At 43.1% G+C, this 261,486-nt stretch overlaps 1 protein-coding gene across 7 annotated transcripts; it reads left to right on the plus strand.

Annotated features, from left to right (window-relative positions):
- The first annotated feature begins 11,745 nt into the window (after positions 1–11,745).
- On the plus strand, positions 11,746–205,222 carry EPHA5 (EPH receptor A5). 7 transcript variants are annotated; one of them, XM_030239514.2, is made up of 17 exons: positions 11,746–11,807; positions 26,634–26,698; positions 55,236–55,899; positions 117,689–117,844; positions 123,503–123,838; positions 153,622–153,746; positions 156,611–156,770; positions 160,820–160,925; positions 177,014–177,081; positions 178,454–178,579; positions 179,585–179,770; positions 183,309–183,370; positions 184,138–184,347; positions 186,130–186,279; positions 190,778–190,971; positions 194,007–194,162; positions 202,368–205,222. In XM_030239514.2, the coding sequence occupies exons 2-17, from the start codon at positions 26,660–26,662 to the stop codon at positions 202,471–202,473; spliced, it is 2,844 nt and encodes a 947-aa protein (XP_030095374.1). In that variant the 5' UTR covers positions 11,746–11,807; positions 26,634–26,659; the 3' UTR covers positions 202,474–205,222. The 7 variants fall into 7 exon arrangements, 6 of the variants coding, with proteins under 6 accessions (XP_030095374.1, XP_050829898.1, XP_050829895.1 ...); XM_050973941.1 differs by having other exon boundaries at positions 160,823–160,925; XR_007777503.1 differs by lacking the exon at positions 11,746–11,807 and having other exon boundaries at positions 26,620–26,698; positions 202,368–202,804; positions 204,708–205,222.
- Positions 205,223–261,486: the final 56,264 nt, after the last annotated feature.

Genomic DNA, 261,486 nt, shown 5'->3' on the forward strand with positions numbered 1-261,486 from the left:
CAAATCTACATGGATGAGATGCAGACAGCAATTTTGTACAAAAATCAGGACTTTTAAAAATTATATTTGTGATTGCAAGGAGTATTAGAGGAGGTTTAAGTTCAAGTAACAGCTTCTTGGTCTATAACACATTTGCAGCACACGTGTCACTAAATTTCAGGTTTGACCAGAGTCATTGATGACTGGATGATTTTTTGCCTGTTCTTTCATACCTCCTATGTATCCTCAGCATTCCTACTTGTAATTCCTTAAGTCTGACAACTTAGCATTGTCCTAGCATTGTGTTAGGCCAGGGGACCAAGCACCCTAAAGGCCTTCTAGGTCTAGGCTCCAGCTGGAGGCTGGAAAGCCCTATGCTACCTTGAGAAACCAAGGTCCTTCCTAGAACCTATCCTGTAAACCAGAGATTTGGCCCATCCAGGGGGAGTTCCTAGAGATATGACTCTATTCATTCAAGCCTCTCGTTGGGGCATCCTTGTTAGATATGCTAATTTGTAAGGGCTATAAATTGTACACGTGATTTATTGTGCGTGTGCATTGCGGTGCATCCCGCCTTGCTGAAATGCTGCACAAGGATCATTATTAAAATACTGTGGCAGAAACCCCTTATCCCTTAACCATATCTGGCTCTCAATTTTTAAGACCAGGAAAAGGCACACAAAAACTTTCAACAGCTAGTGATACACGTGCTTTTGTATTTACAGTGGTTCTGGTTCTTTGACATTTTAACACTAAATAAGACTGATTTTGAATGCAAAAGGAAGAAGGACTGAAACTGTTTGGCAGCTCATGGTTGACTCCCTTATACTTGAATGAGAATCACACTTCTGCTAGCCTAAAAATGGTGATGCTTTTCCACATTCTGTAACTTTAACCTGGTATGCCTGTGCAATGTGCCTTCCAGTTTGCTGGAAGCCCATCTTGCTCAGAGTGGTTGTAAACAGTGATGCTGGTATTTTTATTGGCTAATTTTACAAGCTGGCATCTGCTGTCAGCAGCTTCATGTAAACACACTCCTGCCACAGCATCTGTTCTGCTGCATGTTGGCCTTACCTTAGTGCTTGCATGGAGCTGGGGAGGGAGTGATAAAGCTCTCTTCTGAAAGGAGGTATGTGGTGGGAAACAGGGGCTGAATAAGACTTTCTCCTGGGACAGAGTTTCTAGAAACAGACTACTTGAGTCAAATCAAGGACACTGTTTTCTAAATGTCTTTGAAACCTTCACTCTGAGTCCAGCCCTGCTCAGCATGTGAGAAAGCACACACTTTCCTAATATAAGGCCAGGAAACATGATAGTTATCAGAACAGTGGATTTCTGTTCTGAATGAAAGATGAAGTTTTTTGTGAATAAAACTTGACTGAGATGACATGACTGAATTGCTAGCTGAATGCAATTGAACTAGGATTGATATTGTGGAACCCAGCTATAACCTAGTCGAGTGTGAGTGTCAGGAGAGAACAGATCACAGTGAAAGCAGGGACACTTGTGCAAGGAGCTGGATATATACATAAAGACAAACCTTTGTTCTCAGTGGAGACAGTAAAAGATAAACAAGACCTGCAGTTTGCCAAGAGATTCTCAAGCTATCTTGTTATAGCAATGTATATTCTAAGACCAAGACAAATCAGTAGCAATGCCACAGGAAGTCCAGCTTGCTTTGGTCTCAGGACAAAGAAGAGACCTTCTAGGTAAAAGCTGAAAAGTTGTATGCAATACAGTAAGTTATGACATAGTACCATGTTAAGTGACCTGGGCATCTTTTACTGTTTTTCTAGTGTAAACACAGTTCCTTTGAGTGTGTTGGACTTCTTTTTTTTTTTTTTTTTTTTTTTTGTGCTTGTCACCATTAGCTTTTTTTCCAGCAGAGCACTAAGGGATGATTCAGATAGAGGTGCTAGAGAAAGAAATAAGGGAATCAGCATTGAATTTTTTTTTTTTTTTTTTTTTTTTTTGAGGTGTTGAGGGCTTTTGGGTTTAGAAGTTCATGTAAGGTTTTGAGTCTGTCCTAGGGAAAAGGTCAGCTGCAGAATGGAGAGAGCTGTTTTGATGTATAAATGCAGCCTAGGAAGTATGAGTCTTTTCTCCTGTGTTCAACAGCACCCAAGTGAGATCTCATGGCTGGTACAGCTCTCCTGTTCCACTCAGTGTGTTCTCCTGCCTCCAGGGTTTCTGGAGTGGTAAAACCCAAATACTGAAAAAGCAGCTACTAACCCAAAAATAAACTAAGCCTGTTCCATTCTCCTGGAGGTGAGGGCATCCCTGCAGCAGCCTCTTCCCCATCTATGTGACACGATGTGAACGTGCTCCCACCTCCTGGACTGGGGGCTAGCTCAGACATAGAATGGGTATCCAAAGCAGAGGTGCCCAGCTCCTGGGGTGGGGGTTGTGCAAAGAGTTAATGGGATGGAGTTCGCTGTAAACAAAATGGGGGAGCCTGGTATGGAGGAAATTAATATGCAACACCCACCAGCAACACAGCAGAAGAGAACAGAGGTTTAGCTGCTGTTCTGTGCACAGAATTTTAGTATATACCCAGCCTTTGTGCAGATGCTTGTGCAGGCCAGGGGATAATGAATGGTGCAAATCCCTGTACTTCTGAGATGCTCCTATTTTCTGAATAATTGTAATTTGGTTAGGGGGACTTGACCAGAAAGGAAGGGCTGTGAATTTGATGCTTCCCTCAAAACACAGAAAAAGCTTATTTAGTACTGAAATGTTTGTTTGGGATAATTCTATTTGAATTGGTTCAGAAATATGAAACGTAAATGTTCAACTAGTTAGCTTAACAAGACAGAGAGGTACATTTGCATCTCCTCCTGACTGGACTCTTCTCTTTCCTGTAAATGCTTATTTAGCTTTCTATTCTGTGGACAGAGTAACATTTGTCACTTGAAATACAACAAGCTAAGTTGGCATACTTAAACACAACTTGTTTGTTAGTGTCAAAGAGTTTCTGAGCAGAAACAGCAAAAAGCCCCCAAAGATATAATGGGGTTTTTTTAATTTTTTTTTTTAATTTTCTAGTATGAATACAAAATGGAAGTAAATATACTGGTTCTTGATTTACCTTCTTTAAATACACTGATCCTGCAAAGGACAATGTGTGTCTGAGATGGGATTTGTTTTGAGATGGCTTTTGCTCAGTGAGTAGTTCTTGGATATGGATAAGGCATTGACCTCATCAAGGGTGAGCTCTCAGTAAATCTTTATGTAAGTGGCCTGATACTGTCTTCTGCTCTTTTCCCTAGATCTAGAGTCTTCACTGTCTAAGGGAGCTATGCAATCAGTGCATCTGTAATTGTTTTATTCAAGTTTAAATGTTTATACCAGGCTTAGTATTTTCTGAAGTAAATGTCTTTGGGTGACTATGGCACTCTGGGTAAAATGTCTATTATGTGCCCTAGACCAGAGACCCATTATAAATTCACATTATGAAGAATTGTGCTTTAGGCTACAGCTGTAATCTGATTGCCACTCCTTTCTCGGCTTGCTGTGCATGTGTCCCATCTCCTTCACCTCCTGATTGAATGAAATTGTAATCACCTACTCTTCTGTTTAGCTGGGGGCAGAATTAGAGGCAGAAAATGGAGGCAGCCAGAATTGTCTGGGACAGCACATGCAGGTGAACTGAGTGGAGATTGAACAAAGGTGCCACAGCCCAGATGTCACAGGAGACAGAAAGGGGAGTAATGTTTAGAGAGCAAGGAGAAGTGGCTATAAAAGAGAAATAACAGGAAATAAGCTGCCAGTTCTCATTTATAGGCATGCCATGATGCATGGTGTATTTACATCTCAGTACTGTCCAGTAATACCTCAGTGAAATCTGTGAGGAATACAAACATTGTCTGAGCACGCAGAGATGAGGTGAGAAAAGCCAATGTCCTACTGGATATGGATCCTTTTGGATCTAGCAAGGGATATCAGAGGTCATGAGAAGGGCTGGCTTCTCTGAGGACCTGGGTGACAAGTAGGAATGGACAATGGTTATCTTGAAGGGCAGTTGTGCTTGAAAGAGGAGGCACAGGGTGTGTGACAAGGGAATGGTGTACTCAGAAGAATAGGGAGTTGAATCGGGGCACACCAGTGATTGCAAGAATTGGATTTGGCTTATGTCCAGATACTGCTTAGAATCATAGAATATCCTGAGTTGGAAGGGGCCAGAAGGATCATTCAAGTCCAACTCCTGGCCCTTATTGAAGAATACTTTTGGTCCAGAAAGCTTGATTTGTAAGCTACAGTGCCAGCTGCAGACTGAGCTCAGGTTGGGCAGGAGCCCCAGGCAAGAGGTCCTGAGCTGGTGCCAGCTCTTTGCATAACAAAGGGCACAGGGACCTGGGGCTCAGCCAGGTGACCAGACACTCAGAGACACAGCAGCAGCTGGTGTCTGGGGAGGAAGAGCAGAGACTGTGAGGGTATAAAATCCCTGGGTTCCATTGCTGGGGATCCTCCTCGAAGGCACCAACTCCAGATGTTTCTGTGTTACTGTGCCATGAGTAAGTGGCTTTATGGAGTGGGACATCTGAGACTGCTGTGGGAAACCTGGGGTCAAACTGGTAAGGAAACCTGGTCTGACCGTGTGTGAGTGGGGTGTGCAGGGAGTCATGGGGGCACCTGTTGGGTCACTGGAGCCACCCACCATGAAAGGGCTTCGGTCCCAGCATTTAAAATGTCTGGTAGTAGGAGTGTGACTGCCAGAGTCCCCTGAATAGTCAGGCAGGAAAATTTCCTTAACACCCTGCAGTGGGCAATCCCAAGATTCTCACCACATGCCTGACAGAGCTGTCTAGGCTTGGCGCATCTCTGGGAAGATGTTCCAGTGTCCAACCACCCTCTGGACATCTAACCTAAGTCTCCCCTGACACAACTTCAGGCCATTCCCTTGTGTCACTGGTCACCAGAGAGGAGAGATCAGTGTTAAACCACATTGACGACAAACATTAATAAAAAAATGCTACTGGAATTGTCATGGCCCAAGAGCCAGGCTGGCTGATGATGCCCTTCAGCCTCACCTCGGGTCTAATGACCCTTTAAAGCACAAGTCTTTTAACAGGGTATTATTTGCATCTTGACATCATGTCACTGAGCATTGAGGAAAGGGTTATTCTCAGCTGGGAAACAGCTTCCTTGGGATTATGCAGGGTGTCTGTGTTGGAAGAAAAGCTTATATCAAAGCACCTGAGCCTTATAGCTTGACTGCAATACCACCTAATTGCTTCAGCTCTTCTGGTGTGGACACTTTATCTCAAAATGAGCAGAAGTCTGTCTGGAAGAGCTGGTCCTCTATGGTAGGTAAACCCTCGATTTGGGAACTTCATGTCTGGAGTTGATGGCTGGATTTTTTTCTTTTTATTTCCATTTTAAAAAATCTAGCTTTTTTCAGCAGTATTTTGTTTGTGATTCTTGGCTGAGATAAGGAAAGAAACACTGAAAGCTAAGAGTGACAGTAGGAAACACATGGTATGTCGCTGTGCAATATTTGTGTCAGAATTTGTCACATGAAGCAGTCTGTCCCAGAAAGGTGGCATTGATCCTACTTTATCATTCTGTTGTTTAAAAATTACTTATCAGACCACATGCCAGAAAATTATTTATACTTACTGAAGTAGCTCTCTGAGTAGACACTGGAGTTTTGCAAGTGAAGTATTTCTGAGTTTGGAATGGAAGACTTACCTATAGGCACAACCTGAGCACTGCAGAGGAAGGAGAAAAATAAATATGCTCCTGCATTTCACAAACAGTTGCAATTAACTGATGGAAAGGACTCAAAGATGATATCTGTGATTCAGATGGCATCTCCAAAGAACATAAATTAGTGTGCTGGCAGCTGAAATTGCTAAGCATTTGCAAGTATTTGAGATATGATGTGATTGACAATGATGTGATTTATTTTGGAAATTATTAGGGTTAGATTGAAATATAGAAGTCAGTATCAAACAGTTCTGCTTGGAAGAGTGAGGTGAGATGGAAAGGATTTGCTTTCCTCAAACAAGAGGAAAATAGCTATAGTTGGCCTCAATGTGGAATGCATGGCAGTGGCTCAAACTAATGAAACTAGTTTGCCTATAATAAAAAAATTCAGGGTAGACATCCAGCCTGCTCTTAGAAATTAAGGAAGGCATTACTGACCTTATGAAACATAGTTCTGAAAGGAACTGAGTTCTGGACAGTACTGTATGCAGGAGATTAATGTGGTTCACTATTAAATGATATACTGAATTTCATCATTAGATCCATTATGGTATTTGTACCTTGAAAGAATGTGCATTTAATGAGTGAAGTGCTGAATGTGAACCCTATAGTAATGTCTACATTTGATAGCACAGATCCTGTTCAAAAATGACATACTGGAAAAGGAAAAGTGAGAATGAAAAGCAAATGGATGTTCTAATAACTTTTCAACTTGATTCAGGTCTGCCACACACCTTCTGTGTGACCTTGAGCAAGTTATTCAAGGGCTAGACTTTCACAGAGCACTCTGGTACTTGTAAGTGCACCCAAGTCACTGGCACAAGCTTGAGCAGTGTCTGCTATAGCTCATGACTGAGTGTCCTGAGGAGACAACCCTGTTCCCTTTAATATCTGCTGATTCTTATTCTGATAGAAGAATAAGATAACTTCATCAGTATTTAGAGAACTAAATACTAGTGCAAGCTAGTATTTAGATTGTCCCAGCTCTAGAGAAGCCATAATCAATTCAGTAATGTTTATCTGAACCTTTAACCTCTCCCTTGTTTCGGTCTATCTGTGCAGGAGTAGTAATGTTCCTCTTCCTCACAGGGGTGGGTTGGGAAGACTGGCTCAGGAGTGTGAGGTGCAGAGCTACTGCAGTTAGTGGATGCATGTAAATAGGTTATGATGAGAAATGTGGAAGCAAGTCCATTATTAAATTTATACAGGGCTAACAGTGTAATCAAATTAGCCTTTGCACTTTCTCCTGTGCTCCACTTTCTGCATTAGAAAATCTCCATAAATCTCTGCAAAGCCATTTCATTTGTTCCCTTTAATGCTCTCCTTTGGTGTGATGCAAAGAAACACCTCAATACTTGCTAAGTAGTGAGTGGGCTGAAAGTGGTGCCAGCTGTGGTGCTCACAACTGTGTACTTCCATATCTGACCTGGATCATTTTGCTGATCAGCCTAATCCACACTGGCATGAGAAGTGATATACACTGTCCCCTCAGGGACAGGGAACGTTCCTCTGCCTGCAGTGGTCAGCTAACACCTGGGATCTGGCTCCGTGGGGGTCACAGTAAGGCAGTGAGAGGGAGCAGTGACACAGCATTTGCAAAGGGGAGAGTGTGCTGCCAGGTCATGGGCTTTTGGAAGGACTCTTATCAGGACCGAGGGCTGGTGATGAAGCACTCCAAAAGAAAATGCCAGGCTGAAATGTCATGCTTTCTCCAAGCCTTTTCTGACTGAAACAAATATTCACATGTTTTTCCCATGTATTTTCACGGGTTTGGATCTAATTTCAGGCTGTAAATGAAGTGAGCAGATTTTCCTTAGTGCACAGTTGCCAATAGCTCCTGTGTCTTGTGGGGGTGGCAAAGATAAATTGGTGCTGAGACCATACAAGTGACTGGGTTGTGAACTTGCACAGGCAGTGCTTTATTTACCATTGCTCATTTTTCCTCATGCAGATTACGAGCTCTTTGGTGAAGATCTTTCTCTGCACTGCAGAGTGAAGGCTCCAGCAGCCCGAGGGGCACCGGGACGGACATACCTCCTCTGGCCAAGCGGTGGCCCACCTGCACTGGCTCTGCAACACTCCTGTCCCCGCTGGCTGCTGGCACTGATTTGCCTGCTGTCCACTGGGGCTCTGGAGATTGCTTTCTGCAGCCTGAGAAGGCTGGTGTGGTGTGAGTTGAACAACAGCCATTTTGTGTTCAAATTCTAGTTGCAGTCGTGGTACTAATCCAAATATATCTGCTATGCAAAGCTGCTTAGCTGCTCCTGGATTGCTTTTTTCTTTTAATATGCATCTAGCTTTTGAACAGAAAGTAATTCTTCTGTTTCAAAGGGCTTGAGGGGAAAAACAAAAAAACCAAATTACTAAATTTCATTAGGGTATTCCTTAAAGGTGGCATCTTCTCTGACTCTTGAAAGAATAGGACTTTTCAAAGGAAAAAGGAAATGCTTATACACCTAACTAATTAAACAGTTTGCTACATTACAGTGAGTCTTCCATTCTATTATTGCAATGAAGACATGGCTTTAGTGGGACTGTTTACACTTAAATTTAAAGTATGAAATTGAATCTTTTCTCGGATGAAGGCCATGTTGAATATGGAGATGTAATAATATTTCGCCCTTACACTTCAGTAAAGGATAATGATATAGGGAATAGATTTGGCTGGCAGTTTTTGGTTGCTGAAATAATCTGAAGGATAGACTCATTTATTTTTCAAGTGTATCCTGTTGATGATAGGATAAACAGCACGCTAATGAAATGAATTGGCAATGCAGAATTAGAAGCCAGTCAGAACACAGAAATTATGCGAAGGGAACTACCTACACAGGAGAAAAAATAAACTTGGAAGAAATGAGCTTTTGCATATCTAAGTGGAAATAATCAGAAACACACTAACTCCAAAGATGTCTGGTTTAATAAATAGTTTAAAACACATGTAATAGCTGACAGCAGATTGCATGTGAGTGGCAAGTTACACAGGGCAAAGCTGTCATTTCAGTTTCAGACACTATATTCAAAAGCATTTTAGAGACAGTTGTTTATTATGGCATAGTATGATTACACTTCTGAGCAAAATGTTGTGAGGGAGATGTTGGGAAAACTGGAGGGACTTTGTAGTATAACAGCATTACTATCACTCCACAGGAATGACTCATGAGAAAAAGATATAAAGGATGAAATGTAGATCTTAACTGAGTGATGATTAAGAGGAAATGCTGTTTGCATAGGTGAAAAGACACAAATGTAAGGGGCAGGAAAAAGTTAATGAGATGCAGAAAGAAAAAATTGAAACTAAAGCAAACTATAGGTTAGGTATGGGGAGAAAAGGCACGATTCTGAGATGGTTTGGGCTCCTGAATAGTTTGCAAGGTGACCAACCCCTACTGAATTCCACAGTAAATTTGCTCAAAGCAATAGGGGATACACTCTTTGATGGGAAATAAGAAGGGATCCCATGTGATTGTCCAGCTTCTCTCTGATTACCCATCAAGGCTACCTGGGAGGCTGTAGCACTTTGCTAAAATTTCTTTCCTCTCTTTAAGAGTCTGCTGGGTGCATTGATGAAGCAAAATCTGGGGGTGGGGGTGGTGGGGGGCAGAGGGGGCGAGTTGCCTGCTGCAGATTACTAATAAGATTGGTGGCAAAACCAGGAGGAGAGTTTTAGAAGACAGCCCCCAGCAGACAGGATTCACTATCAGGTGCATAAAATTTCAATACCCTGCATTTGGTAACGAGGCAATACCCCCTTTGTAAGGCAGCATTTCCTTTTTTATCAGCATTCAATGATGTCCAGTGAGATGAGGTGGGATACTCTTGCTGTGTGACAAGCAGGGTGGGGTACAAAACAAGTGTCGTGGACCAGGAGCTTGTTTCCTGTAGGAAGAAAAGAGGCAGCTAGAATGAAACCTAAAGCATGGTGGCTATTCTTAAATAGCTTACGAATCATATGAAGCTCATCTCAGTGTTTCCTAGAAAATTAAGATGTCACTAACATATCATCTGAAATGCCTCTAAATTATAAGTCTGGCAGTCCAAACAGCAGTTAGTGACTGTCAAACAGCACTGAAAATCGGGAGCACACAGCAATTTGACATGAGATTCTGATAAGAGACTTGTCTAGCTACAGCAGCCTTGCCCCTTGTCCAGCAGAGTGCCCATCCAGCTTGCCATTTTACTTGTTCTTTGTCATCTGATCTTTTTTACTGTGCTAGCAAGGTGTTTTTTCTGATGTGGCTTGTTTTTTTTCTCCCTGCATTGTCCCAATTTCCAGATGGCAAAACTTAACCATTGCTTTTACAGATAGCAAATCCCTAGAAATAACTATACCCCATGGTGCTACTCCCCTCCTTAACCTGATGCAGGGCTGGGGTCAGACATTCTCAGCTGTGATTTATTCCAGCTGAGAATCCAGTCATGTTCCATTTAAAGGGGTAGTGTGATAGCAAACCTCCTTTCAAATTTGGACTCGGAAAGTATTCAAATAGTGAAGATCTGAGGCAATGCTGTGAAGAGATGCATGCCACACTTTACATCTGGCTGGCAACTCTCATTCGTGTAAAGTAACAGTCCTTGCCTCGTCCTCCTGGTGGCAGTAAAAATGTTGAATAGCTTGAGGTAGAGAATCCTCTTGCAACAGGAGCCAATACTTTTGAAAATATTGTGCATATGCAGCTTAGGATAATGTTTATGGAAGTAGCAGAGGTGTATATATGGTTTAAAGACACAGAGAAATATGCTGTCTGGCTAATAAGGAATTAAAGATGAGTAATGTCAGTGTAGAGAGCTATGTTATCTAAAGTTGGCCAGCTGAAAACTGCTTGTCCTCTTCAAACTGGCTTTGGGGATTGTATATTTTACTTGCAACTTGCTTGGAACCCTAGTCCTGAATGTTGCACCTTGGAGACAGAGGGAGCCTTTTGCAGGTGCTCAGCCTTTGGTTAACCTTTTCATAATACAAATCAACAGAGATGAAATGGAGAAGGTAGCACGAGGTGAGCAGGGCTCTGGTTAACCTTGTCTTGCTGCTTATGCACCTGCAAGGCTGGGTTTGGTCTTTATTGGCTCATCTGGAAGAAGTTTCCTCAAGTGAGGAACCAACAGGAGTGAGTAAACCTCCCAGAATTAATTTCTTTGGAGGAATTTATTTTCTCTTTTTTCAGGGAGATGGCCTGGCTGACAGCTAGGTTCTGAGAGGTAAAAACATCTCAGTGTAGAAGTGTTTGAACAACACTCTTGGGCACATAGTGTAATTCTTGGGAATGGTCCTGGGTAGGGATAGGAGTTGGATTTCATTATCCTTGCAGGTCTCTTCCAATTCAGCACATTCTGTGATTCTCTAAAACTAGCTGTGCTGGATTCAAAGCTGTGCTCTGGCGGTGGCTTAGGGTAAAATACACCTGAAACTCATCTTTCTATCGGCTCCATTAGGGAGTTTGTGGCATTTTTGCTTACCTGGCCAGGGGTGAGCCTTCCTCTCAGGCTTGACAGCCTTGTGAGATCGCGGCTTTCCCGGCTCTGGGCTATGGTGTGCTGGGCTGTGCGTGTAGGTATTGGCACCGTGACCCGTGCCTGCTGCGGGGAGATCTGGTGTTCCCCGTTCCCCCGAGCGGCCCGAGGGGCGCCTCGCAGTGACAGCGCTGCCGCCCGCTCCCTCGCACGGGCATCGCGGGCTGCCAGAGCTGTCGCTCAGGGCGGACGCTCGCGCTGCGGTACCCGCGGCTCCCCGCGCTCCGGGAGGCTCGGGGGCTGCCGTCCCCCGCACACGGCAGCGACGGCGGCGGGTCCGCCCCGTCGGGGGCGTCTCCGCCGCGGCGCGGGGCCACCTCCCCATCCCCGCCCCCTGGCTCCCCAGTCGCGTCGGCGGCTGGACGGGAGCGGAGGAGAGCGAGTCCATCCGCGCTGCCAGCCCGCCCCGTCCCGTCCTGAGCCGACCCGAGCGGGCAGCGCTGGGGGGGAGCCGCCGCCCCATGCGCTGAGCGGCGGCGGGATGGGGCCGCGGGGCACCGGCGGCTGGGCCGGCCGCGCCGGGGCGCCGGCTCCCGGTCGGACGTGCCTCCTGCCGCTGCTGCTGCTGTGCGCCGCGCTCCGGAGCCTGCGGGCCAGCCCTGGCAGCGAGGGTGAGCGGACACGGGGCGGCCGGGCCGTCGGGGCAGCGCCCACCCGGGAGGGTGGCCGCCCGGCGATGCGCGGCTTCGGACTCGGCGGATTCAATTTCGGGACATTTTGGGGGAAGTGGAGGTGGGCTCTGCCCGCGGGGAGGCGGGTACCGCGGCGGGGATGCGGGCGGCAGCGCCGATGGGGCAGGGGGCTCCCGGCGAAGGGAGGCGGCGGTGGCCGCGGGCAGGCTGGCACGGGTGGGTGTGCACAGATGCCTTGGCACGGGCGCTTTTGGCAGCGGGTGTTGCCTTTCTGCGGGGGATGGATGAGTGCGGGGTGGGTGCGCACGGCGGTGCCTGCTCGCGCTGTGCCCCGGGAGTCGCACAGGTGCATCGGAACGGGGGTGGCGGGGTTGGGACGGGGGAGTTCGCACGGGGCAGGGGCTCTGGCGGGGCAGGGGAGGCTCCCGGTGGGGAGCCCTGCAAGCACTGGCCGCAGTGCGCTTACTTCGTGGCTTAAAATACACGTATAAAACGGAGATGAAGCCGCGGCGGTGGCGGTGTGTAACCCGCAGCGGAGCGCGGCCGCTGGGGACGGATTTTTTTATGCCTTTGATCTTTGTGAGGCCAATGGCCAAAAACGCGTCCAGGCTTCTTGTCTAGCAGGATGCTTCCAGTCTTTGAAATTGGACTGGGATTTTTTTTCTCCGTGCGTGGTGTGGGCACTGCTCGGTGCTTTCTAATATTTTTGGGTCCGCGGGCAGGCTGTAATGTGAAAGCAATGGGTGGAGAAGTTCAGCATCTGCAGGGGATGCCAGCGGCTCGAAGCAGGCTGGCGTGATGCACCGTAATTATTTGTGAAACTCCTTTCTAAGGAGGAGGAGGTATGCAGGGGTTTGTAAAGGAAAACCGAACCAGAATTTCAAAGATGTGGCCTGAGGTAACCAGCTAGCTGTAATTTATTTTCGAGAGCGAGAATAATGTGAATTGCAGTTTTCTTAAAAAAAAAAAAGTGCAGAGGAAGGGGGAAACACTGTTCCTCTGTGTACAAAGATATCTAGTGTTCGGGAAGTGCATGGGTTTGGGAGATGATTGAAATGGTTTGGCTTTGCCTTGGTTAGATAACAGTGGGCCAAATCCTTCTGTCCCCGTGCAATTTCAGATGATTTCACCCATGGGAGCAATGCTGTTGAGATGGCGTGGCTGATTGAGAAGGGCTTTCCCTGTTACCCACCTTCGTTTTAGGAAACATGCTGTCCTGTGTGAGCCCGTCTGCCATGATACCGTGCTGAGAGACCAACAGATGCTCCGAGCCCCGTCTCAGTCATCCTTGCCAGCTCTCAGAAAAGCTGGATATTACTGACTGAGTCAACGGGACCATTTGCCGAGCACAGAGGTGCCTCTGCGTGAACAGGCAGCTGCAGAATAGGACTTTTACACGATAGGAAACTACTGGAAAGGATTAATGAAGCTGCCTGCAAATGGCTTTAGTGGCATCTTTACAGGGAGGTTGCGAGGGAATATTACAGTAATGACGAGCAGCGTGAGCGCTTGCTTCGCGGTGTCTCTGCTGCTACTTTTCTGACTGCTGCTCTCTAATTTCCATCTCCTCAGCAAATGCAAAGCTAAAAAGCTGCTGCTAGGAGGGGTCTGACTGTGGACCTGAACTTTTTTTCAGTAAGCGCTGTCCTTCACTGCGAGGAGATCTATTTGTAAACAAGCGTTATTTGACAAGTGCTTCTCGCAGCGTCTCCTTTGCCAATTGCTAGGGAGCAGCTCCGTGCCTGGGAATGGCTCACCCTGCAGTACCTGGAGCCCAGTGCATGAGAAGCCTCGGGCAGTGAAGCCCTCCTGTGCCAGCTGACACTTGTCACCAGTCTGGGTTTGAACTTGGCTGCTTCTGGGCTCTGATGAGAGAGCTTTTCCCCTGGGGTTGGTTCTTCGGCTGGATGGGAACTTTATTTTTTGCTGAGATGGAGGTAGCCATCTTAGACCAGTGAATAATGTTTTCAAAAGTTGGTGGTATTGGGTTTTCTGGGTTTATTTTTGATTTATTATCACCCATCCTACTCAGCGTGGGTAGCCAGCTCACCAATAACCTGTGCTGTGTAGGCATGGAGCACATCAGTAGTTGCATAGATGATGACAAATTATCAGAATAATTTTTTTTCTTTACCACTGCATCGTGTTTTTTGTTTCTCTAAATCTTACTGTAACCCACAATCACTTAGTGGAATAAAATACATGCAGTTAACGTTTCACAGTGTGTGATGCTCCATTTTACCCTCTAGTGGAGGGAACTTAGGGGAAAACGCTTTAAAAAATCTAAGTTATGATTCAGAGGGGGAAAAAAGTGAAATCATTGTTTTAGTTCCTTATCACGGAAGTAGCTTTTTCCATGAGTTTCAGAAGCTCCTGCCATTTTTATGGAGAAGTAGTGAGTGCCCAACCTTTATCACAAATCTAGTCACCTTCATAGATATCTCTAAAAATGGATTGAAGGATATACATTGGGAAAAATGAATTAATTTTTCTCCAGCCTTTCCTGTAATAGCGAAATAAAACAGATTTTTATTTTCATCACCTTTCCTCAGTTTATATGTTAAAAGCAAAACATGTTGTGAAAGAAGCAGGCTCAATACTATTTCATGCATTTTCAAGTGTTGTTAAGCCATTATTTTTAACTCTTTAGCAGAGTCCATTGTTAAAAGCAGATACTTGCTTTTTGTTTTGAGTAATGTTTAAAATTCAGAAATTAGTCCGGATGAAAATATTCCAAAGAGTACCCTGAAAGCATCATGCAATTTTGTGAAGTGCTGGTATTCCAGAAGTGCATGATTGCTGTAAAATGCACTCCCTATGATCATAGGGTCCAGAGGCAGCCCTGCAATATGCCACTGGGCTTCCTGCACTGCCTTTGGTTTAAAAATGCATGTGTTTTAAATCTTTCTGTTGTAAGTACTAGGGTTTGGGAAGTGGCTTGTATAAATGTTTTATGTGAAACACAATGAATGACAGATTTGGTTGAAGAGTCCCCCCATTCACCCTAAACTGTATGATTTGTTACACATAGCCCGTGGATTTGAAGAGGTTTGCAGATCACATTTGGCCATCACTTAGATGACCTTAAAAAGTGTCATGTGGGAAAATTATTAAAATAATGGAATGTGTTATATCTGATTGCTTGCAACAAAGTAATTCCACAAGATATTTGCATAATTGTAATTAAACACAGAGTATATTTCATTTTGGGGCTTTTCAGAAGAAGTGCTGATGAGGCAGTGCTTAACAACGAAGTGTACTGTTAAGCAAATCAAAAGAAATGCACTTTGCAAGAGTAACATCGACTTAAATAGAGGTGAGAAAGGCAAAATGGATCTTTGGAGTGTGTTGTATTTGTTTTAAGACTAGAAGGATATTATTATTTTTTATGAACTCCTGCTTTGCTCCTTTCCTTCTTAATTGTTTCAGGGCTTTTTGAAGCTTGCTTTATCTCAATGTATCATTTGTTATTTGAATGAATGAATAAATGAGTACAATTAAAGGGGTGGGTCTGGTGCTGGCAAAAATAAAGAAAGGTTGTAATTTGCAAATTATTCATGCCAGAGCCTGAAATGAGCCTACCTGTTCTCAGTGTGTTGATTTGTGTCTGTATGTGTTGTCTCATAGTGCTATATAATTTCTGTGTCATAGCACACAGATAAATGCATATTTAGTTATAACATCACAATGTTTATCTTTAATTAGTGAATTAAGTCTTTTTCAGGAAGTTTTTTTTTTTGTGTAGTAAAAGCAGGTGGGGAAATAGCCTTAATTTTCATATCAATGTATATAAATTAGTCTAATGCTTCAGATAAAAATACACACTATGAGAACATTCTGCTTATTAGGTTGTACTTAGTAGCTTGGCTTAGACTGTCATGCATTCACACAACTCTAGCATTTTGTGTCATTCTGTAGGTGTTGAGTGCTGCTGGCATGCATATGCCTTGTGTATGCAGAGCAGGTAAGTCTGGACACATTTCAGTGTGCTCACAGTGCCTTAAGGAGGCTTCAAGGAGTTATCAGTTCTGTATTTGGTGTATTGCAATGGTTCCCTGTGTGCTTTCCATGAGAGCAGAGCACAGCCTCAGTGCCATGTGTTTATTTTACTCACTGGAGCAGTCCCATTAACTTTGAAATTTACTGCAGTGGAATTACTGGTATGAGGAAGGACAGCTCATGTCTAATGGTCTTTTTGGGATCTGTCTGATGTGTGATTTATGGCTTTTCAAGGGGTTTAGAATGACTCAGTCATGGCTTTAAAATGGAGCTACTATCCTTTTGACAGTAAAGCAACATTTGAAACTCAGCACTTTTAAGTATATGGCTAAAAGCATTGCTGCCTAATGACACGTTTTAAAAAGGGAAATAAACAATGGCACAGATTGACTCCAAGATAGTGCCTGTTTCCTCTCAAAGCTCATCTTAAAAATTGTGACAAATAGTAGAAAACAGTCAAACTGTCTCAAACAGTAATTGTCTGCTTATAATGTGGTACATTTTGATACTATAATTTGATGTATAAAGCAGCTATTTGCACATCATGTACAGAGGGGTTAACTGGCAGCTACCATGGAAGTAAGGGAATTTATTTGGCTTATGTGACAGATTATTCCCCCTCCACTGTTAACTCTCCCACCATTGACTCGCTTTTTAGCTCCAGTATACAGTCCAGTTCCATGTCTGCTGCTCTCTTTCTGCTAAATAATAAAACAAAATCTTGCCCATGGTGAAATGTTTATTTTTTGCACTAGAAATTACAAAGCTTCTTACAGCAGGCTTGAGGGAGGCACAGGTGGTGAGGTAAGAGCAGGATTTGATAAAATCTGGCAGAAGTTGAAAGGGTGGGACAGCTTTTGACCTGATGCCCTGCTCTCTGTTCTTGCTGGTTTTATGCTTTATTGTTCCAAGGATGTCCATGCTGCTTCTGCAAGAATCCTGGTGTCCAGCATGTGCTGAGCACAGAGCCCTTGACCTGGGAAAGTCCAGCTGAATTAGCTCAGCTTAGTGATGGTGTTGGACCCTTTTGGCTTTGTGGTCTTGACCAGACACAGGTCTGTTAGATCCCCCCAGTCCTTCTGACTTGGAGCTACATTTCTGGAGGTCCCTTCCTGTAAGTGTGAGAGAGTGCATATACTTGAGTAGAGATGAGCTTTGAACACTGCTCAGGGATGTCAGGAAAATTAAGCCCTACCCCAAAATAGAAAGAAAACAAACTCATTTTGCAATTTTAAAAAATTTTCTCGCTTCCTCTTCAGGAATAAATTGAAGTCTGTATATGCAATAAGGGCGAAATGAGAGAAACCCCAAACACGCACAGATTGTCACTTTGTAGAAGCACTGAATTTCTTAGTTAAGTGCTTGCTTTTATGGAGGAAAAACTACTCACTCAGCTCTTCAGTAGAAACACAACCTACTACTGTCCATTAAAAAGGTTTAAAAAAGAATCTGTTTCTTTTAGTAAAACATGTGAACGCAGAATTGACATCTGTCACAAATGCACCTTTCTGAGTAACCATAGGTGCTGCTGAGAGATGAGGCCTCATTTCAACCTGAATGGACTTGAGCTGGGTATTTTTCTTTCCTCAGAGAATGGTGCAGAAATACTGTGTTAATTATTGCAATGGAAGGAACAATTTTTTTTAACTTTCTCTTCACTAAATTGGTTTTCTTTGATCTCTGTTAGAAAAAGTGATGTGTATTTAAAAAGCTTGTAGAGGATTATTTTATTCCTCTGAAAATATATTTTATTCTTAAGATGTTCCTGTTTTTTGGCAGAGGCAGAACGGAGAGCTGGACTGTCCTTTGTGTTCACGTTGTGCCTGTCCCTCACTCTGCTCTGTGACTAGCTGGACATTGAGGTGGCAGGTGAAAGCATTTGCTGCCCCAGTTGCTTTCACAGCCAGCTGTATTGGCAAACTGAGCACTGGCCTTCAGCAGCTTAAGTTCTCTCTAGGGATTTGTTACCCTTTGAGTTGTCTCTTTGACCTATTATATCTCTTACAGTCTCAGTTTTGGTATTTGCTATCTCTCTGGTCAGTGCATGATCTGAACCTCTCCCAAGGTTTAATGCACTTATCATCTTGGAGGTGGAAAGCAATTATCCCTGGCTCCTGCAAGGAAGCTGCTCCAGAGCAGGCAATCAGGAGGAGTTTCAGGCACTGTGATTCACAGCACCTGGCTGCTGCTTGGTGTGGTAGGTGATGGGTGGGTGGCTGTTTGCAGAGATGCAGAGCATATTGCCTGCTCTGGACAAGGGTGCTGGGAGCTGCTGGCTGCCCTGGGCTGTGTGTATGAGCCCAGCTTTCCTGCTTCTGCCTTGCAGAGAGGGCTGAAGATGCTTTGGGCCAGAATAATTGCCATGGGAACATTTCAGTGGGTGCTGTTTCACCAGGAGTGGTGTTGGTGGGTGACACGCTCCTTTTCTCTCCCTCTTGCCTGGCATTTGAGTTGTGCAGCTGGGTGTGGTAGGACCCTGACCAGGTAGAGCTGCTCAGGTGACCACTGTCTGGAAGGATGAGTGATGCCTCCTGGGGAAGGTGATACTATGACAACAGATCTGGGAATTCCTCTGTGAGCTGATCTGGCATCCCTGAGAAGGAAGGGGATTCCTGCTCCTTGTTTTCCTGCTGGCAAGCAGCTGAGAATTGGTTCAGCAAACTGTGCCTTGGGGATGTGCATGGACAGCAAACAGCACCCTCAGAAGCTGAGAGCTCCTGGGTTTAGGTGGCTGTGTAGCAGGTGTTGAATGTGTAGGAGAGAGGATAGAGCCCTGGGCTTGCAGGCTTTCATGTCATTTGGTGCAGGGGGCAGTATTGAAGTGTTTTCCGAGGTGTTAACTACTGGGCTCTCTAACCTGCATTACTTCAAGTTAGAAAGAGATCAGAACAACCAGTCTGAACTTTGTAATTCCCAGAGGGGATAGAGGAACACCTGAGAGAAAATCAATTATTCAGCATCAGTAATGAGCACTTCTTGATGCTTCTGAGTGGACTTGTATCACTTCTTAAAATGTCCCAAAACAGTGAAGCTACTTGGGGAAATTATCTACATGCCTGCTTTTGTAAGATAATTTCAAAAAAAACCCAGCCATTTTAGCTTATCCATCCTTGCTTTACTAATATTCAAAAGCAAATTCTTACTAAAATGTGTTGACAGTGTGCTGTTCCCACTAGCTACCTCCACCCTCTTCCCTCCACAGAAATAGAAGGGATAAACTGTCAACCCCCCTGCAAAGCCAATAGATCATTTTAAACATTTTTTTCCTCCCAAATGCTTGCTAAGCATTATGTCAGTTCCTCTTATTTTCTACTTGAATGAATTCAGTGGCAGCAGAGTAGTCATTATTTTTAACAGGAAGGCTTTATTGGTGGTGGACAGTGAGCTCTTGCAAGTCCACTGGTGGTGAAAGCTGACAGCCTTGCCAGGCCTGGATGTACCTGTGCCAGATTTCTTCAGTTTAGTTATATGCATAACAGAAATTGATCTCAATGTCTTTTAGGAACAGAGGCCACAGAGACTGTGTGGCTTTTAGTTGTTAATTTAGGGAAGAAGGTGAGATTTCATCTCAGCCCTGCTAGCAGGTGTTCTGATTGCACTGAGAAAGTGTTGGGGTGCTAACATTCACCTTGACTCTGTGTGTGCTTGATAAGTTGCTGGCTTTCAGCAGGGTCTTGAAGAAATTGCCTCCTTCAGTGGCTTGCAGATGCCTTGACAGTGGTTGGACGCCCTGATCTTCAGGACACCACTGGGGTTTTGTTTCTCCATGCAGGCTGGCTGTCAGGTTGCAGGTGCTGGTTGCATATTGCATTCAGTGGAAGCTTCTTTTTCTTTCTTAGTGGTAAAGTGATACTTGCCCAGATGGTTACCCAAAAAAGTGGTGCTGCAGCCAGCTCAGAAATCTGCTGTTGTGTTGGTACAGTGTCGTTTCCAGTGATTTGAGTGAGAATGGAAGCATTTTCCTGGCTTTCTTCACGGTGAATAAACACTTTTCAGTTACATGGCGATTTTGGTGGAATAGGAGTGCTTACCATTAAAGAAAAGCAAACCATTGCTGGAGTTTTTAAGTTTCCAGGCACTTTGATGTCAGGCTAATCCAACCACTTTCTTCCATTAAGTAATGTATAGCCGGAAGAACCAATGACTGCTTCTTGTTTTGACTGGAAATTTTTGTAAGGAAGAACTCTGCAGTTTTCTGGTTGCTTTAGTGGGTCAGGTTATCAAAGTGAGCTTTGGGTCTCTCTCCCTGGTGCTACAGCTGGCTCTATGCACGTGGGGAAAAAATGCAGCCAACCTGAAGAATTTTGTCAAAGTGCAATATCATTTCCTTGTAAACAGTGTGTTTAAGCAAATTACAGATGTAATGCAGAAATTACTGGATTAAATTCTCTAGTTGGTGTTATGATTGCAATTGTCCATCTGGCCTTAAAAATCTATGAAACTGTGATGCAGATTCAAGCATTTTGGCTCTTGCTATAAAAGGGAATCATGATAACTTGGATCAGAATGAAGCCAACATAATAAAATATAAATCTGCAGTTAATATTAGTTTGCAAGTTCATTAAGTAATGTATACTTTCCTCCTCCAGTGGGCTATAAATAATAGGTTCTGCTGCAGCTTGTACTCTGATGTAGCTTGTTTCCACTGATGGAAATATTTCAGAGGCTCTTGCTTCTGTGTGTTTTGTCTCTACTCAATGTAGCTAATTAATTCAAGGCATCTACTCCCTGATGCCCTTGATTTCTTTTGAGAGTTATATTTTTTCATTTGTTTTTGCTTTCATGGGTTATTTTTGACTTTCACTTCTTGGAGTACCTTGGATATATACTTTTTACAGACACACTTGGCACAACAGGGAAAACTGTTGGACAATGAATGAACTGCAGCAATGAACTGCAATAAAATCAGTGAAGATTTATGAAGCAGGAAAACTTTGACCCATTATGATGATGAAGATTCCTCTACTGTCCATGTGTCTTGGAAGTGCTGTGACCCCTGGAAGTACTGGAGGAAGGATGGGGGTGTATGCATTGTAAGGAGCTCTGTTAATGATGATGTTGGCAGCTGTGCCCCCTCCTTTGGGTGGAGGGGAGTAAAGGCATGAAGCTTGGTGGAAAGTCTGTGATGGTATCCAGGAGACCTTCTGATGAAGTGCAAAGTGCTGCTGTCACATCTTGTCCTGTACCTTGACCCCCATCCAGCAGGACGTTTCACCTCCTGCTTAATTGTCAGTGAGTGTTCCTGTGAGAGGTTTTTTAAATGCAGTCGTTCCCATGAGCTGTGAGTGTTGGGTCAGAGCTGGGGCTGCCTTGACCACCCACAAAAAGGTTGGAGCTACTTTGTGTCCTGCAGCGTGTGTGCAAAGGCGGCCAGGAGCCTGGAGGAGGGTGTAGGAGCATGACCTTCTTTCACAACCGACTTCAGCCTCAGGCTACCAAAAATAACATTCAGATTCCTGTTCAATTTGTAACAATTTTAGTAAAGAAGAGTTTTCCTTCAGTTGTTAAAAACAAAACATTTTTATTTAAGTGTTAACTTTTATTTAAGTTTGGTTAGTGTTAGTTGTTTAGAAATGTGCTACCTTAGAAATCATGTGATGTCTTGAAATATCTGTGCAGGCTTTCAGGAAGGTTTCTTTACTCCTGTTTGTTTTGTGATGGAAGGTGGTTTTTAGGGTCAAAGAGGATTTTCTTTCCCTTCTGCTTTAGGTATATTTCAGTGAGAAAAAATAAAAAGAGATTCTTATGGCTTTACATACGGCTTTATCATGGTAAAAATTCCATCAGCTTTTGCTATCCTGATCATTTTGTCTATTCTAGAGCTCTTAGTGTATACTTTGGTAGGGGATGCCTTGTGGAAAACCTCAGCTTGCAAATGGTGCTACTGAAGAGTGGGATTGTTCTAGTGTATGATGTATTGGAAATTAGCTCAATGACCACAGCAACTCTGAAGAGTTCAGCTTTTTTATGCCTACAGAGAATTTGCCCTGGTGTAAGCACTGAAGGATTTCCTGGAAGATCTCTAGAAACTGAAATGGCAGGAGGATGTGTAGCTGGTAGGATCAGAAATACTCAAAGTTCTAGACTGTTGGTGGGGCATTTTTGATTTTTAGCTTGAGGTTTTTTTCCCACTTGAAATTAGAGTGAAGAAAATAAGATGCTCTGGATGATCCTGCTCCAGCCCAGAGCCAGAGGAGCCATCTCACTTCAGTGATGTGATCAAAACAATCCATGAATTGATGGCTTCTAATTCAGGCATTGTACCATCATTTCAAGCCTGTCCTGCTTTCTCCTGGGCAAGCTACTGCTGCCACATGTTTTAGGTGGCTGTGCAGGTGAGGAGCTCTGCTGTGCTGGGGAGAGTTGGTTTAGGTCAATGTTGAATTTCACGTGCTTCCTCCCAGCCATGGTTAAGCTGCTCAATGCCAGTTGTATGACCATGACAAGGGCATTTGTGTAAAAAGCTATATCCAGGCTCCTGACAGAGATTCCCAAGTGAAAAACCACTATTAATTCACCAGCTAGAGTTCAGGGCAAGGTTTAGATCACGTCTGTTTTTACTCTAACTTGATTGCTCACCTGTAGTAACCAGCCTGTCAGAGAACAAGAGTGTATGCAAACTCCCCAGGCTGTTATTCTGTATTAAAAAAAAAAAAAAAAAAAAGGGGCTGTGGTATGACTTTAGACTTAATCATCATTTATCCTACCCTGAAGGCATGGAAGTTAATGATGATATAGATCTGTGTGGTTTTGTGTTCCCCTTGACTGAGCATTAGAAATAATTAGGGCTTGTGGGATGGATGCACTGATGGTGGAGATGAGCAAAAAATATAATATATTATCTTCCAAGTTTGCTGGCAAAGGTACAGGTGCTAAGTGTGTGCTTATGGGGTCTGAGGTTTCTTGCTTTTTTGTTGAGATAAAGGTAGCTGCTGCTGATGAGAAAGGAAGTGGGGATAAAGGACTTCTGTTATTTTGGAGCCTTTTAAGATAATGGGCCAAGCAGAATTGCTAGTGATTTCTATAGAGATTTTGTGGGGGGTTTTTTGGGTGGTTTTTTTTTTTTTTTTTTTTTTTTTTTTTGGAGCATGGTTAGCTCTGCAGTATCCCAGGTGCTCCTGAGTGCAGCTCTGGGTTGTGCATGCGGAGCAGGCAGTGCTGGGGCAAGTCCAGGAGTCACCAGCTACACAGGAGCTGGCACCAGACCTTCTGAAGTGTGCAAGCCTTGCACACATAGCTGGTGGTGTTTCTGGATTACCTCCTTTGGTGTCCTGAGTGTTTGGATTATTGGTTAATAAACAGCCACAGCCAAATACATGCTGATAGTCATCACAGGTTGAATAGGGAGGAATGGTTCTGTTCCTGTTTTCCTCTGTTCCAGGTGTCTGTTTTACCTGCTGCTTGCTCACTGATTTTTCCCCAGCCTGGCCAAGTAGCATTTTTTTGATAAAAATCATTTTAGCAAAAATAATATTCCTGCCAGGCTGGAAGGTGGTGGGAAGAGAGATGGTGCTGAGCCTGTCTGGGCTGGTGTAGTGGGACCAGTGTGTGTTCCAGTGACCTCTGTGGCAGTGCAGGATAGGAAGGCTGCCTGAAAAGAGCATCCCCAAAGTGTGCATAGCACCACTGCCATGGGGAACTCCGGCACCTGGGCTGCTGGAGGAGGCACCCCTCCCTTTGGAGTGGGGGATGCTGGGGCCCTGTTTTGAGGCTGCACTGGGGTGAGGTAGTGACCTGCAAATGGTGCAAGTGAAGGACAGACATTCCCAGTGATATTCTGGGAGGGTGTTGACAGGGAAGATGCAGACACCTCATATCTTGACAGAGCAAGTGATAATTTGTGTTTATATACTGGAATTTTGGGGCTTCTCAAAGCAAAACATGTCTGTCCTTGGAGGTGGTTTAGGTTACTGGCTAAATCTATTCACCAGAGCGGATGGATGCAGTGCAGTGGTTCAGGTGCTGCAGTGTGGAAGCAGCCCTGAGCAGGGTAGGTGATAGCTGCTCTTGGGGCAGTGGGTGCCTGCTGTGCCTTACAGCCCCTCAGAGCTGTCTGAGCTGTGCTGGGAGCGCCTCTGGTCTCCACAGCAGCCCAGAGCCAGGGGCAGCTTCAAGTCACTTGTCACTTTTGCCTTCCTGGCACAAGAGTTTTGAGTTACCACATGGTGCCTTCAAAAGGTGTATTCCATCCTATTTATTCATGCAGAATGCAAGAGGATACAAGAGGAATTGAGTCTTTTCTAGCTGGGGATTTAGTATTCATCTCTGCTAGCTGACTCACTAGTCAGAAAATTCCCACTGACTTGACTTAGAGTTGAATGGGCTGTATTATCTTTTCATATGCAGAAAATTATTTTGAATTGGAAGTTAATAACAGCAATTTAAAAATTGTCATTGATAGAAAGATAATACAATATTTAGTTGTATCATGTTCTTTTTATGATCTGATGTTCGAATAAAGCACTTTTTCTGCTTTTTCCTTAATTAGCGTGTCATGAAGAAGCTTGTGACATCAAACACAGCATCTAATTACATTCATTAGTAGCATCTCCAGGACAACTTTTAATTAAGTTGTACAATGTAGATCAATACTTGTTTTGCATCCATTGCAACTTAACGACAGGAATATACTGTTCTGCACAGTTTAATTACAGTGATTGTAATAGAAGGAATTTGAGTAAACCTGCCATTTTAGCAACTTCACTGCTGTCTCTTGCTTTTTAAAATAGTATACAGTTATAACACAGGACATGTTATTTATGTGTGTCTTATTTTGAAGAAGACTTTGGGGTCATTCTTTTTATCCCAAGAAAATAGAGTCTAGCTCAGGAGCACTTGGATGACAGTGCTTGGCTTCAGCTGCAGCTGGAGAAATTAAAGACCATTTCACCTGGAGATTTCGTAAGGGGAAAGACTGGACAGAACTGGGTGACATATATCTAGTGGTAGGTGATAGCAGTAGTTTTATTTTGCACGGGCTGTGGTGTGATTGTATGTTTACTTACTGTCAATATACGGTCCAGTGTAGTCTCTGAGTATTGCTTCCACCACATGTCCTGTAGTTTGGTAGCACTGACGGCTTCCAACTGGTTCTGCTTTTGGCAGGAAAAAGCAATCCAGAAATAAAAACCCTGAGCCACCAAATGTGGTTTTTGCTCAACATAACAAAAATATACTTGACCAGGCAGAACATGTATACCTTGTAGTACTGTCCTGCATTAATACTTGCATACATTGTGAAAATATCTGGATAGACAAATCACTTTTAAGATTTGCCCAATCTGAGAACTCTGTGTTGTATTTTTTGTGTTTTGGCCTGGTTTTGAGTACAAGGGACTATAGCAGTCAGCCTTCAGTGCAGTACAATGATAAAGAGTAAATTGATTTAGAGAACTTTGTTTTTTTCCAAACTAAATCAGTTGCTTAGCCTTCCTTTATTTTTAAATATTCCTTAATATTTTAAAGGAGCAAGCTTTGCAGTATAGTACTTCTGGGTTTTCTTACTATACCTCTATAAATGGTATAACCCTGAGGGTTAGTTATGATACATGCCTGCTTCAAATTTGTGCATACAACCTGTTTGGTTGTTTTGGTTTTTTGTTTTTTCCTGTAGCAATCTTTAAGTATCTATATCGTTACAATTCTAAAGGAAAGAACACAAAACCTTAGCACCCATTTCAAGCTTGTTCTTGGTCTAGATAATCATGTGCTAGATAGTCTTGAAAGTCCAATTACCAAAACTTCCAGTGAGATTTTTAAAGAGCACACAGGGTGGAGGTCAGGAATTGAAGACCCAGGGAAGTAACTTCCTTTTCAGGAAGGACATGACTACAGAAAGTCAGGTCTTATACAAATATACTGAGAGAAGCCAGTGTTGTAATCTGATGAAGTGTGCTATTAAGGTAGAAAAAAGTTGCTCCTAAATTGAGATTTTGGATGATAATTGATGATTCAGAGACTATCTTCTGCCTAGAAAATTTAGAGCCCTGGGTGCAGGAGGTGAAAGCTCAGCACAGAAGCTGCTACTGTTTTTCTTAGCTAAGTTAAGTTTGTGTGAATTTAGTCGCTTCTCACTTTTTACCCAGTATTTCAGGAAATAAGACAGGAAAAAAAAGGTTGCAAATTTGGGAATAGTTTTTTTTTTTGCTGTTTAATGTAAGTTGTTGGTTGCTTGTGTGACTTAAATCTATTCATGAATTTTTGTGTGGAGAAGAAAAAAGATCCCTTGTATAGCTTATAATGAAGATGTCAAAAACTTGGAGGAAAATGTGGAAGAGGAAGAAAATTATAGATTGCTGATGAGATTATTACTTGCACATATAATACTGAAAAAATTCTCATTTCATTTTTGTCCTAAGAGCCTGACTATGCCAAAAAATACATGCCACCTTAGAAGAAATGTGTGTATAAACATGCATAGATGTTTGTGAGTGTATATTTGTACCTATATACCAGGTGTCTGATGTATACACATAAACACAGAGTGTGTGCATAATGTCCTTATTCCCCCAGAAGATCAAGGTCCTAAGAATGTGCAGGATCTGGATTTCGCAGAAGTTCGGTGCATTTGCAACTTGGTTTCTGTGGCAGATCTCAAAGGAATAAACTAATAGATACATAGCATTATTTTCATGGTATGACCTCATTGTTAGAGGAGTTATTGCATTGTTATTTTACTTCACAGAAATCCAACTTCCTTGGTTAATTATAAACAATCTGTTCACCAGAGCCATCCATACCTAGAAATATCTGCTGAAGTTTGTAATCAGCCCATGTTCTCTAACAGTTTTTTTCTTTTATTTTCAGTGAATTTACTGGACTCACGTACAGTAATGGGGGATCTAGGATGGATAGCCTACCCAAAAAATGGGGTAAGTCTCTGCTGTTGTTTGCTTTCTCTCTCCCAGATTATACTAATCGTTTCCATTTGGAAAGTAGACTACTGGGTTTAAAAACTCTCTAGAGTGATGTGTCGGCAATGGAGGGAAAAAAATAACTGAAACAACAAGCTATGACTGAAGAAATGGAGCTGTATGGCTAGGGGATTGATTTATTTATGCAGCAGAGCCAGCCACAAGGATTAAAAAAATAATCATGAGTCAGCCTCCTCACTCCTCCCCCCTCACCAAGAAAATCCATGAGGTTATTTAAATTTCTCTTAAATTATAAATTGTTGGGTTTTTTCTTGAGCCTTTGCGGTAAATGTGGAAAACAATTTTTTGGAAGTTAGCTTCTGAAAAGCAAGATCTGTGAGATGATTGTTAGCTTTAAATGAACAAGGCTGTTCACAAATACATCTCAGAATCATAGTAAAATTCTGGGACCTGGTAAGGCTGAAACAGGAGCTGAGTTCTAAGCACCCTGAAGAGCCTCTGTCCTTTACCATTGCCTGTACTAAGAACTGTTCATCCTCAAGAAGAGACAACTGAAGCAACAATGTCTGTGAGTGAAGGGAGAGTGCCAAGAGGATGGAGCCAGGCTCCACTCAGCCGTGCCAAGCAATAGAACAAGAGGCAAAGGGCAGAAACTGATGCACAGGAAGCTTCAACTGAACATGAGGAGGAACTTGGTTATTGTGTGGGTGATCATGGGTCATTGTGTGGGTAACTGGTTGCCCGGAGAGGTTTTGGAGTCTCCCTCACTGGAGATACTCAAGAACCCTCTGAACACAATCCTGTGCCAGTTGCTCTGGGGTGGCTCTGCTTGAATTGGGAGGAGGGACCAGATGACCCACCGTGGTCCTTTCCAACCTGACCTATTCTTGTGATTCTGTAGCTGAAAGAACCTGGCCTCCTAATTTTATACTTCAAGTAAATGGTGGAGCTTAGATGCATTAATACCCTCCAGTGTATCTGTTTGACCTGACTGCATCATGTGAGCAGTCTTGGCTGTGGTTTGTGGTCTTTGGTTTGGGGCATCTGCAATGCTGTACTGTGACAGAGATTTGGTGCAGTCTTGCAAGGTTGATTTCTGCACCATGCTGGCTATTTCTGTCAGTTCCTGAAAGCCATGAGCACTGTGTGAGGTGAGAAATCATCCTAAGTTAGAAATGCTGCATGACTGAGCCCCCCAACAGAGCAAGTCTCAGGAATGTGTTATTCCAGAGTTTTAGTCACCAGATGAAACAGACTGCATAATTGTCTTGGACTCCAGTTGGATTGTCATATAGATGGTGTTTATATAAAATTCAGCCAACCTTGAAAAAAAATATATATTAGACAGTAAATTAAAGTCTGGCTTTCCATATATTCTGTGTGGATGAAAGCTTGTGGAAATGGCAGCCTCACTTGGACAAGCTGCATGTTTACAGGCACTAGTTACAGCAGGGATGTGAAAGCTACACAGGGATCTGATTTTATTTTCAATTCATTCCAAGATCTAATCCTGTTAGGGTTAATCTATAACCTTTTTTTTTTTTAATCTATTGATTTAAAGCTGAGAATAAAACTCACTCCCTTGCTTGTGTGGCCATCAGAATGGCTGGTGCCAGATATGCTGGCAGAGCAATATTTTGATGCCGTGGTGCACCATAAGAATCCAAATAACCAGTGCTTAAAGAATGGTTTTATTTGTTTTTAAACTTTTTTAACATCTTCTGGTATTTTTCCTGTGGTATAAAGCCCAGTTCTGGTATATCCCAATGCCCTAAAAGAATATCCATAGAAAAACAGGGCTGAGAAGTTCAGAATACTTCTGAGTCTGTATGTGTAGATGAGTAAATAAAAAACTAACTATCCTACACATAAGCCACAGTTGTATCTTTTCATTATTTAGGGAAACCTTTCTATACTTACAAGCTCAGTTTCCAAAGAGCACATCAAAGTACACTCAGGAATGCCAAATAAAAGGTTACTGACTCAATAGGGAGATTTTTTTTTTACCTTAATTACTTCTGCTTTGTGTTTAAGAGTGAATTAGGCAGTTGGTTTTCAAATTTCCAGAAATCTTATCTTAATCTTCTTTGTTTTCATGGGACATTATAAAAATCCAGGAGGTTAGTCCAACTGTCTTTATTTTTTTTGTCTAATATGTTTGCAGTAATTTATGAGCACTAAAAAAGGTCTTCCCAAAGTTACTACTCTAATTGCTATATCTGCTCTGCAGTCAGCTACGCTGCAGTTACACACTCTTCGCCTAATTTTTTTTTACAGTATCTACCAAATGTAAGTATTTAAAGTCACTCTTTCTTCAGGATTTGAATTTGGAAAAGGAGGGAGCTTTAACTGACATCCAGTATAGGCATTCTCATGTGTTTTGGGGCATTCTCATACAAATTTGTTCCCTAAGGATGTTCTCCTAGGAAAAATTTTCAAGGTCCCTGTATCTGTCTGCACGGTCCCTCGTGAAGGAAAGGAGCAAGAATGTCAGGATGTGTCACACTTGGCAGTGCCAGAGTGTGTAGATACAAACCACCTTCTGAAGTAAGCTTCTTGATGCATGGTGTTTTACTATTGCTGTGAACAATGTCCTGTGGAGTGCAGTCACTATTCAACAGTGGTGCAGTTCCAGCTGACCATACATTGGTACTCTTCCAGTGCTGCTGCTTTTCCACTTGATTTTTATTATAATCTTAACAGAACTTAAATACTTTTCCTAAAACTGTAAGTGCTAGAAGTAGGAGACTGTAGCAGGGCACAGTTGCTGTTAAAGAAAGCAAATTATTCTTTGGCATTGTATGGGAGTGCTTGGGAGAAATTATCTTCATACCACAAAGGCTCAGGCTGGTAGGTTCTGAAAACAGATTTCCACATGTAAAACAAACAAACAAAATCCCACAAAAAGCCCCTACTGAGACAATTGGGATAAGAGGTCCAGGCAAGCCAAATGAACTTGCTTTTGGCAGATCCTTTGTAGATATCATAGTCTAAACTTCTATTACAGCTGTGTGCCGTGTTAATTTTTGTATATTGAGTATTTCATGTTCCAAAAAGTTCCAGTTCCCCTTGTTTAGTCTCTTGTTCTCCTCATTTTTGCCGAACACAATGGGAAAATGTGATCTAATGTAGGAAATGAAAGCAGCATTGTATGGGAATGAGGCTGACTCTCCAGCCTGGAAACAGATCAGGAATAAAGGTAGGCCTCTTTTCTGCTTGTCAGCTCAAATGAAGAAGTGCTGGAGCAGCTTGAGTTCCCACAAGATCAGACTTTAATCCACTGCTAAACAGTGTGTGCTGGCTCATCTTGTGAGAAGTGGGTTTTATGGGAAGGGAGATGAGCACTTGAGTCAAGGCTGACCTCTGAAGCGCTGTGGCTGGCGAGGCATTTATTTGGGACTGGTTTGGGTGGTGGCCATTATCCTTGCAGCCTGCTTGGCTGGCATAGGAGGCAGGAAAAATCCCCCTCTTCCTTCATATGGAGTACTGAGGGATGCATAGGAATGAGATGACTGATACATGCTATGGCCAAGTTGGGCTTTGAAAGAGTGCCTCTTGGTGAGACGAACCAGCCACTGAGCAGGAGAAAGGGCTTTCTTATTTCTGCTGCCTTTCCCTGAAGGACAAGTAAATTGCAGCAGTGTGCCTTCCTGGCTGCCCTGTGTGGGTCCAGCAGCCTGCAGCAGTTGTGCAGTCAGCTCTTAAACCTGGATTTTATCTGCTAAAGCAGGAGCAGGGTTCCTGTGAGGTCCTCATGGCCATGGAGCTCAGAAAAGGGACTCTCTCCCTGACAGAAGAACATGGTCAGCATGGAAAATGCTGTCCTTTTTGTACTCAAGTTAGGAATTGATCCTGTTATTACCTGCCAAAGGGACAATTTTGACTTATTTCTGCAGTTCTTGTAAGTTTTTTTTAACTTGAAGGAGGTTACTGTGATGACCAGAGGCTGTATCAGGAAAGTCTGGTCCCTCTTGTGCAGTAGTAAGCCCTCCAAGCACATGAACAAAACCAGTCAGGCTTTCTATTAAAGGCTTGTACAGCAGGTCTGAGAAGTCTTTTACCTCTGGAACTATTCCTGGGGCAGTGCTCAGGATTGCCCAAAGTGGGCACATCAGAGGTTTGTGTGTGCATTGCACATGGCTGTGGCACTGCACAGCTCTGACCTGCAGCAAGTGCCTCTGCTTCTCTGGGCTAAACAGACATTTTTATCCTATGGAAGCTTGCCCTGGTAGGAACGAGAGTAAGTGCTGTGACAGAAACAGTCAGGTGAGGTCGGGCAGTGTTTGTGGGCTGTACTGCATCCTCTTCCTCCCTTGACTGGGCAGGAGGCTGTGTCATGCATTTCAGCTTGCTGCAAAGCCATAGCTACAGAGCACCCTGCAAACCCGTGCTGTGCAGTGTTTCTTGGTCTGGCCAAGTGAAAACAAAGTTGCTGATTAAAATAAATATTTTTTTTTAGCTGGTTTGATTTATTCAGCAATTATGTCTGATTTTTGTTCCAGTGGCTCTTATAGGACTGATTTACTTGTTTGACCCTCCCTCCTTTCACTGTTACTTTAAAACTTCTCTATTTACAGATTAGAAGCACTCTTTTTCTGTCCAAACCAGAGTGCTGCACACCTGCTTTGCTTCTGCACAAAGGGTTCTCTGCCATCTCCTCCACCTCACATTGATTTCCCTGAACTGCCTGCAGCACAGAACAGGAAAGTCCCTGTGGTCCTTGGGGTATTGGTTCTGTGCTGTGCCTCATTGCACTGCTCCATGTGATGGCTTCTTTTTTCCTTATGCTCAAACTGGAAAATAAGTGTGTACTGAAGAACCTGAGGAGATGTTAATTTTCTGCAAGGAATAAAGAGCTGTGAGGGAGCTGGATGATTTCTTGCCTGAGGGTAGCAAGGAGGTAACCTCCTTTTGGGGGGTTAGTAAGACCAAATACTGCAAGTTGGGTAATTTGAGCTAGACTGATTCTAAAAGTTTTTCCCAATTTATGTAGGATATTGGTGGCCTTAATTTTTTGTTTGGGGTGGTTTTTTTTTTTGCTTGGTTTGGTTAAGGTTTTTTTTCCAAACAGCATTTCTGGCCTTTTTGGTTTTTTTTTTTATTTTTGAGGACAGGTACCCTAGGGTGCCCCTTTAAAGTTAAAAATAACAGCAGTTTTAGATTACTCAGCATGCTTTGGGAATAGATTCTGTTGTTCTCTGTCAATCTTAGTTCAGATAGAGATTTAACACAGGAATCCTGGATTGGAGGCAGTGCTTGCCCTCAGGGATAGAAATAAAATAAAGGGGGAGGGATGTGGAGTAGTGAAAGGAGAAGGAGGATTCTTGGCACCATTGAGCTGTGTCATGTAGTTATGATTATAATTGGCATTTTCAGGGCAGTACTTTTGGCAGCCTGTGGTTTCTTTTCCTGCAAATGATGCTGCTCGTCTGTGACCAGTGTAGAAAAGGAATTCAGAGGGATCTGCTCTGTGGTTTAACCCCTGCCAGCAGCTGAGCCCCACACAGCTGCTTGCTCCTGCCCCTCTCCCCAGTGGGATGGGGGACACAATCAGAAGGGTAAAAGTGGGAAAGCTCATGGGCTGAGATTAAGGCAATTTAATCAGTAAAGCAAAAGCCACGTGTGCAAGCAAAGCAAAACAAGGAATTCCTTCCCCATTCCCAAGGCCCAGCAGGTGTTCAGTCATCTCCAGGAAAGCAGGGCTCCATCACACATTACTTGGGAACTCCAATGCCATCACTCTGATGGCATTTGAGGGAATCCCTCCCTTCCTTCTTCTCCCCAGCTCCATATGGTGTGGAATATCCCTGGGGTCAGCTGGGATCAGCTATCCCAGTTGTGTCCCCTCCTAGCTCCTTGTGCACCCTCAGCCTTCCTGCTGGTAGGGTGGGGTAAGAGCCTTGACTCTGTGTAACCTCAGTAAGGAAAACATCCCTGAATTACCAACACTCTTCCCAGCACAAATCCAAAACATAGCCCACACCAGCTACCACCAAGAAAATTAACTCTATCCTAGCCAAAACCAACACATATGCTAATATGCAAGAATGCAATTTAAATGTTAGCAGGAAGCATGATGGAAATAAGTAATACTGAATAGCTGAGAAAATGTTAATGGCACCCTAAAGCCTGCAATTTGGCTGCTTTGTTTATATGTACAAATTTTTGTACATGCACACTTTAGCAAGAAACAATACTGCATGTCTAAGGGTTTGAAGTAAACTGTGTAATCCAAGCCCAAGCAATAGTACTTAATGTTTTCTGTTATATACCAAATAAAGGAATTTTACACAAACCATGTGTGGGATGATGTTGAGCTCAAGAGTTGAAACATATGGGGTGTTTTTTCCCCACCAGGATTTATTAAGGTAATATTCAGTATCTATATATATGTGTGTATATATATACATATAGATATAGTTATATATCTGTTCTCTGTGACTCTCTGTCTGGTAGTTCATGTCCATGGTCATTTTTACTCATCACATGGGGCCATGATCATGTGTCATCTTTTGGTTGTGCTGCCTGCTTAGTGTGCCAGAGTCATGCATGCTTGTTTTGCACAGCATAGCTCCAACAAAAGAGCTTGAGCTTTGGGTTGGGAAAGAGGTTATTAACCAGAGGCTAAAAATGCAATTGTATGAGACCCTTGTGCTATTTAACCAGACTGTGTTTTAAAGCACAACTACTTCATGTTTCCAACTCTGAAAACACCAGAGTGAGAATGAAGATGCTGGAGTTCAGTGGGAGTAGGGCACTGCCATGAGAGAAAAATTTGGCCAGCAGACTTCCGTCCAAATTTGTGAATTTCCCTGCTGAGTTGGTGATGCTCATAGAGCTGCATTTGTTTCACAAAGCTTTATTATACCAATCCGAATCTAAAGTGGGGAAATGCATCTTGTGTGAGAAGGCTGTTGGAGTTGGGTGTAGCACAGAGTCTTGAACTGGCCCACAGCCACCAGGGAGGAAGGGAAAAAGCTTTCACCCAGGCTTGCAGTGGGTAGGGCAAGAGAAGCAGAATTTGTTTCATCTAAACTGGTTCAGGTGAGATTTGATGGAATGTGGCTTCTAATGGTTAGTCTGTGGGGCAGGTGTGGGACTTCTGTCACAGGAGGTTTCTGACAGCAGGCTGGACTGGTCTCTGCTGCTCTGGTCAAGCTGAGTTCATCTCTTCTGGAGGAACAAACCAGGTGGTCTGCTCTGACCTATTGCAGCCCTAAGTCTGAAGCCCTTCTGTCTGAAAGCCTGTCCTGACTGTCTAGGATGAGATCAGGTTTTTTCCCCTCTGAATATTGGTGTGCTATTTTTTTTTTTTTTTGGGGGGGGGGGTGGGTTGGGTTTTTTTTTTTAGTTATTATTCCTTCGTTTTGTCTTTCTTACTTTTTTAATCTTGGCCTAACTAAAATCAGGTTACTGTTACTTATTCATCAACCTGCATTTAAGATCCACTCTTGACACCTGCAACATATTAGCTGCAGTATGTATCTGCTTTTAATGATACTCATGCTAGGCAAGAGTTCTCATTGTATAGCCTTACCATTTAATTCATGTCCTTTCTCATATCTCCTTTTGTATCTGAAGTCTAATCTTTTCACTCCATTTGAGACTGCTCTTGTTGTCCTGTCCTCTCAGCTGGCTGCCCTTTGGTTTGTGTGCTGTTGACATAAATCAGCATTTATTTGGGAGCAGCATCTGGCGAGGTGTAGGTCTTATTAAAGGAGATCTAAAATGCCTAGAGTACTCTAAGGTATTGTAAAATAAATTAATACTAGTGAGATTAGGAATAAAGCAAATCTTTATCTTGGCTAGAACTGTATTACTGGAATAATATATTCTACACAGGAAAAAATAAAGGTTGATCCTTCACTATATCATTTTGTAAATACTGTTGTCAGCATTAGGTTCCTCCACACAGGCTCATTGGGCAAACAATAATCTCCTTTCATGCTAAAATGTCTTATTTTTTCTCTAGTGTCTAGGAATTACATTGGGGGATAAAAGAGCTTTGAAGAGCTTTATCTTCTAAAACCATTGTTTTCTTTGTTGCTTTTGTGCCAATTTCAGAAATATTGGTATCCAACAGTTAGTAACCATACAATTAAAATGTATTAATGTAGTGCTGTCATGGAAAATCTGAAACTATACAGAATAAAATATTACCATTACAAAATGCATATGCAACAGCCCAGGGTTTTCAAAACATGCATTAGGATTTTATAACTTATTTTATGAATTTTTGAAGCATGTTTCTTACTGGTTCATGTGCCAAATATAAGTATCATATATTGGGTTACTTATCACTTAATTGCATAATCCTTTTATAAGACTTCAAATGCACTGGCCCCATTTGACAGCATATATTTTTCCTCAGGTTAATGGCTTTTTTTTTTTTTTTTTGGTAACTAAATTCAAAAATGCAGTCCTGTTTGTTTGGTTTTGTTTTTTTGTTTTTGATATTACTTACTCAGGAAAGCCAGCCCCAAAAAAACATTAAAAAGAAAGAATGCTAGCTTCAAAAACGTAAACACCTCGTAGGTGTGTCCAGAAGGAGAACATTTGAAATGCAAAATTCCTGGAAACAGTGTCAAGATGGAAGCTGGTAGTTTGTCTTCATGGCAAGCCATTGCCTTGTGTATACACAGTGAATGAAGACAATAAAAATTAGAGAGCTAACTTGAAGACCCTTCACCTAGCTGGAAACCTGAAGGAAGAGCTTTCCAATTGACTGTGGTGTTGCTGCAAAGTCCTGATGGGTGGTTATCCTACTACTAAGAAACAGTCCAGCAGCTGGACATCTAGGATTGTTAGAAAAAGCTTCCATCCATATTTCAAGTTATTGGAAGTCATACAGATTTTCTGATCAGAAAAACAGGGTGTTTTTCTATTGCTGAAGGCAACAGGCACATATGAAAGTGGAAGGTGGGACTGGGTTCTTGGCTATTGAAAGAAAATGCCGGTGTTTTATTTCAAAGCTCTTCTTGTCCCAATATGTTTTGGGTTCATAGTCTTAATTTGTCTTTAGACATCTTCATTTTGAGGGAGAAGGTATGCTGAACTACATGATTTAGTGTGTGCAAGTAGAACAGTAACCATTAGGTCTGCTGGTTTAATACTGAAAGTACAGTAGCAAAACAGACTGGAGATTAAATATGAGCACCACACATGGATGCAAATCATGCTTTGGAGGCTTTTGTGTTAACTCTGCTCCAAAGAAAAGTGGTAGCTCCTTCTCTCCAGCCTTTAGGCTCTTCGACATGAGTGATGAAGCACTGTTGAGGAGAGCGTGGGTGACACCTGGCTATCAGTCATCTCTGAGATACCACTGTGATATTGTATGCTGTCAGGCCACTGTGATTGATTGTCTGCACCCCATGGGACAAACAGTGAGTAGAAAAGAATTGCAGAACATGGTTTGGCTCCTTCCTCTTCCAGGACTGAGGTTTGGGGGGAAAAAAATCTACTGAAATAGTCTCAAAAAAATAAAGACTGTACCATCCTGAGGGGAGCTGTGAGTATTCAGGGTAGAGAGCAATTATTTCTTCCATGTGTAATTCTATTTCAAGATGGTTTACTGAAGACACATCTGTGATGAAGTGGTGATTTATATTTAGGAGGGATTGACGTCTTGCATGTTATTTTGATCCTCACCTACACCTGTATCTTGGTGGTCTTAGTAAGGAATAATCCATGGATGAGTTGCCAGTTAGCTGCAGGCAGGAGGCAGGATCAGACCCTGGGGTTGGTAAGGAGGCAAGCTCCCCTCAGAAGAGTGGGGACTGTGGATCAGCATGGTATGATAGAAGAGGGGTAGAAGAAATTGCCTGCTGAGCTGGGCATCCTTGGGACAGCTCAGAGAAGGCTGCTGATGGCAAGGAGTAAAATTCCTGGTGGCTTTCTAAAGCCTGGCTCTGTCAGATCAGGCTGAAACCTCCACACAGTCCTTTATTTGCTTCCTTTTGCTGCTTTATTAGGTATACTTGGTTCTTGCTAACTAGTAATACTTATTAGTATTATTAGGTACTTGGTTCTTGCCAAAATGCTTTGGAATGCATTTAGCTTATGTATTCTTATTTATTTCTCTTTGTCATCATTATTTAAGCAAGTGCCAGGCAACTTCTTTGATTATATTTAATTCTTGACTTTACAAAATGAGGATTCAAAAAAAATCAAGTTCAAAAAACCTTGTTAAAAAAGTAGATGCATTTAAATTTTTAGAGAAGCTCCCCATTACTAAAGCCTGAATCTTATTGTTCTTCATGTATATAAGCTACTTATATATTGAAGCATATAGTGTCCTGTAGATCTGTTACTTTTTCTCCATTAAGATAAACCAGAATCATGTAAAGATGTGTGTTTTCTGTGGGAAATTGCTCTCCTTGGGATGTTTTCTTGCAAAGATCAGAACTTCTGGCTCTGAAGTGGGGGGAGGATTGAACTTTCATTCTGCAGAAATTCACATTTGACTTCAGAAAAAATATTTTGGGACAAGTGACCTGATCCTTGTCTTCAGAGATTTTCCTACAGCCCCAGTGATTATTCCCATGATCTTGACAGGATTGAATGTGGTACAGAAGATGCAGTTATCAGGAGAAGCTGGCACTGGGTGTTTCTTGCTACGATTTGAGATATCATTGATCTATTTTCAGTTTTGTCTCGGTTGTGAGACAGAGCTACTTGGTGTTCCTGTAGTGCAAGTCAGCCTCTCCTCTGCCTCACTTAGGCTGTGAGGAAGGCCAAGAACAGGTGAGTGAGGGCAGGGTGGGAGAGGAGGTGATGGCAGGACTTCTTAAAATATTTATTTATTGAAAGTGCTCTTTAGAATTAATTTTTTCTTTGAGGTGTTTGAGTTTTTCTGTGATACACAGGTGCCACTCCTTCTGGGATGATAACCCCAAGACCTAATTATACTCAGCAGATACCGAGTGTGGGGGTGAAATTGTCTGGTTTTGAAAAAGAGGATTTAAGAAATTTGGGGGTTTTTTTCCTCCAGCTGTTCAGAAAAACTGGCACTTTCTGTCTGTCTTGGCTGCCTTTTTCATGTTTTAATTTGGGGGAGGGGGGGTGGGGCAAGAGCAGGGGGTTACCTGCAGGCTCCAGGTACAGCACTGATGTGATTCTCCTGGTTTCCTGCTGGAGCCTGGAGGTCCTTAAAGATTGTCACTTAAAGCTGAGGGTCATCAAAATAACTTGTGCTCTGTCTGATGCCTGCTCAACATGGCTTGCTCCCTGTTCAGTCAATAGTAAAGAACAGCAAAAATATGACCTTTGGTCTTCTGTTCAGAGGCCTTGGGGTGTTGAGGTTTGTTTTATTTTAGCTTTGTTTGCTTCAGAAACTGAAAGATACACTTGAGAGCTTTGCCTTGGCTTCAAACCTCCAAACTGGGGGACTGTTGGGGGCTCCTTGCAAGACATAATTTTAAGTGGTTAGAACTGCAGGGCATGTGCTGACTTTCTTAGTTGATTGCAGTGTGAATGTAAAGTCAGCCCATAAATCATAGCCAGTGTTGTGATTACAAATCATTACAATAATGTGAGATTATTCAGTTTGTCACAAATCCTTCTAGACTACACAGTTAAAGTATTAACCACAAATACAATACTGTAAGATAAAGTTAGTTCATTACATAATCTCTGTCTGGTTTACTGTTTGCTTTTTATTTTGATGACAGATTGAGTAACTGAGTTTTTCTGTGTAGTTAACTTAAATGGCAACACACATACTTTTAATATCTCTGCCAATTCTGGAGTTAATTTTGCATTCTTAAATTTATTGATATTGGTTAATATAGTAATTAGCCAAAGCCTTGATTTTCACTCTAGTGATGGGAATATCAACTTTAAAATCATGAAGTTTTAGAAAAGAATTGCTAGTTATGTCCATCACTAGACCAGTCTTTTCACACGATCAGGAAATAAATGATTTGTGATCACTGGTACATTGTTGGTGCTTTCCTGCAAAAGCAGTGACTGCTGTCAGTCTGCAGAATTATAGTGAGGCAGAGGACAGCTGCTGAACAGGAACAAAATGAATAGTTCACTTGGGAATGGATTTCAGACCAAATCAAAACTTTTTGTACAGTTTCAGATACCCATCTCATTTCTTGTGTGGCACTTGTTTCTTCCTGCCTTTGGATGTCCTGATGCTTCCAGTGCAAAGGAAACTCCAGTGGGCTAAGGAGCAACTTGTGCCTGTCAGCCAGAGCCCAATGACTCAGTGTGTCAGAGTAATTCTGATAAATACCCGGACTAAGATAATCAAAACCCATCCAGGGATTTGGTTGTTGTCCTACTTATTAATTTTAATGATAATTGAATATCCATGTCGATTACTCAGGCTGTAAGCTCAGCTTCCCGAGCCCTGTGTATTCAATTTCAAAGCACAGCTTCTTCAGAGTCTGGTGTATTTAAGTCAGAAGAGTGGTCTCAGTGTGGACAGGCAGCACAGATAGGCAGGAGCTACTGTGTGCTTTGGAGTCACAGTAAGTCAGTCTGGCAGAGCCTGTTCCTCAGAGCTGCAGAAGTGTATTGACCTGGCAAATGTCTTTAGCCCCCGGGGGACTGGGTTATGATGCTGCCTCTGTAATATTTGTAAAAGGCTTTTGCTGTGAAGGTGTTGAAGAGAAAGCAGGGAATCTTAAGCAGACTTTGCTTGGTGTTTGCAAAGCTGTTTTATTCGATACCTGGGCTATTGGTATCAAATATCAAACCTTTTGGACTTCTGTGCTCTTTGCCCCTTTTGAGCAAAGCACTACTGAGAGATTTTTTGCTTGCAGGGCTGTCTGCTCCAGTGCTAACCTGGCATGTTTCTCAGCATTGGAGTTTGCAGAGGCTGACCTTGCTGAAGCTGGATATGCAAAAGTCCCTGTGTGTCTCTCCAGGTGTTACAGAGGGTCCTTGTCAGAAGCCAGAATCTGTGCTGAGCTTTTTTTGTGTGCAGGGAACTTTTCCCAAATGAGTTCCCTGGTGCTTCTGACCCTGCTGGAAGACTCCATAGAGACCCCATTGATCAAGGGTAAAGAAAGCAACTAAAATCCAAAATGGGGGCTAATGCCCTAGGTGTCCTGTGTTTTACTGAATTGGGAATGACTTAAGTTAGCAAAGTCTTGATTTAAACTGCCTTTACAAAACAGATTGTCCCCTTCCTTTTCTTCAACCTTTGTTTTGCTTATTTAAAAATAAAGCAGCAAACAGACAAAATAGAGTGTGAACAATTTTTTTTTACACACAGAGCTGCAACCAAAGATACTACTTGGCAGATTTCCTTCCTTCTTTGCTCAGAGTTTTAAAACACAGAACTGGTTTTTTTTCCTGTATTACAATAAATATATAGGGAATCAAAATTATATTAAGGAAGAAAGTTGGGCAACACCCTGCTGTTCAAATATGTTGATTGCAAAATCATTGACATTCTAGACATGCTATTTCTGTTTGTTAGTGCATTACAGTTTCAGTGTTGGTGGGGTAAAACAACTGGTTGGGAAAAAGCACAAGATTGTAGTATTTGCTAGCCCTTACTATTAAAAAGAAGAGCAGACCCATGAGTGTGTCAGCTGAAGGCAATGGTGGTGTACCTTCGTTGGATTTAAGGCCACTGGGTCTGTTAACATTATGTAGTTGAATCTCTTGTGCCACATATGGTGTAGAAACTTGTTCAGGGGTCCTTGCAGCAGGTCTGTAACCTTGATTTGGCCCACAGTACATCTTCTGGAGAGAGATTTCTTTGAGTGAGTTATCCTCTTGTTCTAACTCCATATCCCTTTGTAGCTTGCACCAACATCCATCTGTCCTTACTGTAAGACAAATTAATCTTTCTAGCTCAAGTTGGCCAAACTTCAGTTCTCAGTCAGTGGATCTTTCCATGCCTCCTCTTGCTAACTTTACTGGTACATACTAGTCCTCTCTCTCTTCTCCCCCCAACAACCCTTTTTTAGGCAAAGAGGTCACAGGCAAGTTAGCTACCTCCCAGCCTTCTCTAAGTTTTTAATGGGTTTTTGTGCTATAAAGTAGGGCTTTGATCTCTTGAGTAGCAGTGGACTCTCTTGTGGGATCTTTGCAATTTATTCTAGCTGAAGTGATGCCATTTGAAAAGAAAATGGCTTTCTGAAAGTTATATTAGTAAATTGTTGCTGATATTAATTCTGAAAGTAAATTAGTAAATTAGCATCTTGTTTGCTTTGTGAGGCAAATGGGAAGAAAATTATCCTTGTGATGAAAGCCAGGTAAAAGTGAAAAGGAAATCTTAGTGCCTGCTCAGCTGGTTGCTGTGGCAGGTAGGAGCTGCAGAACAGTGCAAGATGCTCCATGACATGAAAATGTGGGCTAGAGCTGTGCTGAAAACTGTCATTAGCTGTGCTGAAGACTGTCATTAACCTGTGGGATGGTTATCTGTGGGATTAGAGAACCTGTGGTAAGGGGAGTCCATAGGGGGTGGATGTGCTACTACATGAGTGCACCTACACAAGTTTTGGTAGGAAGACAGGCTCCTGATACGCTGGGAGATATAACCTTGGAGTCTCTTAAAGCCCTAGGAAAGGTGGGATTCAGTCTTGGCTCAGCAGCAGCTGCTGTGCAAGTAAAGCCAAAGACTTTGCAGCTTCTCAGCACTGTGCATCCTTGAGCAGAGAAGACAGAACCAAAATCACCTGTGTGCTTGGATGGCCTGTCTGATTGCTTCAGTTGACACAAATATAAAATACCCCTTTTGTGTGCATGAGTGGTCGAGTTCTTTTGGGCCAGATCCAATGTCACTTGCTCACAAGGCAAGAGGAAGCTATTGAGAAGCAGCAACAGGTTTTTGTGTCCTTCCCCTAAATGGCTAATCCCTTTACTTGGTCCAAAATTTCTTTCGCTGCTTACTGTTTTAAGTTTCTTTGTGCACAATAATTTATGGATGAGAGCAAACATTATTAGAAAGCTTTGTGTTGTGCACTGTGGGGGCAACATTTCAGCATCAGAGTACCATTTCTTCAGCAGTCTTCTTTGCAGTGAGTATGTGTATTGGTAAGAAGAATTATGTCAATTAACCACATAACCTGTAGAAGTGCTGTTTCCTATGCTAATTAGCTCTTCCTCTGAGAACTGTACTTTCAATTTATTCTTCAAAGTACATTCACTCATCCTTTTCCTTTCAAACTTCAACACTTGGTGAAATATGCATCCAGGTTTGCTGAAAGGCTCTGAAGCTGACGAGACAAAAATTGAAAGGGGAGTGATTCAATGGTTTAATTGCTAAATAATGATGAAACTGTGGTTGTAATTTTCTGTTAGTGTGAAATGGCCAATCAGTCCATTTTGTGGAGTGAGAGCAAGGCCTAGGATAGGGCTGGATAAATAAACATCTGTAGTCTCTGTGTCAAGTGGTGCCTTTCAGGGACTCCTGAAGATTATGTACAACTTTTTACCAGAGAGTCAGGCTCCAGGCAAGAATTATCTTGCCTAGCAGTAAAATGTCGTTGCTGCAATTTAACTGAGTTCTGTCCATAAGCTGCATAAAATTAAGTGGTGGTCATTCAAGGATGACCCTACTGTGAGAATGTCTCTTTGATAAGCAAGTCCAAGTCCCAGACCCTTGCCTGTGCCTTTCTGACTGGCAGGGGAGGAGAAGCACTGAAAGGAAAGACCAAAGCCTGGAGCTGTGCAGGATGGCAGATGAGAATGTTCAAGGTGGCCAAAATCAAGCAGGTCCATTTGCCACCAGGTGTTTATAAACTGCAATCTCCTGCCTTAGTCCAAATCTGCTGGAGGAAGGGCTGGTTGGTGGCAATCTGGAATCTCATAGGGAAATGTAGCCCCTTCCCATGTCCATATGTTTGCTTCCTCTTTCTGCTCTGCCTCTCCAACTTCTAACCTCCCATTAATCCCAGTGTACCCTGGATAGAAAACAGCAGTAGTAAGAGCTTGTAGCTTCACCGAGCAGCCAGAAAGGTAGCAATAGACCAATTAATTAATTAATTTTCTATTTAAACCATTTTTGATAGTTTGCTCTTTGAGGAATGGCAGGTCTTCAGCATTTCTGTGTTCTTCACCTCTGTGCCTCAGGGACCTGGGTCTGGAAGAGACTCTTACTGTAACCTGCTGAGGGCAATATACATGAATCTTAATTATTTATGTACCCACTCTCTACTCCCACGTGGCATAGGCACGTTGGTGCTAGCTTTAACCCACCTTACTTCTGTGATGAATATATGTGGCTCATCACGGGCTGGGCTACCTGAAAAGATGCTTTCTTCTGAAACTTCCTTGGATCCCCCTTATGTCGATGAATGATGGTTTGACTCCCATGGCAAGTTGTCACTGTGGTTGATTATGCCCTGCCCTCCAACAAGAAAGTTATCTTCCTTTCTCTTCAAAAGCATTCCGTTTAAATTCTGGGATCTTTTGTTGGCTAAGCAAAAGCAAGCTAATAACAGATTTTTTTCCTTTGTGTATGTGTTGCAGTATTGCCATCAAGTTAAGCCATGGTTTACCTCTTGGTTAAGAACAAATTTGAGTTTTTTCAGTTTCTTCTGAAAACTTCAGCAGCTTTCCTAGACTTTGCGTTATCACAGGTGATTGTGGAAACAGCATTTATTTTTGCATTGCAGAGGTCTCATGATGGTATTTGCTTTCCTAGCCATGGCATGTTGATGTTCAAGTGGTTCTTCAGTGGTTGCCAGATACCAGGAGAGTGTGGAGGTTGCATTGTATGTTGTGTTATAGGAAACATGTACTTTGTGAAATGGTTAGGATATAGGACATCTGTCACAAACAATTGAGCACATCTGTGTTTCTTCAATTCCAGATTAAAAGGAACATTGAGGTCTGGGTTGCATCTTTGTCCAGCACATTTACATCCGTGTAATTCTGGTGCCTTATTTTAATAGTAACATAAACCTGACACAATGGGAATTAAATCCCATAGAATAAAAAGTAACTAAAAGTTTCATTATGTTGTGGAATAAGCATACCAGATATCCATATGTATAATTTATTACCTAGAGTGGGGTAAGTACTTTACAACAGTTATAATAAACCCATTCTGTTCATTCATTTTTAGATCTTAGCATTCTGATTCAGACCTTAACTGAAAGTGAATATACAATCAATGTCAGGCTTTTTATGCAGGTTTAATAATGTAGGCCTGACAAGGTTCTTTAATTAAATAATTATTCATTGTTCAATCAGAATAGATTGTTTCACTATAGGGATTGCAGGCAAGTATATGCAAAATCTACCCTGAACTGATCATGTTTTAGCTGCTTACTGTAATCCTGAGTGATAATCTGTCACACAATAAAACAGGGGAAAAAGTTGCAGTCAGATATCAAAAATCTAATTCCTGATTCTGAGGTGATCAAAGAAAAGCACGCTGAGGGACAGTTTGGTGGTGCTGTGAACAAAGTTAGAGCTGTCTGACAGGTGAGAAGAGTGAGCTTTGTAGATGGTTCAGATTCAACAGAACTGTCACCAAACCAAAGTAAGCTAAGGTGCTCAGCATGTGGGGAATCAGGAAATCTGCTTTTGGATATTTTACTGGTAGCCCCCTGTATTCAAGAGGTGGCAAATGAAGCTGTTAAGGGAAAGTGCAGTAAATTTCATGTTGTGTGTGTCTACTGCACACACCAGTTCCCACAGGAGGGTCTGCACAGGCAGAGCAGCCTTCTAATTTCTGCTTAGAGTATTGGAAATGCAGAAAACCTGTTTGGAAAGGGGGCTGCTGCTTGTAGCATTGCACAAGGCTGACTTCAGATGGCCCCTGCTGCCACGGCATGTCATTAATGCAGCTCACAGCAGCTGGACTGAGAGGACTTCAGTGTTTATTAGGGGAATATAATCATTTAAGCCTGAATAAGCTTCAAAGCTCTAATGTGGCTGTTTGGCCAACAGAAATGAGATGTAAATTTGTGCTGAATAGCCACTGATTACAGAAAGATGATTAATGTGAGGTTTAAAATTGATTTATGGGTGCAGTTGTCAAGGCCTAAGCCATGAATGTAATATTATCACTCTGAAAAGCTTTGGGTAGATTAGAGACCAGGGAGCAGTGGCAAAATAATGCATTTTCTGGAGGGTCTGATTTGGTGTATGGGCTGTCTGTAGTCTAGTCAAATTCAGTGTAACCTGAGAGGTTAGGTTTTGCCAGTGCAGCACGTGGATAATTGCATCACTTTCCTGAAATACTAGAAAACCAGGAAGTTTAATCTATTTTGCTTTCATTAAATGCACTTTTAGATCAAGTATTTTTTCTCTTTTACTGGAAGCTCTTAAATGTGTATGCACTTGCAAGAAATTAGAAAAAGCCAATGATAATCATAAAGATTAAGATTTAATTTAGTATTTGAAAAGTTTTGCTGTTCTATGCATTAAGAAGAAACCAAATGCTTTGTGTTATTTCAGTTGTAGTAAACAGAATCACCGCATACATTTTGATTTGTTTAAATATTAGGACCACATTAAAGTAACAAGGAGAACTTCCTTTCTTCCTGCTTTTCTAACTTGTTCTGTGAAATTCTTGGTATCATCAAATGATGAGTAATGTGAATAATATCCAAAAAGCTTTGAAAATCCAAGCATTTGGTTATAAACCTAAAATTTATGTCCTGCTCTGAGTCCTCCTGAAAATCTGGCTCTGTCAGCCTTCCAGTGTTAAACCATGTGGTGTCAATACTGTTTGTTCTGGCCTTTGTTAAATTGCTCTGCAATGAGTGTAACATTAGGCAGTGAAAAATGATTTAATGGTATTGTGTTCCTTCATTGCTTCTTTCACGCCCGTCTCCATTGTCTTCCCCTCAATTGCTGGGCTGTGATTTGAAATGGATGTTTTAATTCAGAGAATTTTAAAAAATAAACCTGTGGGAGGGGAGGTAGGGTTTCCAGCTAGCACACTGCTTTGTTCTGGGAAGGGGGTCGGCACAGTGCCTGATTAGGCATGCTGAAGAGGGGCTGGTGCTCCTTTTCATTTCAGTTCCTGCTAGCCTCCAGCTGGGCTCTCATTCCATTTGAATTCTGGTGCTGACATCTTTCATTGATCATGCAAATTGTCAAAGTCTGAGCTAAACTTCAGTCCCGCTTTCTTTTTTTTCCCCCATGTATCTTGGTGTGCAGACTGAAAAGTCTAGGTGACTTTGTCCTGATGTTTCTCCATTTTTCAACAGCTTGAATCGGGCAGGCTTCTCAGCAGAGAATACATTTCATAAGCATGTACTGAAAATAATTTTTAAGGTTTTAATTCTTCTTTCTTACCCATTTTCTTGGGTGGTACTTTGTATAGCAAATTGCTGCTTGTGTTTTGAGATGCTATCACAGCTTTCCAGAAATCTGCATTGTTTCCCAGCTAGTTAGTGGTGCAGAGCAATCCAGGAATTGTCCACCCTTAAGCCTTGCAGGGGGTTTCACTGAGAAGTCTCCTGCACATCCTGCTGCAGAAATGGAAGGTGTGGCAGCAAACCTCACACGCATACTACAAATAAAAAATAATGTTGAAAAATTGTTCAGGTAGTAAATTCAAATGTTTGCACAACAGGAGTTGATGATTATGAAGTTCTTCATGTAACTTGAGGTGGCTGATAACATCGAGGAGCAGCATGCTTTGTCTCGTGGTTTCCGTGTGGGGCTCTCCTGTTTGGTGTTTTCCCTCAGCTCTGAGCAGTGTGATGGTGTGAGAGCTTTTTTTGGCATTACTTAATGCAGGAGGAGGATTTCTAGCAGTCCTGATTGCACACAGGATGATGAAAGGTTGACCTGGGTGGAATTAAAAATATCCAAAACACTGTAAGGTACCGAAGTATCCACCCAGATGCTTAAGCTCTCAGTTCTAAAAATTGCATTTTTTCAAAGCAAATGTCTGCTGATGAGCTGTTCTGAGTATTGGAATGTGCAGTTGGCAGCAGTGGAGTTAGGATGGAGCGTGGTGGTGCTGTGAACATTCACCCAGCTCATTTTCAGTGTAGTTTTTTTTTAATATAGTGGAGATGAAGGATCAATTATCTCCCCATCTTTGCTATTCACTCTCCTGCCCTTTGCCAGAGTGCAAAGCCAAATGTGAAACCTTGGCACCAAGTGAAATTGAGTCTTGTTAACTCTTGATGCAGTGGGGAGTAACCTTTAACATGAAGCAAGGCCCTTTTTCTCCTCTTAGCATTTCTGCTGCCTACACATTGCAAGGGGTCATCCAGAAGCATGTCTGGCAGTTCCTGTAACTCTGCTGAGGTGAGGATTTGCCCTTTCAGTGGGAGGTGGTTGGAGGGAGTGCTAATGGAAGTGACTTTCTAAGTTTGCTTTCTGCTAGGTAACTATCACACGTGGGCTGGGGAATATGTTTGGCTAATACAGAAATGGAGAAAAAATATTCACTAGTCTGATATGGCACACCTCAAAATCATGCTTTGAATTTCCAGTTCATACCTCTTTGCTGTTTGCTTCCTCCACTTATGTTTTAGTGTATGAAAAATGATCCTTAGCTTCTTGCTGGGAAATCTCCAGTAATGAGTGAGGAAACTCATATTTACTTCAGCTAATTAACCTCAGGATATTCTGAAGCTGTGTGTTAACTGGACTATGCAGCTTAGAGACCAGAGTGGCATTGTAAGAAACAGCAGGAAACTGCAATCCAGTAGCAAAATAAGAAGAGTAGCCCAAAAGTAGCCCATAACATTCTTATTTTTTGTTTTATTTTCCTGATTGGAGAAATTGGGAATGTGCCAAGCCACCAGAGAAACGTTAAGTTCCTTCTTCAGAAACTCAGCTTTCATTAGGGCAGATTTCCGCCCGAGCAGGGAGATTAATCAGATGCTTTCTGTCCTCTGTTATCCATTATGCTTTTTGCTTGACTGGTAACTGCTGTCAGTAGGAATATATATCTGTATGTATAAATGTCTCAGTTGTAAAAATGCCATCCAAATGAGGCTTGAGCCTCGGGTGGGGGCCCTGTCACATGAATGGAAATAGTAAGATCCCAGACAGTTGCAACTGTTTCTGGTATTTAAAGGTTTTAGTAAACTCTTGCCAAATGTTGTTTGCATTGAACTCATTGCAGTTTCTTTTTGACCCTGGAAAATGAGCTCCAAAGCCCCTAAAACCAGGCTGAGAAACTATAGAAAAAGCTTCACCTTTTGCATTATAAAAGTGGATGTTGGTATTGGAAAAGTTTGCACGAGTAATAATTTTTCTGTTGCTCGGTAGCCAAAATTTGAAAGTGTGTTTGAGGCTGAAAGAAGTAGTTTGTATTATTCCAGAACAGTTTTTTTATAAATTTTTTATCTGGCCTCTGTTTTGTTTAAACTTGAGAAGAGGAGATGGTAAAGACATGGTTTGTGAGGCTCTCAAAATAACTGGTTTCTCTTTTACTAATTTTTTTTTTTTTTTTTGCTCCCTCCCCTTCTTTCCTGATTTGATCCAAGTGCATGAATTGCTTTGGTTTCCTGATTATTTGTATTTCAAATTTGTGATTTACTGGAAAAAGTGATGTGGCTCTAGTTGGTGTCCTTCCACCATTTGGTGGGGGGCAGGAGGGGAGAAGCTGCTGAGCTGTCCCAGTGAGCAGGCACCCTGCCCCAAAGCAGAATTTTTTAAACCTGAGTGCTCACCCTGGCACAAATGCTTTAAAACTGTTTCCCTAGAGTGCTGTTTTAAGCACTGGTACTGGTGGGAAAAGCTGGACAAAGCTATTCTGATGTCTCTGCTCTGCTCCCTGAGCTGCTCACCCATTGCAAAGAGCAGGGGTGCTAACAAACATGCCTCACTGTTCCAGGTTACTGCCTTTTTCTGCTGCTTGAGGGTGGTGTGGATCACTGCCCCTTGCTGTGAGGGGGTACCAGGCTGCTCAAGCTCCTCATCCAGCTGCTGGTGGGCTCTGCCATGATCAGTAGGTCATAGAGGTTATCCATGCACCTCTTGCCAATGCCAGTGTTCAAGACAAAACTCTTGCTTCTGCCAGTCATGAGATTAGCATTGCTGTAGAGGGAGCTAAAAGGAACATGACTTTTTGGGTGCTGTGTCTTTTGTGTTCTTGCTCTTTGAGCAAGCAAAACCCATTTAATGGAGACTGAAACACCTCCAGCAAAATCAGGCTCTTGCTTAATCCTACAGCTCCTGAGCTGAAAATCTGAGCAATGGCACATATCACAGCTTCTGCTGATAACACTGGCAGTATTTGGTGGCAGGATCTGAAGTCCCTGGAACAGGGACCGGCCTGTTTGCAAGTGCTGTTTTGCAATAGGCAAGACAGTGACAAAGTCAGCCTTATTTTACAAGTAGTGCAGCCCTGCAAAACCTTCTGCAGTGCAGAAGAAAAGATGTGTGGTGCTCTGCCTGGCTTTCACTAGAGATTTAGCCTTAGGTGACCTCGCTGAAGTCACTGAAACGGCGCAGAGGAAAGCCTGCTGCTTGTTTGCTTTAGCTGTGTAATTCGATAGCAAGTGGAAACCAGCAGGTAGCTAAAAAATAAATAACAAACCCACAAGTTTTGGGGTTTTGTGATGGGAGGGAAGAAGCAGGTTGCAAGATAAAGTTGAGTAGCAGGAGGGAACACATTTGTGAGGGAGCTAAGCTGGAGGCTATTGATTGGCAGCCAGGTCTTAACATCAGCTGCATAAAAAGAAATCGAAGAGTCTGCCCAAATGTTACTGGGATGAAAGGCAGGATAAATGGTACTGAGCTGAACACCAGGCTGGTTTGCCCTTCTAAAAGGGCGTCAGGTGTCCCCTTTTCACTTGGCATAGGGATTGCAGAGCACCGTGCCACACTGTCCTCTGCACCAGTATGTGCTCCTGGTGGCCTTAACAGCAGCATTTTGAGGTAAAATTGCCTTTCTCTGGGCAAAGCACATAGACTATCTCTGATGCTTTCACACATTCAAAGCCTGAGATCAGAGATCCATGCCAGGCTTGCTTTCTTCCAAAAGAAAAAAAGGTAAAATACGTAAAACCTTTTCTAGTTTTACAACTTTGTGCCAGCAGATACCTGAGTTAACATGCATATGTTGCAGAGCTCGGTGTGGCGGGGTGGAAAAATTAAATAGGAGAGGATGAAGCTTCTTGTAGCATGGAGCCTGTGAAATCTGTAGTGAGAAGAGAGGCAGATTCACAGCCCTTGGAGTGAGGGAGTCCTGCTGGGAAGGTAAGTCTTAGGAACACCTTTGCTTAATGTTCTTAAGCTTCCTTTCCCTCTTAAGATACCTAGGATTTTGCTAAATGCCCAATTTCTTTTTCAGCAGTGCAAGGATGTGTGGAACTAGGAACAAGGCTTGAAATGTCTTTACTGCCTTTAGTGGATGCTAAAGAAAGTGAATGAGTCAGTGAAGATCAGTAACAAAAGGTAGTACTGCAACCCTCCCCTCCCCTCAAAACCAGCTAAACAAAAGCTCTGAAATTTTCATCCCTGCAGTCAGTATTTGGTTTTGGGGCAGCAGCCTTCCGCTGTGCTGCGGTAGCAAATTGCACTCCTGGAATCTTCGAGATTAGAAACAAGCTTGAGTAGCAGACAGCTGGTGAATGTGTTTTAAAATTGTCCATTTAACCCAAGGCTGCTCCACTGAATGCTTTTTTAACTCTTATATCTTTAGTTAGATGTGTGATATCTTTGGCCTTTCTCTAGACAGACAGCCTGTATGAACTGTGGAGCTGCATTTTCACTTGCCAGCAGTAGTGTGCTGGAAATTTCTGATTCAGAAATAGGTCTTCTATAAATGATTTAACATCAGGCCATTGAAATGCATTTGTGTTTTCCTTCTTAGGGCTATTAAAGATGTAGAGAAAACATTTACCACCAAATTAATGGTTGCACTTTTGTTTTAATCCTGCAGATGGGGTTGATTTATATATCAAAAAATACGTGCTGCAGAGAGGAATTACAACATTACACAATTTTTCAGTTGTACTTAATTTTTTTTCATGCCAATAATTTTCATCTAGATGCTGTCTCTTTAATGTGGTGGGATTTCTTTCTCATTTGCTGTAAGGCACTGCGTTTCATCCTGTGGTTTGTATTTCTTTGTTGGCTGAAGTACTTCTCTGAGGTCTGTAGTGACCAGGAGGCTGGGACCAGGCAGAAGGTGCAGGGGCTCTTACTGCCATCCCCATCTCCTGGAGGGATGTAAAAGCAGAAGGGTGGCAGCTTATCTGCAGTCTCTGGGGGGAGGCAGATCCAGCTGAAGAGAAAGAAATGGTGTAGTCCTACATGCAGATAGGGGAGAAGATTAAATGATAGGGCAGAGATTTTGCACAATACTGGCTGCTCTGATAAAATCTGGTTGACTTTCCCTTGAGGATTATACAGAGATAAGCAGGCTTAGCTCATTAGCACCTCCCCTTTCTCATGCCCTGATGATTGCTTTAGGTTTGATGGCAGGTGGTGATGACAGGATTTGCTCTGATCTGGGGAGCAGTACTGGAAGTGCAGCACATCTCAAAGCCCCGAGATGTTAGGCCGTGTGCCATTTCTTGCAGCTGAGATAAGGCTCTAGCACAGTTCATTGATGTATTTATGTTTGGACCTTTATCCTCATAGTGTTTAGTGCTCTCAGCCCATGCAAGCAGCTGTTAGAATCACTGCACTTCGTTTTTCAACAAATGAACTTTGTACTCACTCCCAAAAGCACAACTCCTGAAGCAGCGGTGGAAATGAGCTTAACTGCATAACTCTGGGGAGCACCATGGTTGGGTCCTTGAAAATTGACCTGGCAAGTATGAAAAAGTCAAGTGATGTTTTTCAGCATGCCTTCAAGTTAGGTCACTAATGATATTGCTGCGACATCACAGCCATTGTAAATGTCAACTCTGTGAAAGAAATACACAGTAATGCTCTTTAGATGGTGCTCAGTGTTTTACTGTGTACCTTGTGGTCATCCATAAACATCTCCACGTGATGAAACTGGTCTGAGCCATTTCCAGTCCTGAGATGCTTTGCACCACTTCCTACTGGAAGTTAACACTTACTAATCTATGCTTGTTGATGTCAGCACTTGCTCGAGTGATCCTCTGACCTTCAGCCAGAGAAAAGCAAAGTTAAAGTCATTATGCCTTTCCTGGGCAGTATTGGGATGTGCTCATTTGTCCCCTGGGCTGGTTTGGCAGGGACCTCTCTGTGGACTGGGGGAAGTGGAGGGTTGTCACTATAGGACACAAAAGAGCACAGGCGCACACCGCTGCTCTCAAGGTGAAGAAGAAAAGAGAAGTTTATTTTCTGACTCCAACATTTATAGTTTTCCAAAAGTGACAGTGGATTGGAGGGTGACAGTACCACCTCTCCAATGACACTGGACAGACCAACAGTCTATCAAATTTCTCCTCCTCCATAAAAGAATACAAAACAATGAGTTATTTACAGAAACTATGTGAGAAAATTTGCTACAAGAATGTCAACATCAAAAGGCTTAGAAAATCTTAAAAAATCAGGGAGAGAGGGTTACTCTCCCCTTTCACCAAATGGAGAATCACCACCACCTTTATAAAAGTAGGATTTCACCTTTATACAGTGTCATGCTTTAACCCCAGCCAGCACCACACAGCCCCTCTCTTACTCCCCACCAAAGAGTCAGCAAATCAGAAGGGTAAAAGTGAGAACTCATGACTTGCAATGAACTCCTCTCCTTGGCCCTGCTCCTTTTTTGGACTTAGCCACAGACTTCAGTCCCTTAGGATTTTACCTGCTCAAAGTGGAGCCTTATCTATGTGCCACAGTCTCTTCAGAGGTGTACCTGCTGCAACACCAACTTAACCATAACCACAACCACAGATGCTTTGAGAAGCACCTGCTCCAGCATGAATGTATCCACAGCTGCTTGGGGCTGCTCTCCCAGGTGTACTAATCCCCAGGTCACAATCTTGTCGAGTTGAGTTCACACTGCAGCTCCAGCATATCCAGTGCAGCATCACAGAAACATCACTGAGGGCCTGGGCATTTGCCAGCCTGGTGCTCTGTCACTGCTGACATCAGGATGTTGCCAGGCCTGGCAGAGTGAGATGGTTAGCAGTTCAGCAAGCAGCAGAACCAAGGAGCAGGCACTAAAAAGCACCAGGCTTTAGTGTGCAGTGAGGCAATCAAGCCCCATGGCAAGCCCAGGAGCCAGTCAATGAATAGCTCAACAACAATAACAGCTATAACTTCAATCCAGCACATTCAGATCAAACCTGTCATTATCTCAAACCCTTCCAGCCCCACACTGGCCATCAGAAAGGACTGTTGTGGTTTAACCCCAGGTGGCAGCTAAGCACCACACAGCCACTCGTTCACTTGCCCTGCAGAGAATGAGGGAGAAATCAGAAGGGTAAAAGTGAAAAACTCATGGGTTGAGAGAAGGACACTAAAATAGGTAAAGCAACAGCCACACACACAGGCAAAGTAAACCAAGAAATTCCTTGGGAACACCACTTCCCATGGACAGGCAGGTGTTCAGCTCTCCCCAGGAAAGTAGGGCTTCCTCACATATAATGGTGACTTGCAAAAGCAAATGCCATGGTTCTTCCCATCCCCAGTTCTTTCTTCTTGTCCCAGTTTATGTGCTGAGCATGACACCATATGGTCTGGAAAATCCCTTGGGCCAGGTGGGATCAGCTGTCCCAGCTGTGTCCTCTCCCAACTTCTTGTGCACCCCCAGCCTCCTTGCTGGTGGGATGGGCTGTGAGGCAGAAAAGGCCTTGACTGGTGTAAGTGCTGCTCAGCAGTCACTGAAACATCTCCGTATCATCCACAGTGTTTCTGGCACAGTCCCGAAGGTAGCCCCATATGAGCTACTATGAAGAGGGTTAACTCTGTCCTGGCTGAAACTAGTACAATGTTAGACAAATTCACCTGGAAGTATATATGTACAGTATACTTATTACTCAAATAAACCATGCTAGTTGAAGGATGGTGTTTTTCTGCTTTTAATTTCATATATCAAAACCTTCCTATTTACTGGAACATAGAAAATCTAGCTGCTGAATTATTCTATGTTGCATACTTTTCTTTTATCTTTTCTCAGTGACTCTCCTGGTAATTGTTAATTGCCTCTCCTAAAGTCAGGCATGAATCCTGCACAGATCTGCCTGGCTTTCACTGCAGACATATCTTTGTCCAATTCTGTGGTGCTGCCCAGTGGCAATTGAATCTTAATCAGAGCTGTGGCCTGTTTAAGCCCAGAGACACAAAAAAGGATTACAAATGAAAGTACTGCTTGCCATGGCAAAAATGTCTTTGGGTTAGGTTCCTTGCTTGGAGGTGCATATGAACTCTGCACATCACAGTGGGGATGTCTTCCTGCACAAGTCCCCACTTTCACATTCCCAGGCTAGGCAGGAGAAGAAATGTTTTTCTGATGGGGGTGTTTGTAATTCCTTTTTGACTGTACCATCGAGTTATGTTCTCATGATACTTCTTGCTGCTGTTTTAATTTAAAATGTAAGAACAACATTTCATTTTAAAAATATCTTCATTGTTACATTGACTCTGGGGGTGTTCTATCTCGGCTCTTCAGTAATGGCATCGGGGCTGAGAACACTCTCAACTGTATCTCAGGCTCTATTTTCAAGGAAAAAGTTTGGCCTTTGGCCCTTAGAAGACACGCAGCCTGAAACGGGAGTGCCTTTGAATTATGCTCTGTGCATTTCCTTTGTGCTGCATCCGCAGCTGTGACCAGGTGTGTGCAGCAAGGCTGAGCAGGGGATGGAGGAGGTGTTGGGTGGCAGGTGAGTGGGTCAGAAGTAGAAGGGAACAAAACTGAAACCAACACTGAATCTCCTGGGTTCTTTGCTGCACTTAGATGGTTAATCTAATATCTTAATGCAACACTAGGGTCGTCAAAAGCAGAGAGGAAATGCTAATGTGTATCTGTGGTAGGCACAGCTGAGATACTACAGACTGAGCTGCACCAAGAAAAAGCATTTCTTCCAAGTGATGCCCTTCAGAGCATGGCTAAAATAAAATGAACAAACAATTGCTGCAATTCCCACAAAGCTGCAAAAAGTTGCCTGAAGCTCTGATTAAAAACCTGTGTAGCACATAAACAGCTCAAGATTTGCGGGTCCCTGTAACCTGTATTGGAAGTAATCTTCTCTTTGCATGAGCAAGAACTACACTGACTAGTGCACTTGGGGATAGGAAAGGCTCATTTATTTAGTGTATCACTCCACTGATTTTCTGGCATGCTGTTTGGTGGGGGAGAATAGCTTGTAGAAGTGTGGTTTTCGTTATGTGGGGCAGTGATTTGAGGATGTGGTAGAAAGGAGCCTGGGGGCATGGGGACAGACAACCATGGATGCATTGGAAAAGCTCACAGAAATGGCCCCATCTGCTTTTGGTTTGTTTCCTTACTGTATAGTAGTCGACAAACCCAGCAATGTTTTCCCACTTTTGAACTGTCTAAAACAAAGGGTTTTAACTAGCATCCTTCTCTATTTATAAAGGATCATTTATCTGACTTTACCAGGAATGTATCAAGGCTCTAGTATAGAAAGCTCGGCAATTAAAAGGTTTTTTTCCCCTGAAAATTTTTTCCTGAGTTCTGAAGCCCAAGATGCTCTTTAGATGGGAAAGCTAAGAGTTGTAATTGTTTTAAAAAGTACTTTTCCTTTTTATACAGTGGGAAGAAATTGGTGAGGTGGATGAAAACTACGCTCCGATACACACATACCAAGTATGCAAGGTAATGGAACAGAATCAGAACAACTGGCTTCTGACCAGCTGGATCTCTAATGAGGGGGCATCCCGCATCTTCATCGAGCTCAAATTCACCCTGAGGGACTGTAACAGCCTTCCAGGAGGACTTGGGACCTGCAAGGAGACTTTTAACATGTACTACTTTGAATCGGATGATGAAGATGGGAGGAACATCAAAGAAAACCAGTACATCAAGATTGACACCATCGCTGCTGATGAGAGCTTCACAGAGTTAGACCTTGGCGACAGAGTGATGAAGCTCAACACGGAGGTGAGAGACGTTGGGCCCCTGACAAAGAAGGGATTTTACCTGGCTTTCCAGGACGTGGGTGCCTGCATTGCCCTGGTCTCCGTGCGCGTGTACTACAAGAAGTGCCCGTCGGTGATCCGCAACCTGGCGCGCTTCCCCGACACCATCACGGGGGCGGATTCCTCGCAGCTCCTGGAGGTGTCGGGCGTCTGCATCAACCACTCGGTGACTGAGGAGGCACCCAAGATGCACTGCAGTGCCGAGGGGGAATGGCTGGTGCCCATTGGGAAGTGCTTGTGCCAGGCAGGCTACGAGGAGAAGAACAATACCTGCCAAGGTAAGGGTTTGCTGGGAGGGCTCTGTGCTGAGCTTCCAAGGTGGTGTGCAGTCTGGGCTCTCTTTCTTCCATGCTTTTGTGCCTGGTTGAGTTGACAGTGGTGGGTCAGGGTCTCACTTCCACTGAGGTCCTTTGATTAAGTGTTACAGCAGGAAGACAGAGGCCGGGGCTGGATGTCATGGCACTTGACACCTTGGCAGGTGCTTACAGAGCTGCCAACAAGGAGAATCTGGTATTCTTCTATTACTTTGGAGCGCTGTACTGCTGGGTCTATGAGGCAATCTCTCTTATTTAGAGATTTATATTATTTTTCTCAGTATCAGGCTTTCCTTATGAGTCTTAGAAGCCTGACTTCTTTTTTTTCTGGACTGTACCAGGGAATGTTTGAAGTTAATCTCTCTATAGAAGATGCATTTTGTTTTTGTATTTGGAGGAGTGTGTTTTTCTGTCTTTATCACTCTGTGGGGGGCTGGGTATTTGATGTGGTGTGAGTTGATTGATTTTCCTCTCTGGTAAATAATTTAATACAAAGCTGCTCAGCTGTTCAGAGTTAAACTTAAAGCCCCACTGATAAAAATGCTTCCATATGTGCTGAAGTTTTCCCACAAGTAGCTGGCTGAGGTTCCCAGATTGCTGGTCAGCATAGGTCTCCTGAATCATCAGCAGCCTTGGGCAAGAGATCTAGGGTATCTAAAGCTCAAAACCTTAAAAAGAATACTTACAAGGAAGGCAATGTACTCTGAGTGTACAATCTCATTTTATGGTTTGCTGTATTACATGCTTGTTTATAAAATTTGCCCTTCTGTTGTAAATATGTCACAGGTAGCCTAAAACTAATTTGCTTGCAAAAGAGAAGGTAAACAGTGATTTCAATACAGTTTGCTCTTTGCAAAATTAATATATATTGGTTATCAGTTCTATCTCAATTGTCTCATCTTTGCAGACACTTAATAATGGATTGCAATAGATACTGTGGGGAAGGCAGAGTAATTCCACTTCAGCTAAAATCTGTGTTGCATTTTCTCTTCAGCTCACTCCAGACACTGATTATTGTTTGTAGTGCAGTACAAAGAATAGATCAGTGCATATCCACAGCAAACTGTGGTCTTGATCCTTTAGTCCTCAGTCACAAGCTTGTGACCCTGAAGATAGTTCAAATCTCTTCAAAGGTTGACATGGAGAGAAAATGTAATGTTTGAGAGAAATGTTTGTGCTGGAGAAAGCTCTACTAAACAGCATGTGGAGTGGTATTTTTGACCAGAATAGTCTCCTTTTTCTACAGATGTAGTCAATACAGCAAAATATGTCTTGGTTTTCGTTTTCCTGTGCTAATAAAGATATTTCTCCTTATGGGGGGGGAGAAGAGACTGACTCCATGATTGATACTGTACAATGGGGGAGCTAAGATCAACATTATCCCAAGCTGAGGAAATATAGACTGCCACAGATTAGGGATGTTGGTCGATAGATCAGCAAGGTTTTCTTAATTATGACAGAAAATACCATGTCAGAAAGTGACAAGACACTGGTTTGGTGCTAGGTCTAGAGTTTTTGGAGGAAAGGAGTCCTCTATTAGTCACCCTTCAAGTCCTGTCCTCTGTTGCTACATTTCTGAAAGCACACACTTAGAGGACACATAAAGAAACAAGAAACACACAAAACAACCCCAACCAAACAAAAAAAGCAAAAAAAAAAAGCCCCAACCAAACAAAAAAACACTATTAAAAAAACCAACTATGAACCAAACCACCAAACCCCCAAAAGTACAGATTTAATCCAGAAACCTGAGACTATCATTGAAGAAGCTGCACTGCCTGTGGAGGGGGTGCATCTCTGGCAGTGTTGAGATAGCAATCTGGGGTGTGCTTTCAGAAGACCTTAGTGATTAAAGGCTGTGCTTTCCATTTTTGGGTCTAGGTTGTTTTTTGGTTGGTTTTTTTAATTTGTTTTTCTCAAGAGGGCAATATGTGGCCTCTCAATTTATGACTGTGTTGGGTAGGGCTGTGATAATAGTTAGGAAGTGTAAAGATGCTTTGTGGTGGTTTATCCCTGCTCTGTTCCTAAGGTATATTCACATAAACTGCTCTTTACCTCACCTACAGACAGGATTTTTATCACTTTATTGCTCTAGAGATGTTAAAACTAGTAATTCTCTCTTTTTTGTGAGATAGCTCTAAATTCCATCACCAAATCAATGGGACTTGAGTGCCCATGGCAAATTCTGTTTGATGGCCCCCTTTGGATGTCCTGTGTTTATCCCAGGTCATTGTGCCAAGCTTTCCCTGCTGGTTGGCTCCAAGATGCTCTGTTGATAGGAGGCATTCAGCCTTAGGCAGTTCAGGAGGTCTGTATTCAGCAAGTATGGTTTGGTTATTGTTATGTTCACAAAGATGAGATTGTCTTCTAGGACAGTGAAGTTAAACTTTGCATCCCTGAGCAGAGTAAGTAACACCAAGAGAGGTCCTCTGTATTTGTAAATGCTGAATTTTTTCCCCCACAGTCTGATTGATGCTAAGGAAATGCACTCCATGCTCCTGGCTGACATAGTGGTGGGCTTGGTACTCTGCTGTGTAGCTTTCACAAACACCTAAATAGCTTCTGACCTTTGGTTTGTAAATCACCTGGGTGCATCTTGCAAGTGGTCTCCCAGTTTGCTTTCACTTAGTAGGCAGGTTTTTCACCAACACACTTTGGGAAACATTTTCAACCCAGAAGAGCCTGGCTTTGTTTATTAAAATTTCTCCTGCAAAGATGACATTTTCCAATCTCTAGTGTCACGTCCGGACAGAGCAGACTACACTCTTTTATCAGAGGTGATGTAAATCCCAGTCATCCTCACAAACATATGGGAACTATTGAAATCCCTTCTGCCTGCAAATCATTAATTGGCAATGATGTTCTGAATTCATCATCTTGTCAGCAGGGTTCCTGTTTGAAGAAGGCACTGACAGTAACAGCTGAGCAATTTCTCTCACTGGGGACTCTGAGGTTGTAAATATGACATGGTCTAATCTCCTTATATAATGTGCTCACTCTGTCAATTAATATAGGCAGCTAGGTAGTAGTTACTGTAAAAAACCCAAAACAATTTGGATTTTTACACCTCTTTTGGCAATATGGTACATTTATCAGCAACTACTAGGGACAGCTAGAGGTAAATTGTGGCTGTATTGGGACATTTTTTTAAAGGACCAGTGTTAAGGTTCATTATTCACAAGAATATATTGCTGTGCTAGTTAATAAGAGAAATTAAAGCAGTTGCTCTGTGAATTTCTCTGCTGGTTTCCAGAGTGGTGGTTTGGTACCACTAAAGGACTGATGGTTATGGGCTTTGCCTCAGTTCAGCTGGTGCTTTCTGAATGGATCCTTGAGGAAAATGCCCTCTTTCAAGTCTGCTTGGCCAGTTTCAAGTCTCCTAATGGTGGTCTCTGCCCTAGCAGGCAGTACTCAACCAAAGCTGAGGGACAGATCCTAAAATGCTGTAAAAGTTGGTGTAGTGCCACTGACATTTCTCCCTTTACCCATTTAGGGGTTTGACCAAAAAAAATTGTCTGCCCAATCTCTGCTTTCCTTCTTCCTGCACTGGCATAGATGAGTTTTATTGTAACTTCAGTTTTAGTTGCTTACTGTAAATAGCAGCACTCACCATTGGGGTTTGTGTAGGAAATGAATACCATGACAAGGGCACCTCTTTGTATTCATCCTCGCCTTCAGCCCAATATGTTTTCAGTGAGCAGCAAGAAATATTTATTTTTATGCCTTCAAAGACAGTTGAGCCCGTGCAACTGGAAGAGAGGGGATGTTGACATGTTAAACTAATGAGAGCCAAACACATTTGCAGTGGTGAGGTCCTGCTAGTGTCCAGTGGGCTGCAAATGTAATTGATTTTGCAGAGCCTGATCTTTTTTCAGATGACTTTAGAGCTGAAGCACAAATAAATTAAATATTTGAGTAAAGAAAAAATGGAAGAAAAGAAAAACTGCACAGAAGGGGAGCCAAAGTGAAAAGGTGAGTAATGAGTTCAGGAGGTCATGACACTCTCCTTTCCAAGGATCAGTGCATGCTGCCACTTGAAGAGACATCAAAAGGAGTACAGCTGGTTTTAGCCAGCTAGCAGGTATATAGACAAGCTTACAGATGTTAGGCGTGCACAAAATAATGGAGGGAAACTCAGTGATGTCTTTCTTCACCCTTGCTGTTTTCTGAGGAAGAACATTGAAACTGAGGGCTGGATGAAAGATGGGTTGGAGCATAGTTTGTGGTTTTGGAAAGAAGCTGCTGCCAGAAAAAATACCTGTTTGGTTTTTTTGTTTTGTTTTGGGTTTTTTTTGTTTTGTTTTTGTTTTTGTAAAACACCTCTATAATTTTCAAGCCCTTCTGCTGTCTTAAATATTGATGTTTGTTTGATTATTTTTCCCTTAATCAACTTTGCTGAACATACCTCAATGCATTTACAAAGCCATATTTATTTTTGCTGATTGTTCATTACTTGTGTTGTGATTCAGCTGAGCCCTTGCCAAGAGAAATGAGTTTCTTACAGAAAACAAGGGCTGCAGAAAAATGTTGTGTTCACAGGTCATTTATTTTGGACTTAATTAAAACTAATTGGCATCTAGCTTATGTAGTTTAGAAGTTTACCTGCTGAATCAGTTCCTGGATGATTTTGTTGCTTGGCTGACTGGGGGTGAAGCAGAGCTACTCATCTTCCTCCAAAAGCAGAGCAATCAGTGCAGGCTGTTTGAAGGCACTTTCCCAGAGCTAGTGATTGCCATCCCGTTGATGAGCCACTCCAAGGATACTCGGAGGCAATTGTTTATTTACAGCTGTGCAGGAGGAGCAGGCAGAGGTAGTGACCCTGGGCTGGTGAGGAGCAGAAGGCACCATCTGTGGAGGGCTGGGAGACAACTGAGGACTAAAAATGGAGTGGTGGCAGAGCCACGCTTTACAACTCTTGTGTTTCTGAGTCTGCAGCTATCCCAGAGGCCTGACAGGGGAATCAAACAGATAGCTGATACCACAATAAAGAAAACCCTGTGTATTTGCACATTATGTGTGGTTTTCTCAGGTGACACAGTGCAGGACCTCAGCCATTGCCTTCCCCATCCCCTTATCTCTAGAAATGGAAGCAGGCTGGTGCACAGGTAATCTTATTTTGAAACTTGGTCTTTGGCTCCAGAGCAGACAGTGTTTCTGTTCTTACCCCTGATATAGCTGCAGTAGGGGGGCAGCTTTTCTTCAGTCCATTCCACAACTTGCCTGCCTCTCTGCCTCATGTTGGCTGAATTCTCTCTCTCTCTCCTCCCCCCCTCTCCTCCTTGTTGCCTATGCTAGAAAGGCAGCATGCTGCTAAATCCTGCCTGTCTTGTGGGAGACTTCCCAGCTGGGACTCAGGTGGATGAGGCAAGTGTGCTTTTACCTTTGTAGGGGAGTGGAAAGCAAGCAAAGTCCAGGGATTAAAAAAAAAAAGAAAAAAAAAACAAAGGGAAAAAAATCTCTTTTTAATTGTTCTACTGGGAGGTGATTACATGGCAAGAAAAACAGTGATGGAAATATTTGGTATATGGAGAATACTAAATCTGGAAATAGAGTTGCCCCTCCAGGGAGTTCTTTGCCCATCATTCATACATCTTGTGCGTTTTTCTGATTAAAACCAAATTGGCTGGGAATATAGCATGCTAGGTGTTTATATAATTATGAGCTGAAGTACCTAGGTAATTTTAATTAGTCACAAACCCAGCCAGTGTCAGAATAGCTGAATTTTTGGCCACACAATGTGTATTCTCTTTTCAAATGTAAAGAAAGTCACTTGAATGCAAAATGCAGCTGTCACTGAAGGGAGAATGGGTTTTATTCTGTGGAGAGGTGTGTGCATGTATATATTTAGATGTTTTGTTCTGCAGCTGAAATAATTAACAAGAGCAGGGAAATGTTTTGCACAGATCAAAATTGTATTGCAGCAGGACTGATTAAATATTGCTGTCTTTGTTTTGGTTTGTGTGTGTGTGTATTTGCCCTCCTTTTTAAGGAGGCACGGTGTCAATCCAGGTGCAATGGTTTATGCTTTACTAATGAGCTGTAACTTTCTGCACTGCCTTGTATACTCATAACCCCAAGGACTGAAGATCTTTTCCTTGTTCTGCAGCGATGCTTTTAGGCTGCTGCTTTGACCAACTTAACCTTCCTGTTCTTTGCAGTCTGGCTGCTGTACAGTCACCTTTCAGAAGGACAGTTAAGAAGTACTTTATTCCCTTCACCAAGTATAGATTGAGCAGTGCAAACAAAATAAGCTTTGGAAATGGCTTCAGAAGTGTAAACTGTGAAGGTCATGTTTGCTTCTTAACCATAAGATATTCTGGGACAGATCTTAGGGTATGCTTTTTTAGTCTGGCCCTAGATAACTAAATGATATTTACTTGAATGGTGTCTTTGTTTGGTTTTATCATTCTTGAAGATACTGTATCCATTGGTAGATTAGGGCATTTGTTAAATTATGGGATGGCAGAGGTGTTGCAGGACAAAAGGAGTGTTGGCCATGGTGCAGTTAGATTCCTTTGATTGCCAGCTTTGACTTTGAATGGCTTGGGAACAGCTTACTTATTAATTGCGGTTTTTTGAAACAATTAAGGACTCTGGAAAACCACTAAGGATACAGTGCATGAATGCTTGTTGGCAATGCAGTGAATTTAATTGCCTTGATTTAAGATACAGCTGTGCCCAGCTGCCCACTCTGCCCCAGTGCTGGAAGCTGCTGCTGGCTCTGTAAAACTGGAGAGTTTGCCCATGACTGATGTGATCAGTGGAGTGCTTGTCTTGATGTCCTGGCCTGGGGGCACACTCCCTAGATGGTGATCTGTGGCAGAAGGGTCGCTGCAACCACTTGAACTGCCAAGGGTCCGCTAGAGCTCGTTTGTCAGAACCCTCATTCCACCTAATTTATATGGGGTATTAAAATGAAGTGGTACCATTGTTTTGCTCATAATTTGGGTTTTCAGTTTTGTATTTCTCATTTAGAAACACTTAGCAGTAGTTAATGATGTGTTGACAGTTCAATAATAAGCTTTCCTCTCTGCATGCTTTACATCTTGACCATTTTCACTTGCTCTGGGTTAAAACTGAGGTTGAAATCCAGGCTCCACAAAAGCAGGCTACAATTGTGCCTTGTATGGACAGATCCCCAGCTTATATTTTATTTTATTTTTTTAGCTGAATAACCTTGTATCCTTTACAAGGTAAGTGTTCTGTAGAATGAAGTAAGAGCAATGAAGCTGCAATACATATATCTGTAGAAAGAGTTGAATCTGCTCTTCATGATAAAAGAGATACCCATTTAATTTGCTGGAAGATCGTTCATTTTCTGTCACTGAAGAAGTTAATCTAGTATAGACAGAATTGTATGTATGAACAACACAGAGTTAAGAATGTATTGAACATGGTTCTGATGAGCTTCCATTTTTGATTTCTCTCAGGGTGGTTAAGAGGTTTTTAATACTGGAGCAAACTCAGAGAGGTAGGTGTTACATAAACCCCAAAATGTATACACAAAACAGATTAGAGAAAAAAAGAAAAAAACAAACCAAGACAAAAGAGGCAATTCAAGGCTTGTGGATGTCCTTTATTTCTTTCATACACCTGTCTTTATAAATTTATGTCCTTAAAAAAAAAAAACAGCTGAAGTTTGAAGAACTGGGATTTGAGATGACAACTTTCTTCTCACTGTAAATGACAGCCAATCAATTTAATGCCAAGACAAATTCTACTTCCCTTCTCCTGAAAACTCAGGCTTTAAGAGCTGCAGGTAAGTGGCAGTATCAGGACAAACTCCCTGGCTGGGGGGTTGAAAAAAGACTATCCCTGCCTGCCTGCCTGCCTCCTCATGCCCCCCACAGTTATATTCCTGGAAGCAGGATGGGTGGGAGAGGATACACATCAGCACAGCACCTTCATCTGCATCTTCATGCTCCTCAGAGAGCCCACTGTGGTGGGCTCAGCCTCTCTGACAGGTTTGCCTGACCAGTGTGGCACTGGAGGTGGTGCTGACTTGAGATGTGACCCATTCTTGCAGTGACTCTTGGAGGGTATCCTGAGCCAAGTCCTCACAGCAGGCTTTGACTAGCTTATGAGTAGTTTTGCTGCCACTTGAGAAGTGAGTTTTTTCACTGTGAGGAAAGAAACAGTTAATGCAGACTATTAAAACTGCTTCCAGGTCGTGTGAAGGGCTTTCCTCTGTTGGATCTTGAACTACCCACTTCATGAAGTAGGTCAGAGTCACTATTCCTGGTTTTACAAACAGCAGCCTTGGGCTGGAGACTGAGTTATTCAATGCCATTCAGAGACTAGAGCCCGAACCAGGATTTTGGGTATCAGTGCTGTGCTCCATCTCAAGTGCTCTTTTTATTCCCTTAGACTAACCTAAAGCCCTTTTAAGATCATTCCTCTCCAGGTGGATTCATTGGGAAATAACAATGAAATTAATCTCTAGTTCCTCTAGAGATGGAATTTGGACAGAAATTGTCATTTCAAAAGGCTTGCTTTTGTACCTCAGTTAGATGCTTTCTTTCAAAAAACCACTTGGCCTGGATGTGCATTTTCTGAACAGGACTCTCACATCACCTAGAGGCTCTAGTGTGGTGTGAGAGTCCTGTTCAGAAAATCCACCTAGTGTGGCAGCTGTGCCAGGGATTCCATCTCTGCCCAAGGGTCCATTTCACTGCCAAAACATCAGCATTATTGACTACCAGACCCTCTGCATATAAATGAAAAGCATTCCCTGGCCCAGCAGACTGTCCAGTTCCTCTGCATGTGTGTGACTGGTATTACTCGAATAAAGGGAGCCTGTCTAGGGAGCCAGCATGATCCTTGTTGTACTCCAAGACATGGTTGCTACCCAGGTGAAGTCACTGTCTCCTGCCTGGGCTGAGGAGTCACTCTGGCACAGCCCTAATTCCACAAATAACACATGAGAGGGCTTACACCAGATTGGACAGTCTGTCGTCCCATTGCAGTGGTGACAGGGGTCACAGTGTTGCCTTCGAAAGCTGCCTGCAAAGGAAGGTTTTTAATTACTGCAGAGCATGGGGAATGTGCTAATTTGTAATTTGGCGGAAGCAACCTGCAGGCTGCTGCTTCCCAGCTCCAAACTGCTCCTCAGATATCCTGCAGCCCAGGCAGTAACAGAGCTAGGAGTGTGGGCTTCATTACTGCTGGGGCTTGGCAGGTTCAAGAAGCGACAGCAATGTTGGAATCTTGGGACAGGAGCCAGTGTTTTATTAGTTTTATCCAAGGCAATTGGGCATGTTAATTACTGGAAGAAATTCACAGTGGGGAGGAAGAGGTCCAGGATGATGGGGAGATGCCATATATAATTGCCAAGGTCCACAGATGCCCTGTGACCCTGTGCTGCTGGGATTTCCTGCATTGCAATGGTTGACTTGCAGCAGATTGAGTGTTGTCATTGCAGGCTGCAATGTCTAGAGCAAAGTGCCTGCAGAGGGAATTTGAGGCAAAAATAGCTTAAGGCTCACAGAGTACGGTAGCAAAAATAATCATGGGACCCTCCAGTACCAAGTCAGATGTTGCTCAGGGCATTTGTAGGCACCTGAATGTGCTGGTAAGGGGTAAGCAGATAGGTGATGTGATTTTACTCTTCCTGTCCTACCTGATTTTGGGTCTGCTTTTTGCTCAAGCACTTGGTGCTCTTTTACTGCCAGAGCAGATGATCAGCAAGAGACTCTTTGTAGAAGTGAAATGCGACAAACCTATGAAGAAAAAGGCAGGTGTCTGTCTTGCAAAATAATCTTTCCCTCTCTGCCTACCAGAAGTCCTCAGTCAGGCTCAGATAAAAGCTTTTCTCCCCTCCCTGGGCACAAGACTGGTCCATATTATTTATTTATTTGTAATTTTTTTTTAGAAGAGCTTTTGCATTATTTTTCTTTGCTTTCACAGTTCAAGCATGATTTAATGTGTCAAAACTAGTTTGCTTAGCTGGCCTTGATTATCTTGCATACTTCCACTAAAACAGGGCAGTCATCCTTCCAGGCACTGCTGCTGCCCAGACAAATGAAGTGTCACAGCAGCTAGGACCTGCTCTTGTGTTGTGACAGCAGCAGCATCCTTCAACAAAGCCGTCAGCAGGGAATTTAGACGGGAGAATGCCTACAGATATGGCTTGGGTCAGGGCAGCCTGGGCCCACACAGGCAGATGTGGAGACACGCTTATGCTCGAGAGACTTAATCGATCATTCATGTGCAAAGGCATTTTGGTCCAGATTGAGAGCCTAGCTAGTACTGGAGAGAGAAGGAAACCATCCTGTTGGTGCCTGCACTAGTGAGCCTGGCAGAAATAACACAGAGAGACCTTGCTGCAGGGTAGTGCTGCCAGACTGATACAGCTAGTTGCAGGTTTCCTGGCAGAAATAAATTACAGTGTGATCTTTTGCATTTTGTAGTCAGTGGGGATTTATCATTGATTTTGGTGGGAAGGAGATGATAATCCTGTATGATTTGTTAACTAAATTATTTCCTGGCCTAGATCTTTATTAAGTGTTGTACTGACTGCCAGCAGAACATAGCCTATAGGAAGGAAATTTAGTTCATGATAATTGATATAACTCAGACCTATTTGTCAGCAAGTGGTCTGATCCTGATCTCCAAACTTCCCAAATATCAGTTTCTGGCATTTTGTGGTTGTCTTTTTCTCATGTAATGCAGGAGGACACAGACTGAAGTTTATCCACCTGTATCTGCACTCTTCTCCATTGAGCAGAGTAAGGAAGAACTTTTGAGTCGCTTCTCACTCTAATTAGTTTAAAATGGGATAGCAGCCCTTGAGCCTGGCTGCAGGACATGGTGCATTGTAGGAAGCCCTCCCTAAGGTGCTGCTGTGTGCTTAACTGAGCAAGAGCTCTGCACTTGGCATCCTCATCATTGATGTCTTCAGGCTCTTGTCTCCTGGCTGCATCAGTAGCACAGTACTCAGCAGTCGGGTCAGACATCTCCTGGTGTGTTTTTGCTGGGGTGTGTGGGATGGCTGCCAGCTGGAAACCTGGTGCTCGGGGCCTTGTGAGATCGTTGTGGGAGTCTGTTATTGACTGAGCTCTGACCGAGGCTAATGGCATTGATGAGTTGTGTCATCCTGATGGTGAAGGCACTGGGTCATGCACTGGCTCGGAAATGTAGCATGTGAAGTGCACTGATAGATGGGAGGAAGTGCTCCCTGCCAAATCCTGCCCTTCCAAAATATTGTGGGACTGTTTGACTTGGTGGCCTCTTCTTTTCTCCTGTTTTGTTTCTTGGGCTTGGGGTTTTTTTGTTTGGTTTTTGTTTGGTTTGGTTTGGGTTTTTTTTTTTTTTTTTGTTTGGGTTTATTGTTGTTGTTGTTGTAGTTTTTTGTTGTCTTTTATTCCCAATAAAAGACTATGCTAGATCAGACCTTGGTGTGTAAAACACTGGCCAGTGTTGTCTGGCAACTTGATCCCATGACTCTGTAAACTGACACAAAAAGTGTATATCAAGATCCCTGTGCATGACTCCTTCTGTGTCTTCAGCCATTCAGGTATGTGCAAGTGATTTTGCTGTACTTTGTGGGCACTGTGCACACAGCTAAAAACAGGATGCCTCCAATGTGGCATCTGTGTTTAATTCCTTGTGTAGCTCTGTCCTAAGAAGAAAAATGAGTATTTTACAAGAAAAGAAAAACCAGCCCAAAGTAGAATGAATGTTTTCAGGTGAAGGCATTTGCTCTTAGGTTAGAGGCAGAAAAGCACCAGCCCAAAGTTGTAGTGTTCATTTACACTGAGCCTACTGTAAGTATTTTGCAACTCTGGTTGGCAAGAAGCAGAGGCAGCCCACAGTCACACTACAGTTCTGTCTGTAGGACTGAGTGTGCATTGTGGGATTTAGTGAGAGGCACCCTGTTACTGCTTGTGTGCTGCTGGCAGGTGGGTGAGGGCCCATGGAAAGCCAAGCTAGAGCATTTCAGGTCATGGAGTCACCTTCAGTGTTTTGCTCTGCCTATGTGCAGGAAAACAGCGTGGGCTGTGAATACAGAGAAACAAAAATACTCCTGAAAGTTTATTGAGCAAAGGCTTCTGGTTTAACAAATTCAAATTTTGCATGTTTCAAAGACTGATTTCCAGATGCCATTGGGAAGAGTGTCAGGCCACATTCGGGTTACCCTTATTGTTCCGTAATATCTTACTGGAGTACAAGGTTAATTAGTACCATAGGCAATATGCATTATTCATCACAGCAATCAGGCTTTTCTTCTCTTGGTCTGTTGTATGCTGCAAATGTTTTCCCTTCCAATAAAAAAAATCCTTGATATATCATTTTCATTTAATCCTGCCAAATCATATTTGTGATATATAAATTATCTGGGCACTCTGAGAGTGATAAAAAATATTTCAGGTGCCAAAAGTACTATAATTTGAAAGTTTAACTCCTGGCTTACTTGGGCATAAACCTGAAGGACCATGGGAAATACAAGATGATTTTATTAATGTCCATCTTCAACCTGCCCCAAACTGGGGAGAGCACGAGTGACACAAGTTGTTTATAGCAGTGTTTTCGGTGCTAATTATCAGCAATATTTTGTTGCAGGCATGCAGTGCTGAACTTGTGTTGCTGCTCTGGTACTGTGTCTGCTTTCAATACCCCAGCACAGATCTCAAGCATCTCAATTCCCACCCTGACATTTGTGGCAGGGAAAGGTTTTTTGTAGCAGGGCTCCTTCAAGCAGGAGGGCTAAACATAAGGTGCCCTTGGCCACTTTGCAGAGCCAGGGTCCCTGCCTTGCTCCAGGGTACCTTGTGGGCTGCAGCTGTCAGCACTGGCTGGCAGGTTTGTGGAAGGTCTAGCAAGGTGTGGTTTTCACTTGCAAGGTGTCTTTGTGGTGTGGAGGGTTTGGCCTTTCTTTCTCAGTTTGAGAAACCAGCACTGCCTCATCCTCAGCTGGCAGTGTGTCCACAGAGGAGAGTCCTGCAGGAGAAGGAGTTACACAGTGAAGTGGTTCATCCGATCCTTGCTCATTTTCACCCCTGGGGTCCTGCTGCTCTCTTTGTCCAGCATTCAGGAGTCCGAGTCAATCCCATATCCTGAGATTACTGTGTTGAAGATGCCTGGCATAGCTTCCAGAGCAGCACTTGGAAAACATGGTGATCCCTCTCTGCTGACACACCTACTGAAAGAATAATATTAGTCTGAATGATATCTGGGACTTGTTTCATTGCTGCTTTCAAGCTCTGATGTTTCACCCTGGCTGCCTTCTGGAAGAGTTTTCCAGCTTTCTGTCAGCTCTACACATGTGCATTATAGTGTGTGGATAGGTATTAGGAGGCAAAACTGGGACAGAAAACCGGGTGACTTGCTGAAGGTCGCACAAACCAATTTTGATGGAGCTAGGAGGCTCAGGCTTCCTGCTTCTGCCATCCTTGCTTCGAGATCATTAGCAATTTTTCTCATCTCTCTCGCTGTCCTGAAAAGGATTTAGGCATGAACTTCCTATCTAACATAAGATGGGGTAGCTTCCTTGCACAGCTGGGCATGTCTTGGGAAGTGATGTTGTGCTGTCAGGGCCCTAGGGGAGTAGCTTGAACTGACATGGCTGGAGGATAAATATGGCAAATTTCTACCTTAAATAGCCTGTGGCAACAAATCCACTGCTCAGGCACGGAATGCTTGAGATTCCTTTGTGTTCACATCTGCAAGTAAATATTTTCCGGCAACCCTGACTCACTTCCCTTCTGCCCCTCTTGTTTTGTATGTGCATTGTTCTCCCCTCCTGACTTTCCCTTTAGGAGGAGCCAGATTAGGTGACTGCTTTTCTGCTTGCCTCCTCCCGGCTGGCATGGCGGGGCATTCCAAGGGCGCGATTTTCACAGTGGAATGCAGAACACAATGTTTGATTTGTGTCAGATTACAGAAAAGGAACACATGCTTTGAAAGCGAGTGCCCCTGGTGTGTCAGGGGCTTTCTGGGGCAGTTTGGAAACAGCTTTTTAGGGAGAGCAGGCAGGTGGATAAGTGCCCAAATTACACTTATCTGTCAAACAACTAGCAAATGTCTGTGGTCTTTGATTTAGATGCTGTTGTGATATAAACAAATGAGCAGTCACAGGACTGCAAAGAGGTGATGATGAGTGTTATTCTTTTCTCCTGATTATTACCCGCTGCTTTGAAACAAGTAGTTGAGATTCTTGTCAAGACCTTTGCTCTTGTGTAAAAGTGCATTTGTAGAGCAGTTCTGATCGCTTCCAGTTAAAAAGGAATATACGCAATGTTTCCTTAAAAGTTGGTTGTAGGCAACAGAATAATAAGTAAAACGTTCATGAAGTATAATTATGTAAATCACCAAAAGTGGAATGGCTTAATCAGCTTAGTCTTTAAGAGTCACATCAATAACTTATGAGCTTTGATAAATGTGCAGTGTATAGATCCTACTTTGTAGCACACTGTTTGGCAAAGGAATCTAATTTTTCGAATCGTTTCTGAGGACAAACCCAAAAATTCACAGCATTCAGTGGTGTGTGAATTTTGTGTTGTGTTGTAAATCATCATGGCTAAAAGTAAGATTTTCTCTTTTTCATAAGAGAAAATCTGCAGATTCTACATTCATAGATCTCTGAAATAGCTTGTGGGGGCAAACACTAGACTATGTGGCTGATAAATAATAGAAGAGTTTCACTCCCTCTCCTCCTCTCCCTTTTCTTAGGTTTACATGACATGAGCACTGCTTGGAAAAAGTAGAATGACATTCAGTCTGTACCAGAATTTAACAAAAGCCACAGTTTTTCCAGGGAAAAGTTATATTTCTGTTTTGGAGCAGTGGGTCTATATGTGTGTGAGTCTGAAGACAAGAAAAAGCCATTTATTGCCACAGCTGTCTGACGCCATGAGTAAAGAAAGAACAATGAAGTCAGAGAGTGTGCATGGGAAGGGGAAAAGCCCATCATCTTTGCTTCAGCCACAGAGATATAACCAGCCACTTGAGAATATGCCTGTTTCAGATGCCCTTAAACATGCGAACAACACGAGTACCTGAGGCTGTGCCCAAAGGACGGGAGGTCTGTTCTGCCCAGCAGCTGCAGGTTTGGGACATGGCACACCCAGCAACCTACTGATGTGGCCTTTGGTAGGCATTGTGGATACTCTGTTGTATCTTTCCCTTGTATTTATATCTGATAAATGTTTTACATCTTGTTAAAGAAGGATCTGGTGCTGGTGCAAATGAAAATGACCCCATAAACTCAGGTTTATCCTCTTTTTTTTTTTTTTTTTTCGTCTTGGACTCTGCTTTGATAGTTTAATTTCTAATGGCAGCAAGAAATTAAAGTCTCCTAGATGCTTTTAAAATTACCATGTTTGGAAATATTTTGCATCTGCATTTCTTAAGGAAAAAGTATCAGGTTCTGCTATAAATAGCTTGTTTGTGTTTTGTAAAAGGCAATAAAGAAATGTAGGATTTCCTGGGCTGTAAAACAGCAACACCATAAATGTTAGTAGCACTAACACGAGGCTTCTTCAAACACAAGGGAGTTTTGTGGGTGATGATGAAGAAAAAAGGACTGAGCAGTCAGTCTCAGTTATGCTTCTTGTGCACTTGCCTTTCTGAGATGGAATTTCCAGGGTTTTTGTCACCAGACCAGATATCTGTTGTACCTTGGGGATGTCATTATCTTCATTTGGTAATGGGGAGCAAAACAAAGAAAGGAATTGCCAAAATCATGTATCATTCCGTGGAAAATCAGGCTTCCCAGTCTCATGGTGTACTTTCTAAACTGCATGCCTGTGCAGATACATGACTGCTATTCCTTCTCATTAGTGAGGGTAGGCATGTGTCTTCTGCATTTCAGCTGATCTTAAGTGACTCCCTTTCCTGGCAATAGCATCCGTGATGTGATTTGTCATTTACAGTTGAGGGTGTTTTTTTCCTTGTATGTAGGCCAGGATTTCAAGAGTAGCTCAGTCAAACACTTGATTACATTTTGTATTAGATGTTCTTACAGTCTAGAGGATATTCTCAACTAGGTTAGGAAAGCTAGAGGCAGGGCAACATCATCAATATATGAGTATTTACTTTGTTATGTCCTAGGCTATTGGAGAAATAAGTGATCTTTAAAATGTAGAAAAAATTTGGAAATCTTTAAAATGTAGAAATTCCTCTACAAAGTACATGGTATTACCAAGTTATCTGTGTCTTCTCTCCTGGATCAGGCTGGATTAAATAGTTTACTCTTTGCTGACTTACTAAAAAGGGTAATTTGTGGCCTTTTCTGTTTTGCTGAAGCACCCGCTCTGAATACATGTTCCAGTGTTTGCTTTAAAATAGCATGCCACTGTGCATGGTGTTTCTACATATTTAATTATCTCTTGAAAATAGAGAGAAAGTGAATCCGTGCATGTTGCCTCTGTGACAACAGAACTAGATCTCTTCCCCTCAAGTAAAAATGAAAACAAAAGCTCTTCCTGACTTAGTGCAAAACTGGCAATCTACTGTTTAGACAAAACCTCTCAGACTTGCAGCTTCTGCAGCCAAAACATACAAGTGCAAAGTCTCCAATAAGTGATAATTAATTAGCGTGTAGAAGTGAATCCTGCTGTGAGCCTTCCGTCCCTTCAGTTAAACTGTTTTATAATGTAATGCTGTCAAGATATTTCATTGTAAACAGAAAGGAAAAAAATCATAAAATATACGTCCTCAAATTCCCATATGAGGGTGAGTTCCTTTCATTTATCAAGCTTGCTGGTGTGCCTCCAGAAATTTTCTCCAAAATGATGACTAGTTCTTTAATTACACTTAGATAGAGCTGTGTTTGTTGGTGGTGTTTGAAACTGCAGATTGAATTTAGTACTGTAAGTGTCATTAATCTGGTGAAATAAAAATACCGAGTTTTTAATAAGGTCTCAGTTTAATGTTTTTAAAAGCTCTGAAGAGATTTAATGCTAAAACAGCCAATATAAATCTGCTTGGCTCCTCTGTCTCTCTCAAGCATGTACCTCTTTTCAAGGGAACTTGGCTCACACTAATTGCAAAGCTGTTTAATGCCTGCATGAATTTGATGGGCTCTCACTTTTATTGTTAAAAGTTGTTAACGCCAGAGTTGACCAGGAAACTGATGTGGCAGAGTCTAAACATGGTATTAATTGCCCTGTGTTTTCTGTAGGACCACAGAAAAACCCCAGCCTTTCTGTTGTGCTCTAGATGTCTACAGCCTGTGTGAAACAGTTCATGGGTTTGACTCTTACTCTCTTTTAAGCCTTACCTGTGAGTTATTGGCTCCTGTTTTGGTGGACTGGGCTATATCCTTGCTTTTTGGTCTTGTCAGCAGGGGTGTATCCATGCCCCAATTTGATATTGCTGGTTGCAAGGCATTGGGAGATGGAGCTTTCTGGCTGCATCAGCCTGGCACATAGGGGTATCATGCAGAGCTAAATGGCGTAGAAATATGCCTTTGTTTTCATTATGACAAATGTTTATTCTTAAATAAGTTCCAGTCTATTTTTTTGTTTTTCCTGTGGTGTTTTAGTTTTCCCTCTTTTTAGCCAAAGGTAGTTTTTATAGCAAGTAATCAGACTGGTAGGTTTCAAATGAGGAAGGGAGAACATTGCTTGATCAATGTTTTAATTTATATATACAAAGCATGCATGGAAATCTTGGTGACTGCTTTATTGTACTTTGTTCATTCAACTTCTGTGGGCCTGTCATCATTTATACCCAGTGCACAGCGGGTCCATCTTCCTCCTCCCTTCCTTGCTAAGCTTCCTTGTATGGGAGAGCTGAGGGGACCTTGCCCCTGGAGTCGGGATGGAGCTGCCTGCATGTCAGTGAGTGTATTTAGCCATCCTAATAGTAAATATTGTAGTTGAGAGGCAGTGGTATTCACAGGGGAGCTGTATCACTGCAGTCGCTTCAGAGCAACAAAGAGCGGAAGCTGCACCAGCCTTGAAGATGAATCAGTGCTGCGGTGATTAAAGAGATATGCATTTCCCATGCTCCACGCAGGAGTCGGCAGTGTTTTCCCCGGGGATTGTCGTCAGTCTGTAAATAAAAGATGCTGACAGTTTCCTTGGGGAGCAGCTTAAGGACTGAGAACATCGTTTGCCATTAGATACTCCTCATTAGTCAGTGGCTGACACAGGGAAAGCTGGGTGGGGTGCTGAGCTTTGGCATTTTTCCTCTTCCTGGCATTATCACCCCTTCCCTTTCAGGGTTTGGTCCCACCATCTAGCTGAGATGAAGGAATACCTGTGGATCCTAAGGTGTTTTTGGGGGTGGAGGTGAGAAGTTTCCTTGGGGACTCAGTGCTGTGTGAAGTTAGAGAAGTGCAAATAAATACTGTGTCTCCCAGCAAGGGGCAGGGAGCCTGCGTGCTTGCGGGAGCAGGGCTGGCAGGGCACGGATGCTCCCGAGTACCAGAGCACAGTTAATGAGCACTGCTGCTTTTCTTCCATCCATATGTGAGCAGCTTGGCAAGCAGGCCAGGGAAGATGAGGGGCAGCTCATGAGCCCAGTTACTGTCCTGCTCTTTAATTATTACTGTTTTCAAATCCCTTTCAGTATGCACAGCTCAATTTATGTGCTAATTGGCCCTTTTAATAATCAAAAGACAGAGACTGCAAAAGTCGGTGTGTGCGTTCTCTCAGCAGTGCCACTGTGTAGCTCTGATAAATTATCTGTGGCAAATGTTCTGTTGCTTTGTGGTGCTTGGCCTCTGTCAACCAGCACATTTTCTGCTGGTTCTGGTGACCTTCTCTATAAAAAAACTGGTCTGGGAAGGAAAAAACTGAGGGGAGAGTGGCTACAAAGTGCTGTGGTGCTGCTGGAGCAGAGCAGTGCTGAGGCACAAGAGAGGGGATGATGCTTCAGGGAGGTTTTCTGCTTTGGGGATGGTGATAGAGGAGTGGAGACCATGCAGCTCCTCCCCCAGATGGTGTGTGAAGAGCTCTGCACCAAGTGCATGTTGAAGTGAATTACCCGTAGCTCCTCTTAAGGCACAAAAATAGGATTCTTCATTTTCACCGCCTCCCTTGGCTTCCTGTGTCCGCCTCCTGCCCCTGTCCCCCTTGAGATCCAAGGTGGAATGAAACTCAGCCTCCTCGGTGCCTCTGGCTCTCCTCTCTGCTGTCACACACACCACCACGTTTTGCTGGAGCTGCTCAAAATGCAGCTATAATTGTCGAGTACATGTCTGCTCTCATTCCCTCCCACTCACCCTCTGGTACCTTGTGCCAGGCTCTGCTTTTTTCTGAAGCCCCCCCAGTGATTCCTAGCATTTCCTAGCATGCCCCTCTCCCTCCTCCCTGCTGCACCAGGGTGTGGGATAGACGCCCTTCTGCACACCACCGCCCTTCCTGTGCACTTCTGAGCCCCCACCAGTGCTGAAGTTTTTCTGTGGTATCCACATCAGGAAGAGCAAATGGGCTGGGATGCAGATTGCCTTTTGCCTTGGGATCTGGTTTACAGTGTCACCAGGGTCCCTTGCAAGTGGAATCAATTTTCTCCTTTTTTTTTTCTTAATTTTTTTTTCTTTTTGAAACAGGCAGTTTTGTTCTGTGCATGCAGGCGGCAAGGAGATGGAACACCCTTCCTGCTCCCGGCAGCACCCCAGGCAGCTCGGATGGGTGGAGTGGCAGGACCCAGTGCCTCGGCTCCCTCCCATGAGCAGCTGAGAGAGTGGGACTGGAGAAAACTCCAGTCTTCCAGCTGCTGAGGAGGAGGTGCATAATGATATGAGCTCAGAGGGTGATGGAGGGCAGGGACAGCTGGAGTTGCATGAGGGATGGATTATATTATAAGGCATGTGACTTTGTTTTTTCAGCTTTTTTGCAGGTACATGTGAGAGTGAGGAGTGTGGGTGTGGTCTGGGCCTTTGAGGATGCCCAGTACTCTGTTTTTTTACAGAAGATGTTGCTTGTAATTTTTCCTGGAGTTGAGGAAGTATCCATTTGTACCTTTTGAAAAAGTCAGCCTCTGGGAGGAAGCTGTTATTGTTGGTGCCGGGGCTTCTGGAAATATTACCAGGTTGCTTGCAAGATCGTAAGAAGCTTTTTACTTACTGGGTGTTCTCCTTCCAGTGGGAACTGGTCAGTCTCTGAGGCCAGCCCTTTTAGAGAGAAGTCAAACATATTCTGTGCATTAATTTATTTTTAATCAGTTCTTTCATGTCATCAGCAAGAGGCATTCACCTTAAAACAAATACACAAACTGTTCACAGCAATAAAATTGATAAAACAGCCCTGAAGTAGAAACTGTTTTCCTTGTTTCTTGGTAAGTTTGTGGAAAGGAAAGGGAAGGCTATCTGATTTGTTAACAAGGCTTGGAAAACTCCCTTGGGAGATGTTGGTATCCATTATGACTGTGAGTCAGTGCAAAAGGAAGAGTCTGCAAAATAACCAGATCCACCTAGTGCATTGAAAACAACAGTCATGATACTGCTTTGAATAATATACTACTGCAGGATCCTGCTGGAGGTGGAATAAGATATAACACGGGAGAATCAAGAGTAAGTGTTGGAAACCAGGAGGTTGCTAGGTGCAATGTATAATTACTTTAAAATATCTTTGAGTTTATCTTCTCTGCAGGCTTTGATTGACCAGAATTTTCTGGTCTGTTTTTAAAAGCAGTAATTTTCTATTTTCTTTGTTTTCATGGAAAATAACAAACTGAATATAGGCTGATTTGTTTCAAGAAAGCCTACCTTATTAACTGGGGACATAAAGAATTCATGCTGAAAATGTTAGAAGCCTGAGTTGCATATAGCTTGCAGTTTTTGTGTTAACCCATGCTCTGGCTTTATCTTTCTTCTGGTCGAAGGGATGTTGGCAGGAGGGGAAGATGTTCACATCCCTAAAAAGATGTGTGGTGCTTAGTAGAACAAACCCGATAAATTATTAACAAGAAGTATTTGTCAAAAGTGGTCAGTAAACACATAGTTCAGTGGGTTTTCCCAGTCTCCCTGGAGGGAGGTGGACGTAGTGACTGGGGAAGGGTTGGGGTATGGGTCAAGCAGCCAAAAGGGAGACAGCAACATCCATGCTTGGTGAAATATATGATTCCAGACATGGGCTTAGACATGTTGAATATAGGTTCATCTTGGAAAAGAGTAAGTTTTAGACTACGTATTCCTTCAGTTTGTGGGAAAATCCTTGGGATTTAGCAACTTGTGCAGCTTTTCCTCACCTAACCTTTTTATGTTGGTGGTTTCACAGAATGCAGTCTATGAAATGGTATGGTTTTAGGGGGTTGGTATTCATTTCCAGTTGATAAGTCCCAGCTTGTCTCAAGCCAAGAGTGACCAGATGTAATTACCATATGAGGGTTGTATACAGATGTGGGAGTGTGGGAAAAGAGGGAGATATGAGGATATGTGTAGAGTATTGGCTGTGTGTTGTCGGTTCTTGCAGTTATCAGCATCAGAGTATTGCAAATGTATGCATGCAGAAGTTGTGCAGTTTGCTTGAAAATCATGAATTTTAAATCCTACTTATTTGTTGAATTCTTTGATTTGCCTCAGAGATTCTGAGCCTCTAGTTTTCATTTTAAATCTTTGCTTGGCAAATGCGAAGCCTGCAAACCTAATTAGAAAAAGAAGGATGCAGATTGTGATTCAGATGGGTCATTTAATGTAAAATACAAAACAGGATGAAGATGAGAGTCCTGTCAAGAGTGGCAGCAAAATATAAACAAACCTTTTGCAGCTGATATGGATTGCTCAGTGCTCTAACTGAGGGGGTGGCTCCAGGAATAACTGGGTTAGGTTTTCTGACTTGAATTCACTCTAGGTGAGGTGAGATTAGTGTAATGACACCCATTTGCCTCTAAAGTCTCAGTGCTTTGCCTCTAATATCTTTTTCATCAGAGGGGCAAACAGCCATACCCATCTGAAGATCAGTCTTGCTGTCTGTATCAGAGACTGTAATGTAAATAGGCTCTGAGAGGACTGGAAATAATAGAGGTGAGTTTTGGGAATACATACTGCTTTTATCTAGACTAAATGAATTCTCTGTTGGAAAAAAACAAATGTTAGTCCCTGGTGCTGCCATTCTGTCACTTCTCTTTCCCAGCAAATTAAGATATTACCCATGGTGTAGTAAATTATTTAAGATCAATACACTTGGCGAGTTCTTATCTTGTCCAGTAGGCTGAAGATGAAAAATTATGCTGCATGTTTCCAAACAAAGTGTTTCATACATGATAAATAGTCTTTAAATTGTGCCTCACAGATGACATCATACCTAATAATACATTAGGGGTCTTTGTATCTATGCAGCTCCCAGGAGTCAATTATTTTGTCATCTAGTGCTGCCTCATGAAAATAGGAGATTTTTTTTACCAGGGCCAGGCAACTAGCCATGAAGGAGTGACTAAAGCAGATGTGGTAGTAGAAAGTGTGGCATTGCAAGGCCAGTGTAGGTGAAGTGAATACTTATAAGTTGTAGAAAACCTTGAGGCCAATGCATTTTTTTCTCTTTACCTTACTGAGAGTATCAAATGACCAAAGTGCAGAAACAAATATTCAGCTTTTGAAACAATGGGGAGCAACTGAAATTTTTCTAAATGGGGACACGCACCTCTACGCTGAGCACAGGCCTTAATGCCTGCGTAATGATGTGCCTAGAAGGAAACATTTAGGGTTTTTTATATCTATTATATTAGTTACTAAAGCTGTCTACATGAAACTCCAACCTCAGTCCAGGTTAGAACCTGCTCATGAGAAGCTGAAAGCTGCCTCCTAGTTGTAGTACTATTATTTATGTACTGAGGCACACTTCATCTATTTCAGTGTTGGCATTACTCTGCAAGCAGTCAATATACCTGTTTGTATCATATATGGCATCTATCATAAATGCCTTAACTGGTTTAGCCTTGGCTTACAGGTGTTTTTCTGCTTCCTGTAAATAATAGTATGAAGCATCTCATTATTTTAGGGAGTGATGGGTGTGTGTGAATTATAACAATCCTGTATGGCCTTTCTTTGGAGCAGATTCAAGTCCTGATACAACTGGTAGTATTTCTTTACACCTGTAGCTCTTCCCTGAGCTCTGATATATAAATGTTTGTCTACTTTCTCTCCTCTCTTATTGAAAATTCCATCTTTAAGACTTTATACTGGGGTAGGGGTGGTCTCTGACCCCTGTTCTCAATGCTCACCTACACCAAGCCCTGAAGATGCTGACTGTTCCAGAGGTCTGCAGCACAGTCTCTCCTGCACCTTCTGCATGATGGTGCACTGCAGCTGATGGGGAGCTGCAGGCACTTCATCAGCCTGAAAACTTTTGTCTCTCATCAGTCTTTTATTTGGTGGGAGTTGTTTGCAAAGTTTTCTCCAAAAGTGAACCTAAGGTTGTTTCTGCTTTTTGTGGTTTCCTGAACATGGTAGTTAAGGTGGCAGCATCCAGTGCATATTTAGAGAATTATTTTCTTTACTTTAAATAGATTCAGAACTTACTTGAAGTCCTGAAAAAAGTGATGGTGGTTGGATCTGGTACTGAACTGGCATGGGTAAAATCATGGAACACCTACCTTCAGGTGGTAGGGTATGGCCAGTAAATGTCCATGTAAAGAAGACTCTAAAATGGGAATTTCTTATTATAAACACTTTTCCTTAAACAAGAATACCAGTTAAGAGCATTTGTGACTGTAATGACCTTAATCTCCAGGTTCAGTTTACTGTATAGAGTGTTTAAAATGCCTAAATTCTTCATTTCTTTCACAACAAAGGATGCTGGATGCCTCAGTGATCTTGGCGGCTACCCAAATCGGTCTTAAGGCTGGTTGTGACGTGACCTAGAGAGATCCTCTGCAGTAAATTCTCTTTCTAAGAGGAACCCAGCAGGTTTTGCTGAAGCATCCTGCTGGGATGAAGGAGAATGAGAAGCATGCAGTGCTCAGTGATGCGCAGGAGGACCATAAGGTTTGAGGAACCATGCTTGTGGCACGAGCTGCACGGGGCGATGTGGTGCTCGTGGGAGTGGGCATGACTAACCAACAGATGCTTCTGGCCTTTTCTGTGCCATGGTCTTTCCTAGTTGCTCCTGCACTGCTGTGAATTAATTTGGAGCAGCATTGTGCTGTCTGTCTGATTTTGCTCAGAAGAGCAAACTGGTAATTGTGTTAAATCGGTCTTGCAAACGGTGGGGAATGATGGCTTCTGGTTTTTGTCCTCCCACCCTCACCGTCCCAAGACCTGTGTTTCTGTGAGGACTTCCTGAAGCCCTGACAGCTGTCACCCAAGCTCAGTGAATTACAGTTTTAGCAGTTTTGCCTGCTCCTTAATGCTGTTGAAGGGTTCCCATCCTGATGGCTCTGCTCTTGGATGTTCTGTCAGCAGTCAGCCCCGTGTTGTGGCAATGAAGGGGTCCAAGGAGGTGATATGCTACTGAGGGCATTTGTAGTTTTCTCTTGGCTTGCAGGGCAGACATAGACTTTGAAAGGGCAGGACCAACTGAGACTGTCTCCAGCCTCTTCCTTCAAGTCAATACTTGATGTTTTTATGGTGAAATGATGTGGGAGTTGGTGTGGTGGTTGTGTGGCTGGGCATTAGCAATCTCCTTATCCGTTTGTTCTGAACTTACCTTACTATGTGTGGATGCAAAAGCTGAACTATGAAATCTTCTTTGCTTTAGCTCTCTGATTCAGTCATACTTATAAAACAGCATTAGTCTAATTCCAGCAACATCCTTTTGCTCTCTCTTAGGGTTTTTGAGTGTTTTTGTGAAGAAAAAGGGGCAAAAAGAGGGGAAGGGGATAGTGTGGGAGCTGAACCATGATTGCAAGCCAAATGGAAGTACATTTTGAGGAGGCAGTTTTAGGGTAAGAGGTGGGACAGTCTCAAGTGACCTTAAGAAACCAGTAGAAGGCTACCTTTTAGGTATTTTTGGTTGAAATTTCAGGACTGTTAGGGAAAAAGCATGAGAAATAGTGGCTGGTATGGTAGGAGTTAAGAAAGTTTTGTAAAGCAGCTTTTATAAAACAAAATAAACTCACTACCTAAGAATAAAACTAGAACACCATTTTACCTGTTAAAACATTTCATTTTGAGTACACATGGCTGGATTTAGTTCACTCCAGTAGTGTTGTTAAGCATATAAGAGTACAGCCTTATAGGAATGTTATGGTTATCACTGAGTTTAGATAGGACATCTACTTTCTTGCAGTGTTGCTGATAGTAATAGAAACAGTGTTTTCATCATGTGTAAACCCCATGATTTTTCTAGGTTGGTGTGGAAATTGTTTTCATTGCTTCAGTGCTAGCAATACAACTATGAATTGTGTTCAGAAAATATGTCCTTGAAATACCCTTTGTTCTAGCTCTTTTTTTCGTGCTTAGTGTGCTCTACTACTCGTTCTTTTCTCAATAACCTGCTTTAGGGAAATTATGTATAAGGCTCAAGAGCACAGATATCACCATATTCTTCTTCTCCCTGTGTGCTTATTTTCTATTGCAATGCCCAAAGCGTGTTAGGATATTATATTATTTTTCATATTGTAATTAGTTTCTTCCTGGATGGATGTGGGTTGGTTTTTTTTTTTTTTTTTTTTTGCTCATAGATGTAATAATCCTCTGTCTTTGTTCTGAAAGTGTAGTGCAACAATTTGTGGTATTTTTGAGAAGGAATTGGAGCCTTATATCTGTTCATATATTTGAAATTCATGCTCTGTGTTTTGAGAGAAATCACAGTGGACCCAAACCTTTGAGAGCTCTTCAGGATCCCAGATGGAGGGTTTTTCCATGCTACCAGTCTCCTATTGCAAGCAGAATCCCCATAATCAAAACATTGGAACTGTTCTCAGGTCCTTATGTTGGCCTCTAAAAGACATAGTTCACAGTTTCTGCAAATGTTGCCCCTCTTCCAATTCAGCCCATAAAACCTCAACATTTTTTCCTCTGTTCTTTTCTGGCTAGAAATTTCCTATAGCAGGTTGTTCCCTCTCTCTGCACCCAAAGGAAGCTAAGGGTAATTCAAAAACCGCAAACCAGTTGTTGGAAACTTCTCAGTATTTTGTAGGGCTCATGGAGTTGAAGAGCTTGTTTCAGGATGTGCATTAGGCCTTTGGAGATAACTTCACAGTGCTGCAGGGAGGTCTTTGAATATCTGGGTAGGGGTTTATATTGTCTGTACTAAATCATTTGTGTGCTTCGGAAGCATGAACTGGGACTGGGCAGGGCCATGGGTCCTCTGGCTGTACTTGGATGCTTTGTCTGTCTGAACAAAAAGGTCTGTGCTGGGTACTCATCTTGTCCATTAAATTTGGTAACAGCAGAGCTGTTCTCCCTTTTCACCAAAGGGAACCTAAGCCACCTTGTTCCCTGCTAGGCTGGTTAGGGAAGGGGGAATCATTATGTGAATAAGGGGAGAGGAAAGAGGCAGATCATCATGCATTTCTGTGGTTACTTACACATTGTTTCCATAGGCTGAAATACAGCTAGTTATCAAAGAAAATTTAAGTAGTGCCGTATGGGACAAAGAAAAAATTCTGATCTTTTCTCATCTTCATGACGAGCAACTGGAGAAGTAGCTGGAGAAGAAACACTAATCACCATCAGGGCAAATTATTAAACAGTGGCTGCTCTGAGACACCTATATCCATGTTTCAGCTCCTGTACAATTGCCCTGACAGTCAGACTTGGTATTGAAATGAGTAGTAGTTGAGAGAGCACAAGGGCTTTTCCTACTTGGGTGACTTATGCAGGTGCCTAAATAAGTGCTGAGAAGACTAATTTCAAGTGAGTCTTGCAAAAGGCAGTGTTGGGGACAAAATTGCATCTCCCTCTGAAAGTTCAGGCTTGTTCTAGAGACTTATGGCTCAAATCTGTTGTTGAGCCTGCATTTTTAGGAAGATGCACAGCCTGATTTCTGAGGACTAAATATGCATTTCTGAGGAAGTGCATGGGATTGATGTAAATCTGGGGAAGGCATTGCATTGTCCTGTGAACATATCCATCTCTGCACGAGGAGTAGAAGTTGGGATATTTAAAGCACTGCTTCTGACCTTGGGCAAGTCTTTTTTTCTTCTTGTTTTCCACCTTCTTGTCAGTTCAGCCAGATTTTACTATCTTTTGGAGTAAAGTATAGTAAATGGCACAGATATTTATCTGGGGCACATCAGCACTGCTATATTACACATAATAGTGTGCTTGGCACTTGGTTTTTGCATACCCATCTGTTTGCCCTTACTAATGCTAGCTATCAGCTGAGAGTCCAAGAGCATTTCTGCCACGTCCTGGATGTTTATATCCATGAAATAATTGGTGATGAGAAAGGAAAGGGGATGTGCTGTTGGAAAAGAAGGTTTGCAATTAGTAGGTAAAGCTGGAATTTGCTGAAACTCCTGGGAGATAGCCTGACCTGCACTCACACACGTGCTCGCCATGCAGAGCACACAAACATGTGCAGCAGGGGCAGCCTGGGTGGCTAATATTTATTGAAAATGAACAGCCTGTGAAATCGCTCTGGAAACGCTGCATTGTGGAAAGACTGCGGGGAGACCCAAGGGCAGCTGTTGGGACCATAGATCACAGATGCTCCTTTGGAAATGGGTGATTTGCTGCTGAAGAGCTGCCTGCCTTGTTTGTGGAGCATGCCCTCAGTGCTGCCCAGGCAGGACAATCCACGGTGCTGGCTGGTGTTGCAGCAGGGTAGTGCTGACCGGTCAGTGCTTCCCTTGGAGTTCTTGCAGCAGGACCTCCAGGTGCTGCCCAATGCCAAATCGGTGAACTGATAGTTCTGCTTAACTGCCTTATGGAAAGCCACAATGACCTGAATTTCACTGCTTCTTACCTGTCCTTAATGCTGCATTTTACAATATTTAAAGATCAAAACTCAGGGAAAAGGAAGAATTCAAACTTCTTCAGATTTTAGTGCAGTCCAGAAATTTGCTTTGCTTCAATAATTTCAAAGAGGTGTAATAGACAAAAAAACAATAGTTTGCAACTGGGCTTTTTTTTTACTTGTTAATAAAGCCTTAGCTGAACTGGAAATCAAACCATTTTTTCCTAATCTGCTTGAGATACTTGAGTTTGAGTTGAATTGAGTTTATAAGCCACAGCAGGTAGCTGTGCTGACCTGAGCTGTGGTCATCTGCCTGATTGCCAGCCTGTGGTACCAGTGCATTCTGGAGTCTGTTGGCAGATGGGGTCAAATCAAAAAATGGGTGTCACCATCTACAAAGGGACTTGGATTTCAGCCCTAGGAGACTATCCACTATTCCCCACACTTTGTCCATGTGGCACTGTCATACTCTAGCACCAGACCTTGTTAGATACCTCTGACTTAAACTGATGGGGGAATAAAAGTGCTGTGTAGGGGGCACAGTCAAAGAACTTGGGCTCTTTAATTGTGGTTCTGTCCTTAATATGTTGGGATTTCTTATATGTTTGAAATTGATGTATTTTGAAATTTATATTTTTCAATCTTGTGTTAGGTTTGTCCCAAAAATAGCTCCCTCTCCTGCACTGTCTAAATAGCAATTCACCCCAAATTGTAGGACTATGGGAATTTCTAGAACTGTGGGTAGTTGTAATATCTTTTAAAGATCTGCTTTACAAATCCTGGCTTTTTTTCCTCTTTTGGTTATTTTGATACAATAAGTTTTTTCTGTAAATGTTTGGCTCCTTTTGGCCATCTTGTAACTGTAACTGCCCAGGAAGCATTGATATTTTGTGCATTTTTGCCTGTCCTTGGAAAAAGCCTGCATCAGTTAGAAAGCACATTGCAGGTAACTAATACCTTTGCATATTTGCAGTCAGTGAGTGCCATAGAAAGTCTGCAGCTGAGCTACTAGATGAAAGAATAGCTTGTTTTAAAAAAAATAAATAAAAAGAAAATAAGATGAAGCATTTTACCTTTTACGGAACTGTGTTTCTCATTTATTTAGGTCATCTGTTATGGGGAGTGGGGGAATTATTACTCCCGCTATCTTCATGCTGCTTGTGATTTATTTTCAACTTAAGTATCATGCTGGCATCACACAGGACATTTACAGTTTTGAGCTGAGATGCCTCTCTCCCTGCCTGGTGGTAATGCCCTATCAATTCCAAATGGCAATTAATGCTGTTTCCCCAAAATGACTTCTGCAGAAATAAAGTGTAATTGGAAAGTAGTTGCCCATTACAGTGATTTATCTTGTCAGTGACTGATTTGTTATTTAACTCTAAAACATTTTATTGATGTCTTTGGAAAGTGACTACGTGACCTAAGTAAAAATGTTAAACTTATTAATCATGGTAAGTTTTCTCTGCTGGGTTTACCATATACATAAATTATAGCTTGTAAAATAGACTGTTTATTATGCTAAGAAAATCCAGTGCTGTACTACAGGCAGCACATAGGTTTAGTTTTATTAGCTTTTAAAATAAAAGTTCAGTAGATAAAAAGGTTAAGTGCAGGTTACTTGGTTCATTTTTTATAGAGTCCCTTTGAAGGTAAAGATAGTGGGTCCATGGTGAGTAGTATTGTAATTCATTTCCAAAACCTGAAGTTCTTATTAAGTTGCAGCTGAGTGGAGGATCACCTCTTGGCCCTGAAAGCTCCAGGCGTGATGGATTGTAACAATTCAGACACTTCTGAGCCTTGTAGATTCCAAAATTTTTACAAACCTCTTTAGTATAAGAAAATACTCTTTATTATCCATTGGATTCATCTGCATGAATGGTGGAGAGCAATATGACTAATAACACTAACTCCCCTCTTTGCTGCACGACTGATAACTTTGAGGGCTGGTTTTGAAACCATAAAGCCTTGACTGAGTTGTGGCATTTCTCACAGAAGCAGGGGAAGTTGAATAAAAAGATCTGGAATGTTTCTGTGGAAAGAAAAGTAAGCAAAGGAGAAGAAGTACAGCTCCGCTTGTGATGAATCCTGTGAGATTTCAGAAATCAGAAAAAGGACATAGAGGATCCCAGGAGGAAGAGTGCCTGCGTTGTGGGGGAGGACCTGAAGAACAGGGTCATCCTCGTGTCTCTGTTCTCCAAGACAGTGTTAAGCTAGGAGCAAAGAGGAGTCATCTCAACCTTAAATGGATTTTCCCCTCAGCTGTAGCATTTTCCAGATCTAAGAGGGAAAGACAAGCTCAAACCAATTAATTTTGTACACAGCAGTGCTTTGTGCAAATCTCTCCTTTGCAATTCATCCTCCTCATGATAGAAATACTGAATCTTTTTTTTTTTTTCAGAAATTCTGTCATTAAAAAAATAGAGCAAAGTTCTTGATTACAAGCAAACCCCATGGTGACAAAACCATGCTCCCAACACTTCTCTTGGTGCATTGCAATAGGAATGAACATCACGCCATACCAGAGTGAGATTTCTTTGATTTCCATGTCGAATCTGAGAACAGGCAGAAACTTGGGCTTTATCAAATTGGTATTTATTACCTGTTTATATTTTCCATTGCTGAACAGTTTATTTACAACACTGTCCACATCCTCTTTCTCCTTCAAGTCCCCTGTGTCACTGCAAGTGATAAAAAGATGCTCTGATTTAGGTCTCGAAGACACATGTGTTTGTTAATATCCTGTTGAATAAAAATGCAGCTCTATAGAACTCCTTCTAATTTCCTTCTATGTGCAATACCCAAGATATTCATTATATGATCTCATTTCATTTTATTACCTTACTCGTTTTAATTTTTATTTTATTCATAACAAAAACATAGGATAAGCAGAAAAGATGAAGATCAAATACAAGGCTGCCAATGGATAAAGAACTTTGTCACATCAAATAGGAAATTTCATGCTATTAATATTCAATCACATGGGAAGCAGGTCGGGTGAGTCAGTCAGGGAAGACAAATCAAAAAGATGTGGGATAAGTACCAGGCTTGGAAAGGGTTCTTCTTCCTGGAAAAAGAGTCTGAATCATGTGATTGTCCTTTAAGCAGCAAAATAGCTGGGAATGATGAAATTTACTGACATTTATCTTCACTATGGAAATCCTTTATCCTGTTTGTTAACTGGGATAACAGTCGAATAAACCTTTTCCTTCATAAGAAACGAATGCATGAGGAATTTGGTCTCCTGGCTTCCTGCTGCAGATCTGGGAGAGTGGAGTGTTGGCTGGACAAGGTTCAGCCAACACTCCCTGCAAACACAAACTGCCCTGTCTCATTCCTTACCCATAAATAATATTCTATAAGGGATGCCCTCTCTGCAAGGTGTGCATATGAAACAGCTCATATTTTGTCCAAACAGGTGCCAGTCTGTGATGTAGGTGGGGAAGCCAAGCTGTATCCCAGCTTGAACCTCAACATTGGGATGGGCTTGGAGCATGGCATGGCTGGTTTCTGTCTGAGGGAAAGCTGTGAATCTCTCATGAGAAAGTAAATTGTTACGGTTCTGCATTGCATAGAGCATTTGTGAGCTGGGCAGCGATGATGTGAAATAAGTCTCCCAATTCCTGCTTCTCTCCGAGTTGTGATGTGATCCTGGAGCACAAAATTCATGGAGATTCGGTAGTGACAAAAAAGACTAAGCCATATTATTACTCACATATCTGCATTTAGTGACACCTGCAGAGACTTTTGACAGGTGGCCCTTAAGCCTTAATCCCCAAGTCTACATTTTATGCAGTAACCACTAAAACAAAGGGATTTCAGGTTTTTTAAAGTAGCATTGGCTTATTTATTAAATTCAGAACTGTTTTTCAAGACATTGGAGGGGGTTACTGATGGCTGTTGTGGTTTCTGGCATTTAATATTGGCAGGTCATGGCTGAGGAAGTCTTTTTTTTGTTGTCTGTCTGTAATGTGTTTGTGAGGTTTTGCCTCATCAGGGTTTTTCCAGTATTGATTCTCCCTGTTCCTTGGGGCTCGTTATGGTCACCTTGTCAGCAGTGGCTGGTCCTGGCCTGATTGACTGGTTTGAAGGAACTCTTGGCTGTGTTTGAAGGAGCTCTTGCCTGTGTGCCTGCTTTGGTAAGACCACTGAAGTCAAAGTCAAGCAGTAGTTGCAAGGCAGGGTGGCAGTGAAAGGCTGAAGGACATTGAGATGGGTGCTTTTCACAGACTATTTGACATGCTGTAATCCACTTTTGTACTTTAGTAGTTCATTTCATTAGCTTGGCACTCCCTGTCTAAATATAAAAAATGCATGCTGAAAAATCAATTACTGTCACTTGTCAGTGTGCCTCATTTACCCTGCCTCAAGTGCCTGGGGATAATTGGCACCAGTGGAAAAGTTTAGCAGCCTCCAACTGTCAGCAAGGTTGCAAAGCCACACAACAGGCATTCCTATCATGACATTGGCATGTCAGCTGTGTGGAGGTTCTGAAGGTGGGTTTGGAGGGGTGGTTCCCATCTCAAGCTACTTCTTGCTGGGAAAAGCCTCCCCTCTCTGAATTGTTCCTTGGGACAAACCATCCCTTTTTTTCAGCTCTGCAAACCTGTCTTAAACAGCTTTTTGTGAAAGTCAGTTCAAAGAGCTGGAAGTGCTACTTAGGGGAGAAGCCTTCTTGGGGCTTATGGCTCTGAAGTAAGTCCATATGTATAAATTTTCCAGTTGTTTCCTCAGCTTGCACTTGCACTAAAGTTTGAATGGAGTCCCAGGACATATTCCTGAGGGGAGGTAAACCCTGTGAGCCCTTGCTTCTTGGGGGTACTTAAATTTTACTGCAGCCTTTCTAGTTGTAGATGTGGCTTTCAGAATAACTCCTGGCAAAGATTACAGTCTCTCTAGAGTGCCTTGTATTTTAATCCTTCTAATCTATAATATTTCCAGCCTCTGCATATTGATTGATTTCTTTTCTTCTTTGGGGATGTTAAGGATAATAACCAGAATGAAAATCTTAGTACAGGGCATCTCTGCTGAATTGATACGGTTCTTTATTCCTAGTTAATCAGCAGTAAGTCTCAGGGTGTCAGTGGGTGGTCCTGCATATCATCAGTTATTACAGCTCTGTGGACCAGCCATTGAAGTCCTGCAGTTTAAAGTATATTACCTGATGGAGCAGCTGAGCTTTTGCCCTGTCATTTTGAATGATATTCCATAATAGTATTTAATGTGATGTTAACTTTCAATGGGAGCATGACTAAACACTAGAAATGAAATTTCTTGACATTTGTCTGTTGTTCATTATGGTTGATGTGCAGTTTGTCATCCTTTTTAAGTAACACTGCATCTAGCACAGATCACATGCTTGGAACATAATGAGCTGTCAAAAGATTGCAGCTACAGAAAGGTCAAATAATCACTTAAACATGGTTAAAACATATTTCTTAAAAATGCTGGTGGGCTGCTTCTTTATTGCATTTAGTTAAAATATTTAAAGAAAGCCCCTAACTCCTATCCTTCTGTTTTCCTGAGATAAATATAACAGATGTAGATAGCACATAGAAAAAAGAAAACCTCCTATGTTTTTGTATCATTTTAGAGAAATAAAACTAAGCAGCCCGACTTGACAGGGAAGCACTCTCTGAACATATTTTGCAAGCATGTTTGTCTCTCAGTGCAAATTAATTACTAATTGCCTGTTAGGTGATGTGTTGAAATTAGCTCTTTCTTTCTTATCATAGCTTGAGACATCTTTGCCTCCTACTTCTTAAGGAGGTCAGGGCTTCAGCCTCCTCTGGAATCCCAAATGAGATTTGTCAGTCAGGCGTAGCAAAATCTAATCTTATCCAGAGAAAAAGAAAAAAAAAGACCAGAAAATGATCTGATTTTCCGATTTCATGGCCAAGGTTACCCCGGGAAGTGGCATTTAAAGCCCGTAACTAAGGTGGCATGCCAAACTAAGCACTAATAACAGAGCAACCGTGTGGAAAGATATCGCTTTAACAATTTTACAGTTGCTAAGTGTGAAAATTGTAGTGTGGGCAAGCTCCTGGAATCTATGGCAATTGGTTCAAAGAGCTGGAATTGATGCTCAGTGAGAAAACACTCTCAGCCCCTGTAAGTCTTAAGCACTGATGAGGTCGGCTCCTGCTTTTGCTTTTCAAACATAAGGCTGAACAGCTTCATTAAAGAGATTTTTTTTTTTCTCTGAGAATAAAAAAAATAGCAACAACACTGAATAGTGTTGGTTGGTGACTTGATAAGATGGTGTTATCAATGTGATCTTGTGCCTCACAGACCTGAAAGAAAAAAGATTAGGTGGCTGCACTTAAAAGATGATGTATTTTTTTCTTGTTCTAAGTGCGTTCTGCTTTTGCTTCTTGGACACACATGCTTCTCATGCATGTGCAAGGGTGCAAGCCCCCTCCCCTGAGCTATGCCTGTGCACAGCTTTATTCTCTGGAAATACCTCGCTGATGCAATCCATGAGGCACTATCCATACGTGTCCCTGGGATGGGAGCTGGGAGGTGATGTGGATCGGGAAGTGTTGAAGGAGCAGATTGAAAGGAAGCGTATGTTCATGTTTCTGACATTATCTCTGGGCTGATTTGCACTAGAGGTAGAAAGACACCTTGGAGGAATAATCTGTTGAATGAGTTTGTACATCAAAGGCTGACTATTATCTAACCAGATATTAAATGAGCCAAAGGTCGCTGCATGCCTTCTATAAATCACCAGCCAGCCTTGCAGTCTCAGCACAATGAAACACTCATACCATGGACTGGATGAGGGCTCCAATCCCCCCTGTAAAACTGTTGTCAGACCTCCCTTCTCTGGCAGCAGAGGTGGCACTTGCACCTTACACAGGAACTGCACAGGGACCATCCCAGGCACCTGAGCAGTGACAGACCCACCCCACCAGAGATGGCCGGGCAGCCAAGGCACTGCAGCAGCAGGAGGCTTTGCTGGGACTGCAGGAGCTTTGAAGAGGTCATGAGCCCTTCAGAGAAACATGCCCAGAAGGAGAGCTGCCTCCAGATGAGGAGATTTCTCTCCTCCTGTGGCTCCAGGGCGTGCCTGAGCTTGGATGAAGGCAGTTTGGGACAAGCTGCAGCTGTGCCGTGGTTGATGGGCTGTCTCTGAAAGGTTCTGGGCAGAAATTGCCATTGGTGTCGGGCAGGTACCCACAAGTTCTGATTACAGCAGTCCTTTCTGTGAGGCCTGAGATGATGGCTCCTCCTGGCTGATGCAGGACCAGCACCTTTGCAGCTGAGGTCCTTTGAGGGCCTAAATGGGGCTGCAGGGATCCAGCTCTCGGCAGATGTTGCTTAAAGTTGTGGCTCTTAACCAGATGGCATTAGTGGGAAATTACCCCAGTTGCTCTTGAGTTGGGGGTGGGAATGTTAAGCCCTACCTATCTGGAAGCATGTTTATAAGCTGCTGTGGAAGGTTAGTCCTGGCCTGTGTGAAGCACACCTAGGGACCTCTTCAGGACCAGTGTATGCTTTGTGAAGAATCTGTCATTATGTTTTCTCCCCTCTGTATTTCTGTTTCTGCCATTGGAACCCTCAAGGTTCTGTGTCCTTTTCTCTCAGCTGGCTTTAACTCTTGCCTTTTTAAAAGTGAAGATTCCTGTGTGATAGCACTGGAGAGGCAAAATGTGTTGGGGGTTGGCTGGGCTGCAATAAGCTATTTTTGCACAAATTTCTTGTCTCTCCTCATGTTGTTGTCAACATGTCATGTTTCCAGAAGCTGAAGTCTAAAGCAGCTTATATTTAACACTCTCCAGAGAGTGACTGGAGCCTGGCATGCTCATGTGGAGTAATGAGCTCTGGTCTTTCAAGGACAGCCCGTTTGTGCCATGGCTGCCTGATGCAGGAAAGGAGCATTTGGGTGAGTGAAGCCCTCTCTTGCTGGGTGGGAGAGAACAAATGTTCCAGCACAGGCTTCTGCCTGGCAGCAAGGGCCAGGAGATGGCTGGCTTGGCCTAAAGGTTATGAGTTAGTATTTCTCCACTGGTTTGAGCAAGGAAGCTTAGAAGGCAGAGGGCTGAAGAGCAGAGAGGACTTCCACTGTTCTCGTGCTAGTCCTTGTCTGCCAGAAGCCCTAAGTCATATAATCCTGTCTATAAACTCATTTTAGCATTTTTATTGCACCACCTGCTCCAAATAAACTAGAGGTATGGTTTAAACTCATTTGGATACAAAAAGCTGAAGTTTAGACTTTCTCCATATGGAGACTCCTCGTGAAATGAAGGAAAATCAAGGGAAATGCTGATTCAGCTCTTTCTCTAGATTCCTGTCTCACCAGCCTCTCCATTTTGGAAGAATTATGAGCCATAATTGTGAACCATGAATTCATAATTATGAACTGCTGCCAGCATGCCAAAAGGAAAAGACTTTTACAGAGAAATTGTGCATGTGCACAACTTTGGCCTCTGTTCTTGGGGGCCACGTCCCCTGCTTGTAATGGGAAAATAAAGGAGTCCAGGAGTGTCTTTGCAGCCCATCCCTACCAGCTCCTCCAGGCATGCTGAGGCTTTCTAAAGAGACTGAGACAGAGAAAAGCTCTTTTTGGGGAGCAGCCTGAGCAGCTTCTGATATTAGGAGTGTCAGCATCCTGCTACCAGCAGCCATGACGTGGCAAGGCATTGGGCCATGGCTGGGATTTTTGGGATTCAATATGGGATGGGGGGGCAGGGTGACTTTTGGATTCTTCTGTTCTTTTTCTGTTTTTCTTTTTCTTTTTTCTTCCTTAACCCAACACAAAGTTATTGATGGTATTGTAGCAGTAATCTATGACAACACTGGATGTAGATTTGTCAGATCCTCCATATTTATCTTCTTAAACATAAAAATTGTTTAGACTTGCTCAGCCTAAAGATGCTACAAACGTGGTTGTTGTTTCAATGCATTTCACAAGTGGGTTTTCTGACTGCAGAGTTAAAACCATATCCACCAGCATGTACTGCAAGCTTTTTTCTGGTGCTTAGATTGCAGTGTATGCATTCACCAATGCAACTCTGGTTTATAAAACATTTTATAAACTTCAGCCTTTCATTCATGTGGTTTACTTCATCACCCATGTTTCTTGCAGGCAGAGATATTTGGACTCTGTCTACTTCCTAAATGAATACATGTGACCTCCTATATTTAAAGTGACACATGGGAGATATTTATGGGATTATCAGTAATTGAGAGCAAGAATTGCTTACATTTCTACCCGACCTGTTGGGGTCAGGGGGGAGGAGAGTTGAGGATAGGTATCACCATACTCAGTGATTCAAGCTGTCACATGCCTGAATCTGAGATGTCACTGCTGGCTGACTGCTGGTATCCCTGTGGGTGGCAAGGCAGCTGTTAAAGGCAGTGGTTTTATATCTCTATTCACCTTCTAAACCATAAGGAAGGGTGAAACAGGAAGTAAATGACTGGAGCAAAAAAAGTCTCCAGCCTTGGGAGAAGTCAAGAATCCACTGGGTTCAGCCCTTACCTGGATGGAGAAGGGGGGGAGGAAATGATGCTATTTCTGGAAGACATTATTTCACTGTCAGTAGGCTTTGAAGAAAAGAGGGCACCCAGGCTGCCCACTTCCTTCTCCTCTGAAGCAGCAGCACAGCCCCTCCTGAGGTCTGGACTTCGTTTTCCAACCAGGCAAGGTAGTTTCTCCAGGTTGTCTCCTCTTCTGAACTGATGGCTAATCTACTAAATAATGAGCCTCTCTTTTTTTTAGAAACCTTCAAATGATGAAGCATTAGCTTCTAAACAACCTAGGGAAGCAGCATCTGGTGTGTCTATTAAGCCATATGCACTCAAATTCAATATAGCAACAGAAAAAGACAGGGTGAACATTAATTAAGAAGTCCACTGATAATAAGAACTGACTCCTGTAGAGATGATCTGTAGCTGAAATGCAGTTTGATTTTTAAAAAAGAGGGGATAAAAAACCAAATTGGCAGAAGCTGAACTTTGAATATCCTTGAAAAGAGCCCACAAAAAAACCCCTGCAAAAATATCCCAACACATTTGGGCTGTGGATGGATGTGTGTTTAGGTATGGGTGTGTCTGTGAAGCTATCCACTACATATTTAAGACATAACCTCCGAAAAATGTTTCACAACTAGGTGAGGAGATGAAGATGTAAAGGAGGCTGCCTGGTTGATAAGCAGGTGTTGTGGAGCGGTGCTCTGCAGGTGTACCATGGATTTAGTACTGTGGGTCGAAGAGGGGGATTTCAGACCTGAGGTCCAGACCTGGCAGATTCCTGTACTGGGGTGTGTTCTGTTCTCTTGGCCATTTCTGCAGGCCCAACTGCAGGCAAGAAATCTCTCAGGACTACTGGAGAAAAATCTGCCAGTCTCAGTTTAGATCACCTTGGCTAATAAAGGGAGTGAACATCGTTAGCACTCTTGCACAAAAATAAAGAACCATTCATTTGCCCTGGTAGCTGTTGCAGTTTGATGGCCAGTTGTAGCAGTCAATTGGAGGATGTTGTGTTTTTTGTGAAGAAAAAAGGTTAATTTATGCCTTGTGAGCTGTTCTTATGATCTGGCTTTGTTTCAGCCCTTGTCCCATTCTCCCTCTGATCTGTTCTCCGGAGGAATTTTGACCAAAAGTCCCAGAAGCTGCTGTAAATTAGCCCAAAGAGGCAGCCATGGTGCTGTATGGGAAGAATGTAACTAAATGTTTTGAGTGTTTATGAAGTACATGCATCGTCAGCAAGGTTTAATGCTGTGGACATTGTTATTACAGCAACTACTAAGTGTTTTCCATATTTCTGAATGGAATTAGAACCTTTTAAAATTCTTCTCATAAGTTTGACTAAGATAACCTTTAGCAGAATGAAAATGCCTGAGCTTTGGACAAGAAGTGGAAATTATTTAAACATGTTAATTATCTAACAATTCCTAGAGGAAAGATAATTTAGAAAAAAAATAGTTTCCAGTAAAAAGTTTTTAGCAACCATAATTATAGGTGCATCTGCAGACTGCTTTGCTATAAAACAATCCAAATGATGAGTAACTGGAGTGTGTCCAAGTTCCCCCAGTGACCATTGTCCCTCTTGGCAAAATAAACTCTTGGGTTCAAGTAACTATTTAATAAAAGTCTAGCAATTTCACAGATATGTTGGAGACCATTTATGCCCACCGTTTCCACACATGGAAAGTCCTTCTATGCTAAGCAAGTCATTTTTTCCAAGTGTTGCATTGTGAAAAATAGTCAATCTGAGTTTCTTGTTGTACCAAAGCCAGGAACAAAAAGCAGGAAACAAAACCTTCTCCTCTTCAGCATGAGACACAGAAAGTTGTAACTAACACCTTGAATAGGAAGGGAGTGGTATCTGTTGCATTTTTTTTAACATGTGCATATATACATGTATGTACACGTGCACTTTTGTGGGTATTCTGATTTTCAAAGGGAGGAATCCTTAAAGGTGAAACGAACACTGGGAAAAAATAAAACAGGTGTGTTTTTTGGTTTCTTGTATCTTCCATTGGACTAGGTCATTGGACTGTCAAAATATAAATCTGTGTTATGAGTCCTCAAGTTGGAAAGTGATGTGTTTGCTTTGTGAAGTCAACATAGTGCACCAGACTACTCCATTCTAAACTAAAAAAAAAACCAAAAAAAAAAACCCCAGATAGAAAATAAAAGTATTTAAATAGTCTCTGCATGAAAATGCTGCTTCAGCAGCTCTCCCTTGGGTACCAAAGACACCAGGATGCACATTTCTGTCCATTTTTGCAGCCCATGGCAGAGAGCAATTGCTGCTCTCCTGTTCATGGGGACAGTTGCTCACATCTTCCCACACCTGAACAGCATCAAGAGAGCCTCGGATTTGTGATAGTAAGTGAAATCATTAGTAAGTCTGAGTCCTGATGCTTGGAGACATGCAGGATGCATGCAAACTGCAGCTTACCTTGAGATGCAGTCATGTGTGCTTGCTCCTGGACAGTAAATGAATTTACCTCAAAGGCAGGGTTGTCCTGTAAAGCAGCATAAGCTAAAGGCCAGGAGGTCTGACCTACTCAGCAGCACCCTGTTCAATGCAAGTGTGACACAGAGGTGGCCCATGTATTGGCATTCAAACTGGGAGCTGAGCTACACAGGCTCAAGGGACCAAGCCAGCCTTTCTCACTGCATTGCTCTCACGGGAGCTGCCCACAGACTGACATCTTGAATTTGTTTGCTTTGGTTTGTTGCCTCTGTCTTGTCTCTCCCTGATGTGCAGCTGTTAAAAAGCACAGCTCTTCCAGGTCCTACCATGGAGAAGTGAGGAGGAGTCTGCAGGTGGTGTTTCAGACTGACATGGCTGCAGCAGAACCGTGCAATGAACCCAGAATGACTCGTGCTTAGCTGCTGCCTCACCAGACTTGGTAGCATTGCCTGATGATGTGAGCCACTGAGTTACACTGCTGATTGTCATTGTTAATCTTATTTCAGATTTTGTGCTTTCCATTGCCACAAGTGTCCCTTGCCGTTTCACTCGCAGAAATTAATGGAATAGGTAGATTTGGAAGGGTTTTGTCTCTGCTTCCAGTAATAGGCTCAAATACACAAAAATAATTGTCCTGCATCATAGAGAAATGTATGTAGAGAAACACTCCTACCACTGTGCTGGAATTTCCAAGGGTAAATCTCTGCATGACTTTCCCCTGCCCAGAAGGCTTACTTATTAGTCAGGTAAGTGGATTTGCCTTGAAAACATCCAGCAAATTCAACTGTTGATGGTTTTAAACTCCACGAAGCAAATCCATGCATCTACAGGAGGACTCTCCTGCTTCCTTCACCTGGAAGCAAGGTTGAAAGATTAAAAAGGGTCAGAAATGTATTTGACATCTGTGGCACAAACATGCTCAAATCTTCATCCTGGGGGAGGGAGGGCCTCTAGGTAATGGGATTTGGGAAGTTTCTGTCCTCTTTAAGACCTTGTTAGGTGATGTGATTGCCTTTCCACCTAGTAGCACGCCAATAATGAGACTTTTGATGGCTGTCACTCAGCAGGGAAGTGAATGAAGTTAGATGATGGTGATAAATTGCTTGCCATGTTGGCTGCAGAAGGGGTTAGAACAGGGCAATTGTCTGCCTGAAGCAATGCGGAGCAGGTGCACTCACACCTTTGCTCGGTAATGGGAAGTGCATTATATTAGACCTAATCTATGCATGCATGTGAGAGCAAGTGCTGCAAGGTATTCTGGGGTTATTGCTGTAATAGAATCCTTAAAAAGCAGGGGAAAAAAGCTAGGTAGTAAGCAGAAATATCTTAATTTGTCTGACACGGCCAGTAGAGTTCTAGAGAACAGCACTGCCAGCAAGTTCCTGGCCCTACATTCTTTTTCTTCCCCACTTAATTTTTTTCCTAGTTTTCTCTGTGGAAAGTTCTTTTGGCTCTCTCAAGCAAAAGCTTCACACCTTTTCATAACGACTTTCATTCTCTCTCACTATGGATTTTTTGCTCTATTCAGTGGCTCCTTGCCTGGGAGTACCATAGCTGACTTTTGTCCTGGTCACATCGAGGGTGGGCGTGCTGAGCATTGCTGCTCAGGATGGGGTGATGCTCCAGGGGAAAACATCAAGGAAATAGTATTCCCCTAAGGATGTAAAGTGCACATAGTGGAGAAAAGCTTACCAGGGATAGTTGAGAAAAATTATGCAACTATATAAAGAAAATGCATCTAGACATTTTCAACAGAAATTATTCTTGGGGCTGGAGCTGGAGGATCTGCTGAAATTTTCCTGACTGAATCTCTCTTATTAGTGGGCTTTTGTTTGCTTTCCCTGCTTTTCATTGCTGGACAAATTAAAGAACAGGTTATTTCCCTTGCTACTGAGATGCCACAAGTGGGGTCTTTGAGCTGCATCCATACCACACTCAGGATGAGCTGAGCAAATGTACTCCTTGCTTTGGGTATTGGCTGTAGCGCAAAGAATGTAAATATTCATTTGTTTTCAATTCAGTTCTGAGCAGAATTAATTCTGAGTCAAACAAAATTATAGTGCAAGCCTTAAACCAGCAAATCATCTTCCAGGCTTTCATGCTGACTCCTAACTTAGAAGAAGCCACTCAGCTGTCTGTATTGCTGTATAGCTATGCAAGTCTGACTAATTTTGTTTTCCTCATTAAGCCCTTCTTGGTTGTTTTGAATTTTTAGAGTTAGATTTCCAAGAGAAGCAAATTAAAGTTAAGTTTCTAAAGCTGTATCCAGGCACATAAGTGAAAGATGTGGAGTAAACCCTCTATCCCATTGAAGCTAATGGTAAGGCTTTAATAATTCCTGGTTTTCCAAAAGCATTTGTTAAGTCCTCAGGAGAGACTAGGCACTTACAGCACAAGACAAAACCCCACATGCATTTCTTGCTTCAGTGTAGGACTTTTCAAAACAATGGTACTGGGAGTGATTTGGACATTGCTCACCAAATTGGTAAAGACTGGGCTTTTATGAGGGTACACACAGGGCTTTTGAAAACCCTGTTCTGGCTTCAAAATTTTTTACCTAGCATCTTGCTGGAGTAGATTATTGTTTGCAAAGGATGCTAAGTATTTGCTAAATTGGAACCTTTTTTGGTTTTGGAGGCCAAGTGGTTCCTTTTTCTGGCTAGGAAGGAAGAAGCTCTGCTAGCAGCCCAATAACATCCCCTCACTGAATCAAAAGGGATCCAGAGAAATTTGCTGGACTTGGATATGGAAAATAAAAATAAAAAGCCTGCTTAAGCAGTATCCTTGATTAAATTTGAATTTGTAGCATGGGATAAAAAATGTCTCTCTTCATAAGGGGTATACTTTAAGAATCAATTCTCTGTGCTGGTGGTTGATAGAGGCTTTGTACAGAGTGTGTGCTTGGGAATTTAGTTTGGGCACAAACACAGCTGCAAAAATTCTGCCCAGCAGCAGAAATTTCCCTATGTCTGTGTTTCATGCAATTGTTGCAGGAACTTATGTGTACCCTGATACCTCAGCAGCAAATGCTTGCATAGAAAGCAGGTGACAAAAACAATTCTTCCCCCCAGGTTGCTTTAAAGAAATATTAAGTCCTCCTAGAGCTAGAGGCAAATATTGGAGAGGGTGAAAAGGGAAGGGAGAGGCTAGGAGGGAGTCTGAGATCCAAATGGGGTGTTGAGCTGAAGGCACTCTTAAGACAGAAAGCCATGAAACCCACAGGTAAACAGCCACTGTCCTAACAACAGATGTTGTCACCACGCAACGAAAACCAAAGGATTTTGTATGCACATGTCTGGCTAGCACCCTCACTTGCCTGCAGCCCCTCAGTTTCTCAGTCCACCTGAGTGCCAGTGGGTTGGATCCTGGTTTTGGGGCTCACATGGGGGCTGTGGGGTGCCAGGACTCAGGCACAGAAGCCTGGTCTGCAGTTAGCACTGAGTATCTCCTGAGATGTCCCTTGTGATGATCGGTAACACAATCAAACAGTGAGGATTTAAAAAATAACTCCATTTCTTAATTGGGAATTGCAGTGATTTTTTCTTTGAAGCATATGTTCTTACAGTGTGAGAAGATGTAGCTGGAGCAGCAACACAAAATCTTGCAGTGCTTGTAGACCAGCACGATTTCCCATGCATATGGATGGAAACAGAGGAGCTATTCCTGTTTTCCCCAAAAGACTCCACCAATGTCTGACATGTTACCGCAGGTCTTCCAGCAGAATAACAAAGAAAACAATAGTTTTCCTCTGTGGTCTCATCGACTCTCTTTAAGAGTTCTGGCTTGGTATTAACAAGTAAACAATGTTTGCTTCTGCTAGATTGCCTTATGCTACAGAGATAAAATAAAATTACCAAGAAGGGAAGGTTTTATAAATGAGTTACAGGGTTTTTTCCCTTTCTGAAAACAACCCAAACCAAATGCTGCCAACCGAAAGGAACAAGGGGAGAAGTCACTGAAGGAGGAGGTGATTAGATATATATTTATTGCATTTGTAGGAGTACATTATTGCTGATTCAATGAAATAAGAAAATTGTTTAGGCTTGCCTGAATGAGCATTACTTTATCTAATCAACCTTTTCTAAATTGGTCTTAATGTACTTCTATAAATACATTATTTCCAAACCCCAGGTTGTGTGGGCAGTATCAGTTCTGCTCTGGCACTGAAATATGCCCACCCTTTTGTTCCATGTTGGAAACATTATACTTTTCCCCACACACACCCCTGAAAGAGAGGTTTGGAAATTGGTTGGAAGGATAATGGCCTGTGTGTGATAGAGAGGAATGGGCTTTATTTAGTGGTGGGCTGCCAGCTTCTCTGTAGGCAGGCTGCTGAGCACAATCCTGGGCTGCTCTATGTGTAGGGCTGATTTTGGTCCCCTGCTGGTAGCTTTCTTACGTCCTTCTGGCCAAGAGGACTTGGCATCCTTGTGCCCACCAGGTCTCTGGAGTAAGTTTCTTTTCCTGGGGCATGGGAAGCCAAAATGCTTTGGCATTTAAGTCCTGAGAAAACTCTGGGGCTTGGGACTCAATTGCTGTCAGGCTCAATTTGGGACTTTTTAGAAGACAACCTCCAAAATGTGACCCAGAAGGCTGATTTCATGAGGAAAAATAAGGATACTCTGCCACAGTGTAAGATAACCTCAGGAGGAGCTGTGGTGGTATTGATTCTGCTGTGAAAAAAGGATGCTGCAGTCAAACCCTGAAAGAAGCCATGTGGGCTTTGCCCTGAGGAGCTGGGATCAGGGACTGAGCTCTCATCCTGATGCTGGTGGGCAGGGAAGTTTCTGCCTAAGCAGCTAAAGGAAGGTTTGTGCACAGGCTGATGGGTTTTGCCTTGCTAGCAGAGCGTGCTCCTACCGGAAATTAAGCTGGGACTGTTCCCTTAAACACATTAAGTGGTTGTAATTGTGTTGTTATTAGTCCGAGGCGATATATCTAAATGTCTTCACGCATGGATCATGAAAAAGCTAAGTAGTGTTACAGGGCTGGGAAGTAATAAACCATGGATTCATGCAAAAAAACAAAAAAGAAACCAAACCAACAACCCTTGTCAGGTTTGCCTTTGATAAGCAGTTAATTTATCTCAGAACTGGCAGAATTCCCTGTAGTTTGTGTAGGGAATTTCCAAGTTGTGCTGTGAATATCAGAGTAATATTTTGTTATCTGAGTCAACTGACAAGTGTTGGAGCATGACAGCTATTGGGAAAGCAAATTCCAAAGACAGGTTGAGTGTAAATATATAATAAAGGCTGCTATAGGTGTGTATTATGGCAGAACAAAAGGCACAATTGTTGTAGTTAATGATAGCAGAGGCTCTTTCTACATTAGCAGGTGGGATGATGCCTTGGGAATGGATTCATAGGCTGAAGCAGAGTGCTGTGAATCTTTCAAGGGCTCTGATTTGTGCTGGCTGTAGCTTGGCTCCTCTGAAAAACCTAGAGCAGGCTCTGTGAGCAGCAGTGCACTCCCAGGACACATCTTCAGGTCGAGTTTTATCCCCTGACGAGCTAATGACTTGTGTTCTAGGTTACAGGTCCGTGTGGTGCTCCGTGGTTAGAGAGCAGTCCCAGGTAAAACTGTGAGGGGACAAGGTATTGTGGCACACAAGAACAGCTCACACTGCTGAGGGACCTGACAAGCAACACAAAATTAAATCTGTAACTTGGAAACTCCAGCTGAGGAGCTCCTGACTATTTGTTCTGGTGTTCAAATGCCGGTGGGGCTGGGGATCAGAAGGAGGCGTGCTGCAGGCATGGCCGGGTAAGGTCTCTCAGGGGCAGACTGGTGTGCAGAGCAGTGGTGGCTGTTGCATTGGGGGGTGTGGCACAAGAGCAAGCTTGGGAAATCTGACAACAAACAGACTCTATTTGATCGCTGCAAGGCAATAGGAGAAGTTTAATGCGTGGCCTTTTACAAAAGCAAGAGCATCATCATTTGTAACCTTTCAAGCAGAAGTCTCATTGAAGGGAAATAACAGATAGCAATCTGGATTTTTTATTTATTTGACATACTCTAGAATAAAGATGAGAGCTAGTTTCTACATTTGTTCATCTTTGGATTGACAAACAGCTCTCTAAGTAAGCCACACATAAGTTTCACAGACTGTGGTGGTCTGTTTTAGTTTTTTTAAGAGCTATCAAGTAAATCCAGAGACGAGCAGATAATATACTCAGCTTGAAAATGATAAGCATGGAGATATGAAAGACATTCCTTTCTGTGCTGTCGAAATTGAAAGATTAGTGGAAATGTCATGGCTTGGAATTCATGAAGCAATGTTTCCCTAATCAAGTATCAGAATAAATTGCCAGAGTACAGTATATTTCTTTTACATGAGGAGATTCTGTCTGAAGGCATGCTGAAACAGGTGCTATAAATATATGTAGAAACCCTTATACATAATGTTCTGCATTACAAGGCTTATCTCCTAATTGTGTTATGCCTGTGATTAGCTGCTGTAAAACTGCTCAGCATACAACTCCATAAATACTTGCCATAACAGGCTCTCAGGAGGGGCCTGCCCAAGCTTGGTGCTGCCCATCTATCTTGGCTGGGGGTATGGCCTCTGGGTGTCTGGTGGTGCTGCATCCTTTGACTCTGGAGCAGGGAGGACCTAAGGGCTTGCTCTTGCTTCAGAAAGGGTCTTGGTAGTGCCTGCGTGTGATTTGATGCTTTCAAATAGTGAGTGGCCATATCCATATTGCTTCTGCCATTCTTGGGAGACGTGGAAGGAAAATGCCAGATTTAGGAAGAATGGGAGATAGAATTTGCATAAGCATGTCCTATACATATAAATGTAAAATTTTGTATACACACACACACACACATTCCCTGCTGCTCCTGAGCTGGAGGTTTCTGCCCTGTCAGGTCTGGACAGTAATTAGAATGAGTGTCTTCTCAAAAACCTTAAAAAATTGTTTAAATTAATGAGCTTGCTTCACTGAAGCAAGTGAGGGAGTGATCACTCCAAGTGCTCTGCTGACAGATCATCTGACCAGGAGCACAACTGGGGCAAATAACTCTTACCCATTAGAGCTGAGTACAGGAAAGGAAACGGGTGCCCCCAGCACTTCCCAGGATGGTGTGATCTTTGTGCTTCCCTCTTCTGCAGAGGGACCAGATTGGAAAATAGCTCTGCTTTCTTCTGATGGTATGTGACCAGAGAGAGGAGGCTGCTCCCTGGGGAGAGAGGTCTCGAGGTAAGTATGGGATGAGGGACATAAAGCAGGAGAAGCACAAAACCTGACGGAACAACACAGGATAACTCCCTACTTATTGACCTTGTAATGCGAACCCCATGGGCCCAGTAAGTGTTCCAAAAAATATTGCATGCTATTTTGAGGTTATATTACCTTTTTTTATCCAACATGGGCAAAATTCATGCTCTGTGTTCTGGGCTGAGATTTATAGCTGTGGAGGATATTGGTAGTTTTCCGATTACGGAGCTCTGGCAGAAGGAGACTTCCATGCATCCCTCTTGCTGCTAGAAGGCTGACAGCTTGTGCTTATGCCTGCATGTGTATTATCAAGGGTTATTCATTCCTTTTGGATGCAAAACTAAAATTAGTGTCCCTTGGCTTTTTCCTAACTGAAAATGGCTTTTTAAATATGTAAGAATCAGAAATAATTTTTTTGATACCTGGGTCCTTTCCCGAGTCTATCATTCACATGATCATTTGTCATTAGGCACAGCGGGCAGGAGGTTAATTGTAATTGCATGGTCATCTGGACCATTGTGTGATTTGAAGCAGAGTTTCTCTGCTGTGTCAGGTCCAGCAGTATATTATTTGAAAGCATTAGTGCCAGGTTGCTCTTTAAATCTGCCAGGGGGAACTGAGGAAGAAGTGATTTAAGCCTTCGATTTAGTGCTCTCCTCTTGCTGTCCGCTCCAGGCCACTTTACAAGCGATTGCAGAATGTGAGCAGAATTAAAATACGGAATTTTTAAATAAAATCAAATCCAATGTAGCAACTGAGAAGGTGGAGCCCTTCATCATGGTAACTTAATACCATGTATCTTTGTTGACAGCTCTATATGTAAATCACTAATTATCCTAAACTATTCAGCTGCCCTCCAGGAAATCTAGACTTCTACATTAAAGGCTGGCTATAAGGAATGAAAGCCTTGCCCAATTCCCTGCAGGTTTTATTAAGCTGTGGAGAAAACCTAAGGTTTTTTTGCATTGTAAGTAACAGTGATAGAGAGATCAGCAATTTACCTACATCAGTGGAGATTACTGGGTTTGCAGCAATAATTGTAAGCACTTTAAGCCTTCAGTAATACATATTTTCTACCTCAGTGGAGCAGCAAGGTAAGGAGGACACGACTGGCTCTGCTCAACTTAGATTTCCTTTCATCACTTTGTGCCAGAGGTGATGTACAGGAGTGCTGTGAAGGTGCAGAACTGCTCGGCGTTGTCTGTTATGGGTTCTTTTTGACACAAACTTATTTCAAGCCTTCCCTTTGTGGGGGATGGCAGGTCATTTGCAGGCATGCCTGATGTCTGGGACCGGGTTTGGTGGCTTTGGAGGTGCCTGGCCCAGCTGTGGTTTGGTCCTGCTCCCAGGCTGAGCCGTAGGTTGATGTGTGTGAGGTGGTATGATATGTGCCCTCCCATAGCCATGGGATGCCCAGCTCTCCTGGCCATCAGACAGCACCCAGCTGGTTCTGTGTGAGCTGGGCAGTGGCTGGGTGCTGAACTTGTCCTGTGATCTCTCATGTGTGCTGGACCATGAAAACTCTGTGTGCAGCTGCATGGCCTTCAGAGGACAGGGCAGGAGGAAGATGCCTCTCTGCAGCCTGGTGTAGATGTGGCAGGAGCTGCTGTCATGCACTCTGGAGGAGGAAGAGGCAAGCCCTTGCCTGGTTGTGCAGCCTGTAGGCAGCACTGCTGTGGCTGATGCTGTGTAGAGGTACATTTTGAAAGGCAAGGTATGGTTAAAGCCCCACTAATTAATACTTTTATTTCTGAATTTTAACTAGAGTTGTGTTTTCAGTGTTGCTTTTAAACCATGCTTGCAGAGATGCAGGAATCTCCCAGACTATCAAACTCCCTTTCTTATCTTTGCACACCAGCCAGTAACCATAAATCTCTAAACTCTGGGTACTGTCTTGTTTAATGCTGCATTCATTTTCTGTTGTTTCATCTTTGTAGCTATTTTGTACTCTGTTTCATTGTAAATCATTTGCTTGCTTCTGGTCCAAAGTTCTTTGCAGGGAGAAATAAGCTGAAGGGTTCTAAATTCATACATTATCCCTGGAAGAGACAGCTTCATCACCTTCTGCTTCTTTCCTCAGGCTGGAAAAAGGCAGCCTTGGAAAGCAAAACTTCCTATTTAGGTTTATTCTTAAATCTACTTTCTCTCGAGGAAATGAAAGCATCCTTTTTTTTATCTCTCTTTTTAAAAAATAATTAAGACCCGCCAAAAATCCTTCTGTGGATGTGTGCTCAGTGATCCTTTGCCTTCTCCAGCTCTCGCCTTTTGTCTTCTTTCTCCTCTGCCATCTATTTATGTTATTCTTGGCCACCTTTCTCGAAGGAGCTATTGATTAAAGGATGCAAACTGTCTCAGATCCTGCATATCAAGCTGCTCTTTTTTTTTTTTTTTTTTTTTTTTTTTTTTTTTTTTTTTTTGTGGAGTTGCTCTGTATGTGAGAGGCATCCATTTTTGCACTGCAGTGCAGCTTCACCCAGATACCTGGTTTCTCCATCTCTTTTTTTCTTTTCCTTTGCCCTCCCATCCTGCTAAATGGACATCTTGTCAAATCCTGTTTGTACAGACTGACAGCTATAGAGGTCTTGGAGAAAAAGCCAGATCCCTGCACATACAATCTAACAAACAGAATCAAAATGTCAAGACACAAATGAAATATATCACTGTGCTTCCCTGTCAGATTTTGCTAATATCACCTGGCTAAATTGACAGAGGAACACCTGCAGCAAGTTAACCTGGTTTTATTGTTTCACATATTTATATTTGGTTATGAATATGGGGACTGCTGGGGAGAAAGCTTTAGGTTGTTTCCTCACAGGATGAAATACCCCCTGTTCTTCATGCCAGATACAGTTGGGGCAGTGGAGTCATTTTCAAACAGCACAGCAATTAATAAAAAAGAAAAAATAATTTCACAGTCTGTTGTTAAATTAGCAATTCTTTAGTGTCTGGAGTTTCTGACAGAATTAATATGCACGCAGAAGCCTTGGGCAGCCTTGGTGCATATCATTTACCCAACAGCTGTAAGAGCCAAATGCAGAGACAAGGAGTGGTGCTTGATTTCAAGGGAAAAACTGGAATTATCTGTCTAGTAATCATTTAGCAGCCTTGTTCACAAATAATCAAGAAACATTTGGATTTAGATTACCTCCCTCATTCTTTCAAGACAAATGTAGAAGAAACAGTGGCTGGAACATTATGTGTTAAGTAACATGGGTGAAAAAAAAGGCAGGGAGCAACATACTTTTGAGCAGGGAGAAGAAAATATGCAATAAAAGTGCAATAAATTTCCCGTGGATTGAAGGGGAGTATTTTTATAGCAGCTTTCTGCAAATTGAATGCATCTACATAAATAATGTAGCGACACATTTAATTGCAACTATTTATTTTTAAATTTGGCTGGATGATGAGAGAATTTCTGCGTGGAATAATGAACCTTGTATTTTTACCACTTGCACAAATTTGAAAAAAAATAAATTGTAGATGGTATTTGGGCTACGTGTCAGAGCCACAGAAGTTCCTGGCAGGTCTCTAGTGCATCTGAAAAGAAACCAACACCCAAAAGTGCATCCATATGAAATGGATGCTAGATATTGGGGAGGCCAAGACATTACAGGGAGGAGAATATTACCAGTCCATACTTAATTCCAGAAACTTCTATTTGGTCTTTCAGTGCAGAGTGTTCCTCTGGTGGTTTTCTCATTTTCAGGCTTTTTTCTCCAAAAGGCTAGGTACCTCTTTTTCCCTCTTGGGTTTTTTTAGGCCTTCTCTTCCTCATGACAAGACTGATTCTTCATGTTCTTCTGCAGTCTCTACATTTTAGGGCTGCTGAGAGGACAGGCAGCACCTTCCTGTGCCACCCTTTCCTGCTGCATCACAGGACATGCCTCAGCCCTTGGCAAGGCTTTGGAAACAAGGTGTGGAGCTGGAGCTGGCAATGAGGAGTAGCACGCTGTTGAGGGTGGTGGTGCATGAGACATAGGACCAGCAGGTTGCAGTCTTTTTTCTTGCAAGACATAGGTATGCTAAACCAAGGCTGCAGTGTCCTTGTGCCCATGCCAACTTCTCCCTTTTCTGCCCTCTTGGTGTCTTCCAGTCTTCCCTTGAAGAAATACAACAGGAATGGTTTCTATAAAGCAGAAGGTTTGGTTTGGATTTTTTTCCCCCAAGCTGCCTTAGAAAGACTGTTCAAGTTGATGCAATGCAAGGGTGTAGAGATGCAGCAAAAATTACAAATGAATGCAGTGCTGGGTTTCCAGGGCAAACAAGCTCATAAAGGCAATGCTTATTTCTTTAGATATAGCTGGAGATCCATGTGAGCTACATGTGAGCAACAGTATTCCTTTATAATAGTTTGAGAATTAAATCTCCATAAATCAAGCTCTGGCAGCTCACAACCTTAAATAAAAAAAGCCTGTGAGAGTGCCAGCATTGCTGCTGCAAAGTGTGCTTCAGGCTAGTACTTTATGGTATGGGGAAATGGATTTGGCAGAGAGGATATCATGGTAAGGCTTCATGTAGCAAGAGGAAAGGCAGTGTTTGTTTTGCTTTACTTTTTGCTTTATATGTGAATTTCTGGAACAGTTGAATATGTCAAAGAGCCATTTTTGGGGCAAGAACAAAGCCTCTGAGAAGAGGCAATGGACAGGGCTGTTAGCAGGATGTCTCCTCCCAACAGATGCTTTTGTCTTAGGAAAGTACTGTTTGTATGCAAAGTAATGTTTACGTTATATGGAAAGTAATGTTTGCATGTCTGATAAAACGTCATCTTGGGATGATTTTTTTTTCCCTCTGGGCTTTTGGGTTTTTTTCTGACTGGGCTGGAGTCATGGCAGTTCTCACCAGCTCATGGCATGACCCAACTCCAGCATCCAAAAGCCATTAGGCTCCCTGCCCAAATAGTATTGAGATTGGCTTCAAAACCAGGGGGTTTAAAATGTCAAGTTACATTGTTTTATCTTGTCTTTGAGCCTGTTTTATGTGCAGCAAGTTTTCCTCCAGAAACAGGAGAGATGGTTCTGAAATAAATTCTCTGGTGGATTGTAACACAGAAGAAAAGGTCCCAGTATTGTCTGGCTGGCATGGGAAGAGTCAGCAATGCCTCAGGTTGCCCTTTGTTGAACTTGTTCCTAAAGAGGAGCTGTTTGGTGGAGTTACTTGGCAAGGCAGATGAGCTGTAAAGTGTTGCAGTGTTCATCTGACCCAAAGGGGTGGTTTGATCAGCTTAACAAATAATCTCAGTATTTTTAAGTCTGGTTCTAATTAACCAGTCAGTCTGGTTAATTAAACTGAAATGATGAAGCATTCCATCTGCATGTGACAGGATAACTGATGTTTCTGCGCTTGGTTGTGTGTTTAGAGCTTGCTCAGCTTTCCTGGTTAAATTTCTCAGGGTGTTAATATTTGCCCTGTCTTCCTTGCACACCCTCCTTGATTTGTGGCCTTCTAACAAGCCAGAGCATCTTGTGGTATGAATATCAGGGCAGAATTTAGCTCAGTGAGGCCTCCTTTTCTAAGTCCAACCAGTGTGCTCCCATGCAAAAGCCCATGATCTTCTGTGGAAGGAGGCATGGCTGAAGGGAGGTGTTCCCCAGGAGATATGTCCAGGTTTCTTTCTGTGCCCCTCTCAGCTGCCTGCCCACGGCAAAATTGGCTGGCATCACCTGTACCTTAAATTTGCAGTGGCAACAAAATACCCCAACAAAAACCACACACCAAAGTCATTGTTCTGTGCATTAACCCATTTAGCACACTTAGTTCTGTCAACTCTGGATAAATCCCTCCTATCTTTTTTTGGTCAGGACTATAAAAGATCCATCTCCGTCGCCCTCTGATGGAATCTGAATAGATGTGTCTGGAGTGACATATGTGCAGCCATAAATTACAGAGGAACAATTTTAAACCAAATTGTCTACAGCCAATCCTGCCGAATTTACCTCCTGAGACAGATGATCATAAAGCTGGAAGCAAACAAGCCCTTAAACATTTGACGCCAGCTTTGAAAGGATCCTTTTGAGTAGGTGTCAGCATCACTGTAGATTGGTGGGATGCTGCCTATTTTGGACCAAACAGTCAGCAGAGGAAAGGCTGGTTTTATAGCAGCAAGAAATCTTGTTCTCACAGATGAACTTAAGCAAGGTAGAGCCAATTGGAGGGAAACATTTTAAGAATTTTTAATTCTCTTTACTGTCTGCATATGTACAGTTTATTAGTTCAGGCTAAACCCTTAAAATGTTGGTAGAGTAAACACACATGGCATAAATCATCAAAATAAATCCTCCCAATCATCATATTTCTTAACCACAGTGGCTTGCAGTCATCCAAACCACAGCATAATTAAAGAATGTTTCTTTCTTTGCCAGTTGGGCTCCAGATCCTTATGGCAGACTAAACCATAAGACTAAAACCCTTTCATTGTAGCATTGTGCCAGCAAACATGTAGCTCCCTATTTTCCAGGAGATTTTGCCAACTGATCTTTGCATTACTGTCTGTAATGGGTGTACACAGATGGACACGGGGGTTTTGGCTGCATCATTTTCAAGTTTGATCCTGTCCCCCCAGCTGCCTTTGGGGACGATGCTTGTTATTGCTATTCAGTCAATGCTGCTGTGGAACTCGAGGGAGTTCTGTGCCTTGTCCATCAATCCTCCCCTAGCTTAGCACGACGCTGCAGCTTGAATGTTTAAGTCGCCATTCGCATAACAAAGGATAACCCGGGTGCGTGTCTTTGTGTGCAGAAACCCCCAAAATAGACTCCTGTGCCTCTTGGATTATGTGTGGAGCCAGGCATCTTAAGTTGTGTTTATGAGCATGAGGAAACAAACGTGTCTGTGCTGCCTTCTGTGTCTTAAATTGTATTTTTCCTTTAGGTGCAGCACTGTAAATCATGGCTTCCTCTGTTTAAGCGAGTAAAATGATTTCAGTTTGTCTTCATTAACAAAACAATGACAGTAATTTAGGAGTAATTTAAGTGCATCTTTGTCCAGCACCCCAGAGAGCAAAGTGAGGATACACAGATAGATTTTTGTGGGCCTAAAGATTTGTGAAAATACATCATTTATAAATATGATAGGCAGAAAAGCTGCAGCAACGGGACATGGACTTCCTTTTTTATTGTAAGCCAGATAGTTGGGCCTCAGTGAGATCAACCTCGATCTGTCCCTTGTAGCCAGAGAGCAAGGAAGGCTGCAGGTGCTGCCTGTGCTGAGAGCTGAAGGAGCCCTTGTACGTGCTTGCAAGAGCAGGCAGCTGCTGGTCACAGAAATTTTGGGTTTGCTAGGAAATGACACTTCACCTTAAGTGCTTTCTCTAGAAATGTACCGGTTTCTCTCAAGTTTTTTGGACAGGTAAGTTTGGCACAAAGGAAGACCCCACAAAACCAAAGCACAGCTGCCTAGCCCAGCAGTTGGCACAGGGAGGCAAGCCTGTGCAGTGCTAAATGCTTTTGACAAATCTTCTCTTTCCCCTAAGACCATTTATTTTCCATAGCTTGCTTTCCTTCTGTGAAATCAACTCAAATGATAGTGTGGGTTTGCATATATGCCAGTATAAATCTCTTTCCTTGCTCCTCCATCATGCTGCTGAGAGTTTAGGCTTGACTCAGGTTTTGCCTCATTGATTGCTTTAAAATCTTCTTTAGAGCAAAGTCAGAATGTGCAGAAATATAGCCCATTAAGATACTAATGTAAGCATGAGCGTTTTCAAATGTGTTGTGTTCTAGGTATTTTTATGTCTTGAATTACTTGGGAATTTGATGCATTTTTCAGAGCGATGCCATGTGATAAAGTTTTATACCATTTAGAAGAAAGACATTAATGTCATTAGTAGCAGTTAATTCTTATTTTTCTAGCGACTACGGTTCTGTTATAAATTATTGTGTGACAATTCAGTGAGCCACGTGATAGAAAAAAAGTGGTATTTCAGAGGAAGGAACTGAAAGCACAAACTTATTTATATTCTAGTTTTTAAGGTTGTTTTTGTTTTCAGAGCTAGAGCTGATTTCAAGGCAGAGTGGAAATAATTCAGCCTGAGTTAGTGTGGGGTTGGGCAGGACAGCATCAAAAGACAATGTTTTCTTAGAACAAAAAAAAAAGACTTAAAAGAATATTTCCCATTTGAGATGCATGAATTGGTTGAGATCCAAGCTAGAGGCCGAGTCTTTTTTTTTAAAAGTGCAGAGCCTGTAGATGCCTCACTTGTCCAGCGAGTTCCAAGACATCATTTGAAAGGACCTTTAGCAGCTCTTGGACTGCAGCATTGGGTGCTGGGCTTCCTGAAAGATGCTGTCAAGTCTGCTGGATTGAAGTGAACCAGCAGCTTCAAATTACAATGTTTTATTAGTGGGTATTTATTTAATTCCCTTCAAATCCCCAAGGCGTGCTACAGGAAGCAACATAGCACTATTGCAGATAGAAGAGACCAAGCCTAAAAGAGATATAATCAGGGCATTTTACACATTTTTCTGTAGCTTTGTAGCTCTGGCAGCAATTTCAGTGTCAGCCTGAAGTTCAGGAAAGCTTATAGGGAGGGCTGGATTAGTTCTTGGGAGCCTGCTTGTAAATTCTGCAGAAGGATGCTCTGTGGTGGGTTGCTGTACTTCTTGAAATACTTTTTAGAAGAGCTTGGCATTCATATGTTTATGCTTGTTGGGAGACACGAAGACAGTCCGTTGTGGTTTTCTGTTTTGTTTTTTCTTGTAAGTAAAAGAGCGTGTCAGGAGCACAAGCTGAGGCTTGGAGCCTCTCAGCATTTTAATTGATTCCACATTGTAAAGACTGTACCTCACTAACCCTTTTATAGGTTTTGGACACATCTAAGAGGCAGCAGCACCCTCTTCTCGGTGCAAACACTTCAAGGCATGGCAGCTCCAGAGAACAGGGATTGATTTATTTCTGGCTTGTTTTTGCTCAGATCCTTCAACTCTGAAGGCATATTCCCTGCACCAGAGCAATGTGCTAATGAAAGCAGAGCTGATGAGCTACAGAGCTGAAAACACACGCACACACACATGCACATCCCTCCACATCCTGCTTGTGGTTCAGCTGAGAGCTGCCTCATTGTGGACTATGGGTCTGTCCATGGGGCAGAGAGTTTTACACTGTGCTTACTTTTAAAAGCTGTGACAATTTGAGCTGTGTGTCCCTGTCTGAAGAACTTGGCAGTCTGGAAAGGTAAATGGGGCTGAAGATGTGAAGGAGAAGCCAGGAGGCTTTCTAGGCTGGGGAAGAAACCTCAGCCCGATAACCTGTGCTCATCTAGGGTAGGCATCCTTATTCTCATTAATTTTTGTTAAATTTAGTCCTTTAGCTTTATTTATGGATTAGTGGCACTACCTTATGAGTAACACTTGTGGTTTCTGATTACTGTGGAGACTAATTTGGTGCTCTGCAAGGGAGACAGTGTAATTCCTGTTTGAGTTTTATGTTCTGGGACATATAAAAGGTCACTTTACTGATCCTAAGCACTTAAGTACTGTGAGCTTATCCTCCCAGCATCACAAGAGTGGGAGGAGAGTAATAAGTTGGACCTTTTTTATATCTCCTGGGGTTTCAAGGCTTATAGGGTCATGTTTCCTAGCTTCTCTCTTTACAGGGACAAAACTGGGATTCCCACTAATATTAATTATAGGATAAAGAGACCGATAGAGTATCCTACAAGCAGCTGGCTGACGTTTCACATTATCCCTTGTTCTTGTGGGACACTTTTACTTCCTGAATGTCTGCTAGAATGCAGCACAGTGGAGAGGAGGCTGTCTAGGAGGTTCCTGGAGTGTGTGGATTATTAACTTCCACAAACACCTGGTGAGTGAGCCTACCAGGGGCAGTGCCCTGCTGGACCTCCTGCTCATGAAGAGAGTAGGGCTGGTGGGAGATGTGGTGGTCAAAGGCTACCTTGGGCATTGTGACCAAGGAATTATAAAGTGTTCAATTTTTGGTGAAGTAAGGAAAGGTATCTACAAAACCTGCCTTGGCCTTCCAGAGGGCAGACTTTGGCTTGTTCAGGACACTGGTTCAGATACAGTCCTTAATAACAAAAGGGTCCAGGAAGGCTGGACATACTTTAGGAAGGAAATCATCTGACTGGCAGCTGGTGACAGGATGAGGGAAAATGGCCTCCAGCTGCACCAGACAAGATTCAGGCTGGACATCAGGAAGAATTTCTTCACTGGAAGGGTTTTCAAGTATTAAAACAGGCCTCCCAGGGAAGTGGTGGCATCACCATCCCTAGGAGTGTTCAAGAAATGACTGGATGTGGCACTTGGTGCTATGGTTTAGTTGCCGTGGTGGCATTCAGTCACAGGTTGGACTCAGTGATCCTGGAGGTCTTTTCCAGCCTTAAAAATTCCATGATAGTTGGGTGGTTTTGCTGACATGGTCATGTGAGTTTGGAAAGCCTCGCATGTGGTCCTTGCTTCCAGCATGTGTTGCCTTGGATCAGCGTGCAGGGAAGGCATGGGGAGATGGAGAGGAGAGTAACCCTGCCTGTTGGCTGCAGTCTTCAGCCAAAGCTCAGGGAAAGGATGGTTCCAGGGATGGAACCACCGCAAATCACTGGATGTTAAGGCTTGCAGAAAATAACCTGGCAAGTAGTCCCAGCTGGTTGGTGTTACTGGCTTGTTCTCCCCTCTTTTTGCTTTGTCTCCTCACCAGTACTCTCTGTCTCCAGTACTGGTGTAGCACATTCAGCATGTTGTTGGCAGAGGCCAGTTTTCATTGTAAGAGGACCAGAGGTTCTACCTCCACCCACCCACATTCCTTCCAGGAGCCAGTGTCCTTCAGCTTGGCTCTTCTGGGCTCTCCTCTGCAAGGTACAGAGACAGTTTCTAATCCAGTTGCTGTTGGTTCAAGGGATCAGCTCATGCCATTGCAATCCCAAGATGCTCTTGCTGCCATCCTTCACCACAGCCATCTCTCTCTGGCCCCTTTAAAGAGTGCAGCAAGAGGCTGCACAGATGTTAATGCCCTGTGCATGCCACATTTTGTGGTTGCTATTAAAAATAAAAAGAGTGAAATTGATTTGCTAATAATGGATGTGCTACTAACAGAAACACATCCCACTTGTTCCTAACACTAGCAGGTTGTTTATGGCTTATTTGCTGTCTCTAAAAATAATAATTTTTTTCTAGCAACCAATTTAATTTAAAGACTATTTTTACACATCACTGACTGTTAATCAGTTAAAGAATTTTAATATTTGGAAGAAAGAAGCAGATCTCATCAACAGCTTCAAACTTGATTTCATTTCTTCTCAGCTGGCTTGCAGCAGATTATGGGGAGCCTTAAGCTCATCTTATTTCTCCTGCTTTCCTATCCCCTTTAAAAGAGAAATAGCACCATTATCTGTATGACTGTACTGTGCTAGTTCTGTGTATCCTTTCAATGGCTGCTGAATTGGAAATACTGAGATAAAAATATAAGAAGACTAAAATATGATTTAATTAGAATTTAAACACTACACACCCATGTAATCTTAAATGAAGTCATGTATACTTCATGAAGAGATTATAAGATTGACTGTCAGAAGAGGAATGGTAAGATAAGAGACCAAAACCCAGGGTACATGCAAGGTAAGTTGGTTTTGGCCCTGTTCTGCTCTGAAAGAAATTTGCAGAATGTCTGAGACATTGCCACCAGTGGCAGAAGATGAACAGGGCACCAGCTGCTGCTTTTGGCTGCTCAGCCCAGCAGAGACTGTGCTCATCTACCTGCTCTGATACTTGCTCTGCAGTGTGGAGGCGTAGGGTGCCCCTGGGTCAGCTTTCATCTAAGGGGGTCCATTCCATCACAGCATCTCTGTCTGCTAAAGGATTGCTGCTGGAACCATCTCACAGGCTGTCCTCTCCTCTGTGCTGTGCACAAAGCAAACACAGGGAAGGATACAGAGGGAAGTGTAGTAGGTACATGTTGTGCCTGAGACACACATGCAGCTACAGCTGCTTCTGTTCTTGAGCATGGTAGTGCAGGCATGGCTTCTATCAGGAGCTGCTGGTCATGAGAGCCTGGAAGACTGTGCTGGGGAGCCATGAAAATCCCCCTGTCCTCCCCAAAGCATCTGTTTCAGGTGTGTGGATTCAGCCAACACCATTCACTGTGGCACTTCTTGCATTGATTTTGATTTTCTCTACTCCCCTTTTTTGCATAGCCCATCTCCTGTTCCTGAATTCTTCCCTTCTAACTGACACAGGAATATTTCACCTTGGTCCAACAAGATGTTGCTCTGCTGTTTGTTTTGAGAACTCAAGCTGAAATCTTCAGTGTAACATAATGCTCTTGAGCATTCCTCCTAATACTTTTTGAATGTAAATGGGACTTACCTGACCCATGAGAGCCTGCAGTTTATAAAAAACTTAGTCTAGTTCAGTTCTATTTCACATCTCCCATTAAAACACAGGTTATTTGCCTTGTGCCTCTCTTGGCTCCATATTTATTTATGAAAACCACATGTTCCCTTTGAGCTGAGGTACGTATTGTACCATCATCAACAAGCTACACCTCGTTTCAAATCTATCAAGGAAAACTGACTTATTTTGCATTTGCTGCTTTGCACAAAATAGAAGCACAGTAAACTCTTGTGCTGTAATGATTTTCTGTCTGTCTTGATAGAACATAATGAGATAAATTCAGGTCCTTTTTTGAGGGCTAATTACATTGAGTACACAATAGATATGCACTGCTGTCATTACATGTTGCACATTTTCGTGCTTTCATTTCCCCACCTCTGTTGTCTGCTTGTGCAAGGATGTTTGATTTGCCCTTGAAATACAAATTGTGGCCTAGAGAGGAAGCATTTGGTGGTCTGCTCTCCCAGAAGACTCTCCAGAGACTCCGTAACAGTCCTTGCTGTGGGTAGGGCAGTAGTTGAAGGTGATTGTAAAGTAAATAAAAGAATTTAAGTATGTGCTGGAAACTGAGGGATGTGCCATAAAGCATGAGGGCAGCTTGTGACAAGTCTGCTGAAAGCCATCAAGAACAGATTCAGGCCTAGATCTGTTCACCAGTCCTGGTGTCTGGGCACCAAGCAGAACAAGTGCACACTGCAGATGGGTACCACAGCCTAGGAATGGAGCACTAGTTGGATGATCAGCAGTTTCGGAAAAGAGGTTTTTAAAACCTGTAAATCCCTTAAATCCCTCCAGTCCAAACAATTGTTCTCTGCCTGTGTTGTGGGAAGAAAGGGAAGCTGTGGAATAGAGTGGGAGGGTGTTGGTTTGGGGAGGTCAGAAGGGAGCTGGTCACCCCAGGGTGGTCAGTTCAGGAGGCTGCAGATCCAGGGGGGTGACCTGGCAGCTGTGCTGAGCTTGGGATCTGCTCAGGGCTGAGTGCTGCCTGCTCTGAGAGGTGCACGGTCCAGGAAAGGCTGTGGAGGTGGGGTCTGGGGGAGGTCTGTTGGATGCTCTTGAATCACTCATTTGATGCATGAGTGATCTTCATCACCAAAGACTCTCAGTTCAGCTCTGGGAGTTGGGAATTGATGTGCAAGGGTCTCACCTTTGGTGGAGAAATTACTGACGTAAAAGGAAAGATGTCAAGGGAGTTTCTCTGCTACTGCAGGAAGCAGAACCAACTTTAGAAGCAGTTGTCCTAGTTGGTCCATCAGAGGAAAGGGAGCACTAGAAAAAAACTATACTTTAGCTACGGTGAAGATGAATTCTGTCATCACTTGCTGAGTTTTAGCACATGCTGTGATTGTCTGGGACATTCCTGATGGGATAATATTAATGCTTTCGCTGTGAACTCATTTCCTTTGCGAGCTAATTACAACTGGGAGAGTTTGAATGCAGATGGAAAGGCTCTGGGATTTACAGGTAACTTCTTCAAGTCTGCCAGCAGATCTGTGCATCATTAATATCATACTGGGCAGAAATATTTTAAAGCAATTCAGAAGGAAGAAAGGTAACAGCACTTTAGAGCTGCTTTAAGATGTCTCCGTGTCTCTGCTTTTTGAGACAAACAGAAAATCAACATTTCCTCCTCTTGCCAACAGTGCATTTGTAATTCTGTATATAATGGTATGATACAGAGCCAGCTGGGTTTTTTCCTAAAAAAAACACTTGCAAAACTGTGGCTATCACTGCTTCTGGCTGAGTGTGCACACACAGGTGAGGTGCAGAGAGCTTTGCATAGGTGAAAAAGCACTTGTTTCAGGAGGATGGAAACAAGATATTGCTGTATTCATTTCAAACTATTTTTAAAAAAATCCCAAGCTACCATAGCCGTGGATTTGTAAGAAAAAAAGTAGCTCTCAGATCAAGTCCTTGTGCCTCATCATGCATATGTATTGGAGGTGGAAGAAATATCTTGTATGGTTAGCATGCCTGCTTCAGACTATACCCAGAACAGCCTGTCATATGGAGCACTTAAATATTCCTCACAGGTTTGCAGGGGGAAAGACCCTAGGGAAGTAGCCTTATCACAATGTCTTAAAGATGTCGATCTTGAGATCCCCTCCACCACTGTGTTGCTATTTGTTTGCTGAGACATTGATTTCTGGGTGTAGAACATCTTAAACAAAAAAACATGAAATGTATTTTACCTGTTTTCCTAAGACTGAACGAAAAAAAAAAAATCACAGTAATGTTTTCTAAAGCAGAGCCCAGATGATGTTACCTCTAATGCATTCAACAAGGAAAATAAATATCCAGCAATGGCAGATGCTAGGGGAAAGAAATAATCAACAAATTCACATTCTCTTTTCATGCAGATATTTAAGTATGCACTATCTGCTAGTAGCATAGACTGTTTTAAAATATGCAAACTAAATAGCTCATGAGTATTTGTCTGTTTTATAGCTGAAGATATGGGGTTTTTTTAAAAGGAAATGTGAAGAGACTAATTTTATGATGGGAGAGCTTAGCCTGTGGTTCTTCTTTTCACAGTATGCAGACCTGGGTTCTTCAAAGCTTCACCCCACAGTCCATCCTGCAGCAAATGTCCCCCTCACAGCTACACACTTGATGAAGCATCCACATCTTGCCTGTGTGAAGAACATTATTTTAGGAAGGAATCAGACCCACCTACAATGGCCTGTACAAGTAAGCATGTGCTTAGAGGGTTGTTTTTAATCCTTTCAAGCTGTTCCTGTACTGTGACTAGACATTATGATACTAACTAATGTGCTTTTTCAGGCTCTGCACTGGAGTCTGAGCTAGTCTTGGCACACTTGCAATGTCGCTGTCATTGTCCGCCGTACTTTGGGTTACACCAGAAGAGGCTTCTCAGTGCTTTTTGCTTTGAAAGCTGGCAGCCAAGCCAGGAGGAGATTTTGTAATGAGCAAATGCTCTGTCTGTCCCCCTGCAGTGGTGGGTGGGCTCAGCCATTAGCATGGCACCAGACACCCCTGTCGGTGTGTGCTTGGGTGCCACCGTGGGGCACGCACGCGGAATTAGCTACGGGAAGTCCTTGCCAGCAGTGGGCATGGATGGAATCTCCATGGTCCTGCTTGGTGTCATCCTGTAGCTCATTTCCAGTAAACAGGCTGGGAGAGAGCCATATCTTTCCAGTCTGCCTGGAGATGGTCACTCTTCTCAAAACTCTGTGAGAGAAACTGCTTCTGCAAAGTGTAGAACTTATCCCCTGGGTGTAGGGGGTGGGCAGTATACCAGGCACATTGGGATACTGGGACTTCAGGGTGGAGTTAATGTAATCAGAATCACTAATTTTACCCTTCTCCTGCCATCCATGAGCTGTCCTGTCAGCTGTACCTTGAAAGTCCCTTGTTCAGATTATGTTTCAGATACTTAAAGCCACAATTCCATGCCCCCACCTAGTCCTGCTGAGCATAGCACAGATCTGAGCTGGGACTGTCACGCTCCAGATGTAACTTTTGTGGTGCAGAAGTGGTTGAAAATTACTGAAATGGAGTTGAACTACTGGTGCAGGAGCAGCTGGGGCTTCCAAGAAACTGAAGCAATGGAGGTTCATGACTCCATACATACTCAGAGCCACTGGACAATGGTGCAGTGGTGACTTCCATACTTGCATCATGTAGGGATGGTAGTGGCCTTTTGTGCCTTTCCCAGTGAGTACAAATGTCCTTCCTATCTCCCCATCTTTCCACTTCAAAAAGAGAAAGAAAAAGTCTGTTTCTGTTGGAGACACGTTCTCTCAAAGGAAACTGCCCTTGGCAGCTCTCTGCTTGCCTGCAGGAGGCACTTGGAGCAGAATTGGGCCCCTTGAACTCTGCCTTTTATTTTCACCAGGGAAAGGAGCATGGCTGTTGGAAGCTGTGCTGCAGGGAAGGAGAAGGCAGCCTTAGGCAGCATTGGAGTCACTGGTGCTGTCAGATCAAAGAGTCTGGGGGGTGAGTCATGCAAGCACTTCCCAGTTTATTAAATAGGTGTGCCAGAGTCTTTTGGAGGCATGGCCAGGGTGGGTTATAGCATGAAAAATCTGATACCAGCATTTTTGATGTTCATTTTAGCCCTTGGCCTGACTTAAAAAACTCCAATAAATGTGGTCCAGCATGGTATTGGGAAACACACTGAGCTCTGGAACACTCATAAAGTAGGCTTTTCTGTGCAGAGCCAAAGCCAGCAACTGAGAGAGAGTGATGCCAGACTCTGGTGTCCACTGTGCCTCCTGCCCACCATCAGTGGTGCTGCTCTCTGCCCTTCTCAGAATGGAAGGGTGCACATGCAGTCTGTCCTGCTGGTGCTTTAGCCAGGGAAGGAGCTGCCATCCCAGAGGAGGGTGTTTGTGCATGCCTATGGTCTGAGCAGCATCAGCAGGGTTTGGAGAGGCACAAGCAAGTGAGGTGAACAACTCCTGTTGCAAAGAAATGAAGTTCAAGAGCCTGTCTCTCCCAGGTTTCTGGTGCAGGTAAAACCCTCTAGGTGAAGGCTGTAATTTCCAACTCTGCAAATGCCATGGGATTTTCTTTTTATGTTTGTTTGGGGATTTTGTGCTTATTTATTGGTGGTGACTGTCTGAGTTTGTTGGCTTTTACTGTTTGGGTGGATTTCTTTCAGTGTGGGTTTTACTTTTGTTTTGAGAGCTTACTGTAAGCTAGTTTAAAGCCCAGACGTGGTGCCTGAAGCTGTGTTAGGATGTGGCTTGGCAGGGTACAGAGAGCTTCTGGGGCAAATGGGAAGTTTAATACCCATCAAGGTACAGCTCAGCTTCTGCTTCCCACTGCAAGCCCCAGAGCCACAGCTGAGGACATTGCAGCATCTCTGATGGCATTCATGCCTACCACCCCAAAAGCAGGGTGCAATATCTGAGTCTTCTCCATGTGCTTCTGTCACCCTCACCTTCCTCATGCATCTTTTCTTAGGATATTTTGTCCTAATAGTTCTCTCTTTGTGCTGAAGGTGATGAGGAGGGCTCCATGTGGTGTGCCAGCTCAGCAGCAGGGGTAGAAGATTTTAGCAGGGGCAATAAAGAGCAGGTAGCAACACTGGTGTTTTAAACCAGTCCACTTATATCTGCAAGGCAGCAGCTCATCATGAGCTGAAACAAAAGGGAGGGAGACTTGAGTCATGAGTGCTAGGAAGATATTGCAAGGGTTTTTTTTAATGTTTTTATTATTTATTGACACAGAAGTTAATAATATTCATAGGATTCCTTCAACAAGAAATGCGGTTAATTTTAGAGAATACATCAATGTTTCTTTTCACGTCTACACCTGCAAAGTCCCCTTGCCACTCAGTATAGCTGTAAAATCACATTTTCTTAATTTAAAGTGAGTGTTTTTCAGTTCCAAGCTGCATGAGTCTTCCCACCACCACCATCACCAGCATCACTAAAGAAAACTAGCTGCTATGTCGCTGTCACTTGCTCAGTTAAGTGTAGGGTGAGGGAGGAATATATTTTTGTTCAATTTTTCCAGTTTCTTAAGTATGTTTTATAAGTAATGATTGGTAATTTTGAAACTAATAGTGCTGTGATGCAGTCTGAAATAATTAGTGCTCTCAGACAAAAAAGAAAAAAATTTGGTCCTGATGGATATTTGAGAATTCTCTTAATATTATTATGCATCTTCCAGGAAGTAATTGCATTTTATTTCTTCTTAACTAAGTAATCCTAGCTTCAGTTCCTTGCACAAAATCTGTTTAAAACCAAAACAGTTCCACCATTTTCTCCTCATGTCTCTTACAAGTAGCCTTATTGTTGCTCAGAGCATGTTGGGGAAATATTTGTAGTATTATGACACATGGGACAAATTGAAGACTTTATTGTATTTACTGTAATAGTCTACTTGCAAAAACTTTACAGTAAACTTTGAGTGTTTACATACATATCTTCAGAGTAATTTCTCTCTTAGGTTATATATTTAAAATATGTGCATCAGCAAACAACAGGTTTGCTGTCCATCAAGGAAAATACCAATATTTTTGTTTTCAGAAAGTGTTTGCCTCTTGTCAGAAAGCTCTGGTGCAAAAGGAGTGAATCTGAGGGTATAAAGTAGCAAATTCAAAAATTACATATATCTTTCTAAAAGTCAGTAGACTAATATCTGTGCCCTTGACAGCAGGAGTTTGGAAATTAAAGCAGACCACCTTAGCAGATCTAGGGCCCCCTATTCTGAAGGTAAAACACCTTTTTGTTCTCCCAGCTGGGGTTTGGCCAAGTTTTATTCAGGTACAGCTTCAGGATTCTACTAAAGACCTTTCTCTGAGGCCCCGTGAGAACACTAATTTTATAGGTTACAAAAGTCAGTTTTAAAGCATTTCCACTGAAGCTGATGTTTTTAAGCCTTCAAGAAGAGTAGCTGACTTTTCTGTACAAAGCAAGTAAAAACCTCTGGTGACTTTACAAAAGTAATAATTTATCCCTTGTTAAAGACACATTGTCCAGTAAGTGTTTCTTGTGCCTGAGTTCTCTATTTTTTCCTTGAGTACTGGCATCAGCAAAAGGGCATTCATCCAGTGGAAGAAAAAGCAGGGCAATTTAACCAGTAAAAAACATATAAAAATCCTCAAGTGCAGCACATATAACTCCACACAGCTCCAGTGATGAATTCCATAGTTTCCATTATATCAGTACAAGTGTGACACTGCAGAAAATAGTCCTGACTTGGGCTCTGTGTTGGTGTCATTAGCTCTATAGTGCTGGATCCCTGGGGTGCAGCCTGGGAGTGGATTGCTCCCTGTTTGTAGGGATCTGAAGGGATCACAGAACAAAACAAAGATGGTCTGGCATTTTCTAAGCCAACTTAGCTTTTTTCTTCAACTGCTTTTCCTCTGAAAAACAAAAGAAAAAAGTACATCAGGATTATTTATTTCCTCTAGCAGCGAGTTTCTCATTGAATCAGAACAGCTTGAGTCGAAATCATTACAGTGTTTCAGTTTATCAGTGTTACAAATTTTATAGACTCAGAGAGGGAAATAGAAAAAGGAAATGGAGGAGAATGCTTCTGGTTTATAAGGTGATTTCATTTTTGCAACACTGCCTGTTTCAAATAATGAATCAAGCTTCATTATCACAACAAAATGAGAAGATGACAGCCTAAGTCAGCCTGTTGAGATTCATATGGATGTCTAGCTAGAGAAGCTACTTGTTGGACCCTTTTCAAGGAACTGCTCTTGGGTTTTGACAACTTCATTCGAACTGTAGAGGAGTGTGTTGTGTTGCCTTTCCTCGCAAAAATCCCAGCTCTTGCTGTATAGTTACTGCTGCGACTAAAATCCATCCTGGCTTGCTTTGATAAGTTTCCTCTTTCTTCCTCATTCATTAGCATTCCCTGAGAACTTAACAGGAGGCTATCTTGCATGAGACTCCTGCTTGTCCTTTCACATTGTCTTCAGGGTGTATCTGCAGCTTGCCCTTCACGTGCAACACAAGCCTGTTCAAAACAAAAACCTTGCAGCACCTACTGCGAGGAAGCAAGTCTTGAAGGTGCCTCCAGGTGGGCTTTGCTTGCCCAGCCATGGCCTTTCCCATTGGGATGAGGAGAAGCAGCCCACTTTGTGCAAGTGCACTGGTACCTCTGCAGCAGGTATCCTCCTTGGATAGCCTTGCCAGTGCCATGCTGGCATTCTGAGCAGGGAGGCTTGGCAAAGTAAGCAAGTGTGGCGTGGGTAACCAGCCTGGCAGGAGGAAGAGGGCTGCCATGGAGTGGCTGGACACAGCTGTGTTTCCAGTGGCCCGTGCAGATCACCATCTGCTTTGGGCTACATCAGGTGTCTCGCTAAAGTGTGATTTGGATAGCTAAGCTTTGGTTTCACTGCTGCCAAATGGCTGATGGGAAGAGGCGGCTGCGTAAAGAGGAAAGATTTGGCATCTAAGCTGAGTACCTGGGTGGTGTGAAGACCCCTGTGTGTGTCTTTTTTTAAGGACCTAGGGGTTAGTGGTACAGGGGCAGCAGGGTGAGGAGGAGGAATCTTGCCCCTGGTGAAGCCAACAGGAACTTGGACAGGGCAGAGGCTTGCTAATCCCTTCTCAGGGAGAGCAAGGAGAGCACCGGGGACAATGCCCCAGGGTGCAGTGCTCTTCCTCTTGGGTTTGAGCCAGCCCCATGTCCTGTCCTCCCGTGCAGGTGACTGCATCCCAACAAAGATCTCTTGAGCGAGTGAGAGTGCTCAAAACAAATCCCTGTTTTCCCAGTTCTTCAGGTACTGTTGGAAATTGTCACCGTGTACTTTCTGACACATGAGCAACGGGGCATCTCTTTTCAGCCTAGAGAGTAGTAGCGAGCAGGATGACTGATGATACTGTTTTTACCATGTGTTTTTCTCACTTTGCAAACCAGGACCCCCCTCTGCTCCTCGGAGTGCCATCTCAAATGTTAACGAGACTAGTGTCTTTCTGGAATGGATTCCCCCTGCTGATACTGGTGGAAGGAAAGATGTGTCTTATTATATTGCATGCAAGAAGTGCAGCTCACACTCGGGTCTGTGTGAGGCGTGTGGCGGTCATGTCAGGTACCTCCCCCAGCAAACCGGCCTGAAAAACACCTCTGTCATGATGGTGGATCTGCTTGCTCATACAAACTATACCTTTGAAATTGAGGCAGTGAATGGAGTGTCCGACCAGAGCCCCGGAGCCCGGCAGTTTGTGTCTGTAAATGTAACCACAAACCAGGCAGGTAAGTGGATCTTCAACCTGGGGGAATGTCTGGGGTGGGAGCCTGAGCCAGTCAGACCCAGTGCAGACCTCCCTTTGGAATGGGTGGAAGTCTCCAGGATGGAGGGCTGGACTATGGCCTCTTCAGATATGACGGGTGGGAGGTGGGCAGTGCTTGTCTCATAGGTTATAATTATTGCAGTCTTCAGTACCTTTCCTTTCAGTAGAACACATTTTTAGGATTGATGAGTTTTTCCTTTTACACTAGACTACTTGGAGATACCTCCACTTCTTCACATGTTGGTGTATCCATCCACTAAACCAGGAAAAAAAAAAAGGCTGTCTTTCCTGTTGGGAAAGGGAAATTTCTGCCAGTCCATTTTGATTAAAAATGGCTAAAACATCTAAACTTTACAAACAGTTGCCCTAAGAAAACTGGTTTTAGTGACTTCAGGAAATTTAACCCATCTTCTACACTGTGATGCTAAAGTGACTGGGCTCAGGCTGATGAGGTGTGGTGCATTGTCACTTGCTTCCCAGACAAAGTAAGGCTAGGATTTCACTCATACTGTGTTATTCTTGGTGTTGCACTGTACAGACAGAGATCATGTCCTCTGGTTTATTCCTATGTCCAGGGCTCTGATCTGTCTGCCCTTCCTTTGCCCAGAAGTTGAAATGGCCTGTCACTCTGGACACAGGCATGGAATTGCCATTGTACCCTGTCACTTGGAGGTATGATGGGAGGCAAGAGCATTATTACTTCTCCTTCCATTATTACTTCTCCTGTGTGCATCAACAAACCAGGCACATCACACAACTTCTGTAAAGCCCTGGAGACTGGCCTGTCCTTCTCTGGTCCCTCATGCTCTGTGTTTTAGGGTCTCTTCCTTTTCCTATCTGGCTTACTTCCTGCCATTTAATTCAGGGCTCCCCAGTGGCATTTATCCACCGTGAAGCCCTTCCAGGACTGTTAACAGGTGGCGTTTGAGACTGTGAGGACTGTGCTGCCAGATCACTGGAGCCACCCCCTGCCCTCTCCAGACAAGGTTCAGCCAAGAAACCCAGTGGGCAATTCAGTGTGACAGCTGGATGTAGATTGGCAGATCCTCACTGTGGAACAGAAAAACACTAGCTGGAGCAGGGCTGCATCTCATTCCTGCTACCCAGGGATACGTGCACAGGCTTGGCAGCCAGCAGCAAGGAAGTGCAGGTACCTGTCCTGGTAATTAAACTGGATTGTTGAAGTGTTGGACAGATCATTCATATGTTTCTTGAGGAGAGGAAATAAAGGCATGCTGGGAATGCTGCTGATAGATGTGGCATGGAATCTGCTGGAGGAATATTAGAGGACAGCAGTATGACACCCATTAAAGGCACCTGTTCAGTGCAGATCAGTGGGTGTCACGATCCTAATGCTGTTTACTGTTTTCCTGTTGTGAAGGCTGCTGCCAGTAACTCTGCTGTTGGAAGAAGTGTATTTTCCTGTTAGTAGGTTTGCATTGGTACTTCATTGCTGCCACTGGACTTTTCCTGATGTGTGGTGTTAAATCCACATAAATCTCAGTAAAAGTAGCTGTGCATGAGGAGATGATATCTCACTGATCAGTGAGGAAAAGGTCCTGGTTTGTAAGTTACGTCCCAAACCCTCCATAGCTGCAGCGGAATTTATCCACATAGCTGCGTCTCTGTGCATCAGGCCAAGAATAACCCCCTTGCACAGTTATCACCTGCAGCTTTGTATTGGAAGGTCTCTTACAGGAAATTGGAAACCTATGACAAGTGTGTCCCATGCTAAGGACAAGTGGGTAAGTGTAGCTTCTGGTTAAGTCTCCTTGTTCATCTTAGTGGAGCCACAAGCATGGGAGATACTAGTGGTTCAAGCCGTGGGTGTTTGATACCCTGTGTGGTGTGGAAATTGTGGCTGTGTGCTCTCGTGGTTGATTCAGCAGGAGGTTCAACCAAACTGCAGTGTAAAGAAAGCAGTGGTGACTGTTTCCTTGTCTCTCTGGGTCCCAACATGCATTTGTGAGGTGAGCCAGTCCTGTCTGCTGGAGCTGTAGCATCAAATGGACTTCCCAGTCCATTTGATGTGCTCTTTCAGCACTCCCCTGGGCCATCATCGGTGTGCCCATGCCAGAAAGAAAGCAGATGGAGAGAGGGACTTGGCAAACATGACTAACTGCCAAGCATGGAAAGTGAGTATCTGGTTTTTAAGGTGCTTCCAAAAAATGTCCTTTGATACAAGTAATGGAGTGCTCCATACCCAGTGATTCTGGATATAAAGACTCATTTCAACAGTCCTTTCTCAAGTGAGAGGAGGCAGGGCACATGTGGCTTCAGGGAGTCTCAGGCCACCCACCTTCCCCCTGGAATTACCTCCAAGAGGTGCAGTTCTTGTGTCTCATCTTTTCCTTTGCACAGGTTTTCTGATGGCAATTATATTTTCACAGGGGCTGGTTAATGAAGTTGAATCAGTGACACAAGACCAACTGCAGCAGTAGGAGAAATCCTGCTACACGATCTGTTGGCTGCAGGAAATTGAAAAATTGCATGCCATGGGATAGGTCTGGCTGCTGGAGTCCCGCTGGCAGTAACCCAGCACTGCAGAGAAATGCCAGGGTCTGTTTTGTTGCTTTGGCTTTTGTCCATCCCAAGAAGACCATGCTCATTTCAGAACTGCAAAGGATGTGCAGGCAGTGAGTCCTCATGTGCACCACCTCTTCTGGGTATGGCAGCTTTTCACAGCAGAAACTACCTCTGGGTTAGACTCTCAAAGGGATTCCGTCCTAAAAGAAAAGAAAAAAAAGAAAAAAAAAATTAAAAAAAAAAAAAAAGGTGGTTCTCTCCAAAATAGTTTGTCCCCCTTCCTGTCTCCTCTATTTAAATAATGAGTAAAAGAATTGGTGCTCACAATCCATCTGGCATTTTCAGACTGATGTAATTTTACTCTGAACTTTTGAAATCGACTTTGGAAATACAGAGAGGGAACAGTAAACATTTGGGCACAAGAAGAGGCTGATTGCTAATCTCCATTGGTGACCCCAGCATTCTTCTGTTCCCCCAGTCCTTGGAGACCTGGCAGTACTTGGGATGGGGCTGATCCATGCAGGATGCAGTGGCCTTAGGCTCCAAATACAGGACTAGTTTTCCTATAACCCTCTTGCAATCTGCAAACCTCTGTTGTTTCTGTGGGATTTTGCTGGTGTTTTTTTTGCTGGAAAACATATGTCTAGAAACGATGAGCAATGCCACAAGCCATGGGACATAGAAATTATGCTCGCCTCCATTGTGGCTACCCTAGAAGTCCAGCAGGCAGACAAAGGACCTTCTTCCCTGTGTAGGCACAGGAGTTGACCCAAGCATGCTTTTCCCCTATGGCATTGCTGCAAAATGCGTGTCCAAGGGACTTCCCAGCACAGATGGCAGGGAGCCATCTGTAATGCAGTCTCACAGTGTGTTAAAAAGTGTGTCTTGTGCACGTGGGCTGGAGCACAGTGAATAATTCATAAGTGCCAGTGATAGGATCAAGTTAGCCATCCTTCCCTTGCTCACGGTTTTGCTCAAGTCGTCATATTTTTGAAACCTGGTTCCTGGAGAGCAGTCTGTGTGTACTGCTAATACTGAAGTTTGCTTTTCAAGTGACAGCAGCATGACTTTTTATTTTTTCCTCAGCACTTTCACCAAGCTGGATGATTAAGGTATGGTGTTGCTCTGGACAGAGATATGCATCTCCCTTGAGGTCTCTCACCTTATCTGCCCTGTGTACAGAAAGCACCCACCATGACATCCTGGTCAGAGGCGTGTCTCCTAATGGGTCCATAGGGAGCAAGCAGCTTTGATTCACGGTTGCCTGCACACCCCTTGTATCATTGCAGGAGCACACTGGAAAGATGCAATGTTTAAAACCTTTCTAGGCTTAAAACCTGCCAGGAGTATTCACTTTAAGCCAGCCTAAACAGCCAAGCAATTTTCTTTGCTTTTGATGTCAGCAAGTCCCATGCTGGGAATGGCTTCAGGCACAGAACTGGCCTGGAGGTGGGGGGTATGAGAGTGGGGCAGTTCTCCTGCTGGCATCCCAGATGCCACAGACTCCTTTGCACTTAAAGACCTTCTCTGTGTGGGTTTTTAGATAAACCCCCTGCCTGTTTTCTGTTTGAAAAGTCAGAAACCACTGTTCAATCCCCTTCTGTGACCTGTATGATATTTTTGCCCTCCTTCTGGGCAAAGAGGAGAAGAAAGGTACAGATGTGCTTGCTAACAGAGGAGGAGTTAATATGTCTAATGCCTCAAGGAGCCTGTATGCCTGAGGCCAAACCAGAGATGGAAGTTTCATCCTGTGGAGCAGCAGCGCTTTTTAAGCAAAGGTGTTGGAGGGCAGAACCTGGCGACCTGTAGTGCTGTCTGGGAGGCATGGCTAGGTTCTTACTTGACCAAAAACTGCTAGATGCTTGGAGCAGCTAGAAGGCTCTTGGAGTGGGGAAGTGTGCTGAAAACCATGGTCCTTCCTTTATTTGCACAGGCTGGGATGCTGCAGTGGAGGGGAGCAAGAAGAAGGTGTTTTCCATAGCAGTCAGGATGTGTGCATTCTTTGAAAAGCAGCCAAGGATGATTTGGAAAGGGAAACCTGCAATGTAGAGCTTGCTGCAATCTTACATCAGTATCTGCACGCTCTTGAAACCAAGAGACTGCAGCCCTGCACAGCCTGGGAAGAAGACATCCAAAAATGAGGCAAGAGGTGGGAACCACATTTCCAGAGATTGCCTTCAGGAACTGATGGGTTCAAGTCCTGTAACATTCAGGGTCTGACTCTTGCAACTTTGAAATCTTCACAGTTTGGTTTGGTGTGGGAAGGGAGCAGTTTACTTATTTTCTTCAGGAATAGCAGATAATTTCCAAGGGGATGCTGCAGTAGAGGCAGCATGTTCCATCATCTCACACAAGAAGCAAGACTGGTCTTGCAGCTCTTCTTTTCAGCCAGAACTGCTGGCCCAGGGTCTGCAAAAGCTTAAGCAGATGCTTGCTTCTGAAAAACTGCCTTTCCACAACCAGCATGTCAGGCAGGGCTTGCCTTTAAACATCCATTGTAACCATCCTTGGTCCACTGGGCTGCTCCACCTTCCCAGCAGTGGTCACTAGTGGGTACCATAGAAGGGCTAAGAGCAGGAAGCACACACATCCCAGGGCTTCCTTAGAGCGCTCTCCAGCCTCCAGGGAACACCTCTTTCTGCTTTATAGCACTTAATGGATTTTTCTCACATGAGTTTGTCTAATTATTTTATGGACTCTGAGAAAATTCCAACGGCTGCAGGCAACCCTTTATGAATTTGGTATGTCTGGCAGTTAGAGCTCTGCTTTAGGTTCACACTGGCCAGAGAGGAGCTATTAGTGGCATAAATAGATGTTTAAAGGTGTGCAATTGCCCATCTCTGTGGAAAGCACTGCCATTTAGAGATGCAGCACTGGCTTCCAGTGTGTTAACCCAGGTATTGCAGCATTTAACCTAGAACAATGTTATCTTAAAAGCACAGAATGTCTTCCACACCAGGATGGGCGAATACAGGGGTATTTTAATATGTGCAGGTAAACTTTACTGCCTCAGAGACCATAGTCTCAATTTAAAGCTGAGTGCACCCTGCACTGCCCCTTGCAGCAGGATCTTTCTGCTGGCTGTGAACACCCTTCGTGTTCATGGAGATGTGAAAATTAGTGTTGATATGCTAGTGAAGGTTCAGCCAGAAAGAGAATAATTTCGTCAGTGAAGTTCCATGCATATGTTGGTAATCAGCTTCAAGAAGTATTTTGGTATATTTTTGAAGCATGGTCTCATGCAATCTGAGCATACAATTGCAGGTTGTAAAATGAAAACACACAAAGTTAAACCTGAAAGTTGGTGCTGTGCAAAAGATTGGTTGTTTGAAATTTTTGTTGTTCTCTGGTGATGGCTGCATTTATACTGAATGCAAAATCTTCATCCAGCGTCCTATTCTGGAGTCAGAAGTTCACCCCAGCCCAGATGGCTGGATGTCTGCTACCAAATGAACTATGGATCAGATTAATATTTTACACTTTTATTTACAGCCCCCCTAATCATAATTGCTACTTTTTCATAGTTGTTATGAGTCCTTTTCTTATACTTCACATATTAGAAATACATGTTTTAATACTGAGACAAGTCTTCGGAATATGAAAAAAAAATCCCCAAATTACAATATGACTTTTAGTTAGAGGTCATTTTTTTTTCTGGAAGTATGTGAGGCAACCCTGTTGTTGATATATGAGGACATTAAAGGTTAAATAAAAACCATTTTCCTGCATCTCCAGACAGAGCTTTCATTTTTGACATGAAATTAAAACATCTTATTTATAGATGAAAATAAAAATAATAAGAAATAGTTGTCTCTATCCACCCTCCTCCTGAAAAAGGGAAAAAGAAGGATGCTGAAGATCTCATGGTGAGATTCAGTGGATGACAACCATTGTGTATAGAGCAGAAGGGTGCAGGTTTTACACTCTTTCAGTGGCAGTGACACAAACATCTTTATGGTAAAACAATTAGTCTTCTTCAAGGTGTGCTCCTTGTGAGGCATGAGGTACAAATGTGAATCCTGGGTTATACCTGGGGAAAATGAATCCATGGCCTGCAGCCACATGGTGCCATGCAGATGGGTGTGAGGGAGAAAGAGCTGCCCGAATACTTGGCTTGAGATGCTGTGACCAGCAGGATTGACTCTGCTCCCAAGCCACTGGAATCCCCAGCAGCAACATCACCTCAGGCTTGGGGTAAAGTAGCAATCTGGGCAATCTTGGGCAATCTGAGACCAGGTTTTTAGAGGTGTATGAGCAGCAAATAGTGACTTTTTTCCAAAAAGCATAGAGCAGGCCATGCTGCGATCAGGTGTAGTAAGAACTTCACAAGGTCAGAGCTTTAAGAAACTTGTGTTTTTGCAGGACATTACTCATGTTACATTACAAAAGTGATAGAGCTGGTTTAAAATCCCATTTCCCATTTTACTGGCATATTTTTAAAGGATTGCCAAGTAATCTTATACTAATCTAATTCTAATCCCCTTAAAACACATTCTTCAAGGCCAGGGAGTTCTCTCTGTATTGTGCTGAGCACAGTACCTGGCAGAGAGCAAAAGTAAAGCATCTGAAAATGGTCCACTGCCCAGATGACATCAATTTATAGATTTTTTTTCCCCCATGAATGTTGCTTTTGAATTTCTCTGCTGATAAAGTCCCATTCAGCTCTTTAATCTCAGTCTGCAAGCTGGTAATTCCATTGTCTCCTATGTTATTTCTCTGATTTTAGCATTAAAAGTAGTTTTACATTTTTAACGGTCTGCATAAAACGATACTTTGGAGAGTACTCTTAAGACATCAGGACTCCAAAACAGCAAAAAAAATAATGTAAAAATACTTTCAGTGCTGTTAGAGAAATAGCAGTGAACTTGCAGACATTTAATAAAACAACCCACTTGTTCTCTGACAACCCACTTGTTCTCTGGCTGCAGTAGCAAACCAAGTAAGCTCTTTATGGTAATCTCCCTCCAACATCAAATATAACAGTGGAGGAAACAGGAGTTTGGACATTTGTGTTTCAGTGGTTGTGCATTGAAGAGCTGGGCTATAGAAACACTGCTCAGGGTATGGCAGCTTTACAGGGCATTTCTCCTTTCCCATGTACCCATCATGCTGATAAAAAGAATTTGTAGGAGTGTGAGGGTGTAAGTACATACATGGCAGTGTGTGTGCCATGGTTTAGTTGAGGTTGCCATGGTTTAGCTGAGGTGTTAGGGCGTGGGTTGGACTCAATGATCTTGAAGGTCTCTTCCAACCGAGTGGTTCTGTGATTCTGTGCATTTGTGTGTGCATGAACATGCAGGACACGTGCTGGACAGAACACAGAGGTTTTCCACCCCTGGGGGTATCTGTGACAGCTTGGTAAAGCTCAGACACTTCAGGTGCCTCTCACTCTTCATGTCCTTGTGCCAAATTGCTGCCCAACTGGGCCCTCATTTGAAGAGGGTGGCTCTCTGTGCTGCTAGGCTACCCGGCAGTTCTCTGGTCCCTTTTTCCTTCTGTCTGATTTCTTTTGCCATGAGCATAATCCTTCTGTATTAAGCAGTTTGTAATATTTATTTGTTCATGTGGCCAGATTTTTTTCCCTTGGTTGCTGTTGTGCCTGGTGTCTGCACCCACACAGCCAGATGGCTTCTGTATCCCAGGAAGGATTTTGCTGTATCAGAACTGAGCTCCAGCTCTCAATGTGCATGAATTACAGGTGCCCAGTCAGTGTTTCGTAATATCAGGCTAAAATGCTTTTCTCCCCTGGATTGCTTCTCATTGGAGAGGTGTTGTTTCATTGAGGCTTGGAATGTTTTTCCACGTTTTCTGTTGTGGTTGCTATTACAATATATTTCGACAGCAAATCCCTTGCTCATTCTTGAAAGATTTCCAAAATGCTACTTCTGACACTTGTATTTCTTGCAAAGGGCTAATGTAATAGAAGTAGTAGGGCTGGCTAGTACTTTTTTCCAGATTACTGCCCTTTCTTTCCCCACTCTGGGGACAGGGAGGGGAGAGCTCTATCTGAAGAGCCGAGAGTAGCACTAAGGTGACAGACAACCCAGCAATAAATTATATTTCTTCCACAGCAGCTGGGCCAAAGTTCAGCTGCATGCAAATACTACAAAAAGCTCAAGAGCTGGAAGGTTTTAATTAAAACACACTTCAGATGTGCTCTTTTGCCAGCGTGATGGAATGCTTGCTGCATCTCCTGGTCCTGGAGGAGCAGTCCTGATCAAAAGCAAGTAACTAATGGGATTTCCAGCTGGATCAGTACAATAGAAATCACCAGAAGAAAAGTGTTATTATCTATTTATTTTCCTCTTTTTTAGGGCTCGGCAGTTTCTAAGAATACAAGCTCTGATCAAAAGGCCCTGTAGGAATCCATGTGGAGCACCCACTGGCTGTGGTGGTGCTGGGTGAGGGTTTTCCTGCTGCAGTGCAGGAAACTGGGGTGAGCCACTGCTCTTTGTGCAGAGGGGCCAACCACGCAGGACTGATCCTCTAAGTGCTTTGGCAGGCCATGGAGAGACCAATGGTCTGGGGAAATGGATGGAAAAAATAGCAAATTCTCCTATGCATTTGACAAAATCTGCCCTGTGGGTTTTGGCCAGAGGTGATGGGTGTGCAGAGTGGTACAAGGAGCCTTTTGCATCTGGCCCCTGGGCTCTGCAGAGAGAGAACAATGCCTCAAAAGCAGATTTGGAGATTTAGGGAATTAGGTGGAAAATGCCAGGGGAGGGCACTAGCACTGCTGACTGCCTTCCCAGGAATACACAGCACAATTGCCCACCATGCTTCTTCATCCTGCTGTGCAAATCTTGTGCATCTTTGCTCTCTGCCCATACAGGAGACAAAAGGAAGCAAAGTTGAATCAGGTAAAAGCAGAAAACTGGGCTTGCCCTCCCTCCTTTGGTTTGCAAGGGTTTATGAGACCCTGTGTGCCATTTCTTTGTAGCTTCCTTCCAACTTTCTGCAGTCTGCCTCAATCCAAGGAGAGAAAGTGCTGCTCAGCCAAGTAGATTGTTAATTACTCTCTTTCCTGAGTTTCCTTGCATGCAGTTCAGCATTAGGGTGGCTTATTACAGGGGGGCTGCTCTGCACCACACATTATCCTGTCATCTCCAGAGCTCTGCCTTCCCCACAGTGGGCTCCTGCTTGGATCATTAAGCCATGAAGCTCCATGGTTCTGCCTTGTTCTCCTGAGGGGTGTCACCAAGAGCATGAAATTGTTTGCTGTCCTTGTTGGAGACTTATGGTCTGAGCCTTTAAACACCTGGCCATGCGAGGACAGTTTCCACAGAGAGGTGCTCTCACCCAGTTCAGTAAACTGGAAGACTATCACTGCAGAAATGACTGGGTTATTTAATTTATTGTACATCCCTCTGTCCCAGCTGCAGCCCAACCCCTGCAAGGACATGGAAAGGAACTAAAGGATGACTGAGTAAGGATGCACATGAGGGCACAGACCTATCTCCACCTTTTCCAAAACTGCAGACAGCAGCTAGCAAAGCTTGGTGTGCATGAAGGACAAAATGCCCGGTGCCTTCCACAGAGGTGTTGCACCAAACCCTCTGATATATGTTGGCTGAAGCTTCAAGGGGGACTTCTGCCAGAGCCAAATAGCCCTGAGGACTTTAAGTGCTATTTGCACCCCCTGCAGAACATCTCTGTAAAGGAAAACAAATCCCCCATAAAGTAGTTAGTTGATAATATTGTTTGTGCTCTAGTAACAACTGTGCATCTGTTGTAGCCTCACACTCTTCCTCTGTCTTCTTATATTGGTCAGTGAATGAGAACTGCTATTTTAAATTCAGTTTGTACAGTGTCCTGTACTTCATTTAGGACAAAATTAGGGAAGTTAAATAGATGGCAGTTATGCAAATTAATACAAGTTGGCTCAGCTTTCTTGTATGCAGACCTGATGGATACAGCATCATTGGAAGGGATACCTAATGTCAGTAAATTGCAATTTCGATGCCTAAATCTTTGTGCATTGCCTTTCTCAGGGAGGTTTTTCAGGCATCTGGTTCATTGATGGAGGAACTGAGGCATGGAGGTGTGGTGTGACAGGCTAGAGGACACACACCAGGACTGGGACTCTTCTTGCTGCTCCTTGCCCCTGCTGAACTCTTCCCGTAGGGCTGGAGCACTAAGATGTATTGGAGATGTTTCCTAACCTTTCTGCCAAACTAACTTAAGAGCAGAAAGAAGAGGCTGGCCAGAGTCCACTGGAGATGGGCTGTTGGGTTTGGGGTTGCTTTTTCTGAATCCGTTTCAGTATTATTGAGGTTTCAGTTTCACTGCAATGTTAGAGATAGAAATGTCGGACAACAGTGTATTTATCCAAAGTGTTTAGTGAGCTAAAGTGTGCTGAATAGCTTGGGGAAATGTGTGACAGGGGCCCCTTTGCTCCCAGTCTTAATTGCTTGCAATAGTGAAAATTTCCTCCTTTCCTCTTTTGCACCTTCTGTCAGGAGAGACAATCTTTGATCCAAGTCCAGCTGAGTGCAAGGTGTTGCCTTCAATACATCTGCTCTGTGAACTGTGCTTTGTCTTCTAGGAAAGGAGCTGTTAATAATGTGACAGTGTCCATTCCAAGCTGTTACAAATTCCAGTGCCCAGGCGATTAAATGTAACTAAAATCCTGATCGTTTTGATTTGGTATCTAGCAAGAGAGCAATTGCTACCTGTTCAGTAAATACAGTTGAGTTTTATTTGGCCTCTGACAGTAATAGTATTTAGAGTGGCTTGGCAGCTGTTCACTGATGAGGGTCCAAAAAAAGCACTTAACAAAATCAAGTGATAGCAGGAATAAACTGCTAAAGACACTGGCGCTGTGTTTATCCACTTGAGCACTTTGGCAAAGATTTCGGGGGCTCCTCCCAGTTTCTCTGCTTTTCTTCAACTTTTTAAACTGGATCACAAGCCCATCTGCCAGGGACTGGTGAGGTGGCTGCCTCCCAGCCAGGGGCTTTGTCTGCCTCTGGGGTCACACAGCCCTCTGCTCCCTGGTCCCCATGGCTGAGCCCCAAGCAGGTGCCCAAGGGCTGTGCCAGGGGTTGGATGGGAGAATATCCAAATATCAGGAGTATGGAACTATCAGGTCTCCTGCCTCCCTGTCTCCATCTGCAGCTACTCTGCCTCATAGAAGTAATGATCCTGGGGACGAGGCATGCACAAGGCTCACGAGCCAGTGGCCCATGGAGGTTCTGTGCACTTTGCCCTAGCAGGAGGAGAACTTTGGCACGCACAGCAGCCGCCTTCTCCCTTTGCCATGAGGGTGCTTGAAAACTTTAGAGATGCCGCAAGTCAGACAATTTTACAGCTGCTGTTTGGCTGAGTATAGGAGTGTTTTCCTCTCCAAGAGAAGCAGCAGCTATTTTTCACAGAGCAAATGAAGCCACCTGTTGGGTTAACTGGGCTTTATTCAGTCCCCAGGCTGCCTTGCACAACCTTTAGGGCCCATAGGAGTCTTTGAAGTACCATTGAATTTCATTGTTAATGTCACAGTCATTTACTGTGAATGGAAAAGGGTATTTTTTTTCACTCCCAGGCATGAATAAACTCTGTAGATTGCAGGAAATAATCCCTCTTAAAGGAGAGTTGAAAGTGCTGTCTTCTAATAGAAGAAACCTGGTACTGAGCAGATGCCTAGGACTGCTCCAGGTCTTCTCGAAAATACTGGATTTTGCTCAGTGATTAGAAACAGAATAAATCAAATGAAAGGAAAGCAGCTGATGACAGGGTAATACATGTGTCAGAGAAGGGGAGGGAGTGGTGAAGGAAAAGTACATAATGTGGATGACTTTAATTATGTGGAAGGTGGGAAGATTGACTTCCGTATCCTTAGTGGGATGTGTGAGAAGATACATTAGTCTGTATTCTAGCAGAGGTTGATGAGGTCTCCTCCGAGATGTTAGCAGTTGCTTGGATGAAAAAGGGTGCATGTGCTGGCAGTATTTATGAGAGCTTTAATTACATTTTACAGACTGAGTTCCAATTAGAAGGGAAAGTAGGGGTGAGAAGATGAACGAAAAGATGTACAGCATGTTTTAAGAGCACGGTGATAAATCTATGGCTAAGGATTATGGTAAACAAGATAGTCGTACATCATGGCATCATTTGCACTCATATATTTCTAGATGCTTACTCCAAGTTCCCTTCCACCTCCCCCCCATCACAAGCAAAATGCATATAAAGGGGTGAAACACAGGCCTCTGTTACTCCTCTTCCAAGATGGAAGTCAAAGATCATTTGCAATTGCTGTGATACAGGGCTGTTACTTTTCCTTTTTTTTTTTTTTTTTTTTTTTTTTTGATAATTCATTAACTGTGTCATAAAACAGCACTCCAGAAAAGGAAGACAGAGACAGATCACAATATTTGTCTCCATGCTGCATGTATAGTGGGAAAATATTGAAATATTGCTGTCATCAGCACATCCTTTCACATTGCTGCAGATTCTCACATTTAGAGTCATAGAATGGTTTGGACTGGTTTGAATTATCCTTGCTATAATCTCACCTAAACAGCTTCTAATGCAGATGACCATGATGCCCATTTATTTTTATGTCAGAAGGTAACACTCAAAGGGGAGATATATCAATTGCTCAGCACTGGCTTAATTCCCTCTGCACTGTAGTAAACCAGGGACTTTGCCACTGCCTTCACTGCAAGGACAGTGCCTCCATGTCTGAGTGGCACTGGCACAATTCTCTCATTACCTCCCTCAGAAAGAAGCTTCTCTGTACTCTTTACTTGTGGTGTAAGCTGTTTGCCAGTATCTCCACAGATGGTGCAGGTAAGAGGTTTTGTCTAACATCAGCGTTAGAGAAACGGGCAATACTTTGGATCTTGTGGTATTGGTAATTAAAGGTAAGTCTGCAGACAGTTCATGGCATACACTGAAATTCTGGCTGCAGAATAGGAGGGATTGGCTAGTGAGATTGCTTTTGTTTCAGGTAACATTGTTCCTCCCCCTGATTCCTCAAAGGGTTAACAGTGTTTCGTAAACAGCAGTGAAATGGCTTCCATGAAGCAGTGGCAGTACTTCAGCAAATGGAAATGTTTTTCTCTTTTTTAACTCCATGATCACACTTGGTAAGCTAGAAGAAAGCAAAGGAGAAAACTCCTCTTTCTTTGGTGATGCTGAAAACAAATCCTTGTTTATTTAAAAGTAGCTGTGTCAGGAGGAAGGTATGATGGAGTATAATTGCCAAATTCTTATTTGGTAATTAGTATCTTGCAGCCATCTCAACACTGTTAAGATACAGGCATAATTGCACATAGGATGCATATATTTATCATGGAAGTTGGCACTTCAGACCATTAGGAAGTATCTGTAGCTTTGCTGTATGCTGCATATAGATTAATCTAGTTTAGGAGACTTAAGAGCCTGTCAGAAATGCTCCCATCATCCAAGCAGTTGTAAAATCAGGTGTTGGAGAGCACTTGGAGAGGCACCAGATGGTTTCCATAGCCCTGCTGCAATAATATTGCGGGTTTCTGATATTTGTGCTTTTCCAGAGGTTTACCTGTTGCTGGCTGCAATATTCACCTCTGCCTGTTTTATTTACACACATTAATAAATTAATAAAGTGGTCAGGTCCAGGAGGGAGGAGTGTTCCTTTTGTGCTCTGTTGTGCAGGGTATTTCTGCATGCCAGCATGGGAGGAGAGAAACCTTGATTCTTGGGAGCCCCTGAGCAAAGGCCTGTGCAGTAACCCCAGATACACGTCACAGGCACAGGGCTCTGCCACCTTGAATGAAAAAAAAACAAGTTGTTGGGAATTAAACATGTTCCCAGCCCATCAAAGGAAGTCTAGGCAGAAGCAGGATGTTGCAAAAAGAAGCAAGCCTGGAAGTCGTGTCTAGGAATAAGACAGGAACAACTTGCCAAGGGAAGATGATTTTCAGTAAAAGATCATAGCTAGAACCCCTCATCACTTGGGGCTTTTTTATTAAATGTTTGGGAAGGAATGGGCAAATAAGGTCTCAGGGGTGAGATTGTTTCAACCCCAGGCTTAAGGCTGCCGCCAAAGACGAGAGTGTACGTGCTGCAGTAGAAGATGCTAACTGCAAGCCTGGCAGTGCTTGGTAGGCAGCAGGAGTGTCCCTCCTGCACTTGCATTTGTAGGCTGCAAAAGAGAGTGAAGTGATTTTTCCCAAGGTCACCCATCAGTTCATAAGCAGGGCCAGGAAGAGACCAAAAGTCACCAGGGTCTAGTGGCACTGTGCTTTGCTGGATTCAAGGTGGAGACAGAAATGTAACGTATTTATTGTGTCCTTCCTTCAGTCCCCATGGTTCTTGACTGCTTTTTAGGGCTCTGCACAGGAATACAGGGTTAGGGATTGAATCCTGGTGTACATCTGAGTCCTTCCTGATGAAGGACTGAAGTACAACACCATAAATAGGATCTCTTCCAAAATGGAAGGGCAGGTTTTCCCTGTGTTAACCTGCAGCTGACCATAGGTCCAAGTGGTCTTCTGTTATTCATTTCTTGGGCTAATTCAGTACTTGGAGGGATGTATTTTATTTTGCCTTCCCATAGTGGATCAAATTCTTTTCTTGCTTGTGTGGAAGCTACTTTTGATAAAGTCCTGAGTAGCCTCTCAAGTAGATAAATGCAAGGAAGGGCCTGATGTCTCAGGTAGGTTTGATCACCACACTTTTTTCTCTGCATGTCTTCACACCTGCTCTTGTGTTTCTGTTTGGGCTGTAGAAATTTTGGATCCAAACATAATACTTTCCCCAGGGTATTGAGGAAGCAAGATTATCTTGTGCATGAAAGTGCCATTATTCTGATTTTTGTTGTTTTATCAATGCAGAGTCTTCCCCACATTCTGAAAATCCTTTTGCCCAGGTCATTCAGTTTATAGTTGTAGAGTATATGATTTGACATGCCTTACTGAGGAAAAGATGAAGCAGAACATCAGATTTATTATTGGGTCACTGACTGAGATATTTTTTTAGTTCCCAGAGCTTTATCATAGTGGCCATCCTGGGTCTTGTTAGTAAAGAGATTATCTCAAGAATTAGATCACTGAGATCATAATACACTGCTGTGTTAGACAAGGTTCATGGTTGAGAGAGGATGTGGCATTTACTGGGCCTTTTAAATGTCACATCCAGACTTTAAAGGCCATAGTCTTAGAATAAACAAAAGAGAGTGCAGCTAGCTCCACCATCTTTAAAATGAGCAGCATCTTGGTGATCCTGAGGGAACCTGGGGTCCATATTTATGCAGCAGATACCAGACTAACCAGCCACTGGAGACTGTGCAAGGATGACAGCAGTGTCTTTCTGGAGGTACAAGGTGAGATGTGCCTGTGTGGTCAGCATTCCTTTCATTCAGCTGCAGAAGGAAGTAAGTAATATGAAGTTCTTATCAGAGTGATGCACAAGAAGTTAGACTGGCATTAATGGCTTGAGTAGTTTTGGTTAGAGTCCGGTTGATGAAGTGATTGAATACCACACAAAGTAAGCAGTCTCTGCAAGCAGTTGCTTGGCAGTTGAATGACTGGATGGAAATATTTTTTTTCTGTTTTCTTAGCTATGTGATAGTTCAAGTGGATGATAACACTGGGCAAAATTTATTCTTTCCTCTGATGCATTCTTCACTGATAGAAACAGGCCCACAGGAGGGTAATCCACGAAACTAAATTCTGTACACTGCAGGGCTATATAGAGCGTAAAAATGCATGTGGGCAGTTCCCACTGATCAGATGTGATAGTTCAGTATCTGCAGGCCTTGTAAAATTGGGCTTTTTTGTAATTTTTATGAACTGATAAATGTTGCCAAATTGCTTGGAAATTTACTGGCAGTTGTCAAGGGACATTCAGCTTTAAAAACTATACATGAAGCATACATCTTTTCTTCAAGCTCTTGATTTTTTAATTTTTTTTTCTGTGTGGCTTATGGAAGTGTGCATGTGTGTATATCTATATTTAAAAATGTCCTTTTCTCTTTTGTTTTTCATGCTCTCAGACAGTAACTGCTGTATTGATTGTTTTTTAAAACAAATTTTTTTCTTCAGTACTAATTTCTAGAACAAAGTTCAGTTATCTCTTAAAATGTTTTATTCTTTTAACCGAGTGTCACAATGGAGCAGCAAGTCACTGCGTGGTGAAGTTTGGTAATCTGCCCTCAGGAGTGAATTGTTATTGATTTAAAGGAAGATGAAAAGTCAGTGGTGCTTTGTGGGAGGGCTAAATGATCTCTTTTGGCCTTAAGATCTAGTTATATTGATTTAAAATTATCTTGCTTTACCTGCTGCCTATAAATTTACAAATTCAAGTTAAATGAACATAAAACACATTCTGTTTGAGTCCACTGTATTTGTACAGGGTTTAAAAAAAAACACTTTAAATGTTGTTCTTTTTATTAATTCTGCTTAGCTGTGTCTAGCTCTTTTAGAGTACTTCTCATTTTGGGGGGGCAGTCTAGCAACATTTGTATACTTCACTGTAATTGAATCCTGATGCAAATCCAAGTCTTTGTTATTCTTGCATTCACTGCAGTGACCTTGATAATGTGAATGCTTCACCTTTGCTGCTCCTTGGAAGGCAGTCCTGTGAAATGGGATCAATTACGCACATTGCTAGGATCCCATTTTCAATACCACTGAATTAAAAACAGTTAGAGCTAGTTAATGGGCTTCCCCCTTGTGTGAGGGAGGCACTGGGGGAATGAACAAAGGAGAATAGAAGCTGAATTGTTGGAGAGGAGGTAATCTCTGTTTTGTTTCTGCTATAGATTAGGAATGATCAATTATCATGTCAGAAGGCAGAGAAGCTAATATGCCCCAGAATCTACACATAGTTATTTAATCATCCTGCCTGATGCATAGCATTCATCATTCACGTTTTTAATGCCACTTACTCTTATAATCTCACATTTACACAGGGAACATTTAGGGAGAGAGAGCCATGCTAATAGGCAACAACCTGGGGAGCGGAATAGTGGGGAACCCGTATGGTTTGATTTCTGTCTCTTCAATCTCAGCAGCCTGAGCCCTGGACCCAAGCAAACTGTTGTACATGTCTGATCTTGAGATGATACCCCTGCAGATGACCCAAGGCATTGTCTGAAGGAAAACTTTCATGAGCTCCCATCTGTACTGGGTGGGTAATTCCCAGTGGTGCTGGAAGCTGCTTTTTTCCAAGAGCAAGTGGCAGCTAACGTCATCGCAGTCCTGTGAAGGGGACGGCCAAATGCCTGTGAGCAGCTGGTGTTGCTGCAGTGAGCTCTGGTATCCATGCCATCCTGTCATCTGCTGTTTGGACTACTTTCAGATGTCTTCAAGGCACAATTTCAGCCAGCCACTAGATGCAATGAGCACTTGCAGTGTGAAGGTTGGTCAAAGGAGAGTCACAAATGTGCAGGGTGCTACCAAACAGGCAAGTGCTTTATGTATTGCCTCTATGGAGACATGCATACATGTATTTAAATTCTCAGTAAGTCTTTTGGTGGTCTAGTCCTCACACTGAATAAAGATGCAGATGAGAAAGTTGGAAGGACTAGGGCACTTCCTTACATCTATCCAAGTCATTCCCTGGTCCAAGTTGGAGAAGAGGCAAGAAACCCCTCAGAAGGAGGAACCCACAGTGACTGATGTTGAAATGCCCTTTTCTCTTCCAACAGTCACAAAGCTGAGGGGAAGGGAGTGAGCAGCATAAGGAGAACTTGCCAAAACCAAACGCTGTTAGAGTGGTTGTGAACCCAGAGAGGAATCTGGATGCAGTCTTGTCTTTCCTCCACCTTTCTACAAAGTCATGGGAATGCTGAATGAGACGGTGTCACCAAAGCCTCGGGATACATTAGAGAGTGCATGTGCAGCTGCCACATAAAACAGCCAGGATCTCTGCTGGGACCATTAGCTTCTGGATGGCAATCCCACCCTCAGATGTTCAGGCTGTTCTCCTGGTACCATTGCATTGCCCTGACCTCCACAGCCTGTGGTGATCCAGTTAAGTAGACAAGGGCTTAGGACATATCCTGTCAGCATTAAAGGGAAAATTTGGACTAGAGAGTTCCCGTACAGTCCCTAAATTGGGTTTTCATGTTGGAAACATTCTGGCATATTCTTGAGTTTGTCTCTAAATCCTTATCAACACCTTCAGAAACTAACTGGACTGAAAAAGCCTGCTGTTTTTGTCAGAAGAGTCTGTATTTGCTTCCTGCAGAAAAGTGATGCCTCGGCAGGGTGGGAGAGTCAAAAGCCATGCTTTTCATATGCAGCTGCATTTATCCCATTCTGAAGGTTGATGTTCATCCTGAGCTTGTGTTGCTCGGTCGTGAACCCTGCAGTTTTCCCTCAGCAAAACAATTTTGCACAGTGCTTGTCTTTAAGCACAGAACTAGTGCTTCCACTTGGAAACAGAAGTTGGGGAGAGTTATTAAATTATGAAAACAAGCCTTTGCCACAAATTTCCCCACAATTTTCCTCTTTGTCACTCACATAGGGGTCTTGCTCTGTGTTTGAGCTCAGTATGACATCACCAGGTTGCTTGTGATTTAAATGGAGGAAACCAGCTGTCAGGAGTAATGCTTGCAGGTATTCCTTCTTTTCTTTATTTGCCTTACAGCAATGCCTGTAGGCCAAAGCAAAGATTGTCCTGGCAGCACCTGAATAGTTCCTGCTCCTCAAGTCTGTACAGATAAAGGAATTATCATTATCCTCATTGCACAAATAACAGCACAAAAAGATGAAGTGACTTGCCCATGGTCATACTAGGAGTCTCTGGCAGAGTCAGAAAGCAGAATATTGTTTCCTCTGGTCTGATGCTTTTATCCCAGTGCCATCCTTTTGTGTGACTGGCCATTTTCAGCAATTTAGATTTTTCTGTCATGTCTCCTGGCACAAACAAGCCAGCTAGTAAATGGCACTACATATATGTCTCTTGGATCTCTGCCTTTCAAGATCCTTTATATTTTTATCACTTACCTTGTGATAGCCAGGTGTCTCTGTAGAGCCTTGTGTCTGGAAGGATCTCAGGATGTGCTCATCTAACCTGCTTTAAAACCCGCACAGAGGCCACAGGTTCACTGGGTGATATTTTTCCTGTGCTTCATTATTTTTGTCCTTAGAAAGCTGTTCCTGAATTTAATACTGTGCCTGTCTTGCTCCAAAGACAGCAGCCTTTTACTTATTTGGAGACTCATATTCTCTTTCAGTCTCCTTTTCCCCAGGACAGACCAGTCTCTGTTCACAGCTTTTTTAACTTGTGGGTTTTCTCCAGTTCCCTCTTGGATTCCATAAAAATACACTGTGTTTTTCCTGACATCCAGAATGGGTCACGGTCTGGAGCTCCCTCAAGTGCTTCCTCCTTCTCCCCAAAGGGAGAAGGCCCTGATAAATCATTTCACCTGCTGGGAAGCCATGGGTCGAGGACTGGCCAAAGCAAACAGCACAGACAAGGTGCATTCCAGAGCAGAGCAGGGCATCAAGATGTACAGGAAGGTTTGCTGAGCCAGGGATACCCCCAAGGATTGCCAAGAGCCACCAGAAGCCCCCAGCTCGTACAGGAGTGGCTGAGGAGTCGGTGGGGCCAGGAGCAGCCACTGCCAAAAAGAGCAGATCCAGGGAGAGCTGTGAGTGACCAGGAGGGAAACAGGGCATGGTGAGACAGTTTGTGTGGGAGGGTGCCCGGGGAGGTCACAGTCTGCTGAGCTGAAGGGGAGAAGAAACTCAGCTCATCCCATTCCTACCAGTCTGATGTCAGAGCCAGCAAGAGAAAGCCTCTGGGAAGACTTTTCAGCACCATCCAGGGCCCAAAGGGGGCCTAAAGAAAGCTAGAGAGGGACTTTTACAAGGGTCTGTAAGGACAGCACAAGGGGTAATGCCTTTAGGCTATGAGAGGGTAGGTTCAGAGTAGATATAGGGAAAAATTTCTATCATGAGGGTGTTGAGGCACTGGCACCAGCTGCCCAGAGAAGTTGTGGTTGCAACCTCCCTAGAAGTTGCAACCACAACTGGATGAGGCTCCCTAGAAGTTGCAACCAAGGCTGGATGAGGCTCTAGGTAACCTGGTCTATTGGAAAATGTCCCTGCCCATGGCATTAGGCTTGGAACCAGGTGATCTTTAAGGTCTCTTCCAACTCAGACCAGCTGTGAAGCTGCATCTTCTTCCTTCCTTCCAAAGGGGCATTGCATGTTCCCATGTTTCACACTGTAAAGGTGTTAAGGAAAAGCCTTAGGAAGCTGAAGGTACACAGATTTCACTTGACAGTATGAAGAGGAGTTTTCCCAAGCACCTGTAATAAAACTTGGATTTGTGCTGACTTTGGCAGCTAGCTTCATCTCAATGTTTGGAACCTGAGATTTTAGGACTAACAGTGCCCATGGTCACACTTAAATGCCAAAAGACTGGGCAAGATATCCCAGCTGGCAGCAACAATGAAATCTGTTAAATTTTTTTTAATTTGTCTGCCATTTTCCTTAAAAGCAGTAGAAGCCTAGGTACCATTTGCTCTGATCCAGAAAAGCCACTGTCAGTCTCAAACCAAGGGTTTTATATAATCACAGGTACATAAACCTTTCTATTTAAACCACTGAGGTCTTACTGATATAGGGGTTTGATCTAGTATTCCCTGTTTGATATATTTTTATTTGTTTTTAAGAATTTTATTTCAAGCCTTCCGGTCTTCTTTGGGGAATTCACTGATGGAAGAGATCTGGATTGTGCTTCTGCAAAGCTGTGACCAGCTCAGGGTCCTGTGACCAGTGGTGGGCTCATGCTTTTCTCCCATTTCTGAATGAGAGGTGAGATGAGAGGACCCAAATACCACAGGTGGCATTCAGAGGGACCAAATACCACAGGAAATCCAAAACAAGCTACAGTGGGAGTTAAGGACTTTGCCTATTCTTCACTCTGACCTGATGCACTTCTTCAGTAGCTGTTCTTCAAGTGGAAACATAAGGAATTAATTTGGCTGCCCCTAGTTTCACTGGAGTGTTTAGTAATTTGGCTTTATGTTAGAATTCATCAGCAAGACTGATTGCTGTATCATACAGAGTGGCAGGCTTGGCAGAGAAGGAAATTTCTCACACAATTTAAAAATGGTCTATGAATTTGCTGGGTTTAGAGTTTGATAACAGCTAGAAAAAGGGCACAGCAAGTCTTGTACAAAAAAAAGGAGCCAATTTAGGAATTAGGAAGGTGAGATGCTAGGGAGCAGGAACCTGCGCATTTTGCATTTAATTCAGTAGCTGTGGTTTGGCTTTGTTTTGTTCTTAATGGCATGTGGTTTTTAAAAGGAAGTTTTTGCTTAAATGCAAATCAGATATTAGGCTACTAAAGATAGGGAAGGCACTCCTTGGTAAGTGTGGTGGAAGCTAGTCTGATAAATGTACTCAATAATGAGAATTCTACAGCAAAATGCTGAGCCCTGTGGCTATGATCCAGTAAAATGCTGACAGTAGTGGTAGCACTCATGCACTTAAAATTAAGCATTTTCCAAAAATGCTTTGATGGATCAGAGCTGGAGTCTTTATCACCTTGCTAAGAATGAATTTGTGAGAGTCTTGTAAGTCAATAGTATTTATTCTTAGGCTTCACAACTAAACCACTAATGGAAATAGGGAATTACAGCTTTTCTGTGGTGTGAAGAAATCTGGCTCTGGTCTTAACCACAATCTGTTCTCCAGCTTTCAGAAAAACTTACTATCTTGACTTCCAGAGGCACTAGAAGAACAAAATCAAGTATTGGAATTTCCAGTGGATCTGCACCCTATAGGAAGATTTTTCTTCATGCTTTCTTCCCTGCTCCAACAAATATTTGTCTCATACACATTTGTCTCAGATACACATTGGCCTTGAGTGCAAGTACCTGCTAGGGATATCAGGGATGCCTCTTTTTCCTGAGCCCAGGCAATCTGTGATGCCCTAATGTCTCCCTCTCCCTTCTGAGGACCACAGAAATTTGCAGCCTAATAGGAGATGGCTGTGCAGGACACAGAGCTGATGCTGCTGTAAATACAAATGAATGTATGTTAGGCCTGGCAATTGAAAAAAACTTTCTTTAACAATGAGCTATGGTCAGGGCCAGTCTTGTCAGGCCAATTTCTTGAATTATTTTTTCTAAACAGCCTGTATCTGTATGGAGGGGACTTTGCACCCTGCAAAATACAGGTGAGTGTTTGCAAGCCTCCAGGTTTCAATAGAAAAAAATTACCTTGATTGTTGTTACAGATCATGGTGCTCTTTGTAGCCTTCATTATACAGAGTCCTTAAAATTCCTTAAAACTGTTGTATAGCAATATTCCTGCTGAGGACTTGAATGTGTTTGTTGATGAACCAGCTGGAGGTAATACTTCCCCTCCTTTGAGATGAGTGTGCTCAATATTACACAATTTTCTGTTGTCTTATCTGGTCATGTTTTCCTCAGGCCTCGTGCTTGCAAGTTTTGTGGATCTGCAGGCAGCTTCCATTCTTTAAGAGTTCATGTCTCTCATCCATGATTGGCAGGAGCCGAGAGCGTGTCTGTGCAACTCTGTAAACAGAAGGCAAATGGCAAGAATCCAATTTATTTTTTGAAACCATGTGCTTTTAAGAGCCTTGCCAAAGGTTATGTGTTTCTTTGTGATGGCAGTGATATATGATAGGCATCATTAAATATTCTGGCTCTGTTCTGTATGGGGTGATGTGCACATGAGGAATGACAAGGCAGTCTTACCCCAAAGGCTCTGTAGTTTAGTGCCTAGATTTTGTGGTGTCTTTAGGCTCTGTTTGTAATCCTCTTGCAGTTTTAATATATGATAGCCCTGAAACAAAGTAACTTCCCTATGGTAGATTTTGTAGAAATAATTTGCTTGCTTTTGGTGTAAGCAGTGAATTTTGGAAAAGAGAGGAGTGCCAGAGGTAAGACGTTGCTACACCTGCCTGGGTTGCCTCCACAAAAGTAGGCACTTAGGTAGGTGAGTCTTAAACAGTAAAACACTTTGTGAATGGCAAAGCTTTCACTGGTTGCATCCACTGTCCTTCGAGGAATATGTGTTGAGTCCTGCTGTTTCACAATTAACAACATATTTTGATTAAGAGGAAAAGACTACATTCAAACATTTAAAGCTATGGATTTGTTTTCATAATTTATATGTCAATAATCAGTACTTGGTCTTAATAACAAAGAATATTTTACAGACACATTTTTATAACACAGATTATTGCAGGAAGGATTTCACATGCAGCAAGGCATTTGTTGCTATTTGTTCTTTTAAAATCATTTTACGGGAGTAGCAAAATATCGAGTGCTCATCTAAAGATTTACCATAAGCAGCAGTAGGTCCTTACAGGTGGGTCAGTTGATGTTAGCTTGTTGCTGTGGTTTCCTCTGTTTTCTCTCTTTGCTGATTCTCTCGCAAGCTCCTTTAGAAGATACTCAGAGAAAAAGAAAGCCTTGAATTATTGAATGTAGTGTGCACACACCTGTCCTTCCCCTAAACACACTTCAATTACTGCAAGAACGCTGAGTGTTGGGGCACAGTAAATCTTGAAGCCTTAGACCACATTGGAGCATAGCCACAGAGATCTCCTGAGCTGTTAGCAGAGATCAGAAGTAGGAGATGGGCCATCATCCCGGTGCTCATGCAAATTGCATGCAGATCACTTCTTCTAATGTGAGTATGAATTGAAAGTGTTTTTCCTGGTTTGTGTTTACCAACACAAGAGCACTTTTCTGTAGTGGGAGTGCTGGTAATTAAAAGCATGAGGCTCATAGTGTCCACAAAACCACAGCATCCCCACTGCTCTCTTTGCCTTTAGCAAAGGGATTTTTCTGGTGTCCTGGGTCCAAGGATGAGAAGCCTAGAGAGAAGTTCTCTGAGGAAAGCTTTGTCAAAGAAGGAACAGGCTCTTCAACACAATTAGGCACCAACTGGGGCTTCACTTTTCATGAACCCAACCTTCTGTCCAGCTGGGAGACAGCAAGATCTTGGGAGCACCTCGGCCATGACCAGCTTGGGTGTCAAGTCATGTCCTGGTGTCAAGCTTGAGGAGCTGTGTTGCATCTTAGAGGAGCCAGGATGGAAGCCACCTGAAAGATCACCCCTTTTCAAATGAGATAGATCTCGTTGCCTGGGTTAGTCATGGATTCATATTACAGAAATGGGGCCCTGCCTTCTGTCAGGGCCATGGAGTGCTTCATTTGGGCTCCTCTCTCTTGTGTGACCTGTTTTGTTTCAAGGTGCAGGTCAGGGCATCTCAGGTTTCAGAGGCATTCAAAATGTCCATTCAGACTGCAAAGAGATCTAAGACCTGGCACCTCAGGGGCTCATCTTGGAACGTAGAGGTTGTGAAGAAATATTATAAGCCATTGCCAAAGCAGATTGAAGATTGGGTTCTCATTTTGATATTTGATGTGTGAAAAGGACTAACGTGAAGTCCACATCTACACAAGAGATGCTTTGAAGAATCATTCAAAATAAAATGATCCCCATATATGAATGGTGTTTTAGGGTTTGGCTCCTACTTGGCAAGGTGTTTGAATTTAATGTAATCCTGAGGCTAAAATTTACCTCTGCCTTATTTAGGGCCTGTGCAGGATTGAAGTCCTACGAAATATCTCAGATAGAATAGAATAGAAATAGCATTTAATGCTACTTAGTACAAGGACCTGGACTCAGTTTTCAAAAACACTTGCAAGCACCTGCAAACTTGGGGCCTAGCCTGTTTGCCTGACTAGCCAGGCATGGTTTGTAACTCTTTGTTCTCAAGGGACAGAGTTTTGAAATCCATTATCAGAAAAACTTGAGTGCACTTTGGGATATGAAAAATTGCAGCATGAAAGACAAGTTATAACTTAAATCCTGGGTTCTGACCCAGGTGTAATATTAACATAAAAGTGCCCTTAAGAGAGCCACTGGGTGTTAAGTTGCCCTAAAAGTTCCTATGTAGAAATGCAGAGATAATACAGTGAAAGTATTTTTCCCCCTTCCCCTTTGAGTGTTTCTATTTTAACTAGCCTATCTATATTTTTTTCAATTAACCTACTCCTTGAAGCCATCTGCAATTTCACAATGCCTTTAGTGTGACTTGAATAAGGCAAGTCATGCTTCAAATGCTGAAGTCACCAAAGGCCTGAGAAAGAAACTAGAAACTGAGTGAAAAATTAAAATATACCAGGCTTTTGAAGTGAAACCAGAGTTACTTGTCTTGTGGTTACTCTTCTAACACAGGTTTTATTTTACTTCAATTTTACCTGGTTTTATTAAGTGCATTAATTACAACATAACTGTTTGGTTGTATAATAACAGATAAAGGTTATGGCTTTAGGACTGAGTAAGATGGGGAGCCATTAGCTGTTGTTTCTGCCAGAGTGAAAAATGCCAAGGCAAAAGTAATTGGCCTGGAGAGAGCATTAGATAGACCATGAAAAGTAGAAACTGGATTATTTGTTTTGTCTTGGTACAGTGGTTGTTCACCTGATAACATTGGTTTTTCTTAAACTATAATTAGCATTTTATTCCACTAAGCATTACTGTATGTTAGATATTAGTGGGATGCAGCACAGTATGTTGTAAATATGGCCTTTGGTGCCTTGATGGCTAATTCAGTGCTAATGTCATTATCAAAGTTTGCAGAGGAACAAATGTCCTAAAAAGTCTGTTCCTTGTGAAATAATTTCCTGTAGTTATTCAGATGTGACTAATGATGTGTCTTCTGCAGAAACTTTTATTTATTTATCTGGTATGTTCCCTTACTCTCCTTAAGAAATGTTAGAAACAGAACAAAAAAACAAAAAACCAAAAAAAAAAAAAAAAAAAAAAAAGAAGAATCAGTTTTCTATGCTTTTCTTTGCTTCCTGATTAATTTTTGGTCTCAGGAAAGCAAAAATGTACATTGGCAATTTCACACCTTGTTACATCTTCTGTTTGCTTTCATCACATGCATCACATGAATGGCTGTTTTCATAAATGGCAAACATAAACATAAATGATGTAATATCCCTCTTTGATCTTGACTGTGTGGCTGAGAAATTAATGCATAGGTGCAGAACATGAACAATTCACAATGCACACCCACCTCTTGTTGTGTCAAGGCAGGGATTTGAACAAGACTTCTGTCTGCTTACACAACTAACATGGGACATTACAGCTTTATATATCTTGACTCTTACGTGAATTTATTTTTCTGCATGTTGTGCTCCAAATGGAAGGGCTCTGTGGTTTGACTTCTTTCTATTAAGAGGATGCTGCCCTTGCAGAAGCAGTGACCTTTGAAAAGCAAGTCTTAAGTAATCCTTTTATTTTTCTGAGATCATATAGCACAGTATCCAGTTGCAGGCTTTTAAGATGGAATGATTGCAGACTTTGTCCACTTGCCTGGATTGAATTACATTTTGTTTGACAAAGAAAACTCTAAAATACTTATACCTTCCTTCCTTCACTTCAGAGCATCGTAATCTCTGTGCATTGAGGATGCAGAGTGGTTGCTGTAGCATGCCAGCACCGCTGGGATTTATTGAATTTACTTAATTGGACTTTATCTCACGGTTACACTTTAACACTTCTTTTGAAGGAGATTCAAAAAGGGTACGGTTACTCCTCTTCTAATTTACTTCGAGAGTCAGGTTACTCATTTCCTTATCTTCCATCCGTTTCCCGGTAGAGCAGAGCATTTTGTGAGCCACAATTGAACATTTCAGAGACTTGCACACCCAGAGATTCAAGTCCATGAAGCTGTTCACTAGTCAAGCTTTTTGCACACGCTTCTTAAAGGGAATGCTCTGATTTAGGGGGTAGGAAGTTTGATGGGGGTGTTTGGTTTGGCTGGTGGTGCATTTTGTCTTGTACTATGCAGGTGCACATAAAGGAGAGCTAAACTACCCTGAATCTCCTAGGGAAAGGTTTCGCAGCAGTGTTTGGGAGCACTAACATTGTTTTCTTGGCTGTAAAGCACCAGTGAGCCTCAGTCCTATAAACACTTCAGGAAACCTCAATAAAGGGATGAAAAATCCACTATTTTATCAGGTGATTTGGATACTGGGAGTTGCATGATTTTCACCTTCCTGAGAGGCATTAAATACCAGGGAGAACTGAGGTCTCCCCTCACTGCTCTTCTCAAGTTTACTTTTGCTAATAGGGGTTTAAAATGGTTTAATGCTCAGCACTGATGTTCTCTATCCTGCCAGACCTCTGCTGCCAGCTCTGTAAGCATGAGATAGGCATTGCAGGGATTTGGTGGCATTGGAGATCAGTCCCAGAGGGCACAGGTCCCTTTTTTTGAGTATTCTGGTGGCTCCTCCCTGTACATGGTAGCATCTGAGTGGCTGATGATAAGTGGTCAGGATCATCTGTTTAACGAGGATTGTACCATCTCCTTTTACTTGGCACCATCACCACACAGCGAGGCTTGTCATCCAATGGCCCTGAAAGTTATGTAGCTCCCTTGCATCAGAGAGAGCTTCATTCTGTTTTGATGGAGTTCCCTACTCTCTCTGTCTTCTCTGAGCTAATATATCTGACTGTACATGTGTTCACAGATCTTGTATCTCAGATGCACAACTCAGTTTGCTGTGCACATGTACACACAGTGCATATTTAGGCACCTGGGCTGAGTGACAGAAATTCCTTTTCCAGATTAGCAATTGGTATTTAGGTCATTATTTGCCTTCACATAGCCCAAAACCTTGTAGAGGATGTCAGTCAGGGAGGGGTAAGGTGACTTTTGCAGATGAAAAATAGTTGGTGATCACCATGCAGTGCCTGCAAAAAAAAAATGTGGTCATGGTTCAAATCAAGGTGGTTTTTACTCGCTCAGTGGAGCAGTTGTGATCACAGGGGTGGATGCACAGTTAAAAAGCAAACACTGTCTGTACAGCTGGATGTCAGCTCTCCAGCAGAAAACAGTATGGAAATAGCCAGCACCTTTCGGCATCCTTCAAGAGCCAAGCAGGGAAAGTAAACAGGAGTGTAAAAAACCAGGGCTGAAGCAAGACTGAGATGTGGCAACTTGCTGCTAGCCTTCAGTCCAAGAATAATTGTCTGGAGCTCTTCCCTTACTTTTTGGCTTAAAATCAGACCTGGAAAAATTAATGTATTTGTTGTCTTTATTTTACTTAATAGGTTGGGGTTTTTTGTAGTGCTAAGTAAATTAGCTAGTCCTGCATATAGAAGAAATTGTTTTCTATAGTTCCAAGTACATTTTGGAAGATGAAATGTGGTTGTTTGCTGCTGCTCTTTCCATTCTGTTCCCCATATGGCCACAAAAGCCTTTGCCATGGGTCTCCTCAGGCCCCTGTCATCCTTGCAGGAGGGTGAGTTAAAGTCCCTGATCCAGGCATGGCCCGTTTTTATCTCTGGAGAAGCTGCTCTTGGCCCTGCAATTGGGAGACCGTGAGTTTCTTCCGTCCCCTTTTGTTTTCACCCAGTGTTGCTTCCTAATCACTGGCATGAAACACCTGGGGTGTTAGGGTTGCATGGCCCATAGCAGCTCCTGCTGGAGAGCTGGCCGGGGGGGCAGCAACCACAACTTTAAAAGTCTCTGCAGACACCGGACTGAATACAAAGGATCAAGCCTGTTTCTGATGCATATGTGTGCTGCAAAGGGCAGATAACCTTTCAGGGCTGCATCTTAAAATAATGAGCAGAGCTTGTATGGCTGCTCTCATGCTGTGGCTTCCCCAAGCACACTGAGAACTTCCAAACTGTGATTGCCATTAAAATATTTTGCCATTTGCAAGGAATTAGCATCACTATGTGAGCCTGCAACACCCCAGTGATATTTATGGAGAGCAATTGAATTATAAAGGTTGTAATATTCCTTGCTTCTGAAAGGAAGGGGCTGAAAGATGCCTAGGCTTAAACTGCTTAAAATCCAAAAATAGTTAAGGAGCCCATGTAATCTAAGGTCTTCTGAAAAATATATGCCTGGAAAGCAGGCAAAAGAAAGCAAAGCATAGTCAATATGTAAGTCTGATAATGTAGACTCCTGACACATTTGAAAAGAGAAGGTGTGGGGTTGATGTGTTTGAAAATTGCTTGAAAAGACAGGCTTGATGTGTAAGCTGTGATAGTAGTTCATGTTATTACTTTGTTTTGGTGGTCATGCTACCACAAATCTGGGCGAGTCCAGTTGTTAAAAATGGGCAAATACCACCGAGGTGAAAACAGACCCCACTGCTCTGCAGTAGCTAAGGATTGCCTTGTGTTTGAGCATGCACTGATGAGTTTGGCTGAAGCAGACCATCTTGCTAACCATGGTTTTTGTCTGTTCTGTTTTTCTCCTGTCTTACAGCACCTTCTCCAGTCAGTACTGTGAAAAAAGGGAAGATAACTAAAAATAGCATCTCCCTTTCCTGGCAGGAGCCAGATCGACCCAATGGCATCATCCTGGAATACGAAATCAAATATTTTGAAAAGGTGTGATGGACTGATTGCTGAGCTTCCCAAGTACCTTCTCTTTATTGTTTTCTTCTTTTAGTTATTATTATTTGAGTCATGGAAGGGAATTGAGGGATTTCATGCATAAATCAATGTCAGATTGATTTTGCAGTAAATGATTAGGAAGACTTGAAATGAGGGTGTTGTTTTCCATTAGTGTGCCACTTCTCTTGAACAAATACATTAAATCTGCGTGTCAGATTCCTCTCCTGCCTTATCACATTAAGATAGAGCCTGCTCATTTGTTAAAAATAGAAGGGGTTGGGGACTGAGCATCTGTCTCCTCCCAGAAACATCAGGCAAAATACTTTGCCTTTGGTCCTTCTCACTTGATTTTCCATCCACTGTGAAAGGAGAGGAGAAGGAGGTTGTGGAGAGAGACTGCATGTGCTCTGAAGGGCGTCTTGACTTAAAAACCTGCCTGGGTTTTCCAGCTCTTTGCCTCAGTTTAAAGGAAAGCAGTCTCCCCACAAAACTTGCCCCTCCTAGTCTTCATTTCAAATGGTGACTTGTTATCTTCCTGCAAAATTAATGGTTTTTAAATGAAAATGGTTACACATGCACTTTATCAAAGTAGTGTATTTTGAGTGACATGGCCTCAAATCTCTAGAAGTCTTAGATTTCCAAAAATCAGGTTTTCAGGATTTGACTGAATAGCATTTTTTTTTGCCTTAGCTGGAATTGTAAGGTGTTCTTTTTTCCTCAGAAACATCCAGGCTTTCTACATGAAAACAAGAGGAAAATAATGAAATTGAGTCACAATTCACTTTTTAAGGGGAATTGAATTTCTGTTTTAAGGAAGATATTCTATTAGCTCTATCTGTGATCCAGGTGAAATTGCTCAACATAGACCAGGATGAGATCCTTTCTCATTCTGTTTTCTTTCTCTGACCATGGGAAGGACCTGCTCAAGCAGTCCGTGCAAACGGGAAAGAATGTCATAAATCTTCTCCACCAAAATAAAATCAACATTATTTTTGCAGATGAGGGAGATTGTGAAATAGATATGTGAGTGACTTAAATAGGGCTGAAGATTAAGGTATGCAGCAGGAATCAGGTTATTTTGTTGCTGGAAATAATCCATTACTAATTATTTTATTAATGCGTGTGAATGACTGTTGGGGTACATTGAATCCTAACCATGGAATGGCTTGGGAAAAACAGCTTTTAGAAACAAACAAAAAAAAAAAGGTAAAGCAAATAATTAAAGTGAAAAAACCCTGTGTATTTCTTCATTTTCCTTAGTTTGTTTTCAAACAAATTGACGGGAGAGGGGACTTAAAATGTTGCATTTGTAGTCCAGAACTAGTCTCAAGTAGCTTCAGCAAATAGTTCTTCAAGAGTGAGTCCTTTGTGGAGAGGTAGTTCCAGCCAGTCCTAGTTTGTGCTGTCTTCATTTGTTTTCTTCAGTCTGAGAGTGAGGCTTTGTATTTTCCATAGAAAAGCTCAAGAGTCCAAGTGTTTGCAGAAGCCAACAGTGTATTGAAAAGTTAATTGGCTGACATACAGGCAGAGATGTGACCTAATATTCACTTACTGCTCTTTAACCAGTAGTTGAGATAGGCTGGGGATATTGTCCTTAATCCTTTTCCTTTGTTGCTACTATAATTTATATTCTCTCAGTTTTCAGTCCTTCATAAGGGTAAGTTCACAGTCATTTCCAAGGAACAAGAACATTTATATTAAATGTTTGGGAAAACAGAATTTTGTCAGATTGCATTCCTGTAAGAGGGATCACTCCTTAATAAGAAAAAAGGGCACATATATATAAATATATATATATATATATACATACACATACATACATATATATATATATATGTATGTATGTATGTATGTATGTATGTATGTATGTATGTATGTATGTGTGTGTGTGTGTACACATTTCTCCAAAACAGGCGTCAGTTGAGAAATTTTGTAATCTTACATTTAAGAAATTCCTAGCCACTTAGCCAGGCATATTGCTGTCAAAGGGAAGTTGGCCATTAAATTTAAAAGAAAAAAAAAAAAAAAAAGCTCAGATTCTAAGACCTATCCAGAAATCTTGGTAAGGAGCTACTAAAAACTCTGGTTTAACTTATAATAATTTGGATCTGAGAGGATTTGGTGAATAAAAAGCAGTCTCCATATTTGTAGACTTGAATTTATGAGCTCTTGTCTAGATTATGTGTTACAGTAAATAATTCTAAGAGTAATTACTTAGCATTTCAACAAAATTTTAATCAAAGAACTGGAACTGTTTCACATTAGGAACTGATGTAGATGAAGATTTATTTCAGCAATTTTTCTTCAGGTTCATTGCTTCAGAAGAACAATGCAAAAATTAGGTATTTTCCTGGAGTTTTGGTTTATTATTCTCTTCCCAAGGTCTAATTAGTGGTTCTAGAAATGCGGGCATAAAGTCGTATAGTGTGTAATACATTATTCTCTTTTAGGCCTACTTACACTACCGGGAAGCCGTTTTGGTGTAAATCAAAATCCTTTTTCAAGGCAATGGGACTTGTTTTATCTTTCCTGTGCCTTGGGATTGATCTTTGTATGATGAACCTTTCCATTGCCCCAGGCCACGTACATCCCGAGCAGGGGAAAGCTGCTTCTACTGCAGATGCCGGTTGTGTGTCTCCCAGAATCATTGATTATAAAAGAGAAAATCAGAACTCACAGTTTCTATTGCAGAAAGGACCTTCAGAGAGGGAGGGGGTTTTGAGGAAGAAATCCTCAAAAATGCATCCTTCAGTCATCTTTTGTCGTGTTTCTCTGGGGGTTGTTAAGAGTCTGTCTTCTCTGAGAGCCACTCTGCGTGTGTTTGAACTTTGTGGTTTTTGGGGGGGTGTTGGGAAAAGGACCAGGAGACGAGCTACACCATCATCAAGTCCAAAGAGACGGCGATTACGGCGGATGGCTTGAAGCCGGGCTCAGCGTACGTCTTCCAGATCCGAGCGCGGACAGCTGCCGGCTACGGGGGCTTCAGCCGCAGGTTCGAGTTCGAAACCAGCCCAGTGTGTAAGTGCTTTTCATTACTGCCAGCCCCTGTCCCTGCCAGGCTGCCCTGAGACACGTCAGGGATCGGTACCTCTGCACAGAGCGCTTCCTTTGATTGCTTCATCCCTTGAGTTTGGAAACGTCGGGCACATCGTGACTCTGCACTTGGCAGATCTGTCCTTTGCTTCCTCATAGTGGGGCAGGAGATCTTCAGGCTTCAGAGATTCCTGGCTTTCCATGCTTAGAAAAACCCTGTATTTACAGGAGCCTGGTGTAAGAGAGCCGTTCCTCTCAGGAGGGACAGAGGGGATTGGACCTGCTCCTTAAAGGCAGGCTGCAGAGGATGCTGAGCTCTCTTAAATATCTCCATCTGGGGGGAAAAACCCTGAAATGGTGCCTCTCTGCAAGGGCACAGGTTGAACCAGTGTTAGAGTCTTTTGTATTTTTTGGGGAAAGTTCCTGTCAAGTTAAAAAATGGTTTCTGTTGGCTGCCAAGGCCACAGCCACAAGAAAAGGAGGTTGACTTGCAATCAGAAATGGTAAAAAATATGCACTGCAGGTGCAGGGCTTCTTCTTGGCCTGTTACAATTGTGGGGTTTTAAATTTTCTTTAATTTTTTTTTTTTTTTTTATGAATCTTATCCAGGGCTGGATTCTGGAAGAGATTCTGTGGCAGGGTGAACTCCTCAGGCACACAGAGGCTCAGCTGCTCAGCTGCTCTTTCTTCTGTGTTTAGGCTCAGCTGTGGGGAAATTCTTCTTGTCCCAAATACAGAATTTTGCCAAGGTGTCAAGTACAATTTTTTCCACCAGAAAATACCTCTTCTCTCTATTAGTTTGTACAGCTGTCATTTATTAATTTTTATACTGTATGCATGGAAGAGGAATTTTATTGTGGAAATACTCTGATCATTCCTGTGGGAAAGGAGCTGTTTGCTGTGTTTTCCTTGGAAATTTAAATTCATAAATACTTTGATTACTGTTACTCCTGTTTATTTAAAATTCATCATCTTTGAGAAGAAGATGCCGAGTTGTCTTTTCAGTGCATGCTGCCTTTGAAGTCATAATAGATTTTCAAGGAGTCATTATGCATGTGCAAATGTAGCTGTGGAGCCAGTGATTAAGCTAATACAGTGAAAATTGCATCACAATGCAAACATTAATGCAGTAAGGACAGTCTATTTGATGTATTTCTTATAGTATTAACCATTAATTGTGCTCTGTAAGTAGCAACCAAATCATGTTGTGCCAAAAAAAATATTCAGTGTATTATTATTTTCTCACTTGGAAAGTTTCTAGCTTAGAGTTTTTTGAGTAATAGTGCTCTGGTCTATTAATGAGTAATACATGAAATATATGCACATTTGATCCATTACCCATGATCCTGGTCCAAAAATAATGGCACTTTCCTCAAGCCCATCATGTAAGTATCTGTGTTAATCAGGACTTTTGGAGACCATCACATGGAAATACTTTTAAACACTAGAAATTCTGTGGGTCATTCATTTAGTCATGCCCACATCCACATCTTTTTCTTATTTTAAAGGCAGAGAAATAGGTACTTCTCTGATATCAAGGAGTTGGTGATATAGTCAGAGGAATACCTACTACATTGTCCCCAGTTTGGGAATGGGAATTGTTCATCTGTTGGACTCAAGCTCTGGCTGAGGTCAGACTTAACCAGATACTTTAACACTTAATAGGATTTATATACAATATAAGCCTCAGTATCTTGCAAAATGCAGCGCTGTTTGACATTTAATACCTTATAAAAAGCATTTTTTTCCCCAAAGCCCTATATAAAGTCAATATTAGTGTCAGGAGTGTGACCAGACTCCCACTGCTTTCCTTCACATCCTGGAGATTTTGAAAGCAAGCACAGATCAAAATCTCTCTGCTAGATCAGAGTACAGATCTGAACTTCTTGTTGGAGCAAAAGCAAATTATTTTTATTCAAGCACAGATGAAAACCTTTCAGTGGCTGTTCTGAGAAACAAAAACAGTTTCCAAGTTGTTTGGACTGAACAACAGGTTTTGTTTCCAGTTCACAAGGTTTCTATAGTTATCTTTAATACATTTGGAGGAATTATACAACAACAGCCCGAGAAATGCAATGGAGGAAAGCTGTAAGCTCTTTTGGACTTCTCTCTTTTTCCAGATTTTGGGAATTTTTACATACTTCTCCCTGCTTGTGCAATTCTGCAAAGCACCATGAAGCAGCCAGGGCTACAGTTTTCAGCGGAATTTTTTTATTTGAGCGGAAGGTGTTGCTGGGTGTATCCACTTGTTGCTTCATCCTTTCCAAATGCCACCAAGCTTGTCTAGCCCCAAAAACTAACTTTGCAAAGAGCTGAGTTTTGGCTGGATTGGTGAGCTAATCTAGCTGGTCCTGCTGGGCAGGAGTAGGAACATATCACCAAGCTGATAAGGGGTGATACAGGGGGGATGTGTGTGTGTCCCTGACTTTGAATGGCAGCAAGCCCCAGCTTGGCTTATGGGTTTAGGCTTTTCATCTGCCATAGATCACAGTAGAATCTATCTCATTTCCCCATCCCTTGAGCTGTGCAAAAAACCACCAATGACTGTTTAATGTTCTCCTTTAAATGTTTTTCTTTTTAATTATTTTGTCAAGAAAGCAATAAAACACCATCTTAAGGAGCCCCCATAACTTTGTGAGGCTAATAAAATCTCTGGATGATGGCAGGGGTTTAGAGCAGTTAGCATGAAATATTTGATGTGTCAGGACCAGTCCTTCTGAAATCACTTACACTGCTGTAGCAGGTCCACCCCGCCAGTGGTTAAGCACCAGAGCGCTCCCATATGAAGAGCTGCTCGAAGCCCAGGGCAGATCAATGTTTAATGCCATACCTTTCTGTCTTTCCTTTCCTTTAACAATTAATAGGGGACTATATTCAGTTATTTTATAGCCTTCATAACGTTGATCCTGTGCTAAGGACCCTTTTTTAGTTCAATCATTATGTTAAAGGCTTCTTCAGTACGCAATCAGTTCCTGGTGCTCTCTGGGGTGGATGGAGCTTCATCCTGGGCTGGCACGAGGTTAAGAGCTATAATGAGGTTTTCCCCCACAGAGCAGTGGTTCCTGTGCCAGGGAGCTGGTTTTGCAGGGAGGATGTGAGGTTGTACCCTGGGGTGGTTATACACATGCAGCTAAATAAGCTGGCAGCAAAGAGGGCAAGGTGAGGAGACTTTGGTTTCTGCTTGGGGATCCCCACATACAAACCCCTGGGGGGGAAATGGGCTCCTTCCCCTGCCAAGTAGGGCAGATAAAGAAGATACAAGTGGTATTAGCATTTCCATTTTACAGCCTGCAGGAGCTTGGTCACCTGCTCTCATTTGACCCATGTCAAAACTCAGTTCTCAGTCAGCTCTCCTGACCTTTTTGCTGGCATCTTTATCACCAGTTTAGTCTCCTGCCTTTTGGCAGGGGGATTCCTTACAAGGCACAAACTGGAAGAGTTTTGCTTCCCCAAGTTTTGGCCAGTAAAAAGACCAAGCAATGTACGTGTCTTAGCAGATTCCTGTTTTACAGAGGGCACTTTAGGGCCATGTGATAGAGATGCCACAAAGAGTTAGTTTACAATTATTTATAGCTTCTTGAAGTGCAGGTAATTCTTTTTATCTTGTAGATTTTTCTTGTGTCTGTTACCAATAACGTTCCATAAATGTTCTCTCTGACTGTTGGGTTTTCATCCAAATGAGAGCCTGTTGGGTTTTCATCTTTTATCTTTGATTTCTAATGCAGCTAACTCAGGGAGAAAAACTTGAGTTCACAAACTCAAAGGCTGCATCCTGCAACGCTTTGGTTTCTGAATTCAGCAATGAGATGGAATCTTGTTGGGTTTTTGGCTTAGTGTTGCATGTGGTTTTGTTTCCTTTCCACCCATATCCTTTCCAAACTAGAAACAGACAGCAAAAGGGGGAAAACACAAACCGTAAAAGAATAAACGAACTGGTAAGACTTGAAACCTTGCTGGCAGCCTCACTAGAAAAACTCATATGAGTGCTGACTGTCATTTTAACCCTAATCTCCATTTTCTGTTTCTCATCTCAGCAGTAGCTGCATCCAGCGACCAGAGCCAGATTCCTATAATTGTTGTGTCTGTAACAGTGGGAGTCATTCTGCTGGCTGTTGTCATCGGTTTCCTTCTCAGCGGAAGGTAAGAGAAGAAGCTGTGTATTTATACTTCTTCAACTTTTGTAATAACTTTTATCTGACCAGCTGATTAGTGGGATTTAGGCAAAAGCAGCATGTGAACAAAGCTGTCAAGCGGTAGCACTGTAAAACAGCACGAGGGTGGGCTGATTGATCTGTTTGGACAAGCAGGAATGACAAAGGCACTCTCACAGATGTAGTTCACTTCCCAATGATTTTCATCTGTGTATAGGCTGGCCCTGATTATTTGACTTGATTCTCACAGGACTGTTTTCACATTCCTTTAAAAATAAGCAGAACATTTTATTACAGGTAAAATATCTTCACCTCCATATGTTTGTACTCAGAGCTTGCAATGGACTTTGCTCACGGAGAAAACTTCAGGAAAACACTTGCAAAGAAAATGAGAATAAAGCCACTGAAATGGCCAAATGCCCCACATTTTGGTCAGATCTGGATTTGATTTCTCATGTGTACGATGATAATGTGTCTCCCAGCGTTAGTAAATCATACAGAGAGCTTCCCCCACAGAGGGAGACACTCTGCCTCAAACCATCCCATTGACTTCTCATGTGCTTAAACATAGGCAAGTGATGAAAGCCTGGACTATAACATCTTTGACAACTCTAATGGAAGTTGATGGAATTTTTTGATGAACAAGAGATTGTGGTACTGGGGCAAAATCTGGCTTGTATCAGGATAAGCAACATAAAACTCTTTTGGCAGCCAGCATGGAAGGCACTTTTTTCATATTCTACATGTATATTAGTACCTTTTTTTAGTGGCAGTAGTCAAACAATGCAACATCTTTCATGCATATGTGAAGTACTCCACGAAGCTTTGTGAAGTACATCTACTGATAAGGCTGCATTTATTTTCAGTGCAAAATAAACATTGATGCTTCTAAGGTACCCATCAGCCCACAGTTGCTTTTATGATGCAGGTCTGTCCTAAGCTCAGGTCTAGCAAGGTGGCTGTAATTTACAGGTTATTGTAAACATTTGGAGATGTTACAGATGCAGAGGAGCTGCACTGAATTTGTTTGTTGAGGGTCTTATTTCCCAGAGGAGTTAAGGTAGGAGTCTGCAAATGCAGAGCAGTGAAATCCTGCCAGGCTGAGCAGCTCTGTCCTCAGGCATAAGGCATCCGTGGAAGGAAGGACACGGACACAGTTATTTCCTGTCTTGAAAGGTAAGTGTGCTGCCAGACTCATCCCAGTCAAGGTCAGAGACTGACAGTCTCTTCCAGCTCAGCTGTTTGAGCTCCTGTTGTCTGCTTTGAGTGACTTGTTGGGCTTAAAAATGGAAAAGTAAATGCTCCTGTCTGCATGAGAAGCATGCAGCAGCAGAGAGGGAGGGGGGTGAGTCAATGGCTACAGGCAATTCACACTGGGGCCTACAGGAAAGCTGGAGTCAACAGACTTGGCTCTGAACACTCTAGGAGATTCAAGTCTCTCCTTAAAGACTAGAGGTTATGATTGAAATTCCTCTTCAGTCAGAGCAGGTGGATGTGAACCTTGGCTTCCCCCAGCCTGGATGTGTGCTTGTATTGGTGCAACAGGAGAATGCATGTGTGGCTGTGGGGAAGCTGTGGATGTAACCTGGCACCTCTGCAAGGAAGAGTCTGGGGGGTGAATGTCAGGGGAGGAATGTACATCCCTCTGTGGCCATAGGGAATCACAGCTGTGTGGCTGCCAGTACCTCCTGCTCTTTCCACAGTCGCTGGCAAGGGCTCAGTACCCCTCTGAGGAGGATGTACCTTCACAAGTCTCCTTTTCACTGCTACTCTCTCTAGTCTCAGCAAGCAATTGCAAACTCTGAGCCATTTGTCAGCAGTTCTCATTAGTTACATCTTTCTGTTCTCTTGCCTAATGTGCTTTCCAGGATGTGCTTCCTCTTAGCTCTTTATCTCTTGGCATGCTTATGAAAGACCTTGTGTCCTTTGGCTAGAGTCTTATTGCTGCTTCTGCTGCTACCTTAATCCTCCTACCTTGTACCCACACTTCCCTCTGTGGACCCCAGGGCAGCTGCAGATTTCTGGAACATTCTCCATGGTGCCATGCTGGATGTCTGGAAAGGGTAGGCACAGGGAGCTGAGCTTTTCTTCCATTTTTATCTTTTCAACCCTTCCCCTAAGTGAAAAGACCACGGTCCTTCATTTGGAGCTGGTGGAGAAGCGTCCCGCACCAAGGTTTGGTCCATTATCCAAAAATTGGCTCCAAAACCACAGGACTTCTCTGCAACTTTGACTTCCCATGAATTTTAAAGCCCATCTAGTACATTGAGTGACTTGTGAGAACAGCAAAATAAACCCCAAAAATCCAGAAAGATGACAGACAATTTGAAATGAAACAAAACAAAACTAAGAAATTGCTCTGGTTTGGAAGAAAGCAGAGATGCCAGTGAGATGTGTTACTCATGCTGCTTTGCCTTGGATATGGATTCAAGACAATTTGTGGAGTAACTCTCCTGCTGTGACAGCAGGGACAGTAGACATGTTCCAAGTCATGGGATAATCCCTTTCTGAAGCAGTTAACCTGTTTCTGGGGGATGTTTTCCTATTAAACCTCTGGAGTGGTTGTGTTGTTCCAGTGCCTGGTTCCAGGGGGGTTGCATTTTCTTTCCTAATTCTTTCCTGTATTTGCTATTAGGATAACACCTATTTTGAACTCCAGCTGGAGTCACTACTGCTTGCCACACCAAGCAAGCTGTGCAAAGCCCAGGCTCTGTCTCATCTGTTGATACAAGAGAGCAGGAGAAGGAGAAAAACCATCTTGATCTGCAGCACTGAGGATGTAGCCTGGCCAGCTCTTGCCAATAGGCTACTTTGTGCTGGCTTCAGGGTGCTCCCAGGTCCCTGAGAGGCCCTGGACACCTCAGGATATTCCTCCCTAGGATGCTGTATGGCACCTCTTTGCACTATCCTCCCAAGTCCCAGGCTGCAGCAGGCAGAGGCTTGAGAGCAATTCTGCAGTGCGAGGTGAATGTCATCCTGCTCTTGGCAGTTCTGTGAGGAGTTTCCAGTCACAGGGCTGAGGAGTTTGCTGGAGACTGCAGGCTTTTTATTTTTCACTAGGTTCCCAAAGGCAGGGCCACACCTCTGTCCTCTTTTTTTTTTGCTTTCAGGTCTCTGCAGTTTTCTGGCTTCTTTTGAATGAGTGTAAGTAACAGCTTGGCATTTCCCGTTGGCAGCTGGCCCTAACCAAAGGTCAGTTGAGCAGTAGTCGTGGTGGCATTTCCACATGTCAGAGTCCATCTGTGGAAATGCACTTTGCGTCTGAAGCTGGAGATTCCTGGGAATTTGAAACTAAATGTGCTTTGCCCTAAACAATTAAGCTGCATTTCAGAGCTGATTTACTTGCAGATGCTCCAGAAAACTTCCTGTAAATAACATGTCCTCTGACCAAGGTCACAAATGCCAAGCCAAATATCTGATCTCTTTTTTAAGTTATCCTGCTCCTTGCATCAAGGACATATTAATAATATAACAATTGGGATTACAAATCAAAGAGATTCACTAAATCAGACTGTGGTTGTCTCAGCATAAAAAAGAGAAGTGGATTGAAAATCTATTATTAAACCAGCTACAAGTATTTAATTAAAGAACACAGAGTTGTTATTATCTCTGTTTTGTTAGGATTATGTGTTCTCAGAAGTGCTGTGCATTTTACAGACAGAGAAAATCTATACATTTTGCTTTCCTAGCAATGCAAGAATTAGATGTCTGTTACCATTACTGTTCCTGACTGAAGTATGTATTCATCTAAAATCATCACTGACTTTTGTGTTAAAGTCTGTGTTGGACAGTCCAGTGACAAAGATCTTTGCACTCCATCTCACAGGGAGCAGCAAAGTGCCTCAGTTTTTGTTGTGTGGTATCAGTCTCTTTCTCCCTACCAACTGAGCTAAAGAGCCAGGTTTCCAGCAGTCTGGGGAGGAGACGACTGCCCCAGAGCAGTACCCCTCTTTTGTCTTTCAAACCCAGCCCTCTTTGCAAAACAGACAAGGTCTGAGGGTCAGTGTTAAGAGACTGCTGGTCCCTCCAGTTCCCCAGGCTTTCCAACTTCATAGCACTGAACAAAAGCATGGGCTTTTACAGAGTAAAGTGGGGAAGATATTAGGTCAGTGCTGTGCATGTTTGCAAAAGCTGTTCAAAACAGCCCAGTCAACTGTGCATCTGCATTTATAGCCAACTACCCATTATGGATGACCTTTCCATCTCAAGTGATCTTCCAAAGAACAAGAGGGAGCTTTTCATAGAACTTAGGGGAAAAAAAGAAAAATTGAAGCAGCAAAAAACTCCTCCTCACCCTGTGTCATGCATATATAGAAAGTCTCCTTCTGGCAAGGAGCTGGCCTCTGAAAGACAAAGCAAAGACAAATCTTGCCACCTGGGTATTGGCAATTAGAGGCTCTTACACCAGCGTATCCATCCTTGACCTTAGCTGACTTAGACTTTTAAATATCTGTGCCTGTGGTGGCAGAGGGCTGCTTTCTGGACACAAATATGTGCATCTTGTTAAATAGTGGCTCTCAGGGAACAGAGAGGGTGAAAGACTGTGGTGTATATCCCAGGTCCTGAGAGAGTGTTTACAACCTTCTGTGATGTGGAAGGCCAAAATGGATGAATTTTTCCACAGCCTCCCCCCATCCTATTTTCCAAGTTGTGTCAGGGCTTAAAATAGTTTGTTTTTTCAATATTTCCGTAGGAAATGGGAGACAGTCTATAGATAATGGTTTTCATAGAGAATTTTTCCAGCATGAGTCACAATTTTTGTTAGTTGGGACATTTTAAAGGACCTTTATCTCTACATTCTAGGCTGCTCTTCCTTCTTCCTGCAGGACATTGTCTCCTGTGATTTATAGCCACTTTATTATGCTGCCTACTGCCAAATATTCCCCTCGATTCACCTGACAAGAGGAAGGATTTTGTTGAGGAAGCTACTGCTCTGCCAAGTCAAAATTCCCATCCACCCAAGAGCAGGCAGGGTCTGGTCCTGCTTCTGTTGGGGTCAAGGTTTTCACTGCTTCCATGCCATCAGCAGCCTCTTTGCTGGTACATTTTCCCAGAGAGGAGCAGCGCTGGTGTACAGTACAGCTCTCCGAAGGGAGAGTGCTCCAGGGCACCCTTCTGCACTGGGTCAGACCTTCCTAGGGCCTGTGTGGAAATCTGCTGCCCACAGCACCCATTTCTAACACCCTGTCAAGATCAGCTTGTCCAGTTTGGCTGCTCCCACACCTCATTCCTCTTCTGTTCTAAACACTTTTTGGCTTAGTGCAAACTCGCCAGGCTCTACAAGGCAGTCTGTGCTCTGCAGTTTTCAGACAGGTTTAAGGACCCAGGCTAATCTGCCTTTGGATGACTTTGGCCCTCACAGAAGGTGAGAGTTGACCAAATCTGTAACTAAGCTCCAAGTTATTTCAGAGTTCCTCTGGCAGCAGCCAGGAGAATGGGCTAGAAGGATTTTTATGATGAACAGATAAGCAACCTGCATAAGCTTTGTCTGAGCAGGGAGAATGGGGGGTAGTGCAGCAGTAAGTGATGAAACCTCCTCGCCTTCTTGCAGGGGATTTGTTTGATGGCATTCTGCAAGTCCTGTTTCCACGTGGAGAAGGGAACTGGGCTGCCCTTCAGGCTGGAGTTTGTAGCACCTTGAGGCTCCTGCTCAGCACCCCTTGTGTATGGGGTCTTTGAAAGTGGGATTTTACAGTGTCTTCTCTTGACTGTGGAGTGGGTAGAGAATGAAAAAGGAAGTCAGAGTCTTGTCCTTCTGCACTTCTGAATATGTGGATGTTTCACCTTGCTTTGAAATCAGAAGTGTGACCTCTCCTGGGGCTTTACCACGTAGCAGCATTTGGCCTCTTACCTAGAAAAAAGGTTATCTCTTCTTTCTTATGTCTGAGACCTAGAAAAGTGTAATGCCAGAGGTCTTTCCAAGTGCAGTTCCTTTCCCTGAAGACATTCTTTTCCTTCTCCATAGTGACTGCATAGCTGTCATCTGCTTGGCCTTCTCAATTTCTCTCGAGCAGTGCAGAGACACACTTTAATGTATGAACTAGGAGAGCTCAGCAGGAAGAGCAGGTGACTCCTTAAACGTTTGTATATTTTGGGACAAAGTGGGAATATATTCCTAGCAGCTCACAGTGTGTAATGGTACTTCTCTGATGTTTAGAGCAAGCATGTTGACTCAGGAATTGCTAGGTGTAGAGCTGGCCTCCTGACCTGGAGATGCAGGAAGCAATCATTACCATCACTCAAGGCTGTATGAAGGATTAGAAAATTCTTCCCAGGCACCCTCAAGTATTCCAGTCTCTAATTGCAAGCCTCTGAAGAACATCCCATTAGAACAGCTTATTAAAAGCAACAAATGAGGCTTCCATTTATCATGATTCCAAGACTTCAGCTTATAACTCTTAAAAGCCACATCTATATATGGCAGAGCCTCTCTGAATTCTATCTAGCCATTAAAAATGTAGTTTAATTCCAAATGCTCTCTGGGTCATCTGCAGACTTGTGGTAAATTAATTACATTAATTGCAGGCACAGTTGCTGGGGCCCATGATATATATACATTTCATTAACCAAGCCCAGGGTTTGAACCAATGCCAAGGGTGTTGATAAGTGCTCCTCACACAGGTTTATACAAGTTTGTGCTCTGGACAGTTGTGTTTGCAAACCACATAAGCTTTGTGGGGGTCACCTTATCTAGAAGAGGAGGAGTGTTGTCTCTGTGCCTGAGATAGTGGAAAGCAGCAGAGTTGGGCTGGCCAGGGAGCAGGGCAGTGCCAGCAGGCCACAGAGGTCCTGGAGGTGTCACTGCAGCTGCAGGCTCCTCTGCTTTTCTTTTCCCCCATCTGCAGCCCTTTCCTTGAAGCCAGGGCTAGAAGCAGGTGTCCCACCTTGTTTCAGGCAAGCCTGGCTTTTGGAGATGGTGTTGCCTCAGAGCCTGTGCTTTCCCAGCCAAGGGGATTTAACACTGCAGGTGTTTTCTCAATAACTTTTGCTGTTACGTGGACATGTCATCTCTTATCCTGCAGCAGATCAGAGGGGCTCTGACCAGTAGCAGCCCCCTCTAGCTCTCCTCATAGTTTGATGGTTGATTCAGTGACGTTGGAGGAGACTTTGCAGATAAAATTGATGTATGCAGTGCTTGGTTCAACTCTGCTCTCCAGTATGGGTCAGCTTGATGGCTGAAGGTGTAAAACCCTGGAGAAGTCCAGCTATATTTCATTAAAAAGCATTCCAGTCTTACCCATAGCATTTGATCTTGTCTGGAAGGCTTTTGCTTTCAGCTCCTCAGTTTTTAGACTGAGAAAGCCCTGCGGGAAAGGAGGAAATGGGAACTGGACCCCTCCTAGAAGCCATCAGGCACCCAAATCCAATGGCCACAAGATGCAGGATGGCTTTGCTTGAGATTAACATCAGCTTTATTTGCCTCAGGATTTTTATATTTTGAAGTTTATCTGCCAAATCAAGCCATCCTTTTAGCACAAGTAGTAATAAATCTTCCTTTGTCCTGACTGTTCAGACCAATTAGTAAGTTCATTTACCTAACCAAGTGCTCAGTGGACCAGAAAGTGAGTTTTATTGTCTGCTGGTCCTGTTTAGTTGGTTTCTAAGCACTTTAGATTTCCTCTAATGCTAAACCTCAGAGCATTTTGACCACAAGTGCAGAGCTGATGGGTTTGTAGGAGCAAGGCTACACTGAAGTACATTTCTCTTGCACCTGATCACTTGTTTTTCACTCTGTATAAAGAAAGTGAGATCTGGATTCAGTGCAGTGAAGTGATTCTGTCTCAGAGCAGCCCTATTGCTGATGAGCTCTTAAAGAGTTTTCTTTGTTCAGGGAAACATTGAGCTCTTTTCATTGTAAGGAAGTTGTTGCTTTTCAGGTTAATTGAACAGTTGTTTGGAAAACTTTGACTTTGCATGCTGAGGGAGTGGAGGTGTGGGAAGGTCTGGTGGCAGCAACGTTGGAAAATGCATCCTGGCTGAAACATAAGCTAAAGTGCCACAGCCAAACTGATCTTCTGGAGATGCACCAGTCCCCTGCACTCAGATCCTGCAGGGTTAAAGGAAGAAAATGGCAAAATTGACTTAAGATATATAGTGCTTGTGTTCCCTTTGTATACCTTTGAGTTTTGAATCTCTGGTGTTAACTTGGATCTGCAGAGTGGGTTAGTGAAGGCTGATCTCCTTCCATATTAGTATGACTGAACAAGCTGGGGCATTATGAAAATAGAAAATATTGTTAATTATAGTTAGAGATATTGGCATTGCTGTTTAGAAAATGTTAGCAAGTTGTTTTGCTCATGCAAAAGGAGCTTAGGAGACATTCTTCACCAGTTTTAATTTAAGTAAGCTCATAATCCAGTGTATAATTCTGTAAATCATTGCATGCCTGAAGTTATTTTGCATCATAATTTAAGGCAGTGCAGTTGTAGAATGTTAATTTTGTCTAAATAAACTATTTTAATTTATTTAGGCACTGTAAGTCATACTGTATAAAAAATCTGATGTGCACAGGATTTTTTTCAAGAATGACTTCTTGTGATGACTGAGGAGAAATGAAGTGAAGAGATCTTCAGCTGACTTTAATTGGAGTGTACCTGCACCACTGGGCTCCTGCTTGTACTGAAGTCCTTCCTGTTGTTTCTTCTGCACTATGTTCTTTTCCAGGATGAACTATCTTAATAGATTTGGTAACAGAAAAATTGTCTGTGCAAGTTCTCTGACAAGAATAAAGGGCAAATACTGAGGTGCAGCCAGCATTGGGTTGAGAACTGATGCCAGGCAAACCCATAGTCTGATTAAAGTAATGGCTGAGCAACCTTCAAAGGCAAGCTGTGGCTGCATGGAGTGCCTTTCAGCTCACCATATTTCGATTTTATTTAGGCTGAATGCTCTCACAAGGTCCTGCCTCTGCAGATACCTAACATATGCAAAGCTTCCCTGGCACAAGAAGATGCAGAAGGGGCTCTGTGAGTTTGTGCATAAGGATCTGCAAAAGCAGGGCTCATATTCATCCAGTACTTTTCCTTTTTTAAAGGCAATTGTAATTGTACCACATGCAGGCTTGTGGAAAAGAAATCACTTTGCCTGCTTCAAGGCAGGTGCTTAAGTTTAAGCACATGGGTGGCCCCATAATCCTGATGGTGGTACTCCAGTACAGGAAGCACATGGTTAATTGCTTTACAGCACCAGGATCTAGACACTCTCCCCAAGGCATGTTTCACCAACAATAGCATATGCCATGAAATTTTTGCAGCCCAGGGTGCTCAGGTCCCAATAATAAATGCAATAAGAAGGAAGAAAATACATATAGAAATGTTGTGAATGTATTTGCACCTTGCCAGGACGGTGGGATTATTCCTTATCCTGGGCCTTTTTGTTTGCTTTTCAGTTGCTGCGATCATGGCTGTGGGTGGGCTTCTTCTCTGCGTGCTGTTGCCTATCCGAGCCTAACATGGTCAGTGTTCCCACCCGTGCTGGCTCCTACTCCGTGTCCTCCGTCCATGTTATCTGTGCACAGTCTGCCTCTCCCTTCCTTTCTTGTACTGGCCTGGAAATCACTTTCTCATCTGATCTCTGTACCCAGCTTGTCTATCTCAACAACTGGAAATAGCGTGACCTGAAGCAGGGTGTATCTTCAGCAAGGGCAGGGATCACAGCGGGCAAATACCCGCTGTGTTATGCCATGATCAGTCCAGACACTGCAGCAGGTGTCTGATAAACACCATGGATGTGGGACACCCATCGAGTCCTGCTTCTTGTCATCCAGAGGGGCTGGGGGGAGGAAATGTTCTCCCAGAGGAGGCGGGGGGGTAGACGGGAGCAGGAAAGTGTTTATTTGGTGGCATGTGACGTGCATGTCAGTGGAATGGAGTGTATGTCATGGACATAGAGGGCAGTGTATGACATACACGGCAATGACGTGGTGCTGCTTGGCCCCGATGTGCTCCAGCAGCAGTGGGCATATCCCTGTGGGTGTCCTGAGGTGCGTGTCCGTGCTGCATGCTGTCCTGTTCTGCCACCATCTGGGCTGCCTCACCCCCTTCTGCTCTCTTCTACTCCCCTTTTTCTAACTGCTCAAAGGAGGGGTGATTTAAATTTCTGTTGGTTTGACTGGATGCAAGTTGAGTTGTTTCCCAAAGAAGAATCAACTGTAATATTTGCGTGAGCAGAGATCTTCCTAAGCCTCCTGAGAGATGCATGTAATCACCACCCCATCAGATAGCCGCTTGAGACCACAGAATTTCTGAGACATCAAAACTGGGAAGTTTTCTCAGCATAGCTGGTGAGAGGTGTGGAACTCTTCTGCTGTGCTTTCTGGGGGATGCTGAGGCTTTGCATGGCGGTAGCTGGGTCATGGTGCAGTTCCTTGCTGTGGGGCACAGCAGTCACTAAAGTGGACCATTTTTGGTTCTTCTGGTGCTGTGTTTTTTGTTTTGATAGAGAAGGAGTTTGGGTTTTGGTTGTGGTTTTTCTCCCTAGTGGAGCATTTTTTTACTTGGTTTTCAGTGCTTAAGAGCAGATTAGGCAAGCAAGAATGCTCAGCTCAAAGTGTGCGCCCCGTAAAAAGTTATTCTGGTATGTGGACCACTGTTTTGGCAACGATTGCTCTGAAAGAAAACCTTGCGGTACTTCTACTGTCTGTCATGCCTGTGGTACCAGTGCACGAGGCAGTCCTTCGCTGCAAGGCATGCTTCAAATGTCCTCAAGCAAGGCCGCCAGATGGAGGATGACAGCAATGGAAAACAGTTCTCAGAGAAGACCAGGACTGGACTGGATGGCTATGAAGAAGAGAGACGCACAAGGAAAACTTGGCTGACCTGGAAAATACCCTCTGCAAGTTTCCTCCCAAGGTGCAGGGAGACTAATGTGGCAGCAGGCTGGGAGGGGGAAATGGGAGAAGTTACTTCAAGGCACGGATGCCATTGGCTGTGCTATGGAAAGGCATGACAACCTCTTTAGAGAGATTTATGGAAATCACTTCAGAGGTAACTTCCTGCAAGAGAGGAAAACGGTATCTTGTTTAAATTATTTTTAATTGTTCTGGCGGTGGTTTAGGAAAGCAGGGAGTCATTCAGCTCAAAGGCAGGGAAGGACTAAAGGCTAAAAATACCACTGCTGGATTTGTGAAACTTCCTTTGTAAGGCATCCAAGTTAATCAGAGGTCAAATACAGGGTCACACACGTGTAGAGGGGGACAGAAGTGCTGGGAAAGCAGCTGAGAAGCTTGTGAGCCTGCAGCCCTTTGGAAGGGAATCTGCTCCGTTCCTCTCAGGCCAGCCATCTCCTGTATCTCCTGAACTGAGCTAAAGGTCTTGGCTTGTCATCAGCAGACCTTCTACTGCTCTTTTGATCTTGTGCAAGAGGAAAGTGACCAGAAAAATGGAAAGCAACTTCCAATATAGAAGCTGTTCAGTTTACACCAGTCCCTTGAGTATTCCCTGGTTTTTTGATACTGAATTTATCCTAGGATTGCAAGCAGCAGAGGCAAATGCTGAATACAGACTAACATCACTAGTGGTAGTCTTCTGCCTCTGGCTCTCAGTATCAGCGTTGTTTATCAAGGATAAAGCTATTCACTGAACAAGTTATTGTCTCCACACATGAGCTGAGGCGACAGGATCTTGGCCAGATGGAGAGATCCATGTTTGTTTGTTCCTCTGCATGGAACACGATCCTGCACTGCAACACGTATGCAGCTCTATTGCTTTAACATCTTGGAACAAATAGTCTGAAATAAGCACTAACCCCTTGTAAACAATAACCTTGCAGTCCTTGCAAACCTCCTGTAAAGTGACAGCTTGAGATGGGTTGGAAGCATTCCTCTAAGTTGATTTACTGTAAAAGACATGCTTCTGAGTGAAGGTCTCACCCCTGAAAAAAAAAGTGTTTTGTCTCTGTTTCAGAGAAGTGCCTATGCTTCGTTTATCTCATATTTGAGAGATTAAATACATGTGTAAGTCTCTGCAAGACTGGGATGAGGGATTGCATGCTGCTTCAGGGCACAACCTGTTCGATGGTACTGACTGCACCTGGCAAGGTGAAGTCCCTTTCCTCATCAGGGATGTCTCAATGCTGTCCCCACCTGCATTTCCAGTTATTCCTTGGCTGTGTGCTGAAATGCCTTGGCCTATGCCTGTAAAAAAAGTATGTCAGGATTTTTTCACATCACCACCTAGGGCTTGACATCCAAGGTCCAGGTTCACAGTCCCCTGGTTGTGTCTTGCCTGGGCTGTGACCAGAATGGTGGCCCTAGCTAGGGAGATGAAAACTCTTTCCCTTGGGCATTCTGTGGTTTTCAGGGCAATGCCTCGAGTGGCCAAAGGGCCACACACAATCCAGCAAGGTATCCTGAAGCACAGGGCAGAAACAAAAGAATCTCCATCAGTCCAGGGAGAGCAAACATCTTTCTGCGTCACTTTGTGAAGGATTTTTCTCTGTGAATTGCCTTCTGTCATGCAAGGTAGTGGGCATCGGTTTCCCAGCTGGATTGTTCATCTTTCTACCTGTCCATTTTATATTTTATAAACCTATATAGGGATCATTTTATAACTTCACTTTTATAATCTGCTCCATAAATATTTTACGAGCTGCCTGCCAATCTGCAAGTAGTTTTTAAATAAGACATGATGCCTTAAGAATATTTAAAGTCTCACTTTTCTTTTTACCTCTGATACTTTTATTGAAAAACACAGAGCTGTGCAAGGAAGGAATCTGCTTTCCACGTAGGGAAAATGGGACAAACCCACAACAGGAGTAAATTAATTGAGATTCAGGTGTGCTGCTGAATTACGTTAAGTCTTTGGTTGAGCGTCTCCAGCTCAGTGGGAGATGAAGTGAGTGTCAGGATCTTTATGCTTTTGCTGTGTGTGATACAGAAAAGATATAGGAAATCTATGGCTTGTACAGTGATAATAAAGTAGAGAATGAGTCTTCCATCAGAGCTTTTGACTCACAGATTTGCCAATAAATATTAAGAGCAAATGCACATGCAGAAATGGATTATTTCACAAACATTTGAGAGCTTTTTTTTGCCCAAAATATATTGCAAAGCCACAATATTTAGGAACTTTGATCTGCCTAATATTCAAAATATTTAGATACTTTGAATCTCACTCTGTAAGATTCACAGAGTGACTCCAGACTGTTAACTCAAAATTACAGATTTTTATCGGATTTGTTTGGGGAAGAAAGAAGAAAAAACTGCTTGTGTGTGTTATTTAAAGCATCTGAAGGTCAAGAATAGAAGAAGCGCAGTTTGGCCCCAGTCAGCATGGACCCTGGGTAGTTTGAGAAAGTGTGTGAAGGGCACAAGGTCTGGCAGGTTTTGCAGCCAGCTTTATTAGTGACACCCAACTGTTGCTTGACAGTCACAGTCCACTAGCTGCCATTTCACTTTGATGTGTCTTGTCAAGGCTTGTTTTAACGATGCTTCAGGCGTCCCAGAGCCTGATTTTGTATGCTAATGTGATGTGCTGCTGAATGTGTTACCCAGCTCCAGAGAAGGGGCCAGCTGCAGCCAACTGGTTTGCACTGGCCCTGGGAGTGCATCCCTGAGCAGTAAAACATGGACTGTTCTGCAGCAAGGTGTGCTTGGATCACTCTAGGCAGGGGATGGCGTCACTCTGTCTCCCATATTTATGGTCAAGGAATCAGGAGATGTAGGTCATCATCATAGAAAGGATGATGTTAGAAAAGCATTTTTACAGGCAAAGTGCTCCAAACCTGAGGAAGAGATAAGGACATTTGCTCCAAAAGACAGAAGAGAAGTAGTATTGGATACATGCTTTTGGTAGAAGGATGAATTATTTGTCTGTTTTTAAAAGGCAAACTGAATCATATGCCTCCATCCAGAAAAATTAGTTCTGCAGAAAGCTGATGTAACTTTGGCAACTTGCAGCAGAAAAAATTGGGGTTGCCAGAAGTGAGACTTGATACTGAGACTCATCTCTCTCTTTAGTTAAAGGGGAGGTCATATGATGAAGAAGAAGAAGAATCCATTGTCTCCAAGGGTTTGTGAACACCAGAATGTGCTTTGAAATGGCCCTTACTCCCAGGGTCTCCATGTACACCTAGTGCTTAGGTTTTGAGTTAATTATGCAGGATCCCATCTCAGGAAATGGCACTGCTGCTTTTAGAGCAAGGCAACGAGCACAGACATGCAGATAGCTGAGCCACGTCTCTGGGCACCTCGGTGCTGTTCTTGTGGGCTTGCATTCAAAGTGTTATGATCTTAGCTTGGTTGCTGCTGCTGAAATCATGCCCTGCATGTATAGCCTGGCTGTTTATCAAGTGCAACCTCTTTATCTCCCTGCCTGCATCCCCAGACTGCCTGCCAGCCTTCCCTTGGCTTCTTGATCCATTCCCCCGTGCTTGCACAACCTTTGCAATCTCTTTTTCCTTCCTCTCCCTGTAGCACAGGTCTCCTTTGTCCCCAAGGTAAGCTTCCTCTTTGCAGGAATAGCCCCAGAAGCTCATACTGCTTTTCCCCTCCTCAACTGTCCAGCCTCCAGCTCTGCTGAGTCCAGCTCAGTGTTGGGGTCTCATTGTGTCCGGGCTTTTGTCTGTAATTGTGATCATTTCACAAACACAGTGCCAGAATCCTATAGCCAAAGGCTGCTTGGCCCCTTGCATCTGGGCAGACAGCAGTTCCCTGTAACAGGACTTGGTGCTGAGGGCATGTTTCATGCAGATGCCTGTTACTGCCTCCTCCTAATTGCAGTTTTGTTCCTGCTAATCATATGCTCCTCCTTGCTGTGAGTGATGCTGGAGTGCTCACATGCCCCTAACCCAAAAATCACAGAAGCGATGGAAAAGACGTTTCTCAGCTTTAAGTGGCTTCTTAGTGGTCTGAGGCTTTCTTTGAGGTGTGCCAGCTAGTGATTCCACTGCATGCTGGCTGGCTCGCAGGTGTCTGTTCCAGGCTTTTTATTCTACCAAGCAGTGTCCTTCAGTTTCATGTTCATACAGTTTTCTGTAGGATGATCCAGTTCTCGTTTCCAGTTATGTTATCAGGAAAGACAGGCATATATTTGTGTATCCTGCATACCTCATCCTGTATTTTTAAATGTGCGTGTGTGTGTGTGTGTGTGTGTGTGTGTGTGTGTGTGTGTGTGTGTAGCAATTTTTCTTGCCACTGCAATTGTCCTGGGGCTTCCATGTGGTTGTCTAAGTGAAGCAGATCTCAGAAGTGCCACCAAAGCAGACAGTTAATGCTAATACAAAACTATCACCTAGAAAACCAATGAGGAGAATGAAGAGTCAGGGAAGAGCAACCAAAAGCTAAAAGGAGATTCCCTGGGGGAGATGCAACTTCCATACAACTGTAGTTGCGACTCCATGGTAATATTCAGCACTATCCTTGCACTGTCTGGCACTAAGCGGGGAGCAGGATAGGTCAGGCAGCTTGCCTTCTTCCATCTTTTTTCTGCTGGGCAGAGGGGATCCCATGAATGGCAGCTCCCTATGTGCATGAAATGCTGTGCAGAGCCAACAATATGTAGGAGACACCTGAAGGCAGTGAGGCAACAGGTTTGGTTTTGCTTTGTTTTAAGCCATTGTTTTGCATGTATATAAGATGTTAATGTTTACACAAGGCCATTTTCTAAATACCATAATTTAAAGTTCTGTCCAAATGCGCAGTGGATGAAGGGGAGCATGCAAGACATACAACACAGTGCCTGCAAAAGCTCTGCGGTCCAGGAGATTTTGTTTCTGCAATTCTAATGTTTCATCCCATTCCCCTTTCATTGTCCTCCCTGTTCCCGCTTTCTTTTCTTCTTAAAAATAGCTGCATTAAATGCCAGGTAGAGTGGAATTTTTCAGAAGCATCTGTGGGATTTGGAAACACAAGTCCAATTGAAAATCCAAGGGCCTTGAGCCCTGAATCCCGTTAGGGAAATTGCAACCAGTTGATGAGCTAAAATTGGGACAGCAGCAATAGAGCCACCAGAGAGGTTGGGTTTGTCACTGCTCTGGGTTTTTGTGCATTGTATGATTCAAAGTAGAGAATGGAGTTCTGCCATACCAGAGACAAAAATACTCTTCTGTTGTGGTTTGTTTTGTTTTTTTTTTCCCCAGGCGATGTGGCTATAGCAAGGCTAAGCAAGATCCAGAAGAAGAAAAGATGCATTTTCATAATGGCCACAGTGAGTAAAGAGCAAACATATATATGTGGTAGTGGCTTTCTGTGGTAATGAGAAATTCAACTAAGAGGTGGTTTTCTGAAGAAAAAAAAAAAAATCTGCTTTTGGTGGTAATTCACAAAAGAAAGAATTGTTTGTGAGAAGTTCCCCCCTACCCCTGCTGCAAGCCCCACAGAGAACTGAAGATTCAAACAGTCCTCATATGTGCTGAGCTATTCACACCTGTATGTTTGCACCAGATCATTCTAGTGAGCCAGTTTGGTTTGTTCCTCTGTCTTTGCTGTGTGAACCAAGATGTTATTAATTTCTTCTGCTCAGCACATAACAGTCCAACAATTTTGTGGTCTGGATGCATCAGTCCAAAATACCTGTTTGAAACCTTTGCTTCACCCCAGGCAGCTGTGAGGACCAAGCCCACTGCGGCTCTTCAGCTTGGATGCCTCTGCAGAGGTGTGAGGAATAACACCTATTTCTGCACCTAGGAAGCTTTCAGAAATGTTGTGTTAATGCCCTTGTATAGAAAAGCCCTCTGCAGTGATGCCAGAAAGTAAATCTCGTGGTTGCTATCAGTCCTTCCTTCATCAAGAGCTGTGGGATCTGGGGATGGGTAACAGTGAGGTGCCTTTTGGGGTGGAAAAGGCAAACACATTGTGAGTGAAAGTCAAATTTCCATTAGTGCTATGTAATGAAGGCAGCAGGAAGCAAATCAATTAAGAGCCACAGTGTAATGTAGCTGTCTCATTAGACTGATGAGCAATTCTTCATGTGAGTAGCCTTAATGATTGTCAAAACAAACTTATAATATGGATAATGAAAATACTTTTTCCCCTCTCAAGTCCTGGAGAAAAAGCCCGCTATTGATTATATTCATACTGATACAACCCACAGGCTTTGTTCTGCAAATATGCAGTTCTTTTAAATCTCAGTAACTCCATCTGAAATAAGGTGGGCGATTGATTAGCTGATGTGTGACTGGTTGGGCATAATTTATTTCAGCTCTCCATCAACCCCCATCCATCCAGCTTGCTTTGCAAGTTGCTCCTGTAACATTTTACTATTTGTACTTTTCCTCCTGGTGTACCCTCTCTAGTTCCAGAAAGGAATTCTTTTCTGCCAGACACTGGACCAACCCATTACACAGCACCAAAAGGGATTTTTAGCTGCACATCATTCCAGCTGAGCACTGTTGTGCTTTTCTAAATATGCCGGAGTTGTACATATGTCACGTATAAACTAAATGTCATTTTTCAAGAACGATACTCATTTTCACCATAGAAATAAATTTCCAGCAGAGCAGAGTGCCAGGGACAGGATGTGTAATGCCCATTTTCCGTGCTGTTGTATGCCATTAAATGTGCTTAATTTGTGTTTGCAGTTAAGCTGCCTGGAGTGAGGACCTATGTTGACCCCCACACCTACGAGGACCCTAATCAAGCTGTCCACGAGTTTGCTAAGGAAATTGAAGCTTCATGCATAACCATTGAAAGAGTTATTGGAGCTGGTATGGAGATGCATTTCATGACCCTTTGCAACATGAAGGGTTGGCTTTCTTAGCATAAGAGATTTGGGAAGGGCTGTGAAATATATGAACTGTTAGGTACCCTGCAAGTGAAGATGAGCATATTCCAGCTGAATTTTGGGACAAACCTGTCGCTGTCTGCGGTTGTGAAATTCAGGAGCTGAATTGAAAATTCAGAAAATTTCAGAAAATGGTCCAGAAAATGATCACGAATGGTCAGCTGAGCTATTTCAATGGATGCTAAGGGAAAGAGTCACTTAAGTTTCTCATTCTTTTTACCATTTGAACCCTTTTATCCCCCAACATTAAGGTCAGTCTTGAAGCAAAAATTAAAAATAAGAGCTTACCTGGGACATTAAAAAAACACAAGTTAAAGTCCAAAGCTTTAAACTTCCTTGGTTAGAAGAAGAAACTCCCATTTTGTTTCCAGTAAAGCTGTTTGTTTACACTTCCAACCAACCTTAGGAGTATTTTCTATCCTCTGAAATTGTGGGTTTGGATGTAATTTAGTGTTCACCAGAAAAGAATCCATTTAGGCTACTTTTTGGGAAAGGTAGTAATAAAATTGTAAAGAGTTTATAAAAATCTTAAAACTCTATAAAAATAAATGTTACTGTGAAAGGCTGACAGCTTTCCATCTATGTAACTTACCAAAGGAAGGTTAAGAAGCAAGTGGTTTGAGTTTTACAGCTATCCACACAGGACAGTGGTATAAGATATGACAGGACTTTTTCATACAGTAGACCAAAGTAGTAAATGAGAAAAAGCATATCTCTTTAAATATAGGAAAATTGCATTTTTACTCAAAGTTTTCTTGTGCTTATGAATTACTTGGCCTGTGGTGCCATGTTCAGCAGTCCATATCCGTGAATGCAGGGCACCCCTTAGTGCTTTCCATCAGGCAAGGCTGTGCTGCATCCTGTAGACACAGGCACATCATGTGTTCCCTGGATGTGGTGTGATCCTGTTCCTCATCTTCTTCTGCAGGTGAATTTGGGGAAGTCTGCAGTGGGAGGCTGAAGCTGCAGGGAAAGCGTGAGTTTGCAGTGGCTATCAAAACCCTGAAGGTGGGCTACACAGAGAAACAGAGAAGAGATTTCTTGGGAGAAGCAAGCATCATGGGGCAGTTTGACCACCCCAACATCATCCACCTGGAAGGTGTTGTCACAAAAAGTAGGTACTACTTGCTGTGGGCTGCTCACTGTGGGCTCTGGCTTTGGGAGAGTTAAGGGAGAAAGACTTAAGGTGATGCCTGTTCTGAATGCACTCCTCATCATTTCTCAAAAAAAAGTTTTCCTTCCCAGAAGCAGAGAGGAAGAATGGGACTGTAGGTGAAGATGTCAGAAATGTATAAAACCACAATTAAAGCAGCTCCTTCTGGGATCTGCTGGAGATGCCCCTGATAGTAGTTGCTCATGGTGCTGGCATATGGGAGGGATTGAGAGTTACTGAGGTCTGACTGCTCAGTTAGCAAAACAGCCTTCTGTAAATTTTCCAGCCCAGTTCTTCTCCAGATTACAGTAGGCACTAAAGATAAGGACAGAGAAAGGGATAGCACATCCAAATGTGCTCAGCACAAGGCTGTTTGTGCTGTGCTGAGCCCGTGGAAAATGTGTAGAGTGGTTGTTACTCATTCATTTTAGAGCCTTGGAGGATCTACATTATTGGCATCAGGGATTATTTTGTTAACTATTTTTAAATTCTAAAATAAATAACTGCTTCTTTATTTTAAGACGTGTTCTAAGTGCAGAAGCACCAGCCTCACAGGTGTGAATGGCTGTCTCCCCTCTTGCCTTTACGTTTGGCAGTGTCAGATCTTGCCTAGCTGCTGCTGTTCAGATGGTGGCATTCAGGGCCATGTGCTGCTCTCTGTACCATTTGTCATTCCTCAGAGGAAGCATCTCCAACATAGTTCTTTTTCAGAGCTGCATTGGAGAAGGTACAGAGGCTCCAGCTGTTTCTCCTTGTAATCTCCACAAAATCAATGCTGTTTTGTAATCAACAGCCTTTTCTTGCATTTTTCTTTGAAATTGAATTTCCTGAAACTTTTACGAAAAAAATAACCAAAATGGATTTCTCCCAAAATTTTAATAAATACCAAAATCTCTTGGGGACAACCTGTGTAAGAGCTCCAATTTCTAGCCCTGCAGGAATGTGGAATATTGGGTAAGGAGCAAGTGATGATTATACATCAATGAAAGCTTCTACTGGCATTGGCCTGAGTCCTTCTGGCTGCTGGGCCCTCAGGGGGTGGTTAGAAATTCCACTTTTAGTGAGAATGTGCCTCCCTAGCAAGCTGCCTTTATATAAAGTGGTTGTCTGCTCCGAAAGCTGTGGAAACACAGGGAGCCCTGCTTCTAAATTGGACTTGGAGCAACTGGAGTTTGGATTCAGTATGCACCCAGAGCTTCTCATTAGCTCAGTAAATATTTGTTTACTGCACTCAAAATTTTTTTCCAGCAGACATCTGTAGCATCCTCATAGGTTTTCTCTTTTTTTTTTACATGGACCAAAGCAATTTTCATGAATCTCTAAGTATTTAACTTCTTTTACCCTTCAGTATCTCAGTCATGGGCCTTTTGTAGAATCAGATCTTTAGGGTAAGATGTCTTTGCTGCATCATGATTTACCTTGGAAGTAAATTAGGTTAAATTGAATTAGGCAATTTTTAATTCTGAATGAGAAAATAATTGTATTTAACTAATATAGTTCAAATGCACACCTTAGTTAATTTGGACTAATCATGTTCATTGTCCTCTTGCAGACAAACCCTTTGCTTTTTCTGCTTTACAAAGGTAGTGACAGTTTTCTTTTGCATCCCACTTGGTTGCACTGATGCAATGTGCACACCACTGACATGAGTGCCATCCACATATATTTTATGACCATGTAATGGCAGCAGGAGGAAGCCCTAGTGACACAGAGAATCAGCCCAGCTTTTGGAAGGGCTGTTGTTTACTTTTAATTTACTTTGTTGAAAGTTATCTGTTTGTGTCCTTATTACCCCGCTCTTGGAGATGGGGTTAATTTATTCCATGATTGCTGCCAGCCTGCAGCAGTCAGATAATGAAACATAAGTGCCAGAAATCTTACAGGTTTTTTTCTCTGATGGCATCCAAAGGCAGGAGTCTGGAGGAGGTCCCCCAGGGTGGTGGCATAACAAGGCACCATTCTCACTGCAACGCTGCCTTGAAGTGTCCAAGATAAGGGACCCCATGCTACAGTTGGGTGTTTAGCTTGTAAAATCAAAACAAAACATTAACATTTGAGATATCCCTGGAGTTTACTTCCCTGCAAAGCCACTGACATGTTTGCTATCCAATAGCAATGGCCCCTGAGATCTCTCCTCCCTCCTACGTTCAGCCCATTCTGTGCATAGACAGATGGCCTGCATCCTTAAAGGTGGGGCCCATCTTTTATTTGGGATTCAGCAATATTTTTCATGGCACCAAGGTGCATTTCTCATACCAAAAGTAATGTTTTGGGTGAGTTTCAAGCTTGGGCAGCAGCTGTGAGAGTAACGTAAAAGAATGGAAGCAGCACAGGTTCTTCGGGCTGCAAAGGTAATGTTTGCACAGCAATGAGTATTTTGATTGACAAGTTCACAATTACCTTTGTTATGTACATAATTAAGCAGTAAATTAGGCAAAATAGTTAAGGAAATCAAAAATGGGAAAATTAAGATCTATCTAAAGGGTAGGACATGCGCTGATTTTTAGTATTTACCTTCATGTGCATGTTATGACACATGGCAGCTCTCATTGATCATTTCTACAAAAGACATTTGTAATGCACTTTACAAATAACTGACAGCTTCTCTTTTGTCTGTGCTTTGTGCTAGCTAATGGAAATTGATTTAAATAAAAAATAATTTACATGTTCTTATAAGATTTCATTGAATTTACAAGGGCTGGAGCACACCACATTAATTATTGCTACACCATTGTGGCAAGCTAGCGAGAAATTAGATTTAAAAACTGAGCAAAAACTATATATAATTACCATTAAAATGACTCGGGCATGAAAATTAATCAAACAGATTTGGAAAAACATTATTATTCCTGTCAACAATAGGACACCAGGTCTTTTGTTAAGAACTTTTACTTTGATTTCCACTTGCACTCATTCCACACTTAATGAGCTTTTGTTCTGCAGTGTAAATATTCCTTCTCTTACTTCCAGATGTGTTTACGAGGGTAGTCACATGGAATTACTTGAATTACAAGGAATGCAATCCCATCCTTTCCTAGTCTCAGTTTTGGTGGCTACCAAGCCCAAGCTTCAGATCATCCTTGTTGCTCTTGTTGGGCCCCTGTTGTTCCTTCAGGGTGTTGAAGCTTGAGGGAAGGCTCCAAAGACTTTGCTGTGTGCAGTTTGGCCTCTGCAAGCTTTCAGCTTGTTGGTGGAGACAAGAACAAAGCTGCCTGGGTTCAGCTTGCAACGTCCTTCTCAATCACCCTCTAAGCAGTCTAGGGCTTGGTTCCCCACCCATAATATGGTATTAGTTTTTAATCCCCTCCTCCTTAATTCCCCTACTTCTCCATATATTCTGGGAACAACTCTTGTCATCCTGCTGGGACAGCAGTGTCTTGGGGTAGATTTACTGTTGCATGGCTGTATATCCAGATGCAGAGACACCATTAATAGACTGGTTTATTGCTCATGTTTTTTAGATAAAGTCCTAACAAACTCATGCACTTCTTTATTCTAGGCAAACCAGTAATGATAGTGACTGAATACATGGAGAATGGCTCTCTGGATACATTTTTAAAGGTATTACTTAGATCCTTTTTCCAGGGGGACCTGGGGACTTGTTTTGGGATCTTTGTAGATGGTTAATATCAATGAAAAGGGTGTTGGTGCTGTCTGGAGGCAAGGGTAGCTCAGTTGTCTCTTTGATCTGCATTTACACAGCATCATGAAAGACCTGGGGCATGCAATGATAGAAACAGGTAAGAATAAATTGGAGGATATTACATTTATCTTAAAAGGCAGTGGAAGGTACTAACTTAGCCTGCAAAATGTGATGTGGTTCAGGGGCAGACCCATACTGCAAACCCCAGACTTGTCAGAGCTTTTCCATGAAATGTAAGAGCTGGAGAAGGGAGAGTGAAGGAAGTGGTTAGAAATGCAGTGTGGCAACATGGGGAAGAGCCTCTACCCCCTCAAGTGTTCATGAACCCCTACAGGTAGGACTTGCATGCAACTTGGTGCCATTCAGTTGCCTGACTAAGAGCCCAGCCTGGTGCCCTTATACACATGTGTTTGCTCCAGTCATAGTCTTCTATCAGTCACCAGTAGATGCAGCTCATTCCTTGATCTCAAGTTAAAAGAACTACATTTCCTTAGCTTTGTCTCTAGAGATCTTAATCTAAACAGTGAAACCTAGAAAAGCTTCATGGTCAGAGCATGAGAGTAATGAATTATTAATTTTCCTGGATTCCTTCCTTGGAGACTTGCCTTTGCATTTTTATTCTGACACGCACAATGCTGAGGGTGCAGAGGCTCTCAACTCATCAAAAGTCTCTTTACTTTTGCAGAAGAATGATGGGCAGTTCACCGTCATCCAGCTGGTCGGGATGCTGCGAGGCATCGCCTCCGGAATGAAGTACCTGTCTGACATGGGTTATGTGCACAGAGATCTGGCTGCCAGGAACATCCTGATCAACAGCAACTTGGTCTGCAAGGTGTCAGACTTCGGCCTCTCCAGAGTCCTAGAAGATGACCCTGAAGCAGCGTACACAACCAGGGTCAGTTATGGGGATGCCAAACTGATTGAGCTCAAGAGAAACTTATTTCTTGCCACATTTTGGTGTTCAGGCTCTCTAGCAAAGAATTTCTACAAATCCACAGCCTCCAAACTGTGCAAGAGGGTTAGATCAGGTGATAACAGTTAATTGTCACCAGATTGATTTTGCAAATGCCTTTAATTTATAGTTGGGGTGGCCAAATAACACAGAGTTTAACTAATACCTCTGAAGTTTAAGTAGGGGACACGAGTCAAGTAGCAAACTTTGCAAAGTTGCCATGCTTCCAAGCTCTCCTCTGTCCTCTTTGGTGAATACCAAAGGGAAGAAAGAGCAATTGCTTTGCTCAGGCACCCATCCTGTGCTGTTAAGTCATGGTCTTCTGAACAATTTGACCCTTTCAAAACATTATTAATTGTGTCATGAATGCCCACTGTAAATAATGCACATTGCCCTCAGCATTACCTGGTTGAGAGTAATTTCTCCCAATCCAAGAAAGAGCTTTTCCAACCTCAGTGCTCTGGCCCTGCCCCGCCCATATGGCACTGGCAAGACCCAGCTTCAACAGCACAGACTTGGAGAGAGCCTCCAATATTAATGGCAGTGATTGGCACTCCTTGGGAATGTCTTAGTACTGTGTTTTTCCAAGGGTATTGTTTTGAGGGTGGTGGGAGCTGTTCCCTGTCACGTTCCCTGTTCCTGTGGACATTTTGGAAAGGCCTTTCAGCTTTTGTCAGTCATGGCCCCGTGATGGGACTCAGTGCACAGCTGGACTGGCACTTCCCTGCAGGCTGAAGGGCTCTTGGCCAGCCCTGCTGTGGCTCCCATGTGCTGCCATGTGCTAATTGGCACTGCTGAGAATCTGGCCCTTCACTTAAGGCATGTGCTGCTGAGCTTGTGAATAAGTAATTATGGGAAGAAGAGACTTTTAAAAAGTTGCTTTGAAAATGTGTTCCAAGTCCTGTCTTTTTCCAATAACAAACACTGTTAGGAGGCATTCAGGGAGACCTTCCAAGATTTAGCTCAACACGTAGGGGAAGGCACTTCACAGCAAAATATTTTTATATATAAATCAAGAGAGGCAGCTCTTTAAACCCAATGAGAAAAGTATTCCTTAATCCAGGCTCTCCTTTCCCTCCCCTTTCCCTTCTCAGAGCTGATCTGAATTTTGATTTCTAAAATGATAGAAAGGAGAAAAGGAAACAGCAAAGCACATTTGACAGCTGTGGCATCATTTTGAGTCCCACAGCAGAGGCTAAGCTGGCTGGTCTTTGCGCACACAGATTTCTGTGCCTGCTACACAGATCTCTCTGCAGGACCAGGACTGCATTAAAATAAAAAGGAAAGAAAAAATAAAAAAAGGGAATTACTTCCGCAGCAATTTGCATGAAGCCCTCGTTAGATCAAAGTCTTCCTCAGCCTCAGAACTGTCTGTTCCTCCCCCGCTCGCTCTCAGAAATGGAGGAACTGTATTCCCTTACCAACCCGTGCAACATAATTGAGATGTTGATCCCATACATGTCCCAGCATTCAAACAACATTCAAACAACAAACCTTCAGGACAGCCAATTAGTAGGCAGCCTACAAATGCTTATGGGCTGAGATAATGTGGAAAGGGGCCCCATGCTGTCAAACAGATTTACTTTAAAATTCGATGTCTCTTTCCAGAGAGAAAATAACATCCCTTGGTGCTCTGAGAAGAGCTGTTTCGACTTTTTTCGAGTATTCTCTGCCCTCCTCTGCAATCTATTTTTTGGGATTTTTCTCCATTTCTTTTCCATTTAGGGAGGGAAGATCCCCATTCGATGGACAGCACCTGAAGCGATCGCCTTCCGCAAATTCACATCTGCCAGCGACGTCTGGAGCTACGGCATCGTGATGTGGGAGGTGATGTCCTACGGCGAGAGGCCCTACTGGGAAATGACAAACCAAGACGTAAGCACGTGCCAGAGCTGCTGTGTGATGGGACTTGGAGGGCGCAGCACTCATTCTGCTGTCAGAGAGGCAGAATGGGGACTGGAGGAGGAGAGCTGCTCTAAGAATGGCTTTGCTGCCCCATGCCAGACAGAAATGATCCTCCCCTTTGATGCTGGTTTTTTTACAGCAACCCAGAACAGGCTGTGTGCAGAGGGAAATGTGTCTGCACAGAGGCACGCCTGCTTCCCCCAGCAGCCCGCTGAAGCTTCACTAATGATGTTAGAGCTGGAGCCTGTCCCTTCTCTGCTTAATGACAAAGGCCTGCCAGGGGATAGATGCTGATAAACTGGCAGCATTTCAGTTGTGTGTTCAAACCCCTGCAGCCACGTAAAGCAGAAACTCAAGAGAGTCATGGTGAGGGCTTTGTTTCCCTGCAGAAAAGCTGGGTGGTTTGATCTACCAACAGCAGTCCACAGAGTTCCAAGAGTCTTGGTCATTCTTGCATTGCTGATCTCAAGAGAATAGTTTTGCTCCCATTGTGAACATCTTCTAAGTCTGTGCTTGTACAAGCTCTCATTCATTTGTACAGTACCCTTTGAGTACTGTACAAATGAATGAGACACTGTAAAGTGTCCTGTCCCCTTGCTCCGGGTTCCAGTGCCCCCTTGAGTCTCTGACCTTGAGGCCACCCTCTGAAGCATCTCCAAACAGTGAGATGCCTGGGAATACTCTCTCCCACCTGACTGCAGCTCCAATCCCAGCCTGGGTAAGGATCTCTTGATCCTACTGCAGGGCTGCATTCTACCCTGAGCTCACCATCAACATCTATCCTTGTCAAAGGCTAAAAAAATTTAAGCCTGGGGTAGCCAGATTTTCTAGGTCCCTCCTTCCTCTTCACATCTCTGAGAACTATGATTTGCAAAGGTCTCTGAGAATGCCAGCTAGTCATGAGGTCAGATTCACCAGCAGCTCATGTGGGGCAGCCCTGCTACCTGTGGAGATCCTGCTGCTGGATGGGTTTCCTCTGGGCACAATACTTGGTGTTTCATCCTTTCTGCTTTTTTGGGCAGTGTTCCTGTTCCAGCAATTTTCTTCCATTTCACTGGCAGCAAGGGCTCTGGCTGAGCATTCAGCTCTCCCTGAGTTTTGTTAGCAAGCCTTTGCCATCAGTGGATGTTACTACCTGTCACACTGAGCTGCTGTCTCGTCTCAGTTTGAGTCCAGGCGTGGAAAGGAGCGGTACCTTTGAGATGGTCACGCCATGCTTCTTTGCCAGGGACCTGAACACACTGTTTGGCATGAATGCCCCACTGCTCCTGCACTGCTGAGGCTGTCACATTTGCAGGAAGTTCAGTAAAGCAGCATGTACCTACACAGGGATTTATCTTAATCAAGTACAGGGACTTGCTTCCACAGTCTGTGCAGAGAATGCAGCAGTTGAGAGCCAAGTTTTCTCGTTCACACTGAGCACTGTAACTATCTTTAATGCTGATGTACTGGCATAGCACAGATGTTGTTCAGTAAATGCCAGGCTAAGATTGAGGCTGGTGCCAGTGAGGTAATGGTCTGTGGCCAGGGGAGTCCCTTGTCTGAATCATAGCACTCTGAGCATCCACACTTTACAGAACTGTTCCAAAAAGCCCAAATGCCTCCACGTTCTGGGGGGCACAGACTTGTCTGGAGTGAAAGCAGAAAACAAAAGACTGCTGAGATGTTTATGAGCATCAGCTCCTGCTTAGGCTTTGCTTGTGTAACCTCTCTGATACTTGCCTCTGCCCTTTGTGCACCTGGATGGTGGTGGCATAGGGACTTAATTCAGTGCTGTGGCATATTCCTCGTGCAATTCTTCCTTCTTCAGCTCCTGAAGGCCTCCTCTTCTTTCCTCCTCTGCTTGTGTTGACAGAAGAGTCAGTGGTGTTTGATACAGCATTGGCTTTTGTGCAGAGAAAAAAGGGGTCACATAAATTTTGGACTCTGTTGCACAAGAGTTTCTTGTTGTATGGCTTGTAATTAAAGCACATCATTTTCAAGCACAGCTGATGATGAGCAAAATTATTCTCACCCTGTTACAGATGGCTTGCTTTAAAGGAGATGAAGTGCAATAGGGCAGAAAATGTTTTAAGGCTACAAATCACATTTTAAAGTCATGCCTGTTTCTGGATGGCCCTCTAAAAATATGCTTTGGCTTGACAAGAAGATAAGGCTTTGATGCAGGAATTATTGAGAGGAATGTTGTGGCCTGTGTTGTACAGGTTGATAAGCCAAATAATCATGGTGGTTGATTTTTGGTGCTCAGACTGGTGAATCTATGAAAACACCACTAACTGTTGCTTTGGTTTACTGGAATAGACTATCCCAAATAGTCCTCTCCTAAACATCCAGCTCAGTCACCCCAGTCTGACTAGTGCTTGTCCAGAAGAGGAAGAGAGACAAAAGTGCCTCCTTAGGTGCAAATTCTAAACCTTCAAGTCCTACAAAGCAGTAAGGACACCAATGAATGGAACAGCAAATGTCCCATTGTCTTATTTTCTAATCACTGTGGTGGCTGCAAGTGACTCAGTCTTTGTTGTTTAGGGTTTTTTTGCTCCTCTTATTGCGAGAGGCCTGAAGGCACCTTCAGATGCAAGGATGTATTTTAGCATCCTAGCTACTTGCAGCATTTTGATATCATTTTTGTATCACCAGGACGGATGACATCCTGTAAATTGAGTTAACGCTATTGATTGTGATGTTACTGCCAGGAATATCCAGCATGCATAACCCCACTGCAGATAGAGTTCAGATATTCTGATCTGGTGCCAGATGGTCTGCTCCCTGTCTTGCTGCTATTTTCTTTCTGCTACAGTTGGAGGATGACCCATTGTTGTTATAAATACAGACATGGACACAGCAAATAACATTCTCATGGCTGTGCCACACTGAAGCTTTTTCTTTATAGGCAGCTGCAAATTTGGCATCAGGGACCAGCTGAAAAGCATGGTGTGAAGAGCAGAGAGTATAAAGAGCACAATGTGGTGGAGCTGGGAGCAACAGCCAGGCCATAGAAGAGATGTCCTTGCAAGTGTAGGTTGGGTGGAGAGTGATGCTCCACCGAAAGGTGAAATCTCAGCTGGGCACAGAAGGACTGCACATGTTGTCGCCCAGATTTCTGCTGTGCTTTTTACCCTTGGAGGAGATGGTGAAGCCTCACCTAACTGCTTCTCTGCTATGTGCATCCTCAGAGAGTTTGAGGTTCCCACTACTGCTGCTCAGTCATCCTGGCTCATTCCTGCAACTCTTACACTTAATAAAGCTCTGTGATGCAGGACAATTTGAAAACAATCTATTCTGAATTTTGAAGCCTTCTGAAATGCAGTGCTAGCCTGACACAGCTCACCATGTACTACTCATCTAGCCACTAAAGACCAAGTCAACAACTTCCATGCTAATCACAGAGCCTTCTTTTTCAACACAGGATGTTTTCAAATTGTGAAATAAGTGAATGGCATTTAAGGTAGTCTTTGGAGTGGACAGTGAAGCACATGTGGTTTTCATGTGGTCATAGCAAATACCTGCTTCCTTTTCATCAAGGAATCTCAGGAGTGGAGGGTGTGAAGATGGGCTGCCATGACTCCCTTGACACAGACACAGAGCCTTATGGCTTGAAACACGAGCTGCATTCTCCTGAAAATTGTAATGGCTCAAAATGGGAACTGCTGGGCTTAAAGCCTTGCCACAGATCTTCCCCAAACTGGGGAAAACAAGTTGCCTTCTTCAATTCTGCCCTCATTTATTCATTTCTGCCTTTCAAGAGGCAGGCAACACACATGCATATCACTTGTTTTAGATATAAAACCATAGATGGTTTGTATTTGAAATCAGTGCAACAACTCCCCTGGTTTTAATTTACATACTCTTGGGCTGACATTTTAAATTCCTGGCAGAAATGTGGCCACACTAAGAAACTACTAGACCCAGACAGTATTGAATGATATATGAGATGGTTGTTCTGCCTCTGCCTTGAATCCATCCATCAATTAGCATTCAAAGTCTCTTTTGAAATACAGTCAGACTTTTATTACTGTAATACAAATTTGTGGTCTAGCACATGCCTTTTCATTTAAAGAGAAGCCAACATCTGAATAAACAAAATCACTCCACTCCAAGAAGATGCCAGAAAGCCCTGTAGGCTCTTTTTCATGGATTTAGCACAGGCTCCAGGAGTTTCCTGGTATATAACACAGAGAGCACAACTGAGCTCTGAACAAGTGCAACCAGGCAATCTGACCCCCCAGCTGCATCCATGCTTTGGCTATCTAGATTCATTTTGCAATGACTAAAAATAAAGTTATTCAGCACATCCCATGGAAAATATGAAAGACAGAGGGGCTTACCGAATTTGCCTCTTGTGTGCTGAGCTGGGGGGTGGCAGGATGTTTTGTGAGCGCATCGCTGATCCCAAAGTTCTTTGTTGAAGTCAGCTTGCATTTGGGCAAAAGATGAGGGGAAGAAAAGCCTTGTGTTTTGTGTCCTGTAGGTGATAAAGGCCGTGGAGGAAGGCTATCGCCTGCCAAGTCCCATGGACTGCCCTGCTGCTCTCTACCAGCTAATGCTCGACTGCTGGCAGAAGGACCGCAACAGCCGGCCCAAGTTTGACGAAATTGTCAGCATGTTGGACAAGCTCATCCGTAACCCCAGCAGCCTGAAGACGTTGGTTAATGCATCAAGCAGGTACAGACTCAGCCCAGAGCCATTTCTCAGAGCAAGCTCCTCGTCTGAATACCCACCCCTAGGGTTGGATTCCCTCTGGTTATTTAGCCTGAGTGTGTTCTTGGGGGAATGTTCCTTCAGCTTTGTTATGTCCAGGGGAGTTGACTCGTATCAACTCTTTCTGTTGCAGCCAAGTGAGCAATTCACTCACTCCAAAAGCAGTGCTGCTACCACAAAGAAAATTACTGTGGTCTGTCTTTCAGAAACAGGAGTTTCAGCAGTACTTTGTCTGTGACAAAACTACCTGTGCTCTACTGCAAGGTTAGAGAAGGCAAGACTTGAGTGCACGAGCTAGATAGTAAATACCGCTCCAATTATCTGCCTGTTGACTTTATCTTGGTAATACAAATGAAAAGTGCCTCTTGGGGAAACTGAGGATGTGCAAAGCTTATGGATGTCCAGGTACATCCTTCCACAACTATTCCCAGGCATGCTATCCACCAGTACAAGTCATGAGAGTTGTGGTAATTGGAAGAGCAGGTCTCTGGTTACCAAAATACTGTACACAAACCCTTTGCTAAAACCACATGAAGTGAATAGAACAGCCAGTTTGTATTTAAACACGAATCTGAATAGCTACACAGCTACAAGTAAGGTAAACACAATCAAGAAATAAAGCTGCACTTGGGGAGAAAGAGCTAAATTGGAGAGGCTTTTTCTATTTTCACTGTAAGCACACATTTACTTCTGAGCCATCAGTGTTGCTAATCATGCAGACCCTTGCAAGGTCATAAGGAAGTTTTATATATATAAATATATATATGTGTGTGTGTGTGTGTGTGTGTATATATATATATGTATGTATGTATGTATGTATGTATGTATGTATGTATGTATGTATGTATGTATGTATGTATGTGTATATATGTGTGTGTGTATGTATATATGTATATTATTGCTGTTTCACTGATAGCAGTGGAGTTCCCCAGATTAACCATGGAAAAGGCCCCTCAGGAAAGTTTATCCTCAGAGGAGGAACAAAAAAGATATGTTGTTTTCTTTAAACAGGAATGAGGGAGATAAGATTAGGTTAGACTGGTGGTATGGGCCAAAAGAGATAGACTGCTGTGAGCTTGTAGTCTTTTGTCCCCACACCTTCAAGTGAGCCTTGCATAGCTGCATGTGGCACATGTCCCCTGCTGCAGCTGGGCATCCCTCTGGTGGCATGTCCCTGTGCATGGTATTTTGTGCACTGAAAGAGAAGAACCTGAAATTTCTGTTAATTTTTAAATACAAGCTAGACCTGGTTCCTCAGGCTATTTTACATGTACCATTTACCATCTGAAGAAGAAATTATTCTTATTAGCAATTAGATGTAACATCAGTGCCAGCAAACCTGCAGGAAAAGGTTTATGACAGCATAAAATATGTGAGATTTCTCTTTTATTTTCAACTCAGAACAGTTATTTTCCAGGCCTGTTACATGGTGTTTCCTGCACTCTTTTATACCAAACTGTTATGCCAGATGAGGAAAATAGGCAGGAAACCATTTCCTTGAGCTGCTGAGCACTTTGCTGATGTTTTATTCCATGAATGGTCCATGCAATTCCAAACCTCTCCTTTTCAGAGCTGCTGTGGATATTTTTGATATGGATGAAGCACCTGAACAGTCAGGCTTTGGGTCTGTGTTTCTATTCTCATAGATTGCCGTGCCCAGACCATAGTAATTCCAAATGAATCATAATTTCAATATAGAGCAGCTGTAAAGGATTTTTTTTATGTATGTAATGTGTTCTTTATGGAAATTCTCATTAATGCAAATAAGGGAGGAAGTCACTCTCTACATTACAGCGTGTGCTATGATATCACTAGGTACCTCCTGACATTAGTGATGAATATCCACTTCTCATTATGATTACTTAGGAGTTTTGAATTTCTCATGTGTATAAAATGTTATGGGAAGCCATTATGTTCTTGGTACTGCAAGTATTCACATTTTATTAGACCCTTCAGCATTGCTATTAAATAAACAAATAATACTAATGTGCTCATAAAATACAAGAAGATTCCTGAAGTGCTATAATAATATAATACCCCAGCTCTCCTTCCAGTTGAAAGTCTTTTAAGTGTAATAGCCACCATCAGAAGCTGACCTGGAAAATGTTTTTTTTTTTACCTGTGGGTAAAAATCTTTGCGCAGGGCTTGTGTTATCTGTGTGTCCCCTTTTACAAAGCAGGGAGCAGATCTGGTTTCTTTCCTGGCTGACCTTGGACAAGCCCTCTTTGCTCTCTGCACATCATTAGTGGGGTGGTGGACCCTGCTTGTGCCAGGTACTTTGTCAGTGCTCCAGCTGTGGTGAAGGATTATTATTTGCCTGAATTGCTTCTTCCGTGCGTGGCATAGCTGAGCAGGGAGCAATTGCCTGGCAGGCTCTGGAGTGAGGGTGTGGGAGCAGGAGTGTGCCTCTGTTTGCAGGGCTGGAGCGTGGCTGGAGCATTGCTGCTCTCTGCAGGCTCGTTGGATGCTGTCTGCATCCCAAACCCCCCTCCCAGTGACTCTGCAGGAGCAGCCCCTGGACTGTTTAATGCTCCCTGGACTGTGAACAGCTGCCTGCCATTGATGGCCACTGCCGGGAAATGTAATTTGGGTTTCAAATTCCAGGCTCTGCGCTGTCTTAAGTTAATTATGAGCTTTAAAGGTGGAGGAAGAGAGCAAAGCAGGAGTCATCAAAGCAAAGACTTTGAATTAGGAGTGACTGGGGAGCCTACTTGTGGCCAGGAGGTAACTGGGGTGGATGCCACTCCTCTCCTCCTCTTTCTGCTTGTGGTGAGGACTGGAAATGGCAAGAGCTAACTCAAGAATGGGTGAGGTTGCAGGTGAAGTGCTGTGTTTGATACATTGCATGTCAAGCCTGCTAGGAGGATTTAGGCTGCAGCAACCACTGAAAATGGAGCAAAAGGATCATCTTTACTATAAAAATATGCAAGCAACTTGACTCATGTTGTGTATCTATCAATACTGATTCTGTTTGCTCTTTGTTTTTGTATACCTTTAGAGTGTCAAATCTGTTGGTGGAGCACAGTCCAGTCGGGAGTGGTGCCTACAGGTCCGTGGGTGAGTGGCTGGAAGCCATCAAAATGGGCCGATACACAGAGATCTTCATGGAGAATGGATACAGTTCAATGGATGCAGTGGCTCAGGTGACCCTAGAGTGAGTAGTGTCCAGATCATTTTCACCTCATTTCTTGGAATTGCAACGGGAGGAGGGAGGAGAAAGACAAATCATCCAAGAATATGTAAGGATGAGGCTGCAGAAAGGGAAAGTGTTATCCTGTGTTTGCAGTCAGCAGTTTCCCTTACAGCATCTCTATTGATAACAAGTGCAGGCAAGATCAAAATTTACAATTCCTACATTGGCAGCCAGTATTTTGTCTCCTTTACTCACAGAAATTAATGCATGAGTTTCTGTAATTGCCAGGCCATCCTCTTGACACGCTAGCAGTTGATTATTTGGGATTACCAACAAAATAAACCCTCTACCCTGCCAGTAAATGTGTAGGTCCCTGCTGAGACAGCCTGGCTTCACAGCAGATGAGCTGGTTTCACGGCTGATCTGGATATAAGCAAGTGAACAGTGAAGCCCAGTAAGGTGTGGAAATGGTACTCAGCATAAACAGAAGTAGGTAAGAGCTGATGCCAGTGCAAGAGCATCAGCAGCCCACAGCTCTAGAGGACAGGCTTCCTGAACGAGAGCCTTTCTTCTGAATGTGCCCGTGGCTTTTGCACGTGGGTGTGACTGCAGTTGAGGCAACAGCCTTCAAAGGACTTGGTAAATGCCTCAGGGCTGCTAATTTGCTATGCTGCACCTTTAATTGCCTGCCTTGCTTGTGTAATTGTGTCAGTACTTTCCTCCTGCTGCCTGTGCTCCCCTCCAAGCCTGCCTTTCTAGCTGGGTTAATTCGAGCTTAGCTTACTGCAGGCATTAAGGCAGAATGGGAAGAACTGTACTCTGCTGCTTTGGAGAAGGTTGTGTCTCCTCTGACCACATGCAGATGCCACTGCACATACAGAATTGCTTCTGAGGATTAAGAATGAACCAAGAAAAATCCCCCTACCCCACAGAGCTGCAGCATTTCCTCCTGTCTGCCACAGGGCTTGCTGTGGAGCTCACCGTTCAGCACAGGAGTGTGAGGCAGGTCAGTGACATCTCCATGGAGTTCACTTTTCCATTACATACACAGAGGGAGTGCAGGAGCCCATCTGCTCTCACTCTGATTTTATTTGCTCCACTCATACCATCAATATTTGCCCCTTACACCTGGACTCATCCAGTCTTTTTTCAGCCATTCATATGAAAACCCTGAGCTAGGGATGAAGCCCTCTCCAGCGACTGTCTGGGAAATCAGGGTGCATGGATTCTTACCTGGATCCTCTTTTCAGCTCCTGAGACCCTTACATGTTGTTTCCCAGTCTTATCCTGCAATTATGTGTCACTTTACTTGGGCTTTTGAGGACTCCACAGCTCAGACTGATGATCTACAAACATGGACCAAGGAAGAGGGCATCCATGGTCAGAGCCCACATAGCAGAAATAGCTAGCCAGACTCTGAGTGGGAAGAAGTGGGATAGGATGAAGCAGTAATTTATGAGAAAAGGAGCATTCCCCTCCACAGTACCACCCCAATCTGATAACCAGAGCAACTTCTGGTAGAAAATGCAGGTTGTCTAAAATCCATCGCAGATTTATTGCTGTTTGGCTTAACTAGTCATGTCAAAGAAGAAAATTAGGCTTCTACCTTGTTCCTCTTTAGAATTTTTTTGCAGTATCAAGAGCTCTACATGAAATGCTCAGAAGTAAAATGCTTTTGTTTGGGTGACAGAAAATGTTGACTTGAAACCCAAATTTGTGGGTGTTTTCAACAGCCAATTAGAAGTTTACTTACTTGTGTAACTTTAAGCAATCTTACTATCCCACCTACACTGTCTTAGCATGCTGTGCTGCTGACAAAAGTATTCCTAACCTTCAAATTCCTAATGTGCAGCATTTCAGATTATGAAGTAAGATCCTTAATTTGACTTTAAAATTTAACTATTTCCCTGTATTTACTCTTTAGTATTCCAGAAATTTCAAAAATGTCCCCCAAAATCTTTTCAGGTGATGCAAAATGTGCTTTAAAATGTTTTTGCTGATTGGCAATGAACCAAGAAACCCATTACCTTCTCAGTTCTAGCCAGAAAGGCGAGTTGGTTTGAAAGGCTTTAAATAAGATTATAGCTGCCAGAGATGCTCTGACTCTCACCAGCTGCAAACCTCCTCAAAGGCCCCCTCACCAGGTCCCAGGATGTCCTCTTTGGCACAAATGTCATCCCACTGCTCCCAGTGGAGACAACATGTCTGAGCTGCTCAGCTTGAGCTTTCTTCTGGGCTTTTAGAGCAGAAGAGCAGTGCAAAGGAGCTGATGCCTGGCAGCCTGGGGGAGCTTTTGGATTTGTTTTTTTTTGTTTTCACTGGAAGGAGGCATTTCATGGATCCATCTTCCATCTCAGTTGAAGCTGAAAAAAAGATTGAAGCCTATTCCAGGTAGTTATCCATGTCAGCACATAACTTCCCCCTCCCTGCCCCAGCTGCCTGTGGACAGAGATTCTTGCAGAGATGCCTGCTTGGTTCTTCTTTGTCAGCCCACACACCTTTGCATTGCTGAGGTGGCTTGGCAAAAAGACTTGATCCCATTCAGGTCTATTTTTGGAAAACCTGTGGAAGATTAATCAAAAGGCCAGGTACCCATCCAAATCAAAACTTCTCTCATCCCTCCCAGAAACAGTAAAAAAAGAAAAAACAGCAGATTCTCAGCTGCTGAAAAAAGAGAAACCATCATAGCAGCTTAAGAGGAAAAGCATCTTGTAATGAAGTCCTGAATTCAGTCTGATGTGAACTGGCAGACTGCCCTTAAAAAATAAAGTAAGGGAGAAAAATGGCTCCTGGTAGGCTCAGCTGAGACGCTCATGGGTTCTCCAGAAAATAAACACCAGAACAAGCAAAGTTCTTTAAAGGTTTATATACTGAGAGGGGTTGGTTTTCTGGAGGTTTTCTTTTTTTTTTCTCCCTGTAAAAGGGAGCAACAAAACATTTTGTACTCCCCAAAAGAGAATTCAAGTTAAATGTTCCTTGTCATTTTTAATAGAGGCAACTGTTCTGTATATTCCAGAGCTGGGACTTGGGGGGATTGGGTGAAAAGATGATCTGAACATCTGAAAGTAGCTTGCTTTCCCCAAATGACATCAGTAAATCAGTCTTTACAATTTAAGAGGTTGCCTCAAATCCCATCCAAAATGATCTTTACCAAATTCAAACCATGCAGGAGACAGATGTAGAAATTATGTGGATAACTGCTGCCAGAAAAAGCAGGACAAAAACATATAATAAATGTAAAGAATTTCTAAAATCTACCGAAAAAAACCTACTAGTGCTGTAGGAGGAGTTGGCCAAAACACTGACAGGACTGGTAATTGTGGGTGCCCAGCTTGTGGCTTCTTTACAGGACATGGTTGAGATAGTTGATGTTCAGCTTTTTTTTTTTTTAAAAAAAAAACTCCCTCCTTTGGCATGAAAAGCAAAATCCTGATTATCATTCTGATTCTTTCAAACTGATGGCTTGATGCATTTATTCCAGAAAAGAGCAGTATTAGTGACAAATTTCTGAAAGCAAAAGATTAAAAATCTAAGATGGATGGATATCACCCCAAGTCCTAAGCTCTGCCTGCTTAAGCAAAGACCTGAAAATGTATGTGTTCAAACAAAGAGTGATTTCTACATTTAGCTCTAATTCTTGCAAAGGGATGAATCACCTTGTGAAAAGTGGAGCCTCACCCTCCACCCTCTCTTTCCAACTGGATATCAGACTTGAAGGGAACCTTTCCAGTGGACCAGACCTGCTCTTTAAACTTGTGGACCACATAGTGACTTTGAGTGTGTCTGGAGCTCTTTCAATCCACTGCAAGAATAACTTTACCAGGACAATACTCAAGAATAGATAGATCCATGACATGAGTTTCAGTCTGACCCTTGACTGGACCCATTACTAACCATGTGGACTACATATTTTCACCTTTTGAAAGATCTGTACTCACTGAATCTCAGGACACCCTGTTGTTTGTTATTAGATGAAGAGCTCTGAATATTTGTAATAATATGTGTTGTGTTGCTTTGCATTGTATATATTTTTCTTCTAAAATAAAATAAATTATTTATTAAAAGTTATACTGGATGAAGAACATTTAAGAGTTCACATGCTCTAGATGCTTATTCTTAACCTTAAATCTCAGTCCTGGGATTTTGATGCTGTGTCTGCTTCTGAACAAATTCTCATCTTGTAATCAAGTAGAATGGGAATTATAAGTAAGAGCAGATGAACTCTTAAAACAAAATTTTTTAAGTCCTCATTTCATGCAAATGTCCCTAGCAAGCGGATTCCTCTCTCTTTAGCATCGTCTGAAGGTCTTTGAGGTTCTTCTTGTTTCCCCTCATTCAAACTGACAACTAACTAACTCCATGAGTAGTCCCAGTCTGCATGGGCAGCTGTAGTCACACCACGTGCAGAAGAGTGGTGAGATCTGCCCTGGATGAGAGATGAAATACAAAATTCCTGTGGTAGGCTGACGGCTGCTGACCTCGGAGATCTTTCAGGACTGTGGCCCTTTTGCTTGCATGACTAAACCGGCTGGTGAGGGGCTTGTATTTTATGTGGCAATCCAGTCCTAGTCTACACTGTGTTTGGCAAACTGGTCCATGGTGTATAAGTAGTTCTATTTGTAAATAAAATGTTTTAAATCTATTTCTTACAACATGGAGACTGTGAATTCAACCCTTGCAAATGGAGGCCATTGCAGGGAAGGGGACACCGTGTTGTCACTGGCATGTTGCAGCTGGGCTTCCATGCAAGGCAGTGGTAAGAGGGCAGTATGCATGCAGCTGTGTACAGGCTGCTTGGGATGAGCTGACACCAATTTTCCCCTTATTTCCTTGGCTTTTTGGTCAGCTTAGGTAAGCCTTTTAATACCTTGTTGACAAGTGATTCAAATTCCTGCCTGCTTTAATTTCCAGTCCTACATGAATGAAAGAAGTGAAAAGATAAAATTCCTCCCTAAAATAAGAATAAAAGTTGTCCCATGGCTGGGGAGGACAAGTATTTTGAAGCAGGGAGAGCACCCAGCACATGGGTGCTCATGGGATCTCCACTGCAGAGGCACACACAAAACCCAACACCAGGGGTCAGGTCACTTCCACAGCAAGGAGCAACCTGGATCCTGTGCCCAGGGGTCTAAGTTGTGCCTTTTCCTGCAGGGAATGCACATTTTTACTGTAAAGCTCCAGTGGGTGTCTGCACACATCTCCTCTGCAGAGCTGAGCCCAGTGAAATTTCCGTTTGGCTGCAGTAACAGGAGCCAAGCAGCTCTGGACTGGAGCTTAAAGGCAGTTGTTTTTGCAGCCCTTTGGCACAGAAGTTGTTGGGGACTTTTTGTCCACAAACCAGCTGGTTTGTGCACCCAATTCTGTTCCAAATTGTCTTCTGCCTTACTCGACTTTAAGTGCTTCAGCATTGGATGCATGTGAGCATGCAACATGCTGCAAGTCATGCTTGAAACATCAAAATTAAAGCTTCTGCATTCTCTAGGCAGTTTTTAGAAAGTTTTGTCGTTGTCTTTGATATGTGCAAGGTGGCTTTTGAATAAACCTGCTGATTTTTAATCTTGGCAAGGATCTGGTTCAGGAGCTGTGTCTTCTGGTTCATCTTTGCTGAGGTGCAAGACCCCATAGTAATGTTTTTCCCCTCTCTGAGAAGTCCCCTATGCTTTTGGCTGATGGCTTCACATTTGAGAGGATTTGATATTCAAAAAAAAAAAAAAAAAACCCAAACAAAAAAAGACTGAATCCCCTGGTGAGCAGTTAATGTATTGAAACCAGAAACTCTTTTTTCTTCTTTCTCTCTTGTAAATCAATGAGACACTCCTCAAGGATATTAAGGGGATACTATATGGGGAGAAAAAAAGACTGTGTAGTGAACTGGTGGGGGGGGGGTTATTGGGCTGATGGGGCTGTGTGTGAAAGGCCAAGACATGCATGGTTTCTCCGAGTTTGAGGCTGTTTTCTTCCAGCATAACATGCGAGAGTGTCAGAAATTATACATCTGTGAAATACGTGGTACTGGATTTTCAAAAGAGCTCAGCTTGCATTTTAGATACCCAAAAAAAAAAAAAAAAAGATTTTTTAAAAGGTGCCAGCAGAGCAGGACTCAGCAGGGGGAAGATGGATGTTGTCTCTTAAAAATCAGGTCCTATACTGTGTTGGTTTCAGGGGTTGGTTTGTTTTTTGGTTTCTTTTTTTTTTTTTTTTTGCTCTCTGGTGTGAACTTCCAACTGTGCTGTGTACATAAAATAAATTGCATGTAACAATAGCATTACTTCATTTTCCTTCATTATTAAGATGGCTTGCTGAACTAGTTTCACAATTCAGTGGAGGCAGAAATGAAAGCATGTCCCCCTGAGAAGGTAGAAACCTTTTGCAGGTGCTGCAGCCTTTTCTCTGCCAGGTAAGGAGCACTGCTGATGTGTCTCATTGACCTCCTTTGCTCTGTGCCCCTTATGTTATGACTTCCCTTTGCATCATCAGGAAGCATTGCTGAAAAAGGGTACAATAATGAGATTATGTGTTTAGCCCGAAGCAAAAAACTTGGTATTTTCCAAATCAAAAGGCAGAAAACATGACAGTCCTTGGAGAAGTACAGATGTAGCTTTTGGCTTCAACTAGTTTATGTGTTAATGTATTAGCCTTCATTCAAGACTGCTTTTTATTCTAAGCAGCGTTCATCTGTGTAATTTATGAACATGGATGATTGGTTGTTACTTGCACAGGAGTTTCTGTCCAGAATGTGAAGCTGCTGAGAGAGGCACACCTCCATGGGTAGCTCGTGTGAAAATGTTTTGGTGTTCCTTGCACGTGCTCTCCTCTAGACCAGCACACAGCCCTGCTGTGGAACTGTAGGCCAGGTTTGCAGTTACATCTCAGGTGATGGTTGAGCTCCCAGGTGTTGCTGGGGATTTCCAGCCTTTTCATGAATGCAGCGGTGTGGTTTCCAAAAAGCAGCTGCCTGATCAAGGGCACATTTCAGTGGCTTTTGGTGGAGAACTTTCTCCTAAAGAGTTGCACACAAGGTGTCAGCAGCTTGGGGATTCACAAGTGTATCAGCAGGACCATATGGCACAACTTAGAAACATCCTTAATTCTTTCCAGTCTGGAGGTAGAAAGTGAGGGACTGATATTTTTCTATCAGTGGAAGTCTTCAGACAAAACACCAAATCTCTTATGGTCAACCTGCTTCTCTAACAGCTTCTGTGTCTTGGGCTGGAGACATATATGCAACTGTCTTGATGTTTCTGCTGAGCTTTTATTCCTACACTTGCTTTGTTAACACTTTTCTACCCAGTAAGAAATTTCTGCAATTATGCTCTGCCATAACTGATAGCTTTACCTGCCTTAGAGGTGTCATTGGTAACCCAAGGTCCTGCTGTGCTATCTCCAGGAGATGATTTGTCCCACTCCTGTCTTTGGATGGGATAAATTGTGTACCCTGGAGGTGCCTCTTGATTCACATGAATCACATGAAAGTGATTACCTTCATCTATACACCTGAATTTTGGAGGGTGGAGTTGATGACAAACACTCTTTCCTCCTGATCCTGCATTTTACATTAACTGTCTTATTTTACAGCTTTCCTGTAGTGGTAGCCCAGTAGGCAGAATCAACACAAATGGCCTTGGCATCTAGAATTCACCTAACCAAAGCAAAACCAAATGTGGGCTTATGGGAAGACTGGCAAAGACCCAAAGGGGAGCTGCTTTGCTAATTCTTGTTGACTTTTAGGAGTCATCAGGATGGTGGCCACGCTCAAGGCTTTAGCCACTTGTGTTTCTTTGGCTTTCCCTCATCTGAAGAGGAAGAAAGCACGGATTGACCTCACTCCTCACTGCTCATATCCAAGATCAAATACCAGCCTCTCTCATGAGAAGAGGAAACAGCAACATGGGCTTTCTTACATGGCTTTCCTCTTGGAAATAGGACTTTTCACGCCTAGCAGAAAGATGATGCTGACACTTTGCTGTTTGGCCTTTCTCCTTGGCCAGCGAGGTGATCTCATTCAAATCACATCACCTCTCTGAAGTGCTGTCAGCCATAAATAAAAAAAAGAAAAATATTTACAAATGGGGAAAACTAAAACCTGCCAACTAAACTTAGCTCTGGGAGCTGCCAGTGACAGCAGGTAGGCACTGGCAGCTGCAGTGGCAGCGCATGCGGCGCGTGGTGTGCGCGGCGACGTGTGCCTAAGAGGTCCATGGAACCAACGTCTGCTTTCTCCCACAGGGATTTGAGGCGTCTGGGAGTGACACTTGTTGGTCACCAGAAGAAGATAATGAACAGCCTTCAAGAAATGAAGGTCCAGTTGGTGAATGGGATGGTGCCGTTGTAACACGGTTTTTAAAGTTGCTTCCTCAAGTCGGTCGGTCCTGCACTTTGTACTCTAGCCCTGAGATTTATTTTGACTAAAAAAAACCAAGAAAAGATAAAAAGGGAAATTCAGTGGTTTCTAACTCTGAAGGACATTGGCCTCTGCTGCAGCATTTCTAAAGCAGTGTTTGACTAAAGTTTTGCTTTTCTTCCTGTTTGTGTCCTCATTTTCATGAAGTCAGTGTAAGATGCATGGAACATGGAAACGAATCTGCTGTACATGAGGTTAACCAGTCTCTTGAGCTTCAGCGGTGATGACAAGCCTTCCACCACGTGTTGTCTGTACATGGGAGGTACATATATATACATATATATATATATAGCACCTTTATATACTGAATTACAGCAGCACATGGTAATGCTTCCAAGGACTGACTTGAATGGCAGATTTTTGTGGCCATTCATGGATTCCCAATAGCTGCAGTTTGCTGAAGTATAACTTTGAGTCTTACTTGTCTACAGAAGTGTATTGAAGAGCAATATGATTAGATTATTTCTCGATAGATATTTTGTTTTGTAAATTTAAAGAAAAGAAAAAAAATGCTGTTACACAGCATTAAGTTATAGAGAAGACTAGCATATAAACATGTTGCTTGCTCCACGGCAAATACAATACAGGGTGTATATTTTGTTTTCCTCCTTCTGTGTTACCAAGTTCTTTTTATTTGCTCTTTGGGGAGGATAATACATGTTGAAGATGTATATACTGTACAGTTTGCTACGCATCAGGTACAAGATTGGGGCTCTTTCCTTGGTTTGTTCCTTCTTTCCTCCCTCTTTTACTCAGTCTCCCTTTTGTGTTACCCCCATGCTTTGTATTTTTGCTGCGGTTTGGTTTGATCAACACATAAAGCCTTCAGGAGTTTTCATTATGTATATGAGGTAGAAGGAAGTTGCTTAAATAAAAGATGCTGCCCCCCTCTTCCTTTACACCACGGGTTGAGGACATCCAGAAGAAGAGAAGTAAAACATCTGGTTCTTGATGGCCTCCAGCAACAACGTGGGATTTTTCTGTGTCCTGGCCAAAGGTGGCATGGGATTGCCTCTGCACAGGTGCTTCAGCCCAGTAGCCATCACTCAGTGCAGCCATCACCTCTGTTCCCAGAGCCCAGGAGAGAAAGCATGAAGTGGTTTTAGCTGGAAGGAAGGAATTTTGTTGTTCCTTTTCTGATGATGTTGTTAAAGTCCTGGGGCACAGTTTAGAAATGAGCCTGTGGCATCCAGCATGGAGATTTTGTAGTATTTCCCCCACAGTGATGGGAGTGGGATTATTTTTGGAACTGTACTGTCCTAAGCTGTCTTTCAGCATTCTAGGCTTGCTGTGGACCTGGCCACTTTGTGACAGAGCACAGAAGGGAGGGAAGAGCAGAGTAGCCCAACATGGTCACGGCAATGGCATCCTGAGGGCAAGGAGATGCCATTTGCTGGGGCTGGCACCGCTCAGATCAGGACTTGGTTGTAGCTGGGGCTCAATGTATCCATTAAAGCCCACAGCTGGTACTTTCAGAGGGACCTGAGGACAACCCAATCCCCTGGGAATCACACCAGGAAAATTATTTGGGGTTGTCCTCCTGTTTTTTATTGTAGGTAGGATTAAACAGCACAGTTAATTTGGTATTCATAGGTTGGGCTTTTATTTTGTGATGACTTTGATAAGGATTTTAAAACAGCTCAGTGGATTGCAAGGGTTTGTTTCTTTAAATGTATTGCTTCCTTAGAGTTTGGATAGCATCTTGTGGCATCCTTCTGTAGCAGTAACATCAATATATAGAGTTGCTGTAGCTCCCTTCATCCCCAGTGCTGCAGAGCCAAGCCCAAAGAGCTCAAACAGCTCCAAAAGGAGGCCTGTGTCCTTCATGTCTTGCAGAAACAGGTGTTGCAAGGCACCTGAAGCTGTTTCAAAGTATTTCTTTCATTTCCCCCAGCCTTTGGATGAGATTTGGTATACAGAATGTTTTTTTTTAAAGAAGGGAAGCACCTAGGAGAAGAGGTTGAGTGGTTTTTTCCTTAGCAGCACGGCTTTGTTGGCTTACAGCAGGGCTTCTTCAGACATTTTCCTGTCCTGAAATGGCCCCCTCCGCCTCTGCAACTGCTGAGTTCCTCAGGAATCAGGAGAAATAAGAGGGAAAAGAGCCACAGCAAGGTCTAACAAATCTTGATAGTGTCATTTCTCATCCCCTTGTTTCATTTTGGCAGCCACCAGACCACAAAAGAGGAAGAGGGTATCAAGACATAACAATTTCGGCGCGGAAAAGAGATTTGTCATATAATAAATAAGATTATTAGAGCTGTCAGCAGAAGAGTCTTGAAATTATTTGTGCCTCCCTATCTGCAACACTTGGAAAAATACATGTAGGAAGACAGAAACAGCTCATTTCACGAGGAGGAAGCGTTCGTTTGCCTGCATCCATTGGTGGCACTGAGATGCTATGAGTAGATATGTAGCACTTTCTGCCCATCTTCTCCACTCATTCCTGTCCTGTTGGCTCTGTGGGAGGAGTTGAACTTGGTCCTGTTTTTTTTCCTGGGCTCTTCAAAGCAAAATCCTCTTTTCATCACTTGTATTGCTGGAATACCTACCAGATTCTGAAGTAATGTTCAAAATGACAAACCAGTGGAAAACAAAACTGTTCTTAAGCCAGACTGCATTTGTAAATTGGGCACCTCTTCTTGCTTCCTCCAATAAATAAATAAATAACCTTTTCTATTTATTTCAAGAGCTGTTCTTGCTACAGATCTCTGTATAATAGACTTTGTCTCGGGGCTAAAAATAAAGCATTGTTTTAATATGTAGGGTCCAAAGTTACAGCTTCTGTCCATGAGCAAATCACAAGGGAGGTTTTCAGTTCCCATCCAAGAGCTGAAAGAACTTTGTGTGTTGGACATGATTTTATGTATTGGTGTGCAGCAAACAAGATGACAGCAACATTTGGCTGGTTATGTTCTTGGAAAGGGCTGTAGATGGATTTCCTGCCCATGGTAAGTCTGAGCACTTTGCTTTTCCAGCTCACTACAGCTGAGCCAATGGATTCCATTTTTTCCAGTATATTTTGTTGATAATTGAGAGGGAGGTATTTCAAAGGATCCAAAAGGTGGACAGGCTTTTTTTGATACAGTTTTTCATTTTGGGAGAAGAAATTGCTTGTGTAGACTGATGCCCTTTCATTGTGTAGCTACCACTTGGTAAACTACTTCAGCATTAAAAAGGAAGACTGATATAAAAAGGGAGAAAAATCAGTTTAAAAATTTATTTATTCCTCCTATATGTTAATAGCGAGAAGAATAAAAAGTAAAGGTCAAAATTTTTTGTCTATTCAGTGTTGAATGTAATGTAGAAAGTCCCAGTGCTCACGAAATTGTGACTCCTTGGACTGCTGTGGACTTGAAATTAGATGTTAAGGCAGATGTAAAATACATCAGTAGCAGTCTTAAGATTAACACTTAGTTGCCAATCCTTTATTGTAATTCCTTAGAGCAGGTAGAGCTGGAGTTGGTGCATCCAGCACTGCCAGAGCTGCAGGCTCTGTCTCAGCTCCTTGCATCAGTGTTTTAACTCATAGGAGCCTGTAGCATTGCTGTATTTATTCCTCCCCTTTCCCCCTCTTTGGGTGCTCTCTGTGCATTTTGTTTGTGTACATGGGGTTTTTTTTTGTAGTGTATGATGCAAAATTTTCTATTTTTTCATAAAAATAAAAATCTTTGACTAACAGCAACATCCAGTTGTGGATCACAAATATGCTTGACCCCTCAACTTCCCACAAAGCATCAGGATTTCCCCCCATGGAAAGGAAATAGATTCTATGTAGTTTTCTCTCCTAAAGGCAGATTTGGTGCTACTCTTGTGGTCCCTGAGGGAAAGAGAGACCTTTGGGGTGAGTGAGACATGTAGACCCACATGAATACATATGCCCTTTTTACAGGCTGTTCCCTCTCTGTTCTGGGGGAAAAATATGCTTTTTTAGGCTAGTTTCTAGGGCAAAGGGCCTGCCAAAGCCCCATATCAGTCCCTCACCACATATCCCTCAGAAATACCATTTTTTGAGATTTTTTTTTTTTTGCCTCCCAAGATGTGATTTTTCACTGAATTTTTCTGGGAGGGACCCCAGCAAACCCATGACCAGCTGGAGCACCCACCACCACATCCCCTGCTCCATGGATTTGGGGGCAACCACTTGCTGCAGAGGGGCACGGGCCAGCCTTAAAGAGAGGTGAGCAAAGCCAGGTGGGAAAGGCCAAGGGGGAAAAGACTGACCTGGAAAGGTCTTAATGGAGGTGGTGATGGGCAGCCACCATCTTCTTGTCCACTGCTAGAGGACAAAGGGAAGAGGTGCAGATACAGATACTGTGTCTCCTGACATGACAGGAAGCTGTAGCAGATGATGGGTAGTGGCCAGGAAAGGCATGACAGGCTGGGACAGCAGGGGAATGCTGCCTTATGTATTAAAGGAAGCACAACGTCAATTGGGTTAGCAAATTGAGGTTGTCAGCAGCTTAGATAAAATCTCTCTGGACTGACGTGCCATTCCCCACTCAGCGTTCTCTTGTTCAGCTTGAGGTTGTATGCTGCTGGACCACAATGGAGGCAGATGCTGTAAGGAATCAGAAGGGCTCTGAGGACAGAGAGAAGAACTGTCAGTTTGCCCATACAGACAGCATCCTTGATAGCTTCATGGAGGCAGAGAGCCTGCTAAAGGCAAAATACAATCATGGGGAAATTTTCATTAAAAATCAGAGTTGGCTTCAAACTCCTTCCACAATGTTCCATCTTAAGTGAGAACTAAGGAATTAGGCAATTTCCAGGAGTATTTGTGCTCAGATTGCTTGGAACCAGCTCTTAAACAAATTTCAAATCAGTATTTGTCTATGATTTTCCTCTGCTGAGCTCAGACTGAGAAAAGGCACTTGCACTTCATGGGCACCAGTTAGTAAATTTACCTGCACAGAAAGGTAAGGTGCTTCACCTTCAAAGTGAGTCCTTAAGCACATGCCTGGCTCAGTTTTGGGTGGTTCTTCTGCACAGCCTCTGTCTGGTCCCTGAATAAATGCACAGCAGCATCTCAAGTCACAAACACCAGCTCTTGTGAATGCTTAACAAGCTGTGCTCAGGGTAATATTCTCTGCATCACTCTTGTTTGCAATAAAACTGAAACAAACTTCAAGGCAAGATGATGGCTGTGCTGCAGACATTACAGGGCAGCTGAACAGTAACCTAGACTTATTTTCCTATCCAGTAGTATAAAAATGGGGCTGAGTGGGCTCTGAACCTCTCCCCTCCTCTGCCAACCTGGAAGGGTTCAAGCCTGTAATGCCAGAATCCCCAGAGGATGCTGTGGCCCCAGGGCAGGAGCAGTGGGGAGGCTGTTCCCCATCACCCCATGAAGCCAAGCTGCCATGCAGAAAGCAATGCAAGATTTATGAAGCTGTGGGGAGAAAGAGCGAGGGACTCTTCATGTATTTTTCATGGGCTGAGCTGCATAAATAGCATGCAATGCATAAACTGTGACTGGATACTTCCACCAAAAAAAAAAAAAAGGTGGGAACCAGCAAGCAGAAGTGATGAAAGAATGAGATAGTTTTATTCAAGTCAACAAGGCCTTCTCAAAGTCACCCTCGGTGCATTAAGAAGCAGCCAAAACAACGTAACCTCATCCCATAACAACAATTCATCTTTGCTGGTATGTGGAGGGACATGGACCTCAAGGACTGGAGAAGGGCACACATCATTCTGCTTGGTAAAATGTGTGGGTGGCAGGAGAGAAACCATCTTATCCACAATGCCTCAGATGTGGTGGGGGACTTATGGAGATGCTAGGACAAACTATTGCACCAGCAGATAGGTCAGTGTAGAAGGTGAATGGCACTGGGGCACAGAGAGACAGCTCAGAGTGAGGTAACACTGGAAAAAGAGGATGCCACTTAGGAAAACTTGTGGTGTTCCCTGTTGCAGTTCCCTCAGCAGGTGCATGTGTGCTTCCAAGTGTGCCATTTTAATAATGCATCTGCTGACAGAGCTTAAATTTCATGTACATGAAGACAGGTATCAAAACAATCTCAGGATGAGATTGGGTAAGAAAAGAGCAGCACGGTGGCCAGCAGAAAGCTTTACTCATTTTGCAGCCATGATAGCAGACCAGGGTGTGTTTGCAGCTATTGGATGCCATAGGGTTTCCAGAGGAAAAAAGCCTTGGAGAAACAGGTCTGAAGTGTGTGATGTCCACTGAACACACCCACTGTCTCTATAATATGACTGCCTGTGGGATCATGTGGTGCAATTCCTTTGGGATCTGCTGGATGTTGGTGGCTGCAAGCCCCAACAATAAATGACCTTTGACAACCCATTAACATATGGCTCATTATTTTCCTCCCATAAATTCCTGTGAGCCAGCCATGGAGGAGAACAAGGCCCCCATGTAGGTGACTTCCTTACTCCTTCAGTTCCTCACCTCTAGCTGGGGTCAGCTCAGTTACTCATGGCATCAGCTATAGTAATATACAGCAAATTGAGTGTGAGAAAAGGAGATGCTTTCTTACAGTGGTGTGCTGCTTTCATAACCCATTAACAGTTCTAACCAGGTTTTTTTGACCCCAGAACTCTTCAAGTTCCCCCTTAAATGGCCAGCAGATGCATTTGTGCTGGTGAAGATGACTTATTTCTCTCAAAGCTTATTTTTTAACTACAAAGCCAAAGGAAAAATCTTCCAAGCTGGAAAAAAAAAAAAGCAGAAAAACTGTGAGATAGGCTGCCTGCCGTTTTCTTGGTTTGCTCCCAGTAAAGACCATATTTATTACAAGAAAATAGAAATCCTATGGATTTCTCTTCTGAGGTCTGTGTTTCAAGCTTGACATTTAAACATGAAACTACAGGCTCTAAAATTTAATCATTTGCTCCTCAAGAAATATGATGTGTGGAGCTGCTGAGAAAAAGGGCATGCAAGGAAAAAATATTTCATTGGGAGAAAAAAAATGAAGGTACAGAAATTATGTGTTCATTTAAAAAAAATTAAAAAAAAAAAAAAAAGATAGGGTTCAGCCTCTCCCATCCAGTGGGCAAAATGCTGTCAAAGTGGCATCCTGTGGTCCCTTTCCATGACCTGTAGGAGCTCAGGACTTCCTCAGGGCTTGCTAATTCCTTTCAAATGGCATAAGAGTCATGGGTGGACCCAGTTATTGGAAGAGGAGGAAGAAGGAGGCAGATATGTTTGTATGGAATGTCTTTAGAGAGAAGTGCATGGCTACATGTGCACACACATGCAGAAGCACTGGCTGATCACCTCTTAATTAAGACAAGAATTAAGGCATTAGAATTAGGGCTAATAAATGGTGAATAGCAACAAATAATCAAGGAGTGAGACTGGAGTGGGCAGAAGAGAGTGTTTTCAGCCAGACAGAGGGGATAGATGGAGATGGAGAAGATCAAGATGTGGCATTGGAAAGGATTTGGCCTTCATTGGTGTTCCTGTCCCAGGAGGAATTAATGACCCAGCTGGGAGAGGAGGGAGGCAATGCTAGGGTGGCTGCAGAAGGGATGGGTTTTCTCACTAGTGCTAAAATCCCCCAAGTTCCATCCCACTGGGCAGTCACCAGCCATCAAAGCAGGGAAGGGTGGATTGAATGGACTGGATAAAGTGGCTGGGAACATGCATTTGGCAAGAAATGAGGAGAAATTAGATGGAGGGGAGCCACAGGCATGGCTTTCATCCTGGCTTGGCCATTGCTTCTGGGCTTGAAAGGCACTCACAGACCTAAAGGTCAATCCATGGTGGCCAGGTGGAAAAAGTTTACTTGGCTTGGAAACAGTGGCCCTTTTGGGGGGTTTTAGTATTTTGGAGTTTAAAGCCAGGGTTTCACAGCCAGAGTTTGTGAGCAGCTGAGTGCACAGTGAGCCCTACACAAGGACTGCCTCACTCAGCAGCTGCTAAAACCTGGGTTTGGGTGACTTTAGGTCTTGAACATGCCCATGTGAGTCCTTCCCTTGGCCCAGCAATGGGAAAGGGAAGTGTCAGTGGTCCTTTCATCCCTTTGAAATCCAGGGTTTGGAGAACAGGCTGTACAGCCAAAATCTTTTTTGATTGATACAGCTACACATATTCCAGAGAAAACAATCAAATAAAAAGAACAAATAAAATACTTGTAAATGTTCTGTGTAGGGAAAGGTTGCTGGCTCTGGCAGAGGCAAAGTTGGGCTGTCCCTCAGGAGGGGAGTGCTAGAGGTGCAGTGTCCCAAATCAACATGAATAGTTGCTTCAGGACACAGAAATCAGTCCTGCAAAAACCATCCCTCTCCCATCCCTGCCAGCTGCTTCATTGCCTCCCATTTTATGCACCAGCCAAAGAGACTCTGAATCATTGGCCCCTGCATTTGCATCCCCTGCACCAGGGTCAAAGCCCTCGTGTACTGTCCATCCCTCCCTGGGACCCCGAATCTGTGTGATTGCTCCATCAGGGAAGGCAATTAGCATTCAAGTGCTGCTGTTAGCATAATCAGAAAGACAAAAGGCTGACAGCAATAGCTGCAAAGCCAGCGCCCTGGTCAGAAATTTAATGGAGAAATAAATTATGGCAAGAGAGCGCATTCAGAACCAGACTGGGGCTGCAGAGGGCAGGAGGGCAGAAAAGAGCCCTGCCTCCCGCCAGTTTATCATCCACGCTCCAGAGATCCTCATGGCTGTACCCGATAAGCAGCTGATAAACAGCATTGCTTCTTCTGGAACAGACACATTCCTGTAAACGAGTGGCTGAGACCGCCAGGTACCAGCCAGGGATACTGTCAGCCCTCTTGGCACCGCACCCCAGTTCTTTAAAGCCAGACCTTCCCCTTGAAAAGCTCGGCTTATTTCCAAGTGCCGCTATTTAGGTCTTTGTGATAGAGGGGATTTAAGCGCCCCAGGGTTTCACAAGCTGGTCTGGGGACAGTCACATCCCAACACCGCTGAAAAGGGGGGGGACAAACCAAAACAGATAAAACCTGATCAATGGAAGCAGGCTTGGGTGTAAAAATAAGACTCGAAAAAGCCAGATAAGTATCCTGGTGATCCCTGTAAATTAAGAAAGCCTGAGTAAGCTTGGGAAGGGAAGTACCTGGTTGTGGTACTTTCTGTGCAGCCACGCTGGGCTCCCCGTAAGCTACAATAAAAAGAAAAAAAGCAAACAGGCAAGCAAAACCAGGCAAAACCGGGAAAAGGCAGCAAGGTGAAACGCCTCCATCAGTGATGGCATTGTATGGGCATCTGGTCCCCGAAGATGGCACTGTTATCTCAGGGTAAGCTTTTTCAATATTATTCACCTATTCAAGGGGAGGAGAGATCTGATTGTCTAAAGGAGAGATGAAAACAAAGGTCACTGTGCTCACTGCAGAAACATCCTACTGATGAAGCACTGACTTTGTAGGAGCTGATAAATTGGGAGTTGAATGAAAGAATGTAGTTTTTGGGTTTTTTTCTTTTGTTTCCTCAGCCCTGTGATTTGATTTGATTGGAATTATCTTCATTAGAATCTGACCCTCAGCAAAGCCCTTTTACATTCACCAGAAGGTTTACCACAGGGCAGTGATAATTTCCCAGCTTTGAGACATTACAGCATGAAGGGAGATTCTAAAAAATATATGAGAATATTTTTTTAAAAATATATAAAATATATGTGTAATGAAAACTGAAAAATGCAAATGCCCTTATCAAAGCAAATTTAATGATCTAGAAATATGATCTTGTGCTTCCCCCAGACAAGAGAAAGCTACAGAATCACTCCAGATGGGCCACACTGAGGACTTGTATTTTTGTGTGTGTGTGTCTGAGGGATGCAGAAAGGGAACCAAACTTGTGCTAATAAGCAGCTACTCAATATGCCTTGATGAGTGAATATATTCAGAGTCTATAGAGAGTAAAGTGTGCTGCAGCGAGAATGGGAGATGATTCCCCTCGTGTGAATTTGCCTAAGTACAGAATAAACATCTTTTTTTTTTCTGCTTTCCCCCTTTTTCTAAAGCCCAGCTGTCTGTTAATGCATATAATGATGGCCCCTCCAGGGACCAAGCCTGAATTCCCATTCATATGCAAAAATCATAAGTGACAAACTTTAGGTTTGGCCCAAACAACAGTGTGCACTTCTCCCAGTGAAGGAAATTCCAGCTTGCCATATTTTTCCTGCTCAGTGCATGCCAGATGTCTAAAAAAAAAAAAAGAAGGGGATGGTTATTGCTGTGTATGAGCCAGAGCTGGCAGCGAGGAAAGGATGCTTTTGGCACATCCATAACACACCATTTCCACACGGGAGGGAGCATGGAGCAAGGGAAAGCCGGGGGAAACTGCCTTGCTCATGTGGCCACCCTTGTGCTGAACACCAAGCCCCTCCTGAGGGTGCTGTGCTGACCCTGGGAAAGACAATGGCTGTGTCACAACAGGATGCATTTAGGGAGAGAGAGGATGGGGAGAACAAAGGTCTGAATATGACAGCAAAGGGGCTGAGGCAACTGGGAAAAACAGGTATTTGTGAAAAAACAGCTCCTGAGTGCTCTTTTTCAAGTGGGCTGCTCAGTGCTTGCATGCCAGTCAGCACTGCCTCCCTGAAGCCCTGCCATAAGCTGCCCTCCAAGAGCCTGCCAAATGTTCGTGTTATGGAAAGCAGAGACATAGAAAGCTGCTTTTAGGCTTCACCAAATCATTTTGCTTTTAAAGGAGGCCTCTGGCATGGCAAGAGAGACCACCCTGAGCAGAAAGGGCAGAGCAATGCTTTGCAGTGAAGTTTTGCTGGAGGCAAAGCATTAGAGCAAGTGCTGAGGCTCATCCCTGGGTGATGGGGATAGGGAATGATCTCATTTTGGGGAGAAATAGCTAGATTGTTACTGGAAAACCAAAACCTTAGAATATTCCTCCTTGGGAATATTCTTCCTTGGGAGGCTCAGGCATTACTGTGGGATTATTTGGGGGAGCTGTATGGGTCATGTGTGACAGGCAAGTCATTTTTGATGCTGGGTGCCTGCCCTGGAATCATGTGCTTTGGACAGAGGAAGTGATTTAGGAAGAAGATAGTCAAATTCATGGGGTCTTTCTCTTTACCCAATAAAAAGAAAGGGTCAGGAGAATATTCCTTTCCCACTGTCCCAAGATGAGCCGGGGCTTTGCAGTGCTGAGGCAGTGGTGGTCTGTTAAGAGCCTGGAGGATTAGGGCTGGCAGGGGGGCTCTGCTGAGCCTCACAGCTGGTGCAGGTGCATTTCCAGCCGTAAGGAGTAGTAACAGTCCCAGGGGAAACATTCAGCTGTGGAAAGTGTAGACAGAAATCTATTATCCTTGTGAATGCAATGTCAATATTTACAGAGAGAGGTCAAAGAAGAGAGCTCAGCTCAGGAAATGTCAGCTCTGGAGAAGAAGGAGGCATTAGCAGCATTTGCATTTGTGCCAGAGCAATCCCTGCAAAACTGAGGAATATTCAGGAGGTTTTCGCTTTCCAGCCCTATTCACCCCATCTTCTTGTACCATGGCATCATCTACTCCAGCAGTTTAGGGCACATCTGCAATGCCTGGAAGCAATGCTGGATACTTCCTCCTCCTTGGGGGTTACCAGCATGAATGTGGGTTGTGATCCAGCTGTGGTGGCTGCAGACAGCTTTCCTTATCTGCCATTAGAAGTCTCATTTAGAGAGAGGCAAAGACAAGAGGAACAGAAAAATGTCACAGAGCAAAGAACACAGGGTCCAAAAAAAATCATTTAGGCTGATCCAGGTTGGTACCTGCAGATAAGAACCCACCAGGTAAGATAGGATTATGGATTTAGATAGAGGATCTGAGAATATTTTTCTGCAAGCTTCTTCCTTAGGGTGGAAAATGTTCAAAATGGGTTTAATCCCCCTTGCTCAGTATGTCAGCACAGAGGGGCTACTGGTATTGCTGGTAACACAGGAGTTCCTGGGCCCTCTTAAATAAAGACCTTTGTGTGACCATGAAAGGGACCAACAGAAGAAGCACAGGCAAGAACACAGCCTCAAAAAAAGCTTTTTGCCAGCATATGCAGTTGCTGCCCACAGATGTTGCCCATGGGAATGACAGGACCCCCAGGTGATGCTTGCAGGTGTGGGAGGACAGGGGGCCATTACCACCCCACAGAGCAGGTATCCAGCCTTGTGGCTGCTGGGGGGATTGGCTGTTTCCCCATAAAAGCATTTTTTTCACTAAGAAAGGAGGCTTGAGATGTCCCAGAAAAGCTGAAAACTCCCATGCATTTCCCAAGTGGAAAAATGCCTCTTGCCAAAGACTTGAATTCCTTCCTCCATCTTCAGGCTTAGATTTGCCTGTGGCTCTCTCTATACATGTTCAATGAAAACTTCAGGGGCTGGTGGCCTGTGAGGATGTGGGATGTGCCAAGTTCTGGTTTTCACTGGGATTAACGTGTACATGGCCAAACAGATGGGAAAGCACACGGTGGGACAGAGCCAGCAATGTAAATAAACATCAGAAACCTCTCACTGCCTTTGGACAGGCCCAGGGGCAGGAGACCTGGAGAGCTGAGGAGGCTGAAAGTGGGAATTTCCCTGCCACAGCACTGAGCTCAGAGAACACGGCAGCCCTGTGGGGTGCAGAGCATCCCAGCTCTCTGTCCCACGTGCCTCGGATGGCAAAGGACAACTCTGTGGCATGAGGAAAGCCATTTTGGGCTTTCAAGCTCCATTCAGATTAAATGCTATTGCACTTGGACAGGATATTTTGGAGCTGTTTCTCTGCTGGCCATTTCACTCCAAACAGTTTAACTAAAAAACCCAAAAGTCCTGGCAGGTTTATGCTGTTTGGTATTTAAAGCCAGATGATGTGGATTTATTCTGCATAGAATGTTGTGATTTGCCCTGTCTGCAGTGTCAGACAGCTGTAATGAGTTGATATTAATGCTGATTAGGAAAAATAACGCCGTGTTCCTTCCACCTGAGCACGGAGAAGGATGTCACCTTGGGCACGCACCTGTGTGTGCCACAGGAGCTCCCTGCAGCCAAAAAAATACCCAGAGCCGTCTCTGAAAATGAAGCCGCACTAGCAGCACGCCTCGCTCCTGGACAGCCTGCAGATGCCTGGGCTGTCTCCCAGCTTGCCTCAGAGCCCTGGCAAAAGCAAAGCTTCTTTCGGCAGGGAAACTCCCACCGCCCGCTGGAGATTCCCTGCCCGCCCCGCTCCGGCTGGCCCGCCGCCGCCCCGGAAAACCGCGACAAAGCGGGGCAAACCGGGACAAAACGGGACAAAGCGGGACAAACCGGGGCAAACCGGGACAAAGCGGGACAAACCGGGGCAAAGCGGGGCAAACCGGGACAAAACGGGACAAAACGGGGCCGTCTCCTCCCTTCTCCCCACACCGTTCCCGCCGGGATTCTCAGGACTGCTGCATCCATCGGTCGGTGCTGCCTCTGCTGCCCCTGCGTGGCGTCCTGGGTGGATTTTCAGTCGCACCATGGCTCCCGCCCGTGCTCCTGGGAGAAATGGGATTTTCTGGCGTCTCATCCCTGTTTCCTCCCGCCCCCCCGGATGTGGATGTAGGGCAGAAGGGAGACGTTGCCAGAAGCACTGGAGAGGGGCGAGGAAATCTGTCCCTGCTCGGGAAGCAGCAGGGTTTGGAGGGGCTGCAGCCCCAGGGGCTCCTTGGACTGTGCTGTGCCTCAGGGAGTTCTGGCAAGTGAATACAGAGAATAAAATAGCCAATGACCGTTCTTATTAGTCCGTTCATCACTAGAGGTCCTTGTCCATGGCTACTGATAGCCGGGGTCTCCATCCTTTTCTTCCAGTTGAGAAGTCCAGATCTCTGGGGCTTCAGAGACTTTGGCATGAGTCTGATGGGTCCACCCGTGTCCAGCTGTCCTGGCTGCTGTCCCTGCCATCCTGGTTGGATGTTATGTACAGCTAAGTCCAAAGGCAGCATCTGTGCTAACTGGGCTTCCTGTTCAAGGCCCAAGCTCAGGAACTCCGGCTTGTGCAGACCCACCTGTTTGTTTCAGGAGCCAAGCTGTCTGGGCTCTGCAACAAACCTGCTGCCCGAAGTTAGTACAGACATTAAGACCCATTTCAAACACATTAACCCCATACCTTCACCCAGCAAATTGATTATAAAGACATGAGCTTTCCTCTCACTCTCATTGCTAGAGCAGGAAGCTGAAATGTCCTTGATTTAGGTTAAGCACTACTGAGCAACAGCTAAAACATTAGTGTGTTACCTACATTATTCTCATATTGAATCCAAAACACAGCACTTCGCCAACTACTAGGAAGCTGAAACCAGGACAGATAAGTCTCAGAAGACAGAATGAAAGCTGCAGATACAAAAAAACCTCCTTTGATGAATAACTACTTTCACAAAGAATTAGGATAGAAATAAGACACATTATTTAGCACAATATTGAAGAATTATTCCCCAGAAACAGGCAGAGGAATTGACTAAATCTGATGGCTGACTTCTCTCCTTGGGAACCAAGATGAACATTGCTGTGGCCACCAGCTTGGATCTGAATTTAGGATGTCCCTTCATGTGGCTCTACCTCTCCTCTGTGACAGACCTTCAGAGCCAGGAGGGCTTTTGTTTTTATCAACCTGCACTGGCCTTGGGAGGGCCAAATAGAGTAGAATAGAATCCTAGAGACACTGAATTATAGTATCATAGAAGGTTAGAAGGGACCTTGAAGATCTCCAGCCTCCCTTCAACTTGACCCCATCCAGCCTGGCCTTGACACTTCCAGGGATGAAACACTCAGCCTTACATTGGCACAGGAGTCCTAGAAAACCAAAGTGAGAATTTCTCTGCAATTTTTTTTCTCTTGACAAATAAAGCACATTTCCCAAGGTTCTCAATAGATCATGACCATCTCTCACACAGCAGTGCAGGTTAAAAAGGTCAGCCACCTTTAAATAAGCCCTAATTGACACTTACTTCCCAAAATGAGGGTTATCAAAGTTTAAGGTGCAGTTCCCAAGGCAGCCAGTGACCTAATTCTAAACATCATTATACTGTTTCACTCTGAAAAATGGCACTGGCATTTCAAAAATCCCCCTATAAGGTTTGTTGCTGCTGCTCTTCTGGAGGTTGCCCCTATTGGATTCCTTTGCCAAGAGCTCCTGTCTCTTCCCACAACCACTCCTGAAATTATGTTGATTTGGAGCATTTGGCTCCTTCTACCCCTTGCTGTTTCTGACCTGCCATGTGCAGTGGCAGGGAGCACAACTCCTTTTCCTCTCATCAAAGTGGCATGAGTGGGGGGAAAAAAAAAAGATATTAACAGGTGAGGTACTGAGTGGTGTTTTTCCTGTATAAATTGCTTTATTCTGTGTCATTCCAGTAAAACAAATGGATAAAGAGAACAGCTTCCAAGTGTACGGACATGGCTCGAATGGGCTTTTTGGGTATATTTTAGAAATGAACTCTGGTAAAGAAAGATGGAATTGAGTGATGTGAGAATAATAGTGGGGGACTTGGGAAGAGGATCTTTATTATTATGTTCTCACTTGAATGGCCTTGCTAATTAATATTAGAGTTGTAACTTGGCAGTTACTTTGTATGACTAAGAGCAGTGTTTTCTACAATACAGTCTGAAACATTAAAGCAAATCATTAGCAAACAGTTTATCCAAGACTCAGGAAAAAAAATAAACTAAATAGGAACATGAAATATGTCTTCTAACAAGTCCTAAAACAGGTCTTTCAGGCCACGGTGCAGATATTTCCAATGTGTCAAGAGTGGGCTGACATTTCTTTAAGTCAAAAGGAAAAAGAAATGGCTGTCATGGGAATCGAGCTGCACCATGTGCCTCTTCATCACCCTGATGTACAGCAGAAAGCTGAGCCTTATTTACGGGAAGCTTGGACTGAAATTGCCAACTTGTGTGCACCTCATCGACGCTTTGCTTCTCCCGCAGGAGGGAGAGCTTCCCCAGCACCCACTGCTGGGGGCCTCACTGAGCTGGAAGTTAAGAGAGGCCTCAACCAGACCTCCCCCTATAGCTTGCTATTAAGCTGATAAATAGTATTGATAGCAATCCTTGGGAAAAAAATCTTTATAGATAGTCCTCTGCCTGTTTTTACCAGACCTAGATTAATACACAGCTCCAGTCATTCATCACTGATGGTGAACATCTTGACACAGAGAATCTCAGTTTTGCCATGTTACATCAGACCTCATTCGTGCAGCCAAGCAGAGAACACATTCACCAATCCTGGGCTATTAGGATCCAAATTAGTGCACAGACCTGCAACCTCAGCTGAAAAACAGGCTAAGAATAAAATCAGTTACAGCTGAATTTAGGCACAATTGTTTTTCTTCACCTAGAAGGTGTTTGAACAGGGAGGGAGGTGTACAGTGCAGTGCTTGCCCCAGGACTGTCTGAGAAGTGTAAGGGGGTTCAGAGTCCTGCTGTGCAGTCACAAATAGGGCAGTATCTGATGTACCTGCTGTTGGACTGAAATTGAGGATTCATAAAGAATACCATCCGAGAAACAAGGATGTGTTAGTGTGGGGCAAAATGCACTCCTTGTCCTGGTGTTTTGGCTAAAAACCAGCTAACAGTGTGGATTTCTTTATCCCACCCTCCAAATCAGAAATGCTCCTGTTTTGTCAGCTGGTTTTCCCAGCAATTACTTGAAAATTTACAATATGCTTAATTTCAGTCTTTCATTTTAACAGCAGAGAAGAAGCCGGATCCATGTTTTTCCCAGGGCCTTGTTGAAGTGATCTTCTTGTGCCAGCAGAGCCCACAGAACTTGAAGTTCAGAGCCATTCTAGGACCCAAGAGCACTTGACAACCAAAAAGAAACATGCTGGCTCTCTTGTCTTCTGCACCTTCTTAAAAAACTTTCAACACCTGTGTGAAAACCTTGAATTACTGTGAGCACAAATATGTTCCATCCTCACAAGTCTAAACTGGTGTACATTTTAAAGTCTGCTTAATGTGCACCTTCCTTAGGAAGACAAAGGTGTAAATCAAAAAAAGAACTACAGTTCTTCAGTTCTTAAGGCAGCATACCAAATGTAACAAGGGCTGCACAACACCTGTACATGTAATTAATATTGCAAATTTGCAAGTTTAATTCTAGGAGCAGAAGGATTGCAATATTCTATAGCTTTAATTTTCAGCTTGCCTCGGATCATTCCTAAACAGAAGTATTGTGGCTAATTCTGTAGATACTACATGAAGTGACAAGATTAAAAGGAAAAAATGTGTATAAGAAGGTAAGTTCTTCATTGTACAGTATACCTTAACGAAATAATTATTATTCATAAATTTAATCAGCCTGTGAAGTAATTTGCCTGCAAGGCACCCAATTAAAATAATGGCAATGAAAAAGACTCCCTGGTGCATGTGCCCAGCACCTCTGACAATCTGGCCACCTCAGCTAAGGACAACAGCACCAGGCTGTGAAATGAGCCCCAAGTGGGCTTTTACTGCAATCATTTGGTTTTGTTGAAGCCAGCTGTGCTGTGGGTTTTTTTAAGGAAAATATTCTTCCCAGAGGAGCACAGGCTGCTGTCCTGTTGTTGGATGGACACAATAACAGCTTTGGAAAGATGGAGACACAGCAGCATGAGGTCTGCTCAAAGGGAGCCAAGAGCCATCTGTTCTGTTGAGACTGGACATCACTTCATACTCTCATTCCTCGCTTGGTGCTGAGCATAGGAAAGGTTTGCACCTCAGCAGGACTTTAGTGGACCTCAGTCATCTGCAGGAAGCTTTTTTTGAAGAAGGTCCCTACTCTCTTGCTCATTTGTATGTCTTCTCAGCCTGGGATTTCCCAAGGGTGGTGACTGGTTAACATTTGGGAGCCTTGCTGAAGACAGCAGGGTGTTCCAAGCACTGACCTAGGAGAGGCAGCCTTGGCATGCATTGCTGCCATAGAAGGGGCTTCTAGAGACAGCACTGTTTGGAGCTAAATTTATTTAGCTTGAGTAAGAACTGGGTGATCTGTAAGTGATCTTTTCACATTACCTGCAACATCCTATCTACCGACCTTCCAAAACATAAATGTTGCAGGAGAAGTTAATTCCCTGCCAAAATCTTCTTGATTTTTTTTTTTTTCCATTTTCAGACCCAGAATATTTTTTTAGCCTTAATCATGTCTTCTACAAGAAGATATCAACAATGACAGATGACTAACAATTATTTTTTTATTTTTCCTTCAAATGTGAGGCAAGTGATCCTCTGCTGCTGAATCCTGCAAAGCAGGACTAAATATCCAGTCTGAGCTTTCTGGAGTGAAGGGAAGATTAGGCTGGCTAAAGGGACAGCCTTCTCTTAATCTTTAGGGTAAAGTCAACCTGTACATCTGTATTTCAAGGTACAAGCAGGTGCAAGAGCTCCAGCTGAGTCACTGCTTCTCTAAAAAGGTTCAGAAATGAGGTATTAGATCTCCAGCTGCACAAAGCCACCTCTGAGAGTAAACCTGACCTGGTAAGACCTGGCCATGCACTGGTACTGCAGGATTTGGCTCAACACCAAGAACCCAGTTACTCAAAACTCTGGGTCTAATTCTCATCCCAGCTAAGACACTTCATGCTCTCAAGCTCCTTGATGCAGATATCACCCACCATTTGATTTACAAATAAACCAGAAATGCCTATAAATTCTTACCCACCTTATTTTCCAAACAAAGCTAAGGTGGGGTTTTCTTCCTTCTTCTTTTATGGTACCGTAGAAGGATCACCCAGAGCCTTCAGTCCCTTCCAGACTAAGGAAGAACTTTTCTTGAAGTCTGGGGATGCTTTTCTTTTTCCTCTTTGTTTTAGGCATCTGTATAATACAGGGACATTTTATGAGTCACATGTGCTCCAATTTTTAGAAATACCCTGAGATGTCCAGGAGAGAGGCTCCTTTGAGAAAGCCTCACAGCAGCTGCTTTAGCTTTGTCTATGGCATTTTTGCAACCAAAGGCTCCCATCTGAAAAACGAAATGCCCACAAATCAGCAAGATAAATACTGCAGCCTTTCCAGTTCTCATTGGCAGGATGCTTACAGAGCCAGCCAACTGCTCTAAGAGCTTTCCCGGTATGAGTGCACTCATGGAACACTCTGCCAGAGCTCAACAGGCAAAAACCAACATTCAATCATCTTAGGAGAGTGGCTGGCTGGGCTGCTGTGAAGTGAAATTAAAAACTTACAGCTTGAACATCACGCTATCAGAAAGCCAACACCCTCCAGTAGTGGTCCTGGTAGAAATCTGAAGAAATGGCTCTGCCCCACAGCACTTTGCTGGCTGGAGAGCAGCTGGGCACAGCTGGAAGTGCACATCATTCTTCCATGCTGCAGGCATCTTCTGAGCCAAGAGAGCTCAAATGCTGACTGTAGTGTGGGAGCATGGGAAAGGCAGTGAAGAAAACCAATCAAATTACATGACTGCTCTGATATTACATTTATGTTTTGATAGTACTTTTTATGGTTTGGAAAAGTCTGCTGCAGTATCTGATAAATTTTTCCTTTCTGAAATTCAATACTCAGAATTCTCAATTTCCCCACTGTATTTAATAGGGAAGATGCAATGCTATGACAGATCTCTAAATCAATATTTTCTTTTGTACCAGTGAATTGCCAAAGGCAGTAGGAACAACCAGAACCACGAGGTTAGACTGCAGGTTAAAAGCATGTTTCTTTACAATGTTCATGTCCCTCTGCCTTGACTTTCACTTTGATGCATGAAGAAATTGGAAAGATCCATCATGCAGCTTTTCTCCATCTCTGTAGGGTTCATCTGCTGGCTTTGGCTTTGCAGTGGTCTGAAGTCAAGATCAAGTTCTTGAAGTTCTGACCACCTGCAGGCCAAAACACAAAAAATGTGTGCTTGTTGGTGAAATATTCATCTGAGGTTTTGAAACTCAGGATTAAATTCTTGTCTCCCCTACAGAATCCAAACAGATGTCTGGACAAACCAACTCAGCTCTGGGTCTTGGAGCTGGAATCCTTTTCCTTGTATAAACCCTGCCAAGTTTCAGGCCTTCTGTGTGTATCTCCCAAACAAGCAATAAATAAAGGTCTTGCCCACCCTGCATTCTCCCTGACACTCCTTAAAGCATTGTCTATTACTTAACTCTGTGAAACACTACAGCATCCAAGTCCTAAGGCAGCACAGCTGCTGCTTTAAAACACATTGGTGGAGGCACTCTGACCTCTGATGTTGTGGCTGAAAGAATGAGATGTAAAGCACTGGGTATCAGGTTTACACCACAACACACACCAGAGTTATTGTCCAGAAAAAGCTGATGCCAATCTGATTATATTTCTCTATTAGGCCTCTAAATTGTCCCTTTGCTTTAGCTATTTGTCTATTAAGCAACTTCCTCAAGCAGATGACTTCTTCCTGCCTTCTCCCATCCATCTCCACTGTATCCCAGCAACAAGACACATGGGCTACTGGTGAGGGTCCAATATTGGTTGCCTTCTTTCCCCACACTACCTTTATGCATCACCTTCCTTCTCCACCTGTCATTCACTTCAGTGCAATGCTTTCAGTCAAAGGCTGTCCAAGGCCAATTGGGGAGTGAAGGGATTGAAGGAAGGGATTGAAGGAAGGAATTGATGTTCCTGACATGAAGCCTCCTGTTTTGGTGCTGCTTTTTTTTTTTTTTTCAATTTACCATTAATGTGTTGGAAATTGCTCTCTTGGACAATCCATTTGTTTTCTCTGCCAGCAGAATGGAGAAGCAGCCTTTCATATCATGTTCAGATAGGGCGAAAAAACAGGCAAAGCCTAAAGTCACTTCAATTTTTCTCCTTTCCAGATGTGTGCCAGGTTTGTGTTGAATAACTAATCTGATTTTCCATCCACAAGTCAAACAAAGAAATTTCCAAAGCCATATCATGTTTGTTACCTATAGCTATTCTCCTATGTCTGATTATATTAGCAGGACATTAGCAGGTACATTTTAATTGGTGAAGCTGAAAACAGAGTCCAATCCTAAGGATGCACAACCTTTCTTTTCAATATTTAAGTATATTTGCCTATTATGGTTTTGCCCCATTGCCTATCTACTGATTTCATGACAGCTCATTCATCCTGACACTGTAGTCAACCACATATTTCACAAGTACCCTCTAACTCTGTAGACACAGAAGTGAAGCAGAAACCCTGTAGAATAACTACAGGATAAATCAGTCAAGGTGCTTTGTGCTGTTTTGCATATACCCTGAATGCCATGATTATTGAGGAAAAGCCCTGACCAGCTGAACTCTATTTCTTCCTTTTCCACAGGAAGTTCCACTTTCTTTACAGCACTGGTAAATCATTCCCCTGTTTCCTTTTCCACACCCCTACCATCCACAGTGGCTCTTGAGACAGGGAAGTTTTATGGGATTCCCTGACACTCTCCACTGGCAGTGCCTCACACAAGGAGCTACCGAAGTGACAGGAGCCTCTAGACCCCACAGTCATAAAAATAATGATCTCTGAGCAGCACTGCATGCCCTGCATCAGTCTTGCCCAGGAGATATATTGCCAGCACCTTCAGCAAGCCAGACCTGCTTGCTGTTGTTTTTTTAACAGGAGAAGCCAGGTGTTGGAAAGAAACAAAAGCCAGGGGTCAAGGGTGACCACAGCTCAGGCAGAGCAGTAACCTCACCAGCCAGGGAGCAGCCCCACAGCACCCAAATGGGGTAGGCAGAGCAGGGAGCTGGCAGCAGGTTTCTCTAGCAGGCAAAGTCACAAATCAGTCCTGTGGACCTCCCAGGGGATCAAGACATGAGCAGCAGAAGATAAATCCAAAGACAGGACTAAAGAATAGTATACCCACAGCATGACCCAGGAATGGGATGCAAGCCCTGAGCTGAACTGGAATTCCTGGAGCCATGGACAGAGGCAGTGGGAAACACTCCTGGGAGAGGCTGGTCAAGGCAATTAAGATCTATCAGTGCCAGCAGGGCTGCCTGCTGCCCATCCACTCCTAATTTAAATGGGAAATCTGTACAGCTTGTACACTGGATGAAAGGAGGTTTGTGTGGAGACAACAAAGCCTGGGGTGCAGATATTTTTCCAATGAGAGCAGCACTGTAGTGCCTCATGTTAAGACCCACCCCTCAAGGCAAGGTAAATGAAATTCTTGTTAATAGACCCCTTGGGGCAGATTGGAGTGAAATGTCATTGAATGACTGATGTTTATATATAAATACATGTGTATACATGTATGTATGTATGTATGTATGTATGTATGTATGTATGTCTGTAGAGTTTATTTTAGAACAATTTGATTGCACAAACCCAGAGTTGCTCTGCACAACAAAATCATCTACAGGGATGGATGTCAGTGTGAGCAGAGAGGAGCAGCAAACAAAGTGCTGTGGCGGCAAGTACCAGCACAGTGAGTGCCTCTGCTCTCCAGGCATTATATATTTAAGGATGACCTTCCAAGGTACCCAGCTGGTGTGGAGTGGTGGTTTTCTTTTTGTTAAAGTGGATATCTTTATAGGCTTCTTTTTAGGTGCAGTGAGTACATACCTGACACACACTTATTTGTATCTGGAAGCTCCTGGCAGATCCTATTGCCAAAGCAACTCCTCTTGTCCTTACAATTTGTATGTGACAGCTTTATTTCTGATAGACACTCATGTATGTTCTGGTGCTCCTCTCTCAGCACTACACTGTAAGCTGTTTCTAATACTGAACTAAATGCAGAAGCATGTGCTTGGAGCTTGCACAGTTCAAATGAGAGGTGGATCAGTGGTCAGGGGCATGCAGAAATGGGGATTTCATTTGGCTTAGGGAGGCTTTCAGGTCCTAGCAAGGACCAGAAGTTGTTTTGTTCTTCTCAATAGTACCTCAGTCATACACAGAGGAGGAAAGTTTATTTAATTTTGCCTTTGAGGAAGTGTCTGATTAGATGAAACTAACTATGCCAGCTAGTTTTTTAAAAATCATTTCAGTCCAAGCTTCACTGAACAAAAACTTCTTTGTTTTTAAGAAATCGGGCACCGGTTTCCACATGTGAGAACCTCAGCAAATACTAGGAAATGGTTACAGAAGACCTGTTTTGCCTCTGGTAGTCAAATCCTTGTCTAGTGTGGGAAACCTGCAAGATTCCACCTCCAGGGAAAACAAAAAGTCTGATGTTGGAGATGAGAGTCTGGGGAAACTCTGGGCTCAGGAACCTGTGGAGGCTGTTTCTCAGGCAGTAGATGTCTATACATAATATTTTGCCAACACATGGGCTCAGAGCTGACAGCAGGGTATTGAGATAACAAGCCTCAATGAGAGGGAGAGCACGCAAGCTGGGAAGCAGAAGCCCACTTGGGGCCATGTGAACATTGTTCACAGAGCTTTATATCAGTCTGGAGCGAGTGACAGAGTGACTTGCATCTGTTTGTAGTACATTTTGTAGACATATCCCCAGAGAGCTTGGAGAGGCAGCTTCAACCAATATCATAGGGACACATTTTCAAGAACATCTCCGCTGAAAGTAAGTTCCTGCAGCTCCAACTGTGACATACTTGGCTGGAGTTGCAATGAGAGTCACTGTGAGACAAACGAGAAAAAATCCTCCCTGTTTTGGATCATGTTTTAAAAAGTCCATTGCATTTAGGCATGGTGCCTAAAGTGACACCTATTGTGTGCTGAGGACCTTTGCTGACCTGCCTGTTAATAACAATAGTAGAAAGTTAATCTTCCTGAAACCTCTTTCCAGTTCAAAGTACATTTTGGAAAAACTGCATTTATGTGCACACTAATCAAAAATATCAACCTGCCCATAGTTTTATTCCAAAAGCAGGGATCACAATGAACTGCTCAATTATACCACTACACAAATCAGTAACTCTTCCATAAAATAGCCTGGACTATTATGCATGGGAAAACTACAAATGGAGTTGTTCCCTGGTTTGCTGATCTCCTTATTTTATTGTTTCAACCATTAGCCAAACCTGAGACACTTTGAAGTATCAGCTGTGATAAGCTGTTTGACACTGCTGTCAGTGTCATTCCCAAGATGTCATTCATCATTCCCAATGAAAAGTGGCAGTCCTGAGATTAAACTATTATTTCATTATAAAGATGAGGAGTCACGCTTATTTATAATTAATATGCAGGCTTTGACAGGCCAGACATTTGTAGCAAAATTTCAAATTATCAGCACAAAAAAAAAAAGACTTATTAACTGCAAATTAATATTTATGAGGTGGGTGAGTAGTTAAATTTTACTTCCTTCAGTGGGAAATTGTTCTATAAAGGAATAGCTGTCCTCTTTCACAGGAGAAGTATTCAAACCAAAACTTGTGAATACATGCAGGGGGTTTTTCTGCGTCTGTTATGCTTATTCAAATGCAGGGGGAGATCTCACACTGTCAGAAGAGTGCTTTGGAAGCTGCTTCCCACAAGTTTATTTACCAGTAAATTGGTCAAGCTCAGCACATAGAAATCTCAGTCCAGAAATTGAGAGTCTGAGCGAGTGTGGGAGGCTGATTGGGCTTCCCACAGCAGGCGGGAGCTGGTGAGAGCAGAGGAAGAGCCAATCTGGAAGCTGGGCTCAGCTCCCGGTCTCTGACCTGCTGCCAGCGTGGCAGTGATGCTCTTTGCAGCCCTGCACTGCAGAAGTGATTCTTGTGGGAAGCAAGACACTTCCCATGCTGTGGAGGTGCAGTGAGCTGCTCTGGAGAATGCTTCATGGCACACTCCTGCTCCCCCATGGGCTCTGTGGCATGCAAAGGGATGCAAAGACACTGCTGCACAGAAGGAGAATCTAGTGACCATAGTCCCTGGGAAAGTAGAGGTGCAAAGAATCACCAGAGGTAAAGGTATGGACTGAAGTTTTCTGAGCCTCATGCCTGCACTTGGGCCTTTGAGCCAAGCAGGCACAATCTGAATACATTTAAGGGAGCTTCTTTCCTCTTTAAACACAGTTGCAGTTTGAGAACAGGCAGGGAATGAACAGGGTAATCATTCTGCCATGCACTATCAGCTGTTATTGCCAGCAAGGTCTTTGCTAAGCACTCTAATTCCTGAAATAGCTACAAGAAATGGGGTCAGTAAAGTACCAATTGCTCATTTAAATTGCAGGGATGGAATCCAGACTGTAACAATATTTGCAGAAACAAGCTTCAAAGGAACACAGGTAGCAATAATTAATTCCCAATTTCCACCTTTTGTGCAGACTGACCTGGATGAACAAAAAATAACTGAAACATGAAAGAACAAAAAATTGTTTCTTCAAAAGCACCTCTGCTGAGGTAGACTGTACCAGGAGAAGGAAGCAATTCTGCTCATTCTGCCCACATATGAGAAGCTGATTTTTTGCTTCATTAGTCTGACTCACATCCAGCTTGGATAATACTGAAGGAGTATTTACTGGAGGAAAGCTGTTGTGCCTACACATAACACTTCCAAGGATGAAATACAAATTAGAGACTGAAAGCAAACAAAGAGGCCTTTGTTGAGGTGACACATCTGTACACAGGAAGGATTGGAAAATTCACCAAGCTGTGTGGCAACGCCATTCTTTTTTATTTGCTCATTCATGCAACTACAGCCGTGATATTTAATTCATCACTTCAAATGCTTTTACTTCACACAAGTGATTTTCAGATAGTGGCAGCTAATTCATTCCATGCTGGATAGCTTCATCACTGAGATTCACTGCAAGTTACATGATTTCTTATCTTGTTCTCTGGAAAGCGCATCAAAATTGTGCAGTTAAAAGTAAAGAAGGATCTCAAGGACTCCTCCGGCTGCCAGCTACAGCAGTGGTTTGGAATCTTTACTCACTGAGAGCCAAAAGCAGATATCCTGAAGATGACAATACAGAAGCTTTTTGGAATTGGTGGGGTAACTCACTACATGTGGAGAAAACTTGGAAAACTCAGTGCAAATACTTTTATGACAAAAGCACAAGTTCTTCTGTGCTGAAAAAGAAAATTATCATCTTTTACACAACCCACAGAGCACTCATAGTAGTAGCAAGTGACTTAGAGAAGTAGAAGGTCCATAAAATTCTGTTTTCCACCATGACTGCATCTCCTGAAAATGCTACAGTTTGTCACTATAGGGCACAAAACAACATGGGCACACACACCACTGCTCTCAAGGTGAAGAAGAAAAGGGGAGTTTATTTTCTGACTCCAACATTTACAGATTTCCAAAGTGACAGTGAATTGGAGGGTGACAGTACCACCTCTCCAATGACACTGGACAAACCAACAGTCTATCAAATTTCTCCTCCTCCATAAAAGAATGGTAAAACAATGAGTTATTTACAGAGTGTGTGAGAAAGTTTGCTACAAGAATGTAAACATCAGAAGGCCTAGAAAATCTTAAAAAATCAGGGCGACATCAATTGAAAAAGCAGTGGTTAGTAAGGAAGTACCAAGTAGGCCTGAGCTCCTGAACATTCATTTCATTTAGAAGTCCTTTGTTGTGGCTCCCTCTTTAGATTAATTTAATGTAGAAGTTGCATCAGTAACTGTGCCAGCATCAAAACTCTTGGGGGCTGAGACACTGCAAGGAGCCTTTCCATCATGTCAGAGTTAGTTCTCTCTGGAAACTCTGGCTGCTAATTAGCTGCAACACTTCTGACAATGGACCATAGCTCACCAAGGTCCTTTCCAAGTGCCTGTTTTCTTAGAGTTAGTGTATTTCCAAGGCTTAAAAGAAAAGTGACTCCCTTAACAGATTCTCCATCTTGGCAGCAGTTTTCTTATTTTGCAGTAGCTGTATTTTATCAGGCATATGGTACTGTAAAGATTGGTATTAAAGAGATGATGGTGATGTTTAGGTCAGTTTTTAATCTTGGGAACATTTTCTGTCAATTAGGGAGGTTAGCACAAACTCTCAGACAGATTTTCAGTTGGAATATGTTGTAAAGTAGCATAACTCTAACTGATTGCTTCAACTGGGATCATGTATTTCAGCAAGAGTAAGCTGATTTGCACTGGCAGAGAGCTGGTTATAAAAATTTGCTTATAGTCCTGTGTGCTCTAGAATTCACTAGAGTGCCTGGTACTTCTTGGTCCTCTTGTAATTCAGATCAGCATTCCCATAAACTTCAGTACAGCACATCTTCTGGAAAGGGCACTGCCACACTCAGTCTGGCCAAAGCAAACATTTTCATGTCTGCCTCCCCTTCCCCAGTGGAATACCATCTTTTCCTAGCATCCTTTGCAGCTGGTCTCATGGGGATGTGGGTGCTGTGCAACTCAAATGCATTTGGAAATCTTTCCCTTAGATAGTGAGATTTCTTGACCTCTAGAAATAAGTTTTTAGACAACATAAATGTTAAAAAAGTTACATCTCCATCTCAAAACATGATCCCCCTTAAAGGTTATTTTTAAATAATCACTCCTTCAAGAGCTGTCTGGTTTTGACCAATATTAAGAATCTTCTCAGGAGATATGGATCCTTCCTTTCAAAGAAGCTCTTCATTCTAGTGTTTAAGTTGCATTCACATTAGTGTCACCTCCTACTTATTGAACAGAATAGTTCTCCCTTATCACTGCTTACAAACACTTTGCAGTCAGTGCAGTCAGGGTCTTAGAGAAATTTAAAGTTTCATTGAAAATATGAACCACCTTCTCCTCTAAAATGCCAAAATCCCTGCTAAAAGACAACTTAATTCTTCCTTGAATCAAGGCAGAGAGAGATTCTTTCTTATTTTTGGTACTAAACACTCTCCTCAGGATTGCTCCAGTAAAAAATATTTCTGCAAGATTGGGGTGGCCTCACAAGAGAAGGCAAGCTGGGAGCTGAGGATGGCAACAGGGCAGTGACCTGAGGGACTGGGCATGGCCCTGAGTGTGACCTGGGGGACTGGGCATGGTCCTGAGTGTGACTGAGGGACTGGGAATGGCCCTGAATGTGACTGAGGGACTGGGCATGGCCCTGAGTGTGACTGAGGGACTGGGCATGGCCCTGAGTGTGACCTGGGGGACTGGGCATGGCCCTGAGTGTGACTGAGGGACTGGGAATGGCCCTGAATGTGACTGAGGGACTGGGCATGGCCCTGAATGTGACTGAGGGACTGGGCATGGCCCTGAGTGTGACTGAGGGACTGGGAATGGCCCTGAATGTGACTGAGGGACTGGGCATGGCCCTGAGTGTGACTGAGGGACTGGGCATGGCCCTGAGTGTGACTGAGGGACTGGGAATGGCCCTGAATGTGACTGAGGGACTGGGAATGGCCCTGAGTGTGACCTGAGGGACTGGGCATGGCCCTGAATGTGACTGAGGGACTGGGCATGGCCCTGAGTGTGACCTGAGGGACTGGGCATGGCTCTGAGTGTGACTGAGGGACTGGGAATGGCTCTGAGTGTGACTGAGGGACTGGGAATGGCCCTGAATGTGACTGAGGGACTGGGCATGGCCCTGAGTGTGACTGAGGGACTGGGAATGGCCCTGAATGTGACTGAGGGACTGGGCATGGCCCTGAATGTGACTGAGGGACTGGGCATGGCCCTGAGTGTGACTGAGGGACTGGACATGGCTCTGAGTGTGACTGAGGGACTGGGCATGGCCCTGAGGTGTCTGAGGGACTGGACATGGCTCTGAGTGTGACTGAGGGACTGGGCATGGCCCTGAGGTGTCTGAGGGACTGGGCATGGCTCTGAGTGTGACTGAGGGACTGGACATGGCTCTGAGTGTGACCTGAGGGACTGGGCATGGCTCTGAGTGTGACTGAGGGACTGGGCATGGCCCTGAGTGTGACTGAGGGACTGGGCATGGCCCTGAATGTGACTGAGGGCCTGGGCATGGCCCTGAGGTGTCTGAGCTGGGCAGCCCAGGCTGAACAGAGGCAGTGACAGCTCCTACCAGCAGTCCATAAACCATAAGGGAAAGTGACAATTCAGGTCTGCTGTCAAGCCAGGAAACCCAGCAACAATCTGAGAGAAGAAGTGCAACATGGACACTTAGATCTTTGATCAGACCAGGACTGAAGGTCTGGGCTTGAGACTGCATGCAGCTCCTGGACAATGGCCAGCCAGAGGGGATAGAGGAACCTGGTGAAGTCTCCTGTCAAGGGAGGGGATTGTCCTGCTCTGCTCTGCACTGGGATGGCCTCACCTCCAGTCCTGTGTGCAGTTTTTGGTGCACACAATATGAGACACTGAAAATATTAGAGACTGACCCAAGGAGGGCAACAAAGATGGTGAAAGACCTTGAGGAGAAGCTGTGTGAGGAGTGGCTGAGGTCACTTGGCCTGTTCAGCCTGGAGGAGAGAAAACTGAGGAGAGACCTCATTGCAGTCACAGCTTCCTGGTGAGGGAAAGAGGGGCAGGCACTGATCTCTTCTCTGTGGTGACAAGTGGCAGGACCTGAGGGAATGGCCTGAAGCTGTGTCAAGGGAGGTTTGGGTTTGATATTAGGGAAAGGTTCCTCACCCAGAGGGTGTTTGGGCACTGGAATGGCTCCCCAGGGAAGTGGTCACAGCTCCAAGACTGACAGAGTTCAAGAATCATTTGGACAAGGCTCTCAGGGATATGGTGTGATGCTTGGGAATGGTTCTGTCCAGGGCCAGGAGCTGAACTCAGCATATTCTGTGATTCGGTAATTAGAGATCATTGGTATACTCTGAACTCAAACAAAATGTGAAAGCATACAGTTCTTAATTACAGCATGACCAATCACACAGTATGAACAACAGATTCAAATAAAACTTAGCAATTATTTCCAGTAGGCTGAAATATAGCTGAATAAAATGCTTTCTTAATAATTTAGAAAGAAGGAAAAAAAATGGTCTTGTTTGCAAACTGAACAGCACAAAAGCTTAAAGGGGTTAAATTAATCAAATAAATTATTAATTACAATTAGCTCATCCATTAGAGTGGTACATCTAAATGCACCAGCAAGCATCAGGGTCCTTTACATTGGTCCCAAAAGAGGCATTTCAAAGTACAAACACCATCCTATAGGGACTAGAAGAGAGGACCTCCTTCCATTGAATGTGTCACCACCAGTTTTCCAAGCTCAATCTACTCTTCTCCTTACCTGGCCAAGTGAATCATTGTTTTCTACAAGTGAGACTATTCCTTCAGTAAAAGCGACTGTGAATCTTGCTTAGCAAGACCCTGCTGCCCTGAGGTTAGGCACATTCTGGAAGGTGGAGGGTGGAAGGGTGAGGGGAAGAACATTTTGGGCAAGATCCAAAGTGAACCAAGACCATTTCCTCCTTCTGTAAAGAATTTAACACTGAAAAGAAGCACTAGCAGGGTAGGACATGTGGATTGGTTTTTGCCCTGAATATTTTCTTTCAGAAGAGAAGGAAAAGCATTTCTTTTTCAAACTGAATATGGGGATTGGTAAGATGTTCCCCAAAAGCAGTGAGTCACCCAAGTCCCATGACAGTTGGATTCATAGGCTGGTGGTTACCACCCCCTTCCCTGCCCCTGTGTGCCCAATACAGGCAGGTGGGTGATGGGATTGTACATTGTGTCCATGGAAAGAGAGAACACAGGTCTCAAAGTGGGAATTACAGCACTCAGCTTGGAAAAACTTAGGTCAGCAGCTTAGAGTTTCAATGACAGAGCAAGGACCAGAGTTAGGTCCCACAAGTCACAATCCAGTGCCTGATTCACTGGACCACAACCCAGATTGCTTAAGAAAAGGTCTTAAAATATATGTAGCATGAAGCTTCTACATGTTACTCTATCAGGATCAATAGGACAATTCCTCAGAACTATGTTCTACTAAAACTCAAAAGACTGATTAGAACAAAAGTTTCAATAGTATATTTTTGTGATACCATTTATTATCCTGCACGGCTTGACATAGTGTAGTATATTGCACCTATAAATCAGTTGCAGCAAATTATTTAATGATGCATTAACTGTGGAATTTCACATATATTACAGTTCTTTAGCCAATGTTGAATGCTTTTTCAACAGCTTAATCCATCCCTAAAGTACCAAGCAGGCATACTCATTCATCATCAGGGTGCAGATAGTCTTCTCTTTGCTCTTTTTTATTTTATTAAAGCCCTCGATCTACAAGCATGACATTAAATAATTCCCCAGAGCCTTTTCTTCACAACATTCCCACCACCATCCTCACACTTTTATTGGGGAAAAAAAAAGATCTTTTCATTCACTCTTAGGTTCTCTTTGTCCTTTGGCACAGGTTAAGCCTGGCATTGACTTGTTCAACACTGTGAAGAACTCATAGATGACTCATTGGTGCCCAGGTGACAAAAGATAAGAGAAGGTAGAGTTACTGAATGGCTTCTTTGCTTCAGTCTTTACTGCTAAGGCCAGCCCTCAGGAATCCCAAACCCTAGAGGCAAGAGAGAAAGTCTGGACAAGAGAAGAGCTGCTCATTGTTGAGGAGGATTGGTCTAGAGATCATACAGAAAAACTGGATATCCACAAACTCAAGGGTCCTTAACAAGTTCCTCCATTTGGGGAAAAGCTGTGCAACCTTTAGGTGTTAGAGTCACTTTTCCAAGCATCTTCCATTTCCTCCAGGTCCTGCATAAAACTGCTTCAAATCCTGGAGAGCAATGTGAAGAGCAATGATTGATTTTTCTTCTGCCACTTGTCACTGCTGGAACAAGAAGAGAGAATAACTCACTTGTGGCTGTTCTTCCTGGCAATTGTCTTTCCATTCACCTACAGAGATAAATCCTGCCATGGCAGAACATAGCCTTAAGGGAACTTCTGTACAGTATGGAATGTTAACATTGGATTTCATTCTATAACATTGGTTTTTAAGGGTCCTCCCCTTCAGTTGGTACCTCTTTTACTGCAATATAAGTTCTAAATTTGTTATGTGCTTTTTCTTCTAGCTATTCTTTGTGTCCTCACTCTGATGGTCATTTGTGCAGATCCTGCCAGTTCAATCTTTATGCAGAGTAACAATGGCACAAGGACAGCAAGTTGGATCACGTTGCTTTCTTTTTCTACTTTAGAAATGGAGCACAAATGTCTGAGGCATTATTCCTGGGCTTGGATAGCCTTCTTAGGAAAAACCTCAGGATACTGTTTGATAAATGGAAGCATTTTGGAAAATCAGTGTGGTTTCTAGGAGGGAAAATTGGGCTAGAACTCTAGAGAAAATGAGGAAAGCAAAAGCTTGTAATGCAGCAGCATACAGGGAGAAAAGGTCACCCCAGCTGCCTCCCTAACAACCACTGCAGAAAGAAGGCAGAGGGGACAGGACTTGATTTCTGCAAACACAAAGCCTCCCCTTTCAGTGGAGTCAGGAGGATGTCTTCAGCCAGTGCATTATCCTAGCAGGATGTCTCCAGCCAGCATGCTGTCCTAGCACGAGGGACTGAGCTGAGTTACAGCTACAGACTTGTCACCTGTGCAGCAGACACACATAAACACCTCTGGAAGAGGTAGGAAGCAATGTTGTAGCACTGTAGCAACAATGTGAGAAAGGTCAGAAAGAGGCTTCATAGGAAGGGAAGTGACTCACATCAGCTCTCTAATGCCACAAACTCACAAGTACCAAGATGTGCGCATGCAAACAGGCTTCTAAGCAGTCAGGCACTAGGAGACTGAGAGACATGAGAATGGTCATCATTCTCATGATGACACAGAGAATGAAGAACAATGGCTATCCAGGCCACTTTGGCATCTTAGGATGATGATCTCTGGTTGGATTTTGATAGGTGGGTTTTTTTATCCTGCAGGAGCTGGCGGTGCTTCCACCATTAAAGCATCTCACCTTTTATACACATAAAAACAGTCAAGAAAATTTCTGAAGACAAAATATTTCTTAAGAAAATAGTTTCCTTCTTATAACCATTTCTCCCAGATGCACATGCTTTAATGAGTAATATCCAAGGGATCAAGGCTTACTTATTTGTGCTGAAAACAAAGCAAGTGACAGCATTTCTTTTGGAGCCCCCCAAATCCTTCTGATACTCAGGTACTTTCCTGAAGGTCAATAGAAAATAATTCAAGGATCACAGTTTATAATCAGTCAAAACTATTAGTTGAAGTACTTTTAGGCAAATTATTCCTCCTGCCTCATGGAGGATTATGTTTTGCACCTTTTCAGGTGCTCCTGTCTTATCCAATGAGTAATCTCTAACCTGACAATTTGGGTATTCATATCAGCTAAGCATATTTTCCAACGTGTCACTGACCTGGTAATCCATCTCCTTCTTTCCTTATCACTGGGTATGGAACATTTAATAATTGACACTTTATAGAGTCAGTATTAAATCATGTTGGCAGAACTCTTCATTTATTGGTCTCAAGACAATCCTTTTCTCTCCTTCCCAGGGAAAGGGGTAGAGGAGTAAGGAGAAGTCAATCTCTACCCCTGAGTGTATGTGATTTTCCAGAGAGAGGGTGGAAGAAAGGGGGAAAGCTGTTCTACTCTTGGATAGAGCCTTGAAAAACCAGTGATAGCAAAGTCCTGGTCCAGCCTCAGTAATCACAAGACACCACTTGCCTCTAGTTCAGTGCCACAACTTACTGCCTCTAGCCAAGGGTCAGCAAACTCAGGGCTGGCTCAGACCTTTCCCTGGTATGTATAGATCCACAAAGACTGTGCACAGGCAACAAGATAAAGAGCAGAGCTGAGCAGGAAAGAATAGCATACAAGAGGTGAAATTAAGGTCTTGGCCAGTTTTCTGAACCTCCTGCTCAGGGACTGTAGTGTGCCAGGCCAAAAAGCTCCAGCTCGTGTGGCAGAATCACAGAATGGGTCAGGATGGAAGGGACCACAGTGGGTCATCTGCTCCAACTTCCCTGCTCAAGAAGGGTCATCCCAGAGCACATGGCACAGGACTGTGTCCCTCCTGCTCTGCTCATGCTGCTGCCAGTGTGCCCCAGGACCAGCGATGTCCCTTCCCTCCTGTGCTGGCAGGAGCACTGGCTCACATCTCATTAGCTGAATAAGGTCAATTGCTTTCTCCCAGTTACAGTAGTGCAGACTGCCTAGCTACTGCCTCACACCTCTTTGTCCCTCTGTGATCTCTCTGGACTGAGGAGTAAATTCTAAGTTCTGCCTTCCCCACTCTCCCTTTCCCTCACAAGCCTGTGTTCTCCTTGTGTTTGGCACATGAAGTAAACATCTTCTAGGTGGTACTGGCATCATACCCTGTACCCAAGGCATCTCCTCTGTCCTGGCTGGGCTGTAGGTGCCCAGAGCATGCAGTTCCTGTCTTTCTGCAGGCACAAGCACATCATCACCTTCTAAATGGAGAAGTTTACTGAACAGTCCTAAAAATGGCACTGTGTCTAAAAGCAGTTGGCATTAACACCTGGTTACCTCTGGAAGTCAGTTTTGAATGTTCCCCAGTGTATGTCCTCTGTTTGCTGAAAGCCACTGAGATTATTATTGGGAAATTTACCATTTGAGTCATCTCTTTCCCTGACAAAATTGGCTCTATACTTTCACAAACAGGAAGATTTATTTTCCCTCAAAATAAATATTGATAAACTTACTTCAGTCAATATTTACTATTTGGTTATGGGAAGAAGGAAAAAAGTCTAGCCCAAAGTTTAATAGAGTTTGATGTCTGTTTTTTATCTACACTACAAACACAATATCATACTGCTATCTTGGCAGAAGGAAGAAAATTAGTTTTTATTCATATTACTGAAACGCTATGGGGCACTTTGTAGCAGGAAAATGATAGGAGCCTGAGGCTTGTGCACCAGTCACATTTTTTACAGCCAACAGCTTTGTGCTTGTTTCAATTATTTGGGGGGAATACTGAGGTGTGAGTTTAATGTGACCTGTCACTTCTGTTCCTAAAAGGCTGCATCTCCATAACATCTCCATAACACAGAGACTCTCCTCTTATTCCAGAAGTAGATGTTTCACAAGCATCCTAAACACCACAGTGCTTGCTTATTGAGTTCTTCACTGTGCTGTGTGAAAACATGTGCACTAATTTGACCTGGCATAAATTCATAATTCCTGACACCTAGAAAATGAACATATTACCTTATTAAATGCTGCTCACTCACAAATGCACAGACCAGCTGTTTCTTCCCTCCATTATTGAACTGTGGCAAGCACTTTCTAGAGGAAAATTAAAAGTAATGATTACAATCAATTTAAAAAATTCAATTTAAATTCTGCTACATGGGGAACCTCAACATATTTTTTTAAAGTTCCTACATGCTGCATTGGATCCCCAATAGATAAAATATCTTCCTTTAAAAACGCAGGTTTGTTTACTTTGGAGAATGTGCATACATCTAAGCAGAAACAGAAAAACAGACTGGAGAAATATGGGACACCATGTGAGTGAAACAGAAGACATTCTATTCTTTGGTGTGTGTATGTGTCACACTTGCACACTCCCTCCCTTTCCTGTCCCTGAGGGGCAATGTCATTTGTCCTAAGATGAGAACATCAGGTGTGTATTAATTATGTTCATGTAATTAATGCTTCCAGAGATGGGGGAGTCGAGAGGCTCGTGATTGACTTGGGTGCACATTGGCCTGCAAAAGGGTATAAAAACCTGATGGGCCAGTGGTCCTGATGGGATAAAGTAGTCTCTGCAGGCTGTGAGTAAAAGTTCTAAGAGATGCTCAAATACAGGGAGAAAATCCTAAAATAGCTCTGTAGGTGCTTTGCTGCTTTTTAATTATCATTTCTGCAATGCCAAAGACTGTAAAGCTGTAATAAATTAGTTGTTATTTAGATACTGTATTATCAATATTTAGATACTGTTAGCAATGCATCTCCTCCTAATCATCCATGCAATCACTGTGTCCTACTTGTCCCACCTGGCTGAGACCCTTCTCTTGGTTACTCTGCTTCACACTTCTCTTCCTAAAATATTCTGAAACTGTGGTGAAATATGATACCAACCATTTCCTCAGGCAGTGGATGATGACTAAACTCTCCACAAGATGGCTGAAATTCAGCTATCTGAGGGCTCTGATGAAGTCATAGGAGAATTTGCAATACTCAAACAGTTTCAACCAATATCAAGAAATTACAGTCCTTTGCCAGTTCAGGTAATTCTTCACAGTTCAACATGGAATACTTCCTGCACATGAAATGCTTTACCTACGGCTCGCACTGAATTGCACCCAAAGAACATTTTCATTGCAAGCAGGGGATAAAAAATACTGCTTTGCAGGGTTATTGATGCAGGCAGGCAGCAGGTGTCATTCCTGCCCACACACCCCCTGCTTTTTCTTCTTGCTTTGTAAAGTATGGATTTTTAATGGATACTTTTCCTTTGTACTTCAGCAACTTTGACTGTAGAAAGCAGCAGACATGTCCTGATTAATATGCATCCTGCAAGAGCGCTTTACCTGGCAGAACAAATCACTAGCATTGGAGCCAGCATGCAAATCTTGATTTACAACCACCATCAATGCCTGCCAAGTGACAGCTCTGATGGAGGCAGCCAGAACTACCTCTGTTTGTTGTTCTCATTTCAACACAGCCTTCCTTCTCTCCTTTGCACCTTGCCTTCTGCATGGGTGTATTTGTCATTGCACTTTGGCTGAGATTTGTGTTCCAGTGACTTACTTGGTTTCCATCACACAGTGATTGCTGCTGGTCCTGAAGTGACATCTTTTTCTGGGTGCTGTTCTCCCACTCTCTTGGCTTTAGGTGACCTTGGCTTCATTGGTATGCAGGCAGTGTCAGAGATGGGCTCGCTTCAGCTGCCCGGGCCCCGGTGAGCAGGTGGAGAAATGACCGGTAGAAAATGAGTTGTTAAGACCAGTACAGCAAAAAGATTGATGCAATTAATTTTTCATTACGTACAGTGTCTGTGGATTGTAATCAGCTTGGATTGTTCTTCCTCTGAGGCACAAATAAAATGCAAATGGTTTTTGAATGAAAGGAAACGTTCTTTATGAGGCACTGTACTATTCAGAGCTGCAAAATGGCTTGAAATAAATGGGGATTATGAGGAATGTTTTATGAATCCACCTAGGAGAACTTAATATTAAGTTTCATATGGGAAAACCACAGGTGAGTTTCCCATCAGATGAACATATTACTGCTCAAGCAACTGGAAACAAGAAAGAGCCAAAGGCTTTAAGCCTTATTTAATACTACTAATACCCAGCTCTTTCCAGGAGGAGATGTCAATGCTCTTCACAGGAAAAGTACTTGTCTTACAGCTGGGTTTAAAATTAAGTATCTTTTCCAAGTCCCCCCTCTCATCCCTGCAGCAAGGAGGAGAAGGTATGTGTGCTGTGCCCATCAAGTCCTTTACCCCTTGGTGACACTTTGGATCACAGTGCAGCTCTGAACCAGCCCCTGCACCCTGCAAAGCATCCAGGTACATAGAACTCTTGTGTCATGGAGTTATTCAGAAGCTTGGCCACAGAGTCTTAACAAGAACATGCTACAGAGACCAGGATGGTAGGTCTGGAAACAAAATAAAAATCAATTTTGCATTTTCAAAACAGAGTGAGAGGCATATCTTGGTAGGAGAAATGGATCATTTCCTCACAGGCACATGCAGGATGAAGAGGAAGGAAGTGGGAGGAAATACAATGAGATTTTATTGCCTGCAAAACATGAATGGCTTTACTGTCAAAGGAATCACCAGCAATGCCATGGCAAGGGTTTGCTAGATTCCCACTTCATTTTGTGCAGTCAGTCCTTCCTTCTGGGTATTGCTGTAACATAAGCACATTTTAAGACTTTAAAGACCTGTGAACTACTGGATAAAAGGCTGAAGTGACCACCCACCTATGGCAGTCAGCAGAGGATAACATTTCTGATCCTCTGCTCTAGGAGGCCCTAGCAGTGCTACTCTCTCTTCAGAAGTATGAAGTGACTGGCTCCCATAAATTCTACACAGGCAGACGTGTTTTAAAACATCAGTCAGATCCTGGTGATACCAGTGAGCCCTACAACTTCATTCACAGTTTGGGGACTGTTTTCTTCTTCTGTTGCTTTCTAAGAATTAATCTAGACTGTCAGGCTGGGAGATGAAGCCTCTGACAGCTACATGCACCAACAACTCCTGCTGGAGGAGCCCAAGTTGTGTGTGCCATTGCTCAGGTCAGCAGGGCTTGTCACTGTTGGGCACCAATGGAGAGGTCTGCTCCACTGCAGTCAGTGTTAATTCTGTTGACATGATTCACAGAAAGGAAGCACCAAAGATGACTGGCTTGGGGAAATCCCAGAACAATTTTTCCCTTACTTGCATGTTAAGGCACTGCTGTTTGGTTTCACAGTGCCTATTAGTTTAAACCTGATTAATTTCAGATTATTGAGACAGAGGGTAACCATGTATCCAAAACCTGATGTTTGTGTTTCAGAACAAAAGAAGAAACATTTAAATCCACGAGTGTGAGCCATTCTTTCTTTGTTTGCATTCTCAAACTCTAACAAAAATGGCTGGATATCAGCTGGTACCACAATTCCACAAGACCTTTGCACTACCTTTGGAAGATCTCACTCACCAGATTTATCTGGGCCCAGCATCAGATTTACACAGATTTGCTAAAGTTTAAACACCATCCAGGAACTGAATTATGTCAAGGCAGTTTTAGCCCAATGAAGCTCTCTTCTGGCTTGGAACCTTTGCAAGTCAACACAGCAGAACAAAGACCAAAGCACTTTAAAAATTGTGAATACCAAGCACAATGTTTTCAAATTTCATTTGGCTTATACAGTACACATTTTATAACACTCTGAGGAACATCATACTCAACAGCTAAAAACTATTTATTGTCCTGCAAAAAACATGCATGCCAAAGTCAGTTCACTGCTAAAAAAGATGCACTTATTGTGCAGATTAGAAATGCAGATGAACAATCAGAATCTGGATTTCTTGGTGTTTTAAAACAAAATTGAACGCAGGCTTTTTTCTTATATCATTGCAGGATATGTGGCTTTTTCTAAATAGGAAGAAATGAGCACTCAGGAGAGAATAGACGGAGTATGAACAAAATTAAAACCTTAATGGCTGGGAAATTTGAAAAAAAGACTGCCAATCAGCCAGGTCATGTCAGGGCTGTGAAGTGTAACATAGTTCCACCTCTGCCCCACAAAACCATCAAGTTTATCAGCAAGGCCACTGGCCTTTCCTTTATGGTATGATTTTTATGCATTGTTTCTTTTTTTTTTTTCCTTCCAAAAATCTCTAACCTCATCTGAACTCTTTCCCTTCACTCTCCTCATTTTCTTTTATGATCTCACTTTGCCCTTCAATTTCTCATTTAATTAGTTTCTGGCCTTAGCTGAAGACACTTAGAATAGTTTTTTCCTTGATCTACATTTTCATGATAGACTTCTTAGAAATAAGACTCTTTTGTCACAGTCTTTCTTTGCTCAGTATCAACCTAGAGCAAATGTACCAACATACTAAGAGACAAAGACATGAAGAGTTAAACAGTTACAGGCTAGAAGCCTTTTAGGACAGGAAGAATATTTTGGGTGGAATTTCCTGCAGATCAGAAAATCCTTGTGTCATTGCAACATTTTTTTGATTCATAAGATATAAAGCAAATATTTCATATTTGTATGTGTTTGATTTTAAAGGAAACACTACATTATGTTGAAAGAAATAAATCATCCTGGGCTGACCTCTTGTCAGTTTTTGCAGTTTAGATGGAAACTTCCTGATTGACTGTATGTGAAATGATATTAAATGATGGCAGGAGTGTTTGTTTAGTCTTAAGGATCTAACTGCAAAAGAAGCATCTGTGAAATTTATTCCTCTGCATAATGCAAAAAACTCTACTTGTTTTTGGTTTTTTTTGGAGAGTGGCCAGTAGCAGATGTACAAGGAAAAGACCCAAGCAAGATCAAAGCAGTATTTCCCAGGTACACTAAAGCTTACACTAATCCAAGACATAAGGCCCCATGAATGGGATGTGGTGATGTGATTAGCACTCTCCAGCGATTTTTCTATTTCTCTGGAATTTAATCAGTCACTTTTTGAACCTTTGTAAGCTCTTAGCACCCACACCATCAATGGCAACAACCTCTACAGATTAGGTGCATGTTGGATTAGAAAGCATTTCCTTATATTTCCTTCAAGCCTGCTCATCCATAACCTTGCTCCTCTTACAAAACCTGTTCTGTTCCACTGACCAGACTGCAGACCTTTTCCTGCATGCCAGATTTCAGAGGCTGGAATACCCTGACCAAAAACCCACAAGCTTCAAGTCAACGCTGAGCTCCTGCTGCACAACTGGGCTCTTGATATAAGCTCATATTAAAGGCATTTCTGATGGGGGTTGGCAAACTTGGTCTTAGATGACAATTTGCCAACAGATGTTCCTGAAACACACAGAATAGGTTTAAGTGTCTGAACCTGATCTGAGTGTGTCTGCAGCATAAAGCACAAAGAGAAATGATGCTGTCTGTGTGACAGCCAATTGCTGGCAGCTTTAACCGTGAACATCTACATTAATATTTCTCCTTTACTGCTTTGTGTGTATTTGTAGCCCTCAAAAGCAATAAAAGGAAAATTAAGCCCTCAGTGTCACAACCCATAAACTAATTTTGCTAACAAAGAACAGAAAAGGAGGGGTTCAAAAGGAGCAGAATTTCTCTTTCCATTCCTAGGAAGCAGCCAAGCAGCCACGTGGTATTACCCTGACCTTTCTTTAGCCATTTGTTCCTCTCTGCTTCTCCCTTGGATGTGTTTCTGTGTCACTTAGCAGTTGCATAAATAATGTCAAGAGGCCTCATGTGATGGAAAGCTGCAGTGAGCCATGAGACATTCCAGCTTTAATTAGGTACACAAACTAAACCCGGCAGTAATATATCTGGGGTACCATGAATGTCACAGTCACAAGTCCTTTCTTGGTGAGGGCAAAAACATTGTTAGAAGGCATAACAAAAGCTACTATTTATTACAGAAGCCACTTTTGCTTTCAGGTGCTCTGTTTCAATTGGCAGATATCCATTCTGTTGAACAAAGACCTCAGGGTATTCCTCTCTTCACCTGCCAGTTTTTAAGGCAGGGTTTTTCTGAGGGGCTCTGGGGAGCAATGGCCACATCCAGCAGAGATACTGTCTTGAGGCAAACATAACTATGTGAGCAGCTCAGGCAGCATTCCTGATGTAGGAAATCCTTTGGAAGAGTTTCTGGCTGCCTGAATAATGAAGAGCCAGTCCAAGGTTCTCTGAAGCTTGAGGATACTGCAGGCTGTGCCCAGCTAGGCCCTGCTCTGCTCTCCATGAAGCAGGGAGCTCACTCCATCCCCTGTTCAGTTCTTGCAGCTGACAGCTGCTTCTGAAAGCCTGGCCCTACAGCAGGGCTTCTAAAGAAGCACAGCTTTAAAAGAGCAGGGACTGAGGGTACAAAACGGGATCTCGACTCGCACGTGCCTGGCAAGCCAGACTGCTCTGAAGACAATCTATCAGAAGGCAATGATGGAAGTGAGGACAATCCAAACACTTTCCCAAAATACCCAGTTCTTTAAAGTGGGCCCGTAGAAAAAAATAATTTCATAGGTATGGTTAATACTAGCACAAATCTAATGGTCCCTAGTAGAAGCACTTTCCCTAAGCACTTTCATAACCATTGATAACCATTGGATTTGTAAGCTACAATCTTTTACAGCTAGTAAAAGCACTTACAGTAGAAGCACTTTCCCTAAGCGCTTTCATAACCATTGATAACCATTGGATTTGTAAGCTACAATCTTTTACAGCTGGTTAAAGGCACAGCATTTGCACCTTCTGTGGAAGTTACAGGATTTTTAATTTTTTTTTACTTGAAAAATGCTGGTTGTTTCAGTGTTTATTACAGCTATTTAAATATCCTGACAGGTTTAGATGAACTGAATTGAGACCTCATGACTCACCTTAAATAAACTAATGTTTCTTATCAGCCAGGGTTAATTTAAATTTATCTTTTGTGGTTTGACCAGTCATTCATTCCTGCAGTTGAGAGAGACAGGTGAAGTTATAATTTTTTCCCTTTGCTTTCCTGGCCAATTTATCTCACTTGTTTGTACCAGCTAAGTTCTCTGCAGAAGTTTTCTACACAGAGTATGTCTGTCCAGGTCTCCTCCTCTGGATGTGTCAGAGTATTTAGTGCTGCATAAAAAGGTTGCAGAAGGGCCAGGTGCATAAGGTAGGGAGGGAGAATCTACAGCTTCCACTGTGGTGTGAATCAGGCCACAGGAGGATAGGTCATAAAATATGTTTTTCAGAGGGGAAGTTTAAATATAATCTAAACAGTACAGCTGGATGTATCAGTGGGTTTCAGTGAAACAGGCAGCAAAAGGTACTCCTGCTGAAACAGTCTGGAGGAGGGAAGGCAAAGGTTTTTTTGACAGATGACAAAAGCACTACAGGAATTGATTATTCAGTCTTTGGAAAGCAACCACCTGTTTAGTATCAGAATGTAAGCACTTCTTGTTTTCTTCCTTTGCAGAAAGTTCAAAACTTTAATCTCATTTTGGAATTTTCTCTGAGCTCATTGAACAGATACACAGTAGAATAACTTAGCTGTGCTTCTGTGTTGAAGTACAAACATAATTTACTGTACAGTGCAGTCTCAAAAGCTGACCATATCTTACCCATTTCTAGTGAATTTCCTACCTCTTCCATATTTTATATTACAGGATATTCTAATGCAGCAAGTCAATTCAAACATGTACAACTAAGCATATGCCAAACATTAAGCATTTATCTAAGTCCAACACAATAAGTGCTGTACTTGGATTTCAGAGTATAATCAAAATCTCTCACTTGACTAGAAAAAAAGTCTGTCCTTTAACAGGCCTTCCTATTCTTCAGTATAAAACCTGCTTGAAAATTATTGTGGATTTGTACACAACCAAGTAACAGGGCCTGCATCCTTGAGACAGCAGTGTTTGGGATAAAGGCTTGCTGAGGGAGTTTGGTGCAGCGCTTGAGGTCTGAGCTGCTTTTCTGGGCTGTGGCAAAGCTGCTCTCTAGTGGAACTGAGGCAGAAACACGCTCCAGTCACACCTCCTCAGCCCCTTTGCTTCTCTACAGCTCTGCTGCTGAGGGGTCCCTTACGAAACTCTCCAGCCAGCGACCATCCCAAGTGGCAGAGCTGCTGCATGGCTCAGAAAGAAGTTTGCAGCCCGTTTGCAGCTCACCTCAGCGCATTACAGAACAAGCTGTGCAGCCCCTGCATCTCCATGGGCTGCATCATTAAACCACCAGAACATCTGGGGTTGTCAAGGTTATGGACAGGCTATTTCCCCAAAATATTTCATCTCTGCAGGCCCCACTGTTTTTAGTGACCACCAGTGTCATATTATGTTTAATTTCAGAGATTTAAGTCCCTTAATAGGACATGAGTTCTTTATACTCTGTCCCGAGAGCACCAGACCTTCAGGCTGCTTAAATCACTGTGGATACACAAAAGTCAAGTAGCAGAGCCAAAGCTGGAGTTATTGCCAGTAAGTGAGTTAAAGTGAGGCTAAGATCAGTCCCTGTTGTTTGAAGAATACAAGATGTGCCTTGGAAAATGTCCAAACCTCACCTGACAGGAAAATTGATTAGAACTAAAGGGCTTTTGGTTGCTACATAGCAGTCAATAGCAACCAGAAGGAACCCTTTGTGTTGCATTAATTTCACTTGTGTGAACTCTATGTCCTGAACTAAAGCCATAGGTGAAAAAAAAAGCATAAGAAAAACCAATTCAGATGTACAAACAACACAGGTGCAGAATTATTAATTACTGCAGAGTTATTAAATAAAACAGGAGGGAACATATTTGGTGGCTGAATATTACATACATTGAAATCAATTCGGCTTCACAAGCACAGAAATCACTGTAAGTTTTGCTGCCATCTTCTGTTACAGGGCCAGTATGGCCATGGCCAGGGGGTCTGGACTCTGGGCTGCTGTGCCACAGGGAAGAGGTGAGGATGCCAAAGAATCTGCTGTTCACAGATTAAAGAGGAGTTTGTGGACTCAGCGGCAATTAACTTTGTTTCTTCTTCCAAAACAAATGCAAAATTTCGGTAGGATTTGCCAAATATTCTTGGCATGAGAAGTAGAATTGAGGAAAAATTTCTTTTTGTGTTTTTAAAATGAAGTATTTTAAGACTTTCTGAGGTCAATTTTGTGCTCCCCATGATCTTATTTTCATTTTCGCAGACTGAAAAAAAATAACCAGGACAAAATATGTGAATCAGAAATGGATTGTGTGACCACCTGCTCTACAGAAGTGCCAAGGCTCTGGAGTTTGTGGTCTATGCCACGTGTCTGTTGCTGGTAGGCCTTCACCTCTTGGATGAAAGGGGCATCAGGCAGGTCAAGATTGCATCTCAGATATGCCCTTGCCATGTGCACAGCAGAGAGCTTTTGAATTTTTCCTGCTATCTGTGTGTGCAGCACTGTGAATCTGGTTTGGCAATCTAGAATTCACACCAGTGCTGCCAATAACAAAGAAACATTCTCTCTCTGAATATGAAGTCTGCATTTTCTGCTGAACATTTTAGCCTGCACACTGAATTGCAGATTTTGTGATAGAGGCAGCTCTTCAAGATGCTAGTTTCAAAAATACAAAGATCGTTTAAAAGCTGTTCACAGCTGATTTAGGGGAAGAAAGAGACACACAAGGGACTTTATTTCCGTGAGAGCTGTGCCTTCATCTCGACTGTCAGCGATGTGATTCTGTCACAGGCTTTCTTTGCCAAACATCAAAATACCTCCCTTTGCAGGGGTAATGTTAGCTATCTCTTTTTGAAATGGCATCAAGGGAATGTGCTTTTCTAACTTCCAAAACGAGAAGCTAAGGTTTGAGCTCTTCTTGCACTGAAGAACCTAAGTGACTTAATACCTTCTGTTTCAGAGAACACTCTTCTTTTGTGCTTCATATACCACAGTCTCCATCATTACCATTTTAAAAAATAAATTTAAAACAAAACAAAACAAAAGGACATAAAACAAACAAAAAAGAAAACCCCAAAAGATACAACAAATTTCTTTCTTTTTTCCCAGTCATCATAAAGCTGTAGCCCATACATCATCAGTCAGGTGCATGAATAAAACATTATAAAGCAATTTTTCTTCTGCCTTGTCCTGTTTCAGTCCCTTTTCAAGTTGTTGGCTTCAGGCAATAATTTGTCAATGCAGGTGTGCCACGTTTTCTTGTGACTGCAGAAGCTGGAAAAGTGACTTTGAATAAAGGAAGGTGGAAATTCTAAGGCTGTAACAGCCCTGGGCCTAAAGGCTGGGCTGTGGACTGACAGGGAGCATCATCTTATAGCCATGCCTATGGAAAGAGAGATTGGCCTTCAGAGAATGGAGGAGAGTTATTCCAGAAACTCACTAATTGATGGAAACACAGCAATGTATCCAGTAAAGGCAATTAAGGTGAAGGGTTAAAGATGTTTTTCATGTCTGTCTTATGCCCCTCTAACCATGGGCAATTCCACTCCCGTCTCACATTCCCGTCCCATGGTTAAGTAGTGAGGCAGAGCAAGGATTGGACCTGGAGCTATGAAAGCAACACCCTCTTCAAATCCATTTGTCTGAACAAGGCCATAAAATCACAGTCCAAAACAGAAAGCTGTCCACCTTCCCCAAGGCTTCTGGAAGACTGAAACCTCAAGAAGGATACCAATGGTTCTCCAGGTGCTGACACTCTCCTAAATATCCCCATTGCTCATTTGCTTCAAAATCTGGCATCAGCACACTGAATTAGGCTCTAAAATTCTACTTTAATGCTTTTGTTGTGAGCATTAAGCAGGAGATGTTGCCTCTTGCAGGAAGGAAAATGTTGAAATAAAATAGAAGGAGGAATAGATGGAGAGTATAAAAAGATATTCAGATTTAAATAAAGCCTATTTTGCAGATGCTAGGGTTAAGGTGCTCAACAATCAATACAGCTGATGTTTTACTCTAATTGTCATCCTCGTTGCTCTTTTCTATCAAGCCCACATGCTATGAGAAGCAGTGAAGAGACAATTTCATATCTACTAATTATTATCATGATGTTATTAATTTAGACTAAGGATAATAATAAGATTGGGTGTGTGTAGAAAGAATTCATTATGAAATTAATTGCACTGATTAGGGTCAACACATAAGATAAGGTTTATAAAGCATTTTAGAAACAATTAGTTTTGATGGCTATTTGGCATCCTAAGACATGTAAATCTAGAGCACGCATTTTACATTTCTCCCCCCTCCCCATTCATATGCTAAGTCCTCTGATAAATGCAGCTTGTTCAAAAGAAAATTGAAATCAGTGGATTGAAGCAAAGCTGGATAATGAGGTATTATTGATATATTCTGTAAATGCTTCAATTATTCCTGCCTTCGGGTTTGAAATTATTTCAAAGAAACAAAGAAATATATTAAAAATGGCTTTTTACAAAGTCAATTTTTATGTCTCCATTGCATTTGTGGTTGTTGTCTTTTCCCCTTAATAGATATAGAAAGGGCTTGATTATAGTTATCTTTCTGAATATACTGTTGCTTTTTGCAATTCCTTTCTCTTGACTCTCAAGGGCTCTCTCACAGAATGGTGGCCCTCAGTTATGTGAAGCACCTGTTCCCAATTCATCTCTGTAAATGAGACTTAACATGGCTTTGTCCCTTTGCATCCTAAATGTCCTTTCTTCTTTCCTTTCTTTCTCCTGAATCCTTAAAGAAAACAACTGTCAGAAGAGGCTAGCAGAGAGATCCTTTAAACCAGAGTGATTGTGCATTCAGGATGTTCTTTACCAGAAAGGTCTGCAGTAGTCTACACTTCTCCCTAAGGCAGCTGATTTTTGGCCCTTGATTTGAGTGTGGCCATACTTGGTCAATCCTGGCAGCTTTCACAGATCTCATCCTAAATACAGGCTGTTCCCACCAAAGAGACAGTTTGGCTAAACTTAACTGCTTCTGAGCCAGCAGAGGTCTGATCCTTGCTGCCACGACAGGTGGGCTCTCAGAGCTTCATCGGGGTGGCTGCCCTGAAAGCAAATATACCCATTAGGTCTTGCTCCTCTCCCTTTCTCACTGTGCACTCAGACTGACCATGGAAACAACCAGCTCCTCCATGCAACAAATGAGAAGTCCTCAGGCATTTTTTGCCCCAGAAGCAGTTGTCATTATCTGTATCTTTGCCCATGGGGAAACTGAGGCCCTGAGGTCCGTGACTAATGTACCCAGAAGACCAAAGTGCTGCTGGCATCCAGCCTGTTTCTCCAGAGCCCTGGCACAGAAAGGACATTAGGGAGCTGTGGGTACACAAGCACAGCACACACAGCTTCCTGGATTCAAATCCCTGAGAAACACAGCGGGGTGCAATTAGGAACGGAACCAGAGCTCACTGAAGTCAGTGGAAATCTTTCCAATTATTCCAACAGGTATCTGGCACCAGCCCCTGATGAATCCTCTGGGGCTGCCTGTTACCTGCTCTGCGTGGCTCATTAACAGCAAAACTCATGGTGAGCGTGCACCTCCTCAGCTGGCAGGTTTGCAGGTATCTGTGCTTATCTTTCCATGGCAAGCGGCAGCTAACAGAGACAGGGTGGGGAAAAGAATGTAAGAGGGGAGAGATCAGCCACAGCAAGTCACAAGGGGAAGCAGCTTACAGGAGTGGCAGGACCCCTTGCTCACTTTTGCCTGTCCCCCAGGAGCTTGGCAGAAAGCTGACAGCTCTGTGGCAGTCAGTAGAGCAAACATGATTTCTCAGCTTATATTCCATTGAAAAAGTAGCCTGATCCTGTGATTGATCGATGCTCCTGGAGAGTCAATACTCAGATCACATGCAGTAAATCCCACAAGCAACACCAAAACTGCACTGAGTGACTGTGTCTCAGCACACTGCCAAATTCTCTTTCCCCTCTCACACCAGAAACCCACCAAGGTGATGGAGCTGAGGTAAGTGACATCAGTTCACCAGAAGCTAGAGACTGGCCCATTTCAGTCTCAGAGACATCACCACTGGACATAGAGCTCCATGGGAAAGGTCTAGAAAAAGCAGCACGTTCTTTAAAAGAGAAAATAACACAGATGGGAGTTTTGGAGAGCTGCAGTAATGCAGTACAATACCCCAAGGGATATGCCACTCAAACCATGCCCTGCATCAGGGCAAGCTAGACTATTTCATTAGTCTAGTAGAAGAACAAAAAAGAAAATAAAAACAACAACAAAAAAAAAAAGAAAAAAATTAAAAACAGATTATACAACAGCGGGCAGCCCTACCACTCAATACCAAGTGATAAAAATCAATTGTATGATCAATAGGTTTTTCTGTCCACAGGGCTTTGAAGATTCTGCTGTCATGCTCTCGGCTATAATTAGCACTTGATGAACTTAAAATGTTTGATGACTGTGAAATTGCATTCCTATAGAGACCATGCACAACTGGAATAACAGGATTCAATTCGGCGGTCTATGGAGTCTCACGCCATTAAACACAGAACTTTAAATAGTTTTCACTGTGAAAATGGGGCAGCCTGTTCGACATGCTAACATCAGCTCTGGTCCACTTGCTCCTCAAATCACTGGTGTAGCAGACAATCTTCAGAAAGCTCAGGATATTTTTAAGCAACTACAATGTTTGCTTGTTTAGGAGTGAATGTACTCCTCCAGCAGAAGAGAGGCCGGCCACCCTTACTTCAATTTCACCTTCACAGTCAGAATGAAAGCAGAATGGGGTGTATGCCTCTACGTACCAGTAAATGTAGGGAGAAAGACTCATTAACAAATTAGCCTGTTCTAGCTTAAGTACAAAAAATAAGTTGCTTTGTGATTCAGATTAGAAAACAGAATCTTTTGTTGGAAGAAAAAAGAGAAAATGCATTGCAAACATGATTGACTCCAACTCACACTTTTGCAGGGCCAAGAACGCAATGGAGATGTCTAGGAGAGTGTGTGCTTTCTTCTCCAGAACCTGTATTTTTCACTGCAATCATTTCTGCCTTGCACACAAAATAAAAACAGCCCTCTCTTGCCCAGACTGGGAACACACCCCTGAAAAGGAAAGCTGAACTGGAAAAGGGCGAGGAGAAGCTGATGTTTTCATTCCCAAGAGCAGCAGAAGCTTGGCCACACCCTCACTTTAGAACAGACCCCTTCATAGGGTCAGGATAACCTGCACTAATGTTTCCAGCTGTGCTGGTCATCCTGGCAGCTAAAACCCCCCAAAGAAAAGGTGCATTGTATCAGACAGCTGTTTCCCAAGGGTGGGCACACAGCACAGATCAGGGGGTGTCGCCAACCCTGCTTTAAGGGTTAATGCAAATGGAGTGTGAATGTGACTTTCAGAAGCCACAGGGTGAACAGCTGGCCCTCTCAGAATGAGGGCCCACAACATGGGAGCAGTGTCTGGCAGCTCAGACTGGCCTAAGCTGCCTTTCACTCTGCACAAAAGCCTAACCCTAACCCTAAACCTAAAACCAGAAAAATAAAAAATGAAGGCCTGCAAATGGATCTTGAACTTACAGAGGTGGTCAGGGCCAGTGTTCAGAACCAGGACACTGGTTTCTACTATCATGCTGGGCAGATATTAAGGGAAGTTGAGGCAAAGTCCCCATCAGAATTCTCTTTTAGTGCTGCCTCCTGAGTCACGGAAAAAAAATTCTCTTCTGTCTCTCAACACGTCCTGCCATTTCTCCCAGAGTCCAAGGAAACAAATGTAAGCCTAAATATTCATAAATATTTTCATGGTTTCACTCTGACTACATGTGTTTCTGCACTGAAATTCAACGTGGATTCCTGCCTTAAATCTCATGATGATCTCTTCAGTTTTTAAGTCTGCTATGGGCAGCTTGTTGTGAATTGTGGAACATGCTGATTGGCAAGGGATGCACAAGGATCATTGAGTCTAACTCCTGATCTTGCACAGGAGCCCCAAGAATCACACCATGTTCCTGAGAGCATTGTCCAAACACTTTTGGAGCTTTGTCAGTCTTCCCTGGGGAGCCTAAATTTATTGTGAAAAATGCAAAGAAAAATTGTTAGCACTCTCCTGGCATTCATTATGTGACAAGGTTAATGCATGGTAAGGTTTGAGGGCTGGATTTGAATCTGGGGGGCTGATCTCAGCCTTCAAGCTGAACTTTTTAAATTTTTGCTGTGCTAACACTGCTAGAATTATCCAAGTCATTCCCATTTCTTATTTGTAAGGTCTGAAAGCTAACAGTTCCCTGCACATAAAAATACAATGAAGAACACACATTGCCAAAACAGAGCAGCATCTCATATTTAAACACACCTACAAAAAATGTGTGAATATGGATCAAAAGCCAACAAAAAATTCCCTTCGTATATGACATGAGAGGTACCAGTGTGTATTTTCTCTCTGCTTTTGTAAGTTGCCTATAGAACATTTTAAAGGTAGGGGTTAAATATTCAACCTTTACTTTGAGCTTTCCTGCCCCTGAAGTGTTTCCATAGATACATAAAATATAAGACAACCTGACCTTTGAAGGATGCTCTATTGAGTTTTCAGATATTATCTGATTGTAACACTTTACCCCTAACCTATTCTTGGCTTCTACTTTGTATTATCATGAATCTCTAGTTTGTACCTGTAGGGGCAAGGTCTTGGGGTTCTTTCTTTAAACTTTAGTAGCACGGCACTGGGACCAGCTTTTGCTTCACCAATTCTTTGATCACAACAGAATGGCAGCAAATCCATAAAGACTAGAAAAGTTTTTGTTAATTCAAGTCCCTACTGCTCTTAAACTCCCCCCCCGCAACCCCCTATATATAAATATAAATATATATATATATATATATATATATGTGTATATATATATATATATATATATATATATATATATGTGTGTATATATATATATATATATATATATATCTTTTTTTCCAGAAATTGTAAGTGTAATTAGCTGATATTTGCCACTTCAGCCATGACCGGTAGCAGGACAACCTGAAGATGTGGCACATCTTTGCTTGACTATTTTGCAACATATTAAGTGGGTAGCAAAGGCCGTGCCAAATTCCTGTGTCGTCCTAAGGGCATATCCCAGCAGGCAGCCTGGAACATCAGTTACTGATTTAATGCACCTGCCTTGTCATACTCATCCAAGCTGAGTGCATCATAGTTCCTATTTAGGGAATCATGCCAGGTTGTGAGAGCTGGAGGAGCTGGGACTCTGACCTCAATGAAGACGTGATAATTTACATCAGCCGGAGTAGCAATGTTGTGGAACTCTAAATCAGTGAAGGATTTCCCCCATTGTCCCTGGAAATGTTCCTCAAAAATACACTGCTCCCTCTAGCCTCAGTTGTCATTGTCTTAAGCAATTACTGCTCTATATTCCCCAGAAAATTGTGTAGCAGTGTATATTTCAATCTCAAGGTGACTTACTGCCTGTTTTTCCATAACGAGAGATGGGTGCTTTACTTCAATAGCTTTTATTAGTGGTGAAAAAAGAAAAGGCAGTGATCAGATTTTGTAATTGAATAGAGAAGGTAATTTGCACTCCAGTCTTCTTGGAAATGAGGCTTTTTATTAGAAAAAGGAAAAGGTCTGAAAGGAATAACTGTCTTTCATGCATTGTGGCACAAAAGAAAAAGGCTGGAGAATAGTGGGGGCTGTCCCTTTCTTCCAGTCTGTAGTTTTTTCCTGGAGAGAAATCCAGAGCTAAATCTTGGTCAGATCTCCGTGGCACTGACCAGTTAGTTGGCTCTCAGGGGTCCTGAATGTGGGCAGCCCTTGTAAGTACAGACCTTGTCTGGCACTGGTGACTCAAGACACAGCCCAGAGAAAAAGAGGGATTGGGCTCTGGAAGAGCGTGTGAAGACAGTCTGGAAACCTGCATCATATCATCATATATGCTGTTCCTAAGGAGACTTCCTCTCCTGCCACCAGGCCACAGGAGCCAGCACTGCAGAAACTGTAGAAATAGACAGTAAATAGACCCTTCATTGCTGACATGTTTGAGGTAGAGGTATTTGCTCCTGCAAAATCAGATGTTGTGGAAAATGAGCATCATGTACTTGGAAGAAGTAGAAAGCTTCAATTTTAAATAAAAGGGTTGGAATTAAAAATGGTGTCAATAATTTAATGAATGAGACTGAAATCAGTGGCCCAGAGAGTTATGATTCCACTTAAGTAGTCTGGAACATGGTTGGAAGCCCAAAGACTTTTGTTTTACATAATATGACATAACATTTTTTTAAATATTTGACAAAGTTTTTAGGTAATGTGAAAAAGCCTGCTTAAAAACTGATTTTACATTTCTATTTCATTATGAAATAGCAATTTCTTTACATTTGCTTATTAAAATCTAGCACAAAACACAAAAAGAAGGTGAAAATGCCAGCTTTACTTTGAATTTCTTCAAGAAAAAGAAATTAATAGCCAAACTGCAGAAGCAGTTGACGATAAAGATTCCACTGTCAGAAAAAATAACCAAACCTTGCTCATTTCCTGATTAAGGAATAAAAGTAAGAATAGTGATATTTTTCATAGACTTAAAAAAATCCCTAAACTAATTGAAATACTGTTCCCTCATTTAATACAAAGGAATGGATTTTCTCACTGTTTCTGTCTCAGGCTTTTCTCTGTCTGCAGGCTATTCCCCATGCCTGTAAAAACCAGAAAATGATGCTGATACATAAGTAAAGAGGAACTCACTGGAGCAGAGAGGTGTGAATGGCTGAGCCAGCCTTGACAGCAGCTCAGAAGAAGATTATTTGTTGCTCAGAGGGGCACTAGATGGTTGTGTCAGATGAGGATGCCAAGATCTGCTGAGATCACAGAGTCTGTCCTGAGACTGGAACAACCAACTGTATCACTGCAGCAGGAGAAAAGAAACATAAACAAAACCTTCCCATTAAGAAATATTGAGTAACATCCTCTACCAAGACAATCAGCTTCTCAAGATAAACAGAGCCCAGGACTGGGCCTTCTGCACTTTTTGTTTGTATTTTCAGAGCATGGGAAATACAGCAACAACCACCACCATCATCAGGTGCAGCTGAAGGAGAACATTTTAAGCCCCATATACAAAGTTTTACAGTTCAAAATTACGTGGGGGATCTTCCAGATGGGAGACAAATATGAACTGTAGGTTTTAATTAACTGGTGTGGTTTTGGTTGCACCCTCCACTTCATTTGGTTGCTGAGTATAAGGCATGAATAAATGAAGAGAGATAACCAAGGGGGAAAAAACATTGCAAACACAGTTCAGCCAAGCTTTATTTTTCAATTGGCTAAAGAAGGAAGCTTCTTACACTTAATGTGACCTAGAAACTGCACATTCCCCAGCAGCCCTAATTAGTTGAAGAAACTAAGCATTTTACCACATAACCTTCAAATAATCTCTTTGAATTCACTGGTTTCCCAAGTGTTTCTTCCTTGTCCCATTTCATACAGTTAATGAAACATCTCAATCAAGGAGCAGGTTTTTATATGTGAGCAGTTTCTGTCTGCATTCTAAAGGGCTGAGATTTGAAATAAATTACCACTCTTTGTTTTGTTCCTTAGGGTAAAATGAGTGTCAGCACCATATCCTCTTTCTGACCCAGAAATGATTTCTCAGGTACTTCACCTGCCTTTATGCTCTCCAAAGGATACTTTCATATCTCAGGAGGAGGACAGCATGGGCATGGGAATCCAAAAAGCTTTGTTTCTCCTGTACAGCTGCTGATTGGAGCATCCAGCCCCTTTCAGCTGGAACCTTTGAGGTGGGGTATTTTGCACTGTGCCCTGAGAAGGTTCCTGTGAACAGAACACACTTCCTACTTGTCAGGGCACTGACGTTGCCACGCCTGGCACGTTTGTATGTAAATAAAATTTTATCCAGGGCAGAGGGAGACAGGATCATCTTGTTCATGGAAGGCCTGTTTTCCTTTTTTTTTCATCCAGCAGCTGTTCAGAAATTGCTTTTCAGTGACCTTTGGCTGTACCTTCTGGGAATAGATCTCTGACCTAAGATACCTAACCTAAGCTGACCAAAGTAGTGTCATCCCATTCCAGAGTCTGGGAAATTAACCCACACAGAGAAAGTCTGGAATGTGTGCAGCATTTCTAGAGCTTCCTCTGCCTTTCTTCTTGTTTTTCTCCACTCACTCATTTCCACTATGACTAAGTAGGACAAATACAGTTGAAACTCCTACTGGAATTATTGCTATTAGCAGATCCTCTACTAAAGGGAAAATCTCTTGGAGTTTAATCTGTATGAAATATCAAGCAACATAGTTCAGATGTTTAAAGTGTTCATGTAATACAGGTACTTGATGACCTTCAAATTTTGGGGACTTGTTGGCTCAGTGAGCTACCCCAGAATCCTCAACATGGTCACTATTTGCCCCTCTCTCACTTTGAATTCCACTTTGTTAAAAACTTAGCCAAGAGATTTATAAGCTTATCAGTTTTGATGACAGCTGGTAAGCAATAGAAGATTAAGTCGACTAACAATAATAAAATAAATGTTAAGATTGTTTTTTTCTAAAATGCTCAACCAAAAGATCATTTAAAATGAAAAATTATTGCTGGACTTTCATTAGAAGTCCAAATTCTGTTTGTGCTAAGGTTGTGGGGGTTTAGAAGAACATTGTGTTTGTGAAAATGCTCCAGTGAAAACATTTGGCCAGCCCCAAAAGACTCCTACAAAACTTCTTTCTTTGTCTTACTGTTACAAACATGGGGGTAAGTACACAATGGAGTAAAGAAATTACTCATTGACCAAGGCTTTTATCTGTTCACTTTCTGAAATAAATACACATTGTGGTTTTGAAGGCTATAAAAACTTCAATGCAAATGCAAGCTCATGATCTGCAGCATAATAACCCATTAATGACTAGGCACAAGGAGGAGAGCAAAGGCCAGAAGTGAAGAGATAAAGGAAAGCAGGGCATAAAAATCTAACCTCAAGAGCCAGCTGCAAATTATCCATCAGAGGGTTCCCTAATGGAAAACAGCTTCAACAGAGTTCAAACTGTATTTTTTGCAGTAATTAGTTTAAGTCCATGTGGGGAGAAATTACAATGAAGTTATGTTATTTCAACAGTTTTCAACATTTTCAAATCCTACTTCAGGTCATAGACAAGCACTCAAATGTTGAAATATTCCTTAGGAGGATGAGGGGGAAAAAAAAATTGTCCAGACTTTCTTTTCCACTTGGGTCTTCCTGAGTAAGTTTTTTTTTTTTTTTTGGACAACCAAATTCTCATCAGGTGGAAGCAAACCCAGTGGGTAAGAACCAAGTGAGTTGTCATTTGGCTCACAACTTTGACAGCCTCTGTTTTCCTGGATGTTCTTGGAAGAATGCTGATCAGAGGAAGTGTTTGTTTCTGATTCCAGATGCATTTCCTTTTCAGAATATCTGGGGACACACAGAAACCAGCACCATCAGTGCTCTGCACCATGTTCTGTCTCCTCGCAGTGGGGTAACAGAGAGGGTTCGCAGGGCTCAGTGTCACATAAACATGCCCTATACCTGTTCTGCTGCATCTGTTATTCCTTTCCCAAGAACTGCTCGTTTGCTTCGTGAGTAAAATTTTACTCACGAAAACGTGATCATATTTCTGGCACGATTTTTGCCTAGAAGGGATTCACTAACTAGGAACGCTGTGAAAAGCGCAGTTGATTCTTGTTCTCATCTCGGGAAGAACAAGCCGGGCTCCTCGTGCTCCGCCGGGCACCCAGCGCGCCGCCCGAGCCCGAAGCTGCCGCTCCTCCCGGCTGCGAGGGCAGCGCTGGAGCTGCGGACTGCGGCACCATCTAGTGATGCCTGCGGGCTTGCACAGCTCCCTCCTGCCTGAAACACCCGGGAATCCTGGCTCAGGATGCCAGAGATCTCTGGCAACACCTAAACTACAAATACTGTTACAAGGACTAGATTCTATCCTTGGCATCACCATTTTTAAGCGGCTTTTCCCCTGGCACAGCATGGAACACTGAGTTAAGTACGTCTGCATCACATTTGGATGGATATCTGATGAACTACAGAGAGTACACAGGGCACAACAGAGTGGTACTTACAAAGCAAGATGCAATGGGAAGGGTCAACCACATTTCCACATGGATTTTTCTGTAAATCCAAAGTTTTCTGTTAAAAAAAAATCCAGACAAACTCCCAGGCTTTCTCTCCTTCCTGCTGAAGTTGTTAGCTCTCAGTCTCTGCCCATATGACAAGGAGAATTTTCACTGGTCCTCTTTTAGAACTTTTTGAAAGGCCTCCAGTGGGGACATCAGCCTTTCTCTCAGTCTCCTCATCAGCTGTGAGGAGACTGAGCTTTGGCTCCACTGCAGAAACCAAGGTGGGATGTGCTGCCACCTGTCCCCAGCCATGAAGGTGGGCTGCATCTGAGAGGAAGCCTCTCTTGACTTCCCACCTTAGTAAAAGCAAGTTACTGCATTGTGAATTTCACTGTAGGCTACTCATCTCATCCCAGTCAGGTCCCTTAGTGGTCCCTTGCCTTTCCTGCCTGCTCTTCTTCTTCCATACTGGCACAAACCAGAAGGGAAACAGTGCAGTTCTCAGCCCTCTGAGGGCTGGTATCACCCATGAAGCTGGACACATCTTTTCTTTCTTGCTGCCCATCTTCAGAAAGAGATGGTTTTGTGACTCTGTCCCCTTTTTTCAGTCTGTTGTTATATTTTTTCCTTTAGAGGAAAATTAATCAAGGTATCCAAGGCCATGTTAGGGTCTATAGTATGAAAATCAGGCCAAAAAAAATTTCTAGGGGAGCTGGAAGACAGATCTGGTTTAAAAATCTTCTTTCTTTATAAGAACCTGCAGAACTGCCACTGAATGACAGGCTCAAAGTTGAAACCAAGTGTTGATACTGAGCAGAATTTTTTCCCCATTGTTTTCATCCACAGTTCCTTTCCTCTGTGCTCCTTCTTCTTCAGCAGTGATCTGAGTTTCGGTGATTTCTTAAGTGGCACATCACTGTAATGATAGCAGTGAGAGACACACTAAAGACCATAGAAAAGGCAGAAGATGACAGAGAAGATCATCAGGTTGGAGAGACCCAAGGACTAAGCAGGGGACTTTGGCTGAAGAGAGCTGGCTGGAGAAAGAGGTGTCCATTTCCAAATGAATCATCTTGTGCCCTCAGCTCCCAGGCAGGAGTCACACCCATGGAGTGCAGAGTAAGGTACAGCCCCTATAAAGAGGTTTGCTTAGCTCCAGCCAGCCCAGGGGCATTTCACTGGAGTTCAGCCCTTGCCAGGGAAGGAAACATACCCTGCAAGTTCATGCTGAGGCAAGAAACCTTGCCTGGGGCCAAGGGTTATGTCAGGGAACCAACAGGAGATACCCAGCCCCTGGAGTGGTGCTTGGAGGAGCAGCCCAGGAATGCATACACTTAGCAGGGACCAGCACTGCTTAGAAAAGACAAGGTTTGGTGGGTTTTTTTTAATTAGAAGTGGCAAATAGGAGTCACAAGTCTCAGTATCTGTGCTGTAAGTTACTAAGCTCTTAGTTTAACTTCAATTACATTGCCTGTCTCTATAGACTGTTGCATAAAATAGGAGCAATCCTTGCCTGCATTGTCAGAGCATTTCCAGGGTTTGCTGGCTAATGCTTGAAAAAAGGCATAGAAACCTTTGAATGAAAATTCTGTGACAAAGAATTCAGGAGACTAGAATTAAAGCAGAGCAAGAGAAAGAGCAGATTTGTGTAAAAAAAAAAAAAAAACACCACAAACATGTCTCTAGTTCTGCCATGGGAGGCAGGGAAGCTATTCACTTAAAAATGAATTTAAAGGCTATTGGTAACTTCATGGGCATTTAAATTTTTTCTTTTGAATTTGAGGGCAGAGAAGATGGGAAGGGATGAGAGCAGGAGCGAGGTACTCTCCATTTCTCCTGCTACTGTGCTAAAACTGAGGTTGACATGGAGCTCCCAGAGATTAAGCACCTACTCACAGTCCAATCTTTTATTAAAATTATCTGAAGAGGTCTCACCTGAAGAATTACGTTGCTGAGCGACATCTATATGTGAGCTGATAGCTGCACTCTGCAGTGACTCAGGGTACTGTCACCATCCCTGTCCCTGGAATCCCCACCAAGGGACCGTCACTACCCTTCCACTCAACGTTTTGCTGTAACTCTCCTTTGGCTGTTTTTGATGGAAACGGGGCCAGCAATGAACCTCACCTGTCCCTCAGCCGCAGCCCAGCCTCTGCTGCATGTGACAGCAGCTTGAGCACTCTGACCTCTACAGGGCTAAAGGAGACCAAGAAGGCTCCTTTGGTCAGCCCTGGGGCAAGGGACAGGTTCAGCTGACTGGCTTGAGCCAGGGTGCACTGCTGCAGGTCCAGTGCTCCCAGCCAAGGAGGACATGCAGAGAGCTCAGTTTCCTAAGGTTAAAAATACAACCTGGGCAAGGGAAGGATCTATCCTTTTAGATCTACCTTTTCCTATCTATAGCTTATATTATACATATATACACTTGTATACAAGAACTGTATTAAAGCAATTTATGTCAGCATGGCTAAGTTTTAAAAACAAACAAAAGACAACCACCAAACCAAAATCAGGAACCTAGCATTTCAGCTCCTTCAGAGCATTAGCAAAGCCTGAATAAGGCAGCTGAAATAAGACATGAGCTTGCTCTCTCCCCATACAGGCCATCAGGAAGCAAAGCCATCCCTCACACAAGCCAACTCACTTTTTGGGTGCAGGATCTCCTGCTGGCCTGCAAGTTACTGCAGAGCCATGCACTTGTGCTTGGCTACTTGGTTCTGTTAAAACACAACTTGGCACAAAGCAGGTTCTTAGCGTGTTTTCAGCCTAGTGGGATTTATCCTGGTTTTCTACTGGGGAAAAAAATAGCAGGTTTTCTGCCAGGGTGCAAGGAACTAGTCAAAGATAAGGATGATCTGACTGCAGCTTTAAGGGAAAATGATTTCTCAGGTTGCCAACCCACCTGGGTTCTCTAGATAAGCCAGTTTGTCCCAGGAACACCTTCCTGAGGGTGGGGGGCAGCACTAGCTGGTGGTACAAAGGGCAGGGCCTCCTCTATTGATCCAGTTTGAAATCATTAACTCAGCACAGGCAAAGAGGCACTCAGGTACGGAGCCCCTGCCATCTCTGTGCCACACTCTTACATCTCCCTTGCAGTCTGTGGGCAGGCTCAGGCCCCACTCCCATTCCCTGTCCATACCATAAACTGCTCACATGTAGCCTACAGGAGGAGCAAGCCAAGCCTGCCCCTTGTGTGGGCACTGCCAGCCGTGCCTCACTGCAGCCCCCAAGGCTATGTCCTGTGGCAGCACTGCACCCTGCTCTTTGCTGCGTGAGTAACAACCA

The sequence above is a fragment of the Serinus canaria genome, chromosome 4 (genome assembly GCF_022539315.1).
Source record: "Serinus canaria isolate serCan28SL12 chromosome 4, serCan2020, whole genome shotgun sequence".
NCBI lineage: Eukaryota > Metazoa > Chordata > Aves > Passeriformes > Fringillidae > Serinus > Serinus canaria.

Excerpts from the sequence above, each read along its gene's own strand:
- EPHA5 (XM_030239514.2), top strand. The coding sequence starts at position 26,660 with ATGGGGGATCTAGGATGGATAGCCTACCCAAAAAATGGG. Across the intron at positions 178,580-179,584 it reads TGAAAGAGTTATTGGAGCTG|GTGAATTTGGGGAAGTCTGC; the intron begins GTATGGAGATGC and ends CTTCTTCTGCAG. Across the intron at positions 194,163-202,367 it reads GTGGCTCAGGTGACCCTAGA|GGATTTGAGGCGTCTGGGAG; the intron begins GTGAGTAGTGTC and ends TTTCTCCCACAG.